Source organism: Delphinapterus leucas, chromosome 2 (genome assembly GCF_059928025.1).
Source record: "Delphinapterus leucas isolate spDelLeu-1000000601 "Yukka" chromosome 2, BTC_Dleu_Yukka2, whole genome shotgun sequence".
NCBI lineage: Eukaryota > Metazoa > Chordata > Mammalia > Artiodactyla > Monodontidae > Delphinapterus > Delphinapterus leucas.
The window spans coordinates 57,780,566-58,028,790 of NC_143130.1; the positions used below are offsets into that span (position 1 = coordinate 57,780,566).

The 248,225-nt window shown below is 54.7% G+C and overlaps 106 non-coding genes and 2 pseudogenes across 106 annotated transcripts; all 108 read right to left on the minus strand.

The window, feature by feature from the left end:
* Positions 1 to 8,201: 8,201 nt before the first annotated feature.
* On the minus strand, positions 8,202 to 8,283 carry LOC115803930 (small nucleolar RNA SNORD116; annotated as a pseudogene).
* Positions 8,284 to 13,346: 5,063 nt separating this feature from the next.
* On the minus strand, positions 13,347 to 13,438 carry LOC115803967 (small nucleolar RNA SNORD116). The gene has a single exon (XR_004024771.1). It is a non-coding gene; the product is annotated as a small nucleolar RNA SNORD116 (small nucleolar RNA).
* A 2,781-nt stretch (positions 13,439 to 16,219) lies between these two features.
* On the minus strand, positions 16,220 to 16,311 carry LOC115803980 (small nucleolar RNA SNORD116). Its single transcript, XR_004024784.1, has one exon. It is a non-coding gene; the product is annotated as a small nucleolar RNA SNORD116 (small nucleolar RNA).
* A 2,410-nt stretch (positions 16,312 to 18,721) lies between these two features.
* LOC115803977 (small nucleolar RNA SNORD116) lies at positions 18,722 to 18,813 on the minus strand. Its single transcript, XR_004024781.1, has one exon. It is a non-coding gene; the product is annotated as a small nucleolar RNA SNORD116 (small nucleolar RNA).
* Positions 18,814 to 21,255: 2,442 nt separating this feature from the next.
* On the minus strand, positions 21,256 to 21,347 carry LOC115803974 (small nucleolar RNA SNORD116). The gene has a single exon (XR_004024778.2). It is a non-coding gene; the product is annotated as a small nucleolar RNA SNORD116 (small nucleolar RNA).
* A 2,437-nt stretch (positions 21,348 to 23,784) lies between these two features.
* On the minus strand, positions 23,785 to 23,878 carry LOC149750021 (small nucleolar RNA SNORD116). The gene has a single exon (XR_016392400.1). It is a non-coding gene; the product is annotated as a small nucleolar RNA SNORD116 (small nucleolar RNA).
* Positions 23,879 to 25,060: 1,182 nt separating this feature from the next.
* Positions 25,061 to 25,152, minus strand: LOC115802504 (small nucleolar RNA SNORD116). Its single transcript, XR_004022963.2, has one exon. It is a non-coding gene; the product is annotated as a small nucleolar RNA SNORD116 (small nucleolar RNA).
* A 2,439-nt stretch (positions 25,153 to 27,591) lies between these two features.
* Positions 27,592 to 27,685, minus strand: LOC149750022 (small nucleolar RNA SNORD116). The gene has a single exon (XR_016392401.1). It is a non-coding gene; the product is annotated as a small nucleolar RNA SNORD116 (small nucleolar RNA).
* A 1,182-nt stretch (positions 27,686 to 28,867) lies between these two features.
* On the minus strand, positions 28,868 to 28,959 carry LOC149750023 (small nucleolar RNA SNORD116). Its single transcript, XR_016392318.1, has one exon. It is a non-coding gene; the product is annotated as a small nucleolar RNA SNORD116 (small nucleolar RNA).
* A 2,439-nt stretch (positions 28,960 to 31,398) lies between these two features.
* On the minus strand, positions 31,399 to 31,493 carry LOC149750024 (small nucleolar RNA SNORD116). Its single transcript, XR_016392424.1, has one exon. It is a non-coding gene; the product is annotated as a small nucleolar RNA SNORD116 (small nucleolar RNA).
* A 1,182-nt stretch (positions 31,494 to 32,675) lies between these two features.
* LOC149750025 (small nucleolar RNA SNORD116) lies at positions 32,676 to 32,767 on the minus strand. Its single transcript, XR_016392319.1, has one exon. It is a non-coding gene; the product is annotated as a small nucleolar RNA SNORD116 (small nucleolar RNA).
* Positions 32,768 to 35,204: 2,437 nt separating this feature from the next.
* Positions 35,205 to 35,298, minus strand: LOC149750026 (small nucleolar RNA SNORD116). The gene has a single exon (XR_016392402.1). It is a non-coding gene; the product is annotated as a small nucleolar RNA SNORD116 (small nucleolar RNA).
* A 1,182-nt stretch (positions 35,299 to 36,480) lies between these two features.
* LOC149750027 (small nucleolar RNA SNORD116) lies at positions 36,481 to 36,572 on the minus strand. Its single transcript, XR_016392320.1, has one exon. It is a non-coding gene; the product is annotated as a small nucleolar RNA SNORD116 (small nucleolar RNA).
* A 2,439-nt stretch (positions 36,573 to 39,011) lies between these two features.
* LOC149750028 (small nucleolar RNA SNORD116) lies at positions 39,012 to 39,105 on the minus strand. The gene has a single exon (XR_016392403.1). It is a non-coding gene; the product is annotated as a small nucleolar RNA SNORD116 (small nucleolar RNA).
* Positions 39,106 to 40,287: 1,182 nt separating this feature from the next.
* On the minus strand, positions 40,288 to 40,379 carry LOC149750029 (small nucleolar RNA SNORD116). Its single transcript, XR_016392321.1, has one exon. It is a non-coding gene; the product is annotated as a small nucleolar RNA SNORD116 (small nucleolar RNA).
* A 2,439-nt stretch (positions 40,380 to 42,818) lies between these two features.
* LOC149750030 (small nucleolar RNA SNORD116) lies at positions 42,819 to 42,912 on the minus strand. Its single transcript, XR_016392404.1, has one exon. It is a non-coding gene; the product is annotated as a small nucleolar RNA SNORD116 (small nucleolar RNA).
* A 1,182-nt stretch (positions 42,913 to 44,094) lies between these two features.
* LOC149750031 (small nucleolar RNA SNORD116) lies at positions 44,095 to 44,186 on the minus strand. The gene has a single exon (XR_016392322.1). It is a non-coding gene; the product is annotated as a small nucleolar RNA SNORD116 (small nucleolar RNA).
* Positions 44,187 to 46,625: 2,439 nt separating this feature from the next.
* Positions 46,626 to 46,719, minus strand: LOC149750032 (small nucleolar RNA SNORD116). Its single transcript, XR_016392405.1, has one exon. It is a non-coding gene; the product is annotated as a small nucleolar RNA SNORD116 (small nucleolar RNA).
* Positions 46,720 to 47,901: 1,182 nt separating this feature from the next.
* Positions 47,902 to 47,993, minus strand: LOC149750033 (small nucleolar RNA SNORD116). Its single transcript, XR_016392323.1, has one exon. It is a non-coding gene; the product is annotated as a small nucleolar RNA SNORD116 (small nucleolar RNA).
* Positions 47,994 to 50,432: 2,439 nt separating this feature from the next.
* LOC149750034 (small nucleolar RNA SNORD116) lies at positions 50,433 to 50,527 on the minus strand. The gene has a single exon (XR_016392425.1). It is a non-coding gene; the product is annotated as a small nucleolar RNA SNORD116 (small nucleolar RNA).
* A 1,182-nt stretch (positions 50,528 to 51,709) lies between these two features.
* LOC149750035 (small nucleolar RNA SNORD116) lies at positions 51,710 to 51,801 on the minus strand. The gene has a single exon (XR_016392344.1). It is a non-coding gene; the product is annotated as a small nucleolar RNA SNORD116 (small nucleolar RNA).
* A 2,437-nt stretch (positions 51,802 to 54,238) lies between these two features.
* On the minus strand, positions 54,239 to 54,332 carry LOC149750036 (small nucleolar RNA SNORD116). The gene has a single exon (XR_016392406.1). It is a non-coding gene; the product is annotated as a small nucleolar RNA SNORD116 (small nucleolar RNA).
* Positions 54,333 to 55,514: 1,182 nt separating this feature from the next.
* Positions 55,515 to 55,606, minus strand: LOC149750037 (small nucleolar RNA SNORD116). The gene has a single exon (XR_016392324.1). It is a non-coding gene; the product is annotated as a small nucleolar RNA SNORD116 (small nucleolar RNA).
* Positions 55,607 to 58,045: 2,439 nt separating this feature from the next.
* LOC149750038 (small nucleolar RNA SNORD116) lies at positions 58,046 to 58,139 on the minus strand. The gene has a single exon (XR_016392407.1). It is a non-coding gene; the product is annotated as a small nucleolar RNA SNORD116 (small nucleolar RNA).
* Positions 58,140 to 59,321: 1,182 nt separating this feature from the next.
* LOC149750039 (small nucleolar RNA SNORD116) lies at positions 59,322 to 59,413 on the minus strand. Its single transcript, XR_016392325.1, has one exon. It is a non-coding gene; the product is annotated as a small nucleolar RNA SNORD116 (small nucleolar RNA).
* A 2,439-nt stretch (positions 59,414 to 61,852) lies between these two features.
* Positions 61,853 to 61,946, minus strand: LOC149750040 (small nucleolar RNA SNORD116). The gene has a single exon (XR_016392408.1). It is a non-coding gene; the product is annotated as a small nucleolar RNA SNORD116 (small nucleolar RNA).
* A 1,182-nt stretch (positions 61,947 to 63,128) lies between these two features.
* Positions 63,129 to 63,220, minus strand: LOC149750041 (small nucleolar RNA SNORD116). The gene has a single exon (XR_016392326.1). It is a non-coding gene; the product is annotated as a small nucleolar RNA SNORD116 (small nucleolar RNA).
* Positions 63,221 to 65,659: 2,439 nt separating this feature from the next.
* On the minus strand, positions 65,660 to 65,753 carry LOC149750042 (small nucleolar RNA SNORD116). The gene has a single exon (XR_016392409.1). It is a non-coding gene; the product is annotated as a small nucleolar RNA SNORD116 (small nucleolar RNA).
* A 1,182-nt stretch (positions 65,754 to 66,935) lies between these two features.
* LOC149750043 (small nucleolar RNA SNORD116) lies at positions 66,936 to 67,027 on the minus strand. The gene has a single exon (XR_016392327.1). It is a non-coding gene; the product is annotated as a small nucleolar RNA SNORD116 (small nucleolar RNA).
* A 2,439-nt stretch (positions 67,028 to 69,466) lies between these two features.
* Positions 69,467 to 69,560, minus strand: LOC149750044 (small nucleolar RNA SNORD116). Its single transcript, XR_016392410.1, has one exon. It is a non-coding gene; the product is annotated as a small nucleolar RNA SNORD116 (small nucleolar RNA).
* A 1,182-nt stretch (positions 69,561 to 70,742) lies between these two features.
* LOC149750045 (small nucleolar RNA SNORD116) lies at positions 70,743 to 70,834 on the minus strand. Its single transcript, XR_016392328.1, has one exon. It is a non-coding gene; the product is annotated as a small nucleolar RNA SNORD116 (small nucleolar RNA).
* A 2,439-nt stretch (positions 70,835 to 73,273) lies between these two features.
* LOC149750046 (small nucleolar RNA SNORD116) lies at positions 73,274 to 73,367 on the minus strand. The gene has a single exon (XR_016392411.1). It is a non-coding gene; the product is annotated as a small nucleolar RNA SNORD116 (small nucleolar RNA).
* Positions 73,368 to 74,549: 1,182 nt separating this feature from the next.
* LOC149750047 (small nucleolar RNA SNORD116) lies at positions 74,550 to 74,641 on the minus strand. The gene has a single exon (XR_016392329.1). It is a non-coding gene; the product is annotated as a small nucleolar RNA SNORD116 (small nucleolar RNA).
* A 2,439-nt stretch (positions 74,642 to 77,080) lies between these two features.
* LOC149750048 (small nucleolar RNA SNORD116) lies at positions 77,081 to 77,174 on the minus strand. Its single transcript, XR_016392412.1, has one exon. It is a non-coding gene; the product is annotated as a small nucleolar RNA SNORD116 (small nucleolar RNA).
* A 1,182-nt stretch (positions 77,175 to 78,356) lies between these two features.
* Positions 78,357 to 78,448, minus strand: LOC149750049 (small nucleolar RNA SNORD116). The gene has a single exon (XR_016392330.1). It is a non-coding gene; the product is annotated as a small nucleolar RNA SNORD116 (small nucleolar RNA).
* A 2,439-nt stretch (positions 78,449 to 80,887) lies between these two features.
* On the minus strand, positions 80,888 to 80,982 carry LOC149750050 (small nucleolar RNA SNORD116). The gene has a single exon (XR_016392426.1). It is a non-coding gene; the product is annotated as a small nucleolar RNA SNORD116 (small nucleolar RNA).
* Positions 80,983 to 82,164: 1,182 nt separating this feature from the next.
* On the minus strand, positions 82,165 to 82,256 carry LOC149750051 (small nucleolar RNA SNORD116). Its single transcript, XR_016392331.1, has one exon. It is a non-coding gene; the product is annotated as a small nucleolar RNA SNORD116 (small nucleolar RNA).
* Positions 82,257 to 84,695: 2,439 nt separating this feature from the next.
* On the minus strand, positions 84,696 to 84,789 carry LOC149750052 (small nucleolar RNA SNORD116). The gene has a single exon (XR_016392413.1). It is a non-coding gene; the product is annotated as a small nucleolar RNA SNORD116 (small nucleolar RNA).
* A 1,182-nt stretch (positions 84,790 to 85,971) lies between these two features.
* LOC149750053 (small nucleolar RNA SNORD116) lies at positions 85,972 to 86,063 on the minus strand. Its single transcript, XR_016392332.1, has one exon. It is a non-coding gene; the product is annotated as a small nucleolar RNA SNORD116 (small nucleolar RNA).
* Positions 86,064 to 88,502: 2,439 nt separating this feature from the next.
* LOC149750054 (small nucleolar RNA SNORD116) lies at positions 88,503 to 88,596 on the minus strand. The gene has a single exon (XR_016392414.1). It is a non-coding gene; the product is annotated as a small nucleolar RNA SNORD116 (small nucleolar RNA).
* A 1,182-nt stretch (positions 88,597 to 89,778) lies between these two features.
* Positions 89,779 to 89,870, minus strand: LOC149750055 (small nucleolar RNA SNORD116). Its single transcript, XR_016392333.1, has one exon. It is a non-coding gene; the product is annotated as a small nucleolar RNA SNORD116 (small nucleolar RNA).
* A 2,439-nt stretch (positions 89,871 to 92,309) lies between these two features.
* LOC149750056 (small nucleolar RNA SNORD116) lies at positions 92,310 to 92,403 on the minus strand. Its single transcript, XR_016392415.1, has one exon. It is a non-coding gene; the product is annotated as a small nucleolar RNA SNORD116 (small nucleolar RNA).
* A 1,182-nt stretch (positions 92,404 to 93,585) lies between these two features.
* On the minus strand, positions 93,586 to 93,677 carry LOC149750057 (small nucleolar RNA SNORD116). The gene has a single exon (XR_016392334.1). It is a non-coding gene; the product is annotated as a small nucleolar RNA SNORD116 (small nucleolar RNA).
* A 2,439-nt stretch (positions 93,678 to 96,116) lies between these two features.
* Positions 96,117 to 96,210, minus strand: LOC149750058 (small nucleolar RNA SNORD116). The gene has a single exon (XR_016392416.1). It is a non-coding gene; the product is annotated as a small nucleolar RNA SNORD116 (small nucleolar RNA).
* A 1,182-nt stretch (positions 96,211 to 97,392) lies between these two features.
* On the minus strand, positions 97,393 to 97,484 carry LOC149750059 (small nucleolar RNA SNORD116). Its single transcript, XR_016392335.1, has one exon. It is a non-coding gene; the product is annotated as a small nucleolar RNA SNORD116 (small nucleolar RNA).
* A 2,439-nt stretch (positions 97,485 to 99,923) lies between these two features.
* On the minus strand, positions 99,924 to 100,017 carry LOC149750060 (small nucleolar RNA SNORD116). Its single transcript, XR_016392417.1, has one exon. It is a non-coding gene; the product is annotated as a small nucleolar RNA SNORD116 (small nucleolar RNA).
* A 1,182-nt stretch (positions 100,018 to 101,199) lies between these two features.
* Positions 101,200 to 101,291, minus strand: LOC149750061 (small nucleolar RNA SNORD116). The gene has a single exon (XR_016392336.1). It is a non-coding gene; the product is annotated as a small nucleolar RNA SNORD116 (small nucleolar RNA).
* A 2,439-nt stretch (positions 101,292 to 103,730) lies between these two features.
* Positions 103,731 to 103,824, minus strand: LOC149750062 (small nucleolar RNA SNORD116). Its single transcript, XR_016392418.1, has one exon. It is a non-coding gene; the product is annotated as a small nucleolar RNA SNORD116 (small nucleolar RNA).
* Positions 103,825 to 105,006: 1,182 nt separating this feature from the next.
* LOC149750063 (small nucleolar RNA SNORD116) lies at positions 105,007 to 105,098 on the minus strand. Its single transcript, XR_016392337.1, has one exon. It is a non-coding gene; the product is annotated as a small nucleolar RNA SNORD116 (small nucleolar RNA).
* A 2,439-nt stretch (positions 105,099 to 107,537) lies between these two features.
* On the minus strand, positions 107,538 to 107,631 carry LOC149750064 (small nucleolar RNA SNORD116). Its single transcript, XR_016392419.1, has one exon. It is a non-coding gene; the product is annotated as a small nucleolar RNA SNORD116 (small nucleolar RNA).
* Positions 107,632 to 108,813: 1,182 nt separating this feature from the next.
* On the minus strand, positions 108,814 to 108,905 carry LOC149750065 (small nucleolar RNA SNORD116). Its single transcript, XR_016392338.1, has one exon. It is a non-coding gene; the product is annotated as a small nucleolar RNA SNORD116 (small nucleolar RNA).
* Positions 108,906 to 111,344: 2,439 nt separating this feature from the next.
* Positions 111,345 to 111,438, minus strand: LOC149750066 (small nucleolar RNA SNORD116). The gene has a single exon (XR_016392420.1). It is a non-coding gene; the product is annotated as a small nucleolar RNA SNORD116 (small nucleolar RNA).
* A 1,182-nt stretch (positions 111,439 to 112,620) lies between these two features.
* LOC149750067 (small nucleolar RNA SNORD116) lies at positions 112,621 to 112,712 on the minus strand. The gene has a single exon (XR_016392339.1). It is a non-coding gene; the product is annotated as a small nucleolar RNA SNORD116 (small nucleolar RNA).
* A 2,439-nt stretch (positions 112,713 to 115,151) lies between these two features.
* Positions 115,152 to 115,245, minus strand: LOC149750068 (small nucleolar RNA SNORD116). Its single transcript, XR_016392421.1, has one exon. It is a non-coding gene; the product is annotated as a small nucleolar RNA SNORD116 (small nucleolar RNA).
* A 1,182-nt stretch (positions 115,246 to 116,427) lies between these two features.
* Positions 116,428 to 116,519, minus strand: LOC149750069 (small nucleolar RNA SNORD116). Its single transcript, XR_016392340.1, has one exon. It is a non-coding gene; the product is annotated as a small nucleolar RNA SNORD116 (small nucleolar RNA).
* A 2,439-nt stretch (positions 116,520 to 118,958) lies between these two features.
* Positions 118,959 to 119,052, minus strand: LOC149750070 (small nucleolar RNA SNORD116). The gene has a single exon (XR_016392422.1). It is a non-coding gene; the product is annotated as a small nucleolar RNA SNORD116 (small nucleolar RNA).
* A 1,182-nt stretch (positions 119,053 to 120,234) lies between these two features.
* Positions 120,235 to 120,326, minus strand: LOC149750071 (small nucleolar RNA SNORD116). The gene has a single exon (XR_016392341.1). It is a non-coding gene; the product is annotated as a small nucleolar RNA SNORD116 (small nucleolar RNA).
* A 2,439-nt stretch (positions 120,327 to 122,765) lies between these two features.
* LOC149750072 (small nucleolar RNA SNORD116) lies at positions 122,766 to 122,859 on the minus strand. Its single transcript, XR_016392423.1, has one exon. It is a non-coding gene; the product is annotated as a small nucleolar RNA SNORD116 (small nucleolar RNA).
* A 1,182-nt stretch (positions 122,860 to 124,041) lies between these two features.
* Positions 124,042 to 124,133, minus strand: LOC149750073 (small nucleolar RNA SNORD116). The gene has a single exon (XR_016392342.1). It is a non-coding gene; the product is annotated as a small nucleolar RNA SNORD116 (small nucleolar RNA).
* Positions 124,134 to 126,572: 2,439 nt separating this feature from the next.
* LOC149750074 (small nucleolar RNA SNORD116) lies at positions 126,573 to 126,666 on the minus strand. The gene has a single exon (XR_016392427.1). It is a non-coding gene; the product is annotated as a small nucleolar RNA SNORD116 (small nucleolar RNA).
* A 1,182-nt stretch (positions 126,667 to 127,848) lies between these two features.
* LOC149750075 (small nucleolar RNA SNORD116) lies at positions 127,849 to 127,940 on the minus strand. The gene has a single exon (XR_016392343.1). It is a non-coding gene; the product is annotated as a small nucleolar RNA SNORD116 (small nucleolar RNA).
* Positions 127,941 to 130,379: 2,439 nt separating this feature from the next.
* LOC115803982 (small nucleolar RNA SNORD116) lies at positions 130,380 to 130,477 on the minus strand (annotated as a pseudogene).
* A 2,444-nt stretch (positions 130,478 to 132,921) lies between these two features.
* Positions 132,922 to 133,014, minus strand: LOC115803984 (small nucleolar RNA SNORD116). Its single transcript, XR_004024787.1, has one exon. It is a non-coding gene; the product is annotated as a small nucleolar RNA SNORD116 (small nucleolar RNA).
* Positions 133,015 to 135,725: 2,711 nt separating this feature from the next.
* On the minus strand, positions 135,726 to 135,817 carry LOC115803979 (small nucleolar RNA SNORD116). Its single transcript, XR_004024783.1, has one exon. It is a non-coding gene; the product is annotated as a small nucleolar RNA SNORD116 (small nucleolar RNA).
* Positions 135,818 to 138,260: 2,443 nt separating this feature from the next.
* LOC115803968 (small nucleolar RNA SNORD116) lies at positions 138,261 to 138,352 on the minus strand. Its single transcript, XR_004024772.1, has one exon. It is a non-coding gene; the product is annotated as a small nucleolar RNA SNORD116 (small nucleolar RNA).
* A 2,084-nt stretch (positions 138,353 to 140,436) lies between these two features.
* Positions 140,437 to 140,529, minus strand: LOC115803927 (small nucleolar RNA SNORD116). The gene has a single exon (XR_004024739.2). It is a non-coding gene; the product is annotated as a small nucleolar RNA SNORD116 (small nucleolar RNA).
* Positions 140,530 to 143,255: 2,726 nt separating this feature from the next.
* Positions 143,256 to 143,348, minus strand: LOC115803983 (small nucleolar RNA SNORD116). The gene has a single exon (XR_004024786.1). It is a non-coding gene; the product is annotated as a small nucleolar RNA SNORD116 (small nucleolar RNA).
* A 2,775-nt stretch (positions 143,349 to 146,123) lies between these two features.
* Positions 146,124 to 146,216, minus strand: LOC149750076 (small nucleolar RNA SNORD116). Its single transcript, XR_016392363.1, has one exon. It is a non-coding gene; the product is annotated as a small nucleolar RNA SNORD116 (small nucleolar RNA).
* A 2,752-nt stretch (positions 146,217 to 148,968) lies between these two features.
* LOC115803976 (small nucleolar RNA SNORD116) lies at positions 148,969 to 149,061 on the minus strand. The gene has a single exon (XR_004024780.1). It is a non-coding gene; the product is annotated as a small nucleolar RNA SNORD116 (small nucleolar RNA).
* A 1,936-nt stretch (positions 149,062 to 150,997) lies between these two features.
* Positions 150,998 to 151,090, minus strand: LOC115803975 (small nucleolar RNA SNORD116). The gene has a single exon (XR_004024779.2). It is a non-coding gene; the product is annotated as a small nucleolar RNA SNORD116 (small nucleolar RNA).
* Positions 151,091 to 153,028: 1,938 nt separating this feature from the next.
* On the minus strand, positions 153,029 to 153,121 carry LOC115803973 (small nucleolar RNA SNORD116). Its single transcript, XR_004024777.2, has one exon. It is a non-coding gene; the product is annotated as a small nucleolar RNA SNORD116 (small nucleolar RNA).
* A 1,938-nt stretch (positions 153,122 to 155,059) lies between these two features.
* On the minus strand, positions 155,060 to 155,152 carry LOC149750077 (small nucleolar RNA SNORD116). The gene has a single exon (XR_016392373.1). It is a non-coding gene; the product is annotated as a small nucleolar RNA SNORD116 (small nucleolar RNA).
* A 1,939-nt stretch (positions 155,153 to 157,091) lies between these two features.
* LOC149750078 (small nucleolar RNA SNORD116) lies at positions 157,092 to 157,183 on the minus strand. Its single transcript, XR_016392398.1, has one exon. It is a non-coding gene; the product is annotated as a small nucleolar RNA SNORD116 (small nucleolar RNA).
* Positions 157,184 to 159,122: 1,939 nt separating this feature from the next.
* On the minus strand, positions 159,123 to 159,215 carry LOC149750079 (small nucleolar RNA SNORD116). The gene has a single exon (XR_016392369.1). It is a non-coding gene; the product is annotated as a small nucleolar RNA SNORD116 (small nucleolar RNA).
* Positions 159,216 to 161,153: 1,938 nt separating this feature from the next.
* Positions 161,154 to 161,246, minus strand: LOC149750080 (small nucleolar RNA SNORD116). Its single transcript, XR_016392365.1, has one exon. It is a non-coding gene; the product is annotated as a small nucleolar RNA SNORD116 (small nucleolar RNA).
* A 1,938-nt stretch (positions 161,247 to 163,184) lies between these two features.
* Positions 163,185 to 163,277, minus strand: LOC149750081 (small nucleolar RNA SNORD116). The gene has a single exon (XR_016392370.1). It is a non-coding gene; the product is annotated as a small nucleolar RNA SNORD116 (small nucleolar RNA).
* Positions 163,278 to 165,216: 1,939 nt separating this feature from the next.
* LOC149750082 (small nucleolar RNA SNORD116) lies at positions 165,217 to 165,309 on the minus strand. Its single transcript, XR_016392366.1, has one exon. It is a non-coding gene; the product is annotated as a small nucleolar RNA SNORD116 (small nucleolar RNA).
* A 1,939-nt stretch (positions 165,310 to 167,248) lies between these two features.
* LOC149750083 (small nucleolar RNA SNORD116) lies at positions 167,249 to 167,341 on the minus strand. The gene has a single exon (XR_016392371.1). It is a non-coding gene; the product is annotated as a small nucleolar RNA SNORD116 (small nucleolar RNA).
* Positions 167,342 to 169,280: 1,939 nt separating this feature from the next.
* On the minus strand, positions 169,281 to 169,373 carry LOC149750084 (small nucleolar RNA SNORD116). The gene has a single exon (XR_016392367.1). It is a non-coding gene; the product is annotated as a small nucleolar RNA SNORD116 (small nucleolar RNA).
* A 1,939-nt stretch (positions 169,374 to 171,312) lies between these two features.
* Positions 171,313 to 171,405, minus strand: LOC149750085 (small nucleolar RNA SNORD116). The gene has a single exon (XR_016392368.1). It is a non-coding gene; the product is annotated as a small nucleolar RNA SNORD116 (small nucleolar RNA).
* A 1,939-nt stretch (positions 171,406 to 173,344) lies between these two features.
* Positions 173,345 to 173,437, minus strand: LOC149750086 (small nucleolar RNA SNORD116). Its single transcript, XR_016392372.1, has one exon. It is a non-coding gene; the product is annotated as a small nucleolar RNA SNORD116 (small nucleolar RNA).
* Positions 173,438 to 176,222: 2,785 nt separating this feature from the next.
* On the minus strand, positions 176,223 to 176,315 carry LOC115803969 (small nucleolar RNA SNORD116). The gene has a single exon (XR_004024773.2). It is a non-coding gene; the product is annotated as a small nucleolar RNA SNORD116 (small nucleolar RNA).
* A 260-nt stretch (positions 176,316 to 176,575) lies between these two features.
* LOC149750087 (small nucleolar RNA SNORD116) lies at positions 176,576 to 176,668 on the minus strand. The gene has a single exon (XR_016392446.1). It is a non-coding gene; the product is annotated as a small nucleolar RNA SNORD116 (small nucleolar RNA).
* A 2,667-nt stretch (positions 176,669 to 179,335) lies between these two features.
* On the minus strand, positions 179,336 to 179,428 carry LOC149750088 (small nucleolar RNA SNORD116). The gene has a single exon (XR_016392346.1). It is a non-coding gene; the product is annotated as a small nucleolar RNA SNORD116 (small nucleolar RNA).
* Positions 179,429 to 182,125: 2,697 nt separating this feature from the next.
* LOC115803978 (small nucleolar RNA SNORD116) lies at positions 182,126 to 182,218 on the minus strand. The gene has a single exon (XR_004024782.1). It is a non-coding gene; the product is annotated as a small nucleolar RNA SNORD116 (small nucleolar RNA).
* A 2,665-nt stretch (positions 182,219 to 184,883) lies between these two features.
* LOC149750089 (small nucleolar RNA SNORD116) lies at positions 184,884 to 184,976 on the minus strand. The gene has a single exon (XR_016392428.1). It is a non-coding gene; the product is annotated as a small nucleolar RNA SNORD116 (small nucleolar RNA).
* Positions 184,977 to 187,647: 2,671 nt separating this feature from the next.
* LOC115803971 (small nucleolar RNA SNORD116) lies at positions 187,648 to 187,740 on the minus strand. Its single transcript, XR_004024775.1, has one exon. It is a non-coding gene; the product is annotated as a small nucleolar RNA SNORD116 (small nucleolar RNA).
* Positions 187,741 to 190,437: 2,697 nt separating this feature from the next.
* On the minus strand, positions 190,438 to 190,530 carry LOC149750090 (small nucleolar RNA SNORD116). Its single transcript, XR_016392374.1, has one exon. It is a non-coding gene; the product is annotated as a small nucleolar RNA SNORD116 (small nucleolar RNA).
* Positions 190,531 to 193,195: 2,665 nt separating this feature from the next.
* Positions 193,196 to 193,288, minus strand: LOC149750091 (small nucleolar RNA SNORD116). Its single transcript, XR_016392429.1, has one exon. It is a non-coding gene; the product is annotated as a small nucleolar RNA SNORD116 (small nucleolar RNA).
* Positions 193,289 to 195,956: 2,668 nt separating this feature from the next.
* LOC149750092 (small nucleolar RNA SNORD116) lies at positions 195,957 to 196,049 on the minus strand. Its single transcript, XR_016392347.1, has one exon. It is a non-coding gene; the product is annotated as a small nucleolar RNA SNORD116 (small nucleolar RNA).
* A 2,697-nt stretch (positions 196,050 to 198,746) lies between these two features.
* LOC149750093 (small nucleolar RNA SNORD116) lies at positions 198,747 to 198,839 on the minus strand. The gene has a single exon (XR_016392375.1). It is a non-coding gene; the product is annotated as a small nucleolar RNA SNORD116 (small nucleolar RNA).
* A 2,665-nt stretch (positions 198,840 to 201,504) lies between these two features.
* LOC149750094 (small nucleolar RNA SNORD116) lies at positions 201,505 to 201,597 on the minus strand. Its single transcript, XR_016392430.1, has one exon. It is a non-coding gene; the product is annotated as a small nucleolar RNA SNORD116 (small nucleolar RNA).
* Positions 201,598 to 204,268: 2,671 nt separating this feature from the next.
* Positions 204,269 to 204,361, minus strand: LOC149750095 (small nucleolar RNA SNORD116). The gene has a single exon (XR_016392348.1). It is a non-coding gene; the product is annotated as a small nucleolar RNA SNORD116 (small nucleolar RNA).
* Positions 204,362 to 207,058: 2,697 nt separating this feature from the next.
* On the minus strand, positions 207,059 to 207,151 carry LOC149750096 (small nucleolar RNA SNORD116). The gene has a single exon (XR_016392376.1). It is a non-coding gene; the product is annotated as a small nucleolar RNA SNORD116 (small nucleolar RNA).
* A 2,665-nt stretch (positions 207,152 to 209,816) lies between these two features.
* On the minus strand, positions 209,817 to 209,909 carry LOC149750097 (small nucleolar RNA SNORD116). Its single transcript, XR_016392431.1, has one exon. It is a non-coding gene; the product is annotated as a small nucleolar RNA SNORD116 (small nucleolar RNA).
* Positions 209,910 to 212,580: 2,671 nt separating this feature from the next.
* On the minus strand, positions 212,581 to 212,673 carry LOC149750098 (small nucleolar RNA SNORD116). The gene has a single exon (XR_016392349.1). It is a non-coding gene; the product is annotated as a small nucleolar RNA SNORD116 (small nucleolar RNA).
* Positions 212,674 to 215,370: 2,697 nt separating this feature from the next.
* Positions 215,371 to 215,463, minus strand: LOC149750099 (small nucleolar RNA SNORD116). The gene has a single exon (XR_016392377.1). It is a non-coding gene; the product is annotated as a small nucleolar RNA SNORD116 (small nucleolar RNA).
* A 2,664-nt stretch (positions 215,464 to 218,127) lies between these two features.
* Positions 218,128 to 218,220, minus strand: LOC149750100 (small nucleolar RNA SNORD116). Its single transcript, XR_016392394.1, has one exon. It is a non-coding gene; the product is annotated as a small nucleolar RNA SNORD116 (small nucleolar RNA).
* A 2,671-nt stretch (positions 218,221 to 220,891) lies between these two features.
* LOC149750101 (small nucleolar RNA SNORD116) lies at positions 220,892 to 220,984 on the minus strand. The gene has a single exon (XR_016392350.1). It is a non-coding gene; the product is annotated as a small nucleolar RNA SNORD116 (small nucleolar RNA).
* A 2,697-nt stretch (positions 220,985 to 223,681) lies between these two features.
* Positions 223,682 to 223,774, minus strand: LOC149750102 (small nucleolar RNA SNORD116). The gene has a single exon (XR_016392378.1). It is a non-coding gene; the product is annotated as a small nucleolar RNA SNORD116 (small nucleolar RNA).
* A 2,665-nt stretch (positions 223,775 to 226,439) lies between these two features.
* Positions 226,440 to 226,532, minus strand: LOC149750103 (small nucleolar RNA SNORD116). Its single transcript, XR_016392432.1, has one exon. It is a non-coding gene; the product is annotated as a small nucleolar RNA SNORD116 (small nucleolar RNA).
* A 2,671-nt stretch (positions 226,533 to 229,203) lies between these two features.
* On the minus strand, positions 229,204 to 229,296 carry LOC149750104 (small nucleolar RNA SNORD116). Its single transcript, XR_016392351.1, has one exon. It is a non-coding gene; the product is annotated as a small nucleolar RNA SNORD116 (small nucleolar RNA).
* Positions 229,297 to 231,993: 2,697 nt separating this feature from the next.
* LOC149750105 (small nucleolar RNA SNORD116) lies at positions 231,994 to 232,086 on the minus strand. Its single transcript, XR_016392379.1, has one exon. It is a non-coding gene; the product is annotated as a small nucleolar RNA SNORD116 (small nucleolar RNA).
* A 2,664-nt stretch (positions 232,087 to 234,750) lies between these two features.
* Positions 234,751 to 234,843, minus strand: LOC149750106 (small nucleolar RNA SNORD116). Its single transcript, XR_016392433.1, has one exon. It is a non-coding gene; the product is annotated as a small nucleolar RNA SNORD116 (small nucleolar RNA).
* Positions 234,844 to 237,514: 2,671 nt separating this feature from the next.
* Positions 237,515 to 237,607, minus strand: LOC149750107 (small nucleolar RNA SNORD116). Its single transcript, XR_016392352.1, has one exon. It is a non-coding gene; the product is annotated as a small nucleolar RNA SNORD116 (small nucleolar RNA).
* A 2,697-nt stretch (positions 237,608 to 240,304) lies between these two features.
* LOC149750108 (small nucleolar RNA SNORD116) lies at positions 240,305 to 240,397 on the minus strand. The gene has a single exon (XR_016392380.1). It is a non-coding gene; the product is annotated as a small nucleolar RNA SNORD116 (small nucleolar RNA).
* Positions 240,398 to 243,062: 2,665 nt separating this feature from the next.
* Positions 243,063 to 243,155, minus strand: LOC149750109 (small nucleolar RNA SNORD116). Its single transcript, XR_016392434.1, has one exon. It is a non-coding gene; the product is annotated as a small nucleolar RNA SNORD116 (small nucleolar RNA).
* Positions 243,156 to 245,826: 2,671 nt separating this feature from the next.
* On the minus strand, positions 245,827 to 245,919 carry LOC149750110 (small nucleolar RNA SNORD116). The gene has a single exon (XR_016392353.1). It is a non-coding gene; the product is annotated as a small nucleolar RNA SNORD116 (small nucleolar RNA).
* Positions 245,920 to 248,225: the final 2,306 nt, after the last annotated feature.

The following is a 248,225-nucleotide window of genomic DNA, read 5'->3' on the forward strand; positions in this document are numbered from 1 at the left end:
TCTGTTCGTAAGTGTGTATGTGTATGCTTCTGTGTGAGATTTTGTCTGTATAGCTTTGATTCAACCATTTGTCCTAGGGTTCTATCCATCAGTTATTTTTTTCTTTAAAAATTTTTTTTCTTAATATTTATGTTTTATTTTAATAACTTTATTTTATTTTATGTTTATTTTATCTTCTTCCTTCCTTCTTTCTCTTTTTTCTTCCTTCCTTCCTTCCTTTCTCTCTCTCTCTCTCTCTCTCTCTCTTTCTTTCTTTCTATTTTTTCTCCATTTTATTCTGAGCCGTGTGGATGAAAGGCTCTTGGTGCTGCAGCCAGGAGTCAGTGCTGTGCCTCCAAGGTGGGAGAGCCAACTTCAGGAGACTGGTACACAAGAGACCTCCAAGCTCCACATAATATCAAATGGCGAAAATCTCTCAGATATCTCCATCTCAGCACCAGCACCCAGCTTCACTCAAGCTACAGTGCTGGACACCCTATGCCAAACAACTAGCAAGACAGGAACACAACTCCACCCATTAGCAGAGAGGCTGCCTAAAATCATAATAAGTCCACAGACACCCCAAAACACACCACCAGATGTGGACCTGCCCACCAGAAAGACAAGATCCAGCCTAATCCACAAGAACACAGGCACTAGTCCCCTCCACCAGGAAGCTTACACAACCCACTGAATGAACTTTAGCAACTGGGGACAGACACCAAAAACAACGGGAACTACGAAACTGCAGCCTGCAAAAAGGAGACCCCAAACACAGTAAGATAAGCAAAATGAGAAGACAGAAAAACACACAGCAGATGAAGGAGCAAGGTAAAAACCCACCAGACCTAACAAATGAAGAGGAAATAGGCAGTCTACCTGAAAAAGAATTCAGAATAATAATAGTAAAGATGATCCAAAATCTTGGAAATAGAATAGAAAAAATGCAAGAAACATTTAAGAAGGACCTAGAAGAACTAAAGATGAAACAAGGAACGATGAACAACACAATAAATGAAATGAAAAACACTCTAGATGGGATCAATACCAGAATAACTGAGGCAGAAGAACGGATAAGTGACCTGGAAGATAAAATAGTGGAAATAACTACTGCAGAGCAGAATAAAGAAAAAAGAATGAAAAGAACTGAGGAGAGTCTCAGAGACCTCTGAGACAACATTAAATGCACCAACATTTGAATTAGAGGGGTTCCAGAAGAAGAAGAGGCAAAGAAAGAGACTGAGAAAATATTTGAAGAGATTATAGTTGAAAACTTCCCTAATATGGGAAAGGAAATAGTTAATCAAGTCCAGGAAGCACAGAGAGTCCCATACAGGATAAATCCAAGGAGAAATATGCCAAGACACATATTAATCAAACTGTCAAAAATTAAATGCAAAGAAAACAAATTAAAAGCAGCAAGGGAAAAACAACAAATAACACAGAAATGAATCGCCATAAGGTTAACAGCTGATCTTTCAGCAGAAACTCTGCAAGCCAGAAGGGAGTGGCAGGACATATTTAAAGTGATGAAGAAGAAAAACCTGCAACCAAGATTACTCTACCCAGCCAGAATCTCATTCAGATTTGATGGAGAAATTAAAACCTTTACAGACAAGCAAAAGCTGAGAGAGTTCAGCACCACAAAACCAGCTTTACAACAAATGCTAAAGGAACTTCTCTAGGCAAGAAACACAAGAGAAGAAAAAGACCTACAATAACGAACCCAAAACAATTAAGAAAATGGGAATAGGAACATACATATCGATAATTACCTTAAATGTAAATGGGCTAAATACTCCCACCAAAAGACACAGATTGGCTGAATGGAAACAAAAACAAAACCCACATATATGCTGTCTACAAGAGACCCACTTCAGACCTAGAGACACATACAGACTGAAAGTAAGGGGATGGAAAAAGATATTCCATGCAAACGGAAGCCAAAAGAAAGCTGGAGTAGCAATTCTCATATCAGACAAAATAGACTTTAAAATAAAGACTATTAGAAGAGACAAAGAAGGACACTACATAATGATCAAGGGATCAATCAAAAAAGAAGATATAACAATTGTAAATATTTATGCACCCAACATAGGAGCACCTCAATACATAAGGCAAAAACTAACAGCCATAAAAGGGGAAATCGATAGTAACACATTCATAGTAGGGGACTTTAACACCTCACTTTCACCAATGGACAGATCATCCAAAATGAAAATAAATAGGGAAACACAAGCTTTAAATGATACATTAAACAAGATGGACTTAATTTATATTTATAGGACATTCCATCCAAGAACAACAAAATACACATTTTTCTGAAGTGCTCATGGAACATTCTCCAGGATAGATCATATCCTGGGTCACAAATCAAGCCTTGGTAAATTTAAGAAAATTGAAATTGTATCAAGTATCTTTTCCGACCACAACGCTATGAGACTAGATATCAATTACAGGAAAAGATATGTAAAAAATACAAACACATGGAGGCTAAATAACACACAACTTAATAATGAAGTAATCACTGAAGAAATCAAAGAGGAAATTTAAAAATACCTAGAAACAAATGACAATGGAGACACGATGACTCAAAACCTATGGGGTGCAGCAAAAGCACTTCTAAGAGAGAAGTTTATAGAAATTCAATCCTACCTTAAGAAACAGGAAACATCTCAATTAAACAACCTAACCTTGCACCTCAAGCAATTAGAGAAAGAAGAACAGAAAAACCCCAAAGTTAGCAGAAGGAAAGAAATCATAAAAATCAGATCAGAAATAAATTAAAAAGAAATGAAGGAAATGATAGCAAAGATCAATAGAACTAAAAGCTAGTTCTTTGAGAAGATAAAATTGATGAACCATTAAGGCAGACTCATGCAGAAAAAAAGGGAGAAGACTCAAATCAATAGAATTAGAAATGAAAAGGGAGAAGTAACAACTGACACTGCAGAAATACAAACAATCATGAGAGATTACTACAAGCAACTCTATGCCAATAAAATGGACAACCTGGAAGAAATGAACAAATTGTTAGAAATACACAACCTGCCAAGACTGAATCAGGAAGAAATAGAAAATATGAACAGACCAATCACAAGCACTGAAATTGAAACTGTGATTAAAAATCTTCCAACAAACAAAAGCCCAGGACCAGACGGCTTCACAGGCAAATTCTGTCAAACATTTAGAGAAGAGCTAACACCTATCCCTCTCAAACTCTTCCAAAATATAGCAGAGGGGGGAACACTCCCAAACTCATTCTACAAGGCTACCATCACCTTGATACCAACACCAGACAAGGATGTCACAAAGAAAGAAGACTACAGGCCAATATTACTGATGAACATAGATGCAAAAACCCTCAACAAAATACTAGCAAACAGAATCCACCAGCACATTAAAAGGATCATACACCATGATCAAGTGGGGTTCATTCCAGGAATGCAAGGATTCTTCAATATACGCAAATCCATCAATGTGATAAACCATATTAACAAATTGAAGGAGAAAAACCATATGACCATCTCAATAGATGCAGAGAAAGCTTTTGACAAAATTCAACACCCATTTATGATAAAAACCCTGCAGAAAGTAGGAATAGAGGGAACTTTCCTCAACATAATAAAGGCCATATATGACAAGCCAACAGCCAACATCATCCTCAATGGTGAAAAGCTGAAAGCATTTCCACTAAGGCCAGGAACAAGACAAGGTTGCCCACTCTCACCACTCTTATTCAACATAGTTTTGGAAGTTTTAGCCACAGCAATCAGAGAAGAAAAGGAAATAAAAGGAATCCAAATCGGAAAAGAAGAAGTAAAGCTGTCACTGTTTGCAGATGACATGGTACTATAGATAGAGAATCCTAAAGATGCTACCAGAAAACTACCAGAGCTAATCAATGAATTTGGTAAAGTAGCAGGATACAAAATTAATGCACAGAAATCTCTGGCATTCCTATACACTAATGATGAAAAACCTGAAAGTGAAATCAAGAAAATACTCCCATTTACCATTGCAACAAAAAGAATAAAATATCTAGGAATAAACCTACTAAAGGAGACAAAAGACCTGTATGCAGAAAATTTTAAGACACTGATGAAAGAAATTAAAGATGATACAAATAGATGGAGAGATATACCATGTTCGTGGACTGGAAGAATGAACATTGTGAAAATGACTCTACTACCCAAAGCAATCTATAGATTCAATGCAATCCCTATCAAACTACCACTGGCATTTTTCACAGAACTAGAACAAAAAATTTCACAATTTGTATGGAAACACAAAAGACCCCAAATAGCCAAAGCAATCTTGAGAACGAAATATGGAGCTGGAGGAATCAGGCTCCCTGACTTCAGACTATACTACAAAGCTACAGTAATCAAGACAGTATGGCACTGGCACAAAAACAGAAAGATCAGTGGAACAGGATAGAAAGCCCAGAGATAAACCCACGCACATATGGACACCTTATCTTTGATAAAGGTGGCAAGAATGTACAGTGGAGAAAGTACAGCCTCTTCAATAAGTGGTGCTGGGAAAACTGGACAAGTACATGTAAAAGTATGAGATTAGATCACTCCCTAACACCATACACAAAAATAAGCTCAAAATGGATTAAAGACCTAAATGTAAGGCCAGACACTATAAAACTCTTAGAGGAAAACATAGGCAGAACACCCTATGACATAAACCACAGCAAGATCCTTTCTGACCCACCTCCTAGAGAAATGGAAATAAAGACAAAAATAAACAAATGGGACCTAATGAAACTTCAAAGCTTTTGCACAGCAAAGGAAACCACAAACAAGACCAAAAGACAACCCTCAGAATGGGAGAAAATATTTGCAAATGATGCAACTGACAAAGGATTAATTTCCAAAATTTACAAGCAGCTCATGCAGTTTAATAATGAAAAAACAAACAACCTAACCCAAAAATGGGCAGAAGACCTAAATAGACATTTCTCCAAAGAAGATATACAGACTGCCAACAAACACATGAAAAAATGCTCAACATCATTAATCATTAGAGAAATGCAAATCAAAACTACAATGAGATATCATCTCACACCAGTCAGAATGGCCATCATCAAAAAATCTAGAAACAATAAATGCTGGAGAGGGTGTGGAGAAAAGGGAACACTCTTGCACTGCTGGTGGGGATGTGAATTGGTTCAGCCACTATGGAGAACAGTATGGAGGTTCCTTAAAAAACTACAAATAGAACTACCATATGACCCAGCAATTCCACTACTGGGCATATACCCTGAGAAAACCATAATTGAAAAAGAGTCATGTACCAAAATATTCATTGCAGCTCTATTTACAATAGCCAGGAGATGGAAACAACCTAAGTGTCCATCATCGGATGAATGGATAAAGAAGATGTGGCACATATATACAATGGAATATTACTCAGCTATAGAAAGAAACGAAATTGAGCTATTTGTAATGAGCTGGATGGACCTAGAGTCTGTCATACAGAGTGAAGTAAGTCAAAAAGAGAAAGACAAATACCGTATGCTAACACATATATACGGAATTTAAGAAAAAAAAACTGTCATGAAAAAACTAGGGGTAAGACAGGAAGAAAGACAGAGACCTACTAGAGAATGGACTTGAGGATATGGGGAGGGGAAAGAGTAAGCTGTGAGAAAGTGAGAGAGAAAGGCATGGACATATATACACTACCAAATATAAGGTAGATAGCTAGTGGGAAGCAGCCGCGTAGCACAGGGAGGTCAGCTCGGTGCTTTGTGACCACCTAGAGGGGTGGGAAAGGGAGGGTGGGAGGGAGGGAGACGCTAGAGGGAAGATATATGGGAACATATGTATATGTATAACTGATTCACTTTGTTATAAACCAGAAACTAACACACCATTGTAAAGCAATTATACTCCAATAAAGATAAAAAAAAAAGACACAATCAACCGAGTGAAAAGGGAGAAAATAATTGCAAATTATGTACTGATAAGGGCTAATATCCAAAATATATTAGTTATTTAACTCATATAACTCAACAAAAAAAAGCAACCTGATTTAAAATGGTCAAAGGACTTGAATAGACATTCTCCAAAGAAGATATACCAATGACCAACACGCGCATGAAAAGATGTTCAACATCATTAATCATTAGAGAAATGCAAATCAAAACCACAATGAAATACCATCTCATGTCAACTAGGAGGGTTACTATCAAGAAAAGCAGAAAATAATGTGTTGATAAAGACGTAGAGGAATTGGAACCCCTGTGCACTATTGTTGGAAATGTAAAATGGTGCAGCCACTATGGAAAATAGTATGGCGTTTCTTCAGAAAATTAAAAAGAGAACTACCCTATCATCACTAAGTATCATCTTGGTACATACCCAGAAGAATTCAAAGAAGGGTCTCAAAGAGATATTTGTACATTCATGTTCATAGCATTATGCACAAAAGCCAAAGACGGAAGCAACCCAAATATCTATTGACAGACCAATGGGTAAACAAAGTATGGTATATTCTAGAATATTATTCAGCCTTAAACAGAAAGGAAATTCTGACACATGCTACAACATGAATGAACCTTGAAGAACTCATGCTAAGTGAAATAAGTCAGAAACAAAAGGGTGTTGTATCATTTCACTTATATGAGGTACCTAGAGTAGCCAAATTGATAGAGACAGGAAGTAGAATGGCAGTTACCAGGGGCTGCAGGGAAGGGAGAATGGGAGCTTTTGTTTAATGGGTACAGAGTTTCAGTCTTGCAAGATGAAAAAAGTTCTGGAGGTGGATGGTGGTGAGGTTTGCACAATAATGTGAATATACTTAATGCCACTGAACTTTACCCTTAGAAATGATTAAGATGGTAAATTTTATATGTATTTGACCACAACTTAAAAGTAAAATTTTAAAAAGATATTTTAAATATAAAAAAAAGATGGAATGGTTCGCTGTGCACCTGCATTTAACTGTATTAATTTATTTCTTTACTTAGATATTTAAAAATAATATTCCAAACAAAGAAAGAGCAAAAGTTATAGAAATAAAGGAGACAGAAAACATAAATAATTCACCATATTATTAATGTCTCACAGTATTTGAATTAACAGTCTTTAAAAAAACATGTGAATTCCTGACTTCTTAAAAACAATAATAAAAATAATCCTGCAAAAAACTTATTGAAAATTGGGTTGTTATCTCTGGAATACATTGTTTTTGCCATTCCCAGGTGAGAAAGCTGTTACAAAAACAGCAGTTCCTTGGTGTAGTGGTGAGAATTCCAAGCAATAAAATGTACCTTCCATTCAACATCGCTTCCAATCTACAAAGCACAAGCAAAAATTAGGGAGGTTGAGAAAGAAAATCTTAGTATAATGTTAAATGATAAAAGCTCACATAACATTCACCATAGTTAGTCACTATACAACTGATATCACCAGAAGAGTTACACTCACTATTTCGAACATGGTAATATACAGATTAAATTTTTTAATAAGACATTAGTTTCAGAGTTCCCCAGAGCACATGCCTCAGAACCATGCATTACAAGCAGGATCTCTCTTATACACATTTGAAACACACTGAGGGCAGAAGTCATGAAATCCATATAAAAATGCAATAATTTTAAACATGATTTCACATTTAAAAATGTTTATTACAGCATATAATTGAAGCCAGCAATCAAATGTATATGAAACTTCTTCTTCACACGATAGGAGGAAAAAGAGAGACACAACTAAACAATAGTTGAAAACTTAAGACTGGGTTGGCAAGCAGATTAAAATATATTGTGAAGACATTCTAAAATATAGTACCTATGCTTCAATTTCCATGTAACTGTTTCACTTAATGTAGAAATGAAGAATAAAAACCCATGAAACCTGTGATCTCTTTGAGTTTTGACCATCAACTGCCCTAAAGAGACTGTTACTCAGAAGATTCCAGCAGCTCAGACAAACATGTATAAGCATAAACATACCCACATTTTCCACACTCATGTGCTGGTTCTCTAGAGTCTGTTTACTAAGTATGTAAATAATGCTGCCAGGTGAGCACTCAGAGAGTTTCACTATTATCCCAACACTGTAGAAGTACAGACCTCTGCCTAATTCAGTTTATCGAACACATGCACATTGGTGAGCTTTCATATACAACAGTTCCTGTTGGTACCTCACAGCTGAACAAACTCAACACTCCCTCCACATATTTTGCACAGGGCGGGTATCTGTGCTGGACCTCAGTTTCCCAGAACTGATTAGGTCACTCATTTTGTTCAGATTTTCTGAGATCAATAATTACAGTCATCATCGATCCAATGACATTATTAAAAGGGTTACTTTGAGGCTCAGTTAAGCAACAGACCAAGCACTCAGGAGTTCATCACCCATGGACTCATTGACTTATCATATTCAGTCATGGAGGCCATATATCACATATACTTCCCAAGGCTCCAAGGCTGACTAGCATAGTCAAAGACTTACTGTTATTGAAATATTACATTACCCCTATGAGAAATGTCAGTATTTCCAGGACAAAATGCTTACCAGTTTGAGAATGGACCTTAAGGATGGAAAGGCAGACTTATTCTGAATCCTGTCCTTTATGTCACCTCTCTTTCATATGAAACACAGTACTTGATCCATGCTGCATGTAGGAATAAAATAAAATGTGGAAAGATGAGAAGGAAATGTGTCCATTGGTCTGCCAGGCACAAGATGGTAGAGTTCACAAATGTACCCCTACATTAAATAATGTATTTCTCTCCTGAAATATTTCTGATGTTATTCCAATAATATTAATTGTGTTAATCTCTACCCTCCAGCAGAGCAAATATTGTTCAGTATTTTCTGCCACCAGATAATCAGATGTTTATAGACAATTATAAAATTTACTTCCTATAATTTATGCAACCAGGTTAACTTTCAAATACCATAGTCACTATTGGGAATACTTCTTGATCAACTGAACTCCCTCCATTTTTTGCCTAGTATAGTCCCTTGTGCTGGACCTCAACTCACAGAAGTAATTTTGTCAGTCATTTCATTCAGACTCCTCTGAGATCCATTTCTGAAGTCATCATCAATACAGGTACATTTGTAGAAGAACATTAAACGTGAGATATGTGGCAGAGCCTGAGCACTCAGGATTCCAACACCCTCAGACACAATGACGCACAGTTTTAAATCACAGAGACCAATCATCACAGTCAATGACCTAGTCTCACAGTTGACTAGCTTGGCCAGAGTTTTACTTATCACTGGAATGTTACAATGCTCTAACGTCAGTATTCTCAGGACAAAATACTTACCAGTGTGAGAATTCCCACTGGGCTGTGAGGTTTGGATGGCAGATTTAGTCATGATATTCTCCATCATTTCACTTCTCAAGGTGAAAAAAATTAGTTATTTCATAAAAAAACAAGTGCTGATTCTAAGTTGAACTACAAAAATAGAGCAAAAGTGAGCAAAGATTTGTAACCCATTCACTGATCAGTTGGCCTAGGAGTCCCTACACTGCAGGTATTCTCATTTAGTTAGCCTCGAAGATGTCTAGGAGAGAGAAACTCTTTCTGTACCTAAAAAGGCTAAAAGCTGGGTGACAAAGGTCAGGTCATCCCATGTTATTGAGCAGGCTTAATTAAGAGGAACTATTCATTTCTGTATGCTGGAGTCTCCCTTACCCCAGTGAGAGCCTTAGGTAACCCAGTCTAGAAAAAACCTTCCAACACCTTATACAGGACTAGTAGGAGCTATGTGAATGTCCAGCAAAACCAAACAAACCAAGGGATCAAAACAGCACCAAATCAGCTCTGACAATCAGACTGCAATGGAAACCACACCCTAGAAAAATGTGATAAGACATTGAAATAAACCAACACAGAGATCATGGAACTAAAATAAAAATTTAAATAGAAATCAGGTATCCTAATACAATATGAAAAACTGCCCAATAGAGATGCAAATAGACATTATCATACAAAGTGAAGTAAGTCAGAAAGAGAAAGACAAATACAGTATGATATCACTTATACATAGAATCTAAATTATGGCACAAATGAACCTATCTACAAAACAGAAACAGACTCATAGACATAGAGAACAGACTTGTGGTTGCCAAGGGGGATGGGAGGAGAAAGAAGGATGGACTGTGAGTTTGGGGTTTGTAGACACAAACAATTAATTACATTTAGAATGGATAAACAACAAGGTCCTAATATATGGCACGGGGAACTATATACAATATGCTGTGATAAACCATAATGGAAAAGAATATAAAAAAAGAATGTGTATGTGTGTATAACAGAGTCACTTTGCTGTACAGCAGAGATAGTTACAACATTGTTTATCAACTATACTTCAATTTAAAAAAACCCTGCCTGGGCTTCCCTGGTGGCACAGTGGTTGAGAGTCTGCCTGTTGATGCAGGGGACACAGGTTCGTGCCCCGGTCCGGGAAGATCCCACATGCCGCAGAGCGGCTGGGCCCGTGAGCCATGGCTGCTGAGCCTGCACTTCCGGAGCTTGTGCTCCGCAATGGGAGAGGCCACAACAGTGAGAGGCCCATGTACCACACACAAAAAAATGATAAATAAAAATAAAAATAAATAAAAATAAAAAAACCCTGCCTAATAGGAATGAAAAAATCACAGTATACAAGAAAAATAATCATGAACAGAATGTGACCAGAAAATCAATGAAGGAAACAAAAGCTTAAAAATGCAGTTATAGAAAAAATATTAAAATATTGATGAAAAAATTTTACAGTGTAAATAAAAAATACCTTAAAATAAAAAAGAAAATAATCTCCAGTAAATAATATGAAATGTAAATAAACAAATAACTGAAATACAAATTAACCTATATAATAAATATGAAAATCTCACCAGATAGGTTCACTATTAGAGCTGACAAAACAGGAAAAATATTAAGAGAAATTAGTGTGGATCAATAGATTAAAATCATTTTAAAACCAGAAAATAAAATCTAAGAAACAAATCCTAATAACAATCTGAGTGATTAAAAAGAAAAGATTGCTAGATATTAAATAACTCATTAAAAAAGAATACTAATCAACTAAAGGTTAAAAATACAGAAGTTGTAGGACAAACATATAAAAGCATGAATTCAGAATTTAAAAAATTCTACAGTTAAAACACTGTAATCAAAAAGGTAGCTGGAAATAAAATGTAAAACTAAAAAGTTCAATTATATAATAACATTTCAGGAAAATATGAAAGCAAAAAATGAAAGAAGGTGTACCTGACACAGCACTGAGAAATATTTAGCTGTAGTTTATTAATTTAAAAAATATCTAGGGACTTCCCAAGCAGTCCAGTGGTAAAGACATTGCCTTCCAATGCAGGGGGTGGGGGTTCGATCCCTGGTTAGGGACATAGGATCCCACATGCCTCGTGGCCAAGAAAAATAAAAAATAAACAGAAGCAATATTGTAACAAATTTAATAAAGACTTTAAAAACGGTCCATATTAAAAAAAAAGAGGAAAAACAAAAGACTATGACAATGACATTATAAGGACAAATAAATAACAAAATAAGGTCAAAAAAGACACTATCCCCTGTGAACACACAGGGTCTATTAAAATTCTTGATGGAAACCATTTGAAAATGTAAAATGTAGTCTCTGAAAAAAACAAACAAAACAACACTGTCTGAAGAAAATGGCAACTTTATCACAATATAACATATATAATAAAAGTTCAATGAAAAAACTGGCCAATGACAAAAGATGAATATTTACTATAAGAAATAATCATGATTAACAAAGCTAGAATAAATTAGTTTGCTGGGACACATTACAAAAAGAATGGAAAAACTGTAAGGATATAAGATAAAAAGTCAACAAACCACTTGGACCTGGCTCACTTAGCTAGGTAAGGAGGACTAACGAGCACAGTTCCATATGAAATTAAAGCCAAGCCAGAGTCTCTTCATTTGGACAACATGGACAGCTAATGGCATAGGAGCCATTCCGATGCCCAAAGTTGTGGGACAAAACCCTTGCAGCAACTGGGTAACTTGCCGTGGTGCTTTGCACTTTCACACTCTGGTTCTGTCAGTGCCATGACCTCGGAGAAACCATGAGACCCAGCTCCTCCACAGCCGCACAAAGAGAGAACCGAGACAACAGCATGGATTCTTGAAATGGCATGACTTCTCTGGCCTGAGACCAGGAATGCCAGAGAACACAGGCTCGCCGCACCAGTGGGTGGCAGGACGAAATGCCCCCCGTATCACACATCCTCTCCTGCCCTTAAACCTACTGTAGCCTTTCCTTGGCAGCCGACTCCCTTGTTTCTGCATGGAGGCACCCAATAACATCCGGGAAGAGTTATAAACCTCAGGGAATGCTATGCAGGCTGGGTATAGAAAAGACATTGGGCTGTCTTGAGGAACACTCTCACATCTTCAACACAGGGGGACCATGGCAAAAAGGGGACAAAATACCCCCAGCCTCCAAATCGGGCCCCATGAGAAGACACCATACTATGCCATGAAGGCAAACATTTGACGGCACAGGGACCAGTCATGAAGCAAATCGACAAAGGAGAGGCAAAGGGTGGGATGATCCACAAAATTGCACCCGTATTTCTTCCTTACATGTGCCTCCAATGCGCCTGAGAGCATCACAAAGGAATGGCCTATGTCCACTGTCGATCAACACACCCACCAGTAAACCTGTGGGATTAGCCAACTATCTCACGTGTATTTCCCGTTCGCCTTGCTTTCTCTCTGGGCCAGGATCCAAACACCACACGGCAAAGTGCCAGAGCCACCCCTCGCCACAGGTTGATTTCACCGGGAATTGCCTAAGGCATTTTTGAGCCCCTCCACAAACAAGAAACAAGAGGGATACAACCCAAGGAGGAGCCATCAGCTTGGCCCAACTCCCAGAGACACTGGCCCACTTGATTTCCCCCGATCATCAGGAGAAACTTTAACTGCATCCAGTCGCCCAAGCAGAACATGACAAAGAAGCCTGGCATAGGCCAGGACTCCTTCTCTGACCCTGAGCATACAGACTTCTGTTTCTTTGAGGGCACAAGGCAACGACCAGGGGGTGGGGGAGGCCTGTAGAACTCAATTGCAGGTGACAGGCCCACCAATGGCTCACACTTCCTCTCCTTCCTGCATGCTGAACCACGGTAGAGGACAGCAGTCATGGCTAGACAAAGGCGCCCAGAGACGGCATGCTATCCCTAGCCTTCCCACTTGGATGGGCATCCCAGGCTCCTTTCCCAACGGCTCTTCTCCCCACAAGAAGACCACCACCCTCAAATTGAACAACGAGGCTATGGACACCCATGTCAGCAAATGCAATGTGAACTTTTCCCTACTTTCCTTTTGGGAGCCACGTGCTGGACCTCAGTTCCAATGAGGAGACAGTAGGGATTTCTCACTCATTTTGTTCAGATTTCCAAGGAATGCATCTGTGGGAGTCATCATCGATCCAGGCACATGCTCAAACGCTGAACATGGAAAGTTGTAGCCTCCACCATGGGACGGCCAGCGAGCTCAATCATGTCAGCATTCGGGAGTGGCCAGAGCAAAGCCATGGGGCAGGTAGTGCAACCAAGTCTCAGGGCGTCAAAGCTGGTGTTCCCCAGGAAAAGACCAGAGGTGAGGGTGTAGCCCCAGTGCACAAGTTCCCGTGGCCAAACATCTAGGTTTCAGCAAAGAAGTGCTGCTTACCGCCACAAGGGTTAAACCAGGATCCTTACAGACTGCACGCCAACACCCCTCCAAGACTCCTACACCACACCTTGCCTTTCTGCATCGTCCTCACTTCGCCGGGTATCACGGATTATATGGAGGGCTCCAGGCTGCTGCTGGCATTCATTCCCTGGCATTCCACCCAGCTCGGGGTGAGAGAACACACGTATGCTTGAGGATGGTGCACAGGCACACCGAGGGAAAGGGCGATACCACCCAGGGATGTGCATTCTATCTCGCCTAAACATTTCATTTGCTGCCCATCTTGTCTGTGTATCAGCAGCCAAATGTGAATGCATCGGGATGTGGACGCCTGCAGAGCATGCAGCCATCAGGACAAAGAGCGCCACTGTCCAACAACCCCCTCCTCTCGGGCCCTGCAATTCCTCTCCTGAGCTCTCCTCTCTCCGACACAGGAAAAGGATGTCATCCTGAACACCAGAGACACCCTCAGGGGAACTGGGCTCCCTCAGCCTAAGAGCCACTGCCCTCTAGGGAAACACACCTGCTCTAGGAACATACACTTCTGCACAACTGACTCGCCATCAAGTGGAAACAGGGTCCCTGTGATCTTCCACAAGGTAATGGCCATGACCGAAAGTGATGACCTCCATCAAAAGGGGTTCCTCAGGCCTCAGGACAAAGGGCACTGAGGCACCGCTGGACTGAACAAGGGTGAACAGCAGCAGGCATGCTTCCTGGTCTCCAGCCAAGCCAGAGGACCTTCACTTGGACCACACAGAGAGCAAATGGCATCAGAGCCAATTTGATGTCCAAAGGTGCAGCAAAAGGCCTTTGCAGCACCTGGGTAACTTGCCATGGCGCCTTGTACTTTCACAATTTGGGCCCGTCAGTGCCATGTCCTCAGAGATACCATGAGACCAGGTCCTTCAGAACCAACGTGTCACCCAGAGTCGTACAACAAGAGAACTCAGCCAACATCCTGGACCCTTGAACAGCCATGACTTCTCTGACCTGAGGCCAGGCATGCCGGAGACCACAGGTTCACTGCACCAGTGGGTGGCAGGATAAAATGATCCCTGCACTCCTCATCCTCTCCTGCCCTTAAACCTGTAGCCTTTCCTTGGCAGCCGACTCCCTTGTTTCTGCATGGTTGTGCTCAATGACCTCCGGGAAGAGCTCCAATCCTCAGGGAACGCTATGTGGGCTGGGTATAGAAACGATGCTGGGCTGTCCTGAGGAACACCTTCATATCTTCAACACAGGTGGAACGTGGCCAGACAGGGACAAAACACCCCACGGCCTCCAAATCAGCACCCATGAGAAGAAACCATACTGTGCTGGGAAGGCAACCACTCGCTGGCACAGGGACCTGCCATGAAGCAAATCAACAAAGGAGAGGAAAAGGGTGGGGTGGTCCACGAACATGCACCCTTAATCCTTTTCTACACATGCCTCCAAATGTGCTGGAAGGCATCCCAAAGGAGTTCCAGGAACCCTATGGCCACCGTCAATCTATCTACCTCCAGTAAAACTTGCAGGCTTAGCCAGCCTTTGCACGTGTGTTTCCCGCTCACCTTGCCTTTCTCTCTCTGCCAGTATCGAAATATCTCACCGCAAGGTTCCAGAGCCACCCCTCACCAGAGAAGCTTGATTTTCCTGGTAATTACCTAAGGCATTTTCCAGCCCCTCCACACGTAACACACAAGAGGGACACAACTTGAGGAGGAACCATCAGCTTGGTCCAAGTCCGGGACAGTGGCCCATTTTTTAAAAAAATTATTTATTTATTTATTTTGGCTGCATTGGGTCTTTGTTCTGTGTGAGGGCTTTCTATAGTTGTGGCAAGTGGGGGCTACTCTTCACTGTGGTAAGCAGACTTGTCATTGCAGCAGCTTCTCTTGTTGTGGAGCATGGGCTCTAGGTGCACGGCTTCAGTAGTTGTAGCATGTGGTCTCAGTAGTTGTGGCTCGCGGGCTCTAGAGTGTAGGCTCAGTAGTTGTGATGCATGACTTAGTTGCTCTGAAGCATGTGGGATCTTCCCGGACAAGGGATCGAACCGGTATACCCTGCATTGGCCAGCAGGTTCTTAACCCCTGCACCACCAGGGAAGCCCAACAGGGCTTTACTATCCCCGATCAGCAGGAGAAACCGAAACTGCATCCCATCTCCCAAGGAGCCTGGCGTAGGCCAGGACTCCTGCTCTGACCCTGAGCACAGAGACTTCTGCTTCCTTGAGGGCACAAGGCAACGACCAGGGGGCGGGAGAGGCATGTAGAACTCAATGGCAGGCCATAGTACCGCCAATGGCTCATGCTTCCTCTCCCCCGAGAAGGCTGAACTGTGGCAGAGAACAGCAGTCCTGGCTAGACTCAGGTGCTCAGAGATGGCACGCTGTCCCTAGCCTTCCCATGTGGAAGGGAATCCCAGGCTCCTTCCCAATGGCTCTTTCCCCACAAGAAGCCTGCCACCCTCAAACTGAACAAAGTTGCTGCAGCTGCCCACGGTAGCAAATGTAACATGAACCTCTCCTTATTTTTCCTTTGGGAGCCATGTGCTGGACTTCAGTTTCAATGAGGAGACTGTAGGGATTGCCCACTCATTTTGTTCAGATTTCCAAGGAATGAATTTATGGGAGTCATCATCGATCGAAGCACCTGCTCAAAGCCTGGACGTGCAAAGTTGCAGCCTCCACCACCGGCGGCCAGCGAGCTCAATCATGTCCACAGTCAGGATTGGACAGAGCCGAGCCACGGGGCAGGAAGTGCAGCCACATTGCAGGACATTGGAGCTCGGTGCCATGGGAAAAGCCCAGAAGGTGAGAGTGTAGTCCCAGTGCACAAGTCCCCATGGTGAAACATCTAGGTTTCGGCAAAGAAGTTTCACTTACTGCCACAAGGTTTCCACCAGGAAGCCCAAGGACTTCACGCCAACACCCCTCCGAGACTCCTTCACCTTGCCTCGCCTCGCCTTGCCACACTGTCCTCACTTCACTGGGTATCATGGACTATCCAGAAGGCCCCACGCTGCTGCTGCCATTCATTAACTAGCACTCCACCTGGCTCGGGGTGAGAGAACACACGCACGGTTGAGGATGGTGCATGGGTGCACAGAGGGACAGAGCGTACCACCCAGTGATGTGTGCTCTATCTTGCCTCAACATTTCATTTGCTGCCCAGCTTGTCTGTGTGCCCGCAGCCAAACGTGAATGCGTCATGGGGCAGATTGCTTCAGAGCACGTGGCCATCAGCAAAAAGAGCACCACTGTCCATCAACCTCCTGGTACAGGCCCTGCAATTCCCCTCCTGAGCGACCTCCCCACAGACACAGCATAAGGATGTCATCCTGAACTGCTGAGACACCCTCAGGGGAACTGGGGCCCCACCACCTTACAGTCACTGCCAACCAGGGGAACACACTTGCTCTTGGCACATACGCTTCCTCACATTGCACTCTCCTTCAAGGGGAAATGTGGTCGCTGCAATCTTCCACAAGGGAAGGGCCCTTGGCTGAATTTGATGACCTCCATTAAAAGTGGCTCAAAGGGATCCGTGACAAAGGGCACCTGAGGAACCCCTGGACTGACAAGGGGGACTCACCAGCAGGCATGCTTCCTGGCCTCCAGCCAAGCCAGAGGCCCTTCCCTTGTACCACACGCAAAGCTAATGGCACCGGAGCAATTCCAATGCTCAAAATTGAGTGTCAAACACTTGCAGCAACTGGGTAACTGACCGCAGCACCATGCACTTTTGGACTCTAGGCCCATCAGTGACCTTGGAATAAGCGTGAGACCCTGGACCTCCAAAACCAATGTGTCACCCACAGTTGCACAATGAGAGAACCCAGCCATGAGCCAGGACCCTTGAACCGACATGACTTCTCTGGCCTGAGGCCAGGCACGCTGGAGACCATAGGGTTGCCGCACCAGCGAGTGGCAGGACAAACTAACACCTGCACCACACATCCTCTCCTGCCCTTAAACCTGTAGCCTTTCCTTGGCCGCCGATTCCCTTGTTTTGTGCATGGTTGCACCAAATGACCTCCAGGAAGAGCTCCAAACCTCAGAGAATGCTATGTGGGCCGGGCATAGAAATGATGCTGGGCTCTCCTGAGGAACACCTTCATATCTTCAACACATGGGGGAACGTGGAAAGACACGGACAAAACACCCCACGGCCTCCAAATCGGCCCCCATGAGAAGACACAATACTGTGCCGCGAAGGCAAGCATTCGCTGGAACAGTGACCTGCCATGGAGCAAATCAACAAAGGAGAGGAAAAGGGGGAATTGTCCATGAACATGTACCCGTAATCCTTTCCTACACGTGTCTGCAAATATGCCTGAAGGCATCCCAAGGAGTTCTGGGAACCCAAAGGCCACCATCAATCTATCCACCCATGAGTAAACCTGTGGGTTTAGCCAACACTCTCACGTGTATTTCCCACTCGCCTTGCCTTTCTCTCTCCACCAGGATCCAAATGCCTCACAGCAAGTTGCCAGACCACCCCTAACCAAAGAAGCTTGATTTCCCAGGGAATTGCCTAAGGCATTTTCCAGCCCCTCTACACACAACACACAAGCGGGACACAACCCGAGGAGGAGCCAAGGGCTTGGCCAGACTCTGGGGAACAGTGGCCCATTTGATTTCTCCCCACCATCAGAAGAAACCTAAACTGCATCCTGTCTCCAAAGCAGAACATGACACAGAAACCAGGCCTAGGACAGGACTGTTTCCTTGAGGGCATGAGGCAATGACCAGAGGGCAGGGGAGGCCTATAGAACTCAATGGCAGGCCAGAGATCCACCAATGGCTCACACTTCCACACCCACCCGCAGGCTGAACCACAGAAGGGGACAGGAGACCTGGCTAGACTCAGGGGTCCAGAGCCATCAAGCCGTCCCCAGCATTCCCACGTGGATGGGCATCCCTTGTTCCTTTCCAAATGGCTCTTTCCTCATGAGGAGGCCACCACCCTCAATGTGAACAACATGGTTGCAGATGCCCAAGGTCGCAAATGCAGCGTGAACCTCTCTGTAATTTTCTTTTGGGAGCCACGTGCTGGACCTCAGTTCCAATGAGGAGACAGTAGAGATTGTGCACTCATTTTGTTCAGATTTCCAGGGAATGCATTTATGGGAGTCATCATTGATCTAAGCACCTGCTCAAAGGCTGGATGTGCAAAGTTGCAGCCTCCACCGTGGGAGGGCCAGTGAGCTCAATCATGTCAGCAGTCAGGAGCGGCCAGAGCCAAGCCATGGGGCAGGAAGTGCACCCAAGTGTCGGGGCATTGGAGCTTGGGTGCTGCTGGAAGAGCCAAGAAGGTGACGGTGTAGTCTCGGTGCACAAGTACCTGTGGCCAAAAATCTACGTTTCTGCAAAGAAGTTCTGCTTACTGCCACAAGGTTTCCATAAGGAACCTCAAGGACTTCACGTCAACAGCCCTCCGAGACTCCTTCACTTTGCATCACCTTGCCACACTGTCTTCACTTCACTGGGTATCACGGACTATACAGAGGGTGCCATGCTGCTGCTGGCATTCATTCCCTGGCACTCCACCTGGCTTGGGGTGAAAGAACACATGCACTTTTGAGGATGGTGCACGGGTGCACAGAGGGAAAGGGCGATACCACCCAGCGATGTGCACTCTTTCTCGCCTCAACATTAAATTTGCTGCCCATCTTGCCTGTGTGTACACAGCCAATCATGAATGCATCGTGGTGCAGACACATTCAGAATGTGCGGCCATTAGCACAATGAGTGCTGCCATCCATTAACCCCCTGGTACGGTGCTGCAATTCCCCTCGTGAGTGACCTCCACACCGACACAGCAAAAGGATGTCATCCTGAACGCCCCAGAAAACCTCAGGGGAAATGGGATCCCTCAGTCTAAGAGCCACTGCCCTCCAAGAGAACAAACCCGCTCTTGGCATATAGGTTTTCACTTAATGGACTCACCCTCAATGGGAAATGTCGGCCCTGAGATATTCCACAAGGGAACGGCCTTGAGCCTAATGTGATGACCTCCATTAAAAGCGGCTCTTAGTGACCCATGACAAAGGGCACCTAAGGAACCCCTGGACTGACCAAGGGGGACTCAAGAGCAAGCATAGTTCCAGCCCTCCTGACAAGCCAGAGGAGCTTCCCTTGGACAACAGGCAAAGCTAATGGCATAGGAGCCATTCAGAGGCCCAAATTACCAGGGCAAACCCTTGCAGCAACTGAGTAAGTTGCTGTGGTGCCTTGCACTTTCACACTCTGGACCCGTCAGTGACAAGACCTTGGAGAAGATGTGAGAACCAGGTCCTCCAGAAGCAACAGGTCACACACAGGTGTGAAATGAGAGAACCAGCCAACAGCCTGGACACTTGAACCTGCATAACTTGTCTGGCGTGAGGCCAGCCACACTGGAGAAAAAAGGCTCACAGCACAAGCGGGCAGCTGGACAAAATGACCCCGACACCACACACCATTTCCTGCCCATAAAACTGTAGACTTTCCTTGGCAGCCGACTCCCTTGTTTCCACATGGTTGCGCCCACTAACCTCCGGGAAGAGCTAAATACCTAATGGAATGCTATGTGGTCTGGGTATAGGAATGATGCTGGGCTGACCTGAGAAACACCTTCACACCTTCAACACAGGGGGAACGTGGATAGACAGGGACAAAACAACCCACGGCCTCCAAATCGACCCCCATGAGAAGACAACATACTGTGCCAGGAAGGAAACCATTCACTGGCACAGGAACCTGCCATGAAGCAAATCAACAAAGGAGAGGAAAAAGGCGGGACAGTCCACAAATGTGCTCCCATGTTCCATCCCTACACATGCCTCCAAATGCTCCGGAGGGAATCCCAACTGTGTTCCGGGAACCCTTTGGCCACTGTCGATCTATCCACCCACCAGTAAACCTGTGGGCTTAGGCAGCCATCTCACGTGTCTTTTTCACTCGCTTTGCCTTTCTCTCTCCACCGGGATCCCAACGTGTCATGGCAAGATGCCACAGCCACCCCTCACCAAAGAAGCTTGTGGTGATGAAGCTTGATGAAGGCATTTTCTAGCCCCATCACACAGCATACACAAGCAGGGAACAACCCTAGGAGGAGACATCAGCTTGGCCAACCTCCCGGGGACAACGGCCCATTTGATTTCTCCCCTTATCAGGAGAAACCTAAACTGCATCTGGTCTCCCAAACAGAACATGACAAAGAACCCTGCCCTAGGCTTGGAATCCTGCTCTGCAACTAAGCATACAGACTTCTGTTTCTTTGCGGGCACAAGGCAACGAGTAGCCGGTGGGAGCGGCCTGTAGAACTCAAGTGCAGGCGAGAGGACCACCAAGGGCTCACGATTTCTCTCCTACCCGAATGCTAAACCGTGGCAGGGGACAGCAGTCCTGGCTAGACCAAGGAGCCCACAGACGGCATGCTGTCCCTAGCCTTCCCACATGGATTGGCATCCCAGGGTCCTTTCCCAATGCCTTTTCTCCCCATCAGATGGCCAAAAGCCTCAACTTAAACAGCGTGGCTGTGGACACCCACGGGAGCAAATGTAACGTGAACCTATCCCTACTTTCCTTTTGGGAGGCACGTGTTGGACCTCAGTTCCAAGGAAGAGACGACAGAGATTTCTCACTCATTTTGTTCAGATTTCCAAGGAATGCATTAGTGGGGGTCATCATCGATCCAAGCACACGCTCAAACGCTGGACATGCAAAGTTGCAGATTCCACCATGGGACACCCATCGAGCTGAATCACGACAGCATATGGGTGCGGCCAGGGCCGAGCCATTGGAGCAGGAAATGCAGCCAGTTCTCAGGGCGTCGAAGCTCGTGCTCCCCGAGAAAAAGTCGGAAGGTGAGGGTATAGCCCCGTTGCACAGGTTCCCGTAGTGACACCTCTAGGTTTTAGCACAGAAGTGCTGCTTACCGCAACGAGGGTTAAATCGGGATCCTCATGGAATGCACCCCGACACCCTTGCGAGACTCCTCCTCCTCACTTCACCGGGAATCACGGATTATACGGATGGCCCCAGGTTGCCCTGCTGCTGGAATTCCTTTCCCCGCATTCCACCTGGCTTGGGGTGAGAGAACACACGGGTGCTTGAGGAGGGTGAGTGGGGGAACGAGGGAAAGGGCGATACCACCCAGCGATGAGTACTCTATCGCCCTTCAACATTTCATTTGCTGCCCATCTTGCCTGTGTGTCTGCAGGCAAGCGTGAAAGCAATGTAGAGCAGACGCCTTCAGAGCCTGTGGCCATCGGGACAAAGAGCCCCGCTGTCCAACAACACCCTGGTCTCGGGCCCTGCAACTCCTCTCCTGAGCACTCTCCCCTCCAGCACAGGAAAAGGATGTCTTCCTGAACCCTTGAGACCCCCCTCAGGGCAACTGTGCCCCCTCAGACTAAGAGCCAGTGCCCTCCAGGTGAACACATCCGCCCTTGGCACATACGCTTCCACTAAAAGGACACGCCCTGAAGGGGAAGAGATCTTCCACGAGGGAAGGGCCCTTGGCCGAATATGACGGCCTCCATCAAAAGCGGCTCGTAGGGACCCGTGACAAAGGGTACGTGAGGAACGCCTGGACTGATCAAGGGAGACTCACCAGCAGGCATACTGCCTGGCCTGCTGTTAAGACAGACGACCTAACCTTGGCCCACACACAAACTTAATGGCACGCGAACCATTCCGATGCCTAGCGTGGCGGGGAAAACGCTCGCAGCCTAACGGCGTGGGAGCCATTCCAGTGCGCAAAGTGGCGGAGCAAAGAGTGACAGCAATTGGGTCACCTGCAGTGGTGGCTGGCACTTTCGCACTCTGGGCCCGTCAGTGACGTGCCCTCGAAGAAACCGTGAGGCCCAGGTCTTCTAGAAGCAACGTGTTACCCACAGCCGTGCAATGAGAGAGCCCAGCCAACAGCCTAGACACTTGAACCGCTATGACTTGTCTGGCCTGTGGCCAGGCACGCCGGATGCCACAGTCTGGACGCACCAGCGGGTGGCAGGAAAAATGACCCCCGCACCACACATCCTCTCCTGCCCTTAAAGCTGTAGCCGTTCCTTGGCAGCCAACTCCCTTCTTTCCGCCTAGTTGTGCCCAATGACCTCCGGGAAGATCTGCAACCCTCAGGGAACGCTATGTGGGCTGGGTGTATTAAAGACGCTGGGCTGTACTGAGGAACACCTTCACATCTTCAACACAGGGGGAACGTGGACAGACAGGGACAAACACCTCACGGCTTTCAAATCCTCCCCCATGAGGAGAAACCATACTGTGCCACGAAGGCAACCACTCGCTAGCACAGGGACCCGCCATGGAGTTAATCGAACAAGGAGAGGAAAAAGGCGGGACAGTCCACAAACGAGCTCCCGTGTTCCCTCTCTACACATGCCTCCAAACACTCCATGGATTCTGTCGATCTCTCCACCCACCAGTAAACATGTGGGCTTTGCCAGCCGTCTCACGTGTCTTTTTCACTCACCTTGCCCTTCCCCCTCCACGGGGATCCCAACGTGTCACGGAAAGATGCCAGAGCCACCCCTCACCAAAGAAGCTTGATGTGACTTATCTTGACCAAGGCATTTTCTAGCCTCTTCACAGAGCACGCACAGGCCGGACACACCCCGAGGGGGAGCCATCAGCTTGGCCAACCTGCCGGGCACAATGGCCCGTCGGATTTCTCCCCTCATCATGAGAAACCTAAACCGCATCTGGTCTCCCAAGCAGATCATGTCAAAGAAGCCTTCCCTAGGCCCGGAGTCCTGCTCTGACCATGGGCAGAGAGACTTCTGTTTCTGTGAGGGCACAAGGCAACGACCAGCCGGTGGGGGCGGCTTGTAGAACTCAAGTGCAGGCGAGAGGACCACCAATGGCTCGCACTTCCTCTCCTACCCACATGCTGAACCGTGGCCGGGGACAGCAGTCCTGGCTAGACCAAGGAGCCCACAGACGGCGCGCTCTCCCTAGGCTTCCCACCTGAATTGGCATCCCAGGCTCCACTCCCAGTGGCTTTTCTCCCCATGAGATGGCCACAGCCCTCCACTTGAACAACGTGGCCGTGGGCACACACAGCAGCACATGCAATGTGAACCTCTCCCTACTGTCCTTATTGGAGCCGCATGCTGGACCTCAGTTCCAATGAGGTGACGGTAGGGGTTTCTCACTCATTTTTTTTTCAGATTTCCAGGGAATGCATTTGTGGGAGTCATCGTCGATCCAAGCACATGCTCAAACCTTGGACATGCAAAGTTGCGGATCCCATCACGGGACGGCCAGCGAGCTGAATCACGTCAGCATACAGAAGCGGCCAGTGTCGAGCAATGGAGCAGGAAATGCAGCCAGTTCTCAGGGCATCAAAGCTCGTGTTCCCCGAGAAAAGGCCAGAAAGTGAGTGTGTCGCCCCTTTTTCAAGTTACCGTAGCCAAGCCTCTAGGTTTTAGCAAAGAAGTGCCGCTTACCGCAACAAGGTTTGAACCAGGATCCTCAAGGAACGTGCGCCAACACCCCTGCAAGACTCCTTCTCCTCACTTCAACGGTTATCACGAATTATACGGATGGCCCCAGGCTGCTCTGCTGCCGGTATTCCTTCCTTGGCATTCCACCTGATTCGGGCTGAGAGAACACACGCGTACTTGAGGAGGGTGCACGGGCGCAACAAGGGAAAGTGTGTTCCAGGAACCCTATGGCCACCGTCGATCTATCCACCCACCCGTAAGCCTGCGGGCTTAGCCAGCCATCACACGTGTCTTTTTCACTCGGCTTGATATTCTCTCTCCCCCGGGATCCCAATGTGTCACGGAAAGGTGCCAGAGCCACGCCTCACCAGAGAAGCCTGCCGTGACTAAGATTGGCTAAGGCCTCTTCTAGCCCCTTCACGCAGCACACACAAGCCAGGACGCAACCCGAGGAGGAGCCATCAGCTTGGCCAACCTCCCGGGGACAATGGCCCATTGGATTTCTCCTCTCATCACGAGAAACCTAAACTGCATCTGGTCGCCCAAGGAGAACATGACAAAGAAGCCTGCCTTAGGCCAGGAATCCTGCTCTGACCCTGAGCATAGCCTTCTCTTTCTGGGAGGGCACAAGGCAACGAGTAGCCGGTGGCGGCGGCCTGTAGAACCCAAGTGCAGTCGATAGGAGCACCAACGGTTCACGCTTCCTTTCCTATCCGCATGCTCGTCCGAGGCAGGGGACAGAAGTCCTGGCTCGACCAAGGAACCCAGAGACGGCACGCTGGCCCTAGCCTTCCCACGTGGATTGGCATCCCAGGCTCCCTTCCCAATGGCTCTTCTCCCCACGAGACGGCCACAACCCTCAACTTGAACAACGTGGCCGAGGACTCTCACGGCAGCAAACGCAACCTCAACCTCTCCCTCCTTTCCTTTTGGGAGCTACGTGCTGGACCTCAGTTCCAATGAGGAGACGGTAGGGTTTTCTCACTCATTTTGTTCAGATTTCCAAGGAATGCATTAGTGGGGGTCATCATCGATCCAAGCACACGCTCAAACGCTGGACATGCAAAGTTGCAGATGCCACCATGGGACACCCATCGAGCTGAATCACGTCAGCATATGGAAGCGGCCAGGGCCGAGCCATTGGAGCAGGAAATGCAGCCAGTTCTCAGGGCGTCGAAGCTCGTGCTCCCCGAGAAAAGGTCGGAAGGTGAGGGTATAGCCCCGTTGCACAGGTTCCCGTGGTGACACCTCTAGGTTTTAGCACAGAAGTGCTGCTTACCGCAACGAGGGTTAAATCAGGATCCCCATGGAATGCACCCCGGCACCCTTGCGAGACTCCTCCTCCTCACTTCACCGGGAATCACGGATTATACGGACGGCCCCAGGTTGCTCTGCTGCTGGAACTCCTTTCCCGCCATTCCACCTGGCTTGGGGTGAGAGAACACACGCGTGCTTGAGGAGGGTGCGCGGGGGCACCGAGGGAAAGGGCGATACCACCCAGCGATGAGTACTCTATCTCCCCTCAACATTTCATTTGCTGCCCATCTTGCCTGTGTGTCTGCAGGCAAGCGTGAAAGCAACGTAGAGCAGACGCCTTCAGAGCCTGTGGCCATCGGGACAAAGAGCCACGCTGTCCAACAACCCCCTGGTCTCGGGCCCTGCAACTCCTCTCCTGAGCACTCTCCCCTCCAGCACAGGAAAAGGATGTCTTCCTGAATCCCTGAGACCCCCCCTCAGGGCAACTGTGCCCCCTCAGACTAAGAGCCAGTGCCCTCCAGGTGAACACATCCGCCCTTGGCACGTACGCTTCCACTAAAAGGACGCGCCCTGAAGGGGAAGAGATCTTCCACGAGGGAAGGGCCCTTGGCCGAATATGACGGCCTCCATCAAAAGCGGCTCGTAGGGACCCGTGACAAAGGGTACGTGAGGAACGCCTGGACTGATCAAGGGAGACTCACCAGCAGGCATACTGCCTGGCCTGCTGTTAAGACAGACGACCTAACCTTGGCCCACACACAAACTTAATGGCACGCGAACCATTCCGATGCCTAGCGTGGTGGGGAAAACGCTCGCAGCCTAACGGCGTGGGAGCCATTCCAGTGCGCAAAGTGGCGGAGCAAAGAGTGACAGCAATTGGGTCACCTGCAGTGGTGGCTGGCACTTTCGCACACTGGGCCCGTCAGTGACGTGCCCTTGGAGAAACCGTGAGGCCCAGGTCTTCCAGAAGCAACGTGTTACCCACAGCCGTGCAATGAGAGAGCCCAGCCAACAGCCTAGACACTTGAACCGCTATGACTTGTCTGGCCTGTGGCCAGGCACGCCGGATACCACAGTCTGGACGCACCAGCGGGTGGCAGGAAAAATGACCCCCGCACCACACATCCTCTCCTGCCCTTAAAGCTGTAGCCGTTCCTTGGCAGCCAGCTCCCTTCTTTCCGCCTAGTTGTGCCCAATGACCTCCGGGAAGATCTGCAACCCTCAGGGAACGCTATGTGGGCTGGGTGTATTAAAGACGCTGGGCTGTACTGAGGAACACCTTCACATCTTCAACACAGGGGGAACGTGGACAGACAGGGACAAACACCTCACGGCCTCCAAATCCTCCCCCATGAGGAGAAACCATACTGTGCCACGAAGGCAACCACTCGCTAGCACAGGGACCCGCCATGGAGTTAATCGAACAAGGAGAGGAAAAAGGCGGGACAGTCCACAAACGAGCTCCCGTGTTCCCTCTCTACACATGCCTCCAAACGCTCCATGGATTCTGTCGATCTCTCCACCCACCAGTAAACATGTGGGCTTTGCCAGCCGTCTCACGTGTCTTTTTCACTCACCTTGCCCTTCCCCCTCCACGGGGATCCCAACGTGTCACGGAAAGATGCCAGAGCCACCCCTCACCAAAGAAGCTTGATGTGACTTATCTTGACCAAGGCATTTTCTAGCCTCTTCACAGAGCACGCACAGGCCGGACACACCCCGAGGGGGAGCCATCAGCTTGGCCAACCTGCCGGGCACAATGGCCCGTCGGATTTCTCCCCTCATCATGAGAAACCTAAACCGCATCTGGTCTCCCAAGCAGATCATGTCAAAGAAGCCTTCCCTAGGCCCGGAGTCCTGCTCTGACCATGGGCAGAGAGACTTCTGTTTCTGTGAGGGCACAAGGCAACGACCAGCCGGTGGGGGCGGCTTGTAGAACTCAAGTGCAGGCGAGAGGACCACCAATGGCTCGCACTTCCTCTCCTACCCACATGCTGAACCGTGGCCGGGGACAGCAGTCCTGGCTAGACCAAGGAGCCCACAGACGGCGCGCTCTCCCTAGGCTTCCCACCTGAATTGGCATCCCAGGCTCCACTCCCAGTGGCTTTTCTCCCCATGAGATGGCCACAGCCCTCCACTTGAACAACGTGGCCGTGGGCACACACAGCAGCACATGCAATGTGAACCTCTCCCTACTGTCCTTATTGGAGCCGCATGCTGGACCTCAGTTCCAATGAGGTGACGGTAGGGGTTTCTCACTCATTTTTTTTTCAGATTTCCAGGGAATGCATTTGTGGGAGTCATCGTCGATCCAAGCACATGCTCAAACCTTGGACATGCAAAGTTGCGGATCCCATCACGGGACGGCCAGCGAGCTGAATCACGTCAGCATACAGAAGCGGCCAGTGTCGAGCAATGGAGCAGGAAATGCAGCCAGTTCTCAGGGCATCAAAGCTCGTGTTCCCCGAGAAAAGGCCAGAAAGTGAGTGTGTCGCCCCTTTTTCAAGTTACCGTAGCCAAGCCTCTAGGTTTTAGCAAAGAAGTGCCGCTTACCGCAACAAGGTTTGAACCAGGATCCTCAAGGAACGTGCGCCAACACCCCTGCAAGACTCCTTCTCCTCACTTCAACGGTTATCACGAATTATACGGATGGCCCCAGGCTGCTCTGCTGCCGGTATTCCTTCCTTGGCATTCCACCTGATTCGGGCTGAGAGAACACACGCGTACTTGAGGAGGGTGCACGGGCGCAACAAGGGAAAGTGTGTTCCAGGAACCCTATGGCCACCGTCGATCTATCCACCCACCCGTAAGCCTGCGGGCTTAGCCAGCCATCACACGTGTCTTTTTCACTCGGCTTGATATTCTCTCTCCCCCGGGATCCCAATGTGTCACGGAAAGGTGCCAGAGCCACGCCTCACCAGAGAAGCCTGCCGTGACTAAGATTGGCTAAGGCCTCTTCTAGCCCCTTCACGCAGCACACACAAGCCAGGACGCAACCCGAGGAGGAGCCATCAGCTTGGCCAACCTCCCGGGGACAATGGCCCATTGGATTTCTCCTCTCATCACGAGAAACCTAAACTGCATCTGGTCGCCCAAGGAGAACATGACAAAGAAGCCTGCCTTAGGCCAGGAATCCTGCTCTGACCCTGAGCATAGCCTTCTCTTTCTGGGAGGGCACAAGGCAACGAGTAGCCGGTGGCGGCGGCCTGTAGAACCCAAGTGCAGTCGATAGGAGCACCAACGGTTCACGCTTCCTTTCCTATCCGCATGCTCGTCCGAGGCAGGGGACAGAAGTCCTGGCTCGACCAAGGAACCCAGAGACGGCACGCTGGCCCTAGCCTTCCCACGTGGATTGGCATCCCAGGCTCCCTTCCCAATGGCTCTTCTCCCCACGAGACGGCCACAACCCTCAACTTGAACAACGTGGCCGAGGACTCTCACGGCAGCAAACGCAACCTCAACCTCTCCCTCCTTTCCTTTTGGGAGCTACGTGCTGGACCTCAGTTCCAATGAGGAGACGGTAGGGTTTTCTCACTCATTTTGTTCAGATTTCCAAGGAATGCATTAGTGGGGGTCATCATCGATCCAAGCACACGCTCAAACGCTGGACATGCAAAGTTGCAGATGCCACCATGGGACACCCATCGAGCTGAATCACGTCAGCATATGAAAGCGGCCAGGGCCGAGCCATTGGAGCAGGAAATGCAGCCAGTTCTCAGGGCGTCGAAGCTCGTGCTCCCCGAGAAAAGGTCGGAAGGTGAGGGTATAGCCCCGTTGCACAGGTTCCCGTGGTGACACCTCTAGGTTTTAGCACAGAAGTGCTGCTTACCGCAACGAGGGTTAAATCAGGATCCCCATGGAATGCACCCCGGCACCCTTGCGAGACTCCTCCTCCTCACTTCACCGGGAATCACGGATTATACGGACGGCCCCAGGTTGCTCTGCTGCTGGAACTCCTTTCCCGCCATTCCACCTGGCTTGGGGTGAGAGAACACACGCGTGCTTGAGGAGGGTGCGCGGGGGCACCGAGGGAAAGGGCGATACCACACAGCGATGAGTACTCTATCTCCCCTCAACATTTCATTTGCTGCCCATCTTGCCTGTGTGTCTGCAGGCAAGCGTGAAAGCAACGTAGAGCAGACGCCTTCAGAGCCTGTGGCCATCGGGACAAAGAGCCACGCTGTCCAACAACCCCCTGGTCTCGGGCCCTGCAACTCCTCTCCTGAGCACTCTCCCCTCCAGCACAGGAAAAGGATGTCTTCCTGAATCCCTGAGACCCCCCCTCAGGGCAACTGTGCCCCCTCAGACTAAGAGCCAGTGCCCTCCAGGTGAACACATCCGCCCTTGGCACGTACGCTTCCACTAAAAGGACGCGCCCTGAAGGGGAAGAGATCTTCCACGAGGGAAGGGCCCTTGGCCGAATATGACGGCCTCCATCAAAAGCGGCTCGTAGGGACCCGTGACAAAGGGTACGTGAGGAACGCCTGGACTGATCAAGGGAGACTCACCAGCAGGCATACTGCCTGGCCTGCTGTTAAGACAGACGACCTAACCTTGGCCCACACACAAACTTAATGGCACGCGAACCATTCCGATGCCTAGCGTGGTGGGGAAAACGCTCGCAGCCTAACGGCGTGGGAGCCATTCCAGTGCGCAAAGTGGCGGAGCAAAGAGTGACAGCAATTGGGTCACCTGCAGTGGTGGCTGGCACTTTCGCACACTGGGCCCGTCAGTGACGTGCCCTTGGAGAAACCGTGAGGCCCAGGTCTTCCAGAAGCAACGTGTTACCCACAGCCGTGCAATGAGAGAGCCCAGCCAACAGCCTAGACACTTGAACCGCTATGACTTGTCTGGCCTGTGGCCAGGCACGCCGGATACCACAGTCTGGACGCACCAGCGGGTGGCAGGAAAAATGACCCCCGCACCACACATCCTCTCCTGCCCTTAAAGCTGTAGCCGTTCCTTGGCAGCCAGCTCCCTTCTTTCCGCCTAGTTGTGCCCAATGACCTCCGGGAAGATCTGCAACCCTCAGGGAACGCTATGTGGGCTGGGTGTATTAAAGACGCTGGGCTGTACTGAGGAACACCTTCACATCTTCAACACAGGGGGAACGTGGACAGACAGGGACAAACACCTCACGGCCTCCAAATCCTCCCCCATGAGGAGAAACCATACTGTGCCACGAAGGCAACCACTCGCTAGCACAGGGACCCGCCATGGAGTTAATCGAACAAGGAGAGGAAAAAGGCGGGACAGTCCACAAACGAGCTCCCGTGTTCCCTCTCTACACATGCCTCCAAACGCTCCATGGATTCTGTCGATCTCTCCACCCACCAGTAAACATGTGGGCTTTGCCAGCCGTCTCACGTGTCTTTTTCACTCACCTTGCCCTTCCCCCTCCACGGGGATCCCAACGTGTCACGGAAAGATGCCAGAGCCACCCCTCACCAAAGAAGCTTGATGTGACTTATCTTGACCAAGGCATTTTCTAGCCTCTTCACAGAGCACGCACAGGCCGGACACACCCCGAGGGGGAGCCATCAGCTTGGCCAACCTGCCGGGCACAATGGCCCGTCGGATTTCTCCCCTCATCATGAGAAACCTAAACCGCATCTGGTCTCCCAAGCAGATCATGTCAAAGAAGCCTTCCCTAGGCCCGGAGTCCTGCTCTGACCATGGGCAGAGAGACTTCTGTTTCTGTGAGGGCACAAGGCAACGACCAGCCGGTGGGGGCGGCTTGTAGAACTCAAGTGCAGGCGAGAGGACCACCAATGGCTCGCACTTCCTCTCCTACCCACATGCTGAACCGTGGCCGGGGACAGCAGTCCTGGCTAGACCAAGGAGCCCACAGACGGCGCGCTCTCCCTAGGCTTCCCACCTGAATTGGCATCCCAGGCTCCACTCCCAGTGGCTTTTCTCCCCATGAGATGGCCACAGCCCTCCACTTGAACAACGTGGCCGTGGGCACACACAGCAGCACATGCAATGTGAACCTCTCCCTACTGTCCTTATTGGAGCCGCATGCTGGACCTCAGTTCCAATGAGGTGACGGTAGGGGTTTCTCACTCATTTTTTTTTTCAGATTTCCAGGGAATGCATTTGTGGGAGTCATCGTCGATCCAAGCACATGCTCAAACCTTGGACATGCAAAGTTGCGGATCCCATCACGGGACGGCCAGCGAGCTGAATCATGTCAGCATACAGAAGCGGCCAGTATCGAGCAATGGAGCAGGAAATGCAGCCAGTTCTCAGGGCATCAAAGCTCGTGTTCCCCGAGAAAAGGCCAGAAAGTGAGTGTGTCGCCCCTTTTTCAATTTACTGTAGCCAAGCCTCTAGGTTTTAGCAAAGAAGTGCCGCTTACCGCAACAAGGTTTGAACCAGGATCCTCATGGAATGTGCGCCAACACCCCTGCAAGACTCCTTCTCCTCACTTCAACGGTTATCACGAATTATACGGATGGCCCCAGGCTGCTCTGCTGCCGGTATTCCTTCCTTGGCATTCCACCTGATTCGGGCTGAGAGAACACACGCGTACTTGAGGAGGGTGCACGGGCGCAACAAGGGAAAGTGTGTTCCAGGAACCCTATGGCCACCGTCGATCTATCCACCCACCCGTAAGCCTGCGGGCTTAGCCAGCCATCACACGTGTCTTTTTCACTCGGCTTGATATTCTCTCTCCCCCGGGATCCCAATGTGTCACGGAAAGGTGCCAGAGCCACACCTCACCAGAGAAGCCTGCCGTGACTAAGATTGATTAAGGCCTCTTCTAGCCCCTTCACGCAGCACACACAAGCCAGGACGCAACCCGAGGAGGAGCCATCAGCTTGGCCAACCTCCCGGGGACAATGGCCCATTGGATTTCTCCCCTCATCACGAGAAACCTAAACTGCATCTGGTCGCCCAAGGAGAACATGATAAAGAAGCCTGCCTTAGGCCAGGAATCCTGCTCTGACCCTGAGCATAGCCTTCTCTTATTGTGAGGGCACAAGGCAACGAGTAGCCGGTGGCGGCGGCCTGTAGAACTCAAGTGCAGTTGATAGGACAACCAATGGTTCACGCTTCCTTTCCTATCCACATGCTCGTCCGTGGCAGGGGACAGAAGTCCTGGCTCGACCAAGGAACCCAGAGACGGCACGCTGGCCCTAGCCTTCCCACGTGGATTGGCATCCCAGGCTCCTTTCCCAATGGCTCTTCTCCCCACGAGACGGCCACAACCCTCAACTTGAACAACGTGGCCGTGGACTCTCACGGCAGCAAACGCAACGTCAACCTCTCCCTCCTTTCCTTTTGGGAGCTACGTGCTGGACCTCAGTTCCAATGAGGAGACGGTAGGGTTTTCTCACTCATTTTGTTCAGATTTCCAAGGAATGCATTAGTGGGGGTCATCATCGATCCAAGCACACGCTCAAACGCTGGACATGCAAAGTTGCAGATGCCACCATGGGACACCCATCGAGCTGAATCACGTCAGCATATGGAAGCGGCCAGGGCCGAGCCATTGGAGCAGGAAATGCAGCCAGTTCTCAGGGCGTCGAAGCTCGTGCTCCCCGAGAAAAGGTCGGAAGGTGAGGGTATAGCCCCGTTGCACAGGTTCCCGTGGTGACACCTCTAGGTTTTAGCACAGAAGTGCTGCTTACCGCAACGAGGGTTAAATCAGGATCCCCATGGAATGCACCCCGGCACCCTTGCGAGACTCCTCCTCCTCACTTCACCGGGAATCACGGATTATACGGACGGCCCCAGGTTGCTCTGCTGCTGGAACTCCTTTCCCGCCATTCCACCTGGCTTGGGGTGAGAGAACACACGCGTGCTTGAGGAGGGTGCGCGGGGGCACCGAGGGAAAGGGCGATACCACACAGCGATGAGTACTCTATCTCCCCTCAACATTTCATTTGCTGCCCATCTTGCCTGTGTGTCTGCAGGCAAGCGTGAAAGCAACGTAGAGCAGACGCCTTCAGAGCCTGTGGCCATCGGGACAAAGAGCCACGCTGTCCAACAACCCCCTGGTCTCGGGCCCTGCAACTCCTCTCCTGAGCACTCTCCCCTCCAGCACAGGAAAAGGATGTCTTCCTGAATCCCTGAGACCCCCCCTCAGGGCAACTGTGCCCCCTCAGACTAAGAGCCAGTGCCCTCCAGGTGAACACATCCGCCCTTGGCACGTACGCTTCCACTAAAAGGACGCGCCCTGAAGGGGAAGAGATCTTCCACGAGGGAAGGGCCCTTGGCCGAATATGACGGCCTCCATCAAAAGCGGCTCGTAGGGACCCGTGACAAAGGGTACGTGAGGAACGCCTGGACTGATCAAGGGAGACTCACCAGCAGGCATACTGCCTGGCCTGCTGTTAAGACAGACGACCTAACCTTGGCCCACACACAAACTTAATGGCACGCGAACCATTCCGATGCCTAGCGTGGTGGGGAAAACGCTCGCAGCCTAACGGCGTGGGAGCCATTCCAGTGCGCAAAGTGGCGGAGCAAAGAGTGACAGCAATTGGGTCACCTGCAGTGGTGGCTGGCACTTTCGCACACTGGGCCCGTCAGTGACGTGCCCTCGGAGAAACCGTGAGGCCCAGGTCTTCTAGAAGCAACGTGTTACCCACAGCCGTGCAATGAGAGCCCAGCCAACAGCCTAGACACTTGAACCGCTATGACTTGTCTGGCCTGTGGCCAGGCACGCCGGATACCACAGTCTGGACGCACCAGCGGGTGGCAGGAAAAATGACCCCCGCACCACACATCCTCTCCTGCCCTTAAAGCTGTAGCCGTTCCTTGGCAGCCAACTCCCTTCTTTCCGCCTAGTTGTGCCCAATGACCTCCGGGAAGATCTGCAACCCTCAGGGAACGCTATGTGGGCTGGGTGTATTAAAGACGCTGGGCTGTACTGAGGAACACCTTCACATCTTCAACACAGGGGGAACGTGGACAGACAGGGACAAACACCTCACGGCCTCCAAATCCTCCCCCATGAGGAGAAACCATACTGTGCCACGAAGGCAACCACTCGCTAGCACAGGGACCCGCCATGGAGTTAATCGAACAAGGAGAGGAAAAAGGCGGGACAGTCCACAAACGAGCTCCCGTGTTCCCTCTCTACACATGCCTCCAAACGCTCCATGGATTCTGTCGATCTCTCCACCCACCAGTAAACATGTGGGCTTTGCCAGCCGTCTCACGTGTCTTTTTCACTCACCTTGCCCTTCCCCCTCCACGGGGATCCCAACGTGTCACGGAAAGATGCCAGAGCCACCCCTCACCAAAGAAGCTTGATGTGACTTATCTTGACCAAGGCATTTTCTAGCCTCTTCACAGAGCACGCACAGGCCGGACACACCCCGAGGGGGAGCCATCAGCTTGGCCAACCTGCCGGGCACAATGGCCCGTCGGATTTCTCCCCTCATCATGAGAAACCTAAACCGCATCTGGTCTCCCAAGCAGATCATGTCAAAGAAGCCTTCCCTAGGCCCGGAGTCCTGCTCTGACCATGGGCAGAGAGACTTCTGTTTCTGTGAGGGCACAAGGCAACGACCAGCCGGTGGGGGCGGCTTGTAGAACTCAAGTGCAGGCGAGAGGACCACCAATGGCTCGCACTTCCTCTCCTACCCACATGCTGAACCGTGGCCGGGGACAGCAGTCCTGGCTAGACCAAGGAGCCCACAGACGGCGCGCTCTCCCTAGGCTTCCCACCTGAATTGGCATCCCAGGCTCCACTCCCAGTGGCTTTTCTCCCCATGAGATGGCCACAGCCCTCCACTTGAACAACGTGGCCGTGGGCACACACAGCAGCACATGCAATGTGAACCTCTCCCTACTGTCCTTATTGGAGCCGCATGCTGGACCTCAGTTCCAATGAGGTGACGGTAGGGGTTTCTCACTCATTTTTTTTTCAGATTTCCAGGGAATGCATTTGTGGGAGTCATCGTCGATCCAAGCACATGCTCAAACCTTGGACATGCAAAGTTGCGGATCCCATCACGGGACGGCCAGCGAGCTGAATCACGTCAGCATACAGAAGCGGCCAGTGTCGAGCAATGGAGCAGGAAATGCAGCCAGTTCTCAGGGCATCAAAGCTCGTGTTCCCCGAGAAAAGGCCAGAAAGTGAGTGTGTCGCCCCTTTTTCAAGTTACCGTAGCCAAGCCTCTAGGTTTTAGCAAAGAAGTGCCGCTTACCGCAACAAGGTTTGAACCAGGATCCTCAAGGAACGTGCGCCAACACCCCTGCAAGACTCCTTCTCCTCACTTCAACGGTTATCACGAATTATACGGATGGCCCCAGGCTGCTCTGCTGCCGGTATTCCTTCCTTGGCATTCCACCTGATTCGGGCTGAGAGAACACACGCGTACTTGAGGAGGGTGCACGGGCGCAACAAGGGAAAGTGTGTTCCAGGAACCCTATGGCCACCGTCGATCTATCCACCCACCCGTAAGCCTGCGGGCTTAGCCAGCCATCACACGTGTCTTTTTCACTCGGCTTGATATTCTCTCTCCCCCGGGATCCCAATGTGTCACGGAAAGGTGCCAGAGCCACGCCTCACCAGAGAAGCCTGCCGTGACTAAGATTGGCTAAGGCCTCTTCTAGCCCCTTCACGCAGCACACACAAGCCAGGACGCAACCCGAGGAGGAGCCATCAGCTTGGCCAACCTCCCGGGGACAATGGCCCATTGGATTTCTCCTCTCATCACGAGAAACCTAAACTGCATCTGGTCGCCCAAGGAGAACATGACAAAGAAGCCTGCCTTAGGCCAGGAATCCTGCTCTGACCCTGAGCATAGCCTTCTCTTTCTGGGAGGGCACAAGGCAACGAGTAGCCGGTGGCGGCGGCCTGTAGAACTCAAGTGCAGTCGATAGGAGCACCAACGGTTCACGCTTCCTTTCCTATCCGCATGCTCGTCCGAGGCAGGGGACAGAAGTCCTGGCTCGACCAAGGAACCCAGAGACGGCACGCTGGCCCTAGCCTTCCCACGTGGATTGGCATCCCAGGCTCCTTTCCCAATGGCTCTTCTCCCCACGAGACGGCCACAACCCTCAACTTGAACAACGTGGCCGAGGACTCTCACGGCAGCAAACGCAACCTCAACCTCTCCCTCCTTTCCTTTTGGGAGCTACGTGCTGGACCTCAGTTCCAATGAGGAGACGGTAGGGTTTTCTCACTCATTTTGTTCAGATTTCCAAGGAATGCATTAGTGGGGGTCATCATCGATCCAAGCACACGCTCAAACGCTGGACATGCAAAGTTGCAGATGCCACCATGGGACACCCATCGAGCTGAATCACGTCAGCATATGGAAGCGGCCAGGGCCGAGCCATTGGAGCAGGAAATGCAGCCAGTTCTCAGGGCGTCGAAGCTCGTGCTCCCCGAGAAAAGGTCGGAAGGTGAGGGTATAGCCCCGTTGCACAGGTTCCCGTGGTGACACCTCTAGGTTTTAGCACAGAAGTGCTGCTTACCGCAACGAGGGTTAAATCAGGATCCCCATGGAATGCACCCCGGCACCCTTGCGAGACTCCTCCTCCTCACTTCACCGGGAATCACGGATTATACGGACGGCCCCAGGTTGCTCTGCTGCTGGAACTCCTTTCCCGCCATTCCACCTGGCTTGGGGTGAGAGAACACACGCGTGCTTGAGGAGGGTGCGCGGGGGCACCGAGGGAAAGGGCGATACCACCCAGCGATGAGTACTCTATCTCCCCTCAACATTTCATTTGCTGCCCATCTTGCCTGTGTGTCTGCAGGCAAGCGTGAAAGCAACGTAGAGCAGACGCCTTCAGAGCCTGTGGCCATCGGGACAAAGAGCCACGCTGTCCAACAACCCCCTGGTCTCGGGCCCTGCAACTCCTCTCCTGAGCACTCTCCCCTCCAGCACAGGAAAAGGATGTCTTCCTGAATCCCTGAGACCCCCCCTCAGGGCAACTGTGCCCCCTCAGACTAAGAGCCAGTGCCCTCCAGGTGAACACATCCGCCCTTGGCACGTACGCTTCCACTAAAAGGACGCGCCCTGAAGGGGAAGAGATCTTCCACGAGGGAAGGGCCCTTGGCCGAATATGACGGCCTCCATCAAAAGCGGCTCGTAGGGACCCGTGACAAAGGGTACGTGAGGAACGCCTGGACTGATCAAGGGAGACTCACCAGCAGGCATACTGCCTGGCCTGCTGTTAAGACAGACGACCTAACCTTGGCCCACACACAAACTTAATGGCACGCGAACCATTCCGATGCCTAGCGTGGTGGGGAAAACGCTCGCAGCCTAACGGCGTGGGAGCCATTCCAGTGCGCAAAGTGGCGGAGCAAAGAGTGACAGCAATTGGGTCACCTGCAGTGGTGGCTGGCACTTTCGCACACTGGGCCCGTCAGTGACGTGCCCTTGGAGAAACCGTGAGGCCCACGTCTTCCAGAAGCAACGTGTTACCCACAGCCGTGCAATGAGAGAGCCCAGCCAACAGCCTAGACACTTGAACCGCTATGACTTGTCTGGCCTGTGGCCAGGCACGCCGGATACCACAGTCTGGACGCACCAGCGGGTGGCAGGAAAAATGACCCCCGCACCACACATCCTCTCCTGCCCTTAAAGCTGTAGCCGTTCCTTGGCAGCCAGCTCCCTTCTTTCCGCCTAGTTGTGCCCAATGACCTCCGGGAAGATCTGCAACCCTCAGGGAACGCTATGTGGGCTGGGTGTATTAAAGACGCTGGGCTGTACTGAGGAACACCTTCACATCTTCAACACAGGGGGAACGTGGACAGACAGGGACAAACACCTCACGGCCTCCAAATCCTCCCCCATGAGGAGAAACCATACTGTGCCACGAAGGCAACCACTCGCTAGCACAGGGACCCGCCATGGAGTTAATCGAACAAGGAGAGGAAAAAGGCGGGACAGTCCACAAACGAGCTCCCGTGTTCCCTCTCTACACATGCCTCCAAACGCTCCATGGATTCTGTCGATCTCTCCACCCACCAGTAAACATGTGGGCTTTGCCAGCCGTCTCACGTGTCTTTTTCACTCACCTTGCCCTTCCCCCTCCACGGGGATCCCAACGTGTCACGGAAAGATGCCAGAGCCACCCCTCACCAAAGAAGCTTGATGTGACTTATCTTGACCAAGGCATTTTCTAGCCTCTTCACAGAGCACGCACAGGCCGGACACACCCCGAGGGGGAGCCATCAGCTTGGCCAACCTGCCGGGCACAATGGCCCGTCGGATTTCTCCCCTCATCATGAGAAACCTAAACCGCATCTGGTCTCCCAAGCAGATCATGTCAAAGAAGCCTTCCCTAGGCCCGGAGTCCTGCTCTGACCATGGGCAGAGAGACTTCTGTTTCTGTGAGGGCACAAGGCAACGACCAGCCGGTGGGGGCGGCTTGTAGAACTCAAGTGCAGGCGAGAGGACCACCAATGGCTCGCACTTCCTCTCCTACCCACATGCTGAACCGTGGCCGGGGACAGCAGTCCTGGCTAGACCAAGGAGCCCACAGACGGCGCGCTCTCCCTAGGCTTCCCACCTGAATTGGCATCCCAGGCTCCACTCCCAGTGGCTTTTCTCCCCATGAGATGGCCACAGCCCTCCACTTGAACAACGTGGCCGTGGGCACACACAGCAGCACATGCAATGTGAACCTCTCCCTACTGTCCTTATTGGAGCCGCATGCTGGACCTCAGTTCCAATGAGGTGACGGTAGGGGTTTCTCACTCATTTTTTTTTCAGATTTCCAGGGAATGCATTTGTGGGAGTCATCGTCGATCCAAGCACATGCTCAAACCTTGGACATGCAAAGTTGCGGATCCCATCACGGGACGGCCAGCGAGCTGAATCACGTCAGCATACAGAAGCGGCCAGTGTCGAGCAATGGAGCAGGAAATGCAGCCAGTTCTCAGGGCATCAAAGCTCGTGTTCCCCGAGAAAAGGCCAGAAAGTGAGTGTGTCGCCCCTTTTTCAAGTTACCGTAGCCAAGCCTCTAGGTTTTAGCAAAGAAGTGCCGCTTACCGCAACAAGGTTTGAACCAGGATCCTCAAGGAACGTGCGCCAACACCCCTGCAAGACTCCTTCTCCTCACTTCAACGGTTATCACGAATTATACGGATGGCCCCAGGCTGCTCTGCTGCCGGTATTCCTTCCTTGGCATTCCACCTGATTCGGGCTGAGAGAACACACGCGTACTTGAGGAGGGTGCACGGGCGCAACAAGGGAAAGTGTGTTCCAGGAACCCTATGGCCACCGTCGATCTATCCACCCACCCGTAAGCCTGCGGGCTTAGCCAGCCATCACACGTGTCTTTTTCACTCGGCTTGATATTCTCTCTCCCCCGGGATCCCAATGTGTCACGGAAAGGTGCCAGAGCCACGCCTCACCAGAGAAGCCTGCCGTGACTAAGATTGGCTAAGGCCTCTTCTAGCCCCTTCACGCAGCACACACAAGCCAGGACGCAACCCGAGGAGGAGCCATCAGCTTGGCCAACCTCCCGGGGACAATGGCCCATTGGATTTCTCCTCTCATCACGAGAAACCTAAACTGCATCTGGTCGCCCAAGGAGAACATGACAAAGAAGCCTGCCTTAGGCCAGGAATCCTGCTCTGACCCTGAGCATAGCCTTCTCTTTCTGGGAGGGCACAAGGCAACGAGTAGCCGGTGGCGGCGGCCTGTAGAACTCAAGTGCAGTCGATAGGAGCACCAACGGTTCACGCTTCCTTTCCTATCCGCATGCTCGTCCGAGGCAGGGGACAGAAGTCCTGGCTCGACCAAGGAACCCAGAGACGGCACGCTGGCCCTAGCCTTCCCACGTGGATTGGCATCCCAGGCTCCTTTCCCAATGGCTCTTCTCCCCACGAGACGGCCACAACCCTCAACTTGAACAACGTGGCCGAGGACTCTCACGGCAGCAAACGCAACCTCAACCTCTCCCTCCTTTCCTTTTGGGAGCTACGTGCTGGACCTCAGTTCCAATGAGGAGACGGTAGGGTTTTCTCACTCATTTTGTTCAGATTTCCAAGGAATGCATTAGTGGGGGTCATCATCGATCCAAGCACACGCTCAAACGCTGGACATGCAAAGTTGCAGATGCCACCATGGGACACCCATCGAGCTGAATCACGTCAGCATATGGAAGCGGCCAGGGCCGAGCCATTGGAGCAGGAAATGCAGCCAGTTCTCAGGGCGTCGAAGCTCGTGCTCCCCGAGAAAAGGTCGGAAGGTGAGGGTATAGCCCCGTTGCACAGGTTCCCGTGGTGACACCTCTAGGTTTTAGCACAGAAGTGCTGCTTACCGCAACGAGGGTTAAATCAGGATCCCCATGGAATGCACCCCGGCACCCTTGCGAGACTCCTCCTCCTCACTTCACCGGGAATCACGGATTATACGGACGGCCCCAGGTTGCTCTGCTGCTGGAACTCCTTTCCCGCCATTCCACCTGGCTTGGGGTGAGAGAACACACGCGTGCTTGAGGAGGGTGCGCGGGGGCACCGAGGGAAAGGGCGATACCACCCAGCGATGAGTACTCTATCTCCCCTCAACATTTCATTTGCTGCCCATCTTGCCTGTGTGTCTGCAGGCAAGCGTGAAAGCAACGTAGAGCAGACGCCTTCAGAGCCTGTGGCCATCGGGACAAAGAGCCACGCTGTCCAACAACCCCCTGGTCTCGGGCCCTGCAACTCCTCTCCTGAGCACTCTCCCCTCCAGCACAGGAAAAGGATGTCTTCCTGAATCCCTGAGACCCCCCCTCAGGGCAACTGTGCCCCCTCAGACTAAGAGCCAGTGCCCTCCAGGTGAACACATCCGCCCTTGGCACGTACGCTTCCACTAAAAGGACGCGCCCTGAAGGGGAAGAGATCTTCCACGAGGGAAGGGCCCTTGGCCGAATATGACGGCCTCCATCAAAAGCGGCTCGTAGGGACCCGTGACAAAGGGTACGTGAGGAACGCCTGGACTGATCAAGGGAGACTCACCAGCAGGCATACTGCCTGGCCTGCTGTTAAGACAGACGACCTAACCTTGGCCCACACACAAACTTAATGGCACGCGAACCATTCCGATGCCTAGCGTGGTGGGGAAAACGCTCGCAGCCTAACGGCGTGGGAGCCATTCCAGTGCGCAAAGTGGCGGAGCAAAGAGTGACAGCAATTGGGTCACCTGCAGTGGTGGCTGGCACTTTCGCACACTGGGCCCGTCAGTGACGTGCCCTTGGAGAAACCGTGAGGCCCAGGTCTTCCAGAAGCAACGTGTTACCCACAGCCGTGCAATGAGAGAGCCCAGCCAACAGCCTAGACACTTGAACCGCTATGACTTGTCTGGCCTGTGGCCAGGCACGCCGGATACCACAGTCTGGACGCACCAGCGGGTGGCAGGAAAAATGACCCCCGCACCACACATCCTCTCCTGCCCTTAAAGCTGTAGCCGTTCCTTGGCAGCCAGCTCCCTTCTTTCCGCCTAGTTGTGCCCAATGACCTCCGGGAAGATCTGCAACCCTCAGGGAACGCTATGTGGGCTGGGTGTATTAAAGACGCTGGGCTGTACTGAGGAACACCTTCACATCTTCAACACAGGGGGAACGTGGACAGACAGGGACAAACACCTCACGGCCTCCAAATCCTCCCCCATGAGGAGAAACCATACTGTGCCACGAAGGCAACCACTCGCTAGCACAGGGACCCGCCATGGAGTTAATCGAACAAGGAGAGGAAAAAGGCGGGACAGTCCACAAACGAGCTCCCGTGTTCCCTCTCTACACATGCCTCCAAACGCTCCATGGATTCTGTCGATCTCTCCACCCACCAGTAAACATGTGGGCTTTGCCAGCCGTCTCACGTGTCTTTTTCACTCACCTTGCCCTTCCCCCTCCACGGGGATCCCAACGTGTCACGGAAAGATGCCAGAGCCACCCCTCACCAAAGAAGCTTGATGTGACTTATCTTGACCAAGGCATTTTCTAGCCTCTTCACAGAGCACGCACAGGCCGGACACACCCCGAGGGGGAGCCATCAGCTTGGCCAACCTGCCGGGCACAATGGCCCGTCGGATTTCTCCCCTCATCATGAGAAACCTAAACCGCATCTGGTCTCCCAAGCAGATCATGTCAAAGAAGCCTTCCCTAGGCCCGGAGTCCTGCTCTGACCATGGGCAGAGAGACTTCTGTTTCTGTGAGGGCACAAGGCAACGACCAGCCGGTGGGGGCGGCTTGTAGAACTCAAGTGCAGGCGAGAGGACCACCAATGGCTCGCACTTCCTCTCCTACCCACATGCTGAACCGTGGCCGGGGACAGCAGTCCTGGCTAGACCAAGGAGCCCACAGACGGCGCGCTCTCCCTAGGCTTCCCACCTGAATTGGCATCCCAGGCTCCACTCCCAGTGGCTTTTCTCCCCATGAGATGGCCACAGCCCTCCACTTGAACAACGTGGCCGTGGGCACACACAGCAGCACATGCAATGTGAACCTCTCCCTACTGTCCTTATTGGAGCCGCATGCTGGACCTCAGTTCCAATGAGGTGACGGTAGGGGTTTCTCACTCATTTTTTTTTCAGATTTCCAGGGAATGCATTTGTGGGAGTCATCGTCGATCCAAGCACATGCTCAAACCTTGGACATGCAAAGTTGCGGATCCCATCACGGGACGGCCAGCGAGCTGAATCACGTCAGCATACAGAAGCGGCCAGTGTCGAGCAATGGAGCAGGAAATGCAGCCAGTTCTCAGGGCATCAAAGCTCGTGTTCCCCGAGAAAAGGCCAGAAAGTGAGTGTGTCGCCCCTTTTTCAAGTTACCGTAGCCAAGCCTCTAGGTTTTAGCAAAGAAGTGCCGCTTACCGCAACAAGGTTTGAACCAGGATCCTCAAGGAACGTGCGCCAACACCCCTGCAAGACTCCTTCTCCTCACTTCAACGGTTATCACGAATTATACGGATGGCCCCAGGCTGCTCTGCTGCCGGTATTCCTTCCTTGGCATTCCACCTGATTCGGGCTGAGAGAACACACGCGTACTTGAGGAGGGTGCACGGGCGCAACAAGGGAAAGTGTGTTCCAGGAACCCTATGGCCACCGTCGATCTATCCACCCACCCGTAAGCCTGCGGGCTTAGCCAGCCATCACACGTGTCTTTTTCACTCGGCTTGATAGTCTCTCTCCCCCGGGATCCCAATGTGTCACGGAAAGGTGCCAGAGCCACGCCTCACCAGAGAAGCCTGCCGTGACTAAGATTGGCTAAGGCCTCTTCTAGCCCCTTCACGCAGCACACACAAGCCAGGACGCAACCCGAGGAGGAGCCATCAGCTTGGCCAACCTCCCGGGGACAATGGCCCATTGGATTTCTCCTCTCATCACGAGAAACCTAAACTGCATCTGGTCGCCCAAGGAGAACATGACAAAGAAGCCTGCCTTAGGCCAGGAATCCTGCTCTGACCCTGAGCATAGCCTTCTCTTTCTGGGAGGGCACAAGGCAACGAGTAGCCGGTGGCGGCGGCCTGTAGAACTCAAGTGCAGTCGATAGGAGCACCAACGGTTCACGCTTCCTTTCCTATCCGCATGCTCGTCCGAGGCAGGGGACAGAAGTCCTGGCTCGACCAAGGAACCCAGAGACGGCACGCTGGCCCTAGCCTTCCCACGTGGATTGGCATCCCAGGCTCCTTTCCCAATGGCTCTTCTCCCCACGAGACGGCCACAACCCTCAACTTGAACAACGTGGCCGAGGACTCTCACGGCAGCAAACGCAACCTCAACCTCTCCCTCCTTTCCTTTTGGGAGCTACGTGCTGGACCTCAGTTCCAATGAGGAGACGGTAGGGTTTTCTCACTCATTTTGTTCAGATTTCCAAGGAATGCATTAGTGGGGGTCATCATCGATCCAAGCACACGCTCAAACGCTGGACATGCAAAGTTGCAGATGCCACCATGGGACACCCATCGAGCTGAATCACGTCAGCATATGGAAGCGGCCAGGGCCGAGCCATTGGAGCAGGAAATGCAGCCAGTTCTCAGGGCGTCGAAGCTCGTGCTCCCCGAGAAAAGGTCGGAAGGTGAGGGTATAGCCCCGTTGCACAGGTTCCCGTGGTGACACCTCTAGGTTTTAGCACAGAAGTGCTGCTTACCGCAACGAGGGTTAAATCAGGATCCCCATGGAATGCACCCCGGCACCCTTGCGAGACTCCTCCTCCTCACTTCACCGGGAATCACGGATTATACGGACGGCCCCAGGTTGCTCTGCTGCTGGAACTCCTTTCCCGCCATTCCACCTGGCTTGGGGTGAGAGAACACACGCGTGCTTGAGGAGGGTGCGCGGGGGCACCGAGGGAAAGGGCGATACCACCCAGCGATGAGTACTCTATCTCCCCTCAACATTTCATTTGCTGCCCATCTTGCCTGTGTGTCTGCAGGCAAGCGTGAAAGCAACGTAGAGCAGACGCCTTCAGAGCCTGTGGCCATCGGGACAAAGAGCCACGCTGTCCAACAACCCCCTGGTCTCGGGCCCTGCAACTCCTCTCCTGAGCACTCTCCCCTCCAGCACAGGAAAAGGATGTCTTCCTGAATCCCTGAGACCCCCCCTCAGGGCAACTGTGCCCCCTCAGACTAAGAGCCAGTGCCCTCCAGGTGAACACATCCGCCCTTGGCACATACGCTTCCACTAAAAGGACGCGCCCTGAAGGGGAAGAGATCTTCCACGAGGGAAGGGCCCTTGGCCGAATATGACGGCCTCCATCAAAAGCGGCTCGTAGGGACCCGTGACAAAGGGTACGTGAGGAACGCCTGGACTGATCAAGGGAGACTCACCAGCAGGCATACTGCCTGGCCTGCTGTTAAGACAGACGACCTAACCTTGGCCCACACACAAACTTAATGGCACGCGAACCATTCCGATGCCTAGCGTGGTGGGGAAAACGCTCGCAGCCTAACGGCGTGGGAGCCATTCCAGTGCGCAAAGTGGCGGAGCAAAGAGTGACAGCAATTGGGTCACCTGCAGTGGTGGCTGGCACTTTCGCACACTGGGCCCGTCAGTGACGTGCCCTTGGAGAAACCGTGAGGCCCACGTCTTCCAGAAGCAACGTGTTACCCACAGCCGTGCAATGAGAGAGCCCAGCCAACAGCCTAGACACTTGAACCGCTATGACTTGTCTGGCCTGTGGCCAGGCACGCCGGATACCACAGTCTGGACGCACCAGCGGGTGGCAGGAAAAATGACCCCCGCACCACACATCCTCTCCTGCCCTTAAAGCTGTAGCCGTTCCTTGGCAGCCAGCTCCCTTCTTTCCGCCTAGTTGTGCCCAATGACCTCCGGGAAGATCTGCAACCCTCAGGGAACGCTATGTGGGCTGGGTGTATTAAAGACGCTGGGCTGTACTGAGGAACACCTTCACATCTTCAACACAGGGGGAACGTGGACAGACAGGGACAAACACCTCACGGCCTCCAAATCCTCCCCCATGAGGAGAAACCATACTGTGCCACGAAGGCAACCACTCGCTAGCACAGGGACCCGCCATGGAGTTAATCGAACAAGGAGAGGAAAAAGGCGGGACAGTCCACAAACGAGCTCCCGTGTTCCCTCTCTACACATGCCTCCAAACGCTCCATGGATTCTGTCGATCTCTCCACCCACCAGTAAACATGTGGGCTTTGCCAGCCGTCTCACGTGTCTTTTTCACTCACCTTGCCCTTCCCCCTCCACGGGGATCCCAACGTGTCACGGAAAGATGCCAGAGCCACCCCTCACCAAAGAAGCTTGATGTGACTTATCTTGACCAAGGCATTTTCTAGCCTCTTCACAGAGCACGCACAGGCCGGACACACCCCGAGGGGGAGCCATCAGCTTGGCCAACCTGCCGGGCACAATGGCCCGTCGGATTTCTCCCCTCATCATGAGAAACCTAAACCGCATCTGGTCTCCCAAGCAGATCATGTCAAAGAAGCCTTCCCTAGGCCCGGAGTCCTGCTCTGACCATGGGCAGAGAGACTTCTGTTTCTGTGAGGGCACAAGGCAACGACCAGCCGGTGGGGGCGGCTTGTAGAACTCAAGTGCAGGCGAGAGGACCACCAATGGCTCGCACTTCCTCTCCTACCCACATGCTGAACCGTGGCCGGGGACAGCAGTCCTGGCTAGACCAAGGAGCCCACAGACGGCGCGCTCTCCCTAGGCTTCCCACCTGAATTGGCATCCCAGGCTCCACTCCCAGTGGCTTTTCTCCCCATGAGATGGCCACAGCCCTCCACTTGAACAACGTGGCCGTGGGCACACACAGCAGCACATGCAATGTGAACCTCTCCCTACTGTCCTTATTGGAGCCGCATGCTGGACCTCAGTTCCAATGAGGTGACGGTAGGGGTTTCTCACTCATTTTTTTTTCAGATTTCCAGGGAATGCATTTGTGGGAGTCATCGTCGATCCAAGCACATGCTCAAACCTTGGACATGCAAAGTTGCGGATCCCATCACGGGACGGCCAGCGAGCTGAATCACGTCAGCATACAGAAGCGGCCAGTGTCGAGCAATGGAGCAGGAAATGCAGCCAGTTCTCAGGGCATCAAAGCTCGTGTTCCCCAAGAAAAGGCCAGAAAGTGAGTGTGTCGCCCCTTTTTCAAGTTACCGTAGCCAAGCCTCTAGGTTTTAGCAAAGAAGTGCCGCTTACCGCAACAAGGTTTGAACCAGGATCCTCAAGGAACGTGCGCCAACACCCCTGCAAGACTCCTTCTCCTCACTTCAACGGTTATCACGAATTATACGGATGGCCCCAGGCTGCTCTGCTGCCGGTATTCCTTCCTTGGCATTCCACCTGATTCGGGCTGAGAGAACACACGCGTACTTGAGGAGGGTGCACGGGCGCAACAAGGGAAAGTGTGTTCCAGGAACCCTATGGCCACCGTCGATCTATCCACCCACCCGTAAGCCTGCGGGCTTAGCCAGCCATCACACGTGTCTTTTTCACTCGGCTTGATAGTCTCTCTCCCCCGGGATCCCAATGTGTCACGGAAAGGTGCCAGAGCCACGCCTCACCAGAGAAGCCTGCCGTGACTAAGATTGGCTAAGGCCTCTTCTAGCCCCTTCACGCAGCACACACAAGCCAGGACGCAACCCGAGGAGGAGCCATCAGCTTGGCCAACCTCCCGGGGACAATGGCCCATTGGATTTCTCCTCTCATCACGAGAAACCTAAACTGCATCTGGTCGCCCAAGGAGAACATGACAAAGAAGCCTGCCTTAGGCCAGGAATCCTGCTCTGACCCTGAGCATAGCCTTCTCTTTCTGGGAGGGCACAAGGCAACGAGTAGCCGGTGGCGGCGGCCTGTAGAACTCAAGTGCAGTCGATAGGAGCACCAACGGTTCACGCTTCCTTTCCTATCCGCATGCTCGTCCGAGGCAGGGGACAGAAGTCCTGGCTCGACCAAGGAACCCAGAGACGGCACGCTGGCCCTAGCCTTCCCACGTGGATTGGCATCCCAGGCTCCTTTCCCAATGGCTCTTCTCCCCACGAGACGGCCACAACCCTCAACTTGAACAACGTGGCCGAGGACTCTCACGGCAGCAAACGCAACCTCAACCTCTCCCTCCTTTCCTTTTGGGAGCTACGTGCTGGACCTCAGTTCCAATGAGGAGACGGTAGGGTTTTCTCACTCATTTTGTTCAGATTTCCAAGGAATGCATTAGTGGGGGTCATCATCGATCCAAGCACACGCTCAAACGCTGGACATGCAAAGTTGCAGATGCCACCATGGGACACCCATCGAGCTGAATCACGTCAGCATATGGAAGCGGCCAGGGCCGAGCCATTGGAGCAGGAAATGCAGCCAGTTCTCAGGGCGTCGAAGCTCGTGCTCCCCGAGAAAAGGTCGGAAGGTGAGGGTATAGCCCCGTTGCACAGGTTCCCGTGGTGACACCTCTAGGTTTTAGCACAGAAGTGCTGCTTACCGCAACGAGGGTTAAATCAGGATCCCCATGGAATGCACCCCGGCACCCTTGCGAGACTCCTCCTCCTCACTTCACCGGGAATCACGGATTATACGGACGGCCCCAGGTTGCTCTGCTGCTGGAACTCCTTTCCCGCCATTCCACCTGGCTTGGGGTGAGAGAACACACGCGTGCTTGAGGAGGGTGCGCGGGGGCACCGAGGGAAAGGGCGATACCACCCAGCGATGAGTACTCTATCTCCCCTCAACATTTCATTTGCTGCCCATCTTGCCTGTGTGTCTGCAGGCAAGCGTGAAAGCAACGTAGAGCAGACGCCTTCAGAGCCTGTGGCCATCGGGACAAAGAGCCACGCTGTCCAACAACCCCCTGGTCTCGGGCCCTGCAACTCCTCTCCTGAGCACTCTCCCCTCCAGCACAGGAAAAGGATGTCTTCCTGAATCCCTGAGACCCCCCCTCAGGGCAACTGTGCCCCCTCAGACTAAGAGCCAGTGCCCTCCAGGTGAACACATCCGCCCTTGGCACGTACGCTTCCACTAAAAGGACGCGCCCTGAAGGGGAAGAGATCTTCCACGAGGGAAGGGCCCTTGGCCGAATATGACGGCCTCCATCAAAAGCGGCTCGTAGGGACCCGTGACAAAGGGTACGTGAGGAACGCCTGGACTGATCAAGGGAGACTCACCAGCAGGCATACTGCCTGGCCTGCTGTTAAGACAGACGACCTAACCTTGGCCCACACACAAACTTAATGGCACGCGAACCATTCCGATGCCTAGCGTGGTGGGGAAAACGCTCGCAGCCTAACGGCGTGGGAGCCATTCCAGTGCGCAAAGTGGCGGAGCAAAGAGTGACAGCAATTGGGTCACCTGCAGTGGTGGCTGGCACTTTCGCACACTGGGCCCGTCAGTGACGTGCCCTTGGAGAAACCGTGAGGCCCAGGTCTTCCAGAAGCAACGTGTTACCCACAGCCGTGCAATGAGAGAGCCCAGCCAACAGCCTAGACACTTGAACCGCTATGACTTGTCTGGCCTGTGGCCAGGCACGCCGGATACCACAGTCTGGACGCACCAGCGGGTGGCAGGAAAAATGACCCCCGCACCACACATCCTCTCCTGCCCTTAAAGCTGTAGCCGTTCCTTGGCAGCCAGCTCCCTTCTTTCCGCCTAGTTGTGCCCAATGACCTCCGGGAAGATCTGCAACCCTCAGGGAACGCTATGTGGGCTGGGTGTATTAAAGACGCTGGGCTGTACTGAGGAACACCTTCACATCTTCAACACAGGGGGAACGTGGACAGACAGGGACAAACACCTCACGGCCTCCAAATCCTCCCCCATGAGGAGAAACCATACTGTGCCACGAAGGCAACCACTCGCTAGCACAGGGACCCGCCATGGAGTTAATCGAACAAGGAGAGGAAAAAGGCGGGACAGTCCACAAACGAGCTCCCGTGTTCCCTCTCTACACATGCCTCCAAACGCTCCATGGATTCTGTCGATCTCTCCACCCACCAGTAAACATGTGGGCTTTGCCAGCCGTCTCACGTGTCTTTTTCACTCACCTTGCCCTTCCCCCTCCACGGGGATCCCAACGTGTCACGGAAAGATGCCAGAGCCACCCCTCACCAAAGAAGCTTGATGTGACTTATCTTGACCAAGGCATTTTCTAGCCTCTTCACAGAGCACGCACAGGCCGGACACACCCCGAGGGGGAGCCATCAGCTTGGCCAACCTGCCGGGCACAATGGCCCGTCGGATTTCTCCCCTCATCATGAGAAACCTAAACCGCATCTGGTCTCCCAAGCAGATCATGTCAAAGAAGCCTTCCCTAGGCCCGGAGTCCTGCTCTGACCATGGGCAGAGAGACTTCTGTTTCTGTGAGGGCACAAGGCAACGACCAGCCGGTGGGGGCGGCTTGTAGAACTCAAGTGCAGGCGAGAGGACCACCAATGGCTCGCACTTCCTCTCCTACCCACATGCTGAACCGTGGCCGGGGACAGCAGTCCTGGCTAGACCAAGGAGCCCACAGACGGCGCGCTCTCCCTAGGCTTCCCACCTGAATTGGCATCCCAGGCTCCACTCCCAGTGGCTTTTCTCCCCATGAGATGGCCACAGCCCTCCACTTGAACAACGTGGCCGTGGGCACACACAGCAGCACATGCAATGTGAACCTCTCCCTACTGTCCTTATTGGAGCCGCATGCTGGACCTCAGTTCCAATGAGGTGACGGTAGGGGTTTCTCACTCATTTTTTTTTTCAGATTTCCAGGGAATGCATTTGTGGGAGTCATCGTCGATCCAAGCACATGCTCAAACCTTGGACATGCAAAGTTGCGGATCCCATCACGGGACGGCCAGCGAGCTGAATCACGTCAGCATACAGAAGCGGCCAGTATCGAGCAATGGAGCAGGAAATGCAGCCAGTTCTCAGGGCATCAAAGCTCGTGTTCCCCGAGAAAAGGCCAGAAAGTGAGTGTGTCGCCCCTTTTTCAATTTACCGTAGCCAAGCCTCTAGGTTTTAGCAAAGAAGTGCCGCTTACCGCAACAAGGTTTGAACCAGGATCCTCATGGAATGTGCGCCAACACCCCTGCAAGACTCCTTCTCCTCACTTCAACGGTTATCACGAATTATACGGATGGCCCCAGGCTGCTCTGCTGCCGGTATTCCTTCCTTGGCATTCCACCTGATTCGGGCTGAGAGAACACACGCGTACTTGAGGAGGGTGCACGGGCGCAACAAGGGAAAGTGTGTTCCAGGAACCCTATGGCCACCGTCGATCTATCCACCCACCCGTAAGCCTGCGGGCTTAGCCAGCCATCACACGTGTCTTTTTCACTCGGCTTGATATTCTCTCTCCCCCGGGATCCCAATGTGTCACGGAAAGGTGCCAGAGCCACACCTCACCAGAGAAGCCTGCCGTGACTAAGATTGATTAAGGCCTCTTCTAGCCCCTTCACGCAGCACACACAAGCCAGGACGCAACCCGAGGAGGAGCCATCAGCTTGGCCAACCTCCCGGGGACAATGGCCCATTGGATTTCTCCCCTCATCACGAGAAACCTAAACTGCATCTGGTCGCCCAAGGAGAACATGATAAAGAAGCCTGCCTTAGGCCAGGAATCCTGCTCTGACCCTGAGCATAGCCTTCTCTTATTGTGAGGGCACAAGGCAACGAGTAGCCGGTGGCGGCGGCCTGTAGAACTCAAGTGCAGTTGATAGGACAACCAATGGTTCACGCTTCCTTTCCTATCCACATGCTCGTCCGTGGCAGGGGACAGAAGTCCTGGCTCGACCAAGGAACCCAGAGACGGCACGCTGGCCCTAGCCTTCCCACGTGGATTGGCATCCCAGGCTCCTTTCCCAATGGCTCTTCTCCCCACGAGACGGCCACAACCCTCAACTTGAACAACGTGGCCGTGGACTCTCACGGCAGCAAACGCAACGTCAACCTCTCCCTCCTTTCCTTTTGGGAGCTACGTGCTGGACCTCAGTTCCAATGAGGAGACGGTAGGGTTTTCTCACTCCTTTTGTTCAGATTTCCAAGGAATGCATTAGTGGGGGTCATCATCGATCCAAGCACACGCTCAAACGCTGGACATGCAAAGTTGCAGATGCCACCATGGGACACCCATCGAGCTGAATCACGTCAGCATATGGAAGCGGCCAGGGCCGAGCCATTGGAGCAGGAAATGCAGCCAGTTCTCAGGGCGTCGAAGCTCGTGCTCCCCGAGAAAAGGTCGGAAGGTGAGGGTATAGCCCCGTTGCACAGGTTCCCGTGGTGACACCTCTAGGTTTTAGCACAGAAGTGCTGCTTACCGCAACGAGGGTTAAATCAGGATCCCCATGGAATGCACCCCGGCACCCTTGCGAGACTCCTCCTCCTCACTTCACCGGGAATCACGGATTATACGGACGGCCCCAGGTTGCTCTGCTGCTGGAACTCCTTTCCCGCCATTCCACCTGGCTTGGGGTGAGAGAACACACGCGTGCTTGAGGAGGGTGCGCGGGGGCACCGAGGGAAAGGGCGATACCACACAGCGATGAGTACTCTATCTCCCCTCAACATTTCATTTGCTGCCCATCTTGCCTGTGTGTCTGCAGGCAAGCGTGAAAGCAACGTAGAGCAGACGCCTTCAGAGCCTGTGGCCATCGGGACAAAGAGCCACGCTGTCCAACAACCCCCTGGTCTCGGGCCCTGCAACTCCTCTCCTGAGCACTCTCCCCTCCAGCACAGGAAAAGGATGTCTTCCTGAATCCCTGAGACCCCCCCTCAGGGCAACTGTGCCCCCTCAGACTAAGAGCCAGTGCCCTCCAGGTGAACACATCCGCCCTTGGCACGTACGCTTCCACTAAAAGGACGCGCCCTGAAGGGGAAGAGATCTTCCACGAGGGAAGGGCCCTTGGCCGAATATGACGGCCTCCATCAAAAGCGGCTCGTAGGGACCCGTGACAAAGGGTACGTGAGGAACGCCTGGACTGATCAAGGGAGACTCACCAGCAGGCATACTGCCTGGCCTGCTGTTAAGACAGACGACCTAACCTTGGCCCACACACAAACTTAATGGCACGCGAACCATTCCGATGCCTAGCGTGGTGGGGAAAACGCTCGCAGCCTAACGGCGTGGGAGCCATTCCAGTGCGCAAAGTGGCGGAGCAAAGAGTGACAGCAATTGGGTCACCTGCAGTGGTGGCTGGCACTTTCGCACACTGGGCCCGTCAGTGACGTGCCCTCGGAGAAACCGTGAGGCCCAGGTCTTCTAGAAGCAACGTGTTACCCACAGCCGTGCAATGAGAGCCCAGCCAACAGCCTAGACACTTGAACCGCTATGACTTGTCTGGCCTGTGGCCAGGCACGCCGGATACCACAGTCTGGACGCACCAGCGGGTGGCAGGAAAAATGACCCCCGCACCACACATCCTCTCCTGCCCTTAAAGCTGTAGCCGTTCCTTGGCAGCCAACTCCCTTCTTTCCGCCTAGTTGTGCCCAATGACCTCCGGGAAGATCTGCAACCCTCAGGGAACGCTATGTGGGCTGGGTGTATTAAAGACGCTGGGCTGTACTGAGGAACACCTTCACATCTTCAACACAGGGGGAACGTGGACAGACAGGGACAAACACCTCACGGCCTCCAAATCCTCCCCCATGAGGAGAAACCATACTGTGCCACGAAGGCAACCACTCGCTAGCACAGGGACCCGCCATGGAGTTAATCGAACAAGGAGAGGAAAAAGGCGGGACAGTCCACAAACGAGCTCCCGTGTTCCCTCTCTACACATGCCTCCAAACGCTCCATGGATTCTGTCGATCTCTCCACCCACCAGTAAACATGTGGGCTTTGCCAGCCGTCTCACGTGTCTTTTTCACTCACCTTGCCCTTCCCCCTCCACGGGGATCCCAACGTGTCACGGAAAGATGCCAGAGCCACCCCTCACCAAAGAAGCTTGATGTGACTTATCTTGACCAAGGCATTTTCTAGCCTCTTCACAGAGCACGCACAGGCCGGACACACCCCGAGGGGGAGCCATCAGCTTGGCCAACCTGCCGGGCACAATGGCCCGTCGGATTTCTCCCCTCATCATGAGAAACCTAAACCGCATCTGGTCTCCCAAGCAGATCATGTCAAAGAAGCCTTCCCTAGGCCCGGAGTCCTGCTCTGACCATGGGCAGAGAGACTTCTGTTTCTGTGAGGGCACAAGGCAACGACCAGCCGGTGGGGGCGGCTTGTAGAACTCAAGTGCAGGCGAGAGGACCACCAATGGCTCGCACTTCCTCTCCTACCCACATGCTGAACCGTGGCCGGGGACAGCAGTCCTGGCTAGACCAAGGAGCCCACAGACGGCGCGCTCTCCCTAGGCTTCCCACCTGAATTGGCATCCCAGGCTCCACTCCCAGTGGCTTTTCTCCCCATGAGATGGCCACAGCCCTCCACTTGAACAACGTGGCCGTGGGCACACACAGCAGCACATGCAATGTGAACCTCTCCCTACTGTCCTTATTGGAGCCGCATGCTGGACCTCAGTTCCAATGAGGTGACGGTAGGGGTTTCTCACTCATTTTTTTTTCAGATTTCCAGGGAATGCATTTGTGGGAGTCATCGTCGATCCAAGCACATGCTCAAACCTTGGACATGCAAAGTTGCGGATCCCATCACGGGACGGCCAGCGAGCTGAATCACGTCAGCATACAGAAGCGGCCAGTGTCGAGCAATGGAGCAGGAAATGCAGCCAGTTCTCAGGGCATCAAAGCTCGTGTTCCCCGAGAAAAGGCCAGAAAGTGAGTGTGTCGCCCCTTTTTCAAGTTACCGTAGCCAAGCCTCTAGGTTTTAGCAAAGAAGTGCCGCTTACCGCAACAAGGTTTGAACCAGGATCCTCAAGGAACGTGCGCCAACACCCCTGCAAGACTCCTTCTCCTCACTTCAACGGTTATCACGAATTATACGGATGGCCCCAGGCTGCTCTGCTGCCGGTATTCCTTCCTTGGCATTCCACCTGATTCGGGCTGAGAGAACACACGCGTACTTGAGGAGGGTGCACGGGCGCAACAAGGGAAAGTGTGTTCCAGGAACCCTATGGCCACCGTCGATCTATCCACCCACCCGTAAGCCTGCGGGCTTAGCCAGCCATCACACGTGTCTTTTTCACTCGGCTTGATATTCTCTCTCCCCCGGGATCCCAATGTGTCACGGAAAGGTGCCAGAGCCACGCCTCACCAGAGAAGCCTGCCGTGACTAAGATTGGCTAAGGCCTCTTCTAGCCCCTTCACGCAGCACACACAAGCCAGGACGCAACCCGAGGAGGAGCCATCAGCTTGGCCAACCTCCCGGGGACAATGGCCCATTGGATTTCTCCTCTCATCACGAGAAACCTAAACTGCATCTGGTCGCCCAAGGAGAACATGACAAAGAAGCCTGCCTTAGGCCAGGAATCCTGCTCTGACCCTGAGCATAGCCTTCTCTTTCTGGGAGGGCACAAGGCAACGAGTAGCCGGTGGCGGCGGCCTGTAGAACTCAAGTGCAGTCGATAGGAGCACCAACGGTTCACGCTTCCTTTCCTATCCGCATGCTCGTCCGAGGCAGGGGACAGAAGTCCTGGCTCGACCAAGGAACCCAGAGACGGCACGCTGGCCCTAGCCTTCCCACGTGGATTGGCATCCCAGGCTCCTTTCCCAATGGCTCTTCTCCCCACGAGACGGCCACAACCCTCAACTTGAACAACGTGGCCGAGGACTCTCACGGCAGCAAACGCAACCTCAACCTCTCCCTCCTTTCCTTTTGGGAGCTACGTGCTGGACCTCAGTTCCAATGAGGAGACGGTAGGGTTTTCTCACTCATTTTGTTCAGATTTCCAAGGAATGCATTAGTGGGGGTCATCATCGATCCAAGCACACGCTCAAACGCTGGACATGCAAAGTTGCAGATGCCACCATGGGACACCCATCGAGCTGAATCACGTCAGCATATGGAAGCGGCCAGGGCCGAGCCATTGGAGCAGGAAATGCAGCCAGTTCTCAGGGCGTCGAAGCTCGTGCTCCCCGAGAAAAGGTCGGAAGGTGAGGGTATAGCCCCGTTGCACAGGTTCCCGTGGTGACACCTCTAGGTTTTAGCACAGAAGTGCTGCTTACCGCAACGAGGGTTAAATCAGGATCCCCATGGAATGCACCCCGGCACCCTTGCGAGACTCCTCCTCCTCACTTCACCGGGAATCACGGATTATACGGACGGCCCCAGGTTGCTCTGCTGCTGGAACTCCTTTCCCGCCATTCCACCTGGCTTGGGGTGAGAGAACACACGCGTGCTTGAGGAGGGTGCGCGGGGGCACCGAGGGAAAGGGCGATACCACCCAGCGATGAGTACTCTATCTCCCCTCAACATTTCATTTGCTGCCCATCTTGCCTGTGTGTCTGCAGGCAAGCGTGAAAGCAACGTAGAGCAGACGCCTTCAGAGCCTGTGGCCATCGGGACAAAGAGCCACGCTGTCCAACAACCCCCTGGTCTCGGGCCCTGCAACTCCTCTCCTGAGCACTCTCCCCTCCAGCACAGGAAAAGGATGTCTTCCTGAATCCCTGAGACCCCCCCTCAGGGCAACTGTGCCCCCTCAGACTAAGAGCCAGTGCCCTCCAGGTGAACACATCCGCCCTTGGCACGTACGCTTCCACTAAAAGGACGCGCCCTGAAGGGGAAGAGATCTTCCACGAGGGAAGGGCCCTTGGCCGAATATGACGGCCTCCATCAAAAGCGGCTCGTAGGGACCCGTGACAAAGGGTACGTGAGGAACGCCTGGACTGATCAAGGGAGACTCACCAGCAGGCATACTGCCTGGCCTGCTGTTAAGACAGACGACCTAACCTTGGCCCACACACAAACTTAATGGCACGCGAACCATTCCGATGCCTAGCGTGGTGGGGAAAACGCTCGCAGCCTAACGGCGTGGGAGCCATTCCAGTGCGCAAAGTGGCGGAGCAAAGAGTGACAGCAATTGGGTCACCTGCAGTGGTGGCTGGCACTTTCGCACACTGGGCCCGTCAGTGACGTGCCCTTGGAGAAACCGTGAGGCCCAGGTCTTCCAGAAGCAACGTGTTACCCACAGCCGTGCAATGAGAGAGCCCAGCCAACAGCCTAGACACTTGAACCGCTATGACTTGTCTGGCCTGTGGCCAGGCACGCCGGATACCACAGTCTGGACGCACCAGCGGGTGGCAGGAAAAATGACCCCCGCACCACACATCCTCTCCTGCCCTTAAAGCTGTAGCCGTTCCTTGGCAGCCAGCTCCCTTCTTTCCGCCTAGTTGTGCCCAATGACCTCCGGGAAGATCTGCAACCCTCAGGGAACGCTATGTGGGCTGGGTGTATTAAAGACGCTGGGCTGTACTGAGGAACACCTTCACATCTTCAACACAGGGGGAACGTGGACAGACAGGGACAAACACCTCACGGCCTCCAAATCCTCCCCCATGAGGAGAAACCATACTGTGCCACGAAGGCAACCACTCGCTAGCACAGGGACCCGCCATGGAGTTAATCGAACAAGGAGAGGAAAAAGGCGGGACAGTCCACAAACGAGCTCCCGTGTTCCCTCTCTACACATGCCTCCAAACGCTCCATGGATTCTGTCGATCTCTCCACCCACCAGTAAACATGTGGGCTTTGCCAGCCGTCTCACGTGTCTTTTTCACTCACCTTGCCCTTCCCCCTCCACGGGGATCCCAACGTGTCACGGAAAGATGCCAGAGCCACCCCTCACCAAAGAAGCTTGATGTGACTTATCTTGACCAAGGCATTTTCTAGCCTCTTCACAGAGCACGCACAGGCCGGACACACCCCGAGGGGGAGCCATCAGCTTGGCCAACCTGCCGGGCACAATGGCCCGTCGGATTTCTCCCCTCATCATGAGAAACCTAAACCGCATCTGGTCTCCCAAGCAGATCATGTCAAAGAAGCCTTCCCTAGGCCCGGAGTCCTGCTCTGACCATGGGCAGAGAGACTTCTGTTTCTGTGAGGGCACAAGGCAACGACCAGCCGGTGGGGGCGGCTTGTAGAACTCAAGTGCAGGCGAGAGGACCACCAATGGCTCGCACTTCCTCTCCTACCCACATGCTGAACCGTGGCCGGGGACAGCAGTCCTGGCTAGACCAAGGAGCCCACAGACGGCGCGCTCTCCCTAGGCTTCCCACCTGAATTGGCATCCCAGGCTCCACTCCCAGTGGCTTTTCTCCCCATGAGATGGCCACAGCCCTCCACTTGAACAACGTGGCCGTGGGCACACACAGCAGCACATGCAATGTGAACCTCTCCCTACTGTCCTTATTGGAGCCGCATGCTGGACCTCAGTTCCAATGAGGTGACGGTAGGGGTTTCTCACTCATTTTTTTTTCAGATTTCCAGGGAATGCATTTGTGGGAGTCATCGTCGATCCAAGCACATGCTCAAACCTTGGACATGCAAAGTTGCGGATCCCATCACGGGACGGCCAGCGAGCTGAATCACGTCAGCATACAGAAGCGGCCAGTGTCGAGCAATGGAGCAGGAAATGCAGCCAGTTCTCAGGGCATCAAAGCTCGTGTTCCCCGAGAAAAGGCCAGAAAGTGAGTGTGTCGCCCCTTTTTCAAGTTACCGTAGCCAAGCCTCTAGGTTTTAGCAAAGAAGTGCCGCTTACCGCAACAAGGTTTGAACCAGGATCCTCAAGGAACGTGCGCCAACACCCCTGCAAGACTCCTTCTCCTCACTTCAACGGTTATCACGAATTATACGGATGGCCCCAGGCTGCTCTGCTGCCGGTATTCCTTCCTTGGCATTCCACCTGATTCGGGCTGAGAGAACACACGCGTACTTGAGGAGGGTGCACGGGCGCAACAAGGGAAAGTGTGTTCCAGGAACCCTATGGCCACCGTCGATCTATCCACCCACCCGTAAGCCTGCGGGCTTAGCCAGCCATCACACGTGTCTTTTTCACTCGGCTTGATAGTCTCTCTCCCCCGGGATCCCAATGTGTCACGGAAAGGTGCCAGAGCCACGCCTCACCAGAGAAGCCTGCCGTGACTAAGATTGGCTAAGGCCTCTTCTAGCCCCTTCACGCAGCACACACAAGCCAGGACGCAACCCGAGGAGGAGCCATCAGCTTGGCCAACCTCCCGGGGACAATGGCCCATTGGATTTCTCCTCTCATCACGAGAAACCTAAACTGCATCTGGTCGCCCAAGGAGAACATGACAAAGAAGCCTGCCTTAGGCCAGGAATCCTGCTCTGACCCTGAGCATAGCCTTCTCTTTCTGGGAGGGCACAAGGCAACGAGTAGCCGGTGGCGGCGGCCTGTAGAACCCAAGTGCAGTCGATAGGAGCACCAACGGTTCACGCTTCCTTTCCTATCCGCATGCTCGTCCGAGGCAGGGGACAGAAGTCCTGGCTCGACCAAGGAACCCAGAGACGGCACGCTGGCCCTAGCCTTCCCACGTGGATTGGCATCCCAGGCTCCCTTCCCAATGGCTCTTCTCCCCACGAGACGGCCACAACCCTCAACTTGAACAACGTGGCCGAGGACTCTCACGGCAGCAAACGCAACCTCAACCTCTCCCTCCTTTCCTTTTGGGAGCTACGTGCTGGACCTCAGTTCCAATGAGGAGACGGTAGGGTTTTCTCACTCATTTTGTTCAGATTTCCAAGGAATGCATTAGTGGGGGTCATCATCGATCCAAGCACACGCTCAAACGCTGGACATGCAAAGTTGCAGATGCCACCATGGGACACCCATCGAGCTGAATCACGTCAGCATATGGAAGCGGCCAGGGCCGAGCCATTGGAGCAGGAAATGCAGCCAGTTCTCAGGGCGTCGAAGCTCGTGCTCCCCGAGAAAAGGTCGGAAGGTGAGGGTATAGCCCCGTTGCACAGGTTCCCGTGGTGACACCTCTAGGTTTTAGCACAGAAGTGCTGCTTACCGCAACGAGGGTTAAATCAGGATCCCCATGGAATGCACCCCGGCACCCTTGCGAGACTCCTCCTCCTCACTTCACCGGGAATCACGGATTATACGGACGGCCCCAGGTTGCTCTGCTGCTGGAACTCCTTTCCCGCCATTCCACCTGGCTTGGGGTGAGAGAACACACGCGTGCTTGAGGAGGGTGCGCGGGGGCACCGAGGGAAAGGGCGATACCACCCAGCGATGAGTACTCTATCTCCCCTCAACATTTCATTTGCTGCCCATCTTGCCTGTGTGTCTGCAGGCAAGCGTGAAAGCAACGTAGAGCAGACGCCTTCAGAGCCTGTGGCCATCGGGACAAAGAGCCACGCTGTCCAACAACCCCCTGGTCTCGGGCCCTGCAACTCCTCTCCTGAGCACTCTCCCCTCCAGCACAGGAAAAGGATGTCTTCCTGAATCCCTGAGACCCCCCCTCAGGGCAACTGTGCCCCCTCAGACTAAGAGCCAGTGCCCTCCAGGTGAACACATCCGCCCTTGGCACGTACGCTTCCACTAAAAGGACGCGCCCTGAAGGGGAAGAGATCTTCCACGAGGGAAGGGCCCTTGGCCGAATATGACGGCCTCCATCAAAAGCGGCTCGTAGGGACCCGTGACAAAGGGTACGTGAGGAACGCCTGGACTGATCAAGGGAGACTCACCAGCAGGCATACTGCCTGGCCTGCTGTTAAGACAGACGACCTAACCTTGGCCCACACACAAACTTAATGGCACGCGAACCATTCCGATGCCTAGCGTGGTGGGGAAAACGCTCGCAGCCTAACGGCGTGGGAGCCATTCCAGTGCGCAAAGTGGCGGAGCAAAGAGTGACAGCAATTGGGTCACCTGCAGTGGTGGCTGGCACTTTCGCACACTGGGCCCGTCAGTGACGTGCCCTTGGAGAAACCGTGAGGCCCAGGTCTTCCAGAAGCAACGTGTTACCCACAGCCGTGCAATGAGAGAGCCCAGCCAACAGCCTAGACACTTGAACCGCTATGACTTGTCTGGCCTGTGGCCAGGCACGCCGGATACCACAGTCTGGACGCACCAGCGGGTGGCAGGAAAAATGACCCCCGCACCACACATCCTCTCCTGCCCTTAAAGCTGTAGCCGTTCCTTGGCAGCCAGCTCCCTTCTTTCCGCCTAGTTGTGCCCAATGACCTCCGGGAAGATCTGCAACCCTCAGGGAACGCTATGTGGGCTGGGTGTATTAAAGACGCTGGGCTGTACTGAGGAACACCTTCACATCTTCAACACAGGGGGAACGTGGACAGACAGGGACAAACACCTCACGGCCTCCAAATCCTCCCCCATGAGGAGAAACCATACTGTGCCACGAAGGCAACCACTCGCTAGCACAGGGACCCGCCATGGAGTTAATCGAACAAGGAGAGGAAAAAGGCGGGACAGTCCACAAACGAGCTCCCGTGTTCCCTCTCTACACATGCCTCCAAACGCTCCATGGATTCTGTCGATCTCTCCACCCACCAGTAAACATGTGGGCTTTGCCAGCCGTCTCACGTGTCTTTTTCACTCACCTTGCCCTTCCCCCTCCACGGGGATCCCAACGTGTCACGGAAAGATGCCAGAGCCACCCCTCACCAAAGAAGCTTGATGTGACTTATCTTGACCAAGGCATTTTCTAGCCTCTTCACAGAGCACGCACAGGCCGGACACACCCCGAGGGGGAGCCATCAGCTTGGCCAACCTGCCGGGCACAATGGCCCGTCGGATTTCTCCCCTCATCATGAGAAACCTAAACCGCATCTGGTCTCCCAAGCAGATCATGTCAAAGAAGCCTTCCCTAGGCCCGGAGTCCTGCTCTGACCATGGGCAGAGAGACTTCTGTTTCTGTGAGGGCACAAGGCAACGACCAGCCGGTGGGGGCGGCTTGTAGAACTCAAGTGCAGGCGAGAGGACCACCAATGGCTCGCACTTCCTCTCCTACCCACATGCTGAACCGTGGCCGGGGACAGCAGTCCTGGCTAGACCAAGGAGCCCACAGACGGCGCGCTCTCCCTAGGCTTCCCACCTGAATTGGCATCCCAGGCTCCACTCCCAGTGGCTTTTCTCCCCATGAGATGGCCACAGCCCTCCACTTGAACAACGTGGCCGTGGGCACACACAGCAGCACATGCAATGTGAACCTCTCCCTACTGTCCTTATTGGAGCCGCATGCTGGACCTCAGTTCCAATGAGGTGACGGTAGGGGTTTCTCACTCATTTTTTTTTCAGATTTCCAGGGAATGCATTTGTGGGAGTCATCGTCGATCCAAGCACATGCTCAAACCTTGGACATGCAAAGTTGCGGATCCCATCACGGGACGGCCAGCGAGCTGAATCACGTCAGCATACAGAAGCGGCCAGTGTCGAGCAATGGAGCAGGAAATGCAGCCAGTTCTCAGGGCATCAAAGCTCGTGTTCCCCGAGAAAAGGCCAGAAAGTGAGTGTGTCGCCCCTTTTTCAAGTTACCGTAGCCAAGCCTCTAGGTTTTAGCAAAGAAGTGCCGCTTACCGCAACAAGGTTTGAACCAGGATCCTCAAGGAACGTGCGCCAACACCCCTGCAAGACTCCTTCTCCTCACTTCAACGGTTATCACGAATTATACGGATGGCCCCAGGCTGCTCTGCTGCCGGTATTCCTTCCTTGGCATTCCACCTGATTCGGGCTGAGAGAACACACGCGTACTTGAGGAGGGTGCACGGGCGCAACAAGGGAAAGTGTGTTCCAGGAACCCTATGGCCACCGTCGATCTATCCACCCACCCGTAAGCCTGCGGGCTTAGCCAGCCATCACACGTGTCTTTTTCACTCGGCTTGATAGTCTCTCTCCCCCGGGATCCCAATGTGTCACGGAAAGGTGCCAGAGCCACGCCTCACCAGAGAAGCCTGCCGTGACTAAGATTGGCTAAGGCCTCTTCTAGCCCCTTCACGCAGCACACACAAGCCAGGACGCAACCCGAGGAGGAGCCATCAGCTTGGCCAACCTCCCGGGGACAATGGCCCATTGGATTTCTCCTCTCATCACGAGAAACCTAAACTGCATCTGGTCGCCCAAGGAGAACATGACAAAGAAGCCTGCCTTAGGCCAGGAATCCTGCTCTGACCCTGAGCATAGCCTTCTCTTTCTGGGAGGGCACAAGGCAACGAGTAGCCGGTGGCGGCGGCCTGTAGAACCCAAGTGCAGTCGATAGGAGCACCAACGGTTCACGCTTCCTTTCCTATCCGCATGCTCGTCCGAGGCAGGGGACAGAAGTCCTGGCTCGACCAAGGAACCCAGAGACGGCACGCTGGCCCTAGCCTTCCCACGTGGATTGGCATCCCAGGCTCCCTTCCCAATGGCTCTTCTCCCCACGAGACGGCCACAACCCTCAACTTGAACAACGTGGCCGAGGACTCTCACGGCAGCAAACGCAACCTCAACCTCTCCCTCCTTTCCTTTTGGGAGCTACGTGCTGGACCTCAGTTCCAATGAGGAGACGGTAGGGTTTTCTCACTCATTTTGTTCAGATTTCCAAGGAATGCATTAGTGGGGGTCATCATCGATCCAAGCACACGCTCAAACGCTGGACATGCAAAGTTGCAGATGCCACCATGGGACACCCATCGAGCTGAATCACGTCAGCATATGGAAGCGGCCAGGGCCGAGCCATTGGAGCAGGAAATGCAGCCAGTTCTCAGGGCGTCGAAGCTCGTGCTCCCCGAGAAAAGGTCGGAAGGTGAGGGTATAGCCCCGTTGCACAGGTTCCCGTGGTGACACCTCTAGGTTTTAGCACAGAAGTGCTGCTTACCGCAACGAGGGTTAAATCAGGATCCCCATGGAATGCACCCCGGCACCCTTGCGAGACTCCTCCTCCTCACTTCACCGGGAATCACGGATTATACGGACGGCCCCAGGTTGCTCTGCTGCTGGAACTCCTTTCCCGCCATTCCACCTGGCTTGGGGTGAGAGAACACACGCGTGCTTGAGGAGGGTGCGCGGGGGCACCGAGGGAAAGGGCGATACCACCCAGCGATGAGTACTCTATCTCCCCTCAACATTTCATTTGCTGCCCATCTTGCCTGTGTGTCTGCAGGCAAGCGTGAAAGCAACGTAGAGCAGACGCCTTCAGAGCCTGTGGCCATCGGGACAAAGAGCCACGCTGTCCAACAACCCCCTGGTCTCGGGCCCTGCAACTCCTCTCCTGAGCACTCTCCCCTCCAGCACAGGAAAAGGATGTCTTCCTGAATCCCTGAGACCCCCCCTCAGGGCAACTGTGCCCCCTCAGACTAAGAGCCAGTGCCCTCCAGGTGAACACATCCGCCCTTGGCACATACGCTTCCACTAAAAGGACGCGCCCTGAAGGGGAAGAGATCTTCCACGAGGGAAGGGCCCTTGGCCGAATATGACGGCCTCCATCAAAAGTGGCTCGTAGGGACCCGTGACAAAGGGTACGTGAGGAACGCCTGGACTGATCAAGGGAGACTCACCAGCAGGCATACTGCCTGGCCTGCTGTTAAGACAGACGACCTAACCTTGGCCCACACACAAACTTAATGGCACGCGAACCATTCCGATGCCTAGCGTGGTGGGGAAAACGCTCGCAGCCTAACGGCGTGGGAGCCATTCCAGTGCGCAAAGTGGCGGAGCAAAGAGTGACAGCAATTGGGTCACCTGCAGTGGTGGCTGGCACTTTCGCACACTGGGCCCGTCAGTGACGTGCCCTTGGAGAAACCGTGAGGCCCAGGTCTTCCAGAAGCAACGTGTTACCCACAGCCGTGCAATGAGAGAGCCCAGCCAACAGCCTAGACACTTGAACCGCTATGACTTGTCTGGCCTGTGGCCAGGCACGCCGGATACCACAGTCTGGACGCACCAGCGGGTGGCAGGAAAAATGACCCCCGCACCACACATCCTCTCCTGCCCTTAAAGCTGTAGCCGTTCCTTGGCAGCCAGCTCCCTTCTTTCCGCCTAGTTGTGCCCAATGACCTCCGGGAAGATCTGCAACCCTCAGGGAACGCTATGTGGGCTGGGTGTATTAAAGACGCTGGGCTGTACTGAGGAACACCTTCACATCTTCAACACAGGGGGAACGTGGACAGACAGGGACAAACACCTCACGGCCTCCAAATCCTCCCCCATGAGGAGAAACCATACTGTGCCACGAAGGCAACCACTCGCTAGCACAGGGACCCGCCATGGAGTTAATCGAACAAGGAGAGGAAAAAGGCGGGACAGTCCACAAACGAGCTCCCGTGTTCCCTCTCTACACATGCCTCCAAACGCTCCATGGATTCTGTCGATCTCTCCACCCACCAGTAAACATGTGGGCTTTGCCAGCCGTCTCACGTGTCTTTTTCACTCACCTTGCCCTTCCCCCTCCACGGGGATCCCAACGTGTCACGGAAAGATGCCAGAGCCACCCCTCACCAAAGAAGCTTGATGTGACTTATCTTGACCAAGGCATTTTCTAGCCTCTTCACAGAGCACGCACAGGCCGGACACACCCCGAGGGGGAGCCATCAGCTTGGCCAACCTGCCGGGCACAATGGCCCGTCGGATTTCTCCCCTCATCATGAGAAACCTAAACCGCATCTGGTCTCCCAAGCAGATCATGTCAAAGAAGCCTTCCCTAGGCCCGGAGTCCTGCTCTGACCATGGGCAGAGAGACTTCTGTTTCTGTGAGGGCACAAGGCAATGACCAGCCGGTGGGGGCGGCTTGTAGAACTCAAGTGCAGGCGAGAGGACCACCAATGGCTCGCACTTCCTCTCCTACCCACATGCTGAACCGTGGCCGGGGACAGCAGTCCTGGCTAGACCAAGGAGCCCACAGACGGCGCGCTCTCCCTAGGCTTCCCACCTGAATTGGCATCCCAGGCTCCACTCCCAGTGGCTTTTCTCCCCATGAGATGGCCACAGCCCTCCACTTGAACAACGTGGCCGTGGGCACACACAGCAGCACATGCAATGTGAACCTCTCCCTACTGTCCTTATTGGAGCCGCATGCTGGACCTCAGTTCCAATGAGGTGACGGTAGGGGTTTCTCACTCATTTTTTTTTCAGATTTCCAGGGAATGCATTTGTGGGAGTCATCGTCGATCCAAGCACATGCTCAAACCTTGGACATGCAAAGTTGCGGATCCCATCACGGGACGGCCAGCGAGCTGAATCACGTCAGCATACAGAAGCGGCCAGTGTCGAGCAATGGAGCAGGAAATGCAGCCAGTTCTCAGGGCATCAAAGCTCGTGTTCCCCGAGAAAAGGCCAGAAAGTGAGTGTGTCGCCCCTTTTTCAAGTTACCGTAGCCAAGCCTCTAGGTTTTAGCAAAGAAGTGCCGCTTACCGCAACAAGGTTTGAACCAGGATCCTCAAGGAACGTGCGCCAACACCCCTGCAAGACTCCTTCTCCTCACTTCAACGGTTATCACGAATTATACGGATGGCCCCAGGCTGCTCTGCTGCCGGTATTCCTTCCTTGGCATTCCACCTGATTCGGGCTGAGAGAACACACGCGTACTTGAGGAGGGTGCACGGGCGCAACAAGGGAAAGTGTGTTCCAGGAACCCTATGGCCACCGTCGATCTATCCACCCACCCGTAAGCCTGCGGGCTTAGCCAGCCATCACACGTGTCTTTTTCACTCGGCTTGATAGTCTCTCTCCCCCGGGATCCCAATGTGTCACGGAAAGGTGCCAGAGCCACGCCTCACCAGAGAAGCCTGCCGTGACTAAGATTGGCTAAGGCCTCTTCTAGCCCCTTCACGCAGCACACACAAGCCAGGACGCAACCCGAGGAGGAGCCATCAGCTTGGCCAACCTCCCGGGGACAATGGCCCATTGGATTTCTCCTCTCATCACGAGAAACCTAAACTGCATCTGGTCGCCCAAGGAGAACATGACAAAGAAGCCTGCCTTAGGCCAGGAATCCTGCTCTGACCCTGAGCATAGCCTTCTCTTTCTGGGAGGGCACAAGGCAACGAGTAGCCGGTGGCGGCGGCCTGTAGAACCCAAGTGCAGTCGATAGGAGCACCAACGGTTCACGCTTCCTTTCCTATCCGCATGCTCGTCCGAGGCAGGGGACAGAAGTCCTGGCTCGACCAAGGAACCCAGAGACGGCACGCTGGCCCTAGCCTTCCCACGTGGATTGGCATCCCAGGCTCCCTTCCCAATGGCTCTTCTCCCCACGAGACGGCCACAACCCTCAACTTGAACAACGTGGCCGAGGACTCTCACGGCAGCAAACGCAACCTCAACCTCTCCCTCCTTTCCTTTTGGGAGCTACGTGCTGGACCTCAGTTCCAATGAGGAGACGGTAGGGTTTTCTCACTCATTTTGTTCAGATTTCCAAGGAATGCATTAGTGGGGGTCATCATCGATCCAAGCACACGCTCAAACGCTGGACATGCAAAGTTGCAGATGCCACCATGGGACACCCATCGAGCTGAATCACGTCAGCATATGGAAGCGGCCAGGGCCGAGCCATTGGAGCAGGAAATGCAGCCAGTTCTCAGGGCGTCGAAGCTCGTGCTCCCCGAGAAAAGGTCGGAAGGTGAGGGTATAGCCCCGTTGCACAGGTTCCCGTGGTGACACCTCTAGGTTTTAGCACAGAAGTGCTGCTTACCGCAACGAGGGTTAAATCAGGATCCCCATGGAATGCACCCCGGCACCCTTGCGAGACTCCTCCTCCTCACTTCACCGGGAATCACGGATTATACGGACGGCCCCAGGTTGCTCTGCTGCTGGAACTCCTTTCCCGCCATTCCACCTGGCTTGGGGTGAGAGAACACACGCGTGCTTGAGGAGGGTGCACGGGGGCACCGAGGGAAAGGGCGATACCACCCAGCGATGAGTACTCTATCTCCCCTCAACATTTCATTTGCTGCCCATCTTGCCTGTGTGTCTGCAGGCAAGCGTGAAAGCAACGTAGAGCAGACGCCTTCAGAGCCTGTGGCCATCGGGACAAAGAGCCACGCTGTCCAACAACCCCCTGGTCTCGGGCCCTGCAACTCCTCTCCTGAGCACTCTCCCCTCCAGCACAGGAAAAGGATGTCTTCCTGAATCCCTGAGACCCCCCCTCAGGGCAACTGTGCCCCCTCAGACTAAGAGCCAGTGCCCTCCAGGTGAACACATCCGCCCTTGGCACGTACGCTTCCACTAAAAGGACGCGCCCTGAAGGGGAAGAGATCTTCCACGAGGGAAGGGCCCTTGGCCGAATATGACGGCCTCCATCAAAAGCGGCTCGTAGGGACCCGTGACAAAGGGTACGTGAGGAACGCCTGGACTGATCAAGGGAGACTCACCAGCAGGCATACTGCCTGGCCTGCTGTTAAGACAGACGACCTAACCTTGGCCCACACACAAACTTAATGGCACGCGAACCATTCCGATGCCTAGCGTGGTGGGGAAAACGCTCGCAGCCTAACGGCGTGGGAGCCATTCCAGTGCGCAAAGTGGCGGAGCAAAGAGTGACAGCAATTGGGTCACCTGCAGTGGTGGCTGGCACTTTCGCACACTGGGCCCGTCAGTGACGTGCCCTTGGAGAAACCGTGAGGCCCAGGTCTTCCAGAAGCAACGTGTTACCCACAGCCGTGCAATGAGAGAGCCCAGCCAACAGCCTAGACACTTGAACCGCTATGACTTGTCTGGCCTGTGGCCAGGCACGCCGGATACCACAGTCTGGACGCACCAGCGGGTGGCAGGAAAAATGACCCCCGCACCACACATCCTCTCCTGCCCTTAAAGCTGTAGCCGTTCCTTGGCAGCCAGCTCCCTTCTTTCCGCCTAGTTGTGCCCAATGACCTCCGGGAAGATCTGCAACCCTCAGGGAACGCTATGTGGGCTGGGTGTATTAAAGACGCTGGGCTGTACTGAGGAACACCTTCACATCTTCAACACAGGGGGAACGTGGACAGACAGGGACAAACACCTCACGGCCTCCAAATCCTCCCCCATGAGGAGAAACCATACTGTGCCACGAAGGCAACCACTCGCTAGCACAGGGACCCGCCATGGAGTTAATCGAACAAGGAGAGGAAAAAGGCGGGACAGTCCACAAACGAGCTCCCGTGTTCCCTCTCTACACATGCCTCCAAACGCTCCATGGATTCTGTCGATCTCTCCACCCACCAGTAAACATGTGGGCTTTGCCAGCCGTCTCACGTGTCTTTTTCACTCACCTTGCCCTTCCCCCTCCACGGGGATCCCAACGTGTCACGGAAAGATGCCAGAGCCACCCCTCACCAAAGAAGCTTGATGTGACTTATCTTGACCAAGGCATTTTCTAGCCTCTTCACAGAGCACGCACAGGCCGGACACACCCCGAGGGGGAGCCATCAGCTTGGCCAACCTGCCGGGCACAATGGCCCGTCGGATTTCTCCCCTCATCATGAGAAACCTAAACCGCATCTGGTCTCCCAAGCAGATCATGTCAAAGAAGCCTTCCCTAGGCCCGGAGTCCTGCTCTGACCATGGGCAGAGAGACTTCTGTTTCTGTGAGGGCACAAGGCAACGACCAGCCGGTGGGGGCGGCTTGTAGAACTCAAGTGCAGGCGAGAGGACCACCAATGGCTCGCACTTCCTCTCCTACCCACATGCTGAACCGTGGCCGGGGACAGCAGTCCTGGCTAGACCAAGGAGCCCACAGACGGCGCGCTCTCCCTAGGCTTCCCACCTGAATTGGCATCCCAGGCTCCACTCCCAGTGGCTTTTCTCCCCATGAGATGGCCACAGCCCTCCACTTGAACAACGTGGCCGTGGGCACACACAGCAGCACATGCAATGTGAACCTCTCCCTACTGTCCTTATTGGAGCCACATGCTGGACCTCAGTTCCAATGAGGTGACGGTAGGGGTTTCTCACTCATTTTTTTTTCAGATTTCCAGGGAATGCATTTGTGGGAGTCATCGTCGATCCAAGCACATGCTCAAACCTTGGACATGCAAAGTTGCGGATCCCATCACGGGACGGCCAGCGAGCTGAATCACGTCAGCATACAGAAGCGGCCAGTGTCGAGCAATGGAGCAGGAAATGCAGCCAGTTCTCAGGGCATCAAAGCTCGTGTTCCCCGAGAAAAGGCCAGAAAGTGAGTGTGTCGCCCCTTTTTCAAGTTACTGTAGCCAAGCCTCTAGGTTTTAGCAAAGAAGTGCCGCTTACCGCAACAAGGTTTGAACCAGGATCCTCAAGGAACGTGCGCCAACACCCCTGCAAGACTCCTTCTCCTCACTTCAACGGTTATCACGAATTATACGGATGGCCCCAGGCTGCTCTGCTGCCGGTATTCCTTCCTTGGCATTCCACCTGATTCGGGCTGAGAGAACACACGCGTACTTGAGGAGGGTGCACGGGCGCAACAAGGGAAAGTGTGTTCCAGGAACCCTATGGCCACCGTCGATCTATCCACCCACCCGTAAGCCTGCGGGCTTAGCCAGCCATCACACGTGTCTTTTTCACTCGGCTTGATAGTCTCTCTCCCCCGGGATCCCAATGTGTCACGGAAAGGTGCCAGAGCCACGCCTCACCAGAGAAGCCTGCCGTGACTAAGATTGGCTAAGGCCTCTTCTAGCCCCTTCACGCAGCACACACAAGCCAGGACGCAACCCGAGGAGGAGCCATCAGCTTGGCCAACCTCCCGGGGACAATGGCCCATTGGATTTCTCCTCTCATCACGAGAAACCTAAACTGCATCTGGTCGCCCAAGGAGAACATGACAAAGAAGCCTGCCTTAGGCCAGGAATCCTGCTCTGACCCTGAGCATAGCCTTCTCTTTCTGGGAGGGCACAAGGCAACGAGTAGCCGGTGGCGGCGGCCTGTAGAACTCAAGTGCAGTCGATAGGAGCACCAACGGTTCACGCTTCCTTTCCTATCCGCATGCTCGTCCGAGGCAGGGGACAGAAGTCCTGGCTCGACCAAGGAACCCAGAGACGGCACGCTGGCCCTAGCCTTCCCACGTGGATTGGCATCCCAGGCTCCTTTCCCAATGGCTCTTCTCCCCACGAGACGGCCACAACCCTCAACTTGAACAACGTGGCCGAGGACTCTCACGGCAGCAAACGCAACCTCAACCTCTCCCTCCTTTCCTTTTGGGAGCTACGTGCTGGACCTCAGTTCCAATGAGGAGACGGTAGGGTTTTCTCACTCATTTTGTTCAGATTTCCAAGGAATGCATTAGTGGGGGTCATCATCGATCCAAGCACACGCTCAAACGCTGGACATGCAAAGTTGCAGATGCCACCATGGGACACCCATCGAGCTGAATCACGTCAGCATATGGAAGCGGCCAGGGCCGAGCCATTGGAGCAGGAAATGCAGCCAGTTCTCAGGGCGTCGAAGCTCGTGCTCCCCGAGAAAAGGTCGGAAGGTGAGGGTATAGCCCCGTTGCACAGGTTCCCGTGGTGACACCTCTAGGTTTTAGCACAGAAGTGCTGCTTACCGCAACGAGGGTTAAATCAGGATCCCCATGGAATGCACCCCGGCACCCTTGCGAGACTCCTCCTCCTCACTTCACCGGGAATCACGGATTATACGGACGGCCCCAGGTTGCTCTGCTGCTGGAACTCCTTTCCCGCCATTCCACCTGGCTTGGGGTGAGAGAACACACGCGTGCTTGAGGAGGGTGCGCGGGGGCACCGAGGGAAAGGGCGATACCACCCAGCGATGAGTACTCTATCTCCCCTCAACATTTCATTTGCTGCCCATCTTGCCTGTGTGTCTGCAGGCAAGCGTGAAAGCAACGTAGAGCAGACGCCTTCAGAGCCTGTGGCCATCGGGACAAAGAGCCACGCTGTCCAACAACCCCCTGGTCTCGGGCCCTGCAACTCCTCTCCTGAGCACTCTCCCCTCCAGCACAGGAAAAGGATGTCTTCCTGAATCCCTGAGACCCCCCCTCAGGGCAACTGTGCCCCCTCAGACTAAGAGCCAGTGCCCTCCAGGTGAACACATCCGCCCTTGGCACATACGCTTCCACTAAAAGGACGCGCCCTGAAGGGGAAGAGATCTTCCACGAGGGAAGGGCCCTTGGCCGAATATGACGGCCTCCATCAAAAGTGGCTCGTAGGGACCCGTGACAAAGGGTACGTGAGGAACGCCTGGACTGATCAAGGGAGACTCACCAGCAGGCATACTGCCTGGCCTGCTGTTAAGACAGACGACCTAACCTTGGCCCACACACAAACTTAATGGCACGCGAACCATTCCGATGCCTAGCGTGGTGGGGAAAACGCTCGCAGCCTAACGGCGTGGGAGCCATTCCAGTGCGCAAAGTGGCGGAGCAAAGAGTGACAGCAATTGGGTCACCTGCAGTGGTGGCTGGCACTTTCGCACACTGGGCCCGTCAGTGACGTGCCCTTGGAGAAACCGTGAGGCCCAGGTCTTCCAGAAGCAACGTGTTACCCACAGCCGTGCAATGAGAGAGCCCAGCCAACAGCCTAGACACTTGAACCGCTATGACTTGTCTGGCCTGTGGCCAGGCACGCCGGATACCACAGTCTGGACGCACCAGCGGGTGGCAGGAAAAATGACCCCCGCACCACACATCCTCTCCTGCCCTTAAAGCTGTAGCCGTTCCTTGGCAGCCAGCTCCCTTCTTTCCGCCTAGTTGTGCCCAATGACCTCCGGGAAGATCTGCAACCCTCAGGGAACGCTATGTGGGCTGGGTGTATTAAAGACGCTGGGCTGTACTGAGGAACACCTTCACATCTTCAACACAGGGGGAACGTGGACAGACAGGGACAAACACCTCACGGCCTCCAAATCCTCCCCCATGAGGAGAAACCATACTGTGCCACGAAGGCAACCACTCGCTAGCACAGGGACCCGCCATGGAGTTAATCGAACAAGGAGAGGAAAAAGGCGGGACAGTCCACAAACGAGCTCCCGTGTTCCCTCTCTACACATGCCTCCAAACGCTCCATGGATTCTGTTGATCTCTCCACCCACCAGTAAACATGTGGGCTTTGCCAGCCGTCTCACGTGTCTTTTTCACTCACCTTGCCCTTCCCCCTCCACGGGGATCCCAACGTGTCACGGAAAGATGCCAGAGCCACCCCTCACCAAAGAAGCTTGATGTGACTTATCTTGACCAAGGCATTTTCTAGCCTCTTCACAGAGCACGCACAGGCCGGACACACCCCGAGGGGGAGCCATCAGCTTGGCCAACCTGCCGGGCACAATGGCCCGTCGGATTTCTCCCCTCATCATGAGAAACCTAAACCGCATCTGGTCTCCCAAGCAGATCATGTCAAAGAAGCCTTCCCTAGGCCCGGAGTCCTGCTCTGACCATGGGCAGAGAGACTTCTGTTTCTGTGAGGGCACAAGGCAATGACCAGCCGGTGGGGGCGGCTTGTAGAACTCAAGTGCAGGCGAGAGGACCACCAATGGCTCGCACTTCCTCTCCTACCCACATGCTGAACCGTGGCCGGGGACAGCAGTCCTGGCTAGACCAAGGAGCCCACAGACGGCGCGCTCTCCCTAGGCTTCCCACCTGAATTGGCATCCCAGGCTCCACTCCCAGTGGCTTTTCTCCCCATGAGATGGCCACAGCCCTCCACTTGAACAACGTGGCCGTGGGCACACACAGCAGCACATGCAATGTGAACCTCTCCCTACTGTCCTTATTGGAGCCGCATGCTGGACCTCAGTTCCAATGAGGTGACGGTAGGGGTTTCTCACTCATTTTTTTTTCAGATTTCCAGGGAATGCATTTGTGGGAGTCATCGTCGATCCAAGCACATGCTCAAACCTTGGACATGCAAAGTTGCGGATCCCATCACGGGACGGCCAGCGAGCTGAATCACGTCAGCATACAGAAGCGGCCAGTGTCGAGCAATGGAGCAGGAAATGCAGCCAGTTCTCAGGGCATCAAAGCTCGTGTTCCCCGAGAAAAGGCCAGAAAGTGAGTGTGTCGCCCCTTTTTCAAGTTACCGTAGCCAAGCCTCTAGGTTTTAGCAAAGAAGTGCCGCTTACCGCAACAAGGTTTGAACCAGGATCCTCAAGGAACGTGCGCCAACACCCCTGCAAGACTCCTTCTCCTCACTTCAACGGTTATCACGAATTATACGGATGGCCCCAGGCTGCTCTGCTGCCGGTATTCCTTCCTTGGCATTCCACCTGATTCGGGCTGAGAGAACACACGCGTACTTGAGGAGGGTGCACGGGCGCAACAAGGGAAAGTGTGTTCCAGGAACCCTATGGCCACCGTCGATCTATCCACCCACCCGTAAGCCTGCGGGCTTAGCCAGCCATCACACGTGTCTTTTTCACTCGGCTTGATAGTCTCTCTCCCCCGGGATCCCAATGTGTCACGGAAAGGTGCCAGAGCCACGCCTCACCAGAGAAGCCTGCCGTGACTAAGATTGGCTAAGGCCTCTTCTAGCCCCTTCACGCAGCACACACAAGCCAGGACGCAACCCGAGGAGGAGCCATCAGCTTGGCCAACCTCCCGGGGACAATGGCCCATTGGATTTCTCCTCTCATCACGAGAAACCTAAACTGCATCTGGTCGCCCAAGGAGAACATGACAAAGAAGCCTGCCTTAGGCCAGGAATCCTGCTCTGACCCTGAGCATAGCCTTCTCTTTCTGGGAGGGCACAAGGCAACGAGTAGCCGGTGGCGGCGGCCTGTAGAACTCAAGTGCAGTCGATAGGAGCACCAACGGTTCACGCTTCCTTTCCTATCCGCATGCTCGTCCGAGGCAGGGGACAGAAGTCCTGGCTCGACCAAGGAACCCAGAGACGGCACGCTGGCCCTAGCCTTCCCACGTGGATTGGCATCCCAGGCTCCTTTCCCAATGGCTCTTCTCCCCACGAGACGGCCACAACCCTCAACTTGAACAACGTGGCCGAGGACTCTCACGGCAGCAAACGCAACCTCAACCTCTCCCTCCTTTCCTTTTGGGAGCTACGTGCTGGACCTCAGTTCCAATGAGGAGACGGTAGGGTTTTCTCACTCATTTTGTTCAGATTTCCAAGGAATGCATTAGTGGGGGTCATCATCGATCCAAGCACACGCTCAAACGCTGGACATGCAAAGTTGCAGATGCCACCATGGGACACCCATCGAGCTGAATCACGTCAGCATATGGAAGCGGCCAGGGCCGAGCCATTGGAGCAGGAAATGCAGCCAGTTCTCAGGGCGTCGAAGCTCGTGCTCCCCGAGAAAAGGTCGGAAGGTGAGGGTATAGCCCCGTTGCACAGGTTCCCGTGGTGACACCTCTAGGTTTTAGCACAGAAGTGCTGCTTACCGCAACGAGGGTTAAATCAGGATCCCCATGGAATGCACCCCGGCACCCTTGCGAGACTCCTCCTCCTCACTTCACCGGGAATCACGGATTATACGGACGGCCCCAGGTTGCTCTGCTGCTGGAACTCCTTTCCCGCCATTCCACCTGGCTTGGGGTGAGAGAACACACGCGTGCTTGAGGAGGGTGCGCGGGGGCACCGAGGGAAAGGGCGATACCACCCAGCGATGAGTACTCTATCTCCCCTCAACATTTCATTTGCTGCCCATCTTGCCTGTGTGTCTGCAGGCAAGCGTGAAAGCAACGTAGAGCAGACGCCTTCAGAGCCTGTGGCCATCGGGACAAAGAGCCACGCTGTCCAACAACCCCCTGGTCTCGGGCCCTGCAACTCCTCTCCTGAGCACTCTCCCCTCCAGCACAGGAAAAGGATGTCTTCCTGAATCCCTGAGACCCCCCCTCAGGGCAACTGTGCCCCCTCAGACTAAGAGCCAGTGCCCTCCAGGTGAACACATCCGCCCTTGGCACATACGCTTCCACTAAAAGGACGCGCCCTGAAGGGGAAGAGATCTTCCACGAGGGAAGGGCCCTTGGCCGAATATGACGGCCTCCATCAAAAGTGGCTCGTAGGGACCCGTGACAAAGGGTACGTGAGGAACGCCTGGACTGATCAAGGGAGACTCACCAGCAGGCATACTGCCTGGCCTGCTGTTAAGACAGACGACCTAACCTTGGCCCACACACAAACTTAATGGCACGCGAACCATTCCGATGCCTAGCGTGGTGGGGAAAACGCTCGCAGCCTAACGGCGTGGGAGCCATTCCAGTGCGCAAAGTGGCGGAGCAAAGAGTGACAGCAATTGGGTCACCTGCAGTGGTGGCTGGCACTTTCGCACACTGGGCCCGTCAGTGACGTGCCCTTGGAGAAACCGTGAGGCCCAGGTCTTCCAGAAGCAACGTGTTACCCACAGCCGTGCAATGAGAGAGCCCAGCCAACAGCCTAGACACTTGAACCGCTATGACTTGTCTGGCCTGTGGCCAGGCACGCCGGATACCACAGTCTGGACGCACCAGCGGGTGGCAGGAAAAATGACCCCCGCACCACACATCCTCTCCTGCCCTTAAAGCTGTAGCCGTTCCTTGGCAGCCAGCTCCCTTCTTTCCGCCTAGTTGTGCCCAATGACCTCCGGGAAGATCTGCAACCCTCAGGGAACGCTATGTGGGCTGGGTGTATTAAAGACGCTGGGCTGTACTGAGGAACACCTTCACATCTTCAACACAGGGGGAACGTGGACAGACAGGGACAAACACCTCACGGCCTCCAAATCCTCCCCCATGAGGAGAAACCATACTGTGCCACGAAGGCAACCACTCGCTAGCACAGGGACCCGCCATGGAGTTAATCGAACAAGGAGAGGAAAAAGGCGGGACAGTCCACAAACGAGCTCCCGTGTTCCCTCTCTACACATGCCTCCAAACGCTCCATGGATTCTGTTGATCTCTCCACCCACCAGTAAACATGTGGGCTTTGCCAGCCGTCTCACGTGTCTTTTTCACTCACCTTGCCCTTCCCCCTCCACGGGGATCCCAACGTGTCACGGAAAGATGCCAGAGCCACCCCTCACCAAAGAAGCTTGATGTGACTTATCTTGACCAAGGCATTTTCTAGCCTCTTCACAGAGCACGCACAGGCCGGACACACCCCGAGGGGGAGCCATCAGCTTGGCCAACCTGCCGGGCACAATGGCCCGTCGGATTTCTCCCCTCATCATGAGAAACCTAAACCGCATCTGGTCTCCCAAGCAGATCATGTCAAAGAAGCCTTCCCTAGGCCCGGAGTCCTGCTCTGACCATGGGCAGAGAGACTTCTGTTTCTGTGAGGGCACAAGGCAATGACCAGCCGGTGGGGGCGGCTTGTAGAACTCAAGTGCAGGCGAGAGGACCACCAATGGCTCGCACTTCCTCTCCTACCCACATGCTGAACCGTGGCCGGGGACAGCAGTCCTGGCTAGACCAAGGAGCCCACAGACGGCGCGCTCTCCCTAGGCTTCCCACCTGAATTGGCATCCCAGGCTCCACTCCCAGTGGCTTTTCTCCCCATGAGATGGCCACAGCCCTCCACTTGAACAACGTGGCCGTGGGCACACACAGCAGCACATGCAATGTGAACCTCTCCCTACTGTCCTTATTGGAGCCGCATGCTGGACCTCAGTTCCAATGAGGTGACGGTAGGGGTTTCTCACTCATTTTTTTTTCAGATTTCCAGGGAATGCATTTGTGGGAGTCATCGTCGATCCAAGCACATGCTCAAACCTTGGACATGCAAAGTTGCGGATCCCATCACGGGACGGCCAGCGAGCTGAATCACGTCAGCATACAGAAGCGGCCAGTGTCGAGCAATGGAGCAGGAAATGCAGCCAGTTCTCAGGGCATCAAAGCTCGTGTTCCCCGAGAAAAGGCCAGAAAGTGAGTGTGTCGCCCCTTTTTCAAGTTACCGTAGCCAAGCCTCTAGGTTTTAGCAAAGAAGTGCCGCTTACCGCAACAAGGTTTGAACCAGGATCCTCAAGGAACGTGCGCCAACACCCCTGCAAGACTCCTTCTCCTCACTTCAACGGTTATCACGAATTATACGGATGGCCCCAGGCTGCTCTGCTGCCGGTATTCCTTCCTTGGCATTCCACCTGATTCGGGCTGAGAGAACACACGCGTACTTGAGGAGGGTGCACGGGCGCAACAAGGGAAAGTGTGTTCCAGGAACCCTATGGCCACCGTCGATCTATCCACCCACCCGTAAGCCTGCGGGCTTAGCCAGCCATCACACGTGTCTTTTTCACTCGGCTTGATATTCTCTCTCCCCCGGGATCCCAATGTGTCACGGAAAGGTGCCAGAGCCACGCCTCACCAGAGAAGCCTGCCGTGACTAAGATTGGCTAAGGCCTCTTCTAGCCCCTTCACGCAGCACACACAAGCCAGGACGCAACCCGAGGAGGAGCCATCAGCTTGGCCAACCTCCCGGGGACAATGGCCCATTGGATTTCTCCTCTCATCACGAGAAACCTAAACTGCATCTGGTCGCCCAAGGAGAACATGACAAAGAAGCCTGCCTTAGGCCAGGAATCCTGCTCTGACCCTGAGCATAGCCTTCTCTTTCTGGGAGGGCACAAGGCAACGAGTAGCCGGTGGCGGCGGCCTGTAGAACCCAAGTGCAGTCGATAGGAGCACCAACGGTTCACGCTTCCTTTCCTATCCGCATGCTCGTCCGAGGCAGGGGACAGAAGTCCTGGCTCGACCAAGGAACCCAGAGACGGCACGCTGGCCCTAGCCTTCCCACGTGGATTGGCATCCCAGGCTCCCTTCCCAATGGCTCTTCTCCCCACGAGACGGCCACAACCCTCAACTTGAACAACGTGGCCGAGGACTCTCACGGCAGCAAACGCAACCTCAACCTCTCCCTCCTTTCCTTTTGGGAGCTACGTGCTGGACCTCAGTTCCAATGAGGAGACGGTAGGGTTTTCTCACTCATTTTGTTCAGATTTCCAAGGAATGCATTAGTGGGGGTCATCATCGATCCAAGCACACGCTCAAACGCTGGACATGCAAAGTTGCAGATGCCACCATGGGACACCCATCGAGCTGAATCACGTCAGCATATGGAAGCGGCCAGGGCCGAGCCATTGGAGCAGGAAATGCAGCCAGTTCTCAGGGCGTCGAAGCTCGTGCTCCCCGAGAAAAGGTCGGAAGGTGAGGGTATAGCCCCGTTGCACAGGTTCCCGTGGTGACACCTCTAGGTTTTAGCACAGAAGTGCTGCTTACCGCAACGAGGGTTAAATCAGGATCCCCATGGAATGCACCCCGGCACCCTTGCGAGACTCCTCCTCCTCACTTCACCGGGAATCACGGATTATACGGACGGCCCCAGGTTGCTCTGCTGCTGGAACTCCTTTCCCGCCATTCCACCTGGCTTGGGGTGAGAGAACACACGCGTGCTTGAGGAGGGTGCGCGGGGGCACCGAGGGAAAGGGCGATACCACCCAGCGATGAGTACTCTATCTCCCCTCAACATTTCATTTGCTGCCCATCTTGCCTGTGTGTCTGCAGGCAAGCGTGAAAGCAACGTAGAGCAGACGCCTTCAGAGCCTGTGGCCATCGGGACAAAGAGCCACGCTGTCCAACAACCCCCTGGTCTCGGGCCCTGCAACTCCTCTCCTGAGCACTCTCCCCTCCAGCACAGGAAAAGGATGTCTTCCTGAATCCCTGAGACCCCCCCTCAGGGCAACTGTGCCCCCTCAGACTAAGAGCCAGTGCCCTCCAGGTGAACACATCCGCCCTTGGCACATACGCTTCCACTAAAAGGACGCGCCCTGAAGGGGAAGAGATCTTCCACGAGGGAAGGGCCCTTGGCCGAATATGACGGCCTCCATCAAAAGCGGCTCGTAGGGACCCGTGACAAAGGGTACGTGAGGAACGCCTGGACTGATCAAGGGAGACTCACCAGCAGGCATACTGCCTGGCCTGCTGTTAAGACAGACGACCTAACCTTGGCCCACACACAAACTTAATGGCACGCGAACCATTCCGATGCCTAGCGTGGTGGGGAAAACGCTCGCAGCCTAACGGCGTGGGAGCCATTCCAGTGCGCAAAGTGGCGGAGCAAAGAGTGACAGCAATTGGGTCACCTGCAGTGGTGGCTGGCACTTTCGCACACTGGGCCCGTCAGTGACGTGCCCTTGGAGAAACCGTGAGGCCCACGTCTTCCAGAAGCAACGTGTTACCCACAGCCGTGCAATGAGAGAGCCCAGCCAACAGCCTAGACACTTGAACCGCTATGACTTGTCTGGCCTGTGGCCAGGCACGCCGGATACCACAGTCTGGACGCACCAGCGGGTGGCAGGAAAAATGACCCCCGCACCACACATCCTCTCCTGCCCTTAAAGCTGTAGCCGTTCCTTGGCAGCCAGCTCCCTTCTTTCCGCCTAGTTGTGCCCAATGACCTCCGGGAAGATCTGCAACCCTCAGGGAACGCTATGTGGGCTGGGTGTATTAAAGACGCTGGGCTGTACTGAGGAACACCTTCACATCTTCAACACAGGGGGAACGTGGACAGACAGGGACAAACACCTCACGGCCTCCAAATCCTCCCCCATGAGGAGAAACCATACTGTGCCACGAAGGCAACCACTCGCTAGCACAGGGACCCGCCATGGAGTTAATCGAACAAGGAGAGGAAAAAGGCGGGACAGTCCACAAACGAGCTCCCGTGTTCCCTCTCTACACATGCCTCCAAACGCTCCATGGATTCTGTCGATCTCTCCACCCACCAGTAAACATGTGGGCTTTGCCAGCCGTCTCACGTGTCTTTTTCACTCACCTTGCCCTTCCCCCTCCACGGGGATCCCAACGTGTCACGGAAAGATGCCAGAGCCACCCCTCACCAAAGAAGCTTGATGTGACTTATCTTGACCAAGGCATTTTCTAGCCTCTTCACAGAGCACGCACAGGCCGGACACACCCCGAGGGGGAGCCATCAGCTTGGCCAACCTGCCGGGCACAATGGCCCGTCGGATTTCTCCCCTCATCATGAGAAACCTAAACCGCATCTGGTCTCCCAAGCAGATCATGTCAAAGAAGCCTTCCCTAGGCCCGGAGTCCTGCTCTGACCATGGGCAGAGAGACTTCTGTTTCTGTGAGGGCACAAGGCAACGACCAGCCGGTGGGGGCGGCTTGTAGAACTCAAGTGCAGGCGAGAGGACCACCAATGGCTCGCACTTCCTCTCCTACCCACATGCTGAACCGTGGCCGGGGACAGCAGTCCTGGCTAGACCAAGGAGCCCACAGACGGCGCGCTCTCCCTAGGCTTCCCACCTGAATTGGCATCCCAGGCTCCACTCCCAGTGGCTTTTCTCCCCATGAGATGGCCACAGCCCTCCACTTGAACAACGTGGCCGTGGGCACACACAGCAGCACATGCAATGTGAACCTCTCCCTACTGTCCTTATTGGAGCCGCATGCTGGACCTCAGTTCCAATGAGGTGACGGTAGGGGTTTCTCACTCATTTTTTTTTTCAGATTTCCAGGGAATGCATTTGTGGGAGTCATCGTCGATCCAAGCACATGCTCAAACCTTGGACATGCAAAGTTGCAGATCCCATCACGGGACGGCCAGCGAGCTGAATCATGTCAGCATACAGAAGCGGCCAGTATCGAGCAATGGAGCAGGAAATGCAGCCAGTTCTCAGGGCATCAAAGCTCGTGTTCCCCGAGAAAAGGCCAGAAAGTGAGTGTGTCGCCCCTTTTTCAATTTACTGTAGCCAAGCCTCTAGGTTTTAGCAAAGAAGTGCCGCTTACCGCAACAAGGTTTAAACCAGGATCCTCATGGAACGTGCGCCAACACCCCTGCAAGACTCCTTCTCCTCACTTCAACGGTTATCACGAATTATACGGATGGCCCCAGGCTGCTCTGCTGCCGGTATTCCTTCCTTGGCATTCCACCTGATTCGGGCTGAGAGAACACACGCGTACTTGAGGAGGGTGCACGGGCGCAACAAGGGAAAGTGTGTTCCAGGAACCCTATGGCCACCGTCGATCTATCCACCCACCCGTAAGCCTGCGGGCTTAGCCAGCCATCACACGTGTCTTTTTCACTCGGCTTGATATTCTCTCTCCCCCGGGATCCCAATGTGTCACGGAAAGGTGCCAGAGCCACACCTCACCAGAGAAGCCTGCCGTGACTAAGATTGATTAAGGCCTCTTCTAGCCCCTTCACGCAGCACACACAAGCCAGGACGCAACCCGAGGAGGAGCCATCAGCTTGGCCAACCTCCCGGGGACAATGGCCCATTGGATTTCTCCCCTCATCACGAGAAACCTAAACTGCATCTGGTCGCCCAAGGAGAACATGATAAAGAAGCCTGCCTTAGGCCAGGAATCCTGCTCTGACCCTGAGCATAGCCTTCTCTTATTGTGAGGGCACAAGGCAACGAGTAGCCGGTGGCGGCGGCCTGTAGAACTCAAGTGCAGTTGATAGGACAACCAATGGTTCACGCTTCCTTTCCTATCCACATGCTCGTCCGTGGCAGGGGACAGAAGTCCTGGCTCGACCAAGGAACCCAGAGACGGCACGCTGGCCCTAGCCTTCCCACGTGGATTGGCATCCCAGGCTCCTTTCCCAATGGCTCTTCTCCCCACGAGACGGCCACAACCCTCAACTTGAACAACGTGGCCGTGGACTCTCACGGCAGCAAACGCAACGTCAACCTCTCCCTCCTTTCCTTTTGGGAGCTACGTGCTGGACCTCAGTTCCAATGAGGAGACGGTAGGGTTTTCTCACTCATTTTGTTCAGATTTCCAAGGAATGCATTAGTGGGGGTCATCATCGATCCAAGCACACGCTCAAACGCTGGACATGCAAAGTTGCAGATGCCACCATGGGACACCCATCGAGCTGAATCACGTCAGCATATGGAAGCGGCCAGGGCCGAGCCATTGGAGCAGGAAATGCAGCCAGTTCTCAGGGCGTCGAAGCTCGTGCTCCCCGAGAAAAGGTCGGAAGGTGAGGGTATAGCCCCGTTGCACAGGTTCCCGTGGTGACACCTCTAGGTTTTAGCACAGAAGTGCTGCTTACCGCAACGAGGGTTAAATCAGGATCCCCATGGAATGCACCCCGGCACCCTTGCGAGACTCCTCCTCCTCACTTCACCGGGAATCACGGATTATACGGACGGCCCCAGGTTGCTCTGCTGCTGGAACTCCTTTCCCGCCATTCCACCTGGCTTGGGGTGAGAGAACACACGCGTGCTTGAGGAGGGTGCGTGGGGGCACCGAGGGAAAGGGCGATACCACCCAGCGATGAGTACTCTATCTCCCCTCAACATTTCATTTGCTGCCCATCTTGCCTGTGTGTCTGCAGGCAAGCGTGAAAGCAACGTAGAGCAGACGCCTTCAGAGCCTGTGGCCATCGGGACAAAGAGCCACGCTGTCCAACAACCCCCTGGTCTCGGGCCCTGCAACTCCTCTCCTGAGCACTCTCCCCTCCAGCACAGGAAAAGGATGTCTTCCTGAATCCCTGAGACCCCCCCTCAGGGCAACTGTGCCCCCTCAGACTAAGAGCCAGTGCCCTCCAGGTGAACACATCCGCCCTTGGCACGTACGCTTCCACTAAAAGGACGCGCCCTGAAGGGGAAGAGATCTTCCACGAGGGAAGGGCCCTTGGCCGAATATGACGGCCTCCATCAAAAGTGGCTCGTAGGGACCCGTGACAAAGGGTACGTGAGGAACGCCTGGACTGATCAAGGGAGACTCACCAGCAGGCATACTGCCTGGCCTGCTGTTAAGACAGACGACCTAACCTTGGCCCACACACAAACTTAATGGCACGTGAACCATTCCGATGCCTAGCGTGGTGGGGAAAACGCTCGCAGCCTAACGGCGTGGGAGCCATTCCAGTGCGCAAAGTGGCGGAGCAAAGAGTGACAGCAATTGGGTCACCTGCAGTGGTGGCTGGCACTTTCGCACACTGGGCCCGTCAGTGACGTGCCCTTGGAGAAACCGTGAGGCCCAGGTCTTCCAGAAGCAACGTGTTACCCACAGCCGTGCAATGAGAGAGCCCAGCCAACAGCCTAGACACTTGAACCGCTATGACTTGTCTGGCCTGTGGCCAGGCACGCCGGATACCACAGTCTGGACGCACCAGCGGGTGGCAGGAAAAATGACCCCCGCACCACACATCCTCTCCTGCCCTTAAAGCTGTAGCCGTTCCTTGGCAGCCAGCTCCCTTCTTTCCGCCTAGTTGTGCCCAATGACCTCCGGGAAGATCTGCAACCCTCAGGGAACGCTATGTGGGCTGGGTGTATTAAAGACGCTGGGCTGTACTGAGGAACACCTTCACATCTTCAACACAGGGGGAACGTGGACAGACAGGGACAAACACCTCACGGCCTCCAAATCCTCCCCCATGAGGAGAAACCATACTGTGCCACGAAGGCAACCACTCGCTAGCACAGGGACCCGCCATGGAGTTAATCGAACAAGGAGAGGAAAAAGGCGGGACAGTCCACAAACGAGCTCCCGTGTTCCCTCTCTACACATGCCTCCAAACGCTCCATGGATTCTGTCGATCTCTCCACCCACCAGTAAACATGTGGGCTTTGCCAGCCGTCTCACGTGTCTTTTTCACTCACCTTGCCCTTCCCCCTCCACGGGGATCCCAACGTGTCACGGAAAGATGCCAGAGCCACCCCTCACCAAAGAAGCTTGATGTGACTTATCTTGACCAAGGCATTTTCTAGCCTCTTCACAGAGCACGCACAGGCCGGACACACCCCGAGGGGGAGCCATCAGCTTGGCCAACCTGCCGGGCACAATGGCCCGTCGGATTTCTCCCCTCATCATGAGAAACCTAAACCGCATCTGGTCTCCCAAGCAGATCATGTCAAAGAAGCCTTCCCTAGGCCCGGAGTCCTGCTCTGACCATGGGCAGAGAGACTTCTGTTTCTGTGAGGGCACAAGGCAATGACCAGCCGGTGGGGGCGGCTTGTAGAACTCAAGTGCAGGCGAGAGGACCACCAATGGCTCGCACTTCCTCTCCTACCCACATGCTGAACCGTGGCCGGGGACAGCAGTCCTGGCTAGACCAAGGAGCCCACAGACGGCGCGCTCTCCCTAGGCTTCCCACCTGAATTGGCATCCCAGGCTCCACTCCCAGTGGCTTTTCTCCCCATGAGATGGCCACAGCCCTCCACTTGAACAACGTGGCCGTGGGCACACACAGCAGCACATGCAATGTGAACCTCTCCCTACTGTCCTTATTGGAGCCGCATGCTGGACCTCAGTTCCAATGAGGTGACGGTAGGGGTTTCTCACTCATTTTTTTTTCAGATTTCCAGGGAATGCATTTGTGGGAGTCATCGTCGATCCAAGCACATGCTCAAACCTTGGACATGCAAAGTTGCGGATCCCATCACGGGACGGCCAGCGAGCTGAATCACGTCAGCATACAGAAGCGGCCAGTGTCGAGCAATGGAGCAGGAAATGCAGCCAGTTCTCAGGGCATCAAAGCTCGTGTTCCCCGAGAAAAGGCCAGAAAGTGAGTGTGTCGCCCCTTTTTCAAGTTACCGTAGCCAAGCCTCTAGGTTTTAGCAAAGAAGTGCCGCTTACCGCAACAAGGTTTGAACCAGGATCCTCAAGGAACGTGCGCCAACACCCCTGCAAGACTCCTTCTCCTCACTTCAACGGTTATCACGAATTATACGGATGGCCCCAGGCTGCTCTGCTGCCGGTATTCCTTCCTTGGCATTCCACCTGATTCGGGCTGAGAGAACACACGCGTACTTGAGGAGGGTGCACGGGCGCAACAAGGGAAAGTGTGTTCCAGGAACCCTATGGCCACCGTCGATCTATCCACCCACCCGTAAGCCTGCGGGCTTAGCCAGCCATCACACGTGTCTTTTTCACTCGGCTTGATAGTCTCTCTCCCCCGGGATCCCAATGTGTCACGGAAAGGTGCCAGAGCCACGCCTCACCAGAGAAGCCTGCCGTGACTAAGATTGGCTAAGGCCTCTTCTAGCCCCTTCACGCAGCACACACAAGCCAGGACGCAACCCGAGGAGGAGCCATCAGCTTGGCCAACCTCCCGGGGACAATGGCCCATTGGATTTCTCCTCTCATCACGAGAAACCTAAACTGCATCTGGTCGCCCAAGGAGAACATGACAAAGAAGCCTGCCTTAGGCCAGGAATCCTGCTCTGACCCTGAGCATAGCCTTCTCTTTCTGGGAGGGCACAAGGCAACGAGTAGCCGGTGGCGGCGGCCTGTAGAACTCAAGTGCAGTCGATAGGAGCACCAACGGTTCACGCTTCCTTTCCTATCCGCATGCTCGTCCGAGGCAGGGGACAGAAGTCCTGGCTCGACCAAGGAACCCAGAGACGGCACGCTGGCCCTAGCCTTCCCACGTGGATTGGCATCCCAGGCTCCTTTCCCAATGGCTCTTCTCCCCACGAGACGGCCACAACCCTCAACTTGAACAACGTGGCCGAGGACTCTCACGGCAGCAAACGCAACCTCAACCTCTCCCTCCTTTCCTTTTGGGAGCTACGTGCTGGACCTCAGTTCCAATGAGGAGACGGTAGGGTTTTCTCACTCATTTTGTTCAGATTTCCAAGGAATGCATTAGTGGGGGTCATCATCGATCCAAGCACACGCTCAAACGCTGGACATGCAAAGTTGCAGATGCCACCATGGGACACCCATCGAGCTGAATCACGTCAGCATATGGAAGCGGCCAGGGCCGAGCCATTGGAGCAGGAAATGCAGCCAGTTCTCAGGGCGTCGAAGCTCGTGCTCCCCGAGAAAAGGTCGGAAGGTGAGGGTATAGCCCCGTTGCACAGGTTCCCGTGGTGACACCTCTAGGTTTTAGCACAGAAGTGCTGCTTACCGCAACGAGGGTTAAATCAGGATCCCCATGGAATGCACCCCGGCACCCTTGCGAGACTCCTCCTCCTCACTTCACCGGGAATCACGGATTATACGGACGGCCCCAGGTTGCTCTGCTGCTGGAACTCCTTTCCCGCCATTCCACCTGGCTTGGGGTGAGAGAACACACGCGTGCTTGAGGAGGGTGCGCGGGGGCACCGAGGGAAAGGGCGATACCACCCAGCGATGAGTACTCTATCTCCCCTCAACATTTCATTTGCTGCCCATCTTGCCTGTGTGTCTGCAGGCAAGCGTGAAAGCAACGTAGAGCAGACGCCTTCAGAGCCTGTGGCCATCGGGACAAAGAGCCACGCTGTCCAACAACCCCCTGGTCTCGGGCCCTGCAACTCCTCTCCTGAGCACTCTCCCCTCCAGCACAGGAAAAGGATGTCTTCCTGAATCCCTGAGACCCCCCCTCAGGGCAACTGTGCCCCCTCAGACTAAGAGCCAGTGCCCTCCAGGTGAACACATCCGCCCTTGGCACATACGCTTCCACTAAAAGGACGCGCCCTGAAGGGGAAGAGATCTTCCACGAGGGAAGGGCCCTTGGCCGAATATGACGGCCTCCATCAAAAGCGGCTCGTAGGGACCCGTGACAAAGGGTACGTGAGGAACGCCTGGACTGATCAAGGGAGACTCACCAGCAGGCATACTGCCTGGCCTGCTGTTAAGACAGACGACCTAACCTTGGCCCACACACAAACTTAATGGCACGCGAACCATTCCGATGCCTAGCGTGGTGGGGAAAACGCTCGCAGCCTAACGGCGTGGGAGCCATTCCAGTGCGCAAAGTGGCGGAGCAAAGAGTGACAGCAATTGGGTCACCTGCAGTGGTGGCTGGCACTTTCGCACACTGGGCCCGTCAGTGACGTGCCCTTGGAGAAACCGTGAGGCCCAGGTCTTCCAGAAGCAACGTGTTACCCACAGCCGTGCAATGAGAGAGCCCAGCCAACAGCCTAGACACTTGAACCGCTATGACTTGTCTGGCCTGTGGCCAGGCACGCCGGATACCACAGTCTGGACGCACCAGCGGGTGGCAGGAAAAATGACCCCCGCACCACACATCCTCTCCTGCCCTTAAAGCTGTAGCCGTTCCTTGGCAGCCAGCTCCCTTCTTTCCGCCTAGTTGTGCCCAATGACCTCCGGGAAGATCTGCAACCCTCAGGGAACGCTATGTGGGCTGGGTGTATTAAAGACGCTGGGCTGTACTGAGGAACACCTTCACATCTTCAACACAGGGGGAACGTGGACAGACAGGGACAAACACCTCACGGCCTCCAAATCCTCCCCCATGAGGAGAAACCATACTGTGCCACGAAGGCAACCACTCGCTAGCACAGGGACCCGCCATGGAGTTAATCGAACAAGGAGAGGAAAAAGGCGGGACAGTCCACAAACGAGCTCCCGTGTTCCCTCTCTACACATGCCTCCAAACGCTCCATGGATTCTGTCGATCTCTCCACCCACCAGTAAACATGTGGGCTTTGCCAGCCGTCTCACGTGTCTTTTTCACTCACCTTGCCCTTCCCCCTCCACGGGGATCCCAACGTGTCACGGAAAGATGCCAGAGCCACCCCTCACCAAAGAAGCTTGATGTGACTTATCTTGACCAAGGCATTTTCTAGCCTCTTCACAGAGCACGCACAGGCCGGACACACCCCGAGGGGGAGCCATCAGCTTGGCCAACCTGCCGGGCACAATGGCCCGTCGGATTTCTCCCCTCATCATGAGAAACCTAAACCGCATCTGGTCTCCCAAGCAGATCATGTCAAAGAAGCCTTCCCTAGGCCCGGAGTCCTGCTCTGACCATGGGCAGAGAGACTTCTGTTTCTGTGAGGGCACAAGGCAACGACCAGCCGGTGGGGGCGGCTTGTAGAACTCAAGTGCAGGCGAGAGGACCACCAATGGCTCGCACTTCCTCTCCTACCCACATGCTGAACCGTGGCCGGGGACAGCAGTCCTGGCTAGACCAAGGAGCCCACAGACGGCGCGCTCTCCCTAGGCTTCCCACCTGAATTGGCATCCCAGGCTCCACTCCCAGTGGCTTTTCTCCCCATGAGATGGCCACAGCCCTCCACTTGAACAACGTGGCCGTGGGCACACACAGCAGCACATGCAATGTGAACCTCTCCCTACTGTCCTTATTGGAGCCGCATGCTGGACCTCAGTTCCAATGAGGTGACGGTAGGGGTTTCTCACTCATTTTTTTTTCAGATTTCCAGGGAATGCATTTGTGGGAGTCATCGTCGATCCAAGCACATGCTCAAACCTTGGACATGCAAAGTTGCGGATCCCATCACGGGACGGCCAGCGAGCTGAATCACGTCAGCATACAGAAGCGGCCAGTGTCGAGCAATGGAGCAGGAAATGCAGCCAGTTCTCAGGGCATCAAAGCTCGTGTTCCCCGAGAAAAGGCCAGAAAGTGAGTGTGTCGCCCCTTTTTCAAGTTACCGTAGCCAAGCCTCTAGGTTTTAGCAAAGAAGTGCCGCTTACCGCAACAAGGTTTGAACCAGGATCCTCAAGGAACGTGCGCCAACACCCCTGCAAGACTCCTTCTCCTCACTTCAACGGTTAACACGAATTATACGGATGGCCCCAGGCTGCTCTGCTGCCGGTATTCCTTCCTTGGCATTCCACCTGATTCGGGCTGAGAGAACACACGCGTACTTGAGGAGGGTGCACGGGCGCAACAAGGGAAAGTGTGTTCCAGGAACCCTATGGCCACCGTCGATCTATCCACCCACCCGTAAGCCTGCGGGCTTAGCCAGCCATCACACGTGTCTTTTTCACTCGGCTTGATAGTCTCTCTCCCCCGGGATCCCAATGTGTCACGGAAAGGTGCCAGAGCCACGCCTCACCAGAGAAGCCTGCCGTGACTAAGATTGGCTAAGGCCTCTTCTAGCCCCTTCACGCAGCACACACAAGCCAGGACGCAACCCGAGGAGGAGCCATCAGCTTGGCCAACCTCCCGGGGACAATGGCCCATTGGATTTCTCCTCTCATCACGAGAAACCTAAACTGCATCTGGTCGCCCAAGGAGAACATGACAAAGAAGCCTGCCTTAGGCCAGGAATCCTGCTCTGACCCTGAGCATAGCCTTCTCTTTCTGGGAGGGCACAAGGCAACGAGTAGCCGGTGGCGGCGGCCTGTAGAACCCAAGTGCAGTCGATAGGAGCACCAACGGTTCACGCTTCCTTTCCTATCCGCATGCTCGTCCGAGGCAGGGGACAGAAGTCCTGGCTCGACCAAGGAACCCAGAGACGGCACGCTGGCCCTAGCCTTCCCACGTGGATTGGCATCCCAGGCTCCCTTCCCAATGGCTCTTCTCCCCACGAGACGGCCACAACCCTCAACTTGAACAACGTGGCCGAGGACTCTCACGGCAGCAAACGCAACCTCAACCTCTCCCTCCTTTCCTTTTGGGAGCTACGTGCTGGACCTCAGTTCCAATGAGGAGACGGTAGGGTTTTCTCACTCATTTTGTTCAGATTTCCAAGGAATGCATTAGTGGGGGTCATCATCGATCCAAGCACACGCTCAAACGCTGGACATGCAAAGTTGCAGATGCCACCATGGGACACCCATCGAGCTGAATCACGTCAGCATATGGAAGCGGCCAGGGCCGAGCCATTGGAGCAGGAAATGCAGCCAGTTCTCAGGGCGTCGAAGCTCGTGCTCCCCGAGAAAAGGTCGGAAGGTGAGGGTATAGCCCCGTTGCACAGGTTCCCGTGGTGACACCTCTAGGTTTTAGCACAGAAGTGCTGCTTACCGCAACGAGGGTTAAATCAGGATCCCCATGGAATGCACCCCGGCACCCTTGCGAGACTCCTCCTCCTCACTTCACCGGGAATCACGGATTATACGGACGGCCCCAGGTTGCTCTGCTGCTGGAACTCCTTTCCCGCCATTCCACCTGGCTTGGGGTGAGAGAACACACGCGTGCTTGAGGAGGGTGCGTGGGGGCACCGAGGGAAAGGGCGATACCACCCAGCGATGAGTACTCTATCTCCCCTCAACATTTCATTTGCTGCCCATCTTGCCTGTGTGTCTGCAGGCAAGCGTGAAAGCAACGTAGAGCAGACGCCTTCAGAGCCTGTGGCCATCGGGACAAAGAGCCACGCTGTCCAACAACCCCCTGGTCTCGGGCCCTGCAACTCCTCTCCTGAGCACTCTCCCCTCCAGCACAGGAAAAGGATGTCTTCCTGAATCCCTGAGACCCCCCCTCAGGGCAACTGTGCCCCCTCAGACTAAGAGCCAGTGCCCTCCAGGTGAACACATCCGCCCTTGGCACGTACGCTTCCACTAAAAGGACGCGCCCTGAAGGGGAAGAGATCTTCCACGAGGGAAGGGCCCTTGGCCGAATATGACGGCCTCCATCAAAAGTGGCTCGTAGGGACCCGTGACAAAGGGTACGTGAGGAACGCCTGGACTGATCAAGGGAGACTCACCAGCAGGCATACTGCCTGGCCTGCTGTTAAGACAGACGACCTAACCTTGGCCCACACACAAACTTAATGGCACGTGAACCATTCCGATGCCTAGCGTGGTGGGGAAAACGCTCGCAGCCTAACGGCGTGGGAGCCATTCCAGTGCGCAAAGTGGCGGAGCAAAGAGTGACAGCAATTGGGTCACCTGCAGTGGTGGCTGGCACTTTCGCACACTGGGCCCGTCAGTGACGTGCCCTTGGAGAAACCGTGAGGCCCAGGTCTTCCAGAAGCAACGTGTTACCCACAGCCGTGCAATGAGAGAGCCCAGCCAACAGCCTAGACACTTGAACCGCTATGACTTGTCTGGCCTGTGGCCAGGCACGCCGGATACCACAGTCTGGACGCACCAGCGGGTGGCAGGAAAAATGACCCCCGCACCACACATCCTCTCCTGCCCTTAAAGCTGTAGCCGTTCCTTGGCAGCCAGCTCCCTTCTTTCCGCCTAGTTGTGCCCAATGACCTCCGGGAAGATCTGCAACCCTCAGGGAACGCTATGTGGGCTGGGTGTATTAAAGACGCTGGGCTGTACTGAGGAACACCTTCACATCTTCAACACAGGGGGAACGTGGACAGACAGGGACAAACACCTCACGGCCTCCAAATCCTCCCCCATGAGGAGAAACCATACTGTGCCACGAAGGCAACCACTCGCTAGCACAGGGACCCGCCATGGAGTTAATCGAACAAGGAGAGGAAAAAGGCGGGACAGTCCACAAACGAGCTCCCGTGTTCCCTCTCTACACATGCCTCCAAACGCTCCATGGATTCTGTCGATCTCTCCACCCACCAGTAAACATGTGGGCTTTGCCAGCCGTCTCACGTGTCTTTTTCACTCACCTTGCCCTTCCCCCTCCACGGGGATCCCAACGTGTCACGGAAAGATGCCAGAGCCACCCCTCACCAAAGAAGCTTGATGTGACTTATCTTGACCAAGGCATTTTCTAGCCTCTTCACAGAGCACGCACAGGCCGGACACACCCCGAGGGGGAGCCATCAGCTTGGCCAACCTGCCGGGCACAATGGCCCGTCGGATTTCTCCCCTCATCATGAGAAACCTAAACCGCATCTGGTCTCCCAAGCAGATCATGTCAAAGAAGCCTTCCCTAGGCCCGGAGTCCTGCTCTGACCATGGGCAGAGAGACTTCTGTTTCTGTGAGGGCACAAGGCAATGACCAGCCGGTGGGGGCGGCTTGTAGAACTCAAGTGCAGGCGAGAGGACCACCAATGGCTCGCACTTCCTCTCCTACCCACATGCTGAACCGTGGCCGGGGACAGCAGTCCTGGCTAGACCAAGGAGCCCACAGACGGCGCGCTCTCCCTAGGCTTCCCACCTGAATTGGCATCCCAGGCTCCACTCCCAGTGGCTTTTCTCCCCATGAGATGGCCACAGCCCTCCACTTGAACAACGTGGCCGTGGGCACACACAGCAGCACATGCAATGTGAACCTCTCCCTACTGTCCTTATTGGAGCCGCATGCTGGACCTCAGTTCCAATGAGGTGACGGTAGGGGTTTCTCACTCATTTTTTTTTCAGATTTCCAGGGAATGCATTTGTGGGAGTCATCGTCGATCCAAGCACATGCTCAAACCTTGGACATGCAAAGTTGCGGATCCCATCACGGGACGGCCAGCGAGCTGAATCACGTCAGCATACAGAAGCGGCCAGTGTCGAGCAATGGAGCAGGAAATGCAGCCAGTTCTCAGGGCATCAAAGCTCGTGTTCCCCGAGAAAAGGCCAGAAAGTGAGTGTGTCGCCCCTTTTTCAAGTTACCGTAGCCAAGCCTCTAGGTTTTAGCAAAGAAGTGCCGCTTACCGCAACAAGGTTTGAACCAGGATCCTCAAGGAACGTGCGCCAACACCCCTGCAAGACTCCTTCTCCTCACTTCAACGGTTATCACGAATTATACGGATGGCCCCAGGCTGCTCTGCTGCCGGTATTCCTTCCTTGGCATTCCACCTGATTCGGGCTGAGAGAACACACGCGTACTTGAGGAGGGTGCACGGGCGCAACAAGGGAAAGTGTGTTCCAGGAACCCTATGGCCACCGTCGATCTATCCACCCACCCGTAAGCCTGCGGGCTTAGCCAGCCATCACACGTGTCTTTTTCACTCGGCTTGATAGTCTCTCTCCCCCGGGATCCCAATGTGTCACGGAAAGGTGCCAGAGCCACGCCTCACCAGAGAAGCCTGCCGTGACTAAGATTGGCTAAGGCCTCTTCTAGCCCCTTCACGCAGCACACACAAGCCAGGACGCAACCCGAGGAGGAGCCATCAGCTTGGCCAACCTCCCGGGGACAATGGCCCATTGGATTTCTCCTCTCATCACGAGAAACCTAAACTGCATCTGGTCGCCCAAGGAGAACATGACAAAGAAGCCTGCCTTAGGCCAGGAATCCTGCTCTGACCCTGAGCATAGCCTTCTCTTTCTGGGAGGGCACAAGGCAACGAGTAGCCGGTGGCGGCGGCCTGTAGAACTCAAGTGCAGTCGATAGGAGCACCAACGGTTCACGCTTCCTTTCCTATCCGCATGCTCGTCCGAGGCAGGGGACAGAAGTCCTGGCTCGACCAAGGAACCCAGAGACGGCACGCTGGCCCTAGCCTTCCCACGTGGATTGGCATCCCAGGCTCCTTTCCCAATGGCTCTTCTCCCCACGAGACGGCCACAACCCTCAACTTGAACAACGTGGCCGAGGACTCTCACGGCAGCAAACGCAACCTCAACCTCTCCCTCCTTTCCTTTTGGGAGCTACGTGCTGGACCTCAGTTCCAATGAGGAGACGGTAGGGTTTTCTCACTCATTTTGTTCAGATTTCCAAGGAATGCATTAGTGGGGGTCATCATCGATCCAAGCACACGCTCAAACGCTGGACATGCAAAGTTGCAGATGCCACCATGGGACACCCATCGAGCTGAATCACGTCAGCATATGGAAGCGGCCAGGGCCGAGCCATTGGAGCAGGAAATGCAGCCAGTTCTCAGGGCGTCGAAGCTCGTGCTCCCCGAGAAAAGGTCGGAAGGTGAGGGTATAGCCCCGTTGCACAGGTTCCCGTGGTGACACCTCTAGGTTTTAGCACAGAAGTGCTGCTTACCGCAACGAGGGTTAAATCAGGATCCCCATGGAATGCACCCCGGCACCCTTGCGAGACTCCTCCTCCTCACTTCACCGGGAATCACGGATTATACGGACGGCCCCAGGTTGCTCTGCTGCTGGAACTCCTTTCCCGCCATTCCACCTGGCTTGGGGTGAGAGAACACACGCGTGCTTGAGGAGGGTGCGCGGGGGCACCGAGGGAAAGGGCGATACCACCCAGCGATGAGTACTCTATCTCCCCTCAACATTTCATTTGCTGCCCATCTTGCCTGTGTGTCTGCAGGCAAGCGTGAAAGCAACGTAGAGCAGACGCCTTCAGAGCCTGTGGCCATCGGGACAAAGAGCCACGCTGTCCAACAACCCCCTGGTCTCGGGCCCTGCAACTCCTCTCCTGAGCACTCTCCCCTCCAGCACAGGAAAAGGATGTCTTCCTGAATCCCTGAGACCCCCCCTCAGGGCAACTGTGCCCCCTCAGACTAAGAGCCAGTGCCCTCCAGGTGAACACATCCGCCCTTGGCACATACGCTTCCACTAAAAGGACGCGCCCTGAAGGGGAAGAGATCTTCCACGAGGGAAGGGCCCTTGGCCGAATATGACGGCCTCCATCAAAAGCGGCTCGTAGGGACCCGTGACAAAGGGTACGTGAGGAACGCCTGGACTGATCAAGGGAGACTCACCAGCAGGCATACTGCCTGGCCTGCTGTTAAGACAGACGACCTAACCTTGGCCCACACACAAACTTAATGGCACGCGAACCATTCCGATGCCTAGCGTGGTGGGGAAAACGCTCGCAGCCTAACGGCGTGGGAGCCATTCCAGTGCGCAAAGTGGCGGAGCAAAGAGTGACAGCAATTGGGTCACCTGCAGTGGTGGCTGGCACTTTCGCACACTGGGCCCGTCAGTGACGTGCCCTTGGAGAAACCGTGAGGCCCAGGTCTTCCAGAAGCAACGTGTTACCCACAGCCGTGCAATGAGAGAGCCCAGCCAACAGCCTAGACACTTGAACCGCTATGACTTGTCTGGCCTGTGGCCAGGCACGCCGGATACCACAGTCTGGACGCACCAGCGGGTGGCAGGAAAAATGACCCCCGCACCACACATCCTCTCCTGCCCTTAAAGCTGTAGCCGTTCCTTGGCAGCCAGCTCCCTTCTTTCCGCCTAGTTGTGCCCAATGACCTCCGGGAAGATCTGCAACCCTCAGGGAACGCTATGTGGGCTGGGTGTATTAAAGACGCTGGGCTGTACTGAGGAACACCTTCACATCTTCAACACAGGGGGAACGTGGACAGACAGGGACAAACACCTCACGGCCTCCAAATCCTCCCCCATGAGGAGAAACCATACTGTGCCACGAAGGCAACCACTCGCTAGCACAGGGACCCGCCATGGAGTTAATCGAACAAGGAGAGGAAAAAGGCGGGACAGTCCACAAACGAGCTCCCGTGTTCCCTCTCTACACATGCCTCCAAACGCTCCATGGATTCTGTCGATCTCTCCACCCACCAGTAAACATGTGGGCTTTGCCAGCCGTCTCACGTGTCTTTTTCACTCACCTTGCCCTTCCCCCTCCACGGGGATCCCAACGTGTCACGGAAAGATGCCAGAGCCACCCCTCACCAAAGAAGCTTGATGTGACTTATCTTGACCAAGGCATTTTCTAGCCTCTTCACAGAGCACGCACAGGCCGGACACACCCCGAGGGGGAGCCATCAGCTTGGCCAACCTGCCGGGCACAATGGCCCGTCGGATTTCTCCCCTCATCATGAGAAACCTAAACCGCATCTGGTCTCCCAAGCAGATCATGTCAAAGAAGCCTTCCCTAGGCCCGGAGTCCTGCTCTGACCATGGGCAGAGAGACTTCTGTTTCTGTGAGGGCACAAGGCAACGACCAGCCGGTGGGGGCGGCTTGTAGAACTCAAGTGCAGGCGAGAGGACCACCAATGGCTCGCACTTCCTCTCCTACCCACATGCTGAACCGTGGCCGGGGACAGCAGTCCTGGCTAGACCAAGGAGCCCACAGACGGCGCGCTCTCCCTAGGCTTCCCACCTGAATTGGCATCCCAGGCTCCACTCCCAGTGGCTTTTCTCCCCATGAGATGGCCACAGCCCTCCACTTGAACAACGTGGCCGTGGGCACACACAGCAGCACATGCAATGTGAACCTCTCCCTACTGTCCTTATTGGAGCCGCATGCTGGACCTCAGTTCCAATGAGGTGACGGTAGGGGTTTCTCACTCATTTTTTTTTCAGATTTCCAGGGAATGCATTTGTGGGAGTCATCGTCGATCCAAGCACATGCTCAAACCTTGGACATGCAAAGTTGCGGATCCCATCACGGGACGGCCAGCGAGCTGAATCACGTCAGCATACAGAAGCGGCCAGTGTCGAGCAATGGAGCAGGAAATGCAGCCAGTTCTCAGGGCATCAAAGCTCGTGTTCCCCGAGAAAAGGCCAGAAAGTGAGTGTGTCGCCCCTTTTTCAAGTTACCGTAGCCAAGCCTCTAGGTTTTAGCAAAGAAGTGCCGCTTACCGCAACAAGGTTTGAACCAGGATCCTCAAGGAACGTGCGCCAACACCCCTGCAAGACTCCTTCTCCTCACTTCAACGGTTAACACGAATTATACGGATGGCCCCAGGCTGCTCTGCTGCCGGTATTCCTTCCTTGGCATTCCACCTGATTCGGGCTGAGAGAACACACGCGTACTTGAGGAGGGTGCACGGGCGCAACAAGGGAAAGTGTGTTCCAGGAACCCTATGGCCACCGTCGATCTATCCACCCACCCGTAAGCCTGCGGGCTTAGCCAGCCATCACACGTGTCTTTTTCACTCGGCTTGATAGTCTCTCTCCCCCGGGATCCCAATGTGTCACGGAAAGGTGCCAGAGCCACGCCTCACCAGAGAAGCCTGCCGTGACTAAGATTGGCTAAGGCCTCTTCTAGCCCCTTCACGCAGCACACACAAGCCAGGACGCAACCCGAGGAGGAGCCATCAGCTTGGCCAACCTCCCGGGGACAATGGCCCATTGGATTTCTCCTCTCATCACGAGAAACCTAAACTGCATCTGGTCGCCCAAGGAGAACATGACAAAGAAGCCTGCCTTAGGCCAGGAATCCTGCTCTGACCCTGAGCATAGCCTTCTCTTTCTGGGAGGGCACAAGGCAACGAGTAGCCGGTGGCGGCGGCCTGTAGAACCCAAGTGCAGTCGATAGGAGCACCAACGGTTCACGCTTCCTTTCCTATCCGCATGCTCGTCCGAGGCAGGGGACAGAAGTCCTGGCTCGACCAAGGAACCCAGAGACGGCACGCTGGCCCTAGCCTTCCCACGTGGATTGGCATCCCAGGCTCCCTTCCCAATGGCTCTTCTCCCCACGAGACGGCCACAACCCTCAACTTGAACAACGTGGCCGAGGACTCTCACGGCAGCAAACGCAACCTCAACCTCTCCCTCCTTTCCTTTTGGGAGCTACGTGCTGGACCTCAGTTCCAATGAGGAGACGGTAGGGTTTTCTCACTCATTTTGTTCAGATTTCCAAGGAATGCATTAGTGGGGGTCATCATCGATCCAAGCACACGCTCAAACGCTGGACATGCAAAGTTGCAGATGCCACCATGGGACACCCATCGAGCTGAATCACGTCAGCATATGGAAGCGGCCAGGGCCGAGCCATTGGAGCAGGAAATGCAGCCAGTTCTCAGGGCGTCGAAGCTCGTGCTCCCCGAGAAAAGGTCGGAAGGTGAGGGTATAGCCCCGTTGCACAGGTTCCCGTGGTGACACCTCTAGGTTTTAGCACAGAAGTGCTGCTTACCGCAACGAGGGTTAAATCAGGATCCCCATGGAATGCACCCCGGCACCCTTGCGAGACTCCTCCTCCTCACTTCACCGGGAATCACGGATTATACGGACGGCCCCAGGTTGCTCTGCTGCTGGAACTCCTTTCCCGCCATTCCACCTGGCTTGGGGTGAGAGAACACACGCGTGCTTGAGGAGGGTGCGCGGGGGCACCGAGGGAAAGGGCGATACCACCCAGCGATGAGTACTCTATCTCCCCTCAACATTTCATTTGCTGCCCATCTTGCCTGTGTGTCTGCAGGCAAGCGTGAAAGCAACGTAGAGCAGACGCCTTCAGAGCCTGTGGCCATCGGGACAAAGAGCCACGCTGTCCAACAACCCCCTGGTCTCGGGCCCTGCAACTCCTCTCCTGAGCACTCTCCCCTCCAGCACAGGAAAAGGATGTCTTCCTGAATCCCTGAGACCCCCCCTCAGGGCAACTGTGCCCCCTCAGACTAAGAGCCAGTGCCCTCCAGGTGAACACATCCGCCCTTGGCACATACGCTTCCACTAAAAGGACGCGCCCTGAAGGGGAAGAGATCTTCCACGAGGGAAGGGCCCTTGGCCGAATATGACGGCCTCCATCAAAAGCGGCTCGTAGGGACCCGTGACAAAGGGTACGTGAGGAACGCCTGGACTGATCAAGGGAGACTCACCAGCAGGCATACTGCCTGGCCTGCTGTTAAGACAGACGACCTAACCTTGGCCCACACACAAACTTAATGGCACGCGAACCATTCCGATGCCTAGCGTGGTGGGGAAAACGCTCGCAGCCTAACGGCGTGGGAGCCATTCCAGTGCGCAAAGTGGCGGAGCAAAGAGTGACAGCAATTGGGTCACCTGCAGTGGTGGCTGGCACTTTCGCACACTGGGCCCGTCAGTGACGTGCCCTTGGAGAAACCGTGAGGCCCAGGTCTTCCAGAAGCAACGTGTTACCCACAGCCGTGCAATGAGAGAGCCCAGCCAACAGCCTAGACACTTGAACCGCTATGACTTGTCTGGCCTGTGGCCAGGCACGCCGGATACCACAGTCTGGACGCACCAGCGGGTGGCAGGAAAAATGACCCCCGCACCACACATCCTCTCCTGCCCTTAAAGCTGTAGCCGTTCCTTGGCAGCCAGCTCCCTTCTTTCCGCCTAGTTGTGCCCAATGACCTCCGGGAAGATCTGCAACCCTCAGGGAACGCTATGTGGGCTGGGTGTATTAAAGACGCTGGGCTGTACTGAGGAACACCTTCACATCTTCAACACAGGGGGAACGTGGACAGACAGGGACAAACACCTCACGGCCTCCAAATCCTCCCCCATGAGGAGAAACCATACTGTGCCACGAAGGCAACCACTCGCTAGCACAGGGACCCGCCATGGAGTTAATCGAACAAGGAGAGGAAAAAGGCGGGACAGTCCACAAACGAGCTCCCGTGTTCCCTCTCTACACATGCCTCCAAACGCTCCATGGATTCTGTCGATCTCTCCACCCACCAGTAAACATGTGGGCTTTGCCAGCCGTCTCACGTGTCTTTTTCACTCACCTTGCCCTTCCCCCTCCACGGGGATCCCAACGTGTCACGGAAAGATGCCAGAGCCACCCCTCACCAAAGAAGCTTGATGTGACTTATCTTGACCAAGGCATTTTCTAGCCTCTTCACAGAGCACGCACAGGCCGGACACACCCCGAGGGGGAGCCATCAGCTTGGCCAACCTGCCGGGCACAATGGCCCGTCGGATTTCTCCCCTCATCATGAGAAACCTAAACCGCATCTGGTCTCCCAAGCAGATCATGTCAAAGAAGCCTTCCCTAGGCCCGGAGTCCTGCTCTGACCATGGGCAGAGAGACTTCTGTTTCTGTGAGGGCACAAGGCAACGACCAGCCGGTGGGGGCGGCTTGTAGAACTCAAGTGCAGGCGAGAGGACCACCAATGGCTCGCACTTCCTCTCCTACCCACATGCTGAACCGTGGCCGGGGACAGCAGTCCTGGCTAGACCAAGGAGCCCACAGACGGCGCGCTCTCCCTAGGCTTCCCACCTGAATTGGCATCCCAGGCTCCACTCCCAGTGGCTTTTCTCCCCATGAGATGGCCACAGCCCTCCACTTGAACAACGTGGCCGTGGGCACACACAGCAGCACATGCAATGTGAACCTCTCCCTACTGTCCTTATTGGAGCCGCATGCTGGACCTCAGTTCCAATGAGGTGACGGTAGGGGTTTCTCACTCATTTTTTTTTCAGATTTCCAGGGAATGCATTTGTGGGAGTCATCGTCGATCCAAGCACATGCTCAAACCTTGGACATGCAAAGTTGCGGATCCCATCACGGGACGGCCAGCGAGCTGAATCACGTCAGCATACAGAAGCGGCCAGTGTCGAGCAATGGAGCAGGAAATGCAGCCAGTTCTCAGGGCATCAAAGCTCGTGTTCCCCGAGAAAAGGCCAGAAAGTGAGTGTGTCGCCCCTTTTTCAAGTTACCGTAGCCAAGCCTCTAGGTTTTAGCAAAGAAGTGCCGCTTACCGCAACAAGGTTTGAACCAGGATCCTCAAGGAACGTGCGCCAACACCCCTGCAAGACTCCTTCTCCTCACTTCAACGGTTATCACGAATTATACGGATGGCCCCAGGCTGCTCTGCTGCCGGTATTCCTTCCTTGGCATTCCACCTGATTCGGGCTGAGAGAACACACGCGTACTTGAGGAGGGTGCATGGGCGCAACAAGGGAAAGTGTGTTCCAGGAACCCTATGGCCACCGTCGATCTATCCACCCACCCGTAAGCCTGCGGGCTTAGCCAGCCATCACACGTGTCTTTTTCACTCGGCTTGATAGTCTCTCTCCCCCGGGATCCCAATGTGTCACGGAAAGGTGCCAGAGCCACGCCTCACCAGAGAAGCCTGCCGTGACTAAGATTGGCTAAGGCCTCTTCTAGCCCCTTCACGCAGCACACACAAGCCAGGACGCAACCCGAGGAGGAGCCATCAGCTTGGCCAACCTCCCGGGGACAATGGCCCATTGGATTTCTCCTCTCATCACGAGAAACCTAAACTGCATCTGGTCGCCCAAGGAGAACATGACAAAGAAGCCTGCCTTAGGCCAGGAATCCTGCTCTGACCCTGAGCATAGCCTTCTCTTTCTGGGAGGGCACAAGGCAACGAGTAGCCGGTGGCGGCGGCCTGTAGAACTCAAGTGCAGTCGATAGGAGCACCAACGGTTCACGCTTCCTTTCCTATCCGCATGCTCGTCCGAGGCAGGGGACAGAAGTCCTGGCTCGACCAAGGAACCCAGAGACGGCACGCTGGCCCTAGCCTTCCCACGTGGATTGGCATCCCAGGCTCCTTTCCCAATGGCTCTTCTCCCCACGAGACGGCCACAACCCTCAACTTGAACAACGTGGCCGAGGACTCTCACGGCAGCAAACGCAACCTCAACCTCTCCCTCCTTTCCTTTTGGGAGCTACGTGCTGGACCTCAGTTCCAATGAGGAGACGGTAGGGTTTTCTCACTCATTTTGTTCAGATTTCCAAGGAATGCATTAGTGGGGGTCATCATCGATCCAAGCACACGCTCAAACGCTGGACATGCAAAGTTGCAGATGCCACCATGGGACACCCATCGAGCTGAATCACGTCAGCATATGGAAGCGGCCAGGGCCGAGCCATTGGAGCAGGAAATGCAGCCAGTTCTCAGGGCGTCGAAGCTCGTGCTCCCCGAGAAAAGGTCGGAAGGTGAGGGTATAGCCCCGTTGCACAGGTTCCCGTGGTGACACCTCTAGGTTTTAGCACAGAAGTGCTGCTTACCGCAACGAGGGTTAAATCAGGATCCCCATGGAATGCACCCCGGCACCCTTGCGAGACTCCTCCTCCTCACTTCACCGGGAATCACGGATTATACGGACGGCCCCAGGTTGCTCTGCTGCTGGAACTCCTTTCCCGCCATTCCACCTGGCTTGGGGTGAGAGAACACACGCGTGCTTGAGGAGGGTGCGCGGGGGCACCGAGGGAAAGGGCGATACCACCCAGCGATGAGTACTCTATCTCCCCTCAACATTTCATTTGCTGCCCATCTTGCCTGTGTGTCTGCAGGCAAGCGTGAAAGCAACGTAGAGCAGACGCCTTCAGAGCCTGTGGCCATCGGGACAAAGAGCCACGCTGTCCAACAACCCCCTGGTCTCGGGCCCTGCAACTCCTCTCCTGAGCACTCTCCCCTCCAGCACAGGAAAAGGATGTCTTCCTGAATCCCTGAGAACCCCCCTCAGGGCAACTGTGCCCCCTCAGACTAAGAGCCAGTGCCCTCCAGGTGAACACATCCGCCCTTGGCACATACGCTTCCACTAAAAGGACGCGCCCTGAAGGGGAAGAGATCTTCCACGAGGGAAGGGCCCTTGGCCGAATATGACGGCCTCCATCAAAAGCGGCTCGTAGGGACCCGTGACAAAGGGTACGTGAGGAACGCCTGGACTGATCAAGGGAGACTCACCAGCAGGCATACTGCCTGGCCTGCTGTTAAGACAGACGACCTAACCTTGGCCCACACACAAACTTAATGGCACGCGAACCATTCCGATGCCTAGCGTGGTGGGGAAAACGCTCGCAGCCTAACGGCGTGGGAGCCATTCCAGTGCGCAAAGTGGCGGAGCAAAGAGTGACAGCAATTGGGTCACCTGCAGTGGTGGCTGGCACTTTCGCACACTGGGCCCGTCAGTGACGTGCCCTTGGAGAAACCGTGAGGCCCAGGTCTTCCAGAAGCAACGTGTTACCCACAGCCGTGCAATGAGAGAGCCCAGCCAACAGCCTAGACACTTGAACCGCTATGACTTGTCTGGCCTGTGGCCAGGCACGCCGGATACCACAGTCTGGACGCACCAGCGGGTGGCAGGAAAAATGACCCCCGCACCACACATCCTCTCCTGCCCTTAAAGCTGTAGCCGTTCCTTGGCAGCCAGCTCCCTTCTTTCCGCCTAGTTGTGCCCAATGACCTCCGGGAAGATCTGCAACCCTCAGGGAACGCTATGTGGGCTGGGTGTATTAAAGACGCTGGGCTGTACTGAGGAACACCTTCACATCTTCAACACAGGGGGAACGTGGACAGACAGGGACAAACACCTCACGGCCTCCAAATCCTCCCCCATGAGGAGAAACCATACTGTGCCACGAAGGCAACCACTCGCTAGCACAGGGACCCGCCATGGAGTTAATCGAACAAGGAGAGGAAAAAGGCGGGACAGTCCACAAACGAGCTCCCGTGTTCCCTCTCTACACATGCCTCCAAACGCTCCATGGATTCTGTCGATCTCTCCACCCACCAGTAAACATGTGGGCTTTGCCAGCCGTCTCACGTGTCTTTTTCACTCACCTTGCCCTTCCCCCTCCACGGGGATCCCAACGTGTCACGGAAAGATGCCAGAGCCACCCCTCACCAAAGAAGCTTGATGTGACTTATCTTGACCAAGGCATTTTCTAGCCTCTTCACAGAGCACGCACAGGCCGGACACACCCCGAGGGGGAGCCATCAGCTTGGCCAACCTGCCGGGCACAATGGCCCGTCGGATTTCTCCCCTCATCATGAGAAACCTAAACCGCATCTGGTCTCCCAAGCAGATCATGTCAAAGAAGCCTTCCCTAGGCCCGGAGTCCTGCTCTGACCATGGGCAGAGAGACTTCTGTTTCTGTGAGGGCACAAGGCAACGACCAGCCGGTGGGGGCGGCTTGTAGAACTCAAGTGCAGGCGAGAGGACCACCAATGGCTCGCACTTCCTCTCCTACCCACATGCTGAACCGTGGCCGGGGACAGCAGTCCTGGCTAGACCAAGGAGCCCACAGACGGCGCGCTCTCCCTAGGCTTCCCACCTGAATTGGCATCCCAGGCTCCACTCCCAGTGGCTTTTCTCCCCATGAGATGGCCACAGCCCTCCACTTGAACAACATGGCCGTGGGCACACACAGCAGCACATGCAATGTGAACCTCTCCCTACTGTCCTTATTGGAGCCGCATGCTGGACCTCAGTTCCAATGAGGTGACGGTAGGGGTTTCTCACTCATTTTTTTTTCAGATTTCCAGGGAATGCATTTGTGGGAGTCATCGTCGATCCAAGCACATGCTCAAACCTTGGACATGCAAAGTTGCGGATCCCATCACGGGACGGCCAGCGAGCTGAATCACGTCAGCATACAGAAGCGGCCAGTGTCGAGCAATGGAGCAGGAAATGCAGCCAGTTCTCAGGGCATCAAAGCTCGTGTTCCCCGAGAAAAGGCCAGAAAGTGAGTGTGTCGCCCCTTTTTCAAGTTACCGTAGCCAAGCCTCTAGGTTTTAGCAAAGAAGTGCCGCTTACCGCAACAAGGTTTGAACCAGGATCCTCAAGGAACGTGCGCCAACACCCCTGCAAGACTCCTTCTCCTCACTTCAACGGTTATCACGAATTATACGGATGGCCCCAGGCTGCTCTGCTGCCGGTATTCCTTCCTTGGCATTCCACCTGATTCGGGCTGAGAGAACACACGCGTACTTGAGGAGGGTGCATGGGCGCAACAAGGGAAAGTGTGTTCCAGGAACCCTATGGCCACCGTCGATCTATCCACCCACCCGTAAGCCTGCGGGCTTAGCCAGCCATCACACGTGTCTTTTTCACTCGGCTTGATAGTCTCTCTCCCCCGGGATCCCAATGTGTCACGGAAAGGTGCCAGAGCCACGCCTCACCAGAGAAGCCTGCCGTGACTAAGATTGGCTAAGGCCTCTTCTAGCCCCTTCACGCAGCACACACAAGCCAGGACGCAACCCGAGGAGGAGCCATCAGCTTGGCCAACCTCCCGGGGACAATGGCCCATTGGATTTCTCCTCTCATCACGAGAAACCTAAACTGCATCTGGTCGCCCAAGGAGAACATGACAAAGAAGCCTGCCTTAGGCCAGGAATCCTGCTCTGACCCTGAGCATAGCCTTCTCTTTCTGGGAGGGCACAAGGCAACGAGTAGCCGGTGGCGGCGGCCTGTAGAACTCAAGTGCAGTCGATAGGAGCACCAACGGTTCACGCTTCCTTTCCTATCCGCATGCTCGTCCGAGGCAGGGGACAGAAGTCCTGGCTCGACCAAGGAACCCAGAGACGGCACGCTGGCCCTAGCCTTCCCACGTGGATTGGCATCCCAGGCTCCTTTCCCAATGGCTCTTCTCCCCACGAGACGGCCACAACCCTCAACTTGAACAACGTGGCCGAGGACTCTCACGGCAGCAAACGCAACCTCAACCTCTCCCTCCTTTCCTTTTGGGAGCTACGTGCTGGACCTCAGTTCCAATGAGGAGACGGTAGGGTTTTCTCACTCATTTTGTTCAGATTTCCAAGGAATGCATTAGTGGGGGTCATCATCGATCCAAGCACACGCTCAAACGCTGGACATGCAAAGTTGCAGATGCCACCATGGGACACCCATCGAGCTGAATCACGTCAGCATATGGAAGCGGCCAGGGCCGAGCCATTGGAGCAGGAAATGCAGCCAGTTCTCAGGGCGTCGAAGCTCGTGCTCCCCGAGAAAAGGTCGGAAGGTGAGGGTATAGCCCCGTTGCACAGGTTCCCGTGGTGACACCTCTAGGTTTTAGCACAGAAGTGCTGCTTACCGCAACGAGGGTTAAATCAGGATCCCCATGGAATGCACCCCGGCACCCTTGCGAGACTCCTCCTCCTCACTTCACCGGGAATCACGGATTATACGGACGGCCCCAGGTTGCTCTGCTGCTGGAACTCCTTTCCCGCCATTCCACCTGGCTTGGGGTGAGAGAACACACGCGTGCTTGAGGAGGGTGCGCGGGGGCACCGAGGGAAAGGGCGATACCACCCAGCGATGAGTACTCTATCTCCCCTCAACATTTCATTTGCTGCCCATCTTGCCTGTGTGTCTGCAGGCAAGTGTGAAAGCAACGTAGAGCAGACGCCTTCAGAGCCTGTGGCCATCGGGACAAAGAGCCACGCTGTCCAACAACCCCCTGGTCTCGGGCCCTGCAACTCCTCTCCTGAGCACTCTCCCCTCCAGCACAGGAAAAGGATGTCTTCCTGAATCCCTGAGAACCCCCCTCAGGGCAACTGTGCCCCCTCAGACTAAGAGCCAGTGCCCTCCAGGTGAACACATCCGCCCTTGGCACATACGCTTCCACTAAAAGGACGCGCCCTGAAGGGGAAGAGATCTTCCACGAGGGAAGGGCCCTTGGCCGAATATGACGGCCTCCATCAAAAGCGGCTCGTAGGGACCCGTGACAAAGGGTACGTGAGGAACGCCTGGACTGATCAAGGGAGACTCACCAGCAGGCATACTGCCTGGCCTGCTGTTAAGACAGACGACCTAACCTTGGCCCACACACAAACTTAATGGCACGCGAACCATTCCGATGCCTAGCGTGGTGGGGAAAACGCTCGCAGCCTAACGGCGTGGGAGCCATTCCAGTGCGCAAAGTGGCGGAGCAAAGAGTGACAGCAATTGGGTCACCTGCAGTGGTGGCTGGCACTTTCGCACACTGGGCCCGTCAGTGACGTGCCCTTGGAGAAACCGTGAGGCCCAGGTCTTCCAGAAGCAACGTGTTACCCACAGCCGTGCAATGAGAGAGCCCAGCCAACAGCCTAGACACTTGAACCGCTATGACTTGTCTGGCCTGTGGCCAGGCACGCCGGATACCACAGTCTGGACGCACCAGCGGGTGGCAGGAAAAATGACCCCCGCACCACACATCCTCTCCTGCCCTTAAAGCTGTAGCCGTTCCTTGGCAGCCAGCTCCCTTCTTTCCGCCTAGTTGTGCCCAATGACCTCCGGGAAGATCTGCAACCCTCAGGGAACGCTATGTGGGCTGGGTGTATTAAAGACGCTGGGCTGTACTGAGGAACACCTTCACATCTTCAACACAGGGGGAACGTGGACAGACAGGGACAAACACCTCACGGCCTCCAAATCCTCCCCCATGAGGAGAAACCATACTGTGCCACGAAGGCAACCACTCGCTAGCACAGGGACCCGCCATGGAGTTAATCGAACAAGGAGAGGAAAAAGGCGGGACAGTCCACAAACGAGCTCCCGTGTTCCCTCTCTACACATGCCTCCAAACGCTCCATGGATTCTGTCGATCTCTCCACCCACCAGTAAACATGTGGGCTTTGCCAGCCGTCTCACGTGTCTTTTTCACTCACCTTGCCCTTCCCCCTCCACGGGGATCCCAACGTGTCACGGAAAGATGCCAGAGCCACCCCTCACCAAAGAAGCTTGATGTGACTTATCTTGACCAAGGCATTTTCTAGCCTCTTCACAGAGCACGCACAGGCCGGACACACCCCGAGGGGGAGCCATCAGCTTGGCCAACCTGCCGGGCACAATGGCCCGTCGGATTTCTCCCCTCATCATGAGAAACCTAAACCGCATCTGGTCTCCCAAGCAGATCATGTCAAAGAAGCCTTCCCTAGGCCCGGAGTCCTGCTCTGACCATGGGCAGAGAGACTTCTGTTTCTGTGAGGGCACAAGGCAACGACCAGCCGGTGGGGGCGGCTTGTAGAACTCAAGTGCAGGCGAGAGGACCACCAATGGCTCGCACTTCCTCTCCTACCCACATGCTGAACCGTGGCCGGGGACAGCAGTCCTGGCTAGACCAAGGAGCCCACAGACGGCGCGCTCTCCCTAGGCTTCCCACCTGAATTGGCATCCCAGGCTCCACTCCCAGTGGCTTTTCTCCCCATGAGATGGCCACAGCCCTCCACTTGAACAACGTGGCCGTGGGCACACACAGCAGCACATGCAATGTGAACCTCTCCCTACTGTCCTTATTGGAGCCGCATGCTGGACCTCAGTTCCAATGAGGTGACGGTAGGGGTTTCTCACTCATTTTTTTTTCAGATTTCCAGGGAATGCATTTGTGGGAGTCATCGTCGATCCAAGCACATGCTCAAACCTTGGACATGCAAAGTTGCGGATCCCATCACGGGACGGCCAGCGAGCTGAATCACGTCAGCATACAGAAGCGGCCAGTGTCGAGCAATGGAGCAGGAAATGCAGCCAGTTCTCAGGGCATCAAAGCTCGTGTTCCCCGAGAAAAGGCCAGAAAGTGAGTGTGTCGCCCCTTTTTCAAGTTACCGTAGCCAAGCCTCTAGGTTTTAGCAAAGAAGTGCCGCTTACCGCAACAAGGTTTGAACCAGGATCCTCAAGGAACGTGCGCCAACACCCCTGCAAGACTCCTTCTCCTCACTTCAACGGTTATCACGAATTATACGGATGGCCCCAGGCTGCTCTGCTGCCGGTATTCCTTCCTTGGCATTCCACCTGATTCGGGCTGAGAGAACACACGCGTACTTGAGGAGGGTGCACGGGCGCAACAAGGGAAAGTGTGTTCCAGGAACCCTATGGCCACCGTCGATCTATCCACCCACCCGTAAGCCTGCGGGCTTAGCCAGCCATCACACGTGTCTTTTTCACTCGGCTTGATAGTCTCTCTCCCCCGGGATCCCAATGTGTCACGGAAAGGTGCCAGAGCCACGCCTCACCAGAGAAGCCTGCCGTGACTAAGATTGGCTAAGGCCTCTTCTAGCCCCTTCACGCAGCACACACAAGCCAGGACGCAACCCGAGGAGGAGCCATCAGCTTGGCCAACCTCCCGGGGACAATGGCCCATTGGATTTCTCCTCTCATCACGAGAAACCTAAACTGCATCTGGTCGCCCAAGGAGAACATGACAAAGAAGCCTGCCTTAGGCCAGGAATCCTGCTCTGACCCTGAGCATAGCCTTCTCTTTCTGGGAGGGCACAAGGCAACGAGTAGCCGGTGGCGGCGGCCTGTAGAACTCAAGTGCAGTCGATAGGAGCACCAACGGTTCACGCTTCCTTTCCTATCCGCATGCTCGTCCGAGGCAGGGGACAGAAGTCCTGGCTCGACCAAGGAACCCAGAGACGGCACGCTGGCCCTAGCCTTCCCACGTGGATTGGCATCCCAGGCTCCTTTCCCAATGGCTCTTCTCCCCACGAGACGGCCACAACCCTCAACTTGAACAACGTGGCCGAGGACTCTCACGGCAGCAAACGCAACCTCAACCTCTCCCTCCTTTCCTTTTGGGAGCTACGTGCTGGACCTCAGTTCCAATGAGGAGACGGTAGGGTTTTCTCACTCATTTTGTTCAGATTTCCAAGGAATGCATTAGTGGGGGTCATCATCGATCCAAGCACACGCTCAAACGCTGGACATGCAAAGTTGCAGATGCCACCATGGGACACCCATCGAGCTGAATCACGTCAGCATATGGAAGCGGCCAGGGCCGAGCCATTGGAGCAGGAAATGCAGCCAGTTCTCAGGGCGTCGAAGCTCGTGCTCCCCGAGAAAAGGTCGGAAGGTGAGGGTATAGCCCCGTTGCACAGGTTCCCGTGGTGACACCTCTAGGTTTTAGCACAGAAGTGCTGCTTACCGCAACGAGGGTTAAATCAGGATCCCCATGGAATGCACCCCGGCACCCTTGCGAGACTCCTCCTCCTCACTTCACCGGGAATCACGGATTATACGGACGGCCCCAGGTTGCTCTGCTGCTGGAACTCCTTTCCCGCCATTCCACCTGGCTTGGGGTGAGAGAACACACGCGTGCTTGAGGAGGGTGCGTGGGGGCACCGAGGGAAAGGGCGATACCACCCAGCGATGAGTACTCTATCTCCCCTCAACATTTCATTTGCTGCCCATCTTGCCTGTGTGTCTGCAGGCAAGCGTGAAAGCAACGTAGAGCAGACGCCTTCAGAGCCTGTGGCCATCGGGACAAAGAGCCACGCTGTCCAACAACCCCCTGGTCTCGGGCCCTGCAACTCCTCTCCTGAGCACTCTCCCCTCCAGCACAGGAAAAGGATGTCTTCCTGAATCCCTGAGACCCCCCCTCAGGGCAACTGTGCCCCCTCAGACTAAGAGCCAGTGCCCTCCAGGTGAACACATCCGCCCTTGGCACATACGCTTCCACTAAAAGGACGCGCCCTGAAGGGGAAGAGATCTTCCACGAGGGAAGGGCCCTTGGCCGAATATGACGGCCTCCATCAAAAGCGGCTCGTAGGGACCCGTGACAAAGGGTACGTGAGGAACTCCTGGACTGATCAAGGGAGACTCACCAGCAGGCATACTGCCTGGCCTGCTGTTAAGACAGACGACCTAACCTTGGCCCACACACAAACTTAATGGCACGCGAACCATTCCGATGCCTAGCGTGGTGGGGAAAACGCTCGCAGCCTAACGGCGTGGGAGCCATTCCAGTGCGCAAAGTGGCGGAGCAAAGAGTGACAGCAATTGGGTCACCTGCAGTGGTGGCTGGCACTTTCGCACACTGGGCCCGTCAGTGACGTGCCCTTGGAGAAACCGTGAGGCCCAGGTCTTCCAGAAGCAACGTGTTACCCACAGCCGTGCAATGAGAGAGCCCAGCCAACAGCCTAGACACTTGAACCGCTATGACTTGTCTGGCCTGTGGCCAGGCACGCCGGATACCACAGTCTGGACGCACCAGCGGGTGGCAGGAAAAATGACCCCCGCACCACACATCCTCTCCTGCCCTTAAAGCTGTAGCCGTTCCTTGGCAGCCAGCTCCCTTCTTTCCGCCTAGTTGTGCCCAATGACCTCCGGGAAGATCTGCAACCCTCAGGGAACGCTATGTGGGCTGGGTGTATTAAAGACGCTGGGCTGTACTGAGGAACACCTTCACATCTTCAACACAGGGGGAACGTGGACAGACAGGGACAAACACCTCACGGCCTCCAAATCCTCCCCCATGAGGAGAAACCATACTGTGCCACGAAGGCAACCACTCGCTAGCACAGGGACCCGCCATGGAGTTAATCGAACAAGGAGAGGAAAAAGGCGGGACAGTCCACAAACGAGCTCCCGTGTTCCCTCTCTACACATGCCTCCAAACGCTCCATGGATTCTGTCGATCTCTCCACCCACCAGTAAACATGTGGGCTTTGCCAGCCGTCTCACGTGTCTTTTTCACTCACCTTGCCCTTCCCCCTCCACGGGGATCCCAACGTGTCACGGAAAGATGCCAGAGCCACCCCTCACCAAAGAAGCTTGATGTGACTTATCTTGACCAAGGCATTTTCTAGCCTCTTCACAGAGCACGCACAGGCCGGACACACCCCGAGGGGGAGCCATCAGCTTGGCCAACCTGCCGGGCACAATGGCCCGTCGGATTTCTCCCCTCATCATGAGAAACCTAAACCGCATCTGGTCTCCCAAGCAGATCATGTCAAAGAAGCCTTCCCTAGGCCCGGAGTCCTGCTCTGACCATGGGCAGAGAGACTTCTGTTTCTGTGAGGGCACAAGGCAACGACCAGCCGGTGGGGGCGGCTTGTAGAACTCAAGTGCAGGCGAGAGGACCACCAATGGCTCGCACTTCCTCTCCTACCCACATGCTGAACCGTGGCCGGGGACAGCAGTCCTGGCTAGACCAAGGAGCCCACAGACGGCGCGCTCTCCCTAGGCTTCCCACCTGAATTGGCATCCCAGGCTCCACTCCCAGTGGCTTTTCTCCCCATGAGATGGCCACAGCCCTCCACTTGAACAACGTGGCCGTGGGCACACACAGCAGCACATGCAATGTGAACCTCTCCCTACTGTCCTTATTGGAGCCGCATGCTGGACCTCAGTTCCAATGAGGTGACGGTAGGGGTTTCTCACTCATTTTTTTTTCAGATTTCCAGGGAATGCATTTGTGGGAGTCATCGTCGATCCAAGCACATGCTCAAACCTTGGACATGCAAAGTTGCGGATCCCATCACGGGACGGCCAGCGAGCTGAATCACGTCAGCATACAGAAGCGGCCAGTGTCGAGCAATGGAGCAGGAAATGCAGCCAGTTCTCAGGGCATCAAAGCTCGTGTTCCCCGAGAAAAGGCCAGAAAGTGAGTGTGTCGCCCCTTTTTCAAGTTACCGTAGCCAAGCCTCTAGGTTTTAGCAAAGAAGTGCCGCTTACCGCAACAAGGTTTGAACCAGGATCCTCAAGGAACGTGCGCCAACACCCCTGCAAGACTCCTTCTCCTCACTTCAACGGTTATCACGAATTATACGGATGGCCCCAGGCTGCTCTGCTGCCGGTATTCCTTCCTTGGCATTCCACCTGATTCGGGCTGAGAGAACACACGCGTACTTGAGGAGGGTGCACGGGCGCAACAAGGGAAAGTGTGTTCCAGGAACCCTATGGCCACCGTCGATCTATCCACCCACCCGTAAGCCTGCGGGCTTAGCCAGCCATCACACGTGTCTTTTTCACTCGGCTTGATAGTCTCTCTCCCCCGGGATCCCAATGTGTCACGGAAAGGTGCCAGAGCCACGCCTCACCAGAGAAGCCTGCCGTGACTAAGATTGGCTAAGGCCTCTTCTAGCCCCTTCACGCAGCACACACAAGCCAGGACGCAACCCGAGGAGGAGCCATCAGCTTGGCCAACCTCCCGGGGACAATGGCCCATTGGATTTCTCCTCTCATCACGAGAAACCTAAACTGCATCTGGTCGCCCAAGGAGAACATGACAAAGAAGCCTGCCTTAGGCCAGGAATCCTGCTCTGACCCTGAGCATAGCCTTCTCTTTCTGGGAGGGCACAAGGCAACGAGTAGCCGGTGGCGGCGGCCTGTAGAACTCAAGTGCAGTCGATAGGAGCACCAACGGTTCACGCTTCCTTTCCTATCCGCATGCTCGTCCGAGGCAGGGGACAGAAGTCCTGGCTCGACCAAGGAACCCAGAGACGGCACGCTGGCCCTAGCCTTCCCACGTGGATTGGCATCCCAGGCTCCTTTCCCAATGGCTCTTCTCCCCACGAGACGGCCACAACCCTCAACTTGAACAACGTGGCCGAGGACTCTCACGGCAGCAAACGCAACCTCAACCTCTCCCTCCTTTCCTTTTGGGAGCTACGTGCTGGACCTCAGTTCCAATGAGGAGACGGTAGGGTTTTCTCACTCATTTTGTTCAGATTTCCAAGGAATGCATTAGTGGGGGTCATCATCGATCCAAGCACACGCTCAAACGCTGGACATGCAAAGTTGCAGATGCCACCATGGGACACCCATCGAGCTGAATCACGTCAGCATATGGAAGCGGCCAGGGCCGAGCCATTGGAGCAGGAAATGCAGCCAGTTCTCAGGGCGTCGAAGCTCGTGCTCCCCGAGAAAAGGTCGGAAGGTGAGGGTATAGCCCCGTTGCACAGGTTCCCGTGGTGACACCTCTAGGTTTTAGCACAGAAGTGCTGCTTACCGCAACGAGGGTTAAATCAGGATCCCCATGGAATGCACCCCGGCACCCTTGCGAGACTCCTCCTCCTCACTTCACCGGGAATCACGGATTATACGGACGGCCCCAGGTTGCTCTGCTGCTGGAACTCCTTTCCCGCCATTCCACCTGGCTTGGGGTGAGAGAACACACGCGTGCTTGAGGAGGGTGCGCGGGGGCACCGAGGGAAAGGGCGATACCACCCAGCGATGAGTACTCTATCTCCCCTCAACATTTCATTTGCTGCCCATCTTGCCTGTGTGTCTGCAGGCAAGCGTGAAAGCAACGTAGAGCAGACGCCTTCAGAGCCTGTGGCCATCGGGACAAAGAGCCACGCTGTCCAACAACCCCCTGGTCTCGGGCCCTGCAACTCCTCTCCTGAGCACTCTCCCCTCCAGCACAGGAAAAGGATGTCTTCCTGAATCCCTGAGACCCCCCCTCAGGGCAACTGTTCCCCCTCAGACTAAGAGCCAGTGCCCTCCAGGTGAACACATCCGCCCTTGGCACATACGCTTCCACTAAAAGGACGCGCCCTGAAGGGGAAGAGATCTTCCACGAGGGAAGGGCCCTTGGCCGAATATGACGGCCTCCATCAAAAGCGGCTCGTAGGGACCCGTGACAAAGGGTACGTGAGGAACGCCTGGACTGATCAAGGGAGACTCACCAGCAGGCATACTGCCTGGCCTGCTGTTAAGACAGACGACCTAACCTTGGCCCACACACAAACTTAATGGCACGCGAACCATTCCGATGCCTAGCGTGGTGGGGAAAACGCTCGCAGCCTAACGGCGTGGGAGCCATTCCAGTGCGCAAAGTGGCGGAGCAAAGAGTGACAGCAATTGGGTCACCTGCAGTGGTGGCTGGCACTTTCGCACACTGGGCCCGTCAGTGACGTGCCCTTGGAGAAACCGTGAGGCCCAGGTCTTCCAGAAGCAACGTGTTACCCACAGCCGTGCAATGAGAGAGCCCAGCCAACAGCCTAGACACTTGAACCGCTATGACTTGTCTGGCCTGTGGCCAGGCACGCCGGATACCACAGTCTGGACGCACCAGCGGGTGGCAGGAAAAATGACCCCCGCACCACACATCCTCTCCTGCCCTTAAAGCTGTAGCCGTTCCTTGGCAGCCAGCTCCCTTCTTTCCGCCTAGTTGTGCCCAATGACCTCCGGGAAGATCTGCAACCCTCAGGGAACGCTATGTGGGCTGGGTGTATTAAAGACGCTGGGCTGTACTGAGGAACACCTTCACATCTTCAACACAGGGGGAACGTGGACAGACAGGGACAAACACCTCACGGCCTCCAAATCCTCCCCCATGAGGAGAAACCATACTGTGCCACGAAGGCAACCACTCGCTAGCACAGGGACCCGCCATGGAGTTAATCGAACAAGGAGAGGAAAAAGGCGGGACAGTCCACAAACGAGCTCCCGTGTTCCCTCTCTACACATGCCTCCAAACGCTCCATGGATTCTGTCGATCTCTCCACCCACCAGTAAACATGTGGGCTTTGCCAGCCGTCTCACGTGTCTTTTTCACTCACCTTGCCCTTCCCCCTCCACGGGGATCCCAACGTGTCACGGAAAGATGCCAGAGCCACCCCTCACCAAAGAAGCTTGATGTGACTTATCTTGACCAAGGCATTTTCTAGCCTCTTCACAGAGCACGCACAGGCCGGACACACCCCGAGGGGGAGCCATCAGCTTGGCCAACCTGCCGGGAACAATGGCCCGTCGGATTTCTCCCCTCATCATGAGAAACCTAAACCGCATCTGGTCTCCCAAGCAGATCATGTCAAAGAAGCCTTCCCTAGGCCCGGAGTCCTGCTCTGACCATGGGCAGAGAGACTTCTGTTTCTGTGAGGGCACAAGGCAACGACCAGCCGGTGGGGGCGGCTTGTAGAACTCAAGTGCAGGCGAGAGGACCACCAATGGCTCGCACTTCCTCTCCTACCCACATGCTGAACCGTGGCCGGGGACAGCAGTCCTGGCTAGACCAAGGAGCCCACAGACGGCACGCTCTCCCTAGGCTTCCCACCTGAATTGGCATCCCAGGCTCCACTCCCAGTGGCTTTTCTCCCCATGAGATGGCCACAGCCCTCCACTTGAACAACATGGCCGTGGGCACACACAGCAGCACATGCAATGTGAACCTCTCCCTACTGTCCTTATTGGAGCCGCATGCTGGACCTCAGTTCCAATGAGGTGACGGTAGGGGTTTCTCACTCATTTTTTTTTCAGATTTCCAGGGAATGCATTTGTGGGAGTCATCGTCGATCCAAGCACATGCTCAAACCTTGGACATGCAAAGTTGCGGATCCCATCACGGGACGGCCAGCGAGCTGAATCACGTCAGCATACAGAAGCGGCCAGTGTCGAGCAATGGAGCAGGAAATGCAGCCAGTTCTCAGGGCATCAAAGCTCGTGTTCCCCGAGAAAAGGCCAGAAAGTGAGTGTGTCGCCCCTTTTTCAAGTTACCGTAGCCAAGCCTCTAGATTTTAGCAAAGAAGTGCCGCTTACCGCAACAAGGTTTGAACCAGGATCCTCAAGGAACGTGCGCCAACACCCCTGCAAGACTCCTTCTCCTCACTTCAACGGTTATCACGAATTATACGGATGGCCCCAGGCTGCTCTGCTGCCGGTATTCCTTCCTTGGCATTCCACCTGATCCGGGCTGAGAGAACACACGCGTACTTGAGGAGGGTGCACGGGCGCAACAAGGGAAAGTGTGTTCCAGGAACCCTATGGCCACCGTCGATCTATCCACCCACCCGTAAGCCTGCGGGCTTAGCCAGCCATCACACGTGTCTTTTTCACTCGGCTTGATATTCTCTCTCCCCCGGGATCCCAATGTGTCACGGAAAGGTGCCAGAGCCACGCCTCACCAGAGAAGCCTGCCGTGACTAAGATTGGCTAAGGCCTCTTCTAGCCCCTTCATGCAGCACACACAAGCCAGGACGCAACCCGAGGAGGAGCCATCAGCTTGGCCAACCTCCCGGGGACAATGGCCCATTGGATTTCTCCTCTCATCACGAGAAACCTAAACTGCATCTGGTCGCCCAAGGAGAACATGACAAAGAAGCCTGCCTTAGGCCAGGAATCCTGCTCTGACCCTGAGCATAGCCTTCTCTTTCTGGGAGGGCACAAGGCAACGAGTAGCCGGTGGCGGCGGCCTGTAGAACCCAAGTGCAGTCGATAGGAGCACCAACGGTTCACGCTTCCTTTCCTATCCGCATGCTCGTCTGAGGCAGGGGACAGAAGTCCTGGCTCGACCAAGGAACCCAGAGACGGCACGCTGGCCCTAGCCTTCCCACGTGGATTGGCATCCCAGGCTCCTTTCCCAATGGCTCTTCTCCCCACGAGACGGCCACAACCCTCAACTTGAACAACGTGGCCGAGGACTCTCACGGCAGCAAACGCAACCTCAACCTCTCCCTCCTTTCCTTTTGGGAGCTACGTGCTGGACCTCAGTTCCAATGAGGAGACGGTAGGGTTTTCTCACTCATTTTGTTCAGATTTCCAAGGAATGCATTAGTGGGGGTCATCATCGATCCAAGCACACGCTCAAACGCTGGACATGCAAAGTTGCAGATGCCACCATGGGACACCCATCGAGCTGAATCACGTCAGCATATGGAAGCGGCCAGGGCCGAGCCATTGGAGCAGGAAATGCAGCCAGTTCTCAGGGCGTCGAAGCTCGTGCTCCCCGAGAAAAGGTCGGAAGGTGAGGGTATAGCCCCGTTGCACAGGTTCCCGTGGTGACACCTCTAGGTTTTAGCACAGAAGTGCTGCTTACCGCAACGAGGGTTAAATCAGGATCCCCATGGAATGCACCCCGGCACCCTTGCGAGACTCCTCCTCCTCACTTCACCGGGAATCACGGATTATACGGACGGCCCCAGGTTGCTCTGCTGCTGGAACTCCTTTCCCGCCATTCCACCTGGCTTGGGGTGAGAGAACACACGCGTGCTTGAGGAGGGTGCGCGGGGGCACCGAGGGAAAGGGCGATACCACCCAGCGATGAGTACTCTATCTCCCCTCAACATTTCATTTGCTGCCCATCTTGCCTGTGTGTCTGCAGGCAAGCGTGAAAGCAACGTAGAGCAGACGCCTTCAGAGCCTGTGGCCATCGGGACAAAGAGCCACGCTGTCCAACAACCCCCTGGTCTCGGGCCCTGCAACTCCTCTCCTGAGCACTCTCCCCTCCAGCACAGGAAAAGGATGTCTTCCTGAATCCCTGAGACCCCCCCTCAGGGCAACTGTGCCCCCTCAGACTAAGAGCCAGTGCCCTCCAGGTGAACACATCCGCCCTTGGCACATACGCTTCCACTAAAAGGACGCGCCCTGAAGGGGAAGAGATCTTCCACGAGGGAAGGGCCCTTGGCCGAATATGACGGCCTCCATCAAAAGCGGCTCGTAGGGACCCGTGACAAAGGGTACGTGAGGAACGCCTGGACTGATCAAGGGAGACTCACCAGCAGGCATACTGCCTGGCCTGCTGTTAAGACAGACGACCTAACCTTGGCCCACACACAAACTTAATGGCACGCGAACCATTCCGATGCCTAGCGTGGTGGGGAAAACGCTCGCAGCCTAACGGCGTGGGAGCCATTCCAGTGCGCAAAGTGGCGGAGCAAAGAGTGACAGCAATTGGGTCACCTGCAGTGGTGGCTGGCACTTTCGCACACTGGGCCCGTCAGTGACGTGCCCTTGGAGAAACCGTGAGGCCCAGGTCTTCCAGAAGCAACGTGTTACCCACAGCCGTGCAATGAGAGAGCCCAGCCAACAGCCTAGACACTTGAACCGCTATGACTTGTCTGGCCTGTGGCCAGGCACGCCGGATACCACAGTCTGGACGCACCAGCAGGTGGCAGGAAAAATGACCCTCGCACCACACATCCTCTCCTGCCCTTAAAGCTGTAGCCGTTCCTTGGCAGCCAGCTCCCTTCTTTCCGCCTAGTTGTGCCCAATGACCTCCGGGAAGATCTGCAACCCTCAGGGAACGCTATGTGGGCTGGGTGTATTAAAGACGCTGGGCTGTACTGAGGAACACCTTCACATCTTCAACACAGGGGGAACGTGGACAGACAGGGACAAACACCTCACGGCCTCCAAATCCTCCCCCATGAGGAGAAACCATACTGTGCCACGAAGGCAACCACTCGCTAGCACAGGGACCCGCCATGGAGTTAATCGAACAAGGAGAGGAAAAAGGCGGGACAGTCCACAAACGAGCTCCCGTGTTCCCTCTCTACACATGCCTCCAAACGCTCCATGGATTCTGTCGATCTCTCCACCCACCAGTAAACATGTGGGCTTTGCCAGCCGTCTCACGTGTCTTTTTCACTCACCTTGCCCTTCCCCCTCCACGGGGATCCCAACGTGTCACGGAAAGATGCCAGAGCCACCCCTCACCAAAGAAGCTTGATGTGACTTATCTTGACCAAGGCATTTTCTAGCCTCTTCACAGAGCACGCACAGGCCGGACACACCCCGAGGGGGAGCCATCAGCTTGGCCAACCTGCCGGGCACAATGGCCCGTCGGATTTCTCCCCTCATCATGAGAAACCTAAACCGCATCTGGTCTCCCAAGCAGATCATGTCAAAGAAGCCTTCCCTAGGCCCGGAGTCCTGCTCTGACCATGGGCAGAGAGACTTCTGTTTCTGTGAGGGCACAAGGCAACGACCAGCCGGTGGGGGCGGCTTGTAGAACTCAAGTGCAGGCGAGAGGACCACCAATGGCTCGCACTTCCTCTCCTACCCACATGCTGAACCGTGGCCGGGGACAGCAGTCCTGGCTAGACCAAGGAGCCCACAGACGGCGCGCTCTCCCTAGGCTTCCCACCTGAATTGGCATCCCAGGCTCCACTCCCAGTGGCTTTTCTCCCCATGAGATGGCCACAGCCCTCCACTTGAACAACGTGGCCGTGGGCACACACAGCAGCACATGCAATGTGAACCTCTCCCTACTGTCCTTATTGGAGCCGCATGCTGGACCTCAGTTCCAATGAGGTGACGGTAGGGGTTTCTCACTCATTTTTTTTTCAGATTTCCAGGGAATGCATTTGTGGGAGTCATCGTCGATCCAAGCACATGCTCAAACCTTGGACATGCAAAGTTGCGGATCCCATCACGGGACGGCCAGCGAGCTGAATCACGTCAGCATACAGAAGCGGCCAGTGTCGAGCAATGGAGCAGGAAATGCAGCCAGTTCTCAGGGCATCAAAGCTCGTGTTCCCCGAGAAAAGGCCAGAAAGTGAGTGTGTCGCCCCTTTTTCAAGTTACCGTAGCCAAGCCTCTAGGTTTTAGCAAAGAAGTGCCGCTTACCGCAACAAGGTTTGAACCAGGATCCTCAAGGAACGTGCGCCAACACCCCTGCAAGACTCCTTCTCCTCACTTCAACGGTTATCACGAATTATACGGATGGCCCCAGGCTGCTCTGCTGCCGGTATTCCTTCCTTGGCATTCCACCTGATTCGGGCTGAGAGAACACACGCGTACTTGAGGAGGGTGCACGGGCGCAACAAGGGAAAGTGTGTTCCAGGAACCCTATGGCCACCGTCGATCTATCCACCCACCCGTAAGCCTGCGGGCTTAGCCAGCCATCACACGTGTCTTTTTCACTCGGCTTGATAGTCTCTCTCCCCCGGGATCCCAATGTGTCACGGAAAGGTGCCAGAGCCACGCCTCACCAGAGAAGCCTGCCGTGACTAAGATTGGCTAAGGCCTCTTCTAGCCCCTTCACGCAGCACACACAAGCCAGGACGCAACCCGAGGAGGAGCCATCAGCTTGGCCAACCTCCCGGGGACAATGGCCCATTGGATTTCTCCTCTCATCACGAGAAACCTAAACTGCATCTGGTCGCCCAAGGAGAACATGACAAAGAAGCCTGCCTTAGGCCAGGAATCCTGCTCTGACCCTGAGCATAGCCTTCTCTTTCTGGGAGGGCACAAGGCAACGAGTAGCCGGTGGCGGCGGCCTGTAGAACTCAAGTGCAGTCGATAGGAGCACCAACGGTTCACGCTTCCTTTCCTATCCGCATGCTCGTCCGAGGCAGGGGACAGAAGTCCTGGCTCGACCAAGGAACCCAGAGACGGCACGCTGGCCCTAGCCTTCCCACGTGGATTGGCATCCCAGGCTCCTTTCCCAATGGCTCTTCTCCCCACGAGACGGCCACAACCCTCAACTTGAACAACGTGGCCGAGGACTCTCACGGCAGCAAACGCAACCTCAACCTCTCCCTCCTTTCCTTTTGGGAGCTACGTGCTGGACCTCAGTTCCAATGAGGAGACGGTAGGGTTTTCTCACTCATTTTGTTCAGATTTCCAAGGAATGCATTAGTGGGGGTCATCATCGATCCAAGCACACGCTCAAACGCTGGACATGCAAAGTTGCAGATGCCACCATGGGACACCCATCGAGCTGAATCACGTCAGCATATGGAAGCGGCCAGGGCCGAGCCATTGGAGCAGGAAATGCAGCCAGTTCTCAGGGCGTCGAAGCTCGTGCTCCCCGAGAAAAGGTCGGAAGGTGAGGGTATAGCCCCGTTGCACAGGTTCCCGTGGTGACACCTCTAGGTTTTAGCACAGAAGTGCTGCTTACCGCAACGAGGGTTAAATCAGGATCCCCATGGAATGCACCCCGGCACCCTTGCGAGACTCCTCCTCCTCACTTCACCGGGAATCACGGATTATACGGACGGCCCCAGGTTGCTCTGCTGCTGGAACTCCTTTCCCGCCATTCCACCTGGCTTGGGGTGAGAGAACACACGCGTGCTTGAGGAGGGTGCGCGGGGGCACCGAGGGAAAGGGCGATACCACCCAGCGATGAGTACTCTATCTCCCCTCAACATTTCATTTGCTGCCCATCTTGCCTGTGTGTCTGCAGGCAAGCGTGAAAGCAACGTAGAGCAGACGCCTTCAGAGCCTGTGGCCATCGGGACAAAGAGCCACGCTGTCCAACAACCCCCTGGTCTCGGGCCCTGCAACTCCTCTCCTGAGCACTCTCCCCTCCAGCACAGGAAAAGGATGTCTTCCTGAATCCCTGAGACCCCCCCTCAGGGCAACTGTGCCCCCTCAGACTAAGAGCCAGTGCCCTCCAGGTGAACACATCCGCCCTTGGCACATACGCTTCCACTAAAAGGACGCGCCCTGAAGGGGAAGAGATCTTCCACGAGGGAAGGGCCCTTGGCCGAATATGACGGCCTCCATCAAAAGCGGCTCGTAGGGACCCGTGACAAAGGGTACGTGAGGAACGCCTGGACTGATCAAGGGAGACTCACCAGCAGGCATACTGCCTGGCCTGCTGTTAAGACAGACGACCTAACCTTGGCCCACACACAAACTTAATGGCACGCGAACCATTCCGATGCCTAGCGTGGTGGGGAAAACGCTCGCAGCCTAACGGCGTGGGAGCCATTCCAGTGCGCAAAGTGGCGGAGCAAAGAGTGACAGCAATTGGGTCACCTGCAGTGGTGGCTGGCACTTTCGCACACTGGGCCCGTCAGTGACGTGCCCTTGGAGAAACCGTGAGGCCCAGGTCTTCCAGAAGCAACGTGTTACCCACAGCCGTGCAATGAGAGAGCCCAGCCAACAGCCTAGACACTTGAACCGCTATGACTTGTCTGGCCTGTGGCCAGGCACGCCGGATACCACAGTCTGGACGCACCAGCGGGTGGCAGGAAAAATGACCCCCGCACCACACATCCTCTCCTGCCCTTAAAGCTGTAGCCGTTCCTTGGCAGCCAGCTCCCTTCTTTCCGCCTAGTTGTGCCCAATGACCTCCGGGAAGATCTGCAACCCTCAGGGAACGCTATGTGGGCTGGGTGTATTAAAGACGCTGGGCTGTACTGAGGAACACCTTCACATCTTCAACACAGGGGGAACGTGGACAGACAGGGACAAACACCTCACGGCCTCCAAATCCTCCCCCATGAGGAGAAACCATACTGTGCCACGAAGGCAACCACTCGCTAGCACAGGGACCCGCCATGGAGTTAATCGAACAAGGAGAGGAAAAAGGCGGGACAGTCCACAAACGAGCTCCCGTGTTCCCTCTCTACACATGCCTCCAAACGCTCCATGGATTCTGTCGATCTCTCCACCCACCAGTAAACATGTGGGCTTTGCCAGCCGTCTCACGTGTCTTTTTCACTCACCTTGCCCTTCCCCCTCCACGGGGATCCCAACGTGTCACGGAAAGATGCCAGAGCCACCCCTCACCAAAGAAGCTTGATGTGACTTATCTTGACCAAGGCATTTTCTAGCCTCTTCACAGAGCACGCACAGGCCGGACACACCCCGAGGGGGAGCCATCAGCTTGGCCAACCTGCCGGGCACAATGGCCCGTCGGATTTCTCCCCTCATCATGAGAAACCTAAACCGCATCTGGTCTCCCAAGCAGATCATGTCAAAGAAGCCTTCCCTAGGCCCGGAGTCCTGCTCTGACCATGGGCAGAGAGACTTCTGTTTCTGTGAGGGCACAAGGCAACGACCAGCCGGTGGGGGCGGCTTGTAGAACTCAAGTGCAGGCGAGAGGACCACCAATGGCTCGCACTTCCTCTCCTACCCACATGCTGAACCGTGGCCGGGGACAGCAGTCCTGGCTAGACCAAGGAGCCCACAGACGGCGCGCTCTCCCTAGGCTTCCCACCTGAATTGGCATCCCAGGCTCCACTCCCAGTGGCTTTTCTCCCCATGAGATGGCCACAGCCCTCCACTTGAACAACGTGGCCGTGGGCACACACAGCAGCACATGCAATGTGAACCTCTCCCTACTGTCCTTATTGGAGCCGCATGCTGGACCTCAGTTCCAATGAGGTGACGGTAGGGGTTTCTCACTCATTTTTTTTTCAGATTTCCAGGGAATGCATTTGTGGGAGTCATCGTCGATCCAAGCACATGCTCAAACCTTGGACATGCAAAGTTGCGGATCCCATCACGGGACGGCCAGCGAGCTGAATCACGTCAGCATACAGAAGCGGCCAGTGTCGAGCAATGGAGCAGGAAATGCAGCCAGTTCTCAGGGCATCAAAGCTCGTGTTCCCCGAGAAAAGGCCAGAAAGTGAGTGTGTCGCCCCTTTTTCAAGTTACCGTAGCCAAGCCTCTAGGTTTTAGCAAAGAAGTGCCGCTTACCGCAACAAGGTTTGAACCAGGATCCTCAAGGAACGTGCGCCAACACCCCTGCAAGACTCCTTCTCCTCACTTCAACGGTTATCACGAATTATACGGATGGCCCCAGGCTGCTCTGCTGCCGGTATTCCTTCCTTGGCATTCCACCTGATTCGGGCTGAGAGAACACACGCGTACTTGAGGAGGGTGCACGGGCGCAACAAGGGAAAGTGTGTTCCAGGAACCCTATGGCCACCGTCGATCTATCCACCCACCCGTAAGCCTGCGGGCTTAGCCAGCCATCACACGTGTCTTTTTCACTCGGCTTGATAGTCTCTCTCCCCCGGGATCCCAATGTGTCACGGAAAGGTGCCAGAGCCACGCCTCACCAGAGAAGCCTGCCGTGACTAAGATTGGCTAAGGCCTCTTCTAGCCCCTTCACGCAGCACACACAAGCCAGGACGCAACCCGAGGAGGAGCCATCAGCTTGGCCAACCTCCCGGGGACAATGGCCCATTGGATTTCTCCTCTCATCACGAGAAACCTAAACTGCATCTGGTCGCCCAAGGAGAACATGACAAAGAAGCCTGCCTTAGGCCAGGAATCCTGCTCTGACCCTGAGCATAGCCTTCTCTTTCTGGGAGGGCACAAGGCAACGAGTAGCCGGTGGCGGCGGCCTGTAGAACTCAAGTGCAGTCGATAGGAGCACCAACGGTTCACGCTTCCTTTCCTATCCGCATGCTCGTCCGAGGCAGGGGACAGAAGTCCTGGCTCGACCAAGGAACCCAGAGACGGCACGCTGGCCCTAGCCTTCCCACGTGGATTGGCATCCCAGGCTCCTTTCCCAATGGCTCTTCTCCCCACGAGACGGCCACAACCCTCAACTTGAACAACGTGGCCGAGGACTCTCACGGCAGCAAACGCAACCTCAACCTCTCCCTCCTTTCCTTTTGGGAGCTACGTGCTGGACCTCAGTTCCAATGAGGAGACGGTAGGGTTTTCTCACTCATTTTGTTCAGATTTCCAAGGAATGCATTAGTGGGGGTCATCATCGATCCAAGCACACACTCAAACGCTGGACATGCAAAGTTGCAGATGCCACCATGGGACACCCATCGAGCTGAATCACGTCAGCATATGGAAGCGGCCAGGGCCGAGCCATTGGAGCAGGAAATGCAGCCAGTTCTCAGGGCGTCGAAGCTCGTGCTCCCCGAGAAAAGGTCGGAAGGTGAGGGTATAGCCCCGTTGCACAGGTTCCCGTGGTGACACCTCTAGGTTTTAGCACAGAAGTGCTGCTTACCGCAACGAGGGTTAAATCAGGATCCCCATGGAATGCACCCCGGCACCCTTGCGAGACTCCTCCTCCTCACTTCACCGGGAATCACGGATTATACGGACGGCCCCAGGTTGCTCTGCTGCTGGAACTCCTTTCCCGCCATTCCACCTGGCTTGGGGTGAGAGAACACACGCGTGCTTGAGGAGGGTGCGCGGGGGCACCGAGGGAAAGGGCGATACCACCCAGCGATGAGTACTCTATCTCCCCTCAACATTTCATTTGCTGCCCATCTTGCCTGTGTGTCTGCAGGCAAGCGTGAAAGCAACGTAGAGCAGACGCCTTCAGAGCCTGTGGCCATCGGGACAAAGAGCCACGCTGTCCAACAACCCCCTGGTCTCGGGCCCTGCAACTCCTCTCCTGAGCACTCTCCCCTCCAGCACAGGAAAAGGATGTCTTCCTGAATCCCTGAGAACCCCCCTCAGGGCAACTGTGCCCCCTCAGACTAAGAGCCAGTGCCCTCCAGGTGAACACATCCGCCCTTGGCACATACGCTTCCACTAAAAGGACGCGCCCTGAAGGGGAAGAGATCTTCCACGAGGGAAGGGACCTTGGCCGAATATGACGGCCTCCATCAAAAGCGGCTCGTAGGGACCCGTGACAAAGGGTACGTGAGGAACGCCTGGACTGATCAAGGGAGACTCACCAGCAGGCATACTGCCTGGCCTGCTGTTAAGACAGACGACCTAACCTTGGCCCACACACAAACTTAATGGCACGCGAACCATTCCGATGCCTAGCGTGGTGGGGAAAACGCTCGCAGCCTAACGGCGTGGGAGCCATTCCAGTGCGCAAAGTGGCGGAGCAAAGAGTGACAGCAATTGGGTCACCTGCAGTGGTGGCTGGCACTTTCGCACACTGGGCCCGTCAGTGACGTGCCCTTGGAGAAACCGTGAGGCCCAGGTCTTCCAGAAGCAACGTGTTACCCACAGCCGTGCAATGAGAGAGCCCAGCCAACAGCCTAGACACTTGAACCGCTATGACTTGTCTGGCCTGTGGCCAGGCACGCCGGATACCACAGTCTGGACGCACCAGCGGGTGGCAGGAAAAATGACCCCCGCACCACACATCCTCTCCTGCCCTTAAAGCTGTAGCCGTTCCTTGGCAGCCAGCTCCCTTCTTTCCGCCTAGTTGTGCCCAATGACCTCCGGGAAGATCTGCAACCCTCAGGGAACGCTATGTGGGCTGGGTGTATTAAAGACGCTGGGCTGTACTGAGGAACACCTTCACATCTTCAACACAGGGGGAACGTGGACAGACAGGGACAAACACCTCACGGCCTCCAAATCCTCCCCCATGAGGAGAAACCATACTGTGCCACGAAGGCAACCACTCGCTAGCACAGGGACCCGCCATGGAGTTAATCGAACAAGGAGAGGAAAAAGGCGGGACAGTCCACAAACGAGCTCCCGTGTTCCCTCTCTACACATGCCTCCAAACGCTCCATGGATTCTGTCGATCTCTCCACCCACCAGTAAACATGTGGGCTTTGCCAGCCGTCTCACGTGTCTTTTTCACTCACCTTGCCCTTCCCCCTCCACGGGGATCCCAACGTGTCACGGAAAGATGCCAGAGCCACCCCTCACCAAAGAAGCTTGATGTGACTTATCTTGACCAAGGCATTTTCTAGCCTCTTCACAGAGCACGCACAGGCCGGACACACCCCGAGGGGGAGCCATCAGCTTGGCCAACCTGCCGGGCACAATGGCCCGTCGGATTTCTCCCCTCATCATGAGAAACCTAAACCGCATCTGGTCTCCCAAGCAGATCATGTCAAAGAAGCCTTCCCTAGGCCCGGAGTCCTGCTCTGACCATGGGCAGAGAGACTTCTGTTTCTGTGAGGGCACAAGGCAACGACCAGCCGGTGGGGGCGGCTTGTAGAACTCAAGTGCAGGCGAGAGGACCACCAATGGCTCGCACTTCCTCTCCTACCCACATGCTGAACCGTGGCCGGGGACAGCAGTCCTGGCTAGACCAAGGAGCCCACAGACGGCGCGCTCTCCCTAGGCTTCCCACCTGAATTGGCATCCCAGGCTCCACTCCCAGTGGCTTTTCTCCCCATGAGATGGCCACAGCCCTCCACTTGAACAACGTGGCCGTGGGCACACACAGCAGCACATGCAATGTGAACCTCTCCCTACTGTCCTTATTGGAGCCGCATGCTGGACCTCAGTTCCAATGAGGTGACGGTAGGGGTTGCTCACTCATTTTTTTTTCAGATTTCCAGGGAATGCATTTGTGGGAGTCATCGTCGATCCAAGCACATGCTCAAACCTTGGACATGCAAAGTTGCGGATCCCATCACGGGACGGCCAGCGAGCTGAATCACGTCAGCATACAGAAGCGGCCAGTGTCGAGCAATGGAGCAGGAAATGCAGCCAGTTCTCAGGGCATCAAAGCTCGTGTTCCCCGAGAAAAGGCCAGAAAGTGAGTGTGTCGCCCCTTTTTCAAGTTACCGTAGCCAAGCCTCTAGGTTTTAGCAAAGAAGTGCCGCTTACCGCAACAAGGTTTGAACCAGGATCCTCAAGGAACGTGCGCCAACACCCCTGCAAGACTCCTTCTCCTCACTTCAACGGTTATCACGAATTATACGGATGGCCCCAGGCTGCTCTGCTGCCGGTATTCCTTCCTTGGCATTCCACCTGATTCGGGCTGAGAGAACACACGCGTACTTGAGGAGGGTGCACGGGCGCAACAAGGGAAAGTGTGTTCCAGGAACCCTATGGCCACCGTCGATCTATCCACCCACCCGTAAGCCTGCGGGCTTAGCCAGCCATCACACGTGTCTTTTTCACTCGGCTTGATAGTCTCTCTCCCCCGGGATCCCAATGTGTCACGGAAAGGTGCCAGAGCCACGCCTCACCAGAGAAGCCTGCCGTGACTAAGATTGGCTAAGGCCTCTTCTAGCCCCTTCACGCAGCACACACAAGCCAGGACGCAACCCGAGGAGGAGCCATCAGCTTGGCCAACCTCCCGGGGACAATGGCCCATTGGATTTCTCCTCTCATCACGAGAAACCTAAACTGCATCTGGTCGCCCAAGGAGAACATGACAAAGAAGCCTGCCTTAGGCCAGGAATCCTGCTCTGACCCTGAGCATAGCCTTCTCTTTCTGGGAGGGCACAAGGCAACGAGTAGCCGGTGGCGGCGGCCTGTAGAACTCAAGTGCAGTCGATAGGAGCACCAACGGTTCACGCTTCCTTTCCTATCCGCATGCTCGTCCGAGGCAGGGGACAGAAGTCCTGGCTCGACCAAGGAACCCAGAGACGGCACGCTGGCCCTAGCCTTCCCACGTGGATTGGCATCCCAGGCTCCTTTCCCAATGGCTCTTCTCCCCACGAGACGGCCACAACCCTCAACTTGAACAACGTGGCCGAGGACTCTCACGGCAGCAAACGCAACCTCAACCTCTCCCTCCTTTCCTTTTGGGAGCTACGTGCTGGACCTCAGTTCCAATGAGGAGACGGTAGGGTTTTCTCACTCATTTTGTTCAGATTTCCAAGGAATGCATTAGTGGGGGTCATCATCGATCCAAGCACACGCTCAAACGCTGGACATGCAAAGTTGCAGATGCCACCATGGGACACCCATCGAGCTGAATCACGTCAGCATATGGAAGCGGCCAGGGCCGAGCCATTGGAGCAGGAAATGCAGCCAGTTCTCAGGGCGTCGAAGCTCGTGCTCCCCGAGAAAAGGTCGGAAGGTGAGGGTATAGCCCCGTTGCACAGGTTCCCGTGGTGACACCTCTAGGTTTTAGCACAGAAGTGCTGCTTACCGCAACGAGGGTTAAATCAGGATCCCCATGGAATGCACCCCGGCACCCTTGCGAGACTCCTCCTCCTCACTTCACCGGGAATCACGGATTATACGGACGGCCCCAGGTTGCTCTGCTGCTGGAACTCCTTTCCCGCCATTCCACCTGGCTTGGGGTGAGAGAACACACGCGTGCTTGAGGAGGGTGCGCGGGGGCACCGAGGGAAAGGGCGATACCACCCAGCGATGAGTACTCTATCTCCCCTCAACATTTCATTTGCTGCCCATCTTGCCTGTGTGTCTGCAGGCAAGCGTGAAAGCAACGTAGAGCAGACGCCTTCAGAGCCTGTGGCCATCGGGACAAAGAGCCACGCTGTCCAACAACCCCCTGGTCTCGGGCCCTGCAACTCCTCTCCTGAGCACTCTCCCCTCCAGCACAGGAAAAGGATGTCTTCCTGAATCCCTGAGACCCCCCCTCAGGGCAACTGTGCCCCCTCAGACTAAGAGCCAGTGCCCTCCAGGTGAACACATCCGCCCTTGGCACATACGCTTCCACTAAAAGGACGCGCCCTGAAGGGGAAGAGATCTTCCACGAGGGAAGGGCCCTTGGCCGAATATGACGGCCTCCATCAAAAGCGGCTCGTAGGGACCCGTGACAAAGGGTACGTGAGGAACGCCTGGACTGATCAAGGGAGACTCACCAGCAGGCATACTGCCTGGCCTGCTGTTAAGACAGACGACCTAACCTTGGCCCACACACAAACTTAATGGCACGCGAACCATTCCGATGCCTAGCGTGGTGGGGAAAACGCTCGCAGCCTAACGGCGTGGGAGCCATTCCAGTGCGCAAAGTGGCGGAGCAAAGAGTGACAGCAATTGGGTCACCTGCAGTGGTGGCTGGCACTTTCGCACACTGGGCCCGTCAGTGACGTGCCCTTGGAGAAACCGTGAGGCCCAGGTCTTCCAGAAGCAACGTGTTACCCACAGCCGTGCAATGAGAGAGCCCAGCCAACAGCCTAGACACTTGAACCGCTATGACTTGTCTGGCCTGTGGCCAGGCACGCCGGATACCACAGTCTGGACGCACCAGCGGGTGGCAGGAAAAATGACCCCCGCACCACACATCCTCTCCTGCCCTTAAAGCTGTAGCCGTTCCTTGGCAGCCAGCTCCCTTCTTTCCGCCTAGTTGTGCCCAATGACCTCCGGGAAGATCTGCAACCCTCAGGGAACGCTATGTGGGCTGGGTGTATTAAAGACGCTGGGCTGTACTGAGGAACACCTTCACATCTTCAACACAGGGGGAACGTGGACAGACAGGGACAAACACCTCACGGCCTCCAAATCCTCCCCCATGAGGAGAAACCATACTGTGCCACGAAGGCAACCACTCGCTAGCACAGGGACCCGCCATGGAGTTAATCGAACAAGGAGAGGAAAAAGGCGGGACAGTCCACAAACGAGCTCCCGTGTTCCCTCTCTACACATGCCTCCAAACGCTCCATGGATTCTGTCGATCTCTCCACCCACCAGTAAACATGTGGGCTTTGCCAGCCGTCTCACGTGTCTTTTTCACTCGCCTTGCCCTTCCCCCTCCACGGGGATCCCAACGTGTCACGGAAAGATGCCAGAGCCACCCCTCACCAAAGAAGCTTGATGTGACTTATCTTGACCAAGGCATTTTCTAGCCTCTTCACAGAGCACGCACAGGCCGGACACACCCCGAGGGGGAGCCATCAGCTTGGCCAACCTGCCGGGAACAATGGCCCGTCGGATTTCTCCCCTCATCATGAGAAACCTAAACCGCATCTGGTCTCCCAAGCAGATCATGTCAAAGAAGCCTTCCCTAGGCCCGGAGTCCTGCTCTGACCATGGGCAGAGAGACTTCTGTTTCTGTGAGGGCACAAGGCAACGACCAGCCGGTGGGGGCGGCTTGTAGAACTCAAGTGCAGGCGAGAGGACCACCAATGGCTCGCACTTCCTCTCCTACCCACATGCTGAACCGTGGCCGGGGACAGCAGTCCTGGCTAGACCAAGGAGCCCACAGACGGCACGCTCTCCCTAGGCTTCCCACCTGAATTGGCATCCCAGGCTCCACTCCCAGTGGCTTTTCTCCCCATGAGATGGCCACAGCCCTCCACTTGAACAACGTGGCCGTGGGCTCTCACGGCAGCAAACGCAACGTCAACCTCTCCCTCCTTTCCTTTTGGGAGCTACGTGCTGGACCTCAGTTCCAATGAGAAGATGGTAGGCTTAGGGTTTTCTCAGTCATTTTGTTCAGATTTCCAAGGAATGCATTTGTGGGAGTCATCGTCGATCCAAGCACATGCTCAAACCTTGGACATGCATAGTTGCAGATTCCATCATGGGATGGTCAACCAGCTGAATCATGTCAGCATACAGAAGCAGCCAGTTTTGAGCAATGGAGCAGGAAATGCAGCCAGTTCTCAGGGCCTCAAAGCTCGTGTTCCCCGAGAAAAGGCCAGAAGGTGAGTGTGTCGCCCCTTTTTCAAGTTCCCGTAGCCAAACCTCTAGGTTTTACCAAAGAAGTGCCGCCTACCGCAACAAGGTTTAAACCAGGTTCCTCATGGAATGTGCGCCCACATCCCTGCAAGACTCTTTCTCCTCATTTCAAAGGTTATCACGAATTATACGGATGGCCCCAGGCTGCTCTGATGCTGGTATTCCTTCCTTGGCATTCCATCTGATTCGGGCTGAGAGAACACACGCTTAGTTGAGGAGTGTGCATGGGTGCAACAAGGGAAAGAGCGATACGACCCAGCGATGCGTGCCCTATCTCTCTTCAACATTTCATTTGCTGCCTATCTTGCCTGGCTGTCCGCAGGGAAACATGAATGCCACGTAGCGCAGACACCTTCAGAGCGTGTGGCCATCAGGGAAAAGAGCCCCGCTGTCCAACAACCCCGTGGTCTCAGACCCTGCAACGCCTCTGCTGAGCACTGTCCCCTCTAGCACAGGAAAAGGATGTTTTCCTGAACCCCTGAGACAACCTCAGCGCAACTGTGCCCCCTTAGACTCAGAGCCAGTGACCTCCAGGTGAACACATCTGCCCTAGGCACATATGCTTCCACTCAATGGACACGCCCTTAAGGGGAAGACATCTTCCACAAGGGAAAGGCCCTTGGCTGAATATGACGGCCTCCATGAAAAGCGGCTCATAGGGACCCGTGACAAAGCGTACGTGAGGAACACCTGGACTGATCAAGGGAGACTCACCAGCAGGCATACTTCCTGGACTGCTTCCAAGACAGACGACCTACCCTTGGCCCACACAGAAAGGTAAGGGCATGCGAAGCATTCCGATGCCTAGCGTGGCGGGGAAAACGCTTGCAGCCTAACGGCGTGGGAGCCATTCCAGTGCGCAAAATGGCGGAGCAAAGAGTTACAGCAATTGGGTCACCTGCAGTGGTGGCTGGCACTTTCGCACTCTGCGCCCGTCAGCGACGTGACCTCGGAGAAACTGTGAGGCCAAGTCCTCTAGAAGCAACATATTACCTACAGCCGTGCAACAAGAGAACCTAGGTAACTGCTTAGACACTTGAATCTGTATGACTTGTGTGGCATGTGGCCAAGAGGGTCGAATATCACAGTCTCGACGCACCAGCAGGAAAAATGACCCTCGCACCACACATACACTCCTGCCCTTAAAGTTGTAGCCTTTCCTTGGCAGCCAACTACCTTTTTTTCTGCATGTTTGTGCTCAGTCACCTCTGGTAAGAGCAGCAGTCCACAGGGAACGCTATGTGGGCCAGGTGTGGAAACGATCCTGGGTTGTACGTAGGAGCACTTTCAATCTTCACCACAGGGGGAACATCGACCGCCAGGGCCAAAACACCCCACGGCCTCCAAATCCTCCCCCATGAGAAGAAACCATACTGTGCCACGAAGGCATCCATTCGCTGGCACAGGGACCCGCCGTGAATCAAATCGATCTAGGAGAGGAAAAAGGCGGGACAGTCCACAAATGTGGTCACGAGTTCCCTTCCTACATGTGCCTGCAATCGCTTCTGAGGGAATCCCAAATGTGTTCCGGGATCCCTACGGCCACCGTCGATCTATCCACCCACCTGTAAATCTGAGGGCTTAGCCAGCCATCTCAAGTGCCTTTTTAACTTGCCTTGTCTTTCTCTCTACACCGGGATCCCAATGTGTCTCCACAAGATGCCAGAGCCACCCCTCACATGACTAAGCTTGACTAAGGCATTTTCTAGCCCATTTAGATAGCACACACAATCAGGACGGAACCCAAGGAGGAGCCATCAGCTTTTCTAAACTCCCGGGGAATGTGCCCCATTTGATTCCTCCCCTCATCAGGAGAAACCTAAACTGCATCTGGTCTCCCAAGCAGAACATGACAAAGAACCCTGCCATAGGCCAGGAATCCTGCTCTGACCCCGAGCATACAGACTTGTTTGTTTGAGGGCACAAGGCAACGACACCCCCACGGGGGCAGCCTGTAGAATGCAAGTGCAGGCGACAGGACCACCAATGGCTCACGTTTCCTGTCCTACCCTCATGCTGAACCGTGGCAGGAGACAGCAGTCTTGGCTAGACCAATGAACCCAGAGACAGCACTCTGTCCCTAGCCTTCCCACCTGGATTGGTATCCCAGGCTCCTTTCCCAATGGTTCTTCTCCCCATGAGACAGCCAGAATCCTAAACTTGAGCAACGTGGCTGTGGACAAGCACGCCACCAAATGCAACGTGAATCTCTCCCTACTTTCCTTTTGAGAGCCACGTGCTGGACCTCAGTTCCAATGAGAAGATGGTAGGGATTTCTCACTCATTTTTTTCAGATATCTAAGGGATACATTTTTTGGGAGTCATCATCGATCCAAGCAAATGCTCAAATGCTGGAAATGCAGAGTTGCAGATTCCACCACGGGATGGTCAGCGAGCTGAATCATGTCAGCATATGGAAGTGGCCAGAGCCCAGCCATGGGGCAGGAAACGCAGCCAGTTTTCAGGGCATCGAAGATCCCGTTCCCTGAGAAAATGCGAAAAGGTGAGAGTGTAGCCCCAGTGCCCAAGTTCCAGTGGCCAAACCTCTAGGTTTCACCAAAGAAGTGCCACTTAGCGCAACAAGGGTTAAACCAGGATCCTCATGGAATGCATGCCAAAACCCCTCTGAGTCTCTTTCACCTGGCCTCACCCTGCCTCACTCTTGTCACTTCACTGGGTATCACGGATTATACGGATGGCCCCAGGCTGCTCTGCTGTTGTCATTCCTTCCCTGGCATTCCCCCTTGTTCGGGGTGAGGGAACACACGTGTACTTTAGGAGGGTGCATGGGTGCACCGATGTTCGGGGCAATACCACGCAACGATGTGAGCTCTATCTCCCCTCAACATTTCATTTGCTGCCCATTTTGCGTGTTGTCCACAGGGAAACATGAAAGCAAAGTAGCGTGGATGCCTTCAGAGCCTGTGGCCATCAGGACAAAGAGCCCCACTGTCCAACAACCCCGTGGTCTCAGGCCCTGCAATTCCTTTCCTGAGCACTCTCCCATCCATCACAGCAGGAGGATGGCTTCCTGAACCCCTAAGACACCCACAGGGCAACTGTGCCCCCTCAGCATAAGAGCCAGTGCCCTCTAGGGGAAAACACATGCCCTTAGGACATATGCTTCCAAACAATGGATGCGCCCTAAAGTGGAAGAGATCTTCCACAAGGGAATGGCCCTTGGTCGAATATGAGGGCCTCCATCAAAAGCAGCTCGTAGGGGGCCTCCCTGGTGGCCCAGTGGTTTATAGTCCGCCTGCCGATGCAGGGGATACGGGTTTGTGCCCTGGTGCAGGAAGATCCCACGTGCTGCAGAATGGCTAGGCCCGTAAGCCATGGCCACTGAGCCTGTGTGCCCAGAGCCTGTGCTCTACAACGGGAGAGGCCACAACAGTGAGAGTCTCGCATACAGCAAAAAAAAAAAAAAAAAAAAGCGGCTCGTTGGGACCCGTGAAAAAGGACATCTGAGGAACACCTGGACTGCCCAAGGGAGACTCACCAGCAGGCCTACTTCCTGGCCTGTTGCCAAGACAGACGACCTACTCTTGACCCAGACACAAAGCTAATGCCATGGGAAGCATTCTGATGTCCACCATGGTGAGGAAAACCCTTGCAGCCTAATGTCATGAGAGCCATTCCGATGCCCAAAGTGGGGGGCAAACCACTGCAGCAATTGGGTCACTTGCAGTGGTGCGTGGCACTTTTGCACTCTGTCCCGTCAGTGACGTGACCTCGGAGAAACCGTGAGGCCCAGATCCTCTAGAAACAACGTGTTACCCACTGCTGTGCAACGAGAGAACCCAGCCAACAGCCTAGACACTTGAACCGGTATAACTTGTCTGGCCTGTGGCCAGGGACGCCAGATACCACAGTCTCGACGCACCAGCAGGTGGCAGGAAAAATGACCCCTGCACCACAAATCCTCTCCTATCCTTCAACCTGCAGTCTTTCCTTGGCAGCCGACTCCATTTTTTCCGCATGGTTGTGCCCAATGACCTCTGGGAAGATCTGCAATCCTCAGGGAACACTATGTGGGCTGGGTGTAGTAACGATGGTGGGCTGTACTGAGGACCACCTTCACATCTTCAACACAGGGCAAACATGGCCAGACATGGACAAAACACCCCACGGCCTCCAAATCTGTCCCCATGAAAAACACTATACCATGTCTGGAAGGCAACCATTCGCTGGCACAGGAACCCGCCATGAAGCAAATTGACAAAGGAGAGGAAAAAGGCGGGACAGTCCACAAATGTGCTCCCGTGTTCCCTCCCTACACGTGCCTCCAAATGCTCCTGAGGGAATCCCAAATGTGTTCCGGGAACCCTACGGCCACCATCGATCTATGCACCCACCAGTAAACCTGTGGGCTTTGCCAGCCATCTCACGTGTATTTCCTGCTTGCCTTTCCTTTCTCCCTCAACCAGGATCGAAATGTCTGAAGGCAAGGTGCCAGAGCCACCCCTCACCAAAGAAGTTTTATTTTCCTGAGAATTGACTAAGACATATTCAAGTTCACCTGCACACAATACACAAGCAGATCACAACCGAGGAGGAACCATCAGCTTGGCCCAACTCCCAGGGACAGTGGCCCATTTGATTTCACCCCTCATCATGAGAAACCTAATCTGAAACCTGTCTCCCAAGCAGAACATGACAAGAAAGACTGACCTAGGCCAGGACTCCTGCTCTGACCCTGAGCACAGAGACTTCTGTTTCCTTGAAGGCACAAGGCCATGAATAGGGGGCGGGGGAGAATGTTAGAACTCACTGGCAGGCCAGAGCCCCACCAAGGGCTAATGTTTCCTCTTCTGAATGCACGCTAAACTGTGGCAGGAGACAGAAGACCTTGATAGACTTAGTTGCCCATAGACAACTAATTGTCCTAAGCCTTCCTAGGTGAATGGGCATAACAGGCTCCTCTCCAAATGGCCCTTTTCCCAGAGAAGGCTGCCACTCTCCACTTGAACAATGTGGCTGTGGATCCCCACAATAGCTAAATGCAACGTGACCTCTCTCTACTCTTCTTTTGGGAGCTATGTGCTGGACATCAGTTCTGATGAGGAGATGGTAGGGATTTCTCATTCATTTTGTTCATATTTCCAAGGAATTCATTTTTTGGAGTCATCATCGATCCAAGCACGTGCTCAAAGCCTGGACATGCAAAGTCACAGCCTCCACCATGGGACAGCCAGTGAGCTCAATCATGTCAGCAGTCAGGAGTGGCCAGAATCAAACCATGGGGCAGGAAGTGCAGCCAAGTCTCAGGGCATTGGAGCTTGGGTGCCCCAGGAAGAGCCCAGAAGGTAATGGTGTACTCTTGGTGCACAATATCCTGTGGACAAACATCTAGGTTTCTGCAAAGATGTTCCGCTTACTGCCACAAGGTTTCCACCAGGAACCTCAAGGTCTTCACGCCAACACCCCTCTGAGACTCCTTTGCCTCGCCTCTCCTTGCCACAAAGTCCACTATTCACCAGGTATCACAGACTATACAGAGGGCCCAATGCTGCTGGTGGCATTCATTCTCTGGCAATGCACCTGGTTCAGGGTGAGAGAACACATGCACGTTTGAGGATGGTGCATGGGTGCACAGAGGGAATGGGTGATACCACCCAGAGATACGTGCTCTATCTCGCCTCAAAATTTCATTTGCTGCCCATCTTGTCTGTGTGTTCACAGCCAAATGTGAATGCATTGTGATGTAGATGCCTTCAGAGCATGCAGCCATCAGCACAAAGAGCGCCGCTGCCCATCAACCCCCTGATACGGGTGCTGCAATTACCCCCCTGAGCGACCTCCACGCCAACACAGCATAAGGATGTCATCCTGAACCCCTGAGACACCCTCAGGGGAAGTGGGTCCCCTCAGCCTAAGAGCCACTGTCCTCCAGGTGGACACACCCACTCTTAGCATACACTTCCTCACAATGGACTCACCCTCAAGGAGAAGTGTGGTCCCTGAGATCTCCCACAAGCGAATGGCCCTTTGCCGAATGTGATGACCTCCATCAAATGCGGCTCATAGGGACCCGTGACAAAGGACACCTGAGGAATCCCTGGACTGACCAAGGGTGACTCACCAGCAGGCATACTTCCTGGCCTCCTGCCAAGCCAGGGGACCCTCCCTTTGACCACACGCAAAGTTAAAGGCATCGGAGCCATTCCAATGCCCAAAGTTGTGGCGCAAACCCTTGCAGCAACTGGGTAACTTGCCGTGGGTTTTTGCAATTTTGCAGTCTCGGCCCGTCAGTGAAATGACCTCGGAGGACCCATGAGACCCAGGTCCTCCAGCACAAAATGTACCCACAGTCGTGAAACAAGAGAACCCAGCCAACAGCATGGACACTTGAACTGGCATGACATCTGTGGCCTGAGGCCAGGCATGCCAGAGACCACAAGCTCGCTGCACCAGCTGGTGGTGGGACCAAATGGCCCCCACACCACACATCCTCTCCTGCCCTTAAATCTGTAGCCTTTCCTTGGCAGCTGATTCCCTTGTTTCCGCATGTTTGTGCCCAATCACCTCCAGGAAGAGCTCAAATCCTCAGGGAACGCTACGTGGGCCGGGTATAGAAACGATGCTGGGTTGTCCTGAGGAACACCTTCATATCTTCAACACAGGGGGAACGTGGCCAGACAGGGACAAAACACCTCACGGCCTCCAAATCAGCCCCCATGAGAAGAAACCATACTGAGCCACGAAGGCAACCATTCGTCGGCACAGGGACCCGCCATGAAGTAAATCAACAAAGGAGAAGAAAACAGTGAGATGGTCCTCGAACGTGCACCCATATTCCTTCCCTGCACATGCCTCCAAACGCTCCTGAAAGCATCACAAAGGCCTTCCGGGAACCCTATGCCCACTGTGATCTATCCACCCACCAGTCTACCTGAGGGATTAGCCAAGAAACTCATGGGTATTTTCCGCTCACCTTGCCCTTCTGTCTCTGCCTGCATAAAAACATCTCACGGCAAGGTGCAATAGCAACCTCTCACCACAGAAGCTTGATTTCCCAGGGAATTGCCTAAGGCATTTTCCAGCCCCCCAGCCCACTAACACATAAGGAGGACACAACCCGAGGAGAAGCCATCAGCTTGGGCCCAACTTCCGGGGACAGTGGCCCATTTGATTTCCCCCGATCAACAGGAGATACCTACCCTGCATCACATATCCTAAGCAGACCATGACAAAGAAGCCTGGCCTAGGCTAGGAATCCTGCTCTGACCCTGAGTGTAGAGACACCTGTTTCCTTGAGGGAACAAAGCAATGACCGGGGGGTGGGGAAGGCCTGTAGAACTCAATGGCAGGCCCAAGGCCCGCCACAAGCTCACACTTCCTCTGGCACCTGCACACTCAACTGAGGCAGGGGACAGCAATCCTGGCTAGACTCAAGCACACCGAGACGGCACGCTGTCCCTAGCCTTCCCACATGGATGTGCATCCCAGGCACCTTTCCCAATGGCTCTTCTCCCCACGAGAATGCCGCCACCCTCAACATGAGCAAGGTGTCTGTGGACGCCCAATGCAGCAAATGAAACATGAACTTCTCCTTACTTTCCCTTTGGGAGGCAAGTGCTGGACCTCAGTTCTGATGAGGAGATGGTAGGGATTGCTCACTCATTTTGTTCAGATTTCCAAGGAATGCATTTGTGGGAGTAATCATCAATCCAAGCACCTGCTCAAAGGCTGGATGTGCAAAGTCGCAGCCTCCACCGCAGGATGGCCAGTGAACTCAATCTTGTCAGCCTTCAGGAGCGCCCAGAACTGAGAGGTGGGGCAGGAATTGCAGCCAAGTCTCAGAGCATTGGAGCTTGTGCTCCCTGGGAAAGCCCCAGAAGATTATGGTGCAGCCCCGATGCAAAAGTACCGTGGGCAAACATCTATGTTTTGTAAAGAAGTGCAGTTTACTGCAATGAGGGTTCCACCAGTAACCTCACGGACTGCATGCCAACATGCATCTGAGACTCCCTCGCCTCGCCTCGCCTTGCCTCGCCTTGCCATGTCTTCCTTGACTTGCTGGGTATTACAGAATATGCAGAGGGTCACATGCTGCCACTGGCCTTTCTTCCCTGGCACTCCACCTGGCTCGGAGTGATAGAAAACACGGATGCTTGAGGATGGTACACGGGTGCACAGGCGCACGGAGGGAAAGGGTGATACCACCCAGACATGTGAGCTCTATGTCGCCTCTATGTTTAATTTGCTGCCCATTTTGTCTGTGTGTCAGCAGCCAAACATGAAAGCATCGGGGCGTGGATGCCTTCAGAGCAGGCGTCCATCAGGACAATGTGCGCTGTAGTCCATCAGCCCCCTGGTCTTGAGCCTTGTAATTCCCACCCTGGGTGCCCTCCCCACCGACAAAGCATAATGATGTCATCCTAAACCCCTGAGACACCCTCAGGGGAACTGGGTCCCCTCAGCCTAAGACCCACTGCCCTCCAGGGAAACACACCCGCTCTTGGCACATACGCTTCCTCACAATGGACTCACAATCAAGGGGAAATGCTGTCCCAGTTACTTTCCAGAAGGGAATGGCCCTTCGCCAAAAGTGATGACCTCCTTCAAAAGCGGCTCGCTGGGCCCCGCAACAAAGGGCACCCGAGGCACTCCTGGACTGACCAATGGGACTCACCAACTGGCATTCTTCCTGGCCTCCTGCCAAGCCAGAGCCCCTTTACTTGGACCATACGGAAAGCGAATGGCATCAGAGCCATTTCAATGCCCAAAGTTGCGGGACAAGACCCTTGCTGCAACTGGCTTACTTCACTTGACGCCTTGCATTTTCGCATGCTGGGCCCATCAGTGCCACAACTTTGGAGAAAGCTTGAGACCCAGGTCCTCCAGAACCAATGTGTCAGCCAGAGCCGTGCAATAAGAAAACGCAGCCAGCAGCCCGGACTCTTGAAACGGCATGACTTCTCTGGCCTGAGGACAGGCACACCGGAGACCACAGGTTCGCCCACCAGTGGGTGACAGGACAAAATGATCCCAGTGCCACAAAACTCTTCTGCCCTTAAACCTGCAGGCTCTCCTTGAAAGCCGAATCCCTTGTTTCTGGGTTGTGCCCAAAGACCTCCGGGAAGAGCTCTAATCCTCAGGGAACAGTGTGTGGGCTGGGTACAGAAATGACGCTGGGGAGTCCTGAGGAACACCTTCACATTTTCAACATAGGGTGAACGTGGCCAGACAGGGTCAAAAAACCCCATGGCCTCCAAACTGGCCCTCTTGCGAAGACACCATACTGTGCCACAAAGGCAACTACTACCTGGCACAGGGACCCGCCATGATGCAAATTGACAAAGGAGAGGCCAAGGGCGGGATGGTTCATGAACGTGCACCCATAATCCTTCCCTATACATGCTTTCAAATGCACCTGAAGGCATCCCAAAGGAGTTCCAGGAACCCTATGCCCATTGTCAATCTATCCGCCCACCAGTCCACCCATGGGCTTAGCCAACCATGTCACATTTATTTCCCACTTGCCTTGCCTTTCTCTTTCTCCCCAGATCAAAACGTCTCACGGCAAGGTTCCAGAGCCAACCCTCACCACAGAAGTTTGATTAAACTTGGGTGCCCAGAGATGACATGCTCTCCCTAGCCTTCCTCCATGGATGTGCATCTCAGGCTCTTTCCCAATGGTTCTTCTCCCCACAAGAATCCTGCCAACTAAACTCACACAATGTGACTGCGGATATCCAAGGCAGCAATTGCAACATGACACTCTCCTTACATTCCCTCTGGAAGCCACGGAGTGGACCTCAGTTTCAATAAGGAGACGGTAGGGTGTTCACAATCATTTCCTGTAGATCTTCCAAGGAATGCATATGAGGAAGACATCATTGTTCCGAGCATGTGCTGGGATGCTGCAGAACCCAAAGGGCAGGCCTCTCAGCATTAAGATCAGTGAATCTGTATGGGTCTGCAGAGAACCCAGTGACCTCGGAGAGCTCCAGAGCCTGGGGAATCGCCACTACCCAGGCCTCTCAGCATTAAGATCAGTCAATCCACGCTTGCAACCACTGGGACCACCCAAGGAAACCCTAATATCGAATGGCACATCTTGGAGTGGGAGAATACCTACTGTCCTGAGTGACCCACAGCCATGCTCGGCACCCTGGGCTGCCCCATTTCTTCTAGGTCTCCCTTGCACCTCCAGTCATCAGACTATGTGAAGGTCTTCTTGTCTTAGCTGATGGCCAGCCTTGCCCAGCAACTGCACCTAAGAAGTGGACAGAAATCACACAGGCTTCAGAATTGGACCGGCATACTCAGAGAACACTATTCATGCCAACATTTACCTGGGGATAAGCCCGGCACCTGCTTCCCAAGTACCTCAATCCCTTATGGAGGAGTGAATGCGTGTCTGACAGCATGACTGAAGGAATGTAGGCATGTAGGTGGGCCCGCGAGTGTGAGGGTATATGTGTACATGCACATACCTGCACATGTGTGTGACTGTGACTGCACACGAGGACTCACTTGCGGGTTTCTGTGTGTGCCTCTGTACCCACATCGGGACCTCTGTGTGTCCCTGTACCCCTCTGTAAAGGCCTCAAACAAGAAAAGCAACAACTTATACACAGAGCCATGGCCTCGGGCCCTGCCACAGAACGTTGAAAGACCCCTGCTACCTTCAAGAGACCGCATGCGAACTTTGACCCCAGAGACTGTTGAAATAAGCAATGGACTCCTGCTCTCCAACAGCACCGTCTTCTGACCAAAGCACACAGACTTGATGAGACCAGCCTGGCCTCCTGGCTGTGGGTGTGATGTCTACATAAACCTGGAGACCCTGCCAGCTACCCTAGCACATCTGATGTGCACTTGCTGGCCACTCCCAGCACCTCTGGGAAGAAGGGAACCTCCCACGGGCAGGCCGACACTGCCTTGCAGCTGGCTACAGGCAAGATGCAGCCCCTCTTCCTCTCAAGGGGCCAAAGGACTTAAGACCAGGTGCCACTTAAGGCCAACTATGCCAAATCACTTTCCATGGACCCACAGGCATGCCTATCATGGGAAGTGTTGGTCTTCAGCCACCATTATGCAGGGTCGAACTGCACAAGGAAACTAGGCCACCTTCCTGGCCAGGTTCTGGCCAGCTAAACAACTGGCAGGATTCGTGGCTCTGGTCCCTGAGGAAATGCTCAGATGCTGGATATCCTTGTCCCACGTGCCCTCCTCCTGCCCACAAGGCGATTGGACACAACAAGAAGCCACAGACACCATGCTAACATGGGAGACACTGAGCACCATGGAAGACAGACAGCAAGCATGTCGGCTTTGATGAGGTCGACCCCACGCCATACATTCTGTAATCTCGTCAGCATCACACCAACACTAACAAGGACCTCACGGAGATCCAAGGTGCCATCCACAAGGATCACAGAAAGACTTCAAATGGAGGACCTCTGCCATGGGAGGGGAACTGAAACCCTGAAAGAGCACAACTGGCTGTCCATGGCAGCGTGCATGGCATCGCAATATCGCCCCCATCTCTGCCACACCCACGGTTTTCCACAGATAAACATCTGGCCCTGTGAAAGGCTTGCGTGCTACCTGGGCAGGCCGTGTCATTCCCTTTGGGAGAAACACTTTTGCCTCGCACATTCCATAACTAGGGAACAAAGGGGCCAAAGGGCATGTTTGCATAACTCACTTCCCCCTAGGGAGGCCAGCCCCAACTCCTCAGCAACTGGATCTCTTCTACCCACCACAATAAACCATTTGGGTGTCATTCCTCAGGCAAGGGGTGCCCAGTCGACACAGGTCACCAATCACAACACATCCACTTGGACCGCAAAAGCCCTCTCCTCCCTAGGCAGCTGATGGCAACCCTCACGGTTCAGGGACATACTAGGCAAGATGAGGCGACCACCTGCAACCCAATGATGACAGCCCATCCCATGACATCACACAGGACCTGTCCTCATCATGCCTTACCTTCCTGTCCAGGTCATCAGCCACCATGCAGGCTTGAATGCAGCACTCGGTCCTCACTCAACTACACGATGACCCACTTGGCACCAACACTGTGCTGAGAGTTGCAGTACACGAGCTGACAAGGGCAACACCGAGGCCTAATCCGTCAGCCCCCTTCCGCCGACACCCAGCGCCAGCCCACCCCTGCCCACTGCTCCAGCCCCACTGGGCACTCAAGAAACTCATCGCGGCAAAAGCAACAACAGGGAGGGCCATATGCCTGGCCTGGGGCTCCAGGCCACAACGAAAGAAGCTGGCTCATTCTGGCTTCCAAACACCCCACAAAGTGCCACGACCAAAGAGGAAACATGGCCAAAACACAACTCTCCAAGCCGCAGGCTCACTGGGCCTGGACCAGCACACACTATGACACCTAAAACCAGCAAGACAGTGTGCCGCCTTGTAATCCGTCATTGGCCTTTCACCAAGGACCTGGGATTCATAGACGATTCAGGTAAGGTGCAGACATGGTCGACCTTCAGACAGGAGCCCCTTAAATGCTGGCACCATGGGTGGTGTTTGTATGCATGTCAAAAAGGGGACGCTGGCCTCCACTCCCAACTGTACCCTACCCCCAAGGGAGGAAACGTGCTGGACCTCAGTTTCGATGAGGAGACAGTAGAGTGTTGTCACTCATTTAATTCAGATTTTCCAAGGAATGCATACAAGGGTGTCATCTTCAATCCAAGCACATACTGGGACAGTGCTCAACACAACAGGGCAGGCCGCTTGGCTCTGCAAAGGAGCCATGACCCCGGAGTATTTGAAAAACCTGGGGAATCCACAGCCCTCAGAGCACTCAGCAAGAGTAACAGGCAATCCACTATTGCAGCCACTGGGCCCGTCTCAGGAAACCCTAATATCCATTGGCACATCTTGGGGTGGTTGATTGCCTACTGTCCTGAGTTATCCACGGCCACAGTCAGCAACATGCCCCTGCCTCACTTTTTCCATTTCTCCTTAGCACATCCAGTCATCAGACCATGGAAAGGTCTTCTTCTCTATGCCGACGGCCAGCCTTGCCCAGCAACTTCACCAGAGAAGTGGACAGAAACCATAAAGGCTTCAGAATTGGACCGGGGTGCTCAGAAAACATGATATATGTGAATATTAACCTGGGTGTGATGCTTGAACCTGCTTCCGAAGGACCTCTATCCCTTACTGAGAACAGAATGCATGTCTGACAGCACAATTGCATGAACTCAGGCACGTATGTTGGCCTGTGTGTGAGACGGTGTTTGTGTGTGTTCACGCATGTGCATGTGTCTTTCTGTGACTGCGCATAAGGACAGGCTGGCGGGTTTCAGTGAGTGCCTCTGAATCCGCGTCTTGGTCTCTGTCTGTCCCTGTGGCCCTCTGCAGGGACTATGAACAGTAAAGGCCAAAGTTTATATGAGGAACACTAGTTTTGGACCCTACAACTGAATGGAGAAAGACCTCTATCACCTTCAAGAGGCCGCATGCGAACTTTGACCTCCAGCGCCTTGGCTTTGGACCCTCCCCCATACTGAATGAAGAAAGACCCCTATCAGCTCCAAGAGGCTGAATTCAAACTTTGAGCCACAGGGGCTGTTGAAATAGGCCACGGACTACCGCTCTCCCACAGCCAAGCATTCTGGCCAAAGCACAAATACCTAAACAGACTTGCCTCCCGGCCATGGGTGTCACATGTACGTGGACCTGAAGAACCTGCCAGCTAGTAGCACATCTGATGTGCACTTGGGGCCCCTCCCAGAAATTCTGGAAGCAAGGGAACCTCCTATGGTCGGGTGGACACCGATCTACAGCTGGATGCAGGTCAAAAGCAGCCTGGCACCTCTCAAGGGGCTAACGAAATTTGGTCCAACTGCCAATTCTCACCAACTGGCACAAATCACTTTTCGTGGACCCCTGGGAATACCCACCACACGAAGTAGTGGGCTTCAGCAACCATAATCCACGTTCAAACCGCACGGCGGAAACTAGACCCCGTTCCCGGTCACGACTTGCCAGCACCCAGCCAGCAGGTTTCGCGTCCATGAACCCGGAGGGATCACTCAAATGCCTGACAGCCACGTCCTATGTGACCTCTTCCTGCCCACAGGGCAACCCGAAACTACTGGAAGCCATAGACATCATGCAAACACGGGGACACTCTACACCAGGGATTACAGAACGCAAGCATGTCTGCTTTGATGACACTGACCCTACACCATGCATCCTGGCACTTCTCAACTGCCACAGCGACACGACCAAGAACCTCACAGAGATCAAAGGCACTGTCCCCAAGAACCACAGACAGACTTCCAACGTAAGACCTCTGCCATGCGAGGGGACCTGGAAGCTTCAAAGGGCACAGTGGCTGTCCACAGCAGCGCACCTGGCATAGCACCTGTGCCCCCATCTCTGCCCCGCCAATGGACTGCTCCAGAAATACCTCTGTCTCTTCGAAAGGCTTGCGGGACACATGGACCGGCCGCATCATGCCCTCTGGGAGAAACACTTTCGCTTTGCACATTCTCATATGAGGGAACAAAGTGGCCAAAGGGCATGTTCGCATAACACACCTTCCTCCAAGAAGACCGGCACTGATGCCTCAGCATGTCTATCATCTTTACATCCTGCAGGACACCCTTTCATCGTCATTCCTCCAGCAATGAGATCACAACTCCTGCAGGTTACCGACCTGACGGCATCCACATGAGCGGGCAAAGCCATCCCCTCCATATGCAGCTGATGCCAGCCCATCATGAACATGACACATCCTGGTAAGCCGAGGCCAGTGCCCGCAACCCAATGATGACAGCCCATGCCACAACTTCACACAGGACCCCTCCTCATCATGCCTTAATGTTATGTCCAGTCCATCAGCCACCACGCAGGCTTAAATACAGCACTCGGTCCTCACTCCACACCATGATGACCAACTTGACGTCAACACTGTGTCGGGAATTGGAGTAGAGGAGCTGACAATGGCAACACCGAGGCCTAATCCATCAGGCCCCTTCCGCCGACGCCAATCACCAGCCCAAACCAACCCACTGCTCCAGGCCCACCGGGCACTCAAGAACTTCACTGTGTGAAACACAACAACAGGGAGAGCCACAGGCCTGGCTGGAGGCTCCAGGCTCCAACAAGGGAAGCTTGCTCATTTTGGATTCCAGAAGCATCCTCCGAAGCGTCATGCACAAAGCGAGATCCCGGCCAAAACACACCTCCCAAGCTGCAAGCTCACTGGGCCTACACCAGCACACAGTTTGACTCTGAAGACCAGCAGGTGAGACTGCCACCTCGCATTCCTTCAACGGCCTTTCAGCAGGGAATGGGACTCACAGATGACCCAGCTTATGTGCAGACATGGTCCACCCTCAAACAGGAGCTCCTCCAATGCTGGAGCCCTGGATGGTGTTTGCATGCGTGTCACAAGGGGACGATGGCCCTCACTCCTAATGGTGCCCTACCCACGAGAGAGGAAATGTGCTGGACCTCAGATTCTATGAAGAGACGGTAGAGTGTTCTCACTCATTTTGTTCAGATTTTCCAAGGAATGCATACAAGGGTGTCATCATCGATCCAAGCACGTGCTGGGACGCTGCACAACACAACCGGGCATGCCATGCGGGTCTGCAGAGGAGCCATGACCTCCTAGTACTCCAAAACCCTGGGGAATCCACAGCCCTCAGGCCACTCTGCAAGAGCAACAGTCAATCTACTCTTGCAGCCATTGGGCCCATCTGAGGAAAACCTAATGTCCCATGGCACATCTTAGTGTGAGTGAATGCCTACCATCCTGAGTTATCCAGGACCACGCTTGGCAACATGCGCCCGCCTCACTTTTTCCAGTTGTCCTTGGCACATCCAGTCATCAGACCATATGAAAGTCTTCTTGTTTTTGCCACCAGCCAGCCTTGCCGAGCAACTGCACCTGAGGAGTGGACACAAATCACCGAGGCTTCAGAAGTGGACCGGGGTCCTCAGAGAACATGATCCCTGTGAATATTTACTTGGGCTTCAGCTCTGAACCTGCTTCCCAAGGACCTCTATCCCTTACCGAGTATTGATTTGTGTCTCACAGCATGTCTGTAGGAAGTTAGACACGTACACTGACCAGTGTGTGAGATGCTGTATGTGTGTATTCGTGACTTTGTGCACGAGGACGCACTTGTGGGTTCCTGTGTGTGCCTCTGAATATGCGTCTTGCTCTCTGTGTGTCCCTGTGGCCCTCTGCAGAGGCTTCCAACAGTAAACACCAGAGTTTATACACAACACCCTGGTTGGACCCCCAACAGAAATGAGAAAGACCCCTGTCAGCTGCAGGAGGCCGCATGCGAATTTTGACCCACAGGAGCTGTTGAAATAGGCCACAGACTCCCGGTCTCCCATAGCTACGGCTTCTGACCAAAGCACAAAGACTGGAAAAGACCTGCCTCCTGGCAGTGGATGTCACATGTATGTGGACATGGAGATCCTGCCAGCTAATAGTCTACACCTAATGTGGACTTGGGGCCACTCCCAGTGCTTCCGGAAGCAAGGGAGTCTCTGATGGGCAGGCAACCTCCGATCTGCAGCTGGCTACAGGTAAGTGCAGCTTAGCACCACTCAAAGGGCTAACGCAATACGGTCCAAATGTCAATTCTCGCCAACGAGACCAAATCACGTTCTGAGGACCCGTGGGAATGTCCATCACGGGAAGTGGTGTACTGTACCAAGCAGGACCCAGGTTGGATCCCCATGGGGGAACCTAGGCCATCTGCCCGAGCACGTCTCACCAGCGCCCATCCGGCAGGTTTCACGGCCCTGAACCCAGAGGAAATGATAAAATGCTTGACAGCCTCGTCCTAAGTGCCCTCCTCCTGCCCGCAGAGTGACTCGCCCTTACATGAAGTCGCAGACACCTTGTGAACACGGGGTCACTGTACACCAAGGAACACAGAGTGCATACATGTCTGCTATAATGACGCCGACCCCACCCCATGCATCCTGGCACTTCTCCACTGCCACAGCGACACTACAGAGCACCTCACACAGATCAAAAGCACTGTCCCCGAGAACCACAGATTGCCAACGGAAGACCTCTGCCACGTGAGGGGACATGGAAGCTTCAAAAGGCACAGTGGCTGTCCATGGCAGCGCACCTGGCATCACAACAGTGCCCGCATCTCTGCCCCGCCAATAGACTGCTCCAGATAAAGCTCTGGTTGTTCGAAAGGCTTGTGTGCCACACGGGCTGGCCATGTCACGCTCTCTGGGAGAAACACTTTCCCTTTGCACATTCCCAAATGAGGGAACAAAGTGGCCAAAGGGCATGTTCATATAACTGAGCTACCCCCAAGAAGACTGGCACAGATGCCTCAGAATGTTGATCTTCTCTACGTCCCGCAAGAAACCACTTGGGCATAATTTCTCCGGAAAAGGGAACACAACGCTACGCAGGTTACCTACATCGCAGGCGTCCTCATAAACATCGAAAGCCATCCCCTTCATAGGCAGCTGATGCCAGCCCATCAGGAAAAGGAGACCTCCTTGGGAAACCATGACCAGCATCAGCAACTGAATGATCACAGCCCATCCCACGACATCACACAGGAAATTTCCTCATAATGCCTTACCTTCCTCTCCAGGAAACAGCAACCACGCAGGCTTAAATGCAGCACTCGGTGCTAACCCCACTCCACGATGGCACACTTAGTGCCACGACTGTGCTAGGAGATGCAGTAGAGGAGCTGACATGGGCACCACCTAATCCATCAGCCCCTTTCTGTCAACACCCAACCCCGGCCCACACCCACGCACTGCTACAGCCCCATCGGACACTCAAGAACCTCAATGCGCCAAACCCAATGACAGGGAGGGCCACAGGCCTGGCCTCATGCTCCAGGCACCAAGAAGGGAAGCCTGCTCCTTAAGGCTTCCAGAGCTAAACCCCGAAGCAGCGTGCACAAAGTGCGATCCCAGCCAAAGCACACCCTTCCACGATGCAAGCTCACTGGCCCTACACCAGCACACACTCCGACTCTGAAGACCAGCAGGAGAGCCTGACCGCTCTCATTCCCTCAACGGTCTTTCAGCAGTGACCTGATATTCATAGACGACCCAGTTTAGGGGCAGACACAGTCGACCATCAGACAGGAGCCCCTCCAAGTCTGGAGCCGTGAGTGCTATTTGCATGCATGTCAACAGGGGATGCTGGCCCTCAGCATGTCTATGTTCTCTACTTCCTGCAAGACACCCTTTGGGCGTCATTCCTCCAGCAATGGGAACACAACTCTACACAGGTTACCAACCTCGCTCCTCACTGTCCCATATGCCCGAGAGAGGAAACGTGCAGGACCTCAGACTCGATGAGGAGACGGTAGAGTGTTCTCACTCATTTTGTTCAGAATTTCCATGGAATGCATACAAGGGTGTCATCATCGATCCAAGCACGTGCTGGGACGCTGCACAACACAACCGGGCATGCCATGCGGGTCTGCAGAGGAGCCATGACCTCGTAGTACTCCAAAAACCTGGGGAATCCGCAGCCCTTAGGCCACTCTGCAAAAGCAACAGTCAATCTACTCTTGAAGCCACTGGGCCCGTCTGAGGAAAACCTAATATCCAGTGGCACATCTTAGGGTGGGTGAACGCCTACCTTCCTGAGTCATCCAGGACCATGCTTAGGAACCTGGCCCCACCTCACTTTTCCAGTTCTCCTTACCACCTCCAGTCATCAGACAACGTGAAAGTCTTCTTGTCTTTCCTGACGGCCACCCCTGCCTAGCAACTGCACCTGAGAAGTGGACATAAATCACACAGTCTTCAGAATTGGAAAGGGGTCCTCAGAGAACGTGATTCATGCCAATGTTTACCTGGGCTTGAGCCCGGACCCTGCTTCCCAAGGACTTCTACCCTTACTGAGAACTCAATGTTTGTCTGACAGCATGACTGCAGAATGTTAGGCACGTACGTTGCCCGGTATGAGAGAGGGTCTATGTGTGTGTTCACGCGTGTGTGCGTATGTGACTGTAACTGCTCATGAGGTCGCGCTTCTGGGCTCCTTTGTGTTCCTCTGAATCTGCATCTTGGTCTCCGTGTGTCCCTGAGGCCCTCTGCAGAGACACCGGATCGTAAAAGCCACAGTTTATACACAGCACGCTGCTTTGGAACCTGCCCCGCAGAACGAAGAAAGACCCCTTCAAGCTTCAAGAGGCTGAATGCGAACACTGAAACCCAGAGGCTGTTGAAGTAGGCCACGGATTCCTGCTTTCCCACAATAAAGCCTTCTGACCAAAGCACAAAGACCTAACCAGACTTGCCTCCCGGCCGTCGGTGTGGCATATACATGGACCCAGAGAAGCTGCCAGCTAGTAGCACATCTGATGTGCATTTGTGGCCACTTCCAGCATTCCCGGAGGCAAGACAACCTCTGCTGGTCAGGCCGACACTGACCTCCAGCAGGCTCCAGGCAAGATGCAGCCCGGCACCACTCAAGGGGATAACGAATTTCGGCCTATGTGCCAATTCTCGCCAACTAGGACAAATCACTTTCTGTGGACCCATAGGAATGCCCACCACAGGAAGTGGTGGGCTTCAGCAACCATGAACGTAGTTCAGACCCCAAAGCCGAAACTAGGCTACCATGCCTGCCATTTTTGGCCAGCACACACCCAGCAGGGTTGGCGGCCCTGAACCCTGAGGAAATGCACAAATCCTTGCCAGCCTCGTCCTCCGAGGCCTCCTCCTGGACACGGGGCAACTCGAACCTATTGGAAGCCACAGATACAGTGCAAACAGTGGGACACTGTACACCAGGGATGACAGATCGCAACATGTCTGCTTTGGTGACACTGACCCTAACCCACGGATCTTGGCACATCTCCACTGCCACAGTGACACTACCGAGAACCTCACAGGGATCAAAGGCGCGGTCCCCAAGAACCACAAACTGGTTGCCAAAGGAAGACCTCTGCCACCCAAGGGAAACTGGATGCTTCAAAGGGCACACTGCCGGTCTGCGGCAGCGCACCCGGCATCGCAACAGTGTCCGCGTCGGTGTTCCGCCAACAGACTGCTCCAGATAAATCTCTGGCTCTTCGAAAGTTCTGCGTGCCTCACGGGCCGGACGCATCATGCCCTGTGGGAAAAACAATTTTAGTTTTGCACATTCCCAAACAAGGGAACAAAGTGGCCAAAGGGCATGTTAGCATAACTCACCTATCCTCCAGGAGAGAGACACAAACGCATCAGCATATCTATTTTCTCTTCGTCCTGCAAGACACCCTTTGGGCGTCAGTCCTCCGGGAATGGGAACACAACCCTACGCAGGTTACCTACCTCGATCCTCACTGTCCCCTACGCCCGAGAGAGGAAACGTGCTGGACCTCAGACTCGATGAGGAGACGGTAGAGTGTTCTCACTCATTTTGTTCAGATTTTCCAAGGAATGCATACAAGGGTGTCATCATCGATCCAAGCACGTGCTGGGACGCTGCACAACACAACCGGGCATGCCATGCGGGTCTGCAGAGGAGCCATGACCTCCTAGTACTCCAAAAACCTGGGGAATCCACAGCCATCAGGCCACTCTGCAAGAGCAACAGTCAATCTACTCTTGAAGCCACTGGGCCCGTCTGAGGAAAACCTAATATCCAGTGGCACAGCTTAGGGTGGGTGAACGCCTACCTTCCTGAGTCATCCAGGACCATGCTTAGCAACCAGCCCCCACCTCACTTTTCCAGTTCTCCTTACCACCTCCAGTCATCAGACAACGCGAAAGTCTTCTTGCCTTTCCTGACGGCCACCCCTGCCCAGCAACTGCACCTGAGAAGTGGACATAAATCACGCAGTCTTCAGAATTGGACCGGGATACTCAGAGAACGTGATTCATGCCAATGTTTGCCTGGGCGTGAGCCCGGACCCTGCTTCCCAAGGACCTCTACCCATACTGAGAACTCACTGTTTGTCTGACAGCACGACTGCAGTACGCAAGTCACGTACGTTGCCCGGTATGTGAGAGGGTCTATGTGTGTGTTCACGCGTGTGCGCGGGTGTGACTGTCACTGCTCACGAGGACGTGCTTCTGGGCTCCTTTGTTTTCCGCTCAATCTGCACCTTGGTCTCCGAGTGTCCCTGAGGCCCTCTGCAGAGACACCGAAGCGTAAAAGCCACAATTTATACACATCGCACTGGCATTGGACACAGCTCCCCTGAATGGAGAAAGACCCCTTCAAGCTTCAAGACGCTGAATGCGAACTCTGAAACCCGGAGGCTGTTGAAGTAGGCCACGGATTCCCGCTCTCCCACAGCCAAGCCTTCTGACCAAAGCACAAAGACCTAACCAGACTTGCCTCCCGGCAGTGGGTGTGGCATATACGTGGACCCGGAGAAGCTGCCAGCTAGTAGCACATCTGATGTGCACTTGGGGCCACTTCCAGCACTCCGGGAGGCAAGAGAACCTCCGCTGGTCGGGCCGACCCTGACCTGCAGCAGGCTCCGGGCAAGATGCAGCCCGGCACCACTCAAGGGGATAACGAATTTCGGCCTATGTGCCAATTCTCGCCAACTAGGACAAATCACTTTCTGTGGACCCATAGGAATGCCCACCACACGAAGTGGTGGGCTTCAACAACCATGACCCAAGTTCAGACCCCACAGCAGGAACTAGGCTCCCATCCCTGCCATGTTTCGCCAGCACCCACCCAGCAGGGTTGGCGGCCCTGAACCCTGAAGAAACGAACAAATCCTTGCCAGCCTCGTCCTCCATTGCCTCCTCCTGCCCACGGGGCAACTCGACCCTATTGCAAGCCACAGACATCGTGCAAACAGGGGGACACTGTACACCAGGGATGACAGATCGCAAGCATGTCTGCTTTGATGACACTGACCCTACCCCACGGATCCCGGCACTTCTCCACTGCCACAGCGACACTACAGAGAACCTCACAGAGATCAAAGGCACTCTCCCCGAGAACTACAGACAGATTGCCAACGGAAGACCTCTGCCACCCAAAGGGACCTGGAAGCTTCAAAGGGCACAGTGCCTGTCTGCGGCAGCGCACCCGGCATCGCAACGGTGTCGGCGTCGCTGTTCCGCCAACAGGCTGCTCCAGATAAATCTCTGGCTCTTCGAAAGCCCTGCGTGCCTCACGTGCCGGACGCACCATGCCCTGTGGGAGAAACACTTTTCGCTTTGCACATTCCCAAACAAGGGAACAAAGTGTCCAAAGGGCATGTTAGCATAACTCACCTATCCTCCAGGAGAGAGACACAGACGCATCAGCATATCTATTTTCTCTACGTCCTGCAAGACACCCTTTGGGCGTCAGTCCTCCGGGAATGGGAACACAACTCTACCCAGGTTACCTACCTCGCTCCTCACTGTCCCCTACGCCCGAGAGAGGAAACGTGCTGGACCTCAGACTCGATGAGGAGACGGTAGAGTGTTCTCACTCATTTTGTTCAGATTTTCCAAGGAATGCATACAAGGGTGTCATCATCGATCCAAGCACGTGCTGGGACGCTGCACAACACAACCGGGCATGCCATGCGGGTCTGCAGAGGAGCCATGACCTCCTAGTACTCCAAAAACCTGGGGAATACACAGCCATCGGGCCACTCTGCAAGAGCAACAGTCAATCTACTCTTGAAGCCACTGGGCCCGTCTGAGGAAAACCTAATATCCAGTGGCACAGCTTAGGGTGGGTGAACGCCTACCTTCCTGAGTCATCCAGGACCATGCTTAGCAACCAGCCCCCACCTCACTTTTCCAGTTCTCCTTACCACCTCCAGTCATCAGACAACGCGAAAGTCTTCTTGCCTTTCCTGACGGCCACCCCTGCACAGCAACTGCACCTGAGAAGTGGACATAAATCACGCACTCTTCAGAATTAGACCGGGGTCCTCAGAGAACGTGATTCATGCCAATGTTTACCTGGGCTTGAGCTCGGACCCTGCTTCCCAAGGACCTCTACCCTTACTGAGAACTCACTGTTTGTCTGACAGCATGACTGCAGTACACAAGTCACGTACGTTGCCCGGTATGTGAGAGGGTCTATGTGTGTGTTCACGCGTGTGCGCGGGTGTGATTGTCACAGCTCACGAGGACGTGCTTCTGGGCTTCTTTGTTTTCCGCTCAATATGCACCTTGGTCTCCGAGTGTCCCTAAGGCCCTCTGCAGAGACACCGAAGCGTAAAAGCCACAGTTTATACACAGCGCTCTGGCATTGGACACAGCCCCCCCGAATGGAGAAAGACCCCTTCAAGCTTCAAGAGGCTGAATGCGAACTCTGAAACCCGGAGGCTGTTGAAGTAGGCCACGGATTCCCGCTCTCCCACAGCCAAGCCTTCTGACCAAAGCACAAAGACCTAACCAGACTTGCCTCCCGGCCGTGGGTGTGGCATATACATGGACCCGGAGAAGCTGCCAGCTAGTAGCACACCTGATGTGCACTTGGGGCCACTTCCAGCACTCCGGGAGGCAAGACAACCTCCGCTGGTCGGGCCGACCCTGACCTGCAGCAGGCTCCGGGCAAGATGCAGCCCGGCACCACTCAAGGGGATAACGAATTTCGGCCTATGTGCCAATTCTCGCCAACTAGGACAAATCACTTTCTGTGGACCCATAGGAATGCCCACCACACGAAGTGGTGGGCTTCAACAACCATGACCCAAGTTCAGACCCCACAGCAGAAACTAGGCTCCCATCCCTGCCATGTTTCGCCAGCAACCACCCAGCAGGGTTGGCGGCCCTGAACCCTGAAGAAACGAACAAATCCGTGCCAGCCTCGTCCTCCATTGCCTCCTCCTGCCCACGGGGCAACTCGACCCTATTGCAAGCCACAGACATTGTGCAAACAAGGGGAAATGCTACACCAGGGATGACATATCGCAAGCATGTCTGCTTTGATGACACTGACCCTACCCCACGGATCCCGGCACTTCTCCACTGCCGCAGCGACACTACAGAGAACCTCACAGAGATCAAAGGCACTCTCCCCGAGAACTACAGACAGATTGCCAACGGAAGACCTCTGCCACCCAAAGGGACCTGGAAGCTTCAAAGGGCACAGTGCCTGTCTGCGGCAGCGCACCCGGCATCGCAACGGTGTCGGCGTCGCTGTTCCGCCAACAGGCTGCTCCAGATAAATCTCTGGCTCTTCGAAAGCCCTGCGTGCCTCATGTGCCGGACGCACCATGCCCTGTGGGAGAAACACTTTTCGCTTTGCACATTCCCAAACAAGGGAACAAAGTGGCCAAAGGGCATGTTAGCATAACTCACCTATCCTCCAGGAGAGCGGCACAGACGCATCAGCATATCTATTTTCTCTACGTCCTGCAAGACACCCTTTGGGCGTCAGTCCTCCGGGAATGGGAACACAACTCTACCCAGGTTACCTACCTCGCTCCTCACTGTCCCCTACGCCCGAGAGAGGAAACGTGCTGGACCTCAGACTCGATGAGGAGACGGTAGAGTGTTCTCACTCATTTTGTTCAGATTTTCCATGGAATGCATACAAGGGTGTCATCATCGATCCAAGCACGTGCTGGGACGCTGCACAACACAACCGGGCATGCCATGCGGGTCTGCAGAGGAGCCATGACCTCCTAGTACTCCAAAAACCTGGGGAATCCACAGCCATCAGGCCACTCTGCAAGAGCAACAGTCAATCTACTCTTGAAGCCACTGGGCCCGTCTGAGGAAAACCTAATATCCAGTGGCACAGCTTAGGGTGGGTGAACGCCTACCTTCCTGAGTCATCCAGGACCATGCTTAGCAACCAGCCCCCACCTCACTTTTCCAGTTCTCCTTACCACCTCCAGTCATCAGATAACGCGAAAGTCTTCTTGCCTTTCCTGACGGCCACCCCTGCACAGCAACTGCACCTGAAAAGTGGACATAAATCACACACTCTTCAGAATTGGACCGGGGTCCTCAGAGAACGTGATTCATGCCAATGTTTACCTGGGCTTGAGCCCGGACCCTGCTTCCCAAGGACCTCTACCCTTACTGAGAACTCAATGTTTGTCTGACAGCACGACTGCAGTACGTTAGGCACGTACGTTGCCCGGTATGTGAGAGGGTCTATGTGTGTGTTCACACGTGTGCGCGGGTGTGACTGTCATAGCTCACGAGGACGTGCTTCTGGGCTTCTTTGTTTTCTGCTCAATCTGCACCTTGGTCTCCGAGTGTCCATGAGGCCCTCTGCAGAGACACCGAAGCGTAAAAGCCACAGTTTATACACAGCGCTCTGGCATTGGACACAGCCCTCCCTGAATGGAGAAAGACCCCTTCAAGCTTCAAGAGGCTGAATGCGAACTCTGAAACCCGGAGGCTGTTGAAGTAGGCCACGGATTCCCGCTCTCCCACAGCCAAGCCTCCTGACCAAAGCACAAAGACCTAACCAGACTTGCGTCCCGGCCATGGGTGTGGCATGTACATGGACCGGGAGAAGCTGCCAGCTAGTAGCACATCTGATCTGCACTTGGGGCCACTTCCAGCACTCCGGGAGGCAAGACAACCTCCGCTGGTCGGGCCGACCCTGACCTGCAGCAGGCTCCGGGCAAGATGCAGCCCGGCACCACTCAAGGGGATAACGAATTTCGGCCTATGTGCCAATTCTCGCCAACTAGGACAAATCACTTTCTGTGGACCCATAGGAATGCCCACCATACGAAGCGGTGGGCTTCAGCAACCATGACCCAAGTTCAGACCCCACAGCAGAAACTAGGCTCCCATCCCTGCCATGTTTCGCCAGCACCCACCCAGCAGGGTTGGCGGCCCTGAACCGTGAAGAAACGAACAAATCCGTGCCAGCCTCGTCCTCCATTGCCTCCTCCTGCCCACGGGGCAACTCGACCCTATTGCAAGCCACAGACATCGTGCAAACAAGGGGAAACTCTACACCAGGGATAACAGATCGCAAGCATGTCTGCTTTGATGACACTGACCCTACCCCTCGGATCCCGGCACTTCTCCACTGCCACAGCGACACTACAGAGAACCTCACAGAGATCAAAGGCACTGTCCCCGAGAACTACAGACAGATTGCCAACGGAAGACCTCTGCCACCCAAGGGGACCTGGAAGCTTCAAAGGGCACAGTGCCTGTCTGCGGCAGCGCACCCGGCATCGCAACGGTGTCCGCGTCGCTGTTCCGCCAACAGGCTGCTCCAGATAAATCTCTGGCTCTTCGAAAGCCCTGCGTGCCTCACGTGCCGGACGCACCATGCCCTGTGGGAGAAACACTTTTCGCTTTGCACATTCCCAAACAAGGGAACAAAGTGGCCAAAGGGCATGTTAGCATAACTCACCTATCCTCCAGGAGAGAGACACAGACGCATCAGCATATCTATTTTCTCTTCGTCCTGCAAGACACCCTTTGGGCGTCAGTCCTCCGGGAATGGGAACACAACCCTACGCAGGTTACCTACCTCGCTCCTCACTGTCCCCTACGCCCCAGAGAGGAAACGTGCTGGACCTCAGACTCGATGAGGAGACAGTAGAGTGTTCTCATCATTTTGTTCAGATTTTCCAAGGAATGCATACAAGGGTGTCATCATCGATCCAAGCACGTGCTGGGACGCTGCACAACACAACCGGGCATGCCATGCGGGTCTGCAGAGGAGCCATGACCTCCTAGTACTCCAAAAACCTGGGGAATCCACAGCCATCAGGCCACTCTGCAAGAGCAACAGTCAATCTACTCTTGAAGCCACTGGGCCCGTCTGAGGAAAACCTAATATCCAGTGGCACAGCTTAGGGTGGGTGAACCCCTACCTTCCTGAGTCATCCAGGACCATGCTTAGCAACCAGCCCCCACCTCACTTTTCCAGTTCTGCTTACCACCTCCAGTCAACAGACAACGTGAAAGTCTTCTTGCCTTTCCTGACGGCCACCCGTGCAGAGCAACTGCACCTGAGAAGTGGACATAAATCACGCAGTCTTCAGAATTGGACCGGGGTCCTCAGAGAACGTGATTCATGCCAATGTTTACCTGGGCTTGAGCCCGGACCCTGCTTCCCAAGGACCTCTACCCTTACTGAGAACTCAATGTTTGTCAGACAGCACGACTGCAGTATGCTAGTCACCTACGTTGCCCAGTATGTGAGAGGGTCTATGAGTGTGTTCACGCGTGTGCGCGGGTGTGACTGTCACGGCTCACGAGGACGTGCTTCCGGGATCCTTTGTGTTCCGCTCAATCTGCATCTTGGTCTCCGTGTGTCCCTGAGGCCCTCTGCAGAGACACCGAAGCGTAAAAGGCACAATTTATACACAGCGCTCTGGCACTGGACACAGCCCCCCCTGAATGGAGAAAGACCCCTTCAAGCTTCAAGAGGCTGAATGCGAACTCTGAAACCCGGAGGCTGTTGAAGTAGGCCACGGATTCCCGCTCTCCCACAGCCAAGCCTTCTGACCAAAGCACAAAGACCTAACCAAACTTGCCTCCCGGCCGTGGGTGTGGCATATACGTGGACCCGGAGAAGCTGCCAGCTAGTAGCACATCTGATGTGCACTTGGGGCCACTTCCAGCACTCCCGGAGGCAAGACAACCTCCGCTGGTCGGGCCGACCCTGACCTGCAGCAGGCTCCGGGCAAGATGCAGCCCGGCACCACTCAAGGGGATAATGAATTTCGGCCTATGTGCCAATTCTCGCCAACTAGGACAAATCATTTTCTGTGGAGCCATAGGAATGCCCATCACAGGAAGCGGTGGGCTTCAACAACCATGACCCAAGTTCAGACCCCACAGCAGAAACTAGGCTCCCATCCCTGCCATGTTTCGCCAGCACCCACCCAGCAGGGTTGGCGGCCCTGAACCCTGAAGAAACGAACAAATTCGTGCCAGCCTCATCCTCCATTGCCTCCTCCTGCCCACGGGGCAACTCGACCCTATTGCAAGCCACAGACATCGTGCAAACAGGGGGACACTGTACACCAGGGATGACAGATCGCAAGCATGTCTGCTTTGATGACACTGACCCTACCCCACGGATCCCGGCACTTCTCCACTGCCACAGCGACAGTACAGAGAACCTCACAGAGATCAAAGGCACTCTCCCCGAGAACTACAGACAGATTGCCAACGGAAGACCTCTGCCACCCAAGGGGACCTGGAAGCTTCAAAGGGCACAGTGCCTGTCTGCGGCAGCGCACCCGGCATCGCAACGGTGTCCGCGTCGCTGATCCGCCAACAGGCTGCTCCAGATAAATCTCTGGCTCTTCGAAAGCCCTGCGTGCCTCACGTGCCGGACGCACCATGCCCTGTGGGAGAAACACTTTTCGCTTTGCACATTCCCAAACAAGGGAACAAAGTGGCCAAAGGGCATGTTAGCATAACTCACCTATCCTCCAGGAGAGAGACACAGACGCATCAGCATATCTATTTTCTCTACGTCCTGCAAGACACCCTTTGGGCGTCAGTCCTCCGGGAATGGGAACACAACCCTACGCAGGTTACCTACCTCGCTCCTCACTGTCCCCTACGCCCCAGAGAGGAAACGTGCTGGACCTCAGACTCGATGAGGAGACGGTAGAGTGTTCTCACTCATTTTGTTCAGATTTTCCACGGAATGCATACAAGGGTGTCATCATCGATCCAAGCACGTGCTGGGACGCTGCACAACACAACCGGGCATGCCATGCGGGTCTGCAGAGGAGCCATGACCTCCTAGTACTCCAAAAACCTGGGGAATCCACAGCCATCAGGCCACTCTGCAAGAGCAACAGTCAATCTACTCTTGAAGCCACTGGGCCCGTCTGAGGAAAACCTAATATCCAGTGGCACAGCTTAGGGTGGGTGAACCCCTACCTTCCTGAGTCATCCAGGACCATGCTTAGCAACCAGCCCCCACCTCACTTTTCCAGTTCTCCTTACCACCTCCAGTCATCAGACAACGCGAAAGTCTTCTTGCCTTTCCTGACGGCCAACCCTGCCCAGCAACTGCACCTGAGAAGTGGACATAAATCACGCAGTCTTCAGAATTGGAATGGGGTCCTCAGAGAACGTGATTCATGCCAATGTTTACCTGGGCTTGAGCCCGGATGCTGCTTCCCAAGGACCTCTACCCTTACTGAGAACTCAATGTTTGTCTGACAGCACGACTGCAGTATGCTAGTCACGTACGTTGCCCGGTATGTGAGAGGGTCTATGTGTGTGTTCACGCGTGTGCGCGGGTGTTACTGTCACTGCTCACGAGGACGTGCTTATGGGCTTCTTTGTTTTCCGCTCAATCTGCATCTTCGTCTCCGAGTGTCCCTGAGGCCCTCTGCAGAGACACCGAAGCGTAAAAGCCACAGTTTATACACAGCGCTCTGGCACTGGACACAGCCCCCCCTGAATGGAGAAAGACCCCTTCAAGCTGCAAGAGGCTGAATGCGAACTCTGAATCCCGGAGGCTGTTGAAGTAGGCCACGGATTCCCACTCTCCCACAGCCAAGCCTTCTGACCAAAGCACAAAGACCTAACCAGACTTGCCTCCCGGCCGTGGGTGTGGCATATACATGGACCCGGAGAAGCTGCCAGCTAGTAGCACATCTGATGTACACTTGGGGCCACTTCCAGCACTCCGGGAGGCAAGACAACCTCCGCTGGTCGGGCCGACCCTGACCTGCAGCAGGCTCCGGGCAAGATGCAGCCCGGCACCACTCAAGGGGATAACGAATTTCGGCCTATGTGCCAATTCTCGCCAACTAGGACAAATCACTTTCTGTGGACCCACAGGAATGCCCACCATACGAAGCGGTGGGCTTCAGCAACCATGACCCAAGTTCAGACCCCACAGCAGAAACTAGGCTCCCATCCCTGCCATGTTTCGCCAGCACCACCCAGGAGGGTTGCCGGCCCTGAACCGTGAAGAAACGAACAAATCCGTGCCAGCCTCGTCCTCCATTGCCTCCTCCTGCCCACGGGGCAACTCGACCCTATTGCAAGCCACAGACATCGTGCAAACAAGGGGAAACTCTACACCAGGGATAACAGATCGCAAGCATGTCTGCTTTGATGACACTGACCCTATCCCTCGGATCCCGGCACTTCTCCACTGCCACAGCGACACTACAGAGAACCTCACAGAGATCAAAGGCACTGTCCCCGAGAACTACAGACAGATTGCCAACGGAAGACCTCTGCCACCCAAGGGGACCTGGAAGCTTCAAAGGGCACAGTGCCTGTCTGCGGCAGCGCACCCGGCATCGCAACGGTGTCCGCGTCGCTGTTCCGCCAACAGGCTGCTCCAGATAAATCTCTGGCTCTTCGAAAGCCCTGCGTGCCTCACGTGCCAGACGCACCATGCCCTGTGGGAGAAACACTTTTCGCTTTGCACATTCCCAACAAAGGGAACAAAGTGGCCAAAGGGCATGTTAGCATAACTCACCTATCCTCCAGGAGAGAGACACAGACGCATCAGCATATCTATTTTCTCTTCGTCCTGCAAGACACCCTTTGGGCGTCAGTCCTCCGGGAATGGGAACACAACCCTACGCAGGTTACCTACCTCGCTCCTCACTGTCCCCTACGCCCCAGAGAGGAAACGTGCTGGACCTCAGACTCGATGAGGAGACAGTAGAGTGTTCTCACTCATTTTGTTCAGATTTTCCAAGGAATGCATACAAGGGTGTCATCATCGATCCAAGCACGTGCTGGGACGCTGCACAACACAACCGGGCATGCCATGCGGGTCTGCAGAGGAGCCATGACCTCCTAGTACTCCAAAAACCTGGGGAATCCACAGCCATCAGGCCACTCTGCAAGAGCAACAGTCAATCTACTCTTGAAGCCACTGGGCCCGTCTGAGGAAAACCTAATATCCAGTGGCACAGCTTAGGGTGGGTGAACCCCTACCTTCCTGAGTCATCCAGGACCATGCTTAGCAACCAGCCCCCACCTCACTTTTCCAGTTCTGCTTACCACCTCCAGTCAACAGACAACGTGAAAGTCTTCTTGCCTTTCCTGACGGCCACCCGTGCAGAGCAACTGCACCTGAGAAGTGGACATAAATCACGCAGTCTTCAGAATTGGACCGGGGTCCTCAGAGAACGTGATTCATGCCAATGTTTACCTGGGCTTGAGCCCGGACCCTGCTTCCCAAGGACCTCTACCCTTACTGAGAACTCAATGTTTGTCAGACAGCACGACTGCAGTATGCTAGTCACGTACGTTGCCCGGTATGTGAGAGGGTCTATGTGTGTGTTCACGCGTGTGCGCGGGTGTGACTGTCACGGCTCACGAGGACGTGCTTCCGGGATCCTTTGTGTTCCGCTCAATCTGCATCTTGGTCTCCGTGTGTCCCTGAGGCCCTCTGCAGAGACACCGAAGCGTAAAAGCCACAATTTATACACAGCGCTCTGGCACTGGACACAGACCCCCTGAATGGAGAAAGACCCCTTCAAGCTTCAAGAGGCTGAATGCGAACTCTGAAACCCGGAGGCTGTTGAAGTAGGCCACGGATTCCCGCTCTCCCACAGCCAAGCCTTCTGACCAAAGCACAAAGACCTAACCAGACTTGCCTCCCGGCCGTGGGTGTGGCATATACGTGGACCCGGAGAAGCTGCCAGCTAGTAGCACATCTGATGTGCACTTGGGGCCACTTCCAGCACTCCCGGAGGCAAGACAACCTCCGCTGGTCGGGCCGACCCTGACCTGCAGCAGGCTCCGGGCAAGATGCAGCCCGGCACCACTCAAGGGGATAATGAATTTCGGCCTATGTGCCAATTCTCGCCAACTAGGACAAATCATTTTCTGTGGAGCCATACGAATGCCCATCACAGGAAGCGGTGGGCTTCAACAACCATGACCCAAGTTCAGACCCCACAGCAGGAACTAGGCTCCCATCCCTGCCATGTTTCGCCAGCACCCACCCAGCAGGGTTGGCGGCCCTGAACCCTGAAGAAACGAACAAATTCGTGCCAGCCTCGTCCTCCATTGCCTCCTCCTGCCCACGGGGCAACTCGACCCTATTGCAAGCCACAGACATCGTGCAAACAGGGGGACACTGTACACCAGGGATGACAGATCGCAAGCATGTCTGCTTTGATGACACTGACCCTACCCCACGGATCCCGGCACTTCTCCACTGCCACAGCGACAGTACAGAGAACCTCACAGAGATCAAAGGCACTCTCCCCGAGAACTACAGACAGATTGCCAACGGAAGACCTCTGCCACCCAAGGGGACCTGGAAGCTTCAAAGGGCACAGTGCCTGTCTGCGGCAGCGCACCCGGCATCGCAACGGTGTCCGCGTCGCTGATCCGCCAAGAGGCTGCTCCAGATAAATCTCTGGCTCTTCGAAAGCCCTGCGTGCCTCACGTGCCGGATGCACCATGCCCTGTGGGAGAAACACTTTTCGCTTTGCACATTCCCAAACAAGGGAACAAAGTGGCCAAAGGGCATGTTAGCATAACTCACCTATCCTCCAGGAGAGAGACACAGACGCATCAGCATATCTATTTTCTCTACGTCCTGCAAGACACCCTTTGGGCGTCAGTCCTCCGGGAATGGGAACACAACCCTACGCAGGTTACCTACCTCGCTCCTCACTGTCCCCTACGCCCCAGAGAGGAAACGTGCTGGACCTCAGACTCGATGAGGAGACGGTAGAGTGTTCTCACTCATTTTGTTCAGATTTTCCACGGAATGCATACAAGGGTGTCATCATCGATCCAAGCACGCGCTGGGACGCTGCACAACACAACCGGGCATGCCATGCGGGTCTGCAGAGGAGCCATGACCTCCTAGTACTCCAAAAACCTGGGGAATCCACAGCCATCAGGCCACTCTGCAAGAGCAACAGTCAATCTACTCTTGAAGCCACTGGGCCCGTCTGAGGAAAACCTAATATCCAGTGGCACAGCTTAGGGTGGGTGAACCCCTACCTTCCTGAGTCATCCAGGACCATGCTTAGCAACCAGCCCCCACCTCACTTTTCCAGTTCTCCTTACCACCTCCAGTCATCAGACAACGCGAAAGTCTTCTTGCCTTTCCTGACGGCCAACCCTGCCCAGCAACTGCACCTGAGAAGTGGACATAAATCACGCAGTCTTCAGAATTGGACCGGGGTCCTCAGAGAATGTGATTCATGCCAATGTTTACCTGGGCTTGAGCCCGGATGCTGCTTCCCAAGGACCTCTACCCTTACTGAGAACTCAATGTTTGTCTGACAGCACGACTGCAGTATGCTAGTCACGTACGTTGCCCGGTATGTGAGAGGGTCTATGTGTGTGTTCACGCGTGTGCGCGGGTGTGACTGTCACTGCTCACGAGGACGTGCTTATGGGCTTCTTTGTTTTCCGCTCAATCTGCATCTTCGTCTCCGAGTGTCCCTGAGGCCCTCTGCAGAGACACCGAAGCGTAAAAGCCACAGTTTATACACAGCGCTCTGGCACTGGACACAGCCCCCCCTGAATGGAGAAAGACCCCTTCAAGCTGCAAGAGGCTGAATGCGAACTCTGAATCCCGGAGGCTGTTGAAGTAGGCCACGGATTCCCGCTCTCCCACAGCCAAGCCTTCTGACCAAAGCACAAAGACCTAACCAGATTTGCCTCCCGGCCGTGGGTGTGGCATATACATGGACCCGGAGAAGCTGCCAGCTAGTAGCACATCTGATGTACACTTGGGGCCACTTCCAGCACTCCGGGAGGCAAGACAACCTCCGCTGGTCGGGCCGACCCTGACCTGCAGCAGGCTCCGGGCAAGATGCAGCCCGGCACCACTTAAGGGGATAACGAATTTCGGCCTATGTGCCAATTCTCGCCAACTAGGACAAATCATTTTCTGTGGACCCATAGGAATGCCCACCATACGAAGCGGTGGGCTTCAGCAACCATGACCCAAGTTCAGACCCCACAGCAGAAACTAGGATCCCATCCCTGCCATGTTTCGCCAGCACCCACCCAGCAGGGTTGGCGGCCCTGAACCGTGAAGAAACGAACAAATCCGTGCCAGCCTCGTCCTCCATTGCCTCCTCCTGCCCACGGGGCAACTCGACCCTATTGCAAGCCACAGACATCGTGCAAACAAGGGGAAACTCTACACCAGGGATAACAGATCGCAAGCATGTCTGCTTTGATGACACTGACCCTACCCCTCGGATCCCGGCACTTCTCCACTGCCACAGCGACACTACAGAGAACCTCACAGAGATCAAAGGCACTGTCCCCGAGAACTACAGACAGATTGCCAACGGAAGACCTCTGCCACCCAAGGGGACCTGGAAGCTTCAAAGGGCACAGTGCCTGTCTGCGGCAGCGCACCCGGCATCGCAACGGTGTCCGCGTCGCTGTTCCGCCAACAGGCTGCTCCAGATAAATCTCTGGCTCTTCGAAAGCCCTGCGTGCCTCACGTGCCGGACGCACCATGCCCTGTGGGAGAAACACTTTTCGCTTTGCACATTCCCAAACAAGGGAACAAAGTGGCCAAAGGGCATGTTAGCATAACTCACCTATCCTCCAGGAGAGAGACACAGACGCATCAGCATATCTATTTTCTCTTCGTCCTGCAAGACACCCTTTGGGCGTCAGTCCTCCGGGAATGGGAACACAACCCTACGCAGGTTACCTACCTCGCTCCTCACTGTCCCCTACGCCCCAGAGAGGAAACGTGCTGGACCTCAGACTCGATGAGGAGACAGTAGAGTGTTCTCACTCATTTTGTTCAGATTTTCCAAGGAATGCATACAAGGGTGTCATCATCGATCCAAGCACGTGCTGGGACGCTGCACAACACAACCGGGCATGCCATGCGGGTCTGCAGAGGAGCCATGACCTCCTAGTACTCCAAAAACCTGGGGAATCCACAGCCATCAGGCCACTCTGCAAGAGCAACAGTCAATCTACTCTTGAAGCCACTGGGCCCGTCTGAGGAAAACCTAATATCCAGTGGCACAGCTTAGGGTGGGTGAACCCCTACCTTCCTGAGTCATCCAGGACCATGCTTAGCAACCAGCCCCCACCTCACTTTTCCAGTTCTGCTTACCACCTCCAGTCAACAGACAACGTGAAAGTCTTCTTGCCTTTCCTGACGGCCACCCGTGCAGAGCAACTGCACCTGAGAAGTGGACATAAATCACGCAGTCTTCAGAATTGGACCGGGGTCCTCAGAGAACGTGATTCATGCCAATGTTTACCTGGGCTTGAGCCCGGACCCTGCTTCCCAAGGACCTCTACCCTTACTGAGAACTCAATGTTTGTCAGACAGCACGACTGCAGTATGCTAGTCACCTACGTTGCCCGGTATGTGAGAGGGTCTATGTGTGTGTTCACGCGTGTGCGCGGGTGTGACTGTCACGGCTCACGAGGACGTGCTTCCGGGATCCTTTGTGTTCCGCTCAATCTGCATCTTGGTCTCCGTGTGTCCCTGAGGCCCTCTGCAGAGACACCGAAGCGTAAAAGCCACAATTTATACACAGCGCTCTGGCACTGGACACAGCCCCCCCTGAATGGAGAAAGACCCCTTCAAGCTTCAAGAGGCTGAATGCGAACTCTGAAACCCGGAGGCTGTTGAAGTAGGCCACGGATTCCCGCTCTCCCACAGCCAAGCCTTCTGACCAAAGCACAAAGACCTAACCAAACTTGCCTCCCGGCCGTGGGTGTGGCATATACATGGACCCGGAGAAGCTGCCAGCTAGTAGCACATCTGATGTGCACTTGGGGCCACTTCCAGCACTCCCGGAGGCAAGACAACCTCCGCTGGTCGGGCCGACCCTGACCTGCAGCAGGCTCCGGGCAAGATGCAGCCCGGCACCACTCAAGGGGATAATGAATTTCGGCCTATGTGCCAATTCTCGCCAACTAGGACAAATCATTTTCTGTGGAGCCATAGGAATGCCCATCACAGGAAGCGGTGGGCTTCAACAACCATGACCCAAGTTCAGACCCCACAGCAGAAACTAGGCTCCCATCCCTGCCATGTTTCGCCAGCACCCACCCAGCAGGGTTGGCGGCCCTGAACCCTGAAGAAACGAACAAATTCGTGCCAGCCTCGTCCTCCATTGCCTCCTCCTGCCCACGGGGCAACTCGACCCTATTGCAAGCCACAGACATCGTGCAAACAGGGGGACACTGTACACCAGGGATGACAGATCGCAAGCATGTCTGCTTTGATGACACTGACCCTACCCCACGGATCCCGGCACTTCTCCACTGCCACAGCGACAGTACAGAGAACCTCACAGAGGTCAAAGGCACTCTCCCCGAGAACTACAGACAGATTGCCAACGGAAGACCTCTGCCACCCAAGGGGACCTGGAAGCTTCAAAGGGCACAGTGCCTGTCTGCGGCAGCGCACCCAGCATCGCAACGGTGTCCGCGTCGCTGATCCGCCAACAGGCTGCTCCAGATAAATCTCTGGCTCTTCGAAAGCCCTGCGTGCCTCACGTGCCGGACGCACCATGCCCTGTGGGAGAAACACTTTTCGCTTTGCACATTCCCAAACAAGGGAACAAAGTGGCCAAAGGGCATGTTAGCATAACTCACCTATCCTCCAGGAGAGAGACACAGACGCATCAGCATATCTATTTTCTCTACGTCCTGCAAGACACCCTTTGGGCATCAGTCCTCCGGGAATGGGAACACAACCCTACGCAGGTTACCTACCTCGCTCCTCACTGTCCCCTACGCCCCAGAGAGGAAACGTGCTGGACCTCAGACTCGATGAGGAGACGGTAGAGTGTTCTCACTCATTTTGTTCAGATTTTCCACGGAATGCATACAAGGGTGTCATCATCGATCCAAGCACGTGCTGGGACGCTGCACAACACAACCGGGCATGCCATGCGGGTCTGCAGAGGAGCCATGACCTCCTAGTACTCCAAAAACCTGGGGAATCCACAGCCATCAGGCCACTCTGCAAGAGCAACAGTCAATCTACTCTTGAAGCCACTGGGCCCGTCTGAGGAAAACCTAATATCCAGTGGCACAGCTTAGGGTGGGTGAACCCCTACCTTCCTGAGTCATCCAGGACCATGCTTAGCAACCAGCCCCCACCTCACTTTTCCAGTTCTCCTTACCACCTCCAGTCATCAGACAACGCGAAAGTCTTCTTGCCTTTCCTGACGGCCAACCCTGCCCAGCAACTGCACCTGAGAAGTGGACATAAATCACGCAGTCTTCAGAATTGGAATGGGGTCCTCAGAGAACGTGATTCATGCCAATGTTTACCTGGGCTTGAGCCCGGATGCTGCTTCCCAAGGACCTCTACCCTTACTGAGAACTCAATGTTTGTCTGACAGCACGACTGCAGTATGCTAGTCACGTACGTTGCCCGGTATGTGAGAGGGTCTATGTGTGTGTTCACGCGTGTGCGCGGGTGTTACTGTCACTGCTCACGAGGACGTGCTTATGGGCTTCTTTGTTTTCCGCTCAATCTGCATCTTCGTCTCCGAGTGTCCCTGAGGCCCTCTGCAGAGACACCGAAGCGTAAAAGCCACAGTTTATACACAGCGCTCTGGCACTGGACACAGCCCCCCCTGAATGGAGAAAGACCCCTTCAAGCTGCAAGAGGCTGAATGCGAACTCTGAATCCCGGAGGCTGTTGAAGTAGGCCACGGATTCCCACTCTCCCACAGCCAAGCCTTCTGACCAAAGCACAAAGACCTAACCAGACTTGCCTCCCGGCCGTGGGTGTGGCATATACATGGACCCGGAGAAGCTGCCAGCTAGTAGCACATCTGATGTACACTTGGGGCCACTTCCAGCACTCCGGGAGGCAAGACAACCTCCGCTGGTCGGGCCGACCCTGACCTGCAGCAGGCTCCGGGCAAGATGCAGCCCGGCACCACTCAAGGGGATAACGAATTTCGGCCTATGTGCCAATTCTCGCCAACTAGGACAAATCACTTTCTGTGGACCCACAGGAATGCCCACCATACGAAGCGGTGGGCTTCAGCAACCATGACCCAAGTTCAGACCCCACAGCAGAAACTAGGCTCCCATCCCTGCCATGTTTCGCCAGCACCCACCCAGGAGGGTTGCCGGCCCTGAACCGTGAAGAAACGAACAAATCCGTGCCAGCCTCGTCCTCCATTGCCTCCTCCTGCCCACGGGGCAACTCGACCCTATTGCAAGCCACAGACATCGTGCAAACAAGGGGAAACTCTACACCAGGGATAACAGATCGCAAGCATGTCTGCTTTGATGACACTGACCCTATCCCTCGGATCCCGGCACTTCTCCACTGCCACAGCGACACTACAGAGAACCTCACAGAGATCAAAGGCACTGTCCCCGAGAACTACAGACAGATTGCCAACGGAAGACCTCTGCCACCCAAGGGGACCTGGAAGCTTCAAAGGGCACAGTGCCTGTCTGCGGCAGCGCACCCGGCATCGCAACGGTGTCCGCGTCGCTGTTCCGCCAACAGGCTGCTCCAGATAAATCTCTGGCTCTTCGAAAGCCCTGCGTGCCTCACGTGCCAGACGCACCATGCCCTGTGGGAGAAACACTTTTCGCTTTGCACATTCCCAACAAAGGGAACAAAGTGGCCAAAGGGCATGTTAGCATAACTCACCTATCCTCCAGGAGAGAGACACAGACGCATCAGCATATCTATTTTCTCTTCGTCCTGCAAGACACCCTTTGGGCGTCAGTCCTCCGGGAATGGGAACACAACCCTACGCAGGTTACCTACCTCGCTCCTCACTGTCCCCTACGCCCCAGAGAGGAAACGTGCTGGACCTCAGACTCGATGAGGAGACAGTAGAGTGTTCTCACTCATTTTGTTCAGATTTTCCAAGGAATGCATACAAGGGTGTCATCATCGATCCAAGCACGTGCTGGGACGCTGCACAACACAACCGGGCATGCCATGCGGGTCTGCAGAGGAGCCATGACCTCCTAGTACTCCAAAAACCTGGGGAATCCACAGCCATCAGGCCACTCTGCAAGAGCAACAGTCAATCTACTCTTGAAGCCACTGGGCCCGTCTGAGGAAAACCTAATATCCAGTGGCACAGCTTAGGGTGGGTGAACCCCTACCTTCCTGAGTCATCCAGGACCATGCTTAGCAACCAGCCCCCACCTCACTTTTCCAGTTCTGCTTACCACCTCCAGTCAACAGACAACGTGAAAGTCTTCTTGCCTTTCCTGACGGCCACCCGTGCAGAGCAACTGCACCTGAGAAGTGGACATAAATCACGCAGTCTTCAGAATTGGACCGGGGTCCTCAGAGAACGTGATTCATGCCAATGTTTACCTGGGCTTGAGCCCGGACCCTGCTTCCCAAGGACCTCTACCCTTACTGAGAACTCAATGTTTGTCAGACAGCACGACTGCAGTATGCTAGTCACCTACGTTGCCCGGTATGTGAGAGGGTCTATGTGTGTGTTCACGCGTGTGCGCGGGTGTGACTGTCACGGCTCACGAGGACGTGCTTCCGGGATCCTTTGTGTTCCGCTCAATCTGCATCTTGGTCTCCGTGTGTCCCTGAGGCCCTCTGCAGAGACACCGAAGCGTAAAAGCCACAATTTATACACAGCGCTCTGGCACTGGACACAGCCCCCCCTGAATGGAGAAAGACCCCTTCAAGCTTCAAGAGGCTGAATGCGAACTCTGAAACCCGGAGGCTGTTGAAGTAGGCCACGGATTCCCGCTCTCCCACAGCCAAGCCTTCTGACCAAAGCACAAAGACCTAACCAGACTTGCCTCCCGGCCGTGGGTGTGGCATATACGTGGACCCGGAGAAGCTGCCAGCTAGTAGCACATCTGATGTGCACTTGGGGCCACTTCCAGCACTCCCGGAGGCAAGACAACCTCCGCTGGTCGGGCCGACCCTGACCTGCAGCAGGCTCCGGGCAAGATGCAGCCCGGCACCACTCAAGGGGATAATGAATTTCGGCCTATGTGCCAATTCTCGCCAACTAGGACAAATCATTTTCTGTGGAGCCATACGAATGCCCATCACAGGAAGCGGTGGGCTTCAACAACCATGACCCAAGTTCAGACCCCACAGCAGGAACTAGGCTCCCATCCCTGCCATGTTTCGCCAGCACCCACCCAGCAGGGTTGGCGGCCCTGAACCCTGAAGAAACGAACAAATTCGTGCCAGCCTCGTCCTCCATTGCCTCCTCCTGCCCACGGGGCAACTCGACCCTATTGCAAGCCACAGACATCGTGCAAACAGGGGGACACTGTACACCAGGGATGACAGATCGCAAGCATGTCTGCTTTGATGACACTGACCCTACCCCACGGATCCCGGCACATCTCCACTGCCACAGTGACACTACAGAGAACCTCACAGAGATCAAAGGCACTCTCCCCGAGAACTACAGACAGATTGCCATCGGAAGACCTCTGCCACCCAAAGGGACCTGGAAGCTTCAAAGGGCACAGTGCCTGTCTGCGGCAGCGCACCCGGCATCGCAACGGTGTCGGCGTCGCTGTTCCGCCAACAGGCTGCTCCAGGTAAATCTCTGGCTCTTCGAAAGCCCTGCGTGCCTCACGTGCCGGACGCACCATGCCCTGTGGGAGAAACACTTTTCGCTTTGCACATTCCCAAACAAGGGAACAAAGTGGCCAAAGGGCATGTTAGCATAACTCACCTATCCTCCAGGAGAGAGACACAGACGCATCAGCATATCTATTTTCTCTTCGTCCTGCAAGACACGCTTTGGGCGTCAGTCCTCCGGGAATGGGAACACAACCCTACGCAGGTTACCTACCTCGCTCCGCACTGTCCCGTACGCCCGAGAGAGGAAACGTGCTGGACCTCAGACTCGATGAGGAGACGATAGAGTGTTCTCACTCATTTTGTTCAGATTTTCCAAGGAATGCATACAAGGGTGTCATCATCGATCCAAGCACGTGCTGGGACGCTGCACAACACAACCGCGCATGCCATGCGGGTCTGCAGAGGAGCCATGACCTCCTAGTACTCCAAAAACCTGGGGAATCCACAGCCATCAGGCCACTCTGCAAGAGCAACAGTCAATCTACTCTTGAAGCCACTGGGCCCGTCTGAGGAAAACCTAATATCCAGTGGCACAGCTTAGGGTGGGTGAACCCCTACCTTCCTGAGTCATCCAGGACCATGCTTAGCAACCAGCCCCCACCTCACTTTTCCAGTTCTCCTTACCACCTCCAGTCATCAGACAACGCGAAAGTCTTCTTGCCTTTCCTGACGGCCACCCCTGCACAGCAACTGCACCTGAGAAGTGGACATAAATCACGCACTCTTCAGAATTGGACCGGGGTCCTCAAAGAACGTGATTCATGCCAATGTTTACCTGGGCTTGAGCCCGGACCCTGCTTCCCAAGGACCTCTACCCTTACTGAGAACTCAATGTTTGTCTGACAGCACGACTGCAGTACGTTAGTCACGTACGTTGCCCGGTATGTGAGAGGTTCTATGTGTGTGTTGACGCGTGTGCGCGGGTGTGACTGTCACAGCTCACGAGGACGTGCTTCTGGGCTTCTTTGTTTTCCGCTCAATCTGCACCTTGGTCTCCGAGTGTCCCTGAGGCCCTCTGCAGAGACACCGAGGCGTAAAAGCCACAGTTTATACACAGCGCTCTGGCATTGGACACAGGCCCCCCTGAATGGAGAAAGACCCCTTCAAGCTTCAAGAGGCTGAATGCGAACTCTGAAACCCGGAGGCTGTTGAAGTAGGCCACTAATTCCCGCTCTCCCACAGCCAAGCCTTCTGACCAAAGCACAAAGACCTAACCAGACTTGCCTCCCGGCCGTGGGTGTGGCATATACATGGAGCGGGAGAAGCTGCCAGCTAGTAGCACATCTGATGTGCACTTGGGGCCACTTCCAGCACTCCGGGAGGCAAGACAACCTCCGCTGGTCGGGCCGACCCTGACCTGCAGCAGGCTCCGGGCAAGATGCAGCCCGGCACCACTCAAGGGGATAACGAATTTCGGCCTATGTGCCAATTCTCGCCAACTAGGACAAATCACTTTCTGTGGACCCATAGGAATGCCCACCACACGAAGTGGTGGGCTTCAGCAACCATGACCCAAGTTCAGACCCCACAGCAGGAACTAGGCTCCCATCCCTGCCATGTTTCGCCAGCACCCACCCAGCAGGGTTGGCGGCCCTGAACCCTGAAGAAACGAACAAATCCTTGCCAGCCTCGTCCTCCATTGCCTCCTCCTGCCCACGGGGCAACTCGACCCTATTGCAAGCCACAGACATCGTGCAAACAGGGGGACACTGTACACCAGGGATGACAGATCGCAAGCATGTCTGCTTTGATGACACTGACCCTACCCCACGGATCCCGGCACTTCTCCACTGCCACAGCGACAGTACAGAGAACCTCACAGAGATCAAAGGCACTCTCCCCGAGAACTACAGACAGATTGCCAACGGAAGACCTCTGCCACCCAAGGGGACCTGGAAGCTTCAAAGGGCACAGTGCCTGTCTGCGGCAGCGCACCCGGCATCGCAACAGTGTCCGCGTCGCTGTTCCGCCAAGAGGCTGTTCCAGATAAATCTCTGGCTCTTCGAAAGCCCTGCGTGCCTCACGTGCCGGACGCACCATGCCCTGTGGGAGAAACACTTTTCGCTTTGCACACTCCCAAACAAGGGAACAAAGTGGCCAAAATGCCTGTTAGCATAACTCACCTATCCTCCAGGAGAGAGACACAGACGCATCAGCATATCTATTTTCTCTACGTCCTGCAAGACACCCTTTGGGCGTCAGTCCTCCGGGAATGGGAACACAACCCTACGCAGGTTACCTACCTCGCTCCTCACTGTCCCGTACGCCCGAGAGAGGAAACGTGCTGGACCTCAGACTCGATGAGGAGACGGTAGAGTGTTCTCACTCATTTTGTTCAGATTTTCCACGGAATGCATACAAGGGTGTCATCATCGATCCAAGCACGTGCTGGGACGCTGCACAACACAACCGGGCATGCCATGCGGGTCTGCAGAGGAGCCATGACCTCCTAGTACTCCAAAAACCTGGGGAATCCACAGCCATCAGGCCACTCTGCAAGAGCAACAGTCAATCTACTCTTGAAGCCACTGGGCCCGTCTGAGGAAAACCTAATATCCAGTGGCACAGCTTAGGGTGGGTGAACCCCTACCTTCCTGAGTCATCCAGGACCATGCTTAGCAACCAGCCCCCACCTCACTTTTCCAGTTCTCCTTACCACCTCCAGTCATCAGACAACGCGAAAGTCTTCTTGCCTTTCCTGACGGCCACCCCTGCCCAGCAACTGCACCTGAGAAGTGGACATAAATCACGCAGTCTTCAGAATTGGACCGGGGTCCTCAGAGAACGTGATTCATGCCAATGTTTAACTGGGCTTGAGCCCGGATGCTGCTTCCCAAGGACCTCTACCCTTACTGAGAACTCAATGTTTGTCTGACAGCACGACTGCAGTATGCTAGTCACGTACGTTGCCCGGTATGTGAGAGGGTCTATGTGTGTGTTCACGCGTGTGCGCGGGTGTGACTGTCACAGCTCACGAGGACGTGCTTCTGGGCTTCTTTGTTTTCCGCTCAATCTGCACCTTGGTCTCCGAGTGTCCCTGAGGCCCTCTGCAGAGACACCGAAGCGTAAAAGCCACAGTTCATACACAGCGCTCTGGCATTGGACAAAGCCCCCCCTGAATGGAGAAAGACCCCTTCAAGCTTCAAGAGGCTGAATGCGAACTCTGAAACCCGGAGGCTGTTGAAGTAGGCCACGGATTCCCGCTCTCCCACAGCCAAGCCTTCTGACCAAAGCACAAAGACCTAACCAGACTTGCCTCCCGGCCGTGGGTGTGGCATATACATGGACCCGGAGAAGCTGCCAGCTAGTAGCACACCTGACGTGCACTTGGGGCCACTTCCAGCACTCCGGGAGGCAAGACAACCTCCGCTGGTCGGGCCGACCCTGACCTGCAGCAGGCTCCGGGCAAGATGCAGCCCGGCACCACTCAAGGGGATAACGAATTTCGGCCTATGTGCCAATTCTCGCCAACTAGGACAAATCACTTTCTGTGGACCCATAGGAATGCCCACCACAGGAAGTGGTGGGCTTCAGCAACCATGACCCAAGTTCAGACCCCACAGCAGGAACTAGGCTCCCATCCCTGCCATGTTTCGCCAGCACCCACCCAGCAGGGTTGGCGGCCCTGAACCCTGAAGAAACGAACAAATCCTTGCCAGCCTCGTCCTCGATTGCCTCCTCCTGCCCACGGGGCAACTCGACCCTATTGCAAGCCACAGACATCGTGCAAACAGGGGGACACTCTACGCCAGGGATGACAGATCGCAAGCATGTCTGCTTTGATGACACTGACCCTAACCCTCGGATCCCGGCACTTCTCCACTGCCACAGCGACACTACAGAGAACCTCACAGAGGTCAAAGGCACTGTCCCCGAGAACTACAGACAGATTGCCAACGGAAGACCTCTGCCACCCAAGGGGAACTGGAAGCTTCAAAGGGCACAGTGCCTGTCTGCGGCAGCCACCCGGCATCGCAACAGTGTCCGCGTCGCTGTTCCACCAACAGGCTGCTCCAGATAAATCTCTGGCTCTTCGAAAGCCCTGCGTGCCTCACGTGCCGGACGCACTATGGCCTGAGGGAGAAACACTTTTCGCTTTGCACATTCTCAAACAAGGGAGCAAAGTGGGCAAAGGGCATGTTAGCATAACTCACCTATCCTCCAGGAGAGAGACACAGACGCATCAGCATATCTATTTTCTCTTCGTCCTGCAAGACACCCTTTGGGCGTCAGTCCTCCGGGAATGGGAACACAACCCTACGCAGATGACCTACCTCACCGCATCCTCATGAACTACCAAAGCCATCCCTTTCATAGGCAGCTGATGCCAACCCATCACGGACAGGACACATCATTGGGAAGCCGTGGCCTGTGCGTGCAACCCAATAGCGACAGCCCATCCCACGATATCACAGAGCACATGTCCCCATGATGCCTTACCTTCCTCTCCAGGAAACAGCCACCACGCTGGCTTAAATGCAGCACTCGGTGCTGACCGCACTCCACAATGGCCCTCTTAGTGCCAACACCTGTGCTGGGAGCTGCATTAGAGGAGCTGACATGGGCCCAACCTAGGCCTAATCCATCTGTCCCCTTCCACCAAAGCCCAACCCCAGTCCACACCCACTCACTACTCCAGCCGCACCGGGCACTCAAGAACTTCAAAGCGCCAAAACAAATGACGGAGAGGGCCACAGGCCTGACATGATGCTCCAGGCCCCAACCAGGGAAGCTTGCTTGTTTTGGCTTCCAGAGCTAAACCCTGAAGCGACATGCACAAAGCGTGATCCCGGCCAAAGCACACCTATTCAAGCTGCAACTCACTGGGCCTACACCAGCACACACTCCAACTCTCAAGACCAGCAGGAGAGCCTTCCCTCTCGCATTCCCTCAACGGTCTTTCAGCAGTGACCTGATATTCATAGACGACACAGCTTAGGGGCAGACACAGTCGACCCTCAGATAGGAGCCCCTCCAAGTCTGGAGCCCTGAGTGGTGTTTGCATGCATGTCAGCACGGGACGCTGGCCCTCAGCATGTCTACCTTCTCTACGTCCTGCAAGACACCCTTTGGGGGTCAGTCCTCCAGGAATGGGAACACAACCCTATGCAGGTTACCTACCTCGCTCCTCACTGTCCCCTACGCCCGAGAGAGGAAACGTGCTGGACCTCAGACTCGATGAGGAGACGGTAGAGTGTTCTCACTCATTTTGTTCATATTTTCCAAGGAATGCATACAAGGGTGTCATCATCGATCCAAGCACGTGCTGGGACGCTGCACAACACAACACTCTGCCTCTGAAGATCAGCAGGTGAGCCTGCCCCCTCACATTCCCTCATCGGCCTTTCACCAGGGACCTGGGATTCATAGACGACCCAGTTTACGTGCAGACACGGTCCACCCTCAGACAGAAACCCCTCCAATGCTGGAGTACTGGGTGGTATTTCCATGTATGTCAGGAGGGGATGATGACCCTCACTCCTCACTGTGCCCTAACCCCGAGAGAGGAAACGTGCTGGACCTCAGTTTCGATAAGGAGACTGTAGAGTGTTCTAACTCATTGTGTTCACATTTTCCAAGGAATGCATACAAGGGTGTCGTCATTGATGCAAGCTCTGCTGGGAAGCTGTAGAACATAACCGGGCTGCCGCGGGGCTCTGCACAGGAGCCATTACCCTGGAGTACTCCAACAGCCTGGGGAATCCACAGTCCTCAGGCCACTCAGCAAAAGCAACAATCAATCCACTCTTGCAGCCATTGGGCCCATCTGAGGAAAACCTAATATAGAATGGCACATCCTACGGTGAGTGAATGCCTACCGTCCTGAGTTATCCACAGCCATGCTCAGCAACATGCACTCGCCTCACTTTTTCCAGTTTTCCTTAGCTCATCCATTCATCAGAGTACACGAAGGTCTTCTTCTTGCCGATAGCCGGCCCTGCCGAGCAATACACCTGAGAAGTGGACAGAAATAACAGAGGCTTCAGAAGTGGACCGAGGTCCTCAGGGAACATGATCCATGCGAATCTTTACCTGGGCTTCTGCTCTGAACCTGCTTCCCAAGGACCTCTATCCCTCACCGATTATTATTTTGTGTCTCACAGCATGTCTCCAGGAAGTTAGGCACGTACATTGGCCAGTGTGTGAGATGCTGTATGTGTGTATTCACGCGCGTGGGCGTGTGTGACTGCGACTGTGCACGATGACGCGATTGTGGGTTCCTGTGTGTGCCTCTGAAAACGAGTCTTGAATTCTGTGTGTCCCTATGGCCCTCTGCAGAGGCCTCCAACAGTAAATACCAGAGTTTATACACAACACACTGGTTGGACTCCCAACAGAAAAAGAAAGACTCCTGTGAGCTGCAAGAGCCGCATGCGAACTGTGACCCCACAGGAGCTGTAGAAATAGGCCACGGACTCCCGCTCTCCCACAACCATGCCTTCTGACCAAAGCACGAACCTAGATGAGACCTGCCTACCGGCCGTGGGTGTCACATGTCTGTGGACATGGACATCCTGCCAGCTAACAGCACATCTGATGTGCACTTGGGCCACTCCCAGTGCTTCCGGAAGCAAGGGAAACTCCTATGGGTGGGCTGAAGCCAACCTGCAGATGGCTACAGGCAAGATGCAGCCTGGCACCACTCAAGGGCCTAACGAAATTTGGCCCAAATGCCAATTCTCGCCAACTAGGCCAAATCGTGTTCCGTGGACCCGTGTGTATGCCCAACATGGGAAGTGGTGGGCTTAAGCACCCATAACCCAGGTTGGAACCCCACGGCGAAACTAGATCATCTTCCCGGCCACACCTCGCCAGCGCCCAGCCGGCAGGTTTCTCGGCCCTGAAACCGGAGGAGACGCTCAAATGCTTGACAGCCTCGTCCTAAGTGCCCTCCTCCTGCCCGCAGGGCAACTCGACCTTACTTGAAGCCACAGACATCATGCGAACACGGGGTCACTGTACACCAAGGAAGACAGACCACATACATGTCTGCTTTGATGACGCCGACCCCACCCCATGCATTCTGGCACTTCTCCACTGCCACAGTGACACTACCAAGGACCTTACAGAGATCAAAAGCACTGTCCCCGAGAACCACAGACAGACTTCCAACAGAAGACCTCTGCCACGCGAGGGGACCTGTAAGTCTGAAAGGGCACAGTGCCTGTCCACGGCAGCTCACCTAGCATAGCAACAGTGCCCCCATCTCTGCCCCGCGTAAACTTCTGGCTGTTCGAAAGGCCTGCATGACACACGGGCCGGCCGCATCATGCCCTCTGGGAGAAAAACTTTCACTTTGCACATTCCCAAACATGGGACAAAGCGGCCAAAGGGCCTGTTTGCATAACTCACCTTCCTCCAAGGAGGCCAGCACAAATGCCTCAGCATGTCCATCTTCTCTAGGTCCCGCAAGACACCCTTTGGGAGTCATCCCTCCAGCAACGGAATCTCAACTCATCACAGGTTACCTACCTCACCGAATCCTCATGAAATGCCAAAGCCATCCCCTTCATAGGCAGCTGATGCCAGCCCACCACAAACAGGACACGTGCTTGGGAAGCCATGGCCAGCGTCTGCAACCTAATGATGACAGCCCATCCCACGACATCACACAGGACATGTCCTCATAACACCTCACCTTCCTCTCCAGGCCAGCAGTCACCACGCAGGCTTAAATGCAGCACTCGTTCCTAACCCCACTCCACGATGACCCACTTAGTGCAAACACTGTGCCAGAAGCTGCAGTAGATGAGCTGACGTGGGCACCACCGAGGCCTAATCCATCAGCCCCCTTCCGCCAACGTCCAACCCCAGCCCACACCCACCCACTGCTCCAGCCCCACCGGGCACTCAAGAACCTCAACGCGCCAAACTCAAGGACAGGGAGGGCCACACAGGCCTGGCCTGAGGCTCCATGCTCCAATCAGGGAAGCTTGCACATTTTGGCTTCCAGAATTAACCACCCAAGCGGCGTGCACAAAGCGTGATCCCGGCCAAAGCACACCTTTCCAAGCTGCAAGCTCACTGGGCCTACACCTGCACACAATCCAACTCTGAAGACCATCACGAGAGCCTTCCCACTCGCATTCCCTTAACGGTCTTCTAGCAGCGACCTGATATTCTTCATACATGACCCAGCTTACGGGCAGACACAGTCGAACCTCAGACAGTAGCCCCTCCAAGTCTGGAGCCCTGGGTGGTGTTTGCATGCATGTCAGTAGGGGACACTGGCCCTCACTCCTCACTGTCTGAAACACCCGAGAGAGGAAACGTGCCGGACCTCAGACTCGATGAGGAGACGGTAGAGTGTTCTCACTCATTTTGTTCAGATTTTCCAAGGAATGCATACAAGGGTGTCATCATCGATCCAAGCACGTGCTGGGACGCTGCACAACACAACCGGGCATGCCATGCGGGTCTGCAGAGGAGCCATGACCTCGTAGTACTCCAAAACCCTGGGGAATCCACAGCCCTCAGGCCACTCTGCAAGAGCAACAGTCAATCTACTCTCGCAGCCACTGGGGCCGTCAGAGGAAAACCTAATATCCAATGACACACGTTGTGGTGGTTGAATGCCTACCATCCTGAAATATCCACGTCCACGCTCGGAAACGTGGGCCCGCCTCACTTTTTCCAGTTCTCCTCAGCACCTCCAGTCGTCAGCCCACGCAAACGTCCTCTTGTCTTTGCTGACGGCCAGCCTTGCCAAGAAACTGCACCTGAGATGTGGACGGAAATCACGCAGGATTCAGAAGTGAACCTGGGTCCTTAGAGAACATGATTTATGCGAACATTTACCTGGGCTGGAGCCCTGAACCTGCTTCACAAGGACCCCTATCCCTTACCAAGAACTGAAAGTGTGTCTGACAGCATGACTGCAGGAAGTTAGGCATGTACGTTGGCCGTTGTGTGTGAGGGTGTATGTGTGTGTTCCTGCGTGTGCGCGTGCGTGACTATGACTAGGCACGATGATGCGCTTGTGGGTTTCTGTGTCAGCCTCTGCATCCCCGTCCTGGTCTTTGTGTGTCCTTGAGGCCCTCTGCAGTGACACTGAATAGTAAAAGTCACAGGTTATACACAGTACCCTGGCTTTGGACCACCCCACTGAATGGAGAAACATCCCTACCAGCTTCAAGAAGCCACATGAGAACTTTGACCCCCAGAGGCTGTTGAAATAGGCCACAGACTCCCGCTATCCCACAGCCATGCCTTCTGACCAAAGCACAAACACTCGAGGAGATCTGCCTCCCAGCCGTGAGTGGCCACATCTACGTGGACCTACAGACCCTGCTAGCTACTAACACACCTGATGAGCACTAGGGGTCACTCCCAGCGCTTTTGGAAGCAAGGGAACTTCCCATGGATGGCGTTGACAATGACCTGCAGCTGGCTATAGGCAAGATGCAACCTGGCACCTCTCAAGGGTCTAATGGACTTCAGCCCAAGTGTGACTTCTCGCCAACTAGGCCAAATCAATTTCTGTGGACCTGTTGGAATGCCCACCACGGCAAGAGGTGGTCTTCAGCAACCATGACCCAGGTTCAAACCCCACGGCAGAAACCAGGCCACCTTTCCAGCCACGTCTCGGCCAGCTCCCCCTCGGCAGGATTCAGAGCCCTGAATCCCGAGGAAACGCTCAAACACTGAGCAACCTTGTCCTCACTGCCCTCCTCCTGCCCACACGGCAACTCGACCCTACTGGAAGCCACAGATAACATGCGAACACGGGGACACTATACACCAGGGAAGACAAACCACAAGCATGTCTGCTTTGACGATGCCGAACCCACACCATGCATCCTGGCACTTCTCCACTGCCATAGCGATACTACCGAGGACCTCACAGAGATCAAAAGCACTGTCCCCGAGGACCACAGACAAACTTCCAACGGAAGACCTCTGCCATGAGAGGGGACCTGGAAGCCAGTAAGGGCACAGTGGCTGTCAAGGTCAGCGCACCTGGCATCACAACAGCGCGCTCATCTCTACCATGCCAACGGACTGCTTCGGATAAACCTCTGGCTGTTAGATAGGCATCCGTACCTCATGGGCCGGCCGCGTCACGCCTTCCGGGAAAAACACTTTCGCTTTGCACATTCCCAAACTAGGGAACAAAGTGGCCAAAGGGCATGTTCGCATAACTCACCTACCCCGAGAAGGCCGGCACACACTCCTCAGCATATCGATCTTTTCTAGGTTACGCAAGACACCCTTTGGGAATCATTTCTCCGGCAACGGGATCACAACAAGTCTACACAGGTTACCTACCTCATCGCATCCACATGAACCGCCAAAGTCATCCTCTCCATAGGCAGGTGATGCCAGCCCATCAAGTACGTGACAAATCCTTGAGAAGCCGAGGCCAGAGCCTGCAACCCAATGATGACAGCCCATGCCACAACATCACGTAGGACCTGTCCTTATCATGCCTTACCTTCCTGTCCAGACCATCAGCCACGGCGCAGGCTTAAATGCAACACTCGTATCTCACCCCACTCCACGATGACCCACGGGGCGAAAACACCGTGCCAGGAATTGCAATACAGGAGCTGACAAGCGCAACACCGAGGCCTAATCCATCAGCCCCCTTGCGCCGATGCCCAACGCCAGCCCCCACACACCCACTGCTCCAGCCCCACTGGGCACTCAAGAACTTCACCATGACAAACGCAAAAACAGGGAGGGCCACAGGCCTGGCCTGAGTCTCCGGGCTCCAACCAGGGAAGCTTTCTCATTTTGACTTCCAGAATTAACCCCCAAAGCGGCACAAAAAAACCACGACACTGGCCAAAACACACCTCCCAAACCGCAAGCTCACTGCACCTACCTCAGCCCACACTCTGCCTCTGAAGATCAGCAGGTGAGCCTGCCCCCTCACATTCCCTCATCGGCCTTTCACCAGGGACCTGTGGTTCACAGACGACCCAGTTTACGTGCAGACACGGTCCACCCTCAGACAGAAACCCCTCCAATGCTGGAGTACTGGGTGGTATTTGCATGTATGTCAGGAGGGGATGATGACCCTCACTCCTCACTGTGCCCTAACCCCGAGAGAGGAAACGTGCTGGACCTCAGTTTCGATAAGGAGACTGTAGAGTGTTCTAACTCATTTTGTTCACATTTTCCAAGGAATGCATACAAGGGTGTCATCATCGATCCGAATACATGCTGGGAAGCTGCAGAACATAACCGGGCAGGCCATGGGGCTCTGCAGAGGAGACATTACCCTGGAGTACTCCAACAGCCTGGGGAATCCACAGTCCTCAGACCACTCAGCAAAAGCAAACATCAATCCACTCTTGCAGCCATTGGGCCCATCTGAGGAAAACCTAATATAGAATGGCACATCTTAGGGTGAGTGAATGCCTACCGTCCTGAGTTATCTACGGCCATGCTCAGCAGTATGCGCCCGCCTCACTTTTTCCAGTTTTCCTTAGCTCATCCAGTCATCAGAGTACGCGAAGGTCATCTTCGTCTTGCCGACAGCCGGCCTTGCCGAGCAACTACACCTGAGAAGTGGACAGAAATAACAGAGGCTTCAGAAGTGGACCGAGGTCCTCAGGGAACATGATCCATGCGAATCTTTACCTGGGCTTCTGCTCTGAACCTGCTTCCCAAGGACCTCTATCCCTCACCAATTATTGTTTTGTGTCTCACAGCATGTCTGCAGGAAGTTAGGCATGTACATTGGCCAGTGTGTGAGACGCTGTATGTGTGTATTCACGTGCGTGGGCGTGTGTGACTGCGACTGCGCACGAGGACGTGATTGTGGGTTCCTGCGTGTGCCTCTGAAAACGCATCTTGCTCTCTGTGTGTCCCTGTGGCCCTCTGCAGAGGCCTCCAATTGTTAATACCAGAGATTATACACAACAACCTGGTTGGACTCCCAACAGAAAAAGAAAGACCCCTGTGAGCTGCAAGAGCCTTATGAGAACTGTGACCCCCAGGAGCTGTAGAAATAGGCCACAGACTCCCGCTCTCGCATAGCCATGCCTTCTGACCAAAGGACGAACCTAGATGAGACCTGCCTACCGGCCGTGGGTGTCACATGAGTGTGGACATGGACATCCTGCCAGCTAACAGCACATCTGATGTGCACTTGGGCCACTCCCAGTGCTTCCGGAAGCAAGGGAAACTCCTATGGGTGGACTGAAACCAACCTGAAGATGGCTACAGGCAAGATGCAGCCTGGCTCCACTCAAGGGGCTAACGATATTTGGCCCAAAAGCCAATTCTCGCCAAATAGGACAAATCATGTTCTGTGGACCCGTGGGTATGCCCACCACGGGAAGTGGTAGGATTCAGCTACCATAATCCAGGTTGGAACCCCACAGCAGAAACTAGACCATCTTCCCGGCCACGTCTCACCAGCGCCCAGCCGGCAGGTTTCTCGGCCCTGAACCTGGAGGAAATGCTCAAATTTTTGACAGCCTCGTCCGAAGTGCCCTCCTCCTGCCCTCAGGGCAACTCGACCTTACTTGAAGTCACAGACATCATGCGAACACGGGGTCACTGTACACCAAGGAAGACAGACCACATACATGTCTGCTTTGATGACGCCGATCCCACCCCATGCATTCTGGCACTTCTCCACTGCCACAGCGACACTACTAAGGACCTTGCAGAGATCAAAAGCACTGTCCCCGAGGACCACAGACAGACTTCCAACAGAAGACCTCTGCCACGCGAGGGGACCTCTAACTCTGAAAGGGCATAGTGCCTGTCCATGGCAGCGCACCTAGCATAGCAACAGTGTCCCCATCTCTGCCCCGCGTAAACTTCTGGCTGTTCGAAAGGCCTGCATGACACACGGGTCGGCTGCATCATGCCCTCCGGGAGAAAAACTTTCACTTGGCACATTCCCAAACAAGGGACAAAGCGGCCAAAGGGCATGTTCACATAACTCACCTATCCTCAAGAAGAGGGGCACAGACGCCTCAGCATGTCTATCTTCTCTAGGTCCCGCAAGACACCCTTTGGGAGTCATCCCTCCAGCAACGGAATCTCAACTCATCACAGGTTACCTACCTCACCGAATCCTCATGAAATGCCAAAGCCATCCCCTTAATACGCAGCTGACGCCAGCCCACCCCGAACAGGACACGTGCTTGGGAAGCCGTGGCCAGAATCTGCAACCCAATGATGACAGCCCATCCCACGACATCACAAAGGACATGTCCTCATAATGCCTTACTTTCCTCTCCAGGCCAGCAGTCACCACGCAGGCTTAAATGCAGCACTCGTTCCTAACCCCACTCCACGATGACCCACTTAGTGCAAACACTGTGCCAGAAGCTGCAGTAGATGAGCTGACATGGGCACCCCTGAGGCCTAATCCATCAGCCCCCTTCCGCCAATGTCCAACCCCAGCCAGCCCCACCGACTGCTCCAGACCCACCAGGCACTCAAGAACCTCAATACGCCAAACACAACGACAGGGAGGGCCACAGGCCTGGCCTGAGGTTCCGTGCTCCAACCAGGGAAGCTTTCTCATTTTGGCTTCCAGAATCAACCCCCAAAGTGGCACGCACAAACCCTGACACTGGCCAAAACACACCTCCCAAGCTGCAAGCTCAATGGGCCTACCCCAGTCCACACTCCCACTCTGAAGATCAGCAGTTGAGCCTGCCCCCTCAAATTCCCTCATCGGCCTTTCAGCAGGGGCCTGGGATTCATAGACGACCCAGTTTATGTGCAGACACGGTCCACTCTCAGACAGAAACCCCTCCAAAGCTGGAGACCTGGGTGGTGTTTGCATCATGTCAGGAGGGCACGATGGCCCTCACACCTAACTGTGCCCTACCCCCGAGAGAGGAAACGTGCTGGACCTCAGTTTCGATGAGGAGACGGTAGAGTGTTCTCACTCATTGTGTTCACATTTTCCAAGGAATGCATACAAGGGTGTCGTCATTGATGCAAGCTCTGCTGGGAAGCTGTAGAACATAACCGGGCTGCCGCGGGGCTCTGCACAGGAGCCATTACCCTGGAGTACTCCAACAGCCTGGGGAATCCACAGTCCTCAGGCCACTCAGCAAAAGCAACAATCAATCCACTCTTGCAGCCATTGGGCCCATCTGAGGAAAACCTAATATAGAATGGCACATCTTAGGGTGAGCGAATGCCTACCGTCCTGAGTTATCCACAGCCATGCTCAGCAACATGCACTCGCCTCACTTTTTCCAGTTTTCTTAGCACATCCAGTCATCAGAGTACGCGAAGGTCATCTTCGTCTTGCCGACAGCCGGCCTTGCCGAGCAACTACACCTGAGAAGTGGACAGAAATAACAGAGGCTTCAGAAGTGGACCGAGGTCCTCAGGGAACATGATCCATGCGAATCTTTACCTGGGCTTCTGCTCTGAACCTGCTTCCCAAGGACCTATTATCTCTTACCGAGTATTGATTTGTGTCTCACAGCATGTCTGCAGGAAGTTAGGCACGTACATTGGCCAGTGTGTGAGACGCTGTGTGTGTGTATTCACGCGCGTGGGCGTGTGTGACTGCGACTGTGCACGATGACGCGATTGTGGGGTCCTGTGTGTGCCTCTGAAAACACGTCTTGCTCTCTGTGTGTCCCTGTGGCCCTCTGCAGAGGCCTCCAACAGTAAATACCAGAGTTTATACACAACACCCTGGTTGGACTCCCAACAGATAAAGAAAGACTCCTGTGAGCTGCAAGAGCCGCATGCGAACTGTGACCCCACAGGAGCTGTAGAAATAGGCCACGGACTCCCGCTCTCCCACAACCATGCCTTCTGACCAAAGCACGAACCTAGATGAGACCTGCCTACCGGCCGTGGGTGTCACATGTCTGTGGACATGGACATCCTGCCAGCTAACAGCACATCTGATGTGCACTTGGGCCACTCCCAGTGCTTCCGGAAGCAAGGGAAACTCCTATGGGTGGGCTGAAGCCAACCTGCAGATGGCTACAGGCAAGATGCAGCCTGGCACCACTCAAGGGCCTAACGAAATTTGGCCCAAATGCCAATTCTCGCCAACTAGGCCAAATCGTGTTCCGTGGACCCGTGTGTATGCCCAACATGGGAAGTGGTGGGCTTAAGCACCCATAACCCAGGTTGGAACCCCACGGCGAAACTAGATCATCTTCCCGGCCACACCTCGCCAGCGCCCAGCCGGCAGGTTTCTCGGCCCTGAAACCGGAGGAGACGCTCAAATGCTTGACAGCCTCGTCCTAAGTGCCCTCCTCCTGCCCGCAGGGCAACTCGACCTTACTTGAAGCCACAGACATCATGCGAACACGGGGTCACTGTACACCAAGGAAGACAGACCACATACATGTCTGCTTTGATGACGCCGACCCCACCCCATGCATTCTGGCACTTCTCCACTGCCACAGTGACACTACCAAGGACCTTACAGAGATCAAAAGCACTGTCCCCGAGAACCACAGACAGACTTCCAACAGAAGACCTCTGCCACGCGAGGGGACCTGTAAGTCTGAAAGGGCACAGTGCCTGTCCACGGCAGCTCACCTAGCATAGCAACAGTGCCCCCATCTCTGCCCCGCGTAAACTTCTGGCTGTTCGAAAGGCCTGCATGACACACGGGCCGGCCGCATCATGCCCTCTGGGAGAAAAACTTTCACTTTGCACATTCCCAAACATGGGACAAAGCGGCCAAAGGGCCTGTTTGCATAACTCACCTTCCTCCAAGGAGGCCAGCACAAATGCCTCAGCATGTCCATCTTCTCTAGGTCCCGCAAGACACCCTTTGGGAGTCATCCCTCCAGCAACGGAATCTCAACTCATCACAGGTTACCTACCTCACCGAATCCTCATGAAATGCCAAAGCCATCCCCTTCATAGGCAGCTGATGCCAGCCCACCACAAACAGGACACGTGCTTGGGAAGCCATGGCCAGCGTCTGCAACCTAATGATGACAGCCCATCCCACGACATCACACAGGACATGTCCTCATAACACCTCACCTTCCTCTCCAGGCCAGCAGTCACCACGCAGGCTTAAATGCAGCACTCGTTCCTAACCCCACTCCACGATGACCCACTTAGTGCAAACACTGTGCCAGAAGCTGCAGTAGATGAGCTGACGTGGGCACCACCGAGGCCTAATCCATCAGCCCCCTTCCGCCAACGTCCAACCCCAGCCCACACCCACCCACTGCTCCAGCCCCACCGGGCACTCAAGAACCTCAACGCGCCAAACTCAAGGACAGGGAGGGCCACACAGGCCTGGCCTGAGGCTCCATGCTCCAATCAGGGAAGCTTGCACATTTTGGCTTCCAGAATTAACCACCCAAGCGGCGTGCACAAAGCGTGATCCCGGCCAAAGCACACCTTTCCAAGCTGCAAGCTCACTGGGCCTACACCTGCACACAATCCAACTCTGAAGACCATCACGAGAGCCTTCCCACTCGCATTCCCTTAACGGTCTTCTAGCAGCGACCTGATATTCTTCATACATGACCCAGCTTACGGGCAGACACAGTCGAACCTCAGACAGTAGCCCCTCCAAGTCTGGAGCCCTGGGTGGTGTTTGCATGCATGTCAGTAGGGGACACTGGCCCTCACTCCTCACTGTCTGAAACACCCGAGAGAGGAAACGTGCCGGACCTCAGACTCGATGAGGAGACGGTAGAGTGTTCTCACTCATTTTGTTCAGATTTTCCAAGGAATGCATACAAGGGTGTCATCATCGATCCAAGCACGTGCTGGGACGCTGCACAACACAACCGGGCATGCCATGCGGGTCTGCAGAGGAGCCATGACCTCGTAGTACTCCAAAACCCTGGGGAATCCACAGCCCTCAGGCCACTCTGCAAGAGCAACAGTCAATCTACTCTCGCAGCCACTGGGGCCGTCAGAGGAAAACCTAATATCCAATGACACACGTTGTGGTGGTTGAATGCCTACCATCCTGAAATATCCACGTCCACGCTCGGAAACGTGGGCCCGCCTCACTTTTTCCAGTTCTCCTCAGCACCTCCAGTCGTCAGCCCACGCAAACGTCCTCTTGTCTTTGCTGACGGCCAGCCTTGCCAAGAAACTGCACCTGAGATGTGGACGGAAATCACGCAGGATTCAGAAGTGAACCTGGGTCCTTAGAGAACATGATTTATGCGAACATTTACCTGGGCTGGAGCCCTGAACCTGCTTCACAAGGACCCCTATCCCTTACCAAGAACTGAAAGTGTGTCTGACAGCATGACTGCAGGAAGTTAGGCATGTACGTTGGCCGTTGTGTGTGAGGGTGTATGTGTGTGTTCCTGCGTGTGCGCGTGCGTGACTATGACTAGGCACGATGATGCGCTTGTGGGTTTCTGTGTCAGCCTCTGCATCCCCGTCCTGGTCTTTGTGTGTCCTTGAGGCCCTCTGCAGTGACACTGAATAGTAAAAGTCACAGGTTATACACAGTACCCTGGCTTTGGACCACCCCACTGAATGGAGAAACATCCCTACCAGCTTCAAGAAGCCACATGAGAACTTTGACCCCCAGAGGCTGTTGAAATAGGCCACAGACTCCCGCTATCCCACAGCCATGCCTTCTGACCAAAGCACAAACACTCGAGGAGATCTGCCTCCCAGCCGTGAGTGGCCACATCTACGTGGACCTACAGACCCTGCTAGCTACTAACACACCTGATGAGCACTAGGGGTCACTCCCAGCGCTTTTGGAAGCAAGGGAACTTCCCATGGATGGCGTTGACAATGACCTGCAGCTGGCTATAGGCAAGATGCAACCCGGCACCTCTCAAGGGTCTAATGGACTTCAGCCCAAGTGTGACTTCTCGCCAACTAGGCCAAATCAATTTCTGTGGACCTGTTGGAATGCCCACCACGGCAAGAGGTGGTCTTCAGCAACCATGACCCAGGTTCAAACCCCACGGCAGAAACCAGGCCACCTTTCCAGCCACGTCTCGGCCAGCTCCCCCTCGGCAGGATTCAGAGCCCTGAATCCCGAGGAAACGCTCAAACACTGAGCAACCTTGTCCTCACTGCCCTCCTCCTGCCCACACGGCAACTCGACCCTACTGGAAGCCACAGATAACATGCGAACACGGGGACACTATACACCAGGGAAGACAAACCACAAGCATGTCTGCTTTGACGATGCCGAACCCACACCATGCATCCTGGCACTTCTCCACTGCCATAGCGATACTACCGAGGACCTCACAGAGATCAAAAGCACTGTCCCCGAGGACCACAGACAAACTTCCAACGGAAGACCTCTGCCATGAGAGGGGACCTGGAAGCCAGTAAGGGCACAGTGGCTGTCAAGGTCAGCGCACCTGGCATCACAACAGCGCGCTCATCTCTACCATGCCAACGGACTGCTTCGGATAAACCTCTGGCTGTTAGATAGGCATCCGTACCTCATGGGCCGGCCGCGTCACGCCTTCTGGGAAAAACACTTTCGCTTTGCACATTCCCAAACTAGGGAACAAAGTGGCCAAAGGGCATGTTCGCATACCTCACCTACCCCGAGAAGGCCGGCACACACTCCTCAGCATATCGATCTTTTCTAGGTTACGCAAGACACCCTTTGGGAATCATTTCTCCGGCAACGGGATCACAACAAGTCTACACAGGTTACCTACCTCATCGCATCCACATGAACCGCCAAAGTCATCCTCTCCATAGGCAGGTGATGCCAGCCCATCAAGTACGTGACAAATCCTTGAGAAGCCGAGGCCAGAGCCTGCAACCCAATGATGACAGCCCATGCCACAACATCACGTAGGACCTGTCCTTATCATGCCTTACCTTCCTGTCCAGACCATCAGCCACGGCGCAGGCTTAAATGCAACACTCGTATCTCACCCCACTCCACGATGACCCACGGGGCGAAAACACCGTGCCAGGAATTGCAATACAGGAGCTGACAAGCGCAACACCGAGGCCTAATCCATCAGCCCCCTTGCGCCGATGCCCAACGCCAGCCCCCACACACCCACTGCTCCAGCCCCACTGGGCACTCAAGAACTTCACCATGACAAACGCAAAAACAGGGAGGGCCACAGGCCTGGCCTGAGTCTCCGGGCTCCAACCAGGGAAGCTTTCTCATTTTGACTTCCAGAATTAACCCCCAAAGCGGCACAAAAAAACCACGACACTGGCCAAAACACACCTCCCAAACCGCAAGCTCACTGCACCTACCTCAGCCCACACTCTGCCTCTGAAGATCAGCAGGTGAGCCTGCCCCCTCACATTCCCTCATCGGCCTTTCACCAGGGACCTGTGGTTCACAGACGACCCAGTTTACGTGCAGACACGGTCCACACTCAGACAGAAACCCCTCCAATGCTGGAGTACTGGGTGGTATTTGCATGTATGTCAGGAGGGGATGATGACCCTCACTCCTCACTGTGCCCTAACCCCGAGAGAGGAAACGTGCTGGACCTCAGTTTCGATAAGGAGACTGTAGAGTGTTCTAACTCATTTTGTTCACATTTTCCAAGGAATGCATACAAGGGTGTCATCATCGATCCGAATACATGCTGGGAAGCTGCAGAACATAACCGGGCAGGCCATGGGGCTCTGCAGAGGAGACATTACCCTGGAGTACTCCAACAGCCTGGGGAATCCACAGTCCTCAGACCACTCAGCAAAAGCAAACATCAATCCACTCTTGCAGCCATTGGGCCCATCTGAGGAAAACCTAATATAGAATGGCACATCTTAGGGTGAGTGAATGCCTACCGTCCTGAGTTATCTACGGCCATGCTCAGCAGTATGCGCCCGCCTCACTTTTTCCAGTTTTCCTTAGCTCATCCAGTCATCAGAGTACGCGAAGGTCATCTTCGTCTTGCCGACAGCCGGCCTTGCCGAGCAACTACACCTGAGAAGTGGACAGAAATAACAGAGGCTTCAGAAGTGGACCGAGGTCCTCAGGGAACATGATCCATGCGAATCTTTACCTGGGCTTCTGCTCTGAACCTGCTTCCCAAGGACCTCTATCCCTCACCAATTATTGTTTTGTGTCTCACAGCATGTCTGCAGGAAGTTAGGCATGTACATTGGCCAGTGTGTGAGACGCTGTATGTGTGTATTCACGTGCGTGGGCGTGTGTGACTGCGACTGCGCACGAGGACGCGATTGTGGGTTCCTGCGTGTGCCTCTGAAAACGCATCTTGCTCTCTGTGTGTCCCTGTGGCCCTCTGCAGAGGCCTCCAATTGTTAATACCAGAGATTATACACAACAACCTGGTTGGACTCCCAACAGAAAAAGAAAGACCCCTGTGAGCTGCAAGAGCCTTATGAGAACTGTGACCCCCAGGAGCTGTAGAAATAGGCCACAGACTCCCGCTCTCGCATAGCCATGCCTTCTGACCAAAGGACGAACCTAGATGAGACCTGCCTACCGGCCGTGGGTGTCACATGAGTGTGGACATGGACATCCTGCCAGCTAACAGCACATCTGATGTGCACTTGGGCCACTCCCAGTGCTTCCGGAAGCAAGGGAAACTCCTATGGGTGGACTGAAACCAACCTGAAGATGGCTACAGGCAAGATGCAGCCTGGCTCCACTCAAGGGGCTAACGATATTTGGCCCAAAAGCCAATTCTCGCCAAATAGGACAAATCATGTTCTGTGGACCCGTGGGTATGCCCACCACGGGAAGTGGTAGGATTCAGCTACCATAATCCAGGTTGGAACCCCACAGCAGAAACTAGACCATCTTCCCGGCCACGTCTCACCAGCGCCCAGCCGGCAGGTTTCTCGGCCCTGAACCTGGAGGAAATGCTCAAATTTTTGACAGCCTCGTCCGAAGTGCCCTCCTCCTGCCCTCAGGGCAACTCGACCTTACTTGAAGTCACAGACATCATGCGAACACGGGGTCACTGTACACCAAGGAAGACAGACCACATACATGTCTGCTTTGATGACGCCGATCCCACCCCATGCATTCTGGCACTTCTCCACTGCCACAGCGACACTACTAAGGACCTTGCAGAGATCAAAAGCACTGTCCCCGAGGACCACAGACAGACTTCCAACAGAAGACCTCTGCCACGCGAGGGGACCTCTAACTCTGAAAGGGCATAGTGCCTGTCCATGGCAGCGCACCTAGCATAGCAACAGTGTCCCCATCTCTGCCCCGCGTAAACTTCTGGCTGTTCGAAAGGCCTGCATGACACACGGGTCGGCTGCATCATGCCCTCCGGGAGAAAAACTTTCACTTGGCACATTCCCAAACAAGGGACAAAGCGGCCAAAGGGCATGTTCACATAACTCACCTATCCTCAAGAAGAGGGGCACAGACGCCTCAGCATGTCTATCTTCTCTAGGTCCCGCAAGACACCCTTTGGGAGTCATCCCTCCAGCAACGGAATCTCAACTCATCACAGGTTACCTACCTCACCGAATCCTCGTGAAATGCCAAAGCCATCCCCTTAATACGCAGCTGACGCCAGCCCACCCCGAACAGGACACGTGCTTGGGAAGCCGTGGCCAGAATCTGCAACCCAATGATGACAGCCCATCCCACGACATCACAAAGGACATGTCCTCATAATGCCTTACTTTCCTCTCCAGGCCAGCAGTCACCACGCAGGCTTAAATGCAGCACTCGTTCCTAACCCCACTCCACGATGACCCACTTAGTGCAAACACTGTGCCAGAAGCTGCAGTAGATGAGCTGACATGGGCACCCCTGAGGCCTAATCCATCAGCCCCCTTCCGCCACTGTCCAACCCCAGCCAGCCCCACCGACTGCTCCAGACCCACCAGGCACTCAAGAACCTCAATACGCCAAACACAACGACAGGGAGGGCCACAGGCCTGGCCTGAGGTTCCGTGCTCCAACCAGGGAAGCTTTCTCATTTTGGCTTCCAGAATCAACCCCCAAAGTGGCACGCACAAACCCTGACACTGGCCAAAACACACCTCCCAAGCTGCAAGCTCAATGGGCCTACCCCAGTCCACACTCCCACTCTGAAGATCAGCAGTTGAGCCTGCCCCCTCAAATTCCCTCATCGGCCTTTCAGCAGGGGCCTGGGATTCATAGACGACCCAGTTTATGTGCAGACACGGTCCACTCTCAGACAGAAACCCCTCCAAAGCTGGAGACCTGGGTGGTGTTTGCATCATGTCAGGAGGGCACGATGGCCCTCACACCTAACTGTGCCCTACCCCCGAGAGAGGAAACGCGCTGGACCTCAGTTTCGATGAGGAGACGGTAGAGTGTTCTCACTCATTGTGTTCACATTTTCCAAGGAATGCATACAAGGGTGTCGTCATTGATGCAAGCTCTGCTGGGAAGCTGTAGAACATAACCGGGCTGCCGCGGGGCTCTGCACAGGAGCCATTACCCTGGAGTACTCCAACAGCCTGGGGAATCCACAGTCCTCAGGCCACTCAGCAAAAGCAACAATCAATCCACTCTTGCAGCCATTGGGCCCATCTGAGGAAAACCTAATATAGAATGGCACATCTTAGGGTGAGCGAATGCCTACCGTCCTGAGTCATCCACAGCCATGCTCAGCAACATGCACTCGCCTCACTTTTTCCAGTTTTCTTAGCACATCCAGTCATCAGAGTACGCGAAGGTCATCTTCGTCTTGCCGACAGCCGGCCTTGCCGAGCAACTACACCTGAGAAGTGGACAGAAATAACAGAGGCTTCAGAAGTGGACCGAGGTCCTCAGGGAACATGATCCATGCGAATCTTTACCTGGGCTTCTGCTCTGAACCTGCTTCCCAAGGACCTATTATCTCTTACCGAGTATTGATTTGTGTCTCACAGCATGTCTGCAGGAAGTTAGGCACGTACATTGGCCAGTGTGTGAGACGCTGTATGTGTGTATTCACGCGCGTGGGCGTGTGTGACTGCGACTGTGCACGATGACGCGATTGTGGGGTCCTGTGTGTGCCTCTGAAAACACGTCTTGCTCTCTGTGTGTCCCTGTGGCCCTCTGCAGAGGCCTCCAACAGTAAATACCAGAGTTTATACACAACACCCTGGTTGGACTCCCAACAGATAAAGAAAGACTCCTGTGAGCTGCAAGAGCCGCATGCGAACTGTGACCCCACAGGAGCTGTAGAAATAGGCCACGGACTCCCGCTCTCCCACAGCCATGCCTTCTGACCAAAGCACGAACCTAGATGAGACCTGCCTACCGGCCGTGGGTGTCACATGTCTGTGGACATGGACATCCTGCCAGCTAACAGCACATCTGATGTGCACTTGGGCCACTCCCAGTGCTTCCGGAAGCAAGGGAAACTCCTATGGGTGGGCTGAAACCAACCTGCAGATGGCTACAGGCAAGATGCAGCCTGGCACCACTCAAGGGCCTAACGAAATTTGGCCCAAATGCCAATTCTCGCCAACTAGGCCAAATCGTGTTCCGTGGACCCGTGTGTATGCCCAACATGGGAAGTGGTGGGCTTAAGCACCCATAACCCAGGTTGGAACCCCACGGCGAAACTAGATCATCTTCCCGGCCACACCTCGCCAGCGCCCAGCCGGCAGGTTTCTCGGCCCTGAAACCGGAGGAAACGCTCAAATACTTGACAGCCTCGTCCTAAGTGCCCTCCTCCTGCCCGCAGGGCAACTCGACCTTACTTGAAGCCACAGACATCATGCGAACACGGGGTCACTGTACACCAAGGAAGACAGACCACATACATGTCTGCTTTAATGACGCCGACCCCACCCCATGCATTCTGGCACTTCTCCACTGCCACAGTGACACTACCAAGGACCTTACAGAGATCAAAAGCACTGTCCCCGAGAACCACAGACAGACTTCCAACAGAAGACCTCTGCCACGCGAGGGGACCTGTAAGTCTGAAAGGGCACAGTGCCTGTCCACGGCAGCTCACCTAGCATAGCAACAGTGCCCCCATCTCTGCCCCGCGTAAACTTCTGGCTGTTCGAAAGGCCTGCATGACACACGGGCCGGCCGCATCATGCCCTCTGGGAGAAAAACTTTCACTTTGCACATTCCCAAACATGGGACAAAGCGGCCAAAGGGCCTGTTTGCATAACTCACCTTCCTCCAAGGAGGCCAGCACAAATGCCTCAGCATGTCCATCTTCTCTAGGTCCCGCAAGACACCCTTTGGGAGTCATCCCTCCAGCAACGGAATCTCAACTCATCACAGGTTACCTACCTCACCGAATCCTCATGAAATGCCAAAGCCATCCCCTTCATAGGCAGCTGATGCCAGCCCACCACAAACAGGACACGTGCTTGGGAAGCCATGGCCAGCGTCTGCAACCCAATGATGACAGCCCATCCCACGACATCACACAGGACATGCCCTCATAACACCTCACCTTCCTCTCCAGGCCAGCAGTCACCACGCAGGCTTAAATGCAGCACTCGTTCCTAACCCCACTCCACGATGACCCACTTAGTGCAAACACTGTGCCAGAAGCTGCAGTAGATGAGCTGACGTGGGCACCACCGAGGCCTAATCCATCAGCCCCCTTCCGCCAACGTCCAACCCCAGCCCACACCCACCCACTGCTCCAGCCCCACCGGGCACTCAAGAACCTCAACGCGCCAAACTCAAGGACAGGGAGGGCCACACAGGCCTGGCCTGAGGCTCCATGCTCCAATCAGGGAAGCTTGCACATTTTGGCTTCCAGAATTAACCACCCAAGCGGCGTGCACAAAGCGTGATCCCGGCCAAAGCACACCTTTCCAAGCTGCAAGCTCACTGGGCCTACACCTGCACACAATCCAACTCTGAAGACCATCACGAGAGCCTTCCCACTCGCATTCCCTTAACGGTCTTCTAGCAGCGACCTGATATTCATACATGACCCAGCTTACGGGCAGACACAGTCGAACCTCAGACAGTAGCCCCTCCAAGTCTGGAGCCCTGGGTGGTGTTTGCATGCATGTCAGTAGGGGACACTGGCCCTCACTCCTCACTGTCTGAAACACCCGAGAGAGGAAACGTGCCGGACCTCAGACTCGATGAGGAGACGGTAGAGTGTTCTCACTCATTTTGTTCAGATTTTCCAAGGAATGCATACAAGGGTGTCATCATCGATCCAAGCACGTGCTGGGACGCTGCACAACACAACCGGGCATGCCATGCGGGTCTGCAGAGGAGCCATGACCTCGTAGTACTCCAAAACCCTGGGGAATCCACAGCCCTCAGGCCACTCTGCAAGAGCAACAGTCAATCTACTCTCGCAGCCACTGGGGCCGTCAGAGGAAAACCTAATATCCAATGACACACGTTGTGGTGGTTGAATGCCTACCATCCTGAAATATCCACGTCCACGCTCGGAAACGTGGGCCCGCCTCACTTTTTCCAGTTCTCCTCAGCACCTCCAGTCGTCAGCCCACGCAAACGTCCTCTTGTCTTTGCTGACGGCCAGCCTTGCCAAGAAACTGCACCTGAGATGTGGACGGAAATCACGCAGGATTCAGAAGTGAACCTGGGTCCTTAGAGAACATGATTTATGCGAACATTTACCTGGGCTGGAGCCCTGAACCTGCTTCACAAGGACCCCTATCCCTTACCAAGAACTGAAAGTGTGTCTGACAGCATGACTGCAGGAAGTTAGGCATGTACGTTGGCCGTTGTGTGTGAGGGTGTATGTGTGTGTTCCTGCGTGTGCGCGTGCGTGACTATGACTAGGCACGATGATGCGCTTGTGGGTTTCTGTGTCAGCCTCTGCATCCCCGTCCTGGTCTTTGTGTGTCCTTGAGGCCCTCTGCAGTGACACTGAATAGTAAAAGTCACAGGTTATACACAGTACCCTGGCTTTGGACCACCCCACTGAATGGAGAAACATCCCTACCAGCTTCAAGAAGCCACATGAGAACTTTGACCCCCAGAGGCTGTTGAAATAGGCCACAGACTCCCGCTATCCCACAGCCATGCCTTCTGACCAAAGCACAAACACTCGAGGAGATCTGCCTCCCAGCCGTGAGTGGCCACATCTACGTGGACCTACAGACCCTGCTAGCTACTAACACACCTGATGAGCACTAGGGGTCACTCCCAGCGCTTTTGGAAGCAAGGGAACTTCCCATGGATGGCGTTGACAATGACCTGCAGCTGGCTATAGGCAAGATGCAACCCGGCACCTCTCAAGGGTCTAATGGACTTCAGCCCAAGTGTGACTTCTCGCCAACTAGGCCAAATCACTTTCTGTGGACCTGTTGGAATGCCCACCACGGCAAGAGGTGGTCTTCAGCAACCATGACCCAGGTTCAAACCCCACGGCAGAAACCAGGCCACCTTTCCAGCCACGTCTCGGCCAGCCCCCCCTCGGCAGGATTCAGAGCCCTGAATCCCGAGGAAACGCTCAAACACTGAGCAACCTTGTCCTCACTGCCCTCCTCCTGCCCACACGGCAACTCGACCCTACTGGAAGCCACAGATAACATGCGAACACGGGGACACTATACACCAGGGAAGACAAACCACAAGCATGTCTGCTTTGACGATGCCGAACCCACACCATGCATCCTGGCACTTCTCCACTGCCATAGCGATACTACCGAGGACCTCACAGAGATCAAAAGCACTGTCCCCGAGGACCACAGACAAACTTCCAACGGAAGACCTCTGCCATGAGAGGGGACCTGGAAGCCAGTAAGGGCACAGTGGCTGTCAAGGTCAGCGCACCTGGCATCACAACAGCGCGCCCATCTCTACCATGCCAACGGACTGCTTCGGATAAACCTCTGGCTGTTAGATAGGCATCCGTACCTCATGGGCCGGCCGCGTCACGCCTTCCGGGAAAAACACTTTCGCTTTGCACATTCCCAAACTAGGGAACAAAGTGGCCAAAGGGCATGTTCGCATACCTCACCTACCCCGAGAAGGCCGGCACACACTCCTCAGCATATCGATCTTTTCTAGGTTACGCAAGACACCCTTTGGGAATCATTTCTCCGGCAACGGGATCACAACAAGTCTACACAGGTTACCTACCTCATCGCATCCACATGAACCGCCAAAGTCATCCTCTCCATAGGCAGGTGATGCCAGCCCATCAAGTACGTGACAAATCCTTGAGAAGCCGAGGCCAGAGCCTGCAACCCAATGATGACAGCCCATGCCACAACATCACGTAGGACCTGTCCTTATCATGCCTTACCTTCCTGTCCAGACCATCAGCCACGGCGCAGGCTTAAATGCAACACTCGTATCTCACCCCACTCCACGATGACCCACGGGGCGAAAACACCGTGCCAGGAATTGCAATACAGGAGCTGACAAGCGCAACACCGAGGCCTAATCCATCAGCCCCCTTGCGCCGATGCCCAACGCCAGCCCCCACACACCCACTGCTCCAGCCCCACTGGGCACTCAAGAACTTCACCATGACAAACGCAAAAACAGGGAGGGCCACAGGCCTGGCCTGAGTCTCCGGGCTCCAACCAGGGAAGCTTTCTCATTTTGACTTCCAGAATTAACCCCCAAAGCGGCACAAAAAAACCACGACACTGGCCAAAACACACCTCCCAAACTGCAAGCTCACTGCACCTACCTCAGCCCACACTCTGCCTCTGAAGATCAGCAGGTGAGCCTGCCCCCTCACATTCCCTCATCGGCCTTTCACCAGGGACCTGGGGTTCACAGACGACCCAGTTTACGTGCAGACACGGTCCACCCTCAGACAGAAACCCCTCCAATGCTGGAGTACTGGGTGGTATTTGCATGTATGTCAGGAGGGGATGATGACCCTCACTCCTCACTGTGCCCTAACCCCGAGAGAGGAAACGTGCTGGACCTCAGTTTCGATAAGGAGACTGTAGAGTGTTCTAACTCATTTTGTTCACATTTTCCAAGGAATGCATACAAGGGTGTCATCATCGATCCGAATACATGCTGGGAAGCTGCAGAACATAACCGGGCAGGCCATGGGGCTCTGCAGAGGAGACATTACCCTGGAGTACTCCAACAGCCTGGGGAATCCACAGTCCTCAGACCACTCAGCAAAAGCAAACATCAATCCACTCTTGCAGCCATTGGGCCCATCTGAGGAAAACCTAATATAGAATGGCACATCTTAGGGTGAGTGAATGCCTACCGTCCTGAGTTATCTACGGCCATGCTCAGCAGTATGCGCCCGCCTCACTTTTTCCAGTTTTCCTTAGCTCATCCAGTCATCAGAGTACGCGAAGGTCATCTTCGTCTTGCCGACAGCCGGCCTTGCCGAGCAACTACACCTGAGAAGTGGACAGAAATAACAGAGGCTTCAGAAGTGGACCGAGGTCCTCAGGGAACATGATCCATGCGAATCTTTACCTGGGCTTCTGCTCTGAACCTGCTTCCCAAGGACCTCTATCCCTCACCGATTATTGTTTTGTGTCTCACAGCATGTCTGCAGGAAGTTAGGCATGTACATTGGCCAGTGTGTGAGACGCTGTATGTGTGTATTCACGTGCGTGGGCGTGTGTGACTGCGACTGCGCACGAGGACGCGATTGTGGGTTCCTGCGTGTGCCTCTGAAAACGCATCTTGCTCTCTGTGTGTCCCTGTGGCCCTCTGCAGAGGCCTCCAATTGTTAATACCAGAGATTATACACAACAACCTGGTTGGACTCCCAACAGAAAAAGAAAGACCCCTGTGAGCTGCAAGAGCCTTATGAGAACTGTGACCCCCAGGAGCTGTAGAAATAGGTCACAGACCCCCGCTCTCGCATAGCCATGCCTTCTGACCAAAGGACGAACCTAGATGAGACCTGCCTACCGGCCGTGGGTGTCACATGAGTGTGGACATGGACATCCTGCCAGCTAACAGCACATCTGATGTGCACTTGGGCCACTCCCAGTGCTTCCGGAAGCAAGGGAAACTCCTATGGGTGGACTGAAACCAACCTGAAGATGGCTACAGGCAAGATGCAGCCTGGCTCCACTCAAGGGGCTAACGATATTTGGCCCAAAAGCCAATTCTCGCCAAATAGGACAAATCATGTTCTGTGGACCCGTGGGTATGCCCACCACGGGAAGTGGTAGGATTCAGCAACCATAATCCAGGTTGGAACCCCACAGCAGAAACTAGACCATCTTCCCGGCCACGTCTCACCAGCGCCCAGCCGGCAGGTTTCTCGGCCCTGAACCTGGAGGAAATGCTCAAATTTTTGACAGCCTCGTCCGAAGTGCCCTCCTCCTGCCCTCAGGGCAACTCGACCTTACTTGAAGTCACAGACATCATGCGAACACGGGGTCACTGTACACCAAGGAAGACAGACCACATACATGTCTGCTTTGATGACGCCGATCCCACCCCATGCATTCTGGCACTTCTCCACTGCCACAGCGACACTACTAAGGACCTTGCAGAGATCAAAAGCACTGTCCCCGAGGACCACAGACAGACTTCCAACAGAAGACCTCTGCCACGCGAGGGGACCTCTAACTCTGAAAGGGCATAGTGCCTGTCCATGGCAGCGCACCTAGCATAGCAACAGTGCCCCCATCTCTGCCCCGCGTAAACTTCTGGCTGTTCGAAAGGCCTGCATGACACACGGGTCGGCTGCATCATGCCCTCCGGGAGAAAAACTTTCACTTGGCACATTCCCAAACAAGGGACAAAGCGGCCAAAGGGCATGTTCACATAACTCACCTATCCTCAAGAAGAGGGGCACAGACGCCTCAGCATGTCTATCTTCTCTAGGTCCCGCAAGACACCCTTTGGGAGTCATCCCTCCAGCAACGGAATCTCAACTCATCACAGGTTACCTACCTCACCGAATCCTCATGAAATGCCAAAGCCATCCCCTTAATACGCAGCTGACGCCAGCCCACCCCGAACAGGACACGTGCTTGGGAAGCCGTGGCCAGAATCTGCAACCCAATGATGACAGCCCATCCCACGACATCACAAAGGACATGTCCTCATAATGCCTTACTTTCCTCTCCAGGCCAGCAGTCACCACGCAGGCTTAAATGCAGCACTCGTTCCTAACCCCACTCCACGATGACCCACTTAGTGCAAACACTGTGCCAGAAGCTGCAGTAGATGAGCTGACATGGGCACCCCTGAGGCCTAATCCATCAGCCCCCTTCCGCCAACGTCCAACCCCAGCCAGCCCCACCGACTGCTCCAGACCCACCAGGCACTCAAGAACCTCAATACGCCAAACACAACGACAGGGAGGGCCACAGGCCTGGCCTGAGGTTCCGTGCTCCAACCAGGGAAGCTTTCTCATTTTGGCTTCCAGAATCAACCCCCAAAGTGGCACGCACAAACCCTGACACTGGCCAAAACACACCTCCCAAGCTGCAAGCTCAATGGGCCTACCCCAGTCCACACTCCCACTCTGAAGATCAGCAGTTGAGCCTGCCCCCTCAAATTCCCTCATCGGCCTTTCAGCGGGGGCCTGGGATTCATAGACGACCCAGTTTATGTGCAGACACGGTCCACTCTCAGACAGAAACCCCTCCAAAGCTGGAGACCTGGGTGGTGTTTGCATCATGTCAGGAGGGCACGATGGCCCTCACACCTAACTGTGCCCTACCCCCGAGAGAGGAAACGCGCTGGACCTCAGTTTCGATGAGGAGACGGTAGAGTGTTCTCACTCATTGTGTTCACATTTTCCAAGGAATGCATACAAGGGTGTCGTCATTGATGCAAGCTCTGCTGGGAAGCTGTAGAACATAACCGGGCTGCCGCGGGGCTCTGCACAGGAGCCATTACCCTGGAGTACTCCAACAGTCTGGGGAATCCACAGTCCTCAGGCCACTCAGCAAAAGCAACAATCAATCCACTCTTGCAGCCATTGGGCCCATCTGAGGAAAACCTAATATAGAATGGCACATCTTAGGGTGAGTGAATGCCTACCGTCCTGAGTTATCCACAGCCATGCTCAGCAACATGCACTCGCCTCACTTTTTCCAGTTTTCTTAGCACATCCAGTCATCAGAGTACGCGAAGGTCATCTTCGTCTTGCCGACAGCCGGCCTTGCCGAGCAACTACACCTGAGAAGTGGACAGAAATAACAGAGGCTTCAGAAGTGGACCGAGGTCCTCAGGGAACATGATCCATGCGAATCTTTACCTGGGCTTCTGCTCTGAACCTGCTTCCCAAGGACCTATTATCTCTTACCGAGTATTGATTTGTGTCTCACAGCATGTCTGCAGGAAGTTAGGCACGTACATTGGCCAGTGTGTGAGACGCTGTGTGTGTGTATTCACGCGCGTGGGCGTGTGTGACTCCGACTGTGCACGATGACGCGATTGTGGGGTCCTGTGTGTGCCTCTGAAAACACGTCTTGCTCTCTGTGTGTCCCTGTGGCCCTCTGCAGAGGCCTCCAACAGTAAATACCAGAGTTTATACACAACACCCTGGTTGGACTCCCAACAGATAAAGAAAGACTCCTGTGAGCTGCAAGAGCCGCATGCGAACTGTGACCCCACAGGAGCTGTAGAAATAGGCCACGGACTCCCGCTCTCCCACAGCCATGCCTTCTGACCAAAGCACGAACCTAGATGAGACCTGCCTACCACCCGTGGGTGTCACATGTCTGTGGACATGGACATCCTGCCAGCTAACAGCACATCTGATGTGCACTTGGGCCACTCCCAGTGCTTCCGGAAGCAAGGGAACCTCCTATGGGTGGGCTGAAACCAACCTGCAGATGGCTACAGGCAAGATGCAGCCTGGCACCACTCAAGGGCCTAACGAAATTTGGCCCAAATGCCAATTCTCGCCAACTAGGCCAAATCGTGTTCCGTGGACCCGTGTGTATGCCCAACATGGGAAGTGGTGGGCTTAAGCACCCATAACCCAGGTTGGAACCCCACGGCGAAACTAGATCATCTTCCCGGCCACACCTCGCCAGCGCCCAGCCGGCAGGTTTCTCGGCCCTGAAACCGGAGGAAACGCTCAAATACTTGACAGCCTCGTCCTAAGTGCCCTCCTCCTGCCCGCAGGGCAACTCGACCTTACTTGAAGCCACAGACATCATGCGAACACGGGGTCACTGTACACCAAGGAAGACAGACCACATACATGTCTGCTTTAATGACGCCGACCCCACCCCATGCATTCTGGCACTTCTCCACTGCCACAGTGACACTACCAAGGACCTTACAGAGATCAAAAGCACTGTCCCCGAGAACCACAGACAGACTTCCAACAGAAGACCTCTGCCACGCGAGGGGACCTGTAAGTCTGAAAGGGCACAGTGCCTGTCCACGGCAGCTCACCTAGCATAGCAACAGTGCCCCCATCTCTGCCCCGCGTAAACTTCTGGCTGTTCGAAAGGCCTGCATGACACACGGGCCGGCCGCATCACGCCCTCTGGGAGAAAAACTTTCACTTTGCACATTCCCAAACATGGGACAAAGCGGCCAAAGGGCCTGTTTGCATAACTCACCTTCCTCCAAGGAGGCCAGCACAAATGCCTCAGCATGTCCATCTTCTCTAGGTCCCGCAAGACACCCTTTGGGAGTCATCCCTCCAGCAACGGAATCTCAACTCATCACAGGTTACCTACCTCACCGAATCCTCATGAAATGCCAAAGCCATCCCCTTCATAGGCAGCTGATGCCAGCCCACCCCGAACAGGACACGTGCTTGGGAAGCCGTGGCCAGAATCTGCAACCCAATGATGACAGCCCATCCCACGACATCACAAAGGACATGTCCTCATAATGCCTTACTTTCCTCTCCAGGCCAGCAGTCACCACGCAGGCTTAAATGCAGCACGCGTTCCTAACCCCACTCCACGATGACCCACTTAGTGCAAACACTGTGCCAGAAGCTGCAGTAGATGAGCTGACGTGGGCACCACCGAGGCCTAATCCATCAGCCCCCTTCCGCCAACGTCCAACCCCAGCCCACACCCACCCACTGCTCCAGCCCCACCGGGCACTCAAGAACCTCAACGCGCCAAACTCAAGGACAGGGAGGGCCACACAGGCCTGGCCTGAGGCTCCATGCTCCAATCAGGGAAGCTTGCACATTTTGGCTTCCAGAATTAACCACCCAAGCGGCGTGCACAAAGCGTGATCCCGGCCAAAGCACACCTTTCCAAGCTGCAAGCTCACTGGGCCTACACCTGCACACAATCCAACTCTGAAGACCATCACGAGAGCCTTCCCACTCGCATTCCCTTAACGGTCTTCTAGCAGCGACCTGATATTCTTCATACATGACCCAGCTTACGGGCAGACACAGTCGAACCTCAGACAGTAGCCCCTCCAAGTCTGGAGCCCTGGGTGGTGTTTGCATGCATGTCAGTAGGGGACACTGGCCCTCACTCCTCACTGTCTGAAACACCCGAGAGAGGAAACGTGCCGGACCTCAGACTCGATGAGGAGACGGTAGAGTGTTCTCACTCATTTTGTTCAGATTTTCCAAGGAATGCATACAAGGGTGTCATCATCGATCCAAGCACGTGCTGGGACGCTGCACAACACAACCGGGCATGCCATGCGGGTCTGCAGAGGAGCCATGACCTCGTAGTACTCCAAAACACTGGGGAATCCACAGCCCTCAGGCCACTCTGCAAGAGCAACAGTCAATCTACTCTCGCAGCCACTGGGGCCGTCAGAGGAAAACCTAATATCCAATGACACACGTTGTGGTGGTTGAATGCCTACCATCCTGAAATATCCACGTCCACGCTCGGAAACGTGGGCCCGCCTCACTTTTTCCAGTTCTCCTCAGCACCTCCAGTCGTCAGCCCACGCAAACGTCCTCTTGTCTTTGCTGACGGCCAGCCTTGCCAAGAAACTGCACCTGAGATGTGGACGGAAATCACGCAGGATTCAGAAGTGAACCTGGGTCCTTAGAGAACATGATTTATGCGAACATTTACCTGGGCTGGAGCCCTGAACCTGCTTCACAAGGACCCCTATCCCTTACCAAGAACTGAAAGTGTGTCTGACAGCATGACTGCAGGAAGTTAGGCATGTACGTTGGCCGTTGTGTGTGAGGGTGTATGTGTGTGTTCCTGCGTGTGCGCGTGCGTGACTATGACTAGGCACGATGATGCGCTTGTGGGTTTCTGTGTCAGCCTCTGCATCCCCGTCCTGGTCTTTGTGTGTCCTTGAGGCCCTCTGCAGTGACACTGAATAGTAAAAGTCACAGGTTATACACAGTACCCTGGCTTTGGACCACCCCACTGAATGGAGAAACATCCCTACCAGCTTCAAGAAGCCACATGAGAACTTTGACCCCCAGAGGCTGTTGAAATAGGCCACAGACTCCCGCTATCCCACAGCCATGCCTTCTGACCAAAGCACAAACACTCGAGGAGATCTGCCTCCCAGCCGTGAGTGGCCACATCTACGTGGACCTACAGACCCTGCTAGCTACTAACACACCTGATGAGCACTAGGGGTCACTCCCAGCGCTTTTGGAAGCAAGGGAACTTCCCATGGATGGCGTTGACAATGACCTGCAGCTGGCTATAGGCAAGATGCAACCCGGCACCTCTCAAGGGTCTAATGGACTTCAGCCCAAGTGTGACTTCTCGCCAACTAGGCCAAATCACTTTCTGTGGACCTGTTGGAATGCCCACCACGGCAAGAGGTGGTCTTCAGCAACCATGACCCAGGTTCAAACCCCACGGCAGAAACCAGGCCACCTTTCCAGCCACGTCTCGGCCAGCCCCCCCTCGGCAGGATTCAGAGCCCTGAATCCCGAGGAAACGCTCAAACACTGAGCAACCTTGTCCTCACTGCCCTCCTCCTGCCCACACGGCAACTCGACCCTACTGGAAGCCACAGATAACATGCGAACACGGGGACACTATACACCAGGGAAGACAAACCACAAGCATGTCTGCTTTGACGATGCCGAACCCACACCATGCATCCTGGCACTTCTCCACTGCCATAGCGATACTACCGAGGACCTCACAGAGATCAAAAGCACTGTCCCCGAGGACCACAGACAAACTTCCAACGGAAGACCTCTGCCATGAGAGGGGACCTGGAAGCCAGTAAGGGCACAGTGGCTGTCAAGGTCAGCGCACCTGGCATCACAACAGCGCGCCCATCTCTACCATGCCAACGGACTGCTTCGGATAAACCTCTGGCTGTTAGATAGGCATCCGTACCTCATGGGCCGGCCGCGTCACGCCTTCCGGGAAAAACACTTTCGCTTTGCACATTCCCAAACTAGGGAACAAAGTGGCCAAAGGGCATGTTCGCATACCTCACCTACCCCGAGAAGGCCGGCACACACTCCTCAGCATATCGATCTTTTCTAGGTTACGCAAGACACCCTTTGGGAATCATTTCTCCGGCAACGGGATCACAACAAGTCTACACAGGTTACCTACCTCATCGCATCCTCATGAACCGCCAAAGTCATCCTCTCCATAGGCAGGTGATGCCAGCCCATCAAGTACGTGACAAATCCTTGAGAAGCCGAGGCCAGAGCCTGCAACCCAATGATGACAGCCCATGCCACAACATCACGTAGGACCTGTCCTTATCATGCCTTACCTTCCTGTCCAGACCATCAGCCACGGCGCAGGCTTAAATGCAACACTCGTATCTCACCCCACTCCACGATGACCCACGGGGCGAAAACACCGTGCCAGGAATTGCAATACAGGAGCTGACAAGCGCAACACCGAGGCCTAATCCATCAGCCCCCTTGCGCCGATGCCCAACGCCAGCCCCCACACACCCACTGCTCCAGCCCCACTGGGCACTCAAGAACTTCACCATGACAAACGCAAAAACAGGGAGGGCCACAGGCCTGGCCTGAGTCTCCGGGCTCCAACCAGGGAAGCTTTCTCATTTTGACTTCCAGAATTAACCCCCAAAGCGGCACAAAAAAACCACGACACTGGCCAAAACACACCTCCCAAACTGCAAGCTCACTGCACCTACCTCAGCCCACACTCTGCCTCTGAAGATCAGCAGGTGAGCCTGCCCCCTCACATTCCCTCATCGGCCTTTCACCAGGGACCTGGGGTTCACAGACGACCCAGTTTACGTGCAGACACGGTCCACCCTCAGACAGAAACCCCTCCAATGCTGGAGTACTGGGTGGTATTTGCATGTATGTCAGGAGGGGATGATGACCCTCACTCCTCACTGTGCCCTAACCCCGAGAGAGGAAACGTGCTGGACCTCAGTTTCGATAAGGAGACTGTAGAGTGTTCTAACTCATTTTGTTCACATTTTCCAAGGAATGCATACAAGGGTGTCATCATCGATCCGAATACATGCTGGGAAGCTGCAGAACATAACCGGGCAGGCCATGGGGCTCTGCAGAGGAGACATTACCCTGGAGTACTCCAACAGCCTGGGGAATCCACAGTCCTCAGACCACTCAGCAAAAGCAAACATCAATCCACTCTTGCAGCCATTGGGCCCATCTGAGGAAAACCTAATATAGAATGGCACATCTTAGGGTGAGTGAATGCCTACCGTCCTGAGTTATCTACGGCCATGCTCAGCAGTATGCGCCCGCCTCACTTTTTCCAGTTTTCCTTAGCTCATCCAGTCATCAGAGTACGCGAAGGTCATCTTCGTCTTGCCGACAGCCGGCCTTGCCGAGCAACTACACCTGAGAAGTGGACAGAAATAACAGAGGCTTCAGAAGTGGACCGAGGTCCTCAGGGAACATGATCCATGCGAATCTTTACCTGGGCTTCTGCTCTGAACCTGCTTCCCAAGGACCTCTATCCCTCACCGATTATTGTTTTGTGTCTCACAGCATGTCTGCAGGAAGTTAGGCATGTACATTGGCCAGTGTGTGAGACGCTGTATGTGTGTATTCACGTGCGTGGGCGTGTGTGACTGCGACTGCGCACGAGGACGCGATTGTGGGTTCCTGCGTGTGCCTCTGAAAACGCATCTTGCTCTCTGTGTGTCCCTGTGGCCCTCTGCAGAGGCCTCCAATTGTTAATACCAGAGATTATACACAACAACCTGGTTGGACTCCCAACAGAAAAAGAAAGACCCCTGTGAGCTGCAAGAGCCTTATGAGAACTGTGACCCCCAGGAGCTGTAGAAATAGGTCACAGACCCCCGCTCTCGCATAGCCATGCCTTCTGACCAAAGGACGAACCTAGATGAGACCTGCCTACCGGCCGTGGGTGTCACATGAGTGTGGACATGGACATCCTGCCAGCTAACAGCACATCTGATGTGCACTTGGGCCACTCCCAGTGCTTCCGGAAGCAAGGGAAACTCCTATGGGTGGACTGAAACCAACCTGAAGATGGCTACAGGCAAGATGCAGCCTGGCTCCACTCAAGGGGCTAACGATATTTGGCCCAAAAGCCAATTCTCGCCAAATAGGACAAATCATGTTCTGTGGACCCGTGGGTATGCCCACCACGGGAAGTGGTAGGATTCAGCAACCATAATCCAGGTTGGAACCCCACAGCAGAAACTAGACCATCTTCCCGGCCACGTCTCACCAGCGCCCAGCCGGCAGGTTTCTCGGCCCTGAACCTGGAGGAAATGCTCAAATTTTTGACAGCCTCGTCCGAAGTGCCCTCCTCCTGCCCTCAGGGCAACTCGACCTTACTTGAAGTCACAGACATCATGCGAACACGGGGTCACTGTACACCAAGGAAGACAGACCACATACATGTCTGCTTTGATGACGCCGATCCCACCCCATGCATTCTGGCACTTCTCCACTGCCACAGCGACACTACTAAGGACCTTGCAGAGATCAAAAGCACTGTCCCCGAGGACCACAGACAGACTTCCAACAGAAGACCTCTGCCACGCGAGGGGACCTCTAACTCTGAAAGGGCATAGTGCCTGTCCATGGCAGCGCACCTAGCATAGCAACAGTGCCCCCATCTCTGCCCCGCGTAAACTTCTGGCTGTTCGAAAGGCCTGCATGACACACGGGTCGGCTGCATCATGCCCTCCGGGAGAAAAACTTTCACTTGGCACATTCCCAAACAAGGGACAAAGCAGCCAAAGGGCATGTTCACATAACTCACCTATCCTCAAGAAGAGGGGCACAGACGCCTCAGCATGTCTATCTTCTCTAGGTCCCGCAAGACACCCTTTGGGAGTCATCCCTCCAGCAACGGAATCTCAACTCATCACAGGTTACCTACCTCACCGAATCCTCATGAAATGCCAAAGCCATCCCCTTAATACGCAGCTGACGCCAGCCCACCCCGAACAGGACACGTGCTTGGGAAGCCGTGGCCAGAATCTGCAACCCAATGATGACAGCCCATCCCACGACATCACAAAGGACATGTCCTCATAATGCCTTACTTTCCTCTCCAGGCCAGCAGTCACCACGCAGGCTTAAATGCAGCACTCGTTCCTAACCCCACTCCACGATGACCCACTTAGTGCAAACACTGTGCCAGAAGCTGCAGTAGATGAGCTGACATGGGCACCCCTGAGGCCTAATCCATCAGCCCCCTTCCGCCAATGTCCAACCCCAGCCAGCCCCACCGACTGCTCCAGACCCACCAGGCACTCAAGAACCTCAATACGCCAAACACAACGACAGGGAGGGCCACAGGCCTGGCCTGAGGTTCCGTGCTCCAACCAGGGAAGCTTTCTCATTTTGGCTTCCAGAATCAACCCCCAAAGTGGCACGCACAAACCCTGACACTGGCCAAAACACACCTCCCAAGCTGCAAGCTCAATGGGCCTACCCCAGTCCACACTCCCACTCTGAAGATCAGCAGTTGAGCCTGCCCCCTCAAATTCCCTCATCGGCCTTTCAGCGGGGGCCTGGGATTCATAGACGACCCAGTTTATGTGCAGACACGGTCCACTCTCAGACAGAAACCCCTCCAAAGCTGGAGACCTGGGTGGTGTTTGCATCATGTCAGGAGGGCACGATGGCCCTCACACCTAACTGTGCCCTACCCCCGAGAGAGGAAACGCGCTGGACCTCAGTTTCGATGAGGAGACGGTAGAGTGTTCTCACTCATTGTGTTCACATTTTCCAAGGAATGCATACAAGGGTGTCGTCATTGATGCAAGCTCTGCTGGGAAGCTGTAGAACATAACCGGGCTGCCGCGGGGCTCTGCACAGGAGCCATTACCCTGGAGTACTCCAACAGTCTGGGGAATCCACAGTCCTCAGGCCACTCAGCAAAAGCAACAATCAATCCACTCTTGCAGCCATTGGGCCCATCTGAGGAAAACCTAATATAGAATGGCACATCTTAGGGTGAGTGAATGCCTACCGTCCTGAGTTATCCACAGCCATGCTCAGCAACATGCACTCGCCTCACTTTTTCCAGTTTTCTTAGCACATCCAGTCATCAGAGTACGCGAAGGTCATCTTCGTCTTGCCGACAGCCGGCCTTGCCGAGCAACTACACCTGAGAAGTGGACAGAAATAACAGAGGCTTCAGAAGTGGACCGAGGTCCTCAGGGAACATGATCCATGCGAATCTTTACCTGGGCTTCTGCTCTGAACCTGCTTCCCAAGGACCTATTATCTCTTACCGAGTATTGATTTGTGTCTCACAGCATGTCTGCAGGAAGTTAGGCACGTACATTGGCCAGTGTGTGAGACGCTGTGTGTGTGTATTCACGCGCGTGGGCGTGTGTGACTCCGACTGTGCACGATGACGCGATTGTGGGGTCCTGTGTGTGCCTCTGAAAACACGTCTTGCTCTCTGTGTGTCCCTGTGGCCCTCTGCAGAGGCCTCCAACAGTAAATACCAGAGTTTATACACAACACCCTGGTTGGACTCCCAACAGATAAAGAAAGACTCCTGTGAGCTGCAAGAGCCGCATGCGAACTGTGACCCCACAGGAGCTGTAGAAATAGGCCACGGACTCCCGCTCTCCCACAGCCATGCCTTCTGACCAAAGCACGAACCTAGATGAGACCTGCCTACCACCCGTGGGTGTCACATGTCTGTGGACATGGACATCCTGCCAGCTAACAGCACATCTGATGTGCACTTGGGCCACTCCCAGTGCTTCCGGAAGCAAGGGAACCTCCTATGGGTGGGCTGAAACCAACCTGCAGATGGCTACAGGCAAGATGCAGCCTGGCACCACTCAAGGGCCTAACGAAATTTGGCCCAAATGCCAATTCTCGCCAACTAGGCCAAATCGTGTTCCGTGGACCCGTGTGTATGCCCAACATGGGAAGTGGTGGGCTTAAGCACCCATAACCCAGGTTGGAACCCCACGGCGAAACTAGATCATCTTCCCGGCCACACCTCGCCAGCGCCCAGCCGGCAGGTTTCTCGGCCCTGAAACCGGAGGAAACGCTCAAATACTTGACAGCCTCGTCCTAAGTGCCCTCCTCCTGCCCGCAGGGCAACTCGACCTTACTTGAAGCCACAGACATCATGCGAACACGGGGTCACTGTACACCAAGGAAGACAGACCACATACATGTCTGCTTTAATGACGCCGACCCCACCCCATGCATTCTGGCACTTCTCCACTGCCACAGTGACACTACCAAGGACCTTACAGAGATCAAAAGCACTGTCCCCGAGAACCACAGACAGACTTCCAACAGAAGACCTCTGCCACGCGAGGGGACCTGTAAGTCTGAAAGGGCACAGTGCCTGTCCACGGCAGCTCACCTAGCATAGCAACAGTGCCCCCATCTCTGCCCCGCGTAAACTTCTGGCTGTTCGAAAGGCCTGCATGACACACGGGCCGGCCGCATCACGCCCTCTGGGAGAAAAACTTTCACTTTGCACATTCCCAAACATGGGACAAAGCGGCCAAAGGGCCTGTTTGCATAACTCACCTTCCTCCAAGGAGGCCAGCACAAATGCCTCAGCATGTCCATCTTCTCTAGGTCCCGCAAGACACCCTTTGGGAGTCATCCCTCCAGCAACGGAATCTCAACTCATCACAGGTTACCTACCTCACCGAATCCTCATGAAATGCCAAAGCCATCCCCTTCATAGGCAGCTGATGCCAGCCCACCCCGAACAGGACACGTGCTTGGGAAGCCGTGGCCAGAATCTGCAACCCAATGATGACAGCCCATCCCACGACATCACAAAGGACATGTCCTCATAATGCCTTACTTTCCTCTCCAGGCCAGCAGTCACCACGCAGGCTTAAATGCAGCACGCGTTCCTAACCCCACTCCACGATGACCCACTTAGTGCAAACACTGTGCCAGAAGCTGCAGTAGATGAGCTGACGTGGGCACCACCGAGGCCTAATCCATCAGCCCCCTTCCGCCAACGTCCAACCCCAGCCCACACCCACCCACTGCTCCAGCCCCACCGGGCACTCAAGAACCTCAACGCGCCAAACTCAAGGACAGGGAGGGCCACACAGGCCTGGCCTGAGGCTCCATGCTCCAATCAGGGAAGCTTGCACATTTTGGCTTCCAGAATTAACCACCCAAGCGGCGTGCACAAAGCGTGATCCCGGCCAAAGCACACCTTTCCAAGCTGCAAGCTCACTGGGCCTACACCTGCACACAATCCAACTCTGAAGACCATCACGAGAGCCTTCCCACTCGCATTCCCTTAACGGTCTTCTAGCAGCGACCTGATATTCTTCATACATGACCCAGCTTACGGGCAGACACAGTCGAACCTCAGACAGTAGCCCCTCCAAGTCTGGAGCCCTGGGTGGTGTTTGCATGCATGTCAGTAGGGGACACTGGCCCTCACTCCTCACTGTCTGAAACACCCGAGAGAGGAAACGTGCCGGACCTCAGACTCGATGAGGAGACGGTAGAGTGTTCTCACTCATTTTGTTCAGATTTTCCAAGGAATGCATACAAGGGTGTCATCATCGATCCAAGCACGTGCTGGGACGCTGCACAACACAACCGGGCATGCCATGCGGGTCTGCAGAGGAGCCATGACCTCGTAGTACTCCAAAACCCTGGGGAATCCACAGCCCTCAGGCCACTCTGCAAGAGCAACAGTCAATCTACTCTCGCAGCCACTGGGGCCGTCAGAGGAAAACCTAATATCCAATGACACACGTTGTGGTGGTTGAATGCCTACCATCCTGAAATATCCACGTCCACGCTCGGAAACGTGGGCCCGCCTCACTTTTTCCAGTTCTCCTCAGCACCTCCAGTCGTCAGCCCACGCAAACGTCCTCTTGTCTTTGCTGACGGCCAGCCTTGCCAAGAAACTGCACCTGAGATGTGGACGGAAATCACGCAGGATTCAGAAGTGAACCTGGGTCCTTAGAGAACATGATTTATGCGAACATTTACCTGGGCTGGAGCCCTGAACCTGCTTCACAAGGACCCCTATCCCTTACCAAGAACTGAAAGTGTGTCTGACAGCATGACTGCAGGAAGTTAGGCATGTACGTTGGCCGTTGTGTGTGAGGGTGTATGTGTGTGTTCCTGCGTGTGCGCGTGCGTGACTATGACTAGGCACGATGATGCGCTTGTGGGTTTCTGTGTCAGCCTCTGCATCCCCGTCCTGGTCTTTGTGTGTCCTTGAGGCCCTCTGCAGTGACACTGAATAGTAAAAGTCACAGGTTATACACAGTACCCTGGCTTTGGACCACCCCACTGAATGGAGAAACATCCCTACCAGCTTCAAGAAGCCACATGAGAACTTTGACCCCCAGAGGCTGTTGAAATAGGCCACAGACTCCCGCTATCCCACAGCCATGCCTTCTGACCAAAGCACAAACACTCGAGGAGATCTGCCTCCCAGCCGTGAGTGGCCACATCTACGTGGACCTACAGACCCTGCTAGCTACTAACACACCTGATGAGCACTAGGGGTCACTCCCAGCGCTTTTGGAAGCAAGGGAACTTCCCATGGATGGCGTTGACAATGACCTGCAGCTGGCTATAGGCAAGATGCAACCCGGCACCTCTCAAGGGTCTAATGGACTTCAGCCCAAGTGTGACTTCTCGCCAACTAGGCCAAATCACTTTCTGTGGACCTGTTGGAATGCCCACCACGGCAAGAGGTGGTCTTCAGCAACCATGACCCAGGTTCAAACCCCACGGCAGAAACCAGGCCACCTTTCCAGCCACGTCTCGGCCAGCCCCCCCTCGGCAGGATTCAGAGCCCTGAATCCCGAGGAAACGCTCAAACACTGAGCAACCTTGTCCTCACTGCCCTCCTCCTGCCCACACGGCAACTCGACCCTACTGGAAGCCACAGATAACATGCGAACACGGGGACACTATACACCAGGGAAGACAAACCACAAGCATGTCTGCTTTGACGATGCCGAACCCACACCATGCATCCTGGCACTTCTCCACTGCCATAGCGATACTACCGAGGACCTCACAGAGATCAAAAGCACTGTCCCCGAGGACCACAGACAAACTTCCAACGGAAGACCTCTGCCATGAGAGGGGACCTGGAAGCCAGTAAGGGCACAGTGGCTGTCAAGGTCAGCGCACCTGGCATCACAACAGCGCGCCCATCTCTACCATGCCAACGGACTGCTTCGGATAAACCTCTGGCTGTTAGATAGGCATCCGTACCTCATGGGCCGGCCGCGTCACGCCTTCCGGGAAAAACACTTTCGCTTTGCACATTCCCAAACTAGGGAACAAAGTGGCCAAAGGGCATGTTCGCATACCTCACCTACCCCGAGAAGGCCGGCACACACTCCTCAGCATATCGATCTTTTCTAGGTTACGCAAGACACCCTTTGGGAATCATTTCTCCGGCAACGGGATCACAACAAGTCTACACAGGTTACCTACCTCATCGCATCCACATGAACCGCCAAAGTCATCCTCTCCATAGGCAGGTGATGCCAGCCCATCAAGTACGTGACAAATCCTTGAGAAGCCGAGGCCAGAGCCTGCAACCCAATGATGACAGCCCATGCCACAACATCACGTAGGACCTGTCCTTATCATGCCTTACCTTCCTGTCCAGACCATCAGCCACGGCGCAGGCTTAAATGCAACACTCGTATCTCACCCCACTCCACGATGACCCACGGGGCGAAAACACCGTGCCAGGAATTGCAATACAGGAGCTGACAAGCGCAACACCGAGGCCTAATCCATCAGCCCCCTTGCGCCGATGCCCAACGCCAGCCCCCACACACCCACTGCTCCAGCCCCACTGGGCACTCAAGAACTTCACCATGACAAACGCAAAAACAGGGAGGGCCACAGGCCTGGCCTGAGTCTCCGGGCTCCAACCAGGGAAGCTTTCTCATTTTGACTTCCAGAATTAACCCCCAAAGCGGCACAAAAAAACCACGACACTGGCCAAAACACACCTCCCAAACTGCAAGCTCACTGCACCTACCTCAGCCCACACTCTGCCTCTGAAGATCAGCAGGTGAGCCTGCCCCCTCACATTCCCTCATCGGCCTTTCACCAGGGACCTGGGGTTCACAGACGACCCAGTTTACGTGCAGACACGGTCCACCCTCAGACAGAAACCCCTCCAATGCTGGAGTACTGGGTGGTATTTGCATGTATGTCAGGAGGGGATGATGACCCTCACTCCTCACTGTGCCCTAACCCCGAGAGAGGAAACGTGCTGGACCTCAGTTTCGATAAGGAGACTGTAGAGTGTTCTAACTCATTTTGTTCACATTTTCCAAGGAATGCATACAAGGGTGTCATCATCGATCCGAATACATGCTGGGAAGCTGCAGAACATAACCGGGCAGGCCATGGGGCTCTGCAGAGGAGACATTACCCTGGAGTACTCCAACAGCCTGGGGAATCCACAGTCCTCAGACCACTCAGCAAAAGCAAACATCAATCCACTCTTGCAGCCATTGGGCCCATCTGAGGAAAACCTAATATAGAATGGCACATCTTAGGGTGAGTGAATGCCTACCGTCCTGAGTTATCTACGGCCATGCTCAGCAGTATGCGCCCGCCTCACTTTTTCCAGTTTTCCTTAGCTCATCCAGTCATCAGAGTACGCGAAGGTCATCTTCGTCTTGCCGACAGCCGGCCTTGCCGAGCAACTACACCTGAGAAGTGGACAGAAATAACAGAGGCTTCAGAAGTGGACCGAGGTCCTCAGGGAACATGATCCATGCGAATCTTTACCTGGGCTTCTGCTCTGAACCTGCTTCCCAAGGACCTCTATCCCTCACCGATTATTGTTTTGTGTCTCACAGCATGTCTGCAGGAAGTTAGGCATGTACATTGGCCAGTGTGTGAGACGCTGTATGTGTGTATTCACGTGCGTGGGCGTGTGTGACTGCGACTGCGCACGAGGACGCGATTGTGGGTTCCTGCGTGTGCCTCTGAAAACGCATCTTGCTCTCTGTGTGTCCCTGTGGCCCTCTGCAGAGGCCTCCAATTGTTAATACCAGAGATTATACACAACAACCTGGTTGGACTCCCAACAGAAAAAGAAAGACCCCTGTGAGCTGCAAGAGCCTTATGAGAACTGTGACCCCCAGGAGCTGTAGAAATAGGCCACAGACCCCCGCTCTCACATAGCCATGCCTTCTGACCAAAGGACGAACCTAGATGAGACCTGCCTACCGGCCGTGGGTGTCACATGAGTGTGGACATGGACATCCTGCCAGCTAACAGCACATCTGATGTGCACTTGGGCCACTCCCAGTGCTTCCGGAAGCAAGGGAAACTCCTATGGGTGGACTGAAACCAACCTGAAGATGGCTACAGGCAAGATGCAGCCTGGCTCCACTCAAGGGGCTAACGATATTTGGCCCAAAGCCAATTCTCGCCAAATAGGACAAATCATGTTCTGTGGACCCGTGGGTATGCCCACCACGGGAAGTGGTAGGATTCAGCAACCATAATCCAGGTTGGAACCCCACAGCAGAAACTAGACCATCTTCCCGGCCACGTCTCACCAGCGCCCAGCCGGCAGGTTTCTCGGCCCTGAACCTGGAGGAAATGCTCAAATTTTTGACAGCCTCGTCCGAAGTGCCCTCCTCCTGCCCTCAGGGCAACTCGACCTTACTTGAAGTCACAGACATCATGCGAACACGGGGTCACTGTACACCAAGGAAGACAGACCACATACATGTCTGCTTTGATGACGCCGATCCCACCCCATGCATTCTGGCACTTCTCCACTGCCACAGCGACACTACTAAGGACCTTGCAGAGATCAAAAGCACTGTCCCCGAGGACCACAGACAGACTTCCAACAGAAGACCTCTGCCACGCGAGGGGACCTCTAACTCTGAAAGGGCATAGTGCCTGTCCATGGCAGCGCACCTAGCATAGCAACAGTGTCCCCATCTCTGCCCCGCGTAAACTTCTGGCTGTTCGAAAGGCCTGCATGACACACGGGTCGGCTGCATCATGCCCTCCGGGAGAAAAACTTTCACTTGGCACATTCCCAAACAAGGGACAAAGCGGCCAAAGGGCATGTTCACATAACTCACCTATCCTCAAGAAGAGGGGCACAGACGCCTCAGCATGTCTATCTTCTCTAGGTCCCGCAAGACACCCTTTGGGAGTCATCCCTCCAGCAACGGAATCTCAACTCATCACAGGTTACCTACCTCACCGAATCCTCATGAAATGCCAAAGCCATCCCCTTAATACGCAGCTGACGCCAGCCCACCCCGAACAGGACACGTGCTTGGGAAGCCGTGGCCAGAATCTGCAACCCAATGATGACAGCCCATCCCACGACATCACAAAGGACATGTCCTCATAATGCCTTACTTTCCTCTCCAGGCCAGCAGTCACCACGCAGGCTTAAATGCAGCACTCGTTCCTAACCCCACTCCACGATGACCCACTTAGTGCAAACACTGTGCCAGAAGCTGCAGTAGATGAGCTGACATGGGCACCCCTGAGGCCTAATCCATCAGCCCCCTTCCGCCAATGTCCAACCCCAGCCAGCCCCACCGACTGCTCCAGACCCACCAGGCACTCAAGAACCTCAATACGCCAAACACAACGACAGGGAGGGCCACAGGCCTGGCCTGAGGTTCCGTGCTCCAACCAGGGAAGCTTTCTCATTTTGGCTTCCAGAATCAACCCCCAAAGTGGCACGCACAAACCCTGACACTGGCCAAAACACACCTCCCAAGCTGCAAGCTCAATGGGCCTACCCCAGTCCACACTCCCACTCTGAAGATCAGCAGTTGAGCCTGCCCCCTCAAATTCCCTCATCGGCCTTTCAGCGGGGGCCTGGGATTCATAGACGACCCAGTTTATGTGCAGACACGGTCCACTCTCAGACAGAAACCCCTCCAAAGCTGGAGACCTGGGTGGTGTTTGCATCATGTCAGGAGGGCACGATGGCCCTCACACCTAACTGTGCCCTACCCCCGAGAGAGGAAACGCGCTGGACCTCAGTTTCGATGAGGAGACGGTAGAGTGTTCTCACTCATTTTGTTCACATTTTCCAAGGAATGCATACAAGGGTGTCGTCATTGATGCAAGCTCTGCTGGGAAGCTGTAGAACATAACCGGGCTGCCGCGGGGCTCTGCACAGGAGCCATTACCCTGGAGTACTCCAACAGTCTGGGGAATCCACAGTCCTCAGGCCACTCAGCAAAAGCAACAATCAATCCACTCTTGCAGCCATTGGGCCCATCTGAGGAAAACCTAATATAGAATGGCACATCTTAGGGTGAGTGAATGCCTACCGTCCTGAGTTATCCACAGCCATGCTCAGCAACATGCACTCGCCTCACTTTTTCCAGTTTTCTTAGCACATCCAGTCATCAGAGTACGCGAAGGTCATCTTCGTCTTGCCGACAGCCGGCCTTGCCGAGCAACTACACCTGAGAAGTGGACAGAAATAACAGAGGCTTCAGAAGTGGACCGAGGTCCTCAGGGAACATGATCCATGCGAATCTTTACCTGGGCTTCTGCTCTGAACCTGCTTCCCAAGGACCTATTATCTCTTACCGAGTATTGATTTGTGTCTCACAGCATGTCTGCAGGAAGTTAGGCACGTACATTGGCCAGTGTGTGAGACGCTGTGTGTGTGTATTCACGCGCGTGGGCGTGTGTGACTCCGACTGTGCACGATGACGCGATTGTGGGGTCCTGTGTGTGCCTCTGAAAACACGTCTTGCTCTCTGTGTGTCCCTGTGGCCCTCTGCAGAGGCCTCCAACAGTAAATACCAGAGTTTATACACAACACCCTGGTTGGACTCCCAACAGATAAAGAAAGACTCCTGTGAGCTGCAAGAGCCGCATGCGAACTGTGACCCCACAGGAGCTGTAGAAATAGGCCACGGACTCCCGCTCTCCCACAGCCATGCCTTCTGACCAAAGCACGAACCTAGATGAGACCTGCCTACCACCCGTGGGTGTCACATGTCTGTGGACATGGACATCCTGCCAGCTAACAGCACATCTGATGTGCACTTGGGCCACTCCCAGTGCTTCCGGAAGCAAGGGAACCTCCTATGGGTGGGCTGAAACCAACCTGCAGATGGCTACAGGCAAGATGCAGCCTGGCACCACTCAAGGGCCTAACGAAATTTGGCCCAAATGCCAATTCTCGCCAACTAGGCCAAATCGTGTTCCGTGGACCCGTGTGTATGCCCAACATGGGAAGTGGTGGGCTTAAGCACCCATAACCCAGGTTGGAACCCCACGGCGAAACTAGATCATCTTCCCGGCCACACCTCGCCAGCGCCCAGCCGGCAGGTTTCTCGGCCCTGAAACCGGAGGAAACGCTCAAATACTTGACAGCCTCGTCCGAAGTGCCCTCCTCCTGCCCGCAGGGCAACTCGACCTTACTTGAAGCCACAGACATCATGCGAACACGGGGTCACTGTACACCAAGGAAGACAGACCACATACATGTCTGCTTTAATGACGCCGACCCCACCCCATGCATTCTGGCACTTCTCCACTGCCACAGTGACACTACCAAGGACCTTACAGAGATCAAAAGCACTGTCCCCGAGAACCACAGACAGACTTCCAACAGAAGACCTCTGCCACGCGAGGGGACCTGTAAGTCTGAAAGGGCACAGTGCCTGTCCACGGCAGCTCACCTAGCATAGCAACAGTGCCCCCATCTCTGCCCCGCGTAAACTTCTGGCTGTTCGAAAGGCCTGCATGACACACGGGCCGGCCGCATCACGCCCTCTGGGAGAAAAACTTTCACTTTGCACATTCCCAAACATGGGACAAAGCGGCCAAAGGGCCTGTTTGCATAACTCACCTTCCTCCAAGGAGGCCAGCACAAATGCCTCAGCATGTCCATCTTCTCTAGGTCCCGCAAGACACCCTTTGGGAGTCATCCCTCCAGCAACGGAATCTCAACTCATCACAGGTTACCTACCTCACCGAATCCTCATGAAATGCCAAAGCCATCCCCTTCATAGGCAGCTGATGCCAGCCCACCCCGAACAGGACACGTGCTTGGGAAGCCGTGGCCAGAATCTGCAACCCAATGATGACAGCCCATCCCACGACATCACAAAGGACATGTCCTCATAATGCCTTACTTTCCTCTCCAGGCCAGCAGTCACCACGCAGGCTTAAATGCAGCACGCGTTCCTAACCCCACTCCACGATGACCCACTTAGTGCAAACACTGTGCCAGAAGCTGCAGTAGATGAGCTGACGTGGGCACCACCGAGGCCTAATCCATCAGCCCCCTTCCGCCAACGTCCAACCCCAGCCCACACCCACCCACTGCTCCAGCCCCACCGGGCACTCAAGAACCTCAACGCGCCAAACTCAAGGACAGGGAGGGCCACACAGGCCTGGCCTGAGGCTCCATGCTCCAATCAGGGAAGCTTGCACATTTTGGCTTCCAGAATTAACCACCCAAGCGGCGTGCACAAAGCGTGATCCCGGCCAAAGCACACCTTTCCAAGCTGCAAGCTCACTGGGCCTACACCTGCACACAATCCAACTCTGAAGACCATCACGAGAGCCTTCCCACTCGCATTCCCTTAACGGTCTTCTAGCAGCGACCTGATATTCTTCATACATGACCCAGCTTACGGGCAGACACAGTCGAACCTCAGACAGTAGCCCCTCCAAGTCTGGAGCCCTGGGTGGTGTTTGCATGCATGTCAGTAGGGGACACTGGCCCTCACTCCTCACTGTCTGAAACACCCGAGAGAGGAAACGTGCCGGACCTCAGACTCGATGAGGAGACGGTAGAGTGTTCTCACTCATTTTGTTCAGATTTTCCAAGGAATGCATACAAGGGTGTCATCATCGATCCAAGCACGTGCTGGGACGCTGCACAACACAACCGGGCATGCCATGCGGGTCTGCAGAGGAGCCATGACCTCGTAGTACTCCAAAACACTGGGGAATCCACAGCCCTCAGGCCACTCTGCAAGAGCAACAGTCAATCTACTCTCGCAGCCACTGGGGCCGTCAGAGGAAAACCTAATATCCAATGACACACGTTGTGGTGGTTGAATGCCTACCATCCTGAAATATCCACGTCCACGCTCGGAAACGTGGGCCCGCCTCACTTTTTCCAGTTCTCCTCAGCACCTCCAGTCGTCAGCCCACGCAAACGTCCTCTTGTCTTTGCTGACGGCCAGCCTTGCCAAGAAACTGCACCTGAGATGTGGACGGAAATCACGCAGGATTCAGAAGTGAACCTGGGTCCTTAGAGAACATGATTTATGCGAACATTTACCTGGGCTGGAGCCCTGAACCTGCTTCACAAGGACCCCTATCCCTTACCAAGAACTGAAAGTGTGTCTGACAGCATGACTGCAGGAAGTTAGGCATGTACGTTGGCCGTTGTGTGTGAGGGTGTATGTGTGTGTTCCTGCGTGTGCGCGTGCGTGACTATGACTAGGCACGATGATGCGCTTGTGGGTTTCTGTGTCAGCCTCTGCATCCCCGTCCTGGTCTTTGTGTGTCCTTGAGGCCCTCTGCAGTGACACTGAATAGTAAAAGTCACAGGTTATACACAGTACCCTGGCTTTGGACCACCCCACTGAATGGAGAAACATCCCTACCAGCTTCAAGAAGCCACATGAGAACTTTGACCCCCAGAGGCTGTTGAAATAGGCCACAGACTCCCGCTATCCCACAGCCATGCCTTCTGACCAAAGCACAAACACTCGAGGAGATCTGCCTCCCAGCCGTGAGTGGCCACATCTACGTGGACCTACAGACCCTGCTAGCTACTAACACACCTGATGAGCACTAGGGGTCACTCCCAGCGCTTTTGGAAGCAAGGGAACTTCCCATGGATGGCGTTGACAATGACCTGCAGCTGGCTATAGGCAAGATGCAACCCGGCACCTCTCAAGGGTCTAATGGACTTCAGCCCAAGTGTGACTTCTCGCCAACTAGGCCAAATCACTTTCTGTGGACCTGTTGGAATGCCCACCACGGCAAGAGGTGGTCTTCAGCAACCATGACCCAGGTTCAAACCCCACGGCAGAAACCAGGCCACCTTTCCAGCCACGTCTCGGCCAGCCCCCCCTCGGCAGGATTCAGAGCCCTGAATCCCGAGGAAACGCTCAAACACTGAGCAACCTTGTCCTCACTGCCCTCCTCCTGCCCACACGGCAACTCGACCCTACTGGAAGCCACAGATAACATGCGAACACGGGGACACTATACACCAGGGAAGACAAACCACAAGCATGTCTGCTTTGACGATGCCGAACCCACACCATGCATCCTGGCACTTCTCCACTGCCATAGCGATACTACCGAGGACCTCACAGAGATCAAAAGCACTGTCCCCGAGGACCACAGACAAACTTCCAACGGAAGACCTCTGCCATGAGAGGGGACCTGGAAGCCAGTAAGGGCACAGTGGCTGTCAAGGTCAGCGCACCTGGCATCACAACAGCGCGCCCATCTCTACCATGCCAACGGACTGCTTCGGATAAACCTCTGGCTGTTAGATAGGCATCCGTACCTCATGGGCCGGCCGCGTCACGCCTTCCGGGAAAAACACTTTCGCTTTGCACATTCCCAAACTAGGGAACAAAGTGGCCAAAGGGCATGTTCGCATACCTCACCTACCCCGAGAAGGCCGGCACACACTCCTCAGCATATCGATCTTTTCTAGGTTACGCAAGACACCCTTTGGGAATCATTTCTCCGGCAACGGGATCACAACAAGTCTACACAGGTTACCTACCTCATCGCATCCTCATGAACCGCCAAAGTCATCCTCTCCATAGGCAGGTGATGCCAGCCCATCAAGTACGTGACAAATCCTTGAGAAGCCGAGGCCAGAGCCTGCAACCCAATGATGACAGCCCATGCCACAACATCACGTAGGACCTGTCCTTATCATGCCTTACCTTCCTGTCCAGACCATCAGCCACGGCGCAGGCTTAAATGCAACACTCGTATCTCACCCCACTCCACGATGACCCACGGGGCGAAAACACCGTGCCAGGAATTGCAATACAGGAGCTGACAAGCGCAACACCGAGGCCTAATCCATCAGCCCCCTTGCGCCGATGCCCAACGCCAGCCCCCACACACCCACTGCTCCAGCCCCACTGGGCACTCAAGAACTTCACCATGACAAACGCAAAAACAGGGAGGGCCACAGGCCTGGCCTGAGTCTCCGGGCTCCAACCAGGGAAGCTTTCTCATTTTGACTTCCAGAATTAACCCCCAAAGCGGCACAAAAAAACCACGACACTGGCCAAAACACACCTCCCAAACTGCAAGCTCACTGCACCTACCTCAGCCCACACTCTGCCTCTGAAGATCAGCAGGTGAGCCTGCCCCCTCACATTCCCTCATCGGCCTTTCACCAGGGACCTGGGGTTCACAGACGACCCAGTTTACGTGCAGACACGGTCCACCCTCAGACAGAAACCCCTCCAATGCTGGAGTACTGGGTGGTATTTGCATGTATGTCAGGAGGGGATGATGACCCTCACTCCTCACTGTGCCCTAACCCCGAGAGAGGAAACGTGCTGGACCTCAGTTTCGATAAGGAGACTGTAGAGTGTTCTAACTCATTTTGTTCACATTTTCCAAGGAATGCATACAAGGGTGTCATCATCGATCCGAATACATGCTGGGAAGCTGCAGAACATAACCGGGCAGGCCATGGGGCTCTGCAGAGGAGACATTACCCTGGAGTACTCCAACAGCCTGGGGAATCCACAGTCCTCAGACCACTCAGCAAAAGCAAACATCAATCCACTCTTGCAGCCATTGGGCCCATCTGAGGAAAACCTAATATAGAATGGCACATCTTAGGGTGAGTGAATGCCTACCGTCCTGAGTTATCTACGGCCATGCTCAGCAGTATGCGCCCGCCTCACTTTTTCCAGTTTTCCTTAGCTCATCCAGTCATCAGAGTACGCGAAGGTCATCTTCGTCTTGCCGACAGCCGGCCTTGCCGAGCAACTACACCTGAGAAGTGGACAGAAATAACAGAGGCTTCAGAAGTGGACCGAGGTCCTCAGGGAACATGATCCATGCGAATCTTTACCTGGGCTTCTGCTCTGAACCTGCTTCCCAAGGACCTCTATCCCTCACCGATTATTGTTTTGTGTCTCACAGCATGTCTGCAGGAAGTTAGGCATGTACATTGGCCAGTGTGTGAGACGCTGTATGTGTGTATTCACGTGCGTGGGCGTGTGTGACTGCGACTGCGCACGAGGACGCGATTGTGGGTTCCTGCGTGTGCCTCTGAAAACGCATCTTGCTCTCTGTGTGTCCCTGTGGCCCTCTGCAGAGGCCTCCAATTGTTAATACCAGAGATTATACACAACAACCTGGTTGGACTCCCAACAGAAAAAGAAAGACCCCTGTGAGCTGCAAGAGCCTTATGAGAACTGTGACCCCCAGGAGCTGTAGAAATAGGTCACAGACCCCCGCTCTCGCATAGCCATGCCTTCTGACCAAAGGACGAACCTAGATGAGACCTGCCTACCGGCCGTGGGTGTCACATGAGTGTGGACATGGACATCCTGCCAGCTAACAGCACATCTGATGTGCACTTGGGCCACTCCCAGTGCTTCCGGAAGCAAGGGAAACTCCTATGGGTGGACTGAAACCAACCTGAAGATGGCTACAGGCAAGATGCAGCCTGGCTCCACTCAAGGGGCTAACGATATTTGGCCCAAAAGCCAATTCTCGCCAAATAGGACAAATCATGTTCTGTGGACCCGTGGGTATGCCCACCACGGGAAGTGGTAGGATTCAGCAACCATAATCCAGGTTGGAACCCCACAGCAGAAACTAGACCATCTTCCCGGCCACGTCTCACCAGCGCCCAGCCGGCAGGTTTCTCGGCCCTGAACCTGGAGGAAATGCTCAAATTTTTGACAGCCTCGTCCGAAGTGCCCTCCTCCTGCCCTCAGGGCAACTCGACCTTACTTGAAGTCACAGACATCATGCGAACACGGGGTCACTGTACACCAAGGAAGACAGACCACATACATGTCTGCTTTGATGACGCCGATCCCACCCCATGCATTCTGGCACTTCTCCACTGCCACAGCGACACTACTAAGGACCTTGCAGAGATCAAAAGCACTGTCCCCGAGGACCACAGACAGACTTCCAACAGAAGACCTCTGCCACGCGAGGGGACCTCTAACTCTGAAAGGGCATAGTGCCTGTCCATGGCAGCGCACCTAGCATAGCAACAGTGCCCCCATCTCTGCCCCGCGTAAACTTCTGGCTGTTCGAAAGGCCTGCATGACACACGGGTCGGCTGCATCATGCCCTCCGGGAGAAAAACTTTCACTTGGCACATTCCCAAACAAGGGACAAAGCAGCCAAAGGGCATGTTCACATAACTCACCTATCCTCAAGAAGAGGGGCACAGACGCCTCAGCATGTCTATCTTCTCTAGGTCCCGCAAGACACCCTTTGGGAGTCATCCCTCCAGCAACGGAATCTCAACTCATCACAGGTTACCTACCTCACCGAATCCTCATGAAATGCCAAAGCCATCCCCTTAATACGCAGCTGACGCCAGCCCACCCCGAACAGGACACGTGCTTGGGAAGCCGTGGCCAGAATCTGCAACCCAATGATGACAGCCCATCCCACGACATCACAAAGGACATGTCCTCATAATGCCTTACTTTCCTCTCCAGGCCAGCAGTCACCACGCAGGCTTAAATGCAGCACTCGTTCCTAACCCCACTCCACGATGACCCACTTAGTGCAAACACTGTGCCAGAAGCTGCAGTAGATGAGCTGACATGGGCACCCCTGAGGCCTAATCCATCAGCCCCCTTCCGCCAATGTCCAACCCCAGCCAGCCCCACCGACTGCTCCAGACCCACCAGGCACTCAAGAACCTCAATACGCCAAACACAACGACAGGGAGGGCCACAGGCCTGGCCTGAGGTTCCGTGCTCCAACCAGGGAAGCTTTCTCATTTTGGCTTCCAGAATCAACCCCCAAAGTGGCACGCACAAACCCTGACACTGGCCAAAACACACCTCCCAAGCTGCAAGCTCAATGGGCCTACCCCAGTCCACACTCCCACTCTGAAGATCAGCAGTTGAGCCTGCCCCCTCAAATTCCCTCATCGGCCTTTCAGCGGGGGCCTGGGATTCATAGACGACCCAGTTTATGTGCAGACACGGTCCACTCTCAGACAGAAACCCCTCCAAAGCTGGAGACCTGGGTGGTGTTTGCATCATGTCAGGAGGGCACGATGGCCCTCACACCTAACTGTGCCCTACCCCCGAGAGAGGAAACGCGCTGGACCTCAGTTTCGATGAGGAGACGGTAGAGTGTTCTCACTCATTGTGTTCACATTTTCCAAGGAATGCATACAAGGGTGTCGTCATTGATGCAAGCTCTGCTGGGAAGCTGTAGAACATAACCGGGCTGCCGCGGGGCTCTGCACAGGAGCCATTACCCTGGAGTACTCCAACAGTCTGGGGAATCCACAGTCCTCAGGCCACTCAGCAAAAGCAACAATCAATCCACTCTTGCAGCCATTGGGCCCATCTGAGGAAAACCTAATATAGAATGGCACATCTTAGGGTGAGTGAATGCCTACCGTCCTGAGTTATCCACAGCCATGCTCAGCAACATGCACTCGCCTCACTTTTTCCAGTTTTCTTAGCACATCCAGTCATCAGAGTACGCGAAGGTCATCTTCGTCTTGCCGACAGCCGGCCTTGCCGAGCAACTACACCTGAGAAGTGGACAGAAATAACAGAGGCTTCAGAAGTGGACCGAGGTCCTCAGGGAACATGATCCATGCGAATCTTTACCTGGGCTTCTGCTCTGAACCTGCTTCCCAAGGACCTATTATCTCTTACCGAGTATTGATTTGTGTCTCACAGCATGTCTGCAGGAAGTTAGGCACGTACATTGGCCAGTGTGTGAGACGCTGTGTGTGTGTATTCACGCGCGTGGGCGTGTGTGACTCCGACTGTGCACGATGACGCGATTGTGGGGTCCTGTGTGTGCCTCTGAAAACACGTCTTGCTCTCTGTGTGTCCCTGTGGCCCTCTGCAGAGGCCTCCAACAGTAAATACCAGAGTTTATACACAACACCCTGGTTGGACTCCCAACAGATAAAGAAAGACTCCTGTGAGCTGCAAGAGCCGCATGCGAACTGTGACCCCACAGGAGCTGTAGAAATAGGCCACGGACTCCCGCTCTCCCACAGCCATGCCTTCTGACCAAAGCACGAACCTAGATGAGACCTGCCTACCACCCGTGGGTGTCACATGTCTGTGGACATGGACATCCTGCCAGCTAACAGCACATCTGATGTGCACTTGGGCCACTCCCAGTGCTTCCGGAAGCAAGGGAACCTCCTATGGGTGGGCTGAAACCAACCTGCAGATGGCTACAGGCAAGATGCAGCCTGGCACCACTCAAGGGCCTAACGAAATTTGGCCCAAATGCCAATTCTCGCCAACTAGGCCAAATCGTGTTCCGTGGACCCGTGTGTATGCCCAACATGGGAAGTGGTGGGCTTAAGCACCCATAACCCAGGTTGGAACCCCACGGCGAAACTAGATCATCTTCCCGGCCACACCTCGCCAGCGCCCAGCCGGCAGGTTTCTCGGCCCTGAAACCGGAGGAAACGCTCAAATACTTGACAGCCTCGTCCTAAGTGCCCTCCTCCTGCCCGCAGGGCAACTCGACCTTACTTGAAGCCACAGACATCATGCGAACACGGGGTCACTGTACACCAAGGAAGACAGACCACATACATGTCTGCTTTAATGACGCCGACCCCACCCCATGCATTCTGGCACTTCTCCACTGCCACAGTGACACTACCAAGGACCTTACAGAGATCAAAAGCACTGTCCCCGAGAACCACAGACAGACTTCCAACAGAAGACCTCTGCCACGCGAGGGGACCTGTAAGTCTGAAAGGGCACAGTGCCTGTCCACGGCAGCTCACCTAGCATAGCAACAGTGCCCCCATCTCTGCCCCGCGTAAACTTCTGGCTGTTCGAAAGGCCTGCATGACACACGGGCCGGCCGCATCACGCCCTCTGGGAGAAAAACTTTCACTTTGCACATTCCCAAACATGGGACAAAGCGGCCAAAGGGCCTGTTTGCATAACTCACCTTCCTCCAAGGAGGCCAGCACAAATGCCTCAGCATGTCCATCTTCTCTAGGTCCCGCAAGACACCCTTTGGGAGTCATCCCTCCAGCAACGGAATCTCAACTCATCACAGGTTACCTACCTCACCGAATCCTCATGAAATGCCAAAGCCATCCCCTTCATAGGCAGCTGATGCCAGCCCACCCCGAACAGGACACGTGCTTGGGAAGCCGTGGCCAGAATCTGCAACCCAATGATGACAGCCCATCCCACGACATCACAAAGGACATGTCCTCATAATGCCTTACTTTCCTCTCCAGGCCAGCAGTCACCACGCAGGCTTAAATGCAGCACGCGTTCCTAACCCCACTCCACGATGACCCACTTAGTGCAAACACTGTGCCAGAAGCTGCAGTAGATGAGCTGACGTGGGCACCACCGAGGCCTAATCCATCAGCCCCCTTCCGCCAACGTCCAACCCCAGCCCACACCCACCCACTGCTCCAGCCCCACCGGGCACTCAAGAACCTCAACGCGCCAAACTCAAGGACAGGGAGGGCCACACAGGCCTGGCCTGAGGCTCCATGCTCCAATCAGGGAAGCTTGCACATTTTGGCTTCCAGAATTAACCACCCAAGCGGCGTGCACAAAGCGTGATCCCGGCCAAAGCACACCTTTCCAAGCTGCAAGCTCACTGGGCCTACACCTGCACACAATCCAACTCTGAAGACCATCACGAGAGCCTTCCCACTCGCATTCCCTTAACGGTCTTCTAGCAGCGACCTGATATTCTTCATACATGACCCAGCTTACGGGCAGACACAGTCGAACCTCAGACAGTAGCCCCTCCAAGTCTGGAGCCCTGGGTGGTGTTTGCATGCATGTCAGTAGGGGACACTGGCCCTCACTCCTCACTGTCTGAAACACCCGAGAGAGGAAACGTGCCGGACCTCAGACTCGATGAGGAGACGGTAGAGTGTTCTCACTCATTTTGTTCAGATTTTCCAAGGAATGCATACAAGGGTGTCATCATCGATCCAAGCACGTGCTGGGACGCTGCACAACACAACCGGGCATGCCATGCGGGTCTGCAGAGGAGCCATGACCTCGTAGTACTCCAAAACCCTGGGGAATCCACAGCCCTCAGGCCACTCTGCAAGAGCAACAGTCAATCTACTCTTGCAGCCACTGGGGCCGTCAGAGGAAAACCTAATATCCAATGACACACGTTGTGGTGGTTGAATGCCTACCATCCTGAAATATCCACGTCCACGCTCGGAAACGTGGGCCCGCCTCACTTTTTCCAGTTCTCCTCAGCACCTCCAGTCGTCAGCCCACGCAAACGTCCTCTTGTCTTTGCTGACGGCCAGCCTTGCCAAGAAACTGCACCTGAGATGTGGACGGAAATCACGCAGGATTCAGAAGTGAACCTGGGTCCTTAGAGAACATGATTTATGCGAACATTTACCTGGGCTGGAGCCCTGAACCTGCTTCACAAGGACCCCTATCCCTTACCAAGAACTGAAAGTGTGTCTGACAGCATGACTGCAGGAAGTTAGGCATGTACGTTGGCCGTTGTGTGTGAGGGTGTATGTGTGTGTTCCTGCGTGTGCGCGTGCGTGACTATGACTAGGCACGATGATGCGCTTGTGGGTTTCTGTGTCAGCCTCTGCATCCCCGTCCTGGTCTTTGTGTGTCCTTGAGGCCCTCTGCAGTGACACTGAATAGTAAAAGTCACAGGTTATACACAGTACCCTGGCTTTGGACCACCCCACTGAATGGAGAAACATCCCTACCAGCTTCAAGAAGCCACATGAGAACTTTGACCCCCAGAGGCTGTTGAAATAGGCCACAGACTCCCGCTATCCCACAGCCATGCCTTCTGACCAAAGCACAAACACTCGAGGAGATCTGCCTCCCAGCCGTGAGTGGCCACATCTACGTGGACCTACAGACCCTGCTAGCTACTAACACACCTGATGAGCACTAGGGGTCACTCCCAGCGCTTTTGGAAGCAAGGGAACTTCCCATGGATGGCGTTGACAATGACCTGCAGCTGGCTATAGGCAAGATGCAACCCGGCACCTCTCAAGGGTCTAATGGACTTCAGCCCAAGTGTGACTTCTCGCCAACTAGGCCAAATCACTTTCTGTGGACCTGTTGGAATGCCCACCACGGCAAGAGGTGGTCTTCAGCAACCATGACCCAGGTTCAAACCCCACGGCAGAAACCAGGCCACCTTTCCAGCCACGTCTCGGCCAGCCCCCCCTCGGCAGGATTCAGAGCCCTGAATCCCGAGGAAACGCTCAAACACTGAGCAACCTTGTCCTCACTGCCCTCCTCCTGCCCACACGGCAACTCGACCCTACTGGAAGCCACAGATAACATGCGAACACGGGGACACTATACACCAGGGAAGACAAACCACAAGCATGTCTGCTTTGACGATGCCGAACCCACACCATGCATCCTGGCACTTCTCCACTGCCATAGCGATACTACCGAGGACCTCACAGAGATCAAAAGCACTGTCCCCGAGGACCACAGACAAACTTCCAACGGAAGACCTCTGCCATGAGAGGGGACCTGGAAGCCAGTAAGGGCACAGTGGCTGTCAAGGTCAGCGCACCTGGCATCACAACAGCGCGCCCATCTCTACCATGCCAACGGACTGCTTCGGATAAACCTCTGGCTGTTAGATAGGCATCCGTACCTCATGGGCCGGCCGCGTCACGCCTTCCGGGAAAAACACTTTCGCTTTGCACATTCCCAAACTAGGGAACAAAGTGGCCAAAGGGCATGTTCGCATACCTCACCTACCCCGAGAAGGCCGGCACACACTCCTCAGCATATCGATCTTTTCTAGGTTACGCAAGACACCCTTTGGGAATCATTTCTCCGGCAACGGGATCACAACAAGTCTACACAGGTTACCTACCTCATCGCATCCACATGAACCGCCAAAGTCATCCTCTCCATAGGCAGGTGATGCCAGCCCATCAAGTACGTGACAAATCCTTGAGAAGCCGAGGCCAGAGCCTGCAACCCAATGATGACAGCCCATGCCACAACATCACGTAGGACCTGTCCTTATCATGCCTTACCTTCCTGTCCAGACCATCAGCCACGGCGCAGGCTTAAATGCAACACTCGTATCTCACCCCACTCCACGATGACCCACGGGGCGAAAACACCGTGCCAGGAATTGCAATACAGGAGCTGACAAGCGCAACACCGAGGCCTAATCCATCAGCCCCCTTGCGCCGATGCCCAACGCCAGCCCCCACACACCCACTGCTCCAGCCCCACTGGGCACTCAAGAACTTCACCATGACAAACGCAAAAACAGGGAGGGCCACAGGCCTGGCCTGAGTCTCCGGGCTCCAACCAGGGAAGCTTTCTCATTTTGACTTCCAGAATTAACCCCCAAAGCGGCACAAAAAAACCACGACACTGGCCAAAACACACCTCCCAAACTGCAAGCTCACTGCACCTACCTCAGCCCACACTCTGCCTCTGAAGATCAGCAGGTGAGCCTGCCCCCTCACATTCCCTCATCGGCCTTTCACCAGGGACCTGGGGTTCACAGACGACCCAGTTTACGTGCAGACACGGTCCACCCTCAGACAGAAACCCCTCCAATGCTGGAGTACTGGGTGGTATTTGCATGTATGTCAGGAGGGGATGATGACCCTCACTCCTCACTGTGCCCTAACCCCGAGAGAGGAAACGTGCTGGACCTCAGTTTCGATAAGGAGACTGTAGAGTGTTCTAACTCATTTTGTTCACATTTTCCAAGGAATGCATACAAGGGTGTCATCATCGATCCGAATACATGCTGGGAAGCTGCAGAACATAACCGGGCAGGCCATGGGGCTCTGCAGAGGAGACATTACCCTGGAGTACTCCAACAGCCTGGGGAATCCACAGTCCTCAGACCACTCAGCAAAAGCAAACATCAATCCACTCTTGCAGCCATTGGGCCCATCTGAGGAAAACCTAATATAGAATGGCACATCTTAGGGTGAGTGAATGCCTACCGTCCTGAGTTATCTACGGCCATGCTCAGCAGTATGCGCCCGCCTCACTTTTTCCAGTTTTCCTTAGCTCATCCAGTCATCAGAGTACGCGAAGGTCATCTTCGTCTTGCCGACAGCCGGCCTTGCCGAGCAACTACACCTGAGAAGTGGACAGAAATAACAGAGGCTTCAGAAGTGGACCGAGGTCCTCAGGGAACATGATCCATGCGAATCTTTACCTGGGCTTCTGCTCTGAACCTGCTTCCCAAGGACCTCTATCCCTCACCGATTATTGTTTTGTGTCTCACAGCATGTCTGCAGGAAGTTAGGCATGTACATTGGCCAGTGTGTGAGACGCTGTATGTGTGTATTCACGTGCGTGGGCGTGTGTGACTGCGACTGCGCACGAGGACGCGATTGTGGGTTCCTGCGTGTGCCTCTGAAAACGCATCTTGCTCTCTGTGTGTCCCTGTGGCCCTCTGCAGAGGCCTCCAATTGTTAATACCAGAGATTATACACAACAACCTGGTTGGACTCCCAACAGAAAAAGAAAGACCCCTGTGAGCTGCAAGAGCCTTATGAGAACTGTGACCCCCAGGAGCTGTAGAAATAGGCCACAGACCCCCGCTCTCACATAGCCATGCCTTCTGACCAAAGGACGAACCTAGATGAGACCTGCCTACCGGCCGTGGGTGTCACATGAGTGTGGACATGGACATCCTGCCAGCTAACAGCACATCTGATGTGCACTTGGGCCACTCCCAGTGCTTCCGGAAGCAAGGGAAACTCCTATGGGTGGACTGAAACCAACCTGAAGATGGCTACAGGCAAGATGCAGCCTGGCTCCACTCAAGGGGCTAACGATATTTGGCCCAAAGCCAATTCTCGCCAAATAGGACAAATCATGTTCTGTGGACCCGTGGGTATGCCCACCACGGGAAGTGGTAGGATTCAGCAACCATAATCCAGGTTGGAACCCCACAGCAGAAACTAGACCATCTTCCCGGCCACGTCTCACCAGCGCCCAGCCGGCAGGTTTCTCGGCCCTGAACCTGGAGGAAATGCTCAAATTTTTGACAGCCTCGTCCGAAGTGCCCTCCTCCTGCCCTCAGGGCAACTCGACCTTACTTGAAGTCACAGACATCATGCGAACACGGGGTCACTGTACACCAAGGAAGACAGACCACATACATGTCTGCTTTGATGACGCCGATCCCACCCCATGCATTCTGGCACTTCTCCACTGCCACAGCGACACTACTAAGGACCTTGCAGAGATCAAAAGCACTGTCCCCGAGGACCACAGACAGACTTCCAACAGAAGACCTCTGCCACGCGAGGGGACCTCTAACTCTGAAAGGGCATAGTGCCTGTCCATGGCAGCGCACCTAGCATAGCAACAGTGTCCCCATCTCTGCCCCGCGTAAACTTCTGGCTGTTCGAAAGGCCTGCATGACACACGGGTCGGCTGCATCATGCCCTCCGGGAGAAAAACTTTCACTTGGCACATTCCCAAACAAGGGACAAAGCGGCCAAAGGGCATGTTCACATAACTCACCTATCCTCAAGAAGAGGGGCACAGACGCCTCAGCATGTCTATCTTCTCTAGGTCCCGCAAGACACCCTTTGGGAGTCATCCCTCCAGCAACGGAATCTCAACTCATCACAGGTTACCTACCTCACCGAATCCTCATGAAATGCCAAAGCCATCCCCTTAATACGCAGCTGACGCCAGCCCACCCCGAACAGGACACGTGCTTGGGAAGCCGTGGCCAGAATCTGCAACCCAATGATGACAGCCCATCCCACGACATCACAAAGGACATGTCCTCATAATGCCTTACTTTCCTCTCCAGGCCAGCAGTCACCACGCAGGCTTAAATGCAGCACTCGTTCCTAACCCCACTCCACGATGACCCACTTAGTGCAAACACTGTGCCAGAAGCTGCAGTAGATGAGCTGACATGGGCACCCCTGAGGCCTAATCCATCAGCCCCCTTCCGCCAATGTCCAACCCCAGCCAGCCCCACCGACTGCTCCAGACCCACCAGGCACTCAAGAACCTCAATACGCCAAACACAACGACAGGGAGGGCCACAGGCCTGGCCTGAGGTTCCGTGCTCCAACCAGGGAAGCTTTCTCATTTTGGCTTCCAGAATCAACCCCCAAAGTGGCACGCACAAACCCTGACACTGGCCAAAACACACCTCCCAAGCTGCAAGCTCAATGGGCCTACCCCAGTCCACACTCCCACTCTGAAGATCAGCAGTTGAGCCTGCCCCCTCAAATTCCCTCATCGGCCTTTCAGCGGGGGCCTGGGATTCATAGACGACCCAGTTTATGTGCAGACACGGTCCACTCTCAGACAGAAACCCCTCCAAAGCTGGAGACCTGGGTGGTGTTTGCATCATGTCAGGAGGGCACGATGGCCCTCACACCTAACTGTGCCCTACCCCCGAGAGAGGAAACGTGCTGGACCTCAGTTTCGATGAGGAGACGGTAGAGTGTTCTCACTCATTGTGTTCACATTTTCCAAGGAATGCATACAAGGGTGTCGTCATTGATGCAAGCTCTGCTGGGAAGCTGTAGAACATAACCGGGCTGCCGCGGGGCTCTGCACAGGAGCCATTACCCTGGAGTACTCCAACAGCCTGGGGAATCCACAGTCCTCAGGCCACTCAGCAAAAGCAACAATCAATCCACTCTTGCAGCCATTGGGCCCATCTGAGGAAAACCTAATATAGAATGGCACATCTTAGGGTGAGTGAATGCCTACCATCCTGAGTTATCCACAGCCATGCTCAGCAACATGCACTCGCCTCACTTTTTCCAGTTTTCTTAGCACATCCAGTCATCAGAGTACGCGAAGGTCATCTTCGTCTTGCCGACAGCCGGCCTTGCCGAGCAACTACACCTGAGAAGTGGACAGAAATAACAGAGGCTTCAGAAGTGGACCGAGGTCCTCAGGGAACATGATCCATGCGAATCTTTACCTGGGCTTCTGCTCTGAACCTGCTTCCCAAGGACCTATTATCTCTTACCGAGTATTGATTTGTGTCTCACAGCATGTCTGCAGGAAGTTAGGCACGTACATTGGCCAGTGTGTGAGACGCTGTGTGTGTGTATTCACGCGCGTGGGCGTGTGTGACTGCGACTGTGCACGATGACGCGATTGTGGGTTCCTGTGTGTGCCTCTGAAAACACGTCTTGCTCTCTGTGTGTCCCTGTGGCCCTCTGCAGAGGCCTCCAACAGTAAATACCAGAGTTTATACACAACACCCTGGTTGGACTCCCAACAGATAAAGAAAGACTCCTGTGAGCTGCAAGAGCCGCATGCGAACTGTGACCCCACAGGAGCTGTAGAAATAGGCCACGGACTCCCGCTCTCCCACAGCCATGCCTTCTGACCAAAGCACGAACCTAGATGAGACCTGCCTACCGCCCGTGGGTGTCACATGTCTGTGGACATGGACATCCTGCCAGCTAACAGCACATCTGATGTGCACTTGGGCCACTCCCAGTGCTTCCGGAAGCAAGGGAACCTCCTATGGGTGGGCTGAAACCAACCTGCAGATGGCTACAGGCAAGATGCAGCCTGGCACCACTCAAGGGCCTAACGAAATTTGGCCCAAATGCCAATTCTCGCCAACTAGGCCAAATCGTGTTCCGTGGACCCGTGTGTATGCCCAACATGGGAAGTGGTGGGCTTAAGCACCCATAACCCAGGTTGGAACCCCACGGCGAAACTAGATCATCTTCCCGGCCACACCTCGCCAGCGCCCAGCCGGCAGGTTTCTCGGCCCTGAAACCGGAGGAAACGCTCAAATACTTGACAGCCTCGTCCTAAGTGCCCTCCTCCTGCCCGCAGGGCAACTCGACCTTACTTGAAGCCACAGACATCATGCGAACACGGGGTCACTGTACACCAAGGAAGACAGACCACATACATGTCTGCTTTAATGACGCCGACCCCACCCCATGCATTCTGGCACTTCTCCACTGCCACAGTGACACTACCAAGGACCTTACAGAGATCAAAAGCACTGTCCCCGAGAACCACAGACAGACTTCCAACAGAAGACCTCTGCCACGCGAGGGGACCTGTAAGTCTGAAAGGGCACAGTGCCTGTCCACGGCAGCTCACCTAGCATAGCAACAGTGCCCCCATCTCTGCCCCGCGTAAACTTCTGGCTGTTCGAAAGGCCTGCATGACACACGGGCCGGCCGCATCACGCCCTCTGGGAGAAAAACTTTCACTTTGCACATTCCCAAACATGGGACAAAGCGGCCAAAGGGCCTGTTTGCATAACTCACCTTCCTCCAAGGAGGCCAGCACAAATGCCTCAGCATGTCCATCTTCTCTAGGTCCCGCAAGACACCCTTTGGGAGTCATCCCTCCAGCAACGGAATCTCAACTCATCACAGGTTACCTACCTCACCGAATCCTCATGAAATGCCAAAGCCATCCCCTTCATAGGCAGCTGATGCCAGCCCACCACAAACAGGACACGTGCTTGGGAAGCCATGGCCAGCGTCTGCAACCCAATGATGACAGCCCATCCCACGACATCACACAGGACATGTCCTCATAACACCTCACCTTCCTCTCCAGGCCAGCAGTCACCACGCAGGCTTAAATGCAGCACTCGTTCCTAACCCCACTCCACGATGACCCACTTAGTGCAAACACTGTGCCAGAAGCTGCAGTAGATGAGCTGACGTGGGCACCACCGAGGCCTAATCCATCAGCCCCCTTCCGCCAACGTCCAACCCCAGCCCACACCCACCCACTGCTCCAGCCCCACCGGGCACTCAAGAACCTCAACGCGCCAAACTCAAGGACAGGGAGGGCCACACAGGCCTGGCCTGAGGCTCCATGCTCCAATCAGGGAAGCTTGCACATTTTGGCTTCCAGAATTAACCACCCAAGCGGCGTGCACAAAGCGTGATCCCGGCCAAAGCACACCTTTCCAAGCTGCAAGCTCACTGGGCCTACACCTGCACACAATCCAACTCTGAAGACCATCACGAGAGCCTTCCCACTCGCATTCCCTTAACGGTCTTCTAGCAGCGACCTGATATTCTTCATACATGACCCAGCTTACGGGCAGACACAGTCGAACCTCAGACAGTAGCCCCTCCAAGTCTGGAGCCCTGGGTGGTGTTTGCATGCATGTCAGTAGGGGACACTGGCCCTCACTCCTCACTGTCTGAAACACCCGAGAGAGGAAACGTGCCGGACCTCAGACTCGATGAGGAGACGGTAGAGTGTTCTCACTCATTTTGTTCAGATTTTCCAAGGAATGCATACAAGGGTGTCATCATCGATCCAAGCACGTGCTGGGACGCTGCACAACACAACCGGGCATGCCATGCGGGTCTGCAGAGGAGCCATGACCTCGTAGTACTCCAAAACACTGGGGAATCCACAGCCCTCAGGCCACTCTGCAAGAGCAACAGTCAATCTACTCTCGCAGCCACTGGGGCCGTCAGAGGAAAACCTAATATCCAATGACACACGTTGTGGTGGTTGAATGCCTACCATCCTGAAATATCCACGTCCACGCTCGGAAACGTGGGCCCGCCTCACTTTTTCCAGTTCTCCTCAGCACCTCCAGTCGTCAGCCCACGCAAACGTCCTCTTGTCTTTGCTGACGGCCAGCCTTGCCAAGAAACTGCACCTGAGATGTGGACGGAAATCACGCAGGATTCAGAAGTGAACCTGGGTCCTTAGAGAACATGATTTATGCGAACATTTACCTGGGCTGGAGCCCTGAACCTGCTTCACAAGGACCCCTATCCCTTACCAAGAACTGAAAGTGTGTCTGACAGCATGACTGCAGGAAGTTAGGCATGTACGTTGGCCGTTGTGTGTGAGGGTGTATGTGTGTGTTCCTGCGTGTGCGCGTGCGTGACTATGACTAGGCACGATGATGCGCTTGTGGGTTTCTGTGTCAGCCTCTGCATCCCCGTCCTGGTCTTTGTGTGTCCTTGAGGCCCTCTGCAGTGACACTGAATAGTAAAAGTCACAGGTTATACACAGTACCCTGGCTTTGGACCACCCCACTGAATGGAGAAACATCCCTACCAGCTTCAAGAAGCCACATGAGAACTTTGACCCCCAGAGGCTGTTGAAATAGGCCACAGACTCCCGCTATCCCACAGCCACGCCTTCTGACCAAAGCACAAACACTCGAGGAGATCTGCCTCCCAGCCGTGAGTGGCCACATCTACGTGGACCTACAGACCCTGCTAGCTACTAACACACCTGATGAGCACTAGGGGTCACTCCCAGCGCTTTTGGAAGCAAGGGAACTTCCCATGGATGGCGTTGACAATGACCTGCAGCTGGCTATAGGCAAGATGCAACCTGGCACCTCTCAAGGGTCTAATGGACTTCAGCCCAAGTGTGACTTCTCGCCAACTAGGCCAAATCACTTTCTGTGGACCTGTTGGAATGCCCACCACGGCAAGAGGTGGTCTTCAGCAACCATGACCCAGGTTCAAACCCCACGGCAGAAACCAGGCCACCTTTCCAGCCACGTCTCGGCCAGCTCCCCCTCGGCAGGATTCAGAGCCCTGAATCCCGAGGAAACGCTCAAACACTGAGCAACCTTGTCCTCACTGCCCTCCTCCTGCCCACACGGCAACTCGACCCTACTGGAAGCCACAGATAACATGCGAACACGGGGACACTATACACCAGGGAAGACAAACCACAAGCATGTCTGCTTTGATGATGCCGAACCCACACCATGCATCCTGGCACTTCTCCACTGCCATAGCGATACTACCGAGGACCTCACAGAGATCAAAAGCACTGTCCCCGAGGACCACAGACAAACTTCCAACGGAAGACCTCTGCCATGAGAGGGGACCTGGAAGCCAGTAAGGGCACAGTGGCTGTCAAGGTCAGCGCACCTGGCATCACAACAGCGCGCCCATCTCTACCATGCCAACGGACTGCTTCGGATAAACCTCTGGCTGTTAGATAGGCATCCGTACCTCATGGGCCGGCCGCGTCACGCCTTCCGGGAAAAACACTTTCGCTTTGCACATTCCCAAACTAGGGAACAAAGTGGCCAAAGGGCATGTTCGCATACCTCACCTACCCCGAGAAGGCCGGCACACACTCCTCAGCATATCGATCTTTTCTAGGTTACGCAAGACACCCTTTGGGAATCATTTCTCCGGCAACGGGATCACAACAAGTCTACACAGGTTACCTACCTCATCGCATCCACATGAACCGCCAAAGTCATCCTCTCCATAGGCAGGTGATGCCAGCCCATCAAGTACGTGACAAATCCTTGAGAAGCCGAGGCCAGAGCCTGCAACCCAATGATGACAGCCCATGCCACAACATCACGTAGGACCTGTCCTTATCATGCCTTACCTTCCTGTCCAGACCATCAGCCACGGCGCAGGCTTAAATGCAACACTCGTATCTCACCCCACTCCACGATGACCCACGGGGCGAAAACACCGTGCCAGGAATTGCAATACAGGAGCTGACAAGCGCAACACCGAGGCCTAATCCATCAGCCCCCTTGCGCCGATGCCCAACGCCAGCCCCCACACACCCACTGCTCCAGCCCCACTGGGCACTCAAGAACTTCACCATGACAAACGCAAAAACAGGGAGGGCCACAGGCCTGGCCTGAGTCTCCGGGCTCCAACCAGGGAAGCTTTCTCATTTTGACTTCCAGAATTAACCCCCAAAGCGGCACAAAAAAACCACGACACTGGCCAAAACACACCTCCCAAACTGCAAGCTCACTGCACCTACCTCAGCCCACACTCTGCCTCTGAAGATCAGCAGGTGAGCCTGCCCCCTCACATTCCCTCATCGGCCTTTCACCAGGGACCTGGGGTTCACAGACGACCCAGTTTACGTGCAGACACGGTCCACCCTCAGACAGAAACCCCTCCAATGCTGGAGTACTGGGTGGTATTTGCATGTATGTCAGGAGGGGATGATGACCCTCACTCCTCACTGTGCCCTAACCCCGAGAGAGGAAACGTGCTGGACCTCAGTTTCGATAAGGAGACTGTAGAGTGTTCTAACTCATTTTGTTCACATTTTCCAAGGAATGCATACAAGGGTGTCATCATCGATCCGAATACATGCTGGGAAGCTGCAGAACATAACCGGGCAGGCCATGGGGCTCTGCAGAGGAGACATTACCCTGGAGTACTCCAACAGCCTGGGGAATCCACAGTCCTCAGACCACTCAGCAAAAGCAAACATCAATCCACTCTTGCAGCCATTGGGCCCATCTGAGGAAAACCTAATATAGAATGGCACATCTTAGGGTGAGTGAATGCCTACCGTCCTGAGTTATCTACGGCCATGCTCAGCAGTATGCGCCCGCCTCACTTTTTCCAGTTTTCCTTAGCTCATCCAGTCATCAGAGTACGCGAAGGTCATCTTCGTCTTGCCGACAGCCGGCCTTGCTGAGCAACTACACCTGAGAAGTGGACAGAAATAACAGAGGCTTCAGAAGTGGACCGAGGTCCTCAGGGAACATGATCCATGCGAATCTTTACCTGGGCTTCTGCTCTGAACCTGCTTCCCAAGGACCTCTATCCCTCACCGATTATTGTTTTGTGTCTCACAGCATGTCTGCAGGAAGTTAGGCATGTACATTGGCCAGTGTGTGAGACGCTGTATGTGTGTATTCACGTGCGTGGGCGTGTGTGACTGCGACTGCGCACGAGGACGCGATTGTGGGTTCCTGCGTGTGCCTCTGAAAACGCATCTTGCTCTCTGTGTGTCCCTGTGGCCCTCTGCAGAGGCCTCCAATTGTTAATACCAGAGATTATACACAACAACCTGGTTGGACTCCCAACAGAAAAAGAAAGACCCCTGTGAGCTGCAAGAGCCTTATGAGAACTGTGACCCCCAGGAGCTGTAGAAATAGGCCACAGACTCCCGCTCTCGCATAGCCATGCCTTCTGACCAAAGGACGAACCTAGATGAGACCTGCCTACCGGCCGTGGGTGTCACATGAGTGTGGACATGGACATCCTGCCAGCTAACAGCACATCTGATGTGCACTTGGGCCACTCCCAGTGCTTCCGGAAGCAAGGGAAACTCCTATGGGTGGACTGAAACCAACCTGAAGATGGCTACAGGCAAGATGCAGCCTGGCTCCACTCAAGGGGCTAACGATATTTGGCCCAAAAGCCAATTCTCGCCAAATAGGACAAATCATGTTCTGTGGACCCGTGGGTATGCCCACCACGGGAAGTGGTAGGATTCAGCAACCATAATCCAGGTTGGAACCCCACAGCAGAAACTAGACCATCTTCCCGGCCACGTCTCACCAGCGCCCAGCCGGCAGGTTTCTCGGCCCTGAACCTGGAGGAAATGCTCAAATTTTTGACAGCCTCGTCCGAAGTGCCCTCCTCCTGCCCTCAGGGCAACTCGACCTTACTTGAAGTCACAGACATCATGCGAACACGGGGTCACTGTACACCAAGGAAGACAGACCACATACATGTCTGCTTTGATGACGCCGATCCCACCCCATGCATTCTGGCACTTCTCCACTGCCACAGCGACACTACTAAGGACCTTGCAGAGATCAAAAGCACTGTCCCCGAGGACCACAGACAGACTTCCAACAGAAGACCTCTGCCACGCGAGGGGACCTCTAACTCTGAAAGGGCATAGTGCCTGTCCATGGCAGCGCACCTAGCATAGCAACAGTGTCCCCATCTCTGCCCCGCGTAAACTTCTGGCTGTTCGAAAGGCCTGCATGACACACGGGTCGGCTGCATCATGCCCTCCGGGAGAAAAACTTTCACTTGGCACATTCCCAAACAAGGGACAAAGCGGCCAAAGGGCATGTTCACATAACTCACCTATCCTCAAGAAGAGGGGCACAGACGCCTCAGCATGTCTATCTTCTCTAGGTCCCGCAAGACACCCTTTGGGAGTCATCCCTCCAGCAACGGAATCTCAACTCATCACAGGTTACCTACCTCACCGAATCCTCATGAAATGCCAAAGCCATCCCCTTAATACGCAGCTGACGCCAGCCCACCCCGAACAGGACACGTGCTTGGGAAGCCGTGGCCAGAATCTGCAACCCAATGATGACAGCCCATCCCACGACATCACAAAGGACATGTCCTCATAATGCCTTACTTTCCTCTCCAGGCCAGCAGTCACCACGCAGGCTTAAATGCAGCACTCGTTCCTAACCCCACTCCACGATGACCCACTTAGTGCAAACACTGTGCCAGAAGCTGCAGTAGATGAGCTGACATGGGCACCCCTGAGGCCTAATCCATCAGCCCCCTTCCGCCAATGTCCAACCCCAGCCAGCCCCACCGACTGCTCCAGACCCACCAGGCACTCAAGAACCTCAATACGCCAAACACAACGACAGGGAGGGCCACAGGACTGGCCTGAGGTTCCGTGCTCCAACCAGGGAAGCTTTCTCATTTTGGCTTCCAGAATCAACCCCCAAAGTGGCACGCACAAACCCTGACACTGGCCAAAACACACCTCCCAAGCTGCAAGCTCAATGGGCCTACCCCAGTCCACACTCCCACTCTGAAGATCAGCAGTTGAGCCTGCCCCCTCAAATTCCCTCATCGGCCTTTCAGCGGGGGCCTGGGATTCATAGACGACCCAGTTTATGTGCAGACACGGTCCACTCTCAGACAGAAACCCCTCCAAAGCTGGAGACCTGGGTGGTGTTTGCATCATGTCAGGAGGGCACGATGGCCCTCACACCTAACTGTGCCCTACCCCCGAGAGAGGAAACGTGCTGGACCTCAGTTTCGATGAGGAGACGGTAGAGTGTTCTCACTCATTGTGTTCACATTTTCCAAGGAATGCATACAAGGGTGTCGTCATTGATGCAAGCTCTGCTGGGAAGCTGTAGAACATAACCGGGCTGCCGCGGGGCTCTGCACAGGAGCCATTACCCTGGAGTACTCCAACAGCCTGGGGAATCCACAGTCCTCAGGCCACTCAGCAAAAGCAACAATCAATCCACTCTTGCAGCCATTGGGCCCATCTGAGGAAAACCTAATATAGAATGGCACATCTTAGGGTGAGCGAATGCCTACCGTCCTGAGTTATCCACAGCCATGCTCAGCAACATGCACTCGCCTCACTTTTTCCAGTTTTCTTAGCACATCCAGTCATCAGAGTACGCGAAGGTCATCTTCGTCTTGCCGACAGCCGGCCGTGCCGAGCAACTACACCTGAGAAGTGGACAGAAATAACAGAGGCTTCAGAAGTGGACCGAGGTCCTCAGGGAACATGATCCATGCGAATCTTTACCTGGGCTTCTGCTCTGAACCTGCTTCCCAAGGACCTATTATCTCTTACCGAGTATTGATTTGTGTCTCACAGCATGTCTGCAGGAAGTTAGGCACGTACATTGGCCAGTGTGTGAGACGCTGTATGTGTGTATTCACGCGCGTGGGCGTGTGTGACTGTGACTGTGCACGATGACGCGATTGTGGGTTCCTGTGTGTGCCTCTGAAAACACGTCTTGCTCTCTGTGTGTCCCTGTGGCCCTCTGCAGAGGCCTCCAACAGTAAATACCAGAGTTTATACACAACACCCTGGTTGGACTCCCAACAGATAAAGAAAGACTCCTGTGAGCTGCAAGAGCCGCATGCGAACTGTGACCCCACAGGAGCTGTAGAAATAGGCCACGGACTCCCGCTCTCCCACAGCCATGCCTTCTGACCAAAGCACGAACCTAGATGATACCTGCCTACCGCCCGTGGGTGTCACATGTCTGTGGACATGGACATACTGCCAGCTAACAGCACATCTGATGTGCACTTGGGCCACTCCCAGTGCTTCCGGAAGCAAGGGAACCTCCTATGGGTGGGCTGAAACCAACCTGCAGATGGCTACAGGCAAGATGCAGCCTGGCACCACTCAAGGGCCTAACGAAATTTGGCCCAAATGCCAATTCTCGCCAACTAGGCCAAATCGTGTTCCGTGGACCCGTGTGTATGCCCAACATGGGAAGTGGTGGGCTTAAGCACCCATAACCCAGGTTGGAACCCCACGGCGAAACTAGATCATCTTCCCGGCCACACCTCGCCAGCGCCCAGCCGGCAGGTTTCTCGGCCCTGAAACCGGAGGAAACGCTCAAATACTTGACAGCCTCGTCCGAAGTGCCCTCCTCCTGCCCGCAGGGCAACTCGACCTTACTTGAAGCCACAGACATCATGCGAACACGGGGTCACTGTACACCAAGGAAGACAGACCACATACATGTCTGCTTTAATGACGCCGACCCCACCCCATGCATTCTGGCACTTCTCCACTGCCACAGTGACACTACCAAGGACCTTACAGAGATCAAAAGCACTGTCCCCGAGAACCACAGACAGACTTCCAACAGAAGACCTCTGCCACGCGAGGGGACCTGTAAGTCTGAAAGGGCACAGTGCCTGTCCACGGCAGCTCACCTAGCATAGCAACAGTGCCCCCATCTCTGCCCCGCGTAAACTTCTGGCTGTTCGAAAGGCCTGCATGACACACGGGCCGGCCGCATCACGCCCTCTGGGAGAAAAACTTTCACTTTGCACATTCCCAAACATGGGACAAAGCGGCCAAAGGGCCTGTTTGCATAACTCACCTTCCTCCAAGGAGGCCAGCACAAATGCCTCAGCATGTCCATCTTCTCTAGGTCCCGCAAGACACCCTTTGGGAGTCATCCCTCCAGCAACGGAATCTCAACTCATCACAGGTTACCTACCTCACCGAATCCTCATGAAATGCCAAAGCCATCCCCTTCATAGGCAGCTGATGCCAGCCCACCACAAACAGGACACGTGCTTGGGAAGCCATGGCCAGCGTCTGCAACCCAATGATGACAGCCCATCCCACGACATCACACAGGACATGTCCTCATAACACCTCACCTTCCTCTCCAGGCCAGCAGTCACCACGCAGGCTTAAATGCAGCACTCGTTCCTAACCCCACTCCACGATGACCCACTTAGTGCAAACACTGTGCCAGAAGCTGCAGTAGATGAGCTGACGTGGGCACCACCGAGGCCTAATCCATCAGCCCCCTTCCGCCAACGTCCAACCCCAGCCCACACCCACCCACTGCTCCAGCCCCACCGGGCACTCAAGAACCTCAACGCGCCAAACTCAAGGACAGGGAGGGCCACACAGGCCTGGCCTGAGGCTCCATGCTCCAATCAGGGAAGCTTGCACATTTTGGCTTCCAGAATTAACCACCCAAGCGGCGTGCACAAAGCGTGATCCCGGCCAAAGCACACCTTTCCAAGCTGCAAGCTCACTGGGCCTACACCTGCACACAATCCAACTCTGAAGACCATCACGAGAGCCTTCCCACTCGCATTCCCTTAACGGTCTTCTAGCAGCGACCTGATACTCTTCATACATGACCCAGCTTACGGGCAGACACAGTCGAACCTCAGACAGTAGCCCCTCCAAGTCTGGAGCCCTGGGTGGTGTTTGCATGCATGTCAGTAGGGGACACTGGCCCTCACTCCTCACTGTCTGAAACACCCGAGAGAGGAAACGTGCCGGACCTCAGACTCGATGAGGAGACGGTAGAGTGTTCTCACTCATTTTGTTCAGATTTTCCAAGGAATGCATACAAGGGTGTCATCATCGATCCAAGCACGTGCTGGGACGCTGCACAACACAACCGGGCATGCCATGCGGGTCTGCAGAGGAGCCATGACCTCGTAGTACTCCAAAACCCTGGGGAATCCACAGCCCTCAGGCCACTCTGCAAGAGCAACAGTCAATCTACTCTCGCAGCCACTGGGGCCGTCAGAGGAAAACCTAATATCCAATGACACACGTTGTGGTGGTTGAATGCCTACCATCCTGAAATAGCCACGTCCACGCTCGGAAACGTGGGCCCGCCTCACTTTTTCCAGTTCTCCTCAGCACCTCCAGTCGTCAGCCCACGCAAACGTCCTCTTGTCTTTGCTGACGGCCAGCCTTGCCAAGAAACTGCACCTGAGATGTGGACGGAAATCACGCAGGATTCAGAAGTGAACCTGGGTCCTTAGAGAACATGATTTATGCGAACATTTACCTGGGCTGGAGCCCTGAACCTGCTTCACAAGGACCCCTATCCCTTACCAAGAACTGAAAGTGTGTCTGACAGCATGACTGCAGGAAGTTAGGCATGTACGTTGGCCGTTGTGTGTGAGGGTGTATGTGTGTGTTCCTGCGTGTGCGCGTGCGTGACTATGACTAGGCACGATGATGCGCTTGTGGGTTTCTGTGTCAGCCTCTGCATCCCCGTCCTGGTCTTTGTGTGTCCTTGAGGCCCTCTGCAGTGACACTGAATAGTAAAAGTCACAGGTTATACACAGTACCCTGGCTTTGGACCACCCCACTGAATGGAGAAACATCCCTACCAGCTTCAAGAAGCCACATGAGAACTTTGACCCCCAGAGGCTGTTGAAATAGGCCACAGACTCCCGCTATCCCACAGCCACGCCTTCTGACCAAAGCACAAACACTCGAGGAGATCTGCCTCCCAGCCGTGAGTGGCCACATCTACGTGGACCTAGAGACCCTGCTAGCTACTAACACACCTGATGAGCACTAGGGGTCACTCCCAGCGCTTTTGGAAGCAAGGGAACTTCCCATGGATGGCGTTGACAATGACCTGCAGCTGGCTATAGGCAAGATGCAACTTGGCACCTCTCAAGGGTCTAATGGACTTCAGCCCAAGTGTGACTTCTCGCCAACTAGGCCAAATCACTTTCTGTGGACCTGTTGGAATGCCCACCATGGCAAGAGGTGGTCTTCAGCAACCATGACCCAGGTTCAAACCCCACGGCAGAAACCAGGCCACCTTTCCAGCCACGTCTCGGCCAGCTCCCCCTCGGCAGGATTCAGAGCCCTGAATCCCGAGGAAACGCTCAAACACTGAGCAACCTTGTCCTCACTGCCCTCCTCCTGCCCACACGGCAACTCGACCCTACTGGAAGCCACAGATAACATGCGAACACGGGGACACTATACACCAGGGAAGACAAACCACAAGCATGTCTGCTTTGACGATGCCGAACCCACACCATGCATCCTGGCACTTCTCCACTGCCATAGCGATACTACCGAGGACCTCACAGAGATCAAAAGCACTGTCCCCGAGGACCACAGACAAACTTCCAACGGAAGACCTCTGCCATGAGAGGGGGCCTGGAAGCCAGTAAGGGCACAGTGGCTGTCAAGGTCAGCGCACCTGGCATCACAACAGCGCGCCCATCTCTACCATGCCAACGGACTGCTTCGGATAAACCTCTGGCTGTTAGATAGGCATCCGTACCTCATGGGCCGGCCGCGTCACGCCTTCCGGGAAAAACACTTTCGCTTTGCACATTCCCAAACTAGGGAACAAAGTGGCCAAAGGGCATGTTCGCATACCTCACCTACCCCGAGAAGGCCGGCACACACTCCTCAGCATATCGATCTTTTCTAGGTTACGCAAGACACCCTTTGGGAATCATTTCTCCGGCAACGGGATCACAACAAGTCTACACAGGTTACCTACCTCATCGCATCCACATGAACCGCCAAAGTCATCCTCTCCATAGGCAGGTGATGCCAGCCCATCAAGTACGTGACAAATCCTTGAGAAGCCGAGGCCAGAGCCTGCAACCCAATGATGACAGCCCATGCCACAACATCACGTAGGACCTGTCCTTATCATGCCTTACCTTCCTGTCCAGACCATCAGCCACGGCGCAGGCTTAAATGCAACACTCGTATCTCACCCCACTCCACGATGACCCACGGGGCGAAAACACCATGCCAGGAATTGCAATACAGGAGCTGACAAGCGCAACACCGAGGCCTAATCCATCAGCCCCCTTGCGCCGATGCCCAACGCCAGCCCCCACACACCCACTGCTCCAGCCCCACTGGGCACTCAAGAACTTCACCATGACAAACGCAAAA